General features: G+C 43.7%; 1 protein-coding gene and 1 pseudogene across 10 annotated transcripts; one reads left to right on the top strand and one right to left on the bottom strand.

The window, feature by feature from the left end:
* Positions 1–12,542: 12,542 nt before the first annotated feature.
* Positions 12,543–217,999, top strand: TNRC6A (trinucleotide repeat containing adaptor 6A). 10 transcript variants are annotated; one of them, XM_047839230.1, is made up of 27 exons: positions 12,543–12,679; positions 19,971–20,074; positions 54,920–55,045; positions 118,206–118,253; positions 141,456–141,543; positions 150,094–150,115; positions 171,360–171,764; positions 181,709–184,291; positions 185,653–185,829; positions 186,850–187,025; positions 188,241–188,273; positions 189,858–189,938; positions 190,281–190,332; positions 194,113–194,255; positions 194,663–194,809; positions 194,977–195,114; positions 195,564–195,692; positions 196,129–196,206; positions 196,480–196,690; positions 199,664–199,795; positions 208,157–208,315; positions 208,915–209,055; positions 210,487–210,594; positions 211,917–212,138; positions 214,498–214,568; positions 215,288–215,427; positions 215,854–217,999. In XM_047839230.1, the coding sequence occupies exons 3-27, from the start codon at positions 54,966–54,968 to the stop codon at positions 216,227–216,229; spliced, it is 5,940 nt and encodes a 1,979-aa protein (XP_047695186.1). In that variant the 5' UTR covers positions 12,543–12,679; positions 19,971–20,074; positions 54,920–54,965; the 3' UTR covers positions 216,230–217,999. The 10 variants fall into 10 exon arrangements, 9 of the variants coding, with proteins under 9 accessions (XP_047695186.1, XP_047695179.1, XP_047695177.1 ...); XR_007147878.1 differs by lacking the exons at positions 194,663–194,809; positions 215,854–217,999 and adding an exon at positions 214,983–215,111 and having other exon boundaries at positions 215,288–215,418; XM_047839223.1 differs by lacking the exon at positions 194,663–194,809 and having other exon boundaries at positions 195,633–195,692.
* Positions 30,948–32,136, bottom strand: LOC125154702 (5'-AMP-activated protein kinase subunit gamma-1-like; annotated as a pseudogene).
* Positions 218,000–249,554: the final 31,555 nt, after the last annotated feature.

Genomic DNA, 249,554 nt, shown 5'->3' with positions numbered 1-249,554 from the left:
TGGTCTTTTGTCTCTGGCTTCTTTCGCTGAGCATAACATTTTCAGGGTTCATCCGTGTTGTAGTATGTGTCAGTATCCCATTCTTTTCTGTGACGGAACAATAATCCACTGTGGCTCTACCATCACTTGATGTGCGTTTGACTTGTTTCCCCTTTTCGGCTATTATGAACAATGTGGCTAGGAACATTCATGTACAAGTTTTCCTGTGGTTGTGTATTTTCAGTTTTCAATCCTATAAATGGAATTGATGGATCATATGCCAAATGGTTCCCAAAACAGCTCTATCTTTTTATTTTTTAATGTTTATTTATTTTTGAGAGGGTGGAGGGAGGGACAGAGAGGCAGGGAGACACAGAATCCGCAGCAGGCTCCAGGCTCCAAGCTGTCAGCACAGAGCCTGATGCAGGGCTCAAACCTACCAACCATGAGATCATGACCTGAGCTGAAGTTGGATACTTAACCAACTGATCCACCCAGGTGCCCCACCTACCTTTTTTTTTTTTTTTTTAAGTAGAGGCTTCATGCCCAATGTAGGGCTTGAACTCACAAACCCCAAGATCAAGAGTCACATGCTCTACTGACTGAGCCAGCCAGGCATTCCAGCTCTACCATTTTATATTCTCACCAATAGTGTACAAAGAGTTTCAATTCCTCCACATTCTCCCCAACACTTGTTCATCTTGTTGTTTATAGCTATGCTGGTGGGTGTAAAGTGATATTTCATTGTGGTTTGGATTTTTGTTTCTCAGATGACTGATGATGGTAAGCAAATATTCATGTGCTTAATGGCCATTTGCCTATCTTTTTTTTTTTTTTTTTTTTGGCAGAAATGTCGATTCAAATTCAAATCCTCTGCCCATTTTTCATTTGGGCTATTTGTCTTTTTATTCTTGACTTGCCGGGGTTTTTATATAGTCTCGATACAAGTCACTTATCAGATATATGATTTGCAAATATCTTCTCCCATTCTATGGACTTTTTACTTCCTGTATGATCTTCTTTGAAGCAAAGTTTTAAAATGTTGATGATATCTAATTTACCTTATTATTTTCTTTTGTCACTTGTGCTGTGGTGTCACATCTAAGAAAACATTGCCTAGTCCAAAGTCATGAAGATCTACTTCTGCATTCCAAGAATTTTATTATTTTAGCCCTTATTTTGGGTCTTTAATACATTTTGAGTACATGTTTACATATGATAGGAGGTAGTTGTCCATTTTTATTCTTTTGTGTATGGATGTTCCCTTGTCCTGGCACCATTTGTTGAAAAACTTGTTTCCCCACTGAATCGTGCTGAATCGTGGTAACTTCTCTAAAATCAACTGGCCATAATGGTAAGGCTTTATATCTGGATCCTTAATTCTGTTCTGTTGACATACATGCTCATCCTGTACCAGTGCCACAGTGTATCTTTATATGTAAATTTTAAAATTGAGAAGTATGAATCTTCCAACTTCTTTTAAAATCTACATGTACAGGATATTCTGGGTGCCTTGCATTCCCATATGAATTTTAGGGTTAGATTGTCCATTTCTGGGGGAAAAAAGACATCTGGGATTTTGATAGGGATTACAGTGATCTCTTTTGGTGGTATTATCATCTTAATATGAATATTAAGTCTTCTAGTCCATAAACACAAGATACCTTTCCCTTTATTTAAATCTTCTTTAAATTCTTCCAGCATGGTTCTGTTGTTTTCAGTGCAAGTTTTGTGCATTCTTGGACAAGTTTATTCCTACGTATTTTATTCTTTTTAATGTTATTGTAAATTGATTTGCTTTCTTAATTTGATTTTTTATTGTTCATCACTAGTGTATAGAACTACAGTTGATTTGTATGTATTGATTTCATATTCTGCAAACTTGCTGAACCTTTCATTAGTTCTAACAGTTTTTGGTGGAGTTCTTTGGGATTTTCTGTATATAAGGTCATGTCATCTGGAAAGAGTGGTACTTGTAGTTCTTCCTTTCCAATTTGGATCCCTTATTTTTGGTTTGTTTTTTATGCCTGACTTTTCTGGTAATGTTAAATAGAAGCGGCAAGAGGAAACATTCTTGTCATGTTCTGCTGTTAGGGGAAAAGCAGTCAGGCTTTCATGATCAAGTAGCACTGAGTTCTTCATAAATAACTTTTACCAGGTTGAGGGTGCTTCCTTCTCTTGCTAGTTTATTGAATGTCCCTGATTCACTGAGTCCAAGGGTGTTGGACTTGGTCAAATGCTTTTTCCGTGTCTATCGAGGTGATCTTGTGGTTTTTGTTTTTTATTTAATATATTAAATATATTTAATATGGTGTATTACGTTGATTTTCCTGAGATCCCCAACTGGTCATGGTATATAATTACTTCTTTATGATACTGAATTTTTACTTAGGAATTTTTCATCTATAAGGGATATTGGGTGTAATGTTTTTTGTTTGTTTAAGTTTATTTACTTATTTTGAGGGAGAGAGAGACACACAGAGAGCAGGGGAGGGGCAGAGATAGAAGGGAAGAGAGAATCCCAAGCAGGCTTCATACCGTCAGTGCAGGCAGAGCCTGATGTGCGGCTCGAACTCACGAATGGTGAGATCATGACCTGAGCTGAAACCGAGTTAGATGCTTAACCGAGTCACCTAGGTGCCCTGGGTATAATGTTTTTTCTCGTGATGTCTGTCTGGTTTTAAGATCAGGATAAAGCTGGCCTCATAAAATGATTTGGGAGGTGTCCCTATGAGTCCCGTTTAGAGTTAATTTTTGTATAGTGCAAGAAGATATGGACTGAAGTGGGCTTTGTTTTTGTTTTGTTTTGTTTTTTAGCATTTGTGCATACATTTTGTTAGTGCCATTTGGTGTAAAGAGCAACTTTCTCTACCAAGTTGCCTTTGCAAGTTTGTTGAAAATCAATCGATCGTATTTGTGTGGGCCTATCTCTGTAATTCCTATTCTGTTCCATTGTTTCTGCATCTGTCTTTACCCCAGTACTGTACTGTTTCGATTACTGTAGTTCTGTCCTCCAATTATAGTCTGACTCAAAGTTTCCCCCTACTCTTCTGTGCCTTCCATATTACCGTGAATTTTAGAATCAACAGCATTTCATTGTGGTAAAATATATATAACACAACCTAGCATTTTAGCCAATTTTAGATGTATTGTTCAGTGGCATTAAGGACATTCATACCATTGTACAGCCATCACCACCTTCCATCTTCATCATCCCAAACTGAACGTCTGTACGCATTAAACAATAACTCCCCATTTCTTCTTCCCCCCAGTCTCTGGCCACAACCATTCCATTCTGTTTTCTGTCTTTATGAATTTACCACTCTAGATACTTCACATCAGTGGAATTATGACATTTGTCCTTTTGTGTCTGACTTATTTAATGTAATCTTCAAGGTTCATCCATGTTATAGCACATGTCAGAATTTCCTTTCTTTTTAAGGCTGAACAATATTCCATGGCATGTATATACCACATTTTTGTTTATCCATTCTAATGTTGGGAAATTTGGAATATTTTCACCTTCTGGCTATTGTGAATAGTGCTACTATGAACATTAGTAATATGGACTCAACTTCTCAATTTTTATTAAAAAGAAAGCCTTTTGGGGGTACCTGGGTGGCTCAGTCAGGTAAAGCGTATGACTTGTTTTCAGCTCAGGTCTTGTTCTCGGGGTCGTGAGCTCGAGTTCTACACTGGTTATGAAGACTATTTTTAAAAAATGTCTTCTGGGGGTGCCTGGGTGGCTCAGTCGGTTGAGTGTCCGACTTCGGCCAAGTCATGATCTCACGGTCTGTGGGTTTGAGCCCTGCATCGGGCTCTGTGCTGACAGTTCGGAGCCTGGAGCCTGTTTCAGATTCTGTGTCTCCCTCTATCTCTGACCCTCCTCTGTTCATCCTCTGTCTCTCTCTGTCTCAAAAATAAATAAACATTAAAAAAAATTTTTTTAATGTCTTCTGGGATTTTTATTTTTATTTTATTTTATTTTTTTTAGCATTTATTTATTTCTGAGAGACAGAGACAGAACATGAGCAGGGGAGGGGCAGAGAGAGAAGGAGACACAGAATCTGAAGCAGGCTCCAGGCTCTGAGCTGTCAGCACAGAGCCTGACGTGGGACTCGTGAGACCATGACCTGAGCTGCAGTCGGATGCTTAACTGACTAAGCCACCCAGGCGCCCATCTTCTGAGATTTTTAAAAAATATTTTATTTAAAAACATTTTTTTAATGTTTATTTTTGATAGATACAGAGCATGAGTGGAGGAGGGGTAGAGAGAGAGGGAGACACAGAATCCAAAGCAGGCTCCAGGCTCTGAGCTGTCTGCACAGAGCCCAACGTGGGGCTTGAACTCATGAACCGTGAGATCATGATCTGAGTTGAAGTCGGATGCTTAAACGACTGAGCCACCCAGGTGCCCCAAGATTTTATTTTTAACTAATCTCTACACCCAGCATGGGCCTCAAACTCACAATCCTGAGATCAAGAGTTGCACACTCCACCAGCTGAGCCAGCCAGGCACCCCTCCTTCTGGGATTTTTGTTAAGATTGCATTGAGTCAACAGATTAATTTGGGGAGAATTGATGTATTAACAATACTGAGTCTTCCAATCCATAAACCCATGGATGTTTCCATTTATTTAGATGTTCTTTCATTTCTCTCGGGGTTTTGGAATTTTCAGCGTATAGGACTTACATATTTTTTTAAAAAATTTTAATGTTTATTTATTTTTGGAGAGAGAGAGAGAGAGGGATGGAGAGTGAGCAGGGGAAGGGGCAGAGAGAGAGGGAGACACAGAATCTGAGGCAGGCTCCAGGCTCCGAGCTGTCAGCACAGAGACCGACGCAGGGCTTGAACTCACGAGTCTTGAGATTATGACCTGAGACGAAGTCAGGTGCCATCCAGGCACCCCAAGACATACATATTTTTGGTCAGATTTGTCCTCAAGCTTTTCATATTTTCATGCTTTCATACACAGTATTTCTTAAAATTTCCATTCTGTTTGTTGCTAGTGTCTGGCAACAATTTTGGAAATTGGGCTTGTATCCTGAAATTTCACTAAACTTACATATTAATTCGAGTATGTTTTTTCATACATTTTCTAGATAATGATCCTGTTGCCTGCGAATAAAAACAGGTTTACTACTTTCTTTCCAATCTAAGGTGCCTTTGATTTATTTATTTATTTTCTTGCTTGAGCACCCTGGCCAAGACTTGTAATACAGTGTTGGATACTAGTAATGAAAACAGACATTCTTGTCTTGTTCCTCATCTTACGGGGAAAGCTTTTAGTCTTTCACTACTACGGGTGATGTTAGCTATAGATTGTTTTCATAGATGCCCTTTATTAGGTTGGGAAAGTTCCCATCTATTCCTAGTTTGCTGAGAGTTATTTGTAATGGCTGTTGTGTTTTGTCAAAAAAATTTTTTTGGCATCTATTGAAATAATTGTGTGGGTTTTCTTTTCTAGTCATCATGTGAATTACATTGATTAAATGTTAAATTGACCTTATATAGCTGGAATAAACCCCACTGGATCATTATGTGGTAGCCCTTTCATATGATATTAAATTCAATTTAATAAAACTTTGTTAAGAATTTTTTCATCTTTTTAAGAGGTATATTCATTTTTAGTTATGTTCCTTGTACTGTGTTTGTCTGAATTTGATATCTGAGCAGTGCTGACTTTGTAGAATTCATTGGGAAATATTTCTCCTTCAGTTTTCTGGAAGAGCTGGTATAGAATTTGAATTATTTCTTCCTTAAGAATTTGGTACAGGGGTGTCTGGGTGGTTCAGTCTGTTATGCACCTGACTCTTGATTTCATCTCAGGTCATGATCTCATGGTTATGAGATAGAGCCCCACGTCAGGCTCTGTGCTGAGCGCGGAGCCTGCTTGGGATATTCTCTCTCTCTCTCTCTCTCTCTCTCTCTCTCTCTCTCTCTTTCTCTCTGTTCCTTCCTTCCCCACCCCCCACACACATTCTCTCTCTTTCTCTCTGTCACATAAATAAATAAACTTTTTTTTTTTAAAGAACTTGGTAGAATTACTCAGTGAAGTCATCTGGCCCTGTAGTTTCCCTTACTGAAAAGATTTTAAGTGCAATTTCAATTTCTTTAATAGACATAACACTTATCCAAGTTATCTATCTATTCTTGAGTGAGCTTTGACACTTTGTGTCTTTCCAGGCACTTTCCTACTTTATCAAAGTTGTCAAGTTCATCATCGTAAAGTTACCCATGATATCTTCTTCTTATCCTTTTTAATATTCATAGAATCTGGAGTAGTGTTATCTTTCTCACTCCTGATATTGGTAGCTTGTGTCTTCTCCTTTTTTCTCCCTGACAAGTGTGGCTAGAAGTTTATTAATTGTATTGATCTGTTAACATCGGCTTTTGGTTTCATTGATTTTTCTGTATTATCTTTTAGTTGTCTATTTTGTAAATATCTGTTCTAATTTTATATTTCCTTTCTTCTGCTTACTCTGTGCTTTATTTGCTTTTATTTTTTTCTCCTAATTTCTTAAGGCAATAGCTGAAGTTATTGAGTTGAGGTCTTTCTTTTCTTTTCTTTTCTTTTCTTTTCTTTTCTTTTCTTTTCTTTTCTTTTTTAACATTTATTTATTTTTGAGAGACAGAGAGAGACAGAGCAGTAGTCAGGGAGGGATAGAGAGAGAGGGAGACACAGAATCTGAAGCAGGTTCCAGCTCTGAGCTGTCAGCACAGAGCCCGATGTGGGGCTTGAACTCACAAGCCGTGAGATCATGACCTGAGCTGAAGTCAGATGCTTAACTGACTGAGCCATCCAGGTGCCCCGAGGTCTTTCTTTTCTCGTATAGGCATTTAGTGTCACAGATTTCCATTTAAATACCATCTTAGCTTCATCTAACATTTTTGTTACATTTTAATTAGCACTCAGTTCAAAATTCTAGTTTCTTTTTTTATTTTTCTTTTCACCCATGGGTTATTTAGAAGTATGTTATTTAGTTTCCAAATATTTAGAGATTTTTCAGATATGTTACTGATTTTGTAAATTTTTTAATGTTTATTTATTTTTGAGACAGAGAGAGAGAGCAGGGGAGGAGCAGAGAGAGAGGGAGACACAGAATCTGAAGCAGGCTCCAGGCTGCAGGCTCTGAGCTGTCAGCACAGAGCCTGATGCAGGGCTCAAACCCACGGACTGTGACATCATGACCTAAGCCAAAGTCAGACGCTTAACTGACTGAGCCACCCAGGCTCCCCAATATATGTTACTGATGTTATGTTATGTTATGTTATGTTATGTTATGTTATGTTATGTTATTTTTTAAATTTACATCCAAATTAGTTAGCATATAGTGCAACAATGATTTCAGGAGTAGATTCCTTAGTGCCCCTTACCCATTTAGCTCATCCCCCCTCCCATACCCCTCCAGTAACCCTCAGTTTCTTCTCCATATATAAGAGTCTCTTATGTTTTGTCCCCCTCCCTGTTTTTATATTATTTTTGCTTCCCTTCCCTTGTGTTCATCTGTTCTGTGTCTTAAAGTCCTCATATGAGTGAAGTCATATGATATTTGTCTTTCTGACTAATTATGCTTAGCATAATACCCTCTAGTTCCATCCATGTAGTTGCAAATGGCAAGATTTCATTCTTTTTGATTGCTGAGTAATACTCCATTGTATATATATGCCACATCTTCTTTATTCATTCTTCCATCGATGGACATTTTGGCCTTTCCATACTTTGGCTATGGAACAATATTTGTTCTTCCTATCCAGGAACATGGAATATTTTTCCGTTTTTTTGTGTGTCTTATTCAATTTCTTTCATAAGCTTTCTATAGTTTTCAGTGTATAGATTGTTCACCTCTTTGGTTAGATTTCTTCCTAGGTATTTTATGGTTTTTAGTGCAATTATAAATGGGATCGATTCCTTGATTTCTCTTTCTTCATTGTTGGTGTATAGGAATGCAACCAATTTCTGTGCATTGATTTTATGTCCTGCAACTTTGCTGAATTCATGAATCAGTTCTAGCAGCTTTTTGGTGCAATCTTTTGGGTTTTCCATATGGAGTATCATGTCATCTGCGAAGAGTGAAAGTTTGACCTCCTCCTGGCCAATGTGGATGCCTTTTATTTCTTTGTGTTGTCTGATTGCAGAAGCTAAGACTTCCAATACTATGTTGAATAACAGTGGTGAGAGTGGACATCCCTGTCTTTCTCCTGACCTTAGGGGGAAAGTTCTCAGTTTTTCCCCATTGAGGATGCTATTAGCATTGGGTCTTTCATAAATGGCTTTTATGATCTCGAGGTATGATCCTTCTATCCCTACTTTCTGGAGGGTTTTCATCAAGAAAGGATGCTGTATTTTGTCAAATGCTTTCTCTGCATCTTCTGAGAGGATCATGTGGTTCTTGTCCTTTCTTTTATTGATGTGATGAGTCACGTTAGTTGTTTTGCAGGTATTGAACCAGCCCTGCATCATAGGTATAAATCCCACTTGGTTGTGATGAATAATTTTTTAATGTATTGTTGGATACAGTTTGCTAATATCTTGCTGACGAGTTTTGCATCCATGTTCATCAGGGAAATTGGTCTGTAGTTCTCCTTTTTAGTGGGGTCAATGTCTGGTTTTGGAATCAAGGTAATGCTGGCTTCATAGAAAGAGTTTGGAAGTTTTCCTTCCATTTCTATTTTTTGGAACAGCTTCAAGAGAATAGGTGTTAACTCTTCCTTACATGTTTGGTAGAATTCCCCTGGAAAGCCATCTGGCCCTGGACTCTTGTTTTTTGGGAGATTTTTGATTACCAGTTCGACTTCTTTACTGGTTATGGGTCTGTTCAAATTTTCTATTTCTTCCTGTTTCAGTTTTGATAGTGTATATGTTTCTAGGAATTTGTCCATTTCTTCCAGATTTCCCATTTTATTGATGTATAATTGCTCATAATATTCTCTTATTATTGTTTTTATTTCTGCTGCATTGGTTGTGATCTCTCCTCTTTCATTCTTGATTTTATTTATTTGGGTCCTTTTTCTTTTTGATCAAACTGGCTAGTGGTTTATCAATTTTGTTAATTCTTTTAAAGAACAAGCTTCTGGTTTCATTGATCTGTTCTACTGTTTTTTTGGGTCTCAATAGCATTAATTTCTGCTCTAATCTTTCTTATTTCCTGTCTTCTGCTGGTTTGGGGTTTTATTTGCTGTTCTTTTTCCAGCTGTTTAAGGTGTAAGGTTAGGTTGGGTATCTGAGAACTTTCTTCCTTCTTTAGGAAGGCCTGGATTGCTATATACTTTCCTCTTATGACCACCTTTGCTGCATCACAGAGGTTTTAGGTTGTGGTGTTATCATTTTCATTGGCTTCCATGTACTTTTTAATTTCCTCTTTAACTTCCTGGTTAGCTCATTCATTCTTTTTTAAAAATTTTTTTTCAACATTTTTTATTTATTTTTGGGACAGACAGAGGCAGAGCATGAACGGGGGAGGGGCAGAGAGAGAGGGAGACACAGAATCGGAAACAGGCTCCAGGCTCCGAGCCATCAGCCCAGAGCCTGATGTGGGGCTCGAACTCACGGACCGCGAGATCATGACCTGGCTGATGTCGGACGCTTAACCGACTGCGCCACCCAGGCGCCCCAGCTCATTCATTCTTGAGTAGGATGTTCTTTAGTTTCCAAGTGTTTGCTGTCTTTCCAGATTTTTTCTTGTGGTTGATTTTGAGTTTCATAGTGTTGTGGTCTGAAAATATGCATGGTATGATCTCGATCTTTTTGTACTCATGAGGGGGTAATTTGTGACCCAGTATGTGATCTATTCTGGAGAATGTTCCATGTGCACTGGAGAAGAATGTATATTCTGCTGCTGTAGGATGAAATGTTCTGAATATATCTGTTAAGTCCATCTGGTCCTGTGTGTCATTCAAGGCCATTGTTTCCTTGTTGATTTTCTGATTAGATGATCTGTCCATTGTTGTAAGTGGGGGTGTTGAAGTCCCCTACTATTCTGGTATTATTAATGAGTTTCTTTATGTTTGTGATTAATTGATTTATATATTTGGGTGGTTCCACATTTGGCGCCTAAACATTTACAATTGTGAGGTCTTCTTGGTGGATAGACCCCTTATTTATGGTATAATGCCCTTCTTCATCTCTTGATACAGTCTTTATTTTAAAGTCTAGATTGTCTGATATAAGTATGGCTACTCCGGCTTTCTTTTGTTGACCATTAACATGATAGATGGTTCTCCGCCCTCTTACTTTCAATCTGAAGGTGTCTTTAGGTCTAAAGTGGGTCTCTTGTAAACAGCATATAGATGGATCTTGTTTTCTTATCCATTCTGTTATCCTATGTCTTTTGATTGGAGCATTGAGTCCATTGACATTTAGAATGAGTACTGGAAAGATACTGAATTTATTGCCATTATGTTGCTTGTAGAGTTGGAGTTTCTGGTGGTGTTCTCTGGTCTTTTCTAGTCTTTGGTGCTTTTGGTGTTTATTTATTTATTTGTTTATTTGTTTATTTATTTATTTATGTTTGTATGTATGTGTGTGTGTGTGTATTTATGTATTTATTTATTTTCATCTTTTCTCCCCTCAGAGAGTCCCCCTTAAAATTTCTTGCAGGGCTGGTTTAGTGGTCACAAACTCCTTTAATTTTTGTTTGTCTGGGAAACTTTTCATCTCTCCTTCTATTTTGAATGACAGCCTTGGTGGATAAAGAATTCTTGGCTGCATATTTACCTGATTCAGCACATTGAATATATCCTGCCACTCCTTTCTGGCCTGCCAAGTTTCTGTGAATAGGTCTGGTGCAACCCTGATCTGTCTTCCCTTGTAGGTTAAGGACTTTTTTTCTCTTGCTGCTTTCATGATTCTTTCCTTGCCTGAGTATTTTGTGAATTTGACTATAATATGCCTCTTTGATGGTTGGTTTTTGTTGAATCTAATGGGAGTCCTCTGTGCTTCTTGGATTTTGATGTCTGTGTTTCCCAGGTTAGGAAAATTTTCTGCTATGATTTGCTCACATAACCTCTACCCCTATTTCTCTCTCCTCTTCCAGGACCCCTATGATTCTGATGTTGTTCCTTTTTAATGAGTCACTGATTTCTCTAATTCTTTAAATCCTGCTCTTTTGCCTTAGTCTCCCTCTTTTTGTCTGCTTCATTATTCTCCATAATTTTGTCCTCTATATCACTGATTCTCTGCTCTGCCTCATCAATCCTTGCTGCCATGTCATCCATTTGAGATTGCAGCTCAGGTATAGCATTTTTTATTTCATCCTGACTAACTTTTACTTCTTTTATCTCCACAGAAAGGGATTCTAATCTATTTTCCACCCCAGCTAGTATTCTTATTATTGTGATTCTCAATTCTGGTTCAGACACCTGGCTTGTATCTGTGTTGGTTAAGTCCCTGGATGTCATTTCATCCTGCTCTTTCTCTTGGGGTAAATTCCTTCATTTCATCATTTTAAAGGGAGAAAAGGAATTAATGAGGTAAAAACAAAAAAAAATTTGTTAGTTAAAATTAAAAACAACACACACACACACACACACACATCAAATAAATGATGCTAGATCCTAGGTGTGTTTTGGTCTGGGAGTTGAAAGGGGCTTGATAGATTAGAGAAAAAAGAGGAAAGGGAAAAAAAGGAAATCGTTTGAAAATTTGAAAAAATGAATACACTGAAACAGAATAAAACCAAATGATGGAAGTAAAATAGAATTTGAAAAAATTTACACAAAAGTAAAAAATATAGTAGAAAAAATAAAGAAAAATATTTTTAATAAAAATTGAAAATAAAAATAAATTTTTCTCTTTCTGTATTCAAGAAAAATGAAAAAGAGAAAAAAGAAATGAAAAAAAAAAGAAAATTGAATAGATGGACCAGCGAACAGACTGAAATATGATTAAAATTACTTCATTTTCCCCTAGAAGTCAAACTGAAGCACTTTTTAGTCCGTAAACTAACCAGGTGGAGAGTTTTATTCCTGAAGAGCGAGGTTGGCCCAGTTGGGTGGGGCTTAGTGTAATGGCTCCATTCTCCACTAGATGGCGCCGCTTAGCTTACTGGGGTGGACGGTTGTGGCGCTTGTAGGTGCCTACGCGCATGCACCAGAGCGGCAAAAATGGCGTCACCCAGCCACCCAGTCTCTTATCAGATCTCCGTTCTCCATGATCAGCAATCGTGCACCCGTCCTTTGTCTTCGGCTTCCATCCATTCCCTGCTTTTACACCCTCCGTGACCAAGCCCCAGGCAGCACCTCCCTTCTGAGTTTTATCTCAGATGCGGGTGTGTTTCTTGACCCCGTATTTCTGCGAGACTGTGGCCTCGAGCCGTTCTGCCCCTCTGTGGAGGGTCTCACCGAGCAATGGCCGGGTGCCGGCCGCACCCAGGAATGTTTGCGGTACCATGCTGCTGACGAGGCCCAGAGACCGCGACTGGGTGCCAGCCCGCCCCAGAAAACGTTTGCGGGAGAGTGTAGTAGCAGCGTTTCAGGGATTATGGCAAATCACAACAGGCGTCTGGCACCAGGCTTCACCCCCAGGGACCGTGTTCCAGCACCAGCGAATGTGGTTTTTCTTTGGGGTCTGCCGAGGTGGCCACACGGACTCTACCAGATGCCCTCCCAGCAGGGGAACCACCTCTGCCATGTGGCCCGAACACCCCCAGACTCCACTCTGCTCCCGGGGATTCGTCCTTCCCACCAGGGCACCACCAGGTATCAGCTGCAGAGTTTCAGCCTCTGCACTCCCCGTTTATAGAGTCTTAATGGAATTGAAACCCTCTCTTTTCTCCTTTCTCCCTTTTTAGTTCAGTCGCTGTGGCTGTTTCCACTTTTCCATTTTCTCTCCAGCTGCTTTTGGGGGTGCTTTTCCTGTCTCCCCCCGCCCCATCCTCTCTCCACAAGCAAAAACAACTCCCTGCCCTCTGTGGCTTCTCTCTCCCCCAGTTCACCTCTCTGCGACGCTTACCTGCTGAGTTCTGGTTGTGCAGATTGTGGTTCAGGTTGTGCAGATTGTTGTGTTAATCCTCAAATCAGTTTTCTGGTGTGCAGGATGGTTTAGTGTTGATCTGGCTATATATTTCATGGATGTGAGACACACAAAAAACTATGTTACTGATTTCTAATTTAATTCCATTTTGGTAGGAGAAGACCTTATATGATTTTTATTTATTCGAGTTTATTGAAATTTGTCTTATGACTGAGGCTGTCATTTATCCTGGTAAGCATTCTATGCGCACTTGAAAACAATGTGTATTCTGCAATTGTCATATGGAATGTCTGGTAAATGTCAATTAGAGTGAGTTTGTCAAAATGTTCAAGTTTTCTATGCTTATTTTCTGTATAGTTGTTCTATTAATTATTGAAAGATGGATGTTGAAATATCTGCCTATCATTGTGGATCTGCCTGTTTTTCCTGACTGTACTATCTCTTGTGCTTCATTTATTTTGAAGCTCTCTTATTTGGTGAATAAATGTTAAGTTTGTTATATGCTCTTGATTAATTAACCCTGTTGTCATTATGAAATTACCCTCTTTATCTCTTGTAGTAGACATCTCCCTATGTTTGATATTGATAGAACCAATCTACCCTTCTTTTGGTTAATGTTAGCATAGTATAATCTTTTCCCATCTTTGTGTTTTTAACCTATTTGTATTTTATATTTAAAATGGGTTTCTTTTAACATACAATTTGTTCTTGCTTTTTGATTCACTCTTACAGTCTCTGCTTTGGAATGGGGTGTTTAGATCATTTATATTTAATGTGATTGCTGATATGAATGGGTTGAAATCATCTTTGTTTCCCTTTTCCTTTTTTCTGTTTTCAGGTGAAATGAATATTTTTGTTATTCCATTTCATCTTCTCTGTTGGTATATTAGCTATGACTTCTAATTATGTTATTTTAGTGCTTGCTTTAGGTTTATACTATATATCTTACACTTAATCACAGCCCACTTTCAAGTGATATTCCACTTCACATATAGTTAGTATAAGGATCTTATACTTCTATTTCTCTTCTTCTGGTTTTCATGCTATTTTTTTGTCATATACTTTACTTCTAGTTATTTTTTATACCCACAATACATTATTATTATTTTTACAGAGCTTTAAATAAGAAATAAAGTTTTTATATTTACTATTCTTTGTCCTCTTTATTCCTTTATAATCTCAAGGAATTGAGATTCCTTTATGTAGATCCAGATTGCCATCTGGCATCATTTTCTTCTGCCTGAAGGACTTCCTTGAACATTTCCTATAGTGAAGGTCTGCTGGTGATGAATTTTTTTCAGCTTTTGTATGACTAAAAACATTTTTATTTTGCTTTACTTTTTGAAAGATTTATTGCTAAGTGTAGAATTCTAGGTTGACTTTTTTTCCTTTTACTAAAGGAAAGATGTTATACTGTCTCATATGCATTTTTTCCAACAGAAATTTACTATCATCCTTCCTTTTGTTTCTGTGTAAAATTTTCCACTCTCTCATTGCTTGTTTATTTTTTGTAACAGCTTTATTGAAATATAATTCACATATTGCACATTTAAAGTATACAACTCAGTGGTTTTTAGTATATTCACAGAGTTGTGCAGTGATCACTACACAACCTTAGAGGATTTTATCACCCCCAGAAAGAAACCCATACCCTTTAGCTGTTACCACATCCCCAATACCCTCATCTCTCCAGCCCTAATCTACTTTTTTTTACAGATGTGCATATACTGGATATTCAATATAAAGGGAATCATATAATACATGGGTTTTTTGACGTCTGCCTTCTTTCACTTAATATGTTTTTAAGGTTCATTCATGTTGCACCTTGTATCAGCATTTAATTTCTTTTTATGACCACATAATATTTCATTTTAAGTATATACTACATTTTGCTTCTCTATTAATCATTTGAGGGACACTTAGATTTCCATGTTTTGGCTATTGTGATTAATGCTGCTATGAACACTTATGTATTAGTTTTTATGAAACACGTGTTTTCTTGGGTATGCAACTAGGATCAAAACTATTGAACCAAATAGTAATTGAATATTTAACTTTTTAGGTAATTGCCAAACTGTTTTCCAAAGTGGCTGCACCATTGTACATTCTCACCAGCAGTGTAGAGGATTCTAATTTCTCCCTATCTTTGCCAACACAAAAGCGTGTTTTTTTTTTAATTATAGCAATTCCAGCAGATGTGAAATGATCCCTACCCACTTTTAATATTTCCTCTTTATAGTTGGTTTTAAGCAGTTTGATTATGACATTCTTTGGTGTAGTTTTCCTTATGTTTCTCATGGTTAGTGTTTGTTTAGCTTTTTGGATCTTTGTGTTTATAGTTTTCATCTATTTGGAAAAATTTCAGCCATAATTTTTTTTCCTTTTTTTAAAATCTAGAAGACTGATTTTGTTCTTTGTTCCATCTTCCATGTTTCCACCTAACATGTCTCATCTTTCCTCTAGTACATATGGAAGGTAATTATTGTAACTGCTTGCACTTCCTTATATACTAATTCTATTGTGGGCCATTTCTAGGTTAGTTTTGATTGATTATTTCTCCTCTCCATGAGTTATGTTTTTCTGTTTCTTTGCATGTCTGTTAATATTGGAGATCAGATGGTAGACTTGTGAATTTTACTTTGACGTGTGCTAGCTGTTTCTGTGTTTCTTTAAATACTTTTGAACTTTGATAGGGGGTGCAGTTCAGTTACTTGGAAACCTGCTGATCCTTTCAAAGCTTGCTTTGAAAGTTTGTTTGGTTAAACCAGAGTTGTGTTTAGTCTAGGCATAATTCAGTCCCACCACTGAGGCAAAACACTTCTAACTGTCCTACCTGATACCCTGTGAATTAAGAAGTTTTCCATTCTAGGATAGTGAGCAGGAGGTATTCCTGGCCCTATGTGTACCCCCAAAACTCAATCTCTCAAATCCTTTGGGGTAGTTTTTCCCATCGTGTTAGGTAGTTTTCTCACAGACATGTGATGTTATGTACTCAGCTGAAGACTTGAGAGATACCCTTGCACCTCATTTTCTGTGCAGCTCTGTCCTCTCCAGTGAACTGCCCTGAAAACTCTATTGGTATTGGCCTCCCTGGACTCCCAGCTCTGTCTCTTTGACTTAGGGAGACTGTCAGACTCCGTTTGAGTTCCACATCTGCACTGCAGCTTGGAAACTCTCTCTAGGGAGTAATATGGGGCAATAATAGGGCTTATCTCCTTGGTTTCCTTTGTCTCGAAGATCACTGTCCTTTGTTATCTGGCATTCAATGTCTTGAAAACTGTTATCATATATTTTGTCTTTTTTTTTTCAATTTCAGGCAGAAGGGTACATCTAATTCCTGTTATTCCATCTTATTTGGAATCAAAGGGCACTCCCTCTTTTTTAAAAGTTAAGCATAAAGTTTTTTAATAGACTTCATTCAACTGTTTTATTATATGAAATTTATAGTGTCTGTCCTGCTCTTTGTTCTGGCTGTGTGTTAAAAGAACTGGTGTTTTTAAATTTTGGATTATGAACTCATCTGTGATGGGAACTTAATCTGTGGGTATTCTTTGAGGCCTGGGCTTAAGGAATTTGCTTTTAGGTCAGTTTTATGTTTGCCTGTCCAAGGCTCCTCTCTTTATGTGTTATTTTTTATTTTTGGTTTTTCTGGGTCATAGAAGTGGTTTACAGTTGACCTTTGAACAACACAACCTTGAACTGTGGAGGTCACTTGTACATGGACTTTTTTTTTTTACAGGACAGTACTATAAATGTAGTTTCTCTTTGTTATGATTTTCTTAATAACATTTTCTTTTTTCTAGCTTACTTTATATTATAAGAATACAGTATTATATATAACATAAAAATATGTATTAATTGACTGTTTAGGCTTCTGGTCAACAGAAAGATATTAGTAGTTAAGTTTTTGAAGAGTCAAAAGTTTGTGGATTTTTACTGCATCGGGGGTCAGTGCCACTAATCCCTGTGTTGTTCAAGAGTCGACTGTATATTCAAACATCAAGGGCACATGAGGACAAGACAGGCTTATTAATTATCAGGGGAGTCATTTTTTCTCTGACTTAGAATTCAGGTCAGATCCCACAAGATCCATGTTTTCTTGGACATAAAGGTAAACTTTGTCCTGTTCCACATTTTCATTGAGAATACAGTGCTTTAAGGGCCCTAAGTTGATGTAGAAATTTCATTTCCAGCTCTCAGGGGCAAGACTTTGTCACCTTCAGCTACCTGAGCTACAACCCAATCTTCTAAGGCTACCACATCCCCACCAAGCACCAGTTCTTCAAGATTGGCACAGTGTTAATTTATGGTGCTTGGCGCTCTGGTTTTCTGTTTCCTCTTGCCTTTTAGGCAGCTCCGCTCTGCGCTTGAAAGAATGCCTGTTATATTTTATCCAGAACTTCTCTATGCCTATCGGGTCCTCCATATTGTCAGGAATAGAATTTTCCAATTTACTTCTTAACCCACTGTCACCAGACCTCTACCTCCACAAGTTCATTGATGACCAGCAAGCAACAGCCAAATTCCTTGGATGCGGTTTCAGTTAGGATGTGTTCCAACCACAAGTGGTAAAATAGCTGGTCATTTTGGCAGTTCAATTCCATTAAGGACCTATGGCTTTTCTGTCCTTTTTTGTAATGTTTATTTAGAGAGAGAGGGAGAGAGAGAGAGAATGCACATGTGCACATGAGGAAGGGGCAGATGGGGGAAGAGAGAGAGAATCCCAAGCAGGCTCCACACTCAGTGCAGAGCCCAATGGGGGGCTCCATCTCACAACTGTGGGATCATGACCTGAGCCAAAATCAAGAGTTGGATGCTCAACCAACTGAGCCACACAGGCACCCCTTTCAGTCTTCTTCTTTGCCATCTTTAGCATGTTAATGATGCTCTTTAACTCATTGTCACATGCCTGTCTCCCATGACCACATCCAAGTAGCAAAATGTAGCAAGCAAGAAAAGGACTTTTTTCCTCATGAGCCTCCCTCTTATTAAATAGGAAAAATCTTTCCAGAAGGTCCAAGCAGTTGACCCTCTCACCCCTCTGGCAAGAACTGTCACATGCCTACATTGGAAACATTGCTATTGGAATGTTTATAACGGGGTTTTGTTGACAGCGAATATGAGTTGTAGAAATGTGTAAGGCAAGAAGTTCTACACCTGAACTTCACCCCTGCCTCCAGCCTCCCTGCCGCACCCTCACTCACCACCCATTCTGCCAATACAGGAAACTGAATCTAATCACTTTCCAGTAAACTCATCTGGGTGGTTTTTCTCTGCTTCAGATTTAAAGCAAGTAAAATGAAAGATTTTTCTCTTTTCAGGGGCCCCTGGGTGGCTCAATCAGTTAAGCATCCAGCTTCAGCTCAGGTCATAATTTCATGATTTGTGAGTTTGAGCCTCATATCAGGCTCTCTCCTGTCAGCACAGAGCTGGCTTTGGATCCTCTGTCCCCATCTTTCTCTGCCCGTCCCCCACTTGTTTTCTTTCTCAAAAATAAACATTTAACAAAGAAAAAAAAAAATCTTAAAAAAAAAAAGATTTTTCTCTTGTTGCTCTCCACCCTGGGGTTGATAAGCTCTGATACTCACTCAGATGAACTAACTAGTAAAGAAACCGTGTGGACCACTTTCCTTAGAAGGAGAGTCCTTCACTGTCACTTTGCAATTTGGGGGTAAGGTCCAGCAAAAGAGGATTATGTCTGAAGGCCAGATGGGCGCCAGTGGAAAGAGACAGCTCCAAATAAAAAAGTTTTGTCCTACACAATAAAGCAGAGGTGTCTGTGACACACATACTTGACTGCTTACCCCTGATGGAGTTTAAATGGTGTGATAAATTGTTTCCTGCATGTGGCAGAAGGGGGGGGGGGGGCGCAGGGTGGTTAGGGTAGAAATCAGATTTGGGCCTAGACAAACAGGGAATTTACATTTCTGTACAAACAAGTTTGTGTGACCATGAAATCTGCATGTGCTACTTCTGTCTGTGTTTCTGTTGCCTCGGCCACAACATGACCCCAAGAACAGGGAGCCGACTTTATGCGTCTTTAAAACCTCTCCTTCTCCTCACCAGTGCCGAGCACAAGACCTGCAACATAGTAGGTGCTCTACAAAAACGTTTGTTTAATAAAAGATTGTTAGAGTGAAGGAATCAATGAGGAAAGGAGGCTACTGACGTGGGAGGAAACAAGCCCAACAGATCTTTAAACCAAATCGATTCAACTGTATCTTGATGAAGGAGACAAACCTAGAAATGCACGCACACATGCAGATTGGTAGAGAGAAATCCTGCAGGCAGAACAGAGCTAGGATCACCAAGAGGAGACAGCCTAATCAGAGAGCCAGACGGGGCCCCACCTGACTCTCACTGCAGCTGGGAAAAAAAAAAAAAAAAGCCTAGAAGGTTCAGCGGGCGCAGTCTCCCCACCTCCGCCCCGCTCCCGCTGCTCGGGGAAGCGGCATGGAAGCTGCGGGGCGGGGAGGCGGCGGACCAGGGCTTTCCAGAACGAGGCAGGCTGGTGTGAGCGCAAAGGCCCTGCGATTGCTGGAGCAACGGTGGCGACACTTGAGTTATTCACAAAGAGTGGAATTCAAATGAGGCTGGCGCGGCTCCAAGTCGCAGTAGCTTAGGAGGAGGGGGAAAGGCGTATTAAGTATTCGTCAAGATCTTAGCGTTGCATGGGCTCCAAGCTTTCTCCATCTGCATCCCTCCCTCAACCAGATTTCTGCGGGGAGGGGCGGGGGGGCTCCTCCAGAAGCACTTTATCCGTCAGCCTGTGAGGTGGGGGTGGGGGTGGGGGGCCGAAGTTAGGCAGAATTGTCTTATCACATGATGGGGGACCTGTATCATGTGATGACTCCGGTGATGTTGGAGGCAGCATGTGACTCCCAGGGCTACGTGGGCTCAAAAACAATTTAAATACAAAAACACAAGCAGGTTCCCCTCCTCTCTTTTGCCTTTTGGTCTGGCTCTCCCTCCCTTTGGGCTGGTGCCCGACTGAATGGAAAACCCGTCATCTTGCAGGCACTAACCTGTGAGCACCGGGTACCTGGAGACCAGGCCCCCTCTGCTGGGGGTCCCCCAGGAGCTGTGCCCCATCATTCTGCAGCCCACTGACTCCCAGCCTGGTAAGTTACTGAACACTGTGAGCAATTATTTGTGAAGCTGTCCTAGGCTGCCTCATTAGCATGCACAGGACACCCTTGCTGGGCACGTTGGAAGGAAAGCGCCTGCCGGCTCCGGGGAGCTGCGGCTCTCGCTCTCGGTCCGCCGAACCTCCGCAGCCTCCCCGGAAAGCGGAGCTGCGCTGGTTACTGGTTACGTCGCGCTGGGGTGGAAGGCGCTCCCGCGTCCCTTTCCCCCCTCTCCCCGCCGGCCTGCCTCTTTCCCATCTCTTGCCTTCCTCAGCCTTGCTCCTCTGAGTCTCTCTCTCACCTGCCCTCTCCCTCTCCAACTCCTATTTTCTCCTCTTATTTGCCCCCCACTTCTTGTCTCTCTCCTGCTTTTCTTAGGGGTCTGTTCCCCTCACCTTTTAAAATTACTATTTTTCTGGACACCTAGATCTTCTATTCTTTCTGTCCAGAACCTGAAAGACAAGACTCTGAGGACTTGGTGATTGGAAATGCACTAATTATCCCTTCCAAAATGTTTCTCTCACTAACACAGTGTACATGGCCCACTTCCTGTCGTGTGTGTGTGTGTGTGTGTGTGTGTGTGTGTGTGTGTGTGTGTTAGAGGGTGACTCTATTTCTTGGGGCCATCAGAACTGTTCCTTGGGTGGATGTTCATTGGCTAACCGGATCCCTGCTTAGCTAGATCATCAAGTGATAGGAGGGGCAGTTACAGCAGTCAGGAGACATTGCTTTCTGACCCCAAATGTCTGACTCTGTGGGAGAAGTGACGTTTTAAAGCAGGGCCAGGATCCAGTGCTCAAGGCTTAGGACTGTATGCTTTTCAGAGGGCTGGCTCAGAGTTCGAGGCTGTACCTTTGTATAATGAGGCAGAGCATTGGTTGAAAAACTGGCCATGCAGGAGACACATGTAGATTTAATCTTGGCAGTGTCCACACTACTATAGGAAGCAGGTGTTGGCTGTGTCAGATCTAGCTTCTGGTTCACTGTTATCCAGGTGTGCTGACACCTGTTCAGCAAGAAATAACTAACAGTTATTGAGCACAATTCACCCAACAACTCAATGAACAGGTGCAATTTCTGTCTCCAATTTAGAGATAGGCAAACTGAGACACAGAGCAGTCAGTTAGGTCACTCAACTAGTAAGTGGGTAGAGCTAGGATTCAGGGCCCAGGAAGAATCTCTCCAGAGCCTGCACAGTTACCTACTGCGATAAACTGCCTAGAAAAAAAATCCATCCACGTTACTATGTGACAGGTAGTATGCAAGGTTTGGGGACACCTCTGTGAGCAAGACAGAGACACCCTGTTCTCATGGGGTTTACAGTCCATTGGAGAAGGCAGCTATTAAACATACCCCATAAGACAACATATTATTTCAAATCAGTGTATTTGCCTAGAAGAATAAGGGGGTGCCATGAGAATACGTAACTGGAGACATGCTTCAGTTGGGGGCACAAAGAGGAAGACTTGGTCAAAGGAGTCACCAATGCAATACTTAAGTTGGAACCTGAGAGAGGAGCCACGAAGTCAAGCAGGTGAAGATCCAGGAAAAGCATTCCAGAAGGAATAATAGTATGTGTGAGGGCCTGGAGGTGGGAAAGAGCTGGGACCACCCAAAGACCAGCAAGAAGCCAGTGGGCTGAGCACAGTGTGATTGGGATGATGACAGGAGATGAGGCCATTCAGGCAACGTGGATATCTTGTAGGCCTTGCCAAAATGACTTGGGTTGTATTCCAGGATCAATGAAAACCCATTAAAACATTTTAAGTAGGGAGGTAGCATAATTGGATCTGCAGTATGAAAAGACTTCTTCAAGAGGTGTATCAGTTAGTTTTTGCTGCACTATAAACCACGCTGAGACATAGTGGCTTAAAACAGCCATGGGTTGTTATGCCACGGGTTGCCAGTCGCAGGTGGGATCATCTGGTTGGTAGTTCTTGCTTGGGTTCACTAGTCAGCTGGCAGGCTGGCTGCAGGTAGCTGGTCCTAGATGATCTCATTCATTTGTCTGCTGATCGGCAGGGGCAGTTGAACTTGACCGGGTCATGTGTCTCCTCATCTAGTGAGCTAGCCCCGTCTTCTTCATATGACAGCTGGGTTCCAAAAGCAACGAGGTTGGGGTGGGGGGGCCCAATGCACATGCACATTTCAAACATCCACTTGTTTCCCATTTGCTAGTGTTCCATTGGCCTAGACAAGTTGCATGGGCAAGCCCAGATTCAAGGGATGGAGAAACATGTCTCTAAACCAGAGGAGCTACAAAAAATGGGGTTCCATTTGTTTCCAGTCTACAACATGAATTGAAAATGATAATCTGGTACTGTCTTCCTCTACTGTGGGAAGGAACTGAAAACCAGGAGGAAATTTGGGGTCAATTTTACTATGATTGGAAATGAACTTAAACTTGGTCATATATCAACCTTTGTTTTCTGATTGGAACAAGTAGGAGTCTGAGCATCTGTTTTGGACATGGATCAAGAGTGTATCTAGACTGTGATATAGAAGTTTCACCCTTTCTCACAGGGTTATCTGGGAACAGCTTAGAGTCTAGGGAGACTTAGAGATTGTTACCCTAGAATGAAATTTGGGCCATATAGAACTCAGAATGTGTTTAAGTGTTCCAGGTAAGGCAATAGCATGTACAAAGGCCCTGAGGCAAGGAAGTGGGTGGCCTGTTTGGGAACTAGGAGACAATTTAGTTTAATGTAATTGCAATGAAAATGGAATAGGAGTGGACAGATTAGAAAAAAATGCTTACGTGGTAGGAAAAGCAAGGCTTGCTGATGGATTTGAAAGGCGTTAAAGAAAAAGGACATATGAAAGCTTCCCAGGTCGGTGAACGTATTCCCAAAGTGGAAAGACTAGGAGAGGATGAGGGTATTTGCGAGGGGTGGGGGGTGGGGATGGGGATGGGGATGGGAAGGACAGAAAAAGATAAAAAATTTTATGAACTGGGTCAAATGTTGCTGAGACACTGGGTAAATTGAGGACAGAAAAGTGTCTGTCTGACTTGGAACCTTGGAGCTAGCTGAAGACTTGGGACTAGAGCAGTTTTGGTGGAGCAGTGAGGATAGAAACCCTGTTGGCGTGGGTTAAGGAGTGAAGGGAGGTAAGTAAACTATGAAAGGCATAATGGAAATCAGGCAGTATTTAGATATGGGGCAGGGTTAGAAGAACTGTCTTGATTTTATATTTGCTTTTTTAAAAACAATAGCAGCCTCTAGATGATGTAAACTCTCAATATGGTGCAGTTGAATGAGCAAGAGGGGATGGGATGGAAAAGTGTGTGTGAACAGATAGGTGATGACAGATTTTAATTTTTTTATAGGCGGGGATGAGGAGAAAAGATGGAACAGGCACACAAAGACTCCTAAATTTGGTACTGGGAAGATAAAGAGCTTGCTGTGTGTCAGCTTTTGTTTTCACAACAAAGGCAAGGTCATTAGCAGAGAGTAAAGGAGATGGAAAGAGGAAAGAGAGGACATATAAACTGGTCCTCTTGGAGAGGGAGAAATAAGCACTGTAAAGGAGGGGGCAGGGTTGCTACATAAAACAGAGTGCCTATGAAGAGTATGTATTGGGTCGTTTTCTCCACCGTTGTTTAAATGCTTGGGTTCAAGCACCTGGAGAACGGTAGTGTCATCACGTTGAAGTTTTGCTGGACAAATCCCACAGGAGAGATGTTGAAGGGGTTTACAAGGGAGTGATGGTCCAGGTGAGCCACAGAATCTAAGCTGGGCCAGAATGGGAACGGGCCCAGGAAGGGATGGTGGAGAATGAGGAAGTGGTAGAAGGCCAATGGAAGAGAGGTTATGAAGAGGGAATAACTGCATCCTTTAGGGAACCCTGTGTCAGCATCACTTGTGAGCTTGTCAGAAATGCAGATATCAGGCCCCACTTCAGATCTCCTGAATCCAAATCTGCATTTTAACGAGATCCTTCTGATTCAGATGCACATTAAAGACTGAGAAGTACAGATCTAAATTGTCCTATGGAAGAAGCATGGTGCTGTTCTGGGCACGATGAGAAAGTAATGAACCCCAAAATGTCCCTTTCAAAGCAGATCTTGACTGAGCAAATTTCTTTTCTTTTTTTTTTTTTTTTTTTTGCTCCAGTTTTTATCTTATTTTAATTTTAGTATGCAGAATTTCAAACATAGTTAAAACTTAGTGAAATCCAGTATACCATCATTAGCTTCAATAATTTTCAACTCATGGCCAATCTTGTTTTCTTTATACCATCCCTCCCACCCAGGATTGTTTTGAATTGAATCTTAAGACTGATATAATTTCATCTATAAATATTTCATTATCGACCTGTAAAAGACAAGGACTTCCTTTTTATTTATTTGTTTGTAATTTTTTATTTGTTTATTTTGACAGAGACAGTGAGTGGGAAAGGGGAAGAGGGAGGGGAAGAAGCAGAGAGAGAGAGCTCTACATGGGGCTCAAACTCACCAACCGTGAGATTATGACCTGAGACGAAACCAAGAGTCAGACGCTTAACCAACTGAATCACCCAGGCACTCCAAGGAATCCCTTTTTAAACACAACCACTGTTCCATCACCACATCCCAATAAAATTGCAAATAAATCCTTATTATCGTCTGACCAGTTAATGCTCACACATTTGCAATTGCCATGTTATTTAATTTGCAGTATTTTCTTCCATGAGTATCCAAATATCCACACATGGAAGTTGATGAATATGTCTGTTAAGTCTTCTGTAAGTTACAGGTTCCTTCTTCATTTCTTTTTTTCCCCTTGGAATTTTGTACTGAAGAAACAAGATGATTTGCCCTCTAGATTTTTCCAAAGTCTAGACTTTGCTGATTGTTTACTCATGGTATCATTTAATGTGTTCTGCTATGCTCTATATTCTCTGTAAACTGGTAATTAGATCTAAAGGGAATTGCTTTAGAAAAAGACCTTTGTGGTGAAATATATCACACATAAAGCATGTATGAAATACAGATGTAGAGCTTAAAGAATAATACCCTTGTGAAAACCACCTCCCACTGTAGAAACCTTCCAAAAACATCCCTCTTCATCTTCCCTAGAGGTAACCTTTATCTTGACTTCTGTAATAATTTTTCTGGTTTTTTTTTCATGTATGTGTGTATCCCTAAGCAATATATTACTAAGTTTCTCCAACTTTGTGAGTTGTATGTAAATGTAATCACACTGAAGACATTTTTCTGTGGCATATGTATTTTGCCTGATATTTTTGAGATTCATTTCTGTTTATGTTTGTAGCTACAGTTCATTCAGTTTCACTGGCATATAGTAATCAACCATGTGAATGTTTTACAAATTATTTATCCATTCTACTCTCTCTTTTTTTTAATGTCTATTTTATTTTTGAGAGAGAGAGAGAGAGGGGGGGGGCACATATACGCATAAGCGGGGAAGGGACAGAGAGAAAGGGAGACAGAAGACCTGAAGATCTGTGCTGTCAGCGCAGAGCCCGATGTGGGGCTCGAACTCACAAACTGTGACATCTCGTGACCTAAGCCAAAGTCTGATGCTTAACCAACTGAGTCACCCAGATGCCCCTATGCATTCTATTCTTTATGGTTCCCCCCCACCCCGACACACACACCCAGTTGGGGCTATTATGAATAACACTGTTGTGAACATTGTCACACATGTCCTGTGTACTTGTACAAGAATTTCCCCAGGCATATACCTAGAATTGAAAATGCTGGATCATATAGTATGCCTCAGTTCAACTTAAAACGTCCAAACTGCTTTCTGCAAGCTGATTTTGTTACTTTGCAATCCTTACACCTTCTAATTTCTTTTTGTTGCCTCATTGTACCAGCTAAATCCTCTAATACAATATACTAGAAACGGTGAAAGCAATTCTCCTTGTCTCATTTTGATCTCAAAGGGAAAGCATTCAATATTACACAGTTAGGTAACATGTTTGCTGAAGGGCTTTTTTAGAGTTTTGTGGGTTTTTTTTAATCAGATTAAGAAAATTCCTATTTCTCCTTTGCTCCGTTTTGTTCATCCATTAATGGGTTTTGAACTTTATCAAATATTTTTTCCTGTGTCTTTTGAGACAATAAAATTATTTTTCTACTTTATTCTTTTACCGTAGAGAATTATAATTTCTTTTTTTCCAGCTTTATCAACATATTATTAACATATAACCTGTGTAAGTATAAGGTGTAAAATGTAATGATTTGATACACATATATATTGTGACATGATTACCACAATAAAGTTAGTTAACATCTCCATTTTCTCTCATAATTTTTTTTTTGTGTTTGTGGTGATAACATTTAAGATCTACTCTCTTAACAATTTTCAATAATATAATATTTTTTTTAATTTATTTACTTATTTTGAGAGAGGGCACGCGCATGCACATGAGCAGGGAAGGGGGGAGAGAGAGAGAATCAGAGCTGATGGCACAGAGCCCAACATGGGGCTTGATCTCACGAACCATGAGATCATGATTTGAGCTGAAATCAAGAGTCAGAGGCTTAACCCACGGAACCACCCAGGTGCCCCTATAGTATTGTTAATTATAGTCATCATGCTGTACATTAATTAGATTCCCAGAACATATAGCTTGAAGTTTGTACTCTTTGACCAACATCTCCCTCATTTTCCCCGCCCCCCGCCCAGCCCCTGGCAACCACCATTTTACTCTCTGTTTTGAGTAATTCAGATTTTTTTTGGTTCCACATGTAAATGAGAATATACCATTATTGTCTTTCTCTGTCTGACTTATTTCACTTAACATAATACCCTCAGGGTCCATCCATATTGTCACAAAACACAGGATTTCCTTCTTTTTTATAGTTTCGTAATATCCCTGTGTGTGTGTGTGTGTGTGTGTGTGTGTGTATGTGTGTGTGTGTGTGTGTGTGTGTGTATCACAGTTTATTCAACTATCCATCAGTGAACACCTACGTTGTTTCCATGTCTTAGCTCCTGTGCATAATGCTGCAGTGAACATGAGAGAGCAATATCTCTCCAATATTGATTATATTTCCAGCAAACATATACCCAGAAATAGGATTATTGGGTCATCTGGTAGTTGCATTTTTAATTTTTTGAGGAATCCCCATACTGTTTTCCATAGTGGCTGCACCAATTTACATTCCCACCAGCAGTGGGAACAAGGGTTCCCTTTTTCCTACCCTCTCCAACACTTGTTCCTTGCCTTATTGATAATAGCCATATAACAGGTATACTGTGATATCTCATTGTGGTATTGGTTTATATTACCTTGATGATTAATGATGTTAAGCATCTTTTCATGTACCTGTTATGTCATCTTTGGGAAAATGTCTATTCAAATTCCTTAATCAGATTTTTTTGTTTTAAAAAAATGTTTATTTTAGGGGCGCCCAGGTGGCTCAGTCAGTTAAGTGTCTGACTTCGGCTCAGGTCGTGATCTCACAGTTTGTAGGTTCGAGTCCCACGTCGGGCCCTGTGCCGACAGCTTGGAGCCTGGAGCCTGCTTTGGAATCTGTGTCTCCCACTGTCCCTCTCCCACTCATGCTCTGTCTCTCTCTGTCTCTCACAAATAAATAAACATTAAAAAAAAAAAAAGAGTTGGCCGCTTGACCCACTAAGCCACCCAGGTGCCCTCAGGTTTTTTTTCTATTAAGTTGTGTGAATTCCTCATATATTTGGGATATTAACTCCTAACAGATTGATGATTTGCAAATATTTTCTCCCATTCTATAGGTTGTCTTTTCATTTTGCTAAGTGTTGCTTTTTCTATGCAGAGGCTTTTTAGTTTGATGCAGTTCCACTGGTTGATTTTTGCTTTTGTTACTTGTACTTTGTTGTAATATCCTGAAAATTGTTGCTAAGACTAATGTCAAGGAATATTTCCCCTGTATTTCCCTTTAGTACATTTTACAGTTTTGGGCCCTCCATTTAAGTCTTTAATCCATTCTCCTAAAACTTTTGTGAATGGTGTAACACAGGGTCCAATTTCATTCTTCTGCATGTAAATATCCAGTTTTCTGAGCACCATTTAATGAAGAGACTATCCTTTCTTGGTTCCCTTCTCATGCATTAGTTGCCTGTATGTGTGTGGATTTACTCCTGGGTTCTCCATGCTGTTGCACTGGTTTATGTGTGTTTTTATGCCAGTACCAAACCATTTTGATTATTCCAGCTTTGTTCTTCTTTCTCAGGATTGCTTTGGCTATCCAGGGTCTTTTGTGGTTCTGTGTATATTTTAGGATTATTTTTTCTATTTCTGTGGAAAACACCACTGAAATTTTGATAAGGATTGCATTGAATCTACAGATGGGTAGTATGGACATTTTGATCACATTAATTCCTTCAATCTTTGTACATGGGAGGTATTTCATTTCTTTGTGTACTCTTCAGTTTTTTTCATCAGTGTCTTGCAATTTGCATTGAATAGATGTTTCATCTCCTTGCTTAAATTTATTCCTAAGTATTTTATTATTTTTGATGCCATTTAACACGGGATTTTTTTTCAGATAGTTTGTTGTTACCATACAGAAATGCAACCGATTTTTGGAAGTTGGTTTTGTATTCTACCACCTCGCAGAATTCATTCAGTTCTAATTTTGTGTGTGTGTGTGTGTGTGTGTGTGTGTGTGTGTGTGTGTGGAGTCTTTAGGATTTTCTTTGTATAAGATCATAACATCTGCAAAGACAGTTTTACTTCTTTCTCTCTGATTTGGTTTGGATGCCTTTAAAAAAAATTTTTTTTAATGTTTATTTATTTTTGAGACAGAGAGAGACAGAGCATGAATGGGGGAGGGGCAGAGAGAGAGGGAGACACAGAATCAGAAGCAGACTCCAGGCTCTGAGCCATCAGCCCAGAGCCTGACACGGGGCTTGAACTCAGGGTCCCACGTCGAGGTCCCACGCGAGATCATGACCTGAGCCGAAGTCGGACGCTCAACCGACCAAGCCCCCCAGGCGCCCCATGGTTTGGATGCTTTTTATTTCTTTTTCTTGCCTAACTGCTCTGGCCAGGACTCCCAGTACTATGTTGAATAGGAGTGGTGAGCATGGGCATCTTTCTTTTGTTCCTGGTCTTAGTGAGAAATCAGCCTTTCATTGTTGAATGTGGTGTGGGTTTGTCAGTCATATAAGGCCTTTATTATGTTGAGGTATGTTCCTTCTACACCCAGTTGGCTGAGAGTTTTTATCAGGAAAGGATGTTGAGTTTTGTCAAATATTTTTTCTCCCTCTATTGAAGTGATTATATGATTTTTATCTTCCATTTTATTGAAGTGGTATATCATATTTATTGGTTTGCAACCCAGGGATAAGCCTCATGAGTATGTTGATCATGTTGTATGACCATTTTAATATGCTGTTAAATTCATGTTGCTAGTATTTTGGTGAGAGTATTTGTGTCTATATTCATTAGGAATATTAGCCTGTAGTTTCCTTTTCTTGTGGTACCCTTATCTGTCTTTCATATCAGAGTAATGCTGGACTCACAAAAAGAGTTTGAGAGTATTCCCTCCTCTTCAATTTTTGGGAAGAGTTTGAAAAGGATTGATGTTAATTACTCTTTAAATATTTGTTAGAATTCACCAGGGAAGCCATCTGGTCCTGGGCTTTTTTTCTCTGTTGGGAGATTTTAAATTATCAGTTCAATCTCCTTACTTGTTTTTAGTCTGTTCCTATTTTCTCTTTCTTCATGATTCAGTCTTGACTGGTTGTATGTTTCTAGGAATTTATCCTTTTTTTCTAGATTATCCAATTTGTTGGTGTATAATTGTTCATAGCAGTCTCTTATGATCATCTGTATTACTGTGGTGTCAGCTGTAATGTCTCCTCTTTCATTTATTTTTTTTTCCTTTTTATTTTTTAGAGAGAGAGTGCGAGCACAAGTTGGGGAGAGGGGCAGAGGGAGAGAGAGACAGACAGAGACAGAGAGAGAGAAGGAGAATCTTAAGCTGGCTGCATGCCCTGCATGGGGCCCAATATGGGGCTTGATCCCATGACCCTGGGATCATGACCTGAACCAAAATCAACCTAACAACCTAGTTATTTGGGTCCTCTCTTTTTCTTTGTCTGAATGAAAGTTTGTCAGTTTTGTTGATCTTTCCAAAAAACTAGCTGTTAACTTGGTTGATCTTTCCTATTGGTTTTCTGGTCTCTGTTTCATTTATTTCTGCTCCGATCTTTGTTATTTCCTTCTTTCTGCTAACCTTGGGCTTAGTGTGTTCTTCTTTTTCTAGTTCCTTAGGGGTAAACTTATGTTTTTTATTTGTGATTTTTCTTTTTTGTTGTTGTTTAGGTTTCTGTCATTTTAATCAGGGTTGCTATGAAAAACAATACCTCAGCTAACCACTTTGTCCTCGTCTTCTACCTAACTCCCATTTCCCTTCATGTATCTATAGCACAGGAACCCAAAGACCCCCCCGTCCCCTTCATCCTCCTTATTCCTATTAGGGACAGATATGTCACTAAGTGGATTCAGCCTCTTCCATACAGCATGAAACAGGATAAGTAAAAAATATCTTTATGAAGAGTTTTGTTATGCTGTTATCTTAGGGTGGAGCCAGAGGCAGAGTTGAGGGCTGGGGTGAAGTTTGGGCATCTTTTAGAGATCAGTGTTTTTCTCAGGGGCACAGAACCTGAGTTTGCTCAGAAAAGGGACTATGTCTAAGAGGACAGGGACTAGGCTGGGCTAGGCTGAAAGTTCTTTTCAAGAGTATTGTGAGAATAGAGACACTTTAAAACCCATTGTCCTTCCTCTTCCCGTACCTTCCCCAACTTCCAGGTAGAAGAGGAGGGGTCTCCTGAGCAGGGAATAATCACAGTTCTCTCAAGGTTTCATCTGTGATTGCTGGGATGGGCAGTGAGTATGACTTATTCCCTGGTGCTGCCCGACCAGCTCAGGATTTTCTGTCCCTGCTGGTGAGCACCGAGACCTGAGGGATGTCAGACAGTGATACGGTTTCCTTGACTGCATCGTTCCCATCCACCACTACAAAGAGGTGAATCTCTGCATCCACCAGCCTGTTGATGATGGTCTCTGGAGTCTCATGAAGGTAGCACTTGGAGACACATCTGAAGTAATGTGATCAACATTGTAGGGCTTTGGTCACTGACACATCCAGGTTACTCTAAGTTTGTTCTGCTGCTACACTGATAACATAAAACTTGGGGTAGAAGTTCACCACACACTCTTTCTCATCCACCAGTGGCAGGGCTGAGAATCCGCATTGTACAAAATGCCGAGAGGCATGTAGACAGGGGTGGTGGTGTGGGCCATAGCAGCGTTGGCCTAAGTGCTAACTTGAAGTTCTTTCCAGAGAGTCAGACACGAACTCTGGCTTGGGGAATTCATCAGCAAACAATTTGAGACACTTGAGAACGTGCTTATAGGTGAATATGTACAAGGTGTTGCCTGATTCTGAGTCAATAACTGGCAGCCTGCGGATCTTATTTTGAATTAATGAAGAGACAGCATCAAATAAGCTGGCATTAGAAGCAATGCGGACAAGGGATTCGAGGAGTCCCGTACGTACACCTCCCTCCAAGTTTCTATTTTGTGCTCTTTCAGCTCATAGATCTATACAAATACTGATTGTTAATAGTGGTGTAAGATATTAAAAAAAAATTTTTAGTGTTTATTTTGAAAGAAAGAGTATGAGTGAAGGAGGAGTAGAGAGAGGGGGGAACGGAGGATCAGAAGTGGGCTCCGTGCTGACAGCTAGGAACCCGATGCGGGGCTTGAACTCACGAACCGCGAGATCATGCCATGAGCTGAAGTCAGAGGCTCAACTAACTGAGCTCCCTAGGCGCCCCCTAGTGGTGCAAGATACTGGTGCAATCGGTGATGGCCAGCATGCCCACAAAACTTTTCTTCTTACTATCCCACAAAGGAGCAGCTCATATACCATTAGTTGCCAAAGGGGTCGGGTGGGAGGGGGAAGCTTTCTTCACCTACAGGGAAGTATCAAATATAAACAAATTGAAGCTTGTGGGAATCAGGTCATAGCCATGATGAGACTTCATAAAAGAAGTGTACATGGAAGAGTTAGATTCTGGGCACCCTTGAGTGTGCTCATTTTCCAGAGCTGGAAACTATCCCAAGAAATGACCATGTCCTTTGCAAGAGACACTGGCTGGGTTCATTTGCTTTAGGAAGCTTTCTCTCTTTTTCTTTTCTTTTCTTTTCTTTTTTTTTTTTTAACATAAGCGTTTCTTTTCTTTTCTATGTTTTATTTATTTTTGAGAGAGAGGGAGAGAGCATGAGCAGGGAAGGGGCAGAGAGAGAGGGAGACATAGAGTCTGAAACAGGCTCCAGGCTCTGAGCTGTCAGCGCAGAGCCCTACTGGGGGCTTGAACTCACTTACGAACTACAAGATCATGACCTGACTCGAAGTTGGACACTTACCTATTGAACCACTCAGGTGCCCTGCTCTCTTTTTTCTTAATGAAGGCATTTATTGCTTTAAACTTCCCTCTCAGAACTGCCTTTGCTGCATCGCATAAGTTTTGGTGTGTTATGTTTCAGTTTTCCTTTGTATCAAGGTTATTTTTTGATTTCCCTTTTGACTTCTTCTTTGACCCAGTGGCTGTTCAAGAGTATGTTAATTTCCACACATTTGTGAGTTTTCCAGTTTTCCTCTTGTAGTTGATTTTTAGTTTCATATCATTGTGGTCAGAGAAGATATTTGATATATCAGTCATCTTACATTTGCTAAGAATTGTTCTGCAACCTAACATATGATCTATCGTAGAGAGTGTGCTTCAGAAAAATATGTATTCTGCTGTTGGGTGGAATGTTCTGCCTATATTTGGTCTAAGGTATAATTCAAGTCCAATGTTTGCTTATTGATTTTCTGTCTGCATAATCTATGCATTGTTGAAAGTGAGCTCAGAAGCCCTCTGTTATTATTGTAGTGTTATTTCTCCCTTTAGATCTATTAGTATTTGCTTAATATATTTAGGTGCTCTGATAGTGGGTGCATATATATTTATAGTTGTTATATTCTCTTGATGAATTAACCCCTTTGTCATTATATAATGACCTTTGTCATCTATTGTTACAATTTTTTAATGTTTATTTATTTACTTTGAGAGAGAGAGTGTGTGTGCACATGCCCAGGAGTGGGCAGGGGAGGAGCAGAGAGAGAGAGAGAGAGAAAGAGAGAGAGAGAGAGAAAAAAAGAGAGAGAGAAAGAATCCCAAGCAGGCTCCACGCTGATAATGGTGGAGGCTGGATCTCATGAATAGTGAGATCATGACCTGAGCCAAAATCAAGAGTTGAATGCTTAACTGACTGAGCCACCCAGCCCCATTTGTTACAATTTTTTTTAAGTTTGTTTATTTATTTTAATAGAGAGAGCGAGCATGGGAGAGGCAGAGAGAGGGAGAGAGAGAGAATCCCAAGCAGGCTCTGCACTGTCGTCACAGAGCCCAATGCAGGGCTCCAGATCAGGACCTGAGTGGAAATCAAGCAAGAGTCGGATGCTTAACTGACTTAGCCCCCCAGGACCCCCACAATTTTTGACTTAAAGTCTATTTTGCTGATATAAGTATCAGCTCCAGTTCTCTTGGTTTCTGTTTGCATGGAATATATTTTTCTACCCCTTCACTTTGAGTCTATGTATGTTGTTAAGGCTGAAGTCTCTTGTAGGCAACATATAGTCAGTTGTATTTTTTAATCCATTCAGTCATTCTATGCCTTTTGATAGGAGAATTTAATTTATTTACATTTGAAGTGATTATTGATAGGTGAGTATTTATTAATGCCATCTTACTGTTTTCTGGTTGTTTTGTCCCTTGTTTCTTTCTTCCTCTTTTGTTGTCTTTCTTTGTGAGTTGATGATTTCCCATAGTAATAAGCTTTGATTCTCTTCTCTTTCCCTTTTGTGGATCTACTATAGGTTTTTGTTTATGGTTATCATGAGAATTGTATAAAATGTCTTTTAGAATTAAGAGTCTATTTTAAGATGATAACTTAGCTTTGATCATATACAAAAATTCTACCCTTTTGCTCCCCTCATGTATTTTATGTTTTTGATGTCACCATTTATCTCTTTTATATTGTGTATCCACTAACATATCATTGTAGCTATAGTTACTTTTAGTACTTTGGTCCTTTAAACCTTTACACTACACTTAAGAGATTAACACACAACTATATAACAGTATTAGTATTCTGAATTTGACTATACCTTTGCCAGTATGTTTTATATTTTCGTATATTTTCACATTCCTAATTAGTGTCCTTTCATTTCTGCTTCAAGAATTCCTTTCAGCATTTCTAGTGATGATGAACACCCTCAGCTTCTGTTTGTTTGGAAAAATCTTTATCTCTCCTTCATTACTCAAAACAACTTTTTCAGGTAAATTATTCTTAGTTGATTGTTTGTTTGTTTTCCTTTCAACAGTTTGAATATATCATTCCACTCTCTCCTGACCTATAAGGTTTCTGCTGAGAAATCCTCTGTAGCCTTATGGGGCTTCTCATATATGTGAGAATTTTTTTTAAATCTTGTTCCTTTAAAAATTCTCTCTTTTTCTTTGTTTTTATATAGTTTTATTATAAAGTGTCTTAAAGAAGATCATTTTGGGTGACTTATTAACCTCATGAATTTTGGATGTCCAAATCTCTCCCCCAAATATGAGAAGTTCTCAGCCATTATTTCTTTATTATTTTTTTAAAGATTTTTATTTTTTTAAGTATTCTCTACACCCACCGTGAGGCTTGAACCCACAACCTTGAGATCAAGAGTTGCATGCTCTAGTGACTGAGCCAGCCAGATGCTCCAGGCATTATTTCTTTAAATAAGCTTTCTACCTCTTTTCCCCACTCTTCTCCTTCTGGGAATCCACTAAGGCATGGTTTCTTTTAATAGTATCCCATAATTCATGTAGGCTTTTTTACTCTTTCATTTCTTTTTTTTCTTTTTGCTCTTCTGACTGGATGATTTCAAATGATCTGCCTTCTAGCTCACAAATTCTTTCTTCTGCTTGGTTGAGTCTGCTGTTGAGCTTTCTATTGATTTCTTCATTGTAGTTATTCTTCAACTCTAGGATTTCTGTGGATTTTTTAAAATGTTTATTTATTTTGAGAGTGAGAGAGAGAGCACGAGTGTGGGAGGGGCAGAGAGAGAGGGAGAGAATCTCAAGCAGGCTCCATTCTGCCAGCACAGATCCTACGGTGGGGCACAATCCCACACTCTGTGAGATCATGACCTGTGCCAAAATCAGAGTCAGATGCTCAATTGACTGAGCCATTCAGGCAGTTTTTTTTTTTTTAATGGCTTTTTTTTTAATGGTTTCTGCTTCTTGTTGAACTTCTCCTTTTGTTCATGCATTGTTTTCCTAATTTCATTTAGTTGTTTATCTGTATTTTCTTGCAGCTCACAGAATTTTGTTAAGAGTGTTATTCTGATTTCTTTGTCAGACAGTTCATAGATCTCCATTTCTTTAGATTAGTTGTTGGAATTTCATTAGTTTCTTTTGGTCATGTCATGTTTCCTTGATTATTCATGATCCTTGTTGTCTTGTTTTTGGTGTCTGCACAGTTGGGGAAGTAGCCACCTCTTCCAGTCTTTTGAGACTGGCTTCAACAGGTAAAACCTTTCACCAGTTGGCCTATCCAGAGATTCTGAGTGGGCCATCTGGGGGTGCCCATAGATGGGCTTGCTATTGGAGTCCTTGGGTAGGCAGACCTGGTGCTTGGGTAGATAGTGGTGGACCTGGATCCTGAGTCTACAGGGATCCCCCTGGTCCTGGGGATCACTGGGGTGAGCAAGCATCTGGATCCAGGTGGACTAGTAATACTTGTCCAATGAATGATTTGCAGACTGTTGATCTTCAATAGTAGTGCAAATGTAGGAATACAAGATGATCTGTTGGATGAGGAAGAAAATCAGTAGAACTTCTAATTATATTTATTCCTTACCTCATTTCTATTAGTTTCCATTTTGTGAATGTTCTGTAATATACTGAACGTTGCATACGGTAGTATGTGCACGTACATAAACTATAAATAAATACACACATTTGTGGGGGTGCAGGCCCAATATGTATACTGTTGAAGTAAATGTTCACATGACTGTATGGGACCATTACTCTAAACCACTGCCTTCTGCTTTCTCTTCAAAAAGAATATAGCTGATTAACTTATGGCTTTCTTAATTACGAGCAGACCTGAAGATGTGTTTTTGCCACCTTGATAGAACTGTATTTTCTAAAACAGTATCATCTACCAGGGATAGTGATTTTAGAAACTTTATCTATTATCATGGGTCTCACTCCCTGAGAGTAAATTGGAAAGGGTAAAATAGAGAATGTATTTTCTGTGCCTTATGAAGTTAACTAGTTGTTATTATAGACACAATGAGAATTAATTCTGTTCTCTGACCACCTGAGAATAACATTTTTAAGGTAAGGAATTGCCTATTCATTGAGACATAAGTCAGTAAATGGAGTCGACTAATGATAGACCAGGGAACAATCAGATAAAATGTAGTAAATTATGTTCTGTCATATTGTAATTCTTAATAACTCAGCTGTCACTCTAGACATTTTTGCATCTTTATCTGGATAACGGAAAGAAATAAAATGTAGGCTATTACAGACGAGGTAAAAATCCTAGGATGTGGGTGGAAGAAAAGACTTTATAAAGTAGACTCTTAAATGGGGTGCTGACAGGTGAGTGAGAGTTCACCAAGGTGACAAGGGGAGAGATGGAAGAGAACATTTCAGAGGGAGCCAAATGCACAGACACAGATGGAAGGTCACTGAGGAATGGAAGGGGGTGTGGCATGGCTGTGGCTCAGTGTGTTCGGAAGAGAGTACAGGAAGGGGAGGTCAAAGAGAAGCTACCAGATAACATGGTCGTTAGGAGTTAGACAAGCCTGGGATCACGTTTCTGCTCAGCCTCCTACTAGTTCTGTGATCATAAGCAAGTACCTCTGTAATATTCATAATTCCCTATCTGTAAGTGTGTAATAACAACACTAGCACCTACCTCCAAGTGCTATTGTGAATTTAAAATAAGAATCCATTTGAAATGCTCAGATTGGCACTGATCACGTGATCTCATTTAAGGTCTCGGGGATATTGCCATTGTTATACCAATAACAACTTACACCCCCCCCCCCCCCCACACACACACACACTAATGACAACTGTAAGATTATGCGATGGCTTATATACCACATCAAAGAATTCAGGCTTTATCTTTCAGGTCAGTATTCCTAAAATGGGATCCGTTTGTCTGTAAAACAAATGGTCTTCAAGTTGTTAGACAGCTTCTGTGACATAGGCAATGGGAAAATAGGTGCTTAAGAATTGTATACATTTGAAAAGGAAGAAAAATTATCAAGTACCATTATTCTCCTAATAATGGTCCAAGGATGCAGATGGCTCACAATGGTCAGACTCTTAACAAGGTGTAGTTGAAATTCAGTCAGTAGGATACATAGTTTATTTTAGCTATATCACGTGCATGTTATTGTTTATGGGTGTAAAATTTGCATTTTTTGTTGTTACTCTTATGTTTTGTTATGGTTCTGATGAACAAAAATAGATTAATGACTATAAAGTGGTTCGTTGAAGTGTAAAAGCAAAGACAAAAATAGTAATACAAACACGGCAAGTCAGAAGCATAATTAGGGAACAGGACTTCAGGATCTGTTGGGACAAGAGCATCTGTGAATGTGATGATTTCATCCAAGATGCTGAAAGGCAACGTGTGAATGGGAAGTGTGGCTATGAATATCTAAAAACTGGATTTTTTTGAGGAAGGGATTTATCCCTCTCTTCTCTCTAATGTACACTTTATTAGAAAACTCTGTCCGAGAGCTTCATGACGCCTTCAGAGATTTCATGTCATTTCCAAAGTAGAATAACATAGCTGGTTCACCAGTAGATTTTCCTGGACTAAGTACAAAATGTTTTGTGATATGAGATTAATTTTATTTCTAAATGTAAAGAGGCTAAACAACAGCAACAACAGATACAAGCACTGCTGTGGTCAGCATTCTTATAAAACCAGCCTCGGGACTCCTGGGTGGCTCAGTCGGTTACACATTTGACTCTTGATTTTGGCTGAGGTCATGATCTCACAGTTCGGGGGATTGAGCCCCAAGTTGGGCTCTGCGCTGACAGTGCAGAGCCTGCTTGGGATTCTCTCTCTCTGCCCTTCTGCTGCTGCTCTCTCTCTCTCTCTCTCTCTCTCTCTCAAAATAAATAAGTAAGCCAGCCTCAAATTCAGCACAAATGCTAGGAGAAAAGCAAAGGTAGCCATAAGCAAACCTAATGACAGGGTTGTATGCTGCATAACACAAGTGGCATACAAATATGGTGGAACTATTATTTATCATGGTGATATTTTGTTTTACAGCTGAGTCTGAAACACTAGTAGGGAAGGTCTGAATCAGCTCTTTGCATCCCGGTGGTACATATATAAAAGAGAAAGACACACTTGGTATTTTTGACTTCTCTTAATCAGTTAACTTAATATTTTTGTGAGACACGGTGCAGATTAGAAGCATCTCTGAGGTAATGCTCATCATGGAGGACCAGCCATGTGTCCGGCTAAGAAAGGTTTGCTGTATCAGTATCTATCACTACAATAATGCAACACAATCTCACAGTCACTTAAACACTGAGAATGTATTGATCTCACGAGTCTGTAGGCCAACAGGTGGTTCTCCCATCTCAGCTAGGTTCACCCCAGTGTCATCGATAAGATGTGGGCAGGGTCAGCTACATAATTTGTGGAGCTCAGTGCAAAATAAAAATGCAGGGCCCCTTAATGAAAAATTACTAAGAATTTAGAGACAGTGACAGCAAAACATTAAACCAAGCATGGGGCCTTCTTAACACAGAGCCCCTTTGTGACTACAAACGTCACATGACCCTGAAACCAGCCTGGGCTGTGGGTCATGTGGGCAGTTCTGTTGCTGCTGGCTGGGTTTTTTCATATGTCCAGGTATCAGCTTGGCTAGTCTGGGATAGACTTATCTGGGACAACTGGGGTAGCTCTACACCATGCGTCCCATCCTTCAGCAGGCTAGCCCAGGCGTGTTCTTATGGCAAAGGCAGAGGAGCAAGAACAAGCCAGCCCAAATATGCAAGCACTCATCAAGTCTCTACCTTGTCACAATCACTGACATCCCACGGGGCTGCAGCAGAGTCACATGGCCATCTCACAGATGAGGAGAGAGAATACTACAATATGATAGGAGGAGGAAGGGCATGGAACTGTGCCATTTTGACCATCAACCTCACTTGACTACTCAAAAATGGTTGTATCCAAGTGCTAAATGGCCCACCACTTTACTTACTAAGAACAGTTATGCATCCTGATCTTAATTAAGGGTTGAAGATGTCATGAAAATTGTTAGCACCATCAAATCTCAGTCACTGAGCATATGTCTTTCCTGTGTTTTTTGTGCAGATATGGGTGGCAGGTACCAAAACTACTTTTCCACACTGAAGCATGCTGGCGTCCCCGGGGAAGGTACTCATGTGAATAGTCAAAATGAAGGAGGAGATAAGATTTCTTTATAACACTGATGATCCCATGAAAGACCAGAAATCATAAATCTGGTCCTTGTTGTCGTTATCAGCATTGTGAAGAAATGTTATCTCTGATTTCAAGTGATATGTCAACACACTGTGGTCAGGAGCTTGAAAAGCTTGAATTTCTCCTTTCAGGCCCAACATAATAGGATATAATGTGCTGAGGATATTCAGTGCTGAGGATAAGGTATCAGGAAATTGAACTTTGAGGCAGGAGGCTTCGCAGGCAAGCATTGACAACACTTGATTTTCTTCATTCTCTGGAGAAAGAAATCAATGATGTATTATTTAATAACCATACACAATGCTAGGAATCACAGAGGGATTCTTTGCAAGAGCTGAATCCAAACAAAAAACAAAAAGCAGTTCATTTGCAACTATCACCCCAGTGAAGCCATCCAACCTTTGAAGGGGATCCGTTCTTAGACTTAGCGGGTCATGAAAGTGGTCTTTAATGAGAAACGTCACCGCTGTTTCTAAGTATATGTCCCATCTGACTTCATAAAATCCCATCTCTCAGGGCCACTAAACATTTTCTGCTTTAACCAGTAGCCCATAATTCTTAGTTAGTGCTTTCTCATTTAGTGCAACAAAAATAAGTTGCATCTGTGATTAATCCAGATATATATTTATTTTAATTATATACTTTAAATCGACTACAAACAACAGTCTCCCTTTTACTGATCTGATATTTCTCACCACTCTGCTTTTGCAATTTTTAACTCTTTCTTCCTCAGTTCAGGATCTGAGTATATTCAAAGACTTCTAGCAGTAGCTCTATCCAAACTCTTGCTACTTGTTATCCAAAATTCAGGTACCAAGTATGTGCAAATCCTCCTGGATCCTTTGCTATATGAAACTTGTTTTCTAAACTCAAACTTAGGAGATAAATACAATTGGACAGCAAGGGATACTTGAATATTATTAATTTTAAGTTATTATATCTTAATTTTATTATTTAAAAAACTGATGGATGTTTACTTAAAAGGGGAAGTTTGCAAATGCTCCAGACAGCCAGTAAGTTGTTATTAGATACTGAAAATTTAAGAGACACTACTTTGCTTTAGGTGATGGGGGGTAGGTTAGGGCATTGAAAGATGCAAAGATTTTAAACAGAGGGTAAAATAGAGGCAAATTTGCATTTTCAGAAGATTACCCAAGTAATATAGTGCTAGGTTTGGAAGGTGGTGCATAAACCTTGATGCTGGCAGACTTTAACTTAGTCTAATCTTTCCACAAATATCTGAGTACCTAAGGAGTACCAGTAACAAAGTTCAGATTTGGGGACACAGAAACGTAAAACTGAGATGGGGCCTCTTGTCATGGATCCAGCCTCGTGGAAGAGATATGTATTCAAACAAATTAGCCAAATGGTTAAAATGCAGTTGTGTTAAGCACTGGTGAAGACTCAGGAGTGGACCTGAGATGTGGTATGGACATGGAATGGACATACTTAGAGAAAGATTAACACAGAGGTGAGAGAGGAAGGAATTAAAAGATGATCCCAGGGGGCGCCTGGGTGGCTTGGTCGGTTGGGTGTCCGACTTCGGCTCAGGTCATGATCTCACGGCCCATGAGTTCGAGCCCCACATCGGGCTCTGTGCTGACCGCTCAGAGCCTGCAGCCTGTTTCAGATTCTGTGTCTCCCTCTCTCTCTGCCCCTCCCCTGTTCATGCTCTGTCTCTCTCTGTCTCAAAAATAAATAAATGAAAAAAAATTAAAAAAAAAAATAGAAGATGATTCCAGGTCCCCGGTTCAGAGGACGGGGTTATTAATAAAGAAAAGGTAGGGGCACCTGGGTGGCTCAGTCAGTTGAGTGTCCAACTCTTGATTTCAGCTCACGTCATAATCTCACGGTTTGTGAGATCAAACCCTGGGTCGGGCTCTCTTTTTCACAGCATGGAGCCTGCTTGGGATTCTCTCTCTCCCTTTTTCTCTGCCCCTCCCTCCCTCACTCACTTCTCTCATAAATAAACAATTAAAAAAAAAGATTGTCTCTCTCCCTCTGCCCCTCCCCCACTTACAAACGCATGTGCGTGCTCTCTCTAAAATAAAAAAATTTTTTTGGATTAAAAAAATAAAATTAAAAAAAAGACAGAAGGGGGCGCCTGGGTGGCTCAGTTGGTTAAGCATCAGACTTCCACTCAGGTCATGATCTCGTGGTTCTTGGGTTTGAGCCCCATGTCGGGCTCTGTGCTGACAGCTCAGAGCCTGGAGCCTGCTTCGAATTCTGTGTCTCCCTCTCTCTCTGCCCCTCCCCTTCTCACATTCTCTCTCTCTCTCTCTCAAAAATAAATAAACATTAAACATTTTTTTTTTTAAAGAGAGAAGGAATTCAAGAGCAGTAATTTCTCCTGCAAGTTTGTGGTCTTTTGATAATTAAGTTTTGCACATGATGAATTTGAGCTGCCTTTCAAATATGTAGAATAATTGTCCAGAGTGTGTATATAAATGTGGAGAGAGAAATCTGAACTGCAGATACATATTTGGTGATGTAGGATGGACTAGTTGCCGTGGATATTGACTCAGCTTGTCCAGTGCTCTTTCTCCAGCCACAGCCAAGGCCACAGGCAACTCTTTCATTAGGACATGATATTTTTTTCAATCAGTTTCCATCTCTTAACCTCCTACTTTGAACCTATCCACTTTGGTTTAGTTTATATTTGTTTTCTAACGTTTTAACTCTGTATTTCCATCATGGAAAAGTTTTTTGTTTTTTGTTTTCATTTTGAATGCCCCGCTTCCATTCACTCTAACAGTTTTTGGGTTTTGCTTGTGGTTCCACCTTTTCCCCCATACTCTCATCCCACGTAGTTCCAGTGGTATTGACTCCACCCCATACCTGTGCAGTAGATGGTCAGTCAAAGTCTCCTGGTCATAGTGACCTGCTCAAGGGTAAGTGATTGGCACATGATCACTTTAGGGGGAAAAAAAAAGAGGGAGAGAGAAATGCCATGACACTTTTGAGATTTCCAGCACAAACTCAAGAGTTTTCCCTCTGAATCCAAATGTAAAAGAATATAGGGACAGTATTTCTACAGCAATCTTATGACCACAAGGAATTTGAGAACCAAACCAATACTGATAGGACACCTGAGAAATGAAGAAAATGTGGACGTTGGTGATCTTGTCTAGGTTCTGCCTTTTAATTGGGGAATTTAACCCATTAACAATGATTGTGATTAATGTTTCCTCCTGTTGAGTGTGTTTATTTTTATTTCTATTCTTCTAGTGCAGAAGTTCTCGGATACATATGTCTGACTCCATCCCAGAGATTCTAATTTATTTGGTCTGGGGTGTGTTCTAGGCATCAGTATCTTTTAACTCCTCCTCTCTGCCCCCCACCACCAAGTCCTTATTTAATGCTCAGCTGGGTTTGAAGACTAAAAATCTAGTAGTCATTCTTGCTTTTTGTTTGTTTTTTAAATGTTTTATTATAAAATGCCACAAGTAGAGAAATATAATACACACTGGAAAAAAGAACATAAAGCAAACAAAACTTAAGATTTTTACATTGAGAAATGGAATATTACCAATACCCCAGGAGCCTCCTGGATGAACCATCCCAATTTACCTTAAATCTCCTTAAATAGATATCTTCCTGGCAATATCTAAACTTACACTGCACCTGGGCCTCTCCTGGAACAATTCAAGCTATAATATACCTTCAAACCTTTTCATCTTGACTCCAATGCTCAGATCTTATGAAGTTCTACTCATTTATTTATTCAGATGTATCCACAAGTTTTAATGGTTTTGGGTTTTGTTTTGTTTTGTTTTGTTTTGTTTTTTGGATACCATGTTTCTTATATCCACCATTTATTTTCTCTAGACTTTGCCATGTTGGAAGCTGGAGTCCAAATGAGAATCCCTGTTCTTACTTCAGGAGCTAATTTTGGAGATTCTAAGAGACAGGGGGGTACACCTACTGCTAGACCAGGTTGCTTATATTCTATCCTTTGTGGTAACTCAATATTATCTTGGACACTGTTCGTCTTATTCTGCAGCCTCTGTGGTTACTCTGAAGTGTCCTACCCTGGAGAGCTACCCACATGGCTGTCGGGGGCAGTCTTTGGGAACAACCTTTCCTCTTCCTCCCCAACCTTGGCCCCTGTTGTTGTGGAGGCCTCATTAAGAAGGGCTGTGCTTCCCCAATCAGGTCAACCTTCAAATTCAGTGCCTTCCCAGGGAGAAGTATTTATTCTCTTGTTCAAAAAAAATAGTCTTGAGGTCTTTATCCCGGAAACTTTATCCTTCTGGAGCTGCCAGCCAGAAGGGGATGTCTGATCCAGCCAGACCAAATGTAGCCCTGTATTTAATTACCTCAAGGACTACCCTGGGGGACCTCTTTCATTCTTCTTGTTTGTTTCCTCTAATCTTGGATTTCCCCCAGGCTCCCTTGGGAAGAAGTGCCTTCCCTCCTGAGTGTTCAGTGTCAAGTTTCTCTACCCTGATTTTGCCATTGATTCGAACCCTTATGTTGTCTGTCTTACAAGAATTCGTCACCATTTCTGATTTACTGATAAGATTCTTTCTTGTTTTTTGGCAATTATATGCAAAATTTGCATGTGTATATAAATAGAAGATATATACAGTAGCCCAACCTTAACCACCGGGTGTATGTTCCGACACCCCCAGTGAATGCCTGAAACCCTGGATAGTACCAAACCCTGTATATACTATGATTTTTCCTACATATACTTACCTATGGTACAGTTTAACTTATAAATTAGGCCCAGGGAAGGGTGCTTGGGGGGCTCAGTCAGTTAAGTGTTCAAGTCTTGATTTTGGTTCAGGTGATGACCTTATAGTTGTGAGATTGAGCCCCACGTCAGGCTCTGCTCTGGGCAGGGAGTCTGCTTAGGATTCTCTCTTGCCCTGTCCCTCTGCCGCCACCCCCCCAAAATTTTTTTTTTAAATAAATAAGGCACAGTGAGTTTAAGAATTATAACAAAAATGGGCACCTGGGTGACTCAGTTGGTTAAGCATCCAACTTCAGCTCAGGTCATGATCTCACAGTTCGTGAGTTCAAGCCCCATATCAGGCTCTCTGCTGTTAGCACAGAGCCCTCTTTGATCCTCTGTCCCTCTCTCTGCCCCTCCCGTGCTCTCTCTCTCAAAAATAAATAAACATTAAAAAATGTTTTTGAATAAAAAAATTAAAAAAAAGAATAACAAATAATAGAACAATTATAACAATATACTGTAATAAAAGTTATGCAAATGTGGTCTCTCTTAAAATATCTCATTGTCCAGTATCTACCCTTCTTGAGATGATGGGAGATGATAAAATGCCCACATGATGAGATGATGCGAGGTGTATAATGTAGGCATGTGATGCAACATTAGGCTATTACTGACCTTCTGATGATAAGTTGGAAGGAGGGTCATCTGATTCTGGGCTGTGGTTGACCCCGAGGTTAGCTAAAACAGTAGAGAGAAAAACCACAGATAATGAGGGACTGTGTTTTTCTATCATTTTAGTGGAATTTCAGAACATGGGCTGTGGATACCTGTGCTGAGGAAGTAGGGAGACTGGCGTAAGATGGCATCTCACAGGGAACAGCGATATTTTTTGCATCTAAATTTGGACCTTACTGCAAACAAGAGTATACTTACAGTTATCTGTGTTTTAACGAATGCTCGATTTGTTAAAGTTACAGATTTAAAAACCTAGTTTTCCCTAAGTCTTTAACACACAACCTACAGATCATGTTATTGTGTTTATAAGTCTAGCTATCTCTTATGTAAAGTTAACCACTGACAGGTTTTTATTTGTTCTTAGATCAATGCTAAATTAGCTTGTAAATTTGACATAGTAAATTCTCCTAAATATTTAACATCATTTACAAAGTTGATTAATAACATTCCCTCATCATTGGCATTTTTAACCACAATTACAAATTTGATTCTCTTCAGTGCTTCAAATGTCTGACAAGGCAGGATTATAAATGTAACAAACAGAATTGTTAAGCACTGAACACTATTTACAAATCTATTAAGTCTGAAATTATTTACTAATCCAGAGGTTTCTACACATTCCATTGCAATTCTAAATCAATCAAATTCTCTTAAGTATTTTTAATTAAAGTCACAAATCTTATATCAATCAAATTCTCTTACCCCAAATTTTAAGACATTTCACCTGGCAACGGAAAGCAGCGAGAGGAGAACCATGCACAAGTATGTTTACCGAGTTTGCTTGAAATTTATGTCCACAATTCTCCAGTAAGCCTCCAGCACTGCCCCTCTAATATTACATTTCCCCAGGGGTGCCTGGGTGGCTCACTTGGCTGGGCGTCTGACTTTGGCTCAGGTTGTGGTCTCAGGGTTCATGGGTTTGAGCCCCGCGTCAGGCTCTGTGCTGACAGCTCAGAGCCTGGAGCCTGCTTTGAATTCTGTGTCTCCTTCCCCCACTGCCCCTCCCCCACTTGAGCATTTTCTCTCTCTCTCTCTCTCTCTCTCTCTCTCTCTCTCTCTCTCTCACTTTCTCTCTCTCTTAAAAATAAACATTTAAAATTTTGTTTAAAAAATGCAACTAAGACCATTTTCTTTGGCTTCCCCTCTCCTTTCAGCTCTTACTCCATCATAGGAAAAGTTCTTTCAGAGCTCTGTCTACACTTGCTTTCTCCACCGCCTTACCTCACATTTTCCCATTCTGTCTTCACTGCCCAAGCTCCATGCTTTCGAGGTCCCCACTTGGACCACCCTCTGCCATACCCCTCCCAGACCTCATCCAAGGCACCTAGAACCCCAGAATTCCCCATTGATGTCCCCTGAACCAGTTCTCGGGGTCCCTGAGGTGCTGTTCCCCAGTTCCAAGGGATGTGGGGTACACACCTCCACACCTGAGAGATGGCTGTTTGCTGGGGTGCAGGGTTGGGGAAGCACGTGCAGGTGGAGCTTGGATGTTCAGCCTGGAGGCAGGGAAGAAAAAGGGGGAGAAGGCCGGGGGACCGCTTCTCTCTCCATCAATTCGTTCCGGGGAGAAGCTCAAGGAATCAGAGATTCTAAATTTGAACCTCGCCTTCCAATATATGATGACTATCTATGTGTCAAGGTAGGAAGATCATATTTTACTTAGCAATTTGCTCGATTGATAGTGCTTAAATATTTGGACATATGTTGTGTAGATCTTCAGTGGTACTTTTGACCCTAGTCCAGTCAAATTTTTCCAAGCAACAGCCACTGATGACCTTGTTTGCCAATCCAGTGGCCCAGTCTCCGCCCTCATGTTTCTCAACACATCAGGAGAATTTCACGAAATTAATCACTTTTTTTTGAGCAGGGAGACACCCCTGCTCCCTCTCAGATCTTTTCTTTGTTCCTCTTGCTCTCCCCACTTGCCCTAAATAGTGGAATGCCCCAGGGCTCAGGCCTCAGACCTCAGCGCTGCTCCACTTAAATCCTTTACTTCTGGTGTCCTAGGTCTTTGTGAATCCTGTCTACAAACTACACACTTGTAGTTTCCCACATCCATCTGCCTACTCACCATCTCTGCTTGGGTAGCGAAGAGGCACCACACATTTTACAGGTCCAAGCTAGAATTCTTGATGTCCCCTCCACATACATGTCCCAGTATCTTCCCACCATCTACCCTGCTGTGCTGTTCCAAACCCTAGAAATTCCTTAATTTCCCATTGCCGCGCATCCCACACCCAGTCGATCCGTAGTTCGGTTCTTTGGCCCCACTTTCAAAGCAGATCTCCCAAATACCCACTTCTCTCCATTAACACTGCACCATTCTCTTCCAAGGCAATATCATCTTCCACCTTAATGGCTCCTTAATGGGGGCCTCTCAACTGGCCCGCTTGCTTCCACTTGTACCCCCTCCTTGCTGCAGCCCTACCCCACCCCCGTGGGCTTTTAAAGCATAAAACACAGCACACTACACCCATGCTGGAAACCTTCCAATGGCTTCCCTTCACATTACAAACCAAATCCAGATCCATCCCCGAGGTTGTCAGACCCGGCACCTGCTTTGCTTTCCACCTCCAGTCCCCATCACTTGCTCGGTTCCAGCCATAGTGGTTGCCTTGCAGACTCTGGAGCATACCAGGCTCATTTCTGCCTCTCTGTTTCCTAGCATGGACTGCTTTGAATCTGCCTGATTTGCTCCTTCGTACGTTTTTGATCTCAGCTCAAATGCCTCCTCAGAGCAGTCTCAGATCTAAAGTATACCCCTTTCATGTCTGTCCCTTAACCAGGTTTCTTTTGTTCCCAGCGTCAGTCACTTTTTAAAAATCACATCATTGAAGGTTTTGTTTGTTTGTTTTCTGTGCTCTTCTGTGATTAGAGCTTATACTCTATTAAGGCAGGGACATCATCTGTCGTTTGATCACTATATGCCCAGTACCTAGAATAGCGTAATAATTCAATCAATACATTTCAAAATCAGTGCACGTTAAATATGTAAAATTCTCTCAAGGTGTTACGCACCTTACGTGCTATGTAGAATCCACAGATAATCACAAGGACTATAAACACTGCTGAACCGGGGGCACCTGGGTGGCTCAGGCGGTTGAGCGTCCAACTTCAGCTCAGGTAATCTCGTGGTTTGTGAGTTCGAGCCCCACATCAGGCTCTGCGCTGTCAGCCTGTAAGCACAGAGCCCACTTTGGATTCTCTGTCCCCCCCTTCTCCATCCCTCCCCTGCTCATGCTGTCGCTCTCAAAAATAAAAAAAAAAAGTTAAATAAAATAAACACTGCTGAACCTAACAAAAGTATTAACACCACAGGTTTAATTTATTTGTCCATCGTCTATATACCTGTTCACACACTTTGCCACATTTGTCAAGTTACTTCTCTGCCAAGAGAAGCACAACTACCATCTCAGGTCAGCTGGTTACAAATTCTGGAACTTCAGCTGGAGATTAGGGACTGCAATGAGGAAACTGGAAGATGGTTTTAGCCCCCACTTTAATGATCTTGACCTTGTCTCATAGTTAAGCTGTACCTGATGCTAGATATCAAGCCCATCTCTCTCACTTAGATTTTTTTTTAAGTTTATTTATTTTGAGAGAGAGAGAGAAAGAGAGCACAAGCCAGGGAGAGGCAGAGAGAGAGGGAGAGAGAGAGAATCCCAAGGAGCCTCCACGCTTTCAGCACAGAGCCAGACACGAGGCTTGATCTCATGTACTGTGACATCACGAATTGAGCCGAAATCAAGAGTCCAATGCTTTACTGACTGGGCTACCCAGCTGCCCCTCTCACTTAGAATTTAACAGAAAATTCACAACCTAAGCATCATTTATTTTTCACATTTAGCCAATTAAAAACATTTTTTTAATGTTTATTTATTTTTGAGAGAGACAGAGACAGAATGTGAGTGGGTGAGGGGCAGAGAGAGAGGGAAGCACAGAATCTGAAGCAGGCTCCGGGCTCTGAGCTGTCAGCACAGAGCCTGACGCGGGGCTGGAACCCATGAGCTGTGAGATCGTGACCTGAGCCGAAGTTGGACGCTCAACCGACTGAGCCACCCAGGGGCCCCTCACATTTAGCCAATTTTTTAAAAATCCTGTCCTCCATACAACTCTCTTTTTACATTTGTAAAGCTGGAATTCTGTAACTTTTTTGTTCATGTTTATCTATTTTTGAGAGAGAGCGCGCAAGCAGTGGAGGGCAGAGAGAGAGGGAGACACAGAATCTAAAGCAGACTCCAGGCTCTGAGCTGTCAGCAGAGAGCCCAACGCGGGGCTTGAACTTACGAACTACAAGATCATGACCTGAGCTGAAATCAAGAGTCAGACGCTTAACCAACTAAGCCACCCAGGCACCCCTGGAATTCTGTAACTCTTACCTAGGTTGTTCTTGTTTGTAGGATTCTGTGCCTTCTTTATGTCTTACTTTCTCAATTGCCTCACCACTAATCATCTCAGAGATATTCCCTTTGCTGACATTCGGGGGAAACCATTGCTCTTTGTGTACTTACTTTGTAAACTTCTAGAAATCTCTTAATTATTTCTGATCATTTTTGGATGATTCTCCTTGGTTTCATGCAAAGAAAGATAATTATTATTTCCTTATTTTCAGTAGCGGCACTTTGTTTCATCTCCATCTCCATGGTGGGTTTTTTTTTGTTTTGTTTTGTTTTTTTTGCTTGTTTTTACTTGAGCTTTCCAGAAAAATGTCAACTGATAGTGGTAGCTTACATCCTGGTTTAGTTTCCGACTTTGAAGAGACAACCCTGGTGTTTTAAGTGTGATGTTGACTGTGGATCTGAGAGTCTTTTATCATTTCTTCTTTAATTCATTACATATTTATTGGTCCCCATCCAAGTACATTGGATTTGGCAATATGTAGGGCACTGACCGCCTTGGGGAAAAGCAGTTTCCGTGGCGTGGTGCCAGCAAGAGCCAGATTGCAGTGGTTTGCAGAGAGGCGTATGATGGAAACCTTTTTCTTTAACGCGTGCCAAGGGTTTTCATCAGGAAAGGATGCTGAGTTCTTTTTAAATGTTTCTTCGGCATTTATTAGTGAAATGATGTCTTTTTTTTTTTCTTATTTGACCTCTTGGCATGATATAACATCTTAATATATTTTCATTCATTCAAGAAATATCTGGGTGCCTACTATAAGTGGGACATTCTTCTATTATTATAATACTAAATTTGTAATTTTTACAAAATCTTGTAGGGCTTTGTGATAACTTTAACATCTATTTGTAAATATTAAACAGCTTTTACAATACAAGGATAAATTACTCTTAGCTGTGGCATGTTATTCTTTAATTTTTTTCATTTTTAAATGTTTATTCATTTTTTTTTTTTTTCAATTTTTTTTTTTTCAACTTTTTATTTTTGGGACAGAGAGAGAGACAGAGCATGAACGGGGGCGGGGCAGAGAGAGAGGGAGACACAGAATCGGAAACAGGCTCCAGGCTCCGAGCCATCAGCCCAGAGCCTGACGCGGGGCTCGAACTCACGGACCGCGAGATCGTGACCTGGCTGAAGTCGGTCACTTAACCGACTGCGCCACCCAGGCGCCCCTCATTTTTTTTTTTTTGAGAGACAGAGAGTGGGGGGGGAGGGGAAGGACAGAGAAAGAGAGAGAGGGAGACACAGAATTCGAAGCAGGCTCCAGGCTCTGAGCTGCCAGCACAGAGCCCAACGCAGGGCTCGAACTCACGAACCGTGAGATCATGACCTGAGCTGAAGTCGGATGCTTAACCGACTGAGGCACCCCTGTTCTTTTTTTTTTTTTTTACGTGATTCTTTAATTTTTAGCTATTAAATCAAAGGATCTTATTATTAAGAATCCCCAAACTACAAAAGGATGTAAAACCAGGAAGTTCACGTCCGATTTCCCAATACCCCAAGGGATATTCCCAGTTGACGGCTATTTCTGGACCTTTTTTCATCTTTGATTCTAATAAACTTTTGAAATTCATGCGCAAGCATTTCTGTAGAATTTTCTGTAGGATTTTCACATCGGTATTCATGGTTGAGGTCCAGATGTCACAGTAAGAGAGCCAGGCCGGCTCCACATCAGGTTGGCCTCTCCTGCTAAATGACACTTTGTTGCAGTTCTTGCCCCATCTGTTCTGTCTGGGGACCATGGCATCCCCTCCGGCCCTGAGCATGCTGGGCACCGTGCGCAAGTAGCCGAGGTTCATTTATTCAAAAAGGATTCGTCGAACGCTTATCTGACGCCGTGGAACTTACATTCTAGGCAAGGGGCAAATAAGGAAAGAAACAAGTAAAATGTGTAGTATGTTAGATGGCGATAAGAGGTATGGAGAAAAAAATAGGCAAGGGGGGTGGGCGATGTTCCTGAGACAGAGGGCACCATCGTTATTACGGGAAGGAAGGGCCCGCGTGGGGAGGTGAGAGTATTGCTGTAAGAGAACTCTGACAGCAGTGAGATTGAACGATGTACAGCTAGCTACTCACCACAATATCCATAAATCTTGCAAATACCGTGTAGGGCGAAAGAAGCAGGGAGTATGACAGTGCGTTCCTGTATGTCTCCATCCAGACAGAGAACAATGCGGGCAACATGCATCTACCCTCTCCAAGCCAGGACGGCATTTCCCGCGGAGCAGAGAGGAAGACAGTGGGAATTCTGAAATTGTTCTGTTTCTTTAAAAAAAAAAAATTTTTTTTAACGTTCATTTATTTTTGAGAGACCACAAGCGAAGGAGGGGCAGAGAGAGGGAGGCAGAGGACCTGAAGCAGCGCTCCAACCCACGAACCGTGAGGACACAACCTGAGCCGAAATCAAGAGTCAGCCCCTGAAAAAAAAAAAAAAATGAGTCAGCCCCTGAACCAACTGAGCCACTCAGGTGCCCCTGGAATTGTTCTGTTTCTTGATCCGGGTGTTGTTTAACACTCGTGTGTTCGGTTTGTGAAAATTCATCAAACCGAACATTTGTAATGTGGGCGTTTCCTATGTGAATATGACACGTCCATAGTTTCATTACTTATTTTTTAAATTCAAAATTAGCTGCCTTACTGTAGATGGTGCAACCACCAGAGTGACCCTCCTTGAAATCTGTTGCCTTATTTTATTTCCCCAGTGCCTGGCACACATTGGAGGGATCAGTGTGTGTGTGTGTGTGTGTGTGTGTGTGTGTGTGTGTGTGTGAATATGGGCGTGGTTGAACAAATATATCTCTATAATCTCTAAAAGGTTTTGTCTTTAGTCTCCCCTTAAACTGATCACCTTGCGAAAACTGAAACAGTATCTACTTTTACCGTCCTTCCTGTGTTTTTAAAACAAAAATCACTTCTGCCCCCCTCCCTGCTTATATGAGAATCATAAATGCATTCAATGGACATTCAGACACTTTTTGCATTTAGAGTCAGGAGAGCAAGTAAAACCAGGACGAGAAATGTGTCCACCGGATTTGGCAACATGTCGGTTCTTGGTGGTGGAGGCAGTTTTACTCCTGGGGAGGCTGCAGATACCAGATTGCGGAGAAACGGGATGCGGAGAAGGGGAAAGAGACCATGAGGACAAGTGTTTTAAATTCCTTGACTCCAAAAGTTAGGAGAGAATTATGTGGGGTTGACAATTGTTTTTTTAGTGTTTGTGTGAGTGTTTCTCATCAAAGCTGAGAAAGACTAGCACGTACTCATGTGCTAAAGGGGGGCTAGATCGGTCGACAGGAATCATTTCGTTTGCTTAGTTCTGCATGCAATCTTTTCGTCATTCCTGTATTCTGTAACTGCTTGCCTAAGTACCTGTTGTGCCCATGGCAACAGGGCAGGGAATCAGCTAGACACAATCTCTGCCCCGTGCAGCTTACGGAGGTAGGGCAGCTGCAAGGTACGTAAAATGTGGGCAAGAAAGATTGTTGTGAGGACAACCTTGTCCTAGGCAGGAGTGTGGAAGGGTAGCACCAGGCAGGAATGAGATATGTTCCTTTTGGTCGTCGTCGTCGTTGTTGCTATAAGTCTTTGAAATCTAGGGTGTTATACTCCCAGCACCACTGGATAGAGGGTGGGGGGCTGAAGGCAGGTCATTCCTGGCACTTGGTGCCGTGAGAGACCTCAGAGACACAACTCAGCAGCCATCAGCCTTGGCGCACAAACCCAGCACTTGTGAAGGGTGAGTAGTGAGTCCCATAAATAAAACTATGTTGAGGGGAGCCTGGGTGGCTCAGTTGGTTAAGCGTCTGACTCTTGATTTTGGCTCAGGTCATGATCTCACGGTTTCATGGGTTCAAGCCCCATGTTGGGCTCCATGCACTGGCCTTATGGAGACTGGTTGGGATTTGCTCTCTTTCTCCCTCTCTTCCTCTCTCTGTGCTTCTTTCTCTCTCTCTCTCTCTCAAAATAAATAAACTTAAAAAAAAAAGACTACATAGAATTCTGTAGCAACACGCAGATCAGTAAGCCAGCGTAGAAGGTGAGGACTGCAGAGTTCCCACAGTTTCCCTTGAAAAAAATCTCTGAGGAAGAGGCCATACTGGAGACACCATGCTGTCAGGTTTTCTCTCAGCTTCGGTATACAGATTTTTGTTTCTTTAGTTGGACCTGAGTGGAAGTCATTGGTTTGCATTTAGGGGCTTTGTATTAAAGCTATTTAAGGGGTGCCTGGGTGGCTCGGTCGGTTAAGCGTCCGACTTCGGCTCAGGTCATGATCTTGTGGTCCAAGAGTTCGAGCCCCGCGTCGGGCTCTGTGCTGACAGCTCGGAGCTCGGAGCCCGGAGCCTGCTTCAGATTCTGTGTCTCCTTCTCTCTCTGCCCCTCTCTTGTTCATGCTCTGTCCCTCTCTGTCTCAAAAATAAATAAACGTTAAAAAAAATTTTTTTTAAATAAATAAATAAATAAATAAATAAATAAATAAATAAATAAATAAATAAATAAAATAAAAATAAAAAAATAAAGCTATTTGTATAATGGGAACCTCAACTTAATGGGAATCTCCCAGGATGGGAGGTTTACAAACTGAGACCAGTGGAGGCCATGGCAGGTCCACATTTCCTGCATCACGCTCAGTCCTCATGAAGTGATGAGTTTTTCCTTCTTGGGCTCTCTCTCCTTCTCTCTCTCTCTTTTTTTTTTTTTTAAGTTTTATTTATTTATTTTGAGATAGAGAGGGAGAGAGCAAGCAGGGAGGGGCAGAGAGACCCTGTCTCTCACTTTTTATTCAGAAGGTGGGTAATTAAAACCTCATTAAGTGTTGGGACACCTGGGTGACTCAATCAGTTAAGCATCAGACTCTGGCTCAGGTCATGATCTTGCAGTCTCTGAGTTCAAGCCCTGTGTCGGGCTCTGTGCTGATAGCTCAGAGCCTGGAACCTGCTTCGGATTCTGTGTCTCCCTCTCTCTCTCTGCCCTTGCCCCACTCACACTCTGTCTCTCTCTCTCTCAAAAATAAAAAAAAAAAACATTAAAAAATGAAAAAATTAAAACCCTCATCAAGTGTAGCTCTGGGGGCACCTGGGTGGCTCAGTTGATTGGGCGTCTCTTAATTTCAGCTCAGGTCATGATCTCGTGGTTCATGGGTTCAGGCCCCACATAGGGCTCTGTGCTAACAGCATGAAGCCTGCTTGGGATTCTCTCCCTCTCTCAAAATAAATAGATAAACTTAAAAAAAAAAGTGTAACTCTATTGTAGTCAAAAGATTTTGGATTATTATTTGTAATATTAATAAAAATGCAGTCAAACTGTCTTTGCCATCCTCCTGCATTCAGATAGGTTTTCTTGAGTGGGGAAGGAGGGGGTGAGATTAGTTAGCACCCAGGAGGTTTGCATATGGGTGCGCGTGTCTTAGGTAAATATACGTCGCTGGCTGTGTTTGGGAGGGAAAAATGATGAACAGCAGAGAATCACTAATATAATGCAACCCCTTCATTTCTCAGGTGTGAAAACTGAGGCCCAGAGAGGTGATGTGATTTGCCTAAAGTCATGCAACTAGTGGCAGAGCCAGGCCTAGAAGCCAGGTGTCCTGGCTCTCACGACATTCCGCTGCCCGAGGAATGGAACAGGTAGTATCACTCACGCTGGGGGCCGTGGGTCAGTCTGTCCAGCCCACTGCTGCCTGGGCTTCCAACGAAGGAAGAAGCCAGAGCAGGGCTGTGGTCGCTGAGTTGAGATGCAAGGAACATTTCCAGCCTCTGGGACGAATAAGTGACATCCCAAGCAATGCATTAGGACAGGGACTCAGGCGCAAGAGTGAAGGGAGATGCCCTCAGAACCGGGTACCGGTTGCAGGAGCCCAGGTAGAAGTTGGACCCTTCCTCAAACCTGAAATAACAGCCAGAGGGACTGAGCTCCTGAACCGTTCAATCTCTCCGGGTTAAGAAAAGAATCCGCCCCACTGATGAGAACCATACAAGCCGGTCTATAAAGTAGAATGCCTTCACAGTTGTCATGACACTGTGGTTCCAGAGAATCCTTTTTCCTTGAATTAACCCAAGATATTCACTCTATAACTCAGGGCATGGTTTTCTTAGCAAGACTGTTGATTAGGACAGACATGGAGTCCTTATCCGCATTCTACCTGACCTTTCTGCGGTTTCTTTCGGCTACCACCCGCCTCCGTCATTCACTCTCCTTCCATCCTCAGGCCCCTTTCCGCCTTCCTGCCTTCCATCCTTCTTGCTTACTGCCTATTTGGAGGCTTCCCTAACCCTTCAGACTTGATGCTTGACTCCACCTTCACCCGATTCAGTGTCTTCCTCTGGCTCTACTTCTGTAATGGACATTGTGTTGGTTTCTCCAACATCCATGCATCCCACGCCCCTAGCAGCAGCAATACAGTTTGGGGAATTAAAAAGGCCTGGTCCACACACTGCCACTGGCACCATGTTGATTTCCACTTCCAGACAATCCTGTCTCTTCACTACTTACTCTAGAATCGAAGTTCCAGGAGTAAGCATCTGATCACCCAGGTTCATGGCTACCTCTTTGGACCTGGCTCCTTCTGACTCCACAGTAGGAGTTTTGAGAGGAGGCCAGTGCCTTAATTGCCCTCAGGTTCAATCCCAGGGAGTAATTCCCCCACAGGGGATCTGGCACTAATAAGGGAGGGATTCTAGATCAGTGCTGTTCAAATAGAATAGTAATGCAAGCCACACATATAATTTAAAATCTTCTAGTAACCACATTTAAAAAGGTAGGAACAGGTGAAATCAATTTTAATGGTACATTTTACTTCACCCAATATTTCCAAAAATCCATCATATCAACATGTGTTCAATATTTAAAAAATCATTACTAAGATATGTTCCTTTTTGGTTTTGTTGTTAGAAGTCTTTGGAACCCAGGGTGTATTTTGATACTCACAGCACAACTCAATCTGGATGCTAAATTTTTATTGGAAATACTTGATCCGTATTTATATTTACAGCTGAAAAAGTCAAATCACATACTCAAGCTGTTCCAAGCATACTTAAAAGTTTTCCAATTACTGGATCAAGTACCAAAAAAAAAAAAAAAAAAAGTTTTCCCTTAATATCCACTTCCACATCGACAAAATAAATTCATCTTTACTAGAACTATTGTTTGTAGCAAAAGCAGATCAGGGTCAGAGTTAAGTCTATCCAAGTTATGTCACTTCACGGACTCACGTCAACACAGCATTAACATGGGACGTAAAGGGGGTGTTGCGTACGTTGAAAAGTAACTGTAAGTTCACCAATGCCAGCAAAACATTCTTCAAATTTTTCTTGTAGGTTTTGCAGATAATTTACATAATGCCAGTTATTACAATTAAAAATCTTTTGCACATATTCGTATTATAAAATGTGTTAAGTCATTGCATAAATCATTGATATATATTATAAGAAACTTCCATGTCAATGTAAATTCTTGTAGTCTTCTAGCCAGGTGACAAGTAAGTTTTTTGTCCCCTTAGAGCTTCAAATTTATCTCATTCATATATACTGTGATATCAGTGAGAAAGCATAAATCACACTGCCATGTTTGGTCTTTGATTATTAAATATTTGGTAAAAATTCCTTTGCTTTCAAGCAAATATTTTTTTTAAGTTTATCTATTTATTTTGGGAAAGAGAGAGAAAGCCTGAATGGAGAAGGGGTTGAGAGAGAATCCCAAGCAGGCTCTGCACTGATAGCGTGGAGCCCAACGCGGGGCTCAAAACCAAGAAACGTGAGATCAGCTCTGAGCCGAAGTCAGACGCTTAACCAACTGAGCCACCCAGGTTCCCCTCAAGCAGATCACTTGGAATTCACAGCACAGTAAATCTTTGTAAAACTCTTCTGTGACCCAATGGATGAACATGGATAGAGAGACAAGATCATCACATTTATTGCTTTCTATTCCTGTCCATAAGCTGGTGATTCACAGCATTTGAATGTATACACTGAACAATTTTAACAGCTATATCCATGACACTTTCTGCAGAGTCTACTTCTGAAAACGAACACAAATATTTTCAACATATGTCAGACGGTGGAATGAAGCAATAAGGGAAACATCAGTCTCCTGTTTTGAAATTACAATAAATCCAGATTTTTTTCTTTTACTGAACATAGCTGGAGCACCATCTGGCATGAGAGAAACTAGTTTTTTTCATATCTAACTGAATTTCTTCTTTGTCATATGTAAAAAAAAAATTGTCTTTAATCTGTGCCACAGTTTATTTTTTTAAGCAGTGAATTGAAACTAAGGGCATCTGACTCTTGGTTTCGGTTCAGGTCACGGTCTCACTGTTTGTGGGTTCAAGCCCTGCATCAGGCTCTGTGCTGACAGCATGGAGCCTGCTTGCGATTCTCTCTCTCCCTCTCTCTCTGCCCCTCCCTTGCTCGCTCTCTGTCTCTCTCAAAATAAATAAATAAACTAAAATAAATAAATAAATAAATAGACTCAGGGCACCCAGCTGGCTCAGTCAGTAGAGCATGCAACTCTTAATCTCGGGGTTGTGAGTTCAAGTCCCATGTTGGGTATAGAGATTACTTAAATAAATAAACTTTAAAAAATAAATAAATAAAAATAAATATACCTAAAGTATTAATTGGGTTGTGTCTCATAACATAACTTGGCTATAATTTGCTATTTTTTCAAAATTTGAATTTATCTTTGATAAATTATTTTATTCTATGGGCAATTGGTGGCTTAACTGAAGATTGTTCACTTTTTATAAAATATCTTTTTAGTCTTTTTCTCATGATTTTCTAAAAACCTTTTCACAACTGAAGTAATAATTTACCATCTTTTCATTAAAAATTATGTGCATGCATGTGTGTACAAAATCCAAATCATTTTATAGTGGGCCAAAATTATATTCTCTGATCTTGTTAAAACCTATTTGGAAACTTCTTTGTTCTGCATTTTATTTTGTTTTCAGACAACTGATTTCATCTTTTTTTCTTTTATTATTTTATTTATTTAAATGAATTACTTATTAGTGTTAAATTAAATTATTATTATTTACTTATTTTTATTTATTTTGAGAGAAAGAGAGCACTAGCAGGGGAGGGTCAGAGAGAGAGGGAAAGAGAATCCCAAGCAGCCTCCACGCTGTCAGCACAGAGCTCCACGTGGGGTTCAACCTCACGAACTGTGAGATTCATCTGTTTTTTTAAAACATTTTGTTTTATTTATTTTTATTTTAGAGGGTGGGGAGAGAGGCAGAAGGAAAGAATCTTAAGCAGGCTCCACGCTTAGCTCAGAGCCTGACAAAGGGCTCACTCCCACCACCCAGGGATCATGACCTGACCCAAAATCGAGTTGGACGCTCAACCAACTGAGCCACCCAGGCACCCCAGCTTTTTTTTTTTTTAATTTTAATGTTTATTTATTTTTGAGAGAGAGAGAGATACAGAATCTGAAGCAGGCTCCAGGCTCTGAGCTGTCAGCACAGAGCTCAACATTGGGCTTGAACTCATGAACCATGAAATCAATGACCTGAGCTGAAGTTGAACGCTTAACTGACTGAGCCACCCAGGTGCCCACCCAGCCTTTTTTTAAATTGTGAAACATAACATAACATAAAATGTACCATGTTTTAAAAAGATTTTAAGTGGGGCACCTGGGTGGCTCAGTCGGTTAAGCGGCCGACTTCGGCTCAGGTCATGATCTCGCGGTCCGTGAGTTCGAGCCCCGCGTCGGGCTCTGTGCTGACAGAGCCTGGAGCCTGTTTCAGATTCTGTGTCTCCCTCTCTCTGACCCTCCCCCGTTCATGCTCTGTCTCTCTCTGTCTTAAAAATAAATAAACGTTAAAAAAATAATAATAATAAATAAATAAATAAATAAATAAATAAATAAAAAGATTTTAAGCAATCTCTGTGCCCGACATGGGGCTCGAACTCACGACCCCGAGATCAAGAGCCACATGCTCCACCAGCTGAGCCAGCTAGGCACCCCAAATGTACCATTTTGAGTGTGCGGTTCTGTGGCATTTGATGCCTTCCCACTGTTGTGCAACCCTTGCCACCACCCATCTCCAGAACTTGTTTTGTCCCCTGCAGCTGAGTCTGTGTGGCCCTTAAACATGAACTCCCCACTCTCCCCAGCCAGCCCCGGGCAGCCTCCGTGCTATTTTCTGTCCCTATGAATCTGACTGTTCTAGGCACCTCCTATAGCTTGGATGATACAGTATTTGTTCCTTTGTGACTGGCTTATTTCACTTACTATAACGTCTTTAAAATTCATTGATGTTATAGTACGTGTCACATTCCATTGTAAGGACATGCCACATGTTCACCCCTTCGTCCAGCAGCAGACACTTGAGTTGCCTCCAGCTCTTGGCCACTGAGAAGAGTGCTGCTGTGCCTGTGGCTGTGCAAACATTTGATGGAGCCCCTGCCTTCACTTCCCGGGGGGATACACCGAGATGTGGAATGGTTCAATTTTACAGTTTGTCTAGGTTTAGTTTTTTTGAGGAATTGCCACACAGGTTTTCACAGGGAAAGTCCCCTTCCGCCAGCAATGTACGAAGGTCTCAGGTCGTCCTCACCGACATGGGTTTGTTTTGGTAATAGCCGTAACGGACGTGAGGTGCCATCTCATTCTGGTTTTGAGTTGTGTTGCCCTAATGACTGGAAAGTGATAGTGGCCGTGTTTTCATGTGTGTCATCAATTCCTTTTTTAAAAAATGCTGTATTTGAGGGGCGCCTGGGTGGCTCAGCTGGTGAAGCATTTGACTCTTGATTTCAGCTCAGGTCATGTTCTTGCGGTTTGTGCGTTTGAGCCCCGTGTCGGACTCCACGCTGATGGTGAATCTCACTGCTTGAGAGTCTCTCTCTCTCTCTCTCTCTCTCTCTCTCTCTCTCTCTCTCTCCCTCTCTCCCTCTCTCTCTGCCCCTCCTGTGCTTGTGCTCTCTCTCTCTGTTTCTCTCAAAATAAACAAATAAACTTAAAAAAATTCTTTATTTGAGTGTAGTGGACACGCAATATTACATTAGTTTCAGATATATAACAGTGACTGGACAAGTTTATGGATTATGCTACGCTCACTGCAACTGTAGCTTCCATCTGTCACCAACAATGCTATTATAGTATCATTGACTACATTCCTTATGCTATGCCTTTTATGCCTGGACTGTCTTCATTCCATAGCAGGAAGACTGTATCTCCCACCCCTCTTCACCCATTTTGCCCATCCCCCACTCCCTCCCCTCTGCCAGCCATCAGTTCTGTGTATTTCCAGCTATGATTCTGCTTTTTGTTTGTCTCCTCATTTGGTTTTTTTTAGATTCCACATATGAATGGAATCATGCGGTATTTGTCTTTCTCAGTCAGATTTATTTCACTTGGCAACATACTCTCTAGGCCCATCCGTGCGTCCACATTACGGCAAATGGCACGATCCCATCCCTTTTTATGCCTGCAGGCTTTTCCAGCACGCTCATGCATGCACATGCACGAGTGGGTATGCCTGTCTGTGTACCACCACTTTCGTATCCATTTGTCCATCGAGAAACACTTCCTTGTCTTGTCTATTGTAAAGAATACTGGGGGCGCCTGGGTGGCTCAGTCGGTTAAGCGTCCGACTTCAACTCAGGTCACGATCTCGCGGTCCGTGAGTTCGAGCCACGTGTCGGGCTCTAGGCTGATGGCTCGGAGCCTGGAGCCTGCTTCCGATTCTGTGTCTCCCTCTCTCTCTGCCCCTCCCCTGTTCATGCTCTGTCTCTCTCTGTCTCAAAAATAAATAAACGTTAAAAAAAAAAAGGAAAAAAAAAAGAATACTGCAGTAAACATAGGGGTGCATGTATCTTTTCAAATTAGCGTTTTGGGGTAAATATCCAGTAGTGGAATTATTGGATCATATGTTGTTCCTATTTTTAATGTTTTGGAGGAACCCCCATACATTTGCTTTAGTGGCTGCACCAATTTACGTTCCCACCAACGGTGTGTGGGGGTTTTTTTTCCTCCACAGCCTTCTCAACACTTTATTTCTTGTCTTTCTGATACTAGCCGTTCTGATTTGTGTGAGGTGGTATCTCACTGTGGTTTTGATTTGCATTTTCCTGACGATGAGTGATACTGAGCATCTTTTCATGTATCTGGTGGCCAACTTCTTTTTTTTTTTCAACATTTATTTATTTTTGAGAGAGAGAGAAAGACAGCATGAGCAGAGGACGGGCAGAGAGAGAGGGAGACACAGAATCTGAAGCAGGCTCTAGGCTCGGAGCTGTCAGCACAGAGCCCGATGCAGGGCTTGAACTCACAGACCATGAGATCATTATCTGAGCCAAAGTCGGACACTTAACTAACTGGGCCACCCAGACATCCCCCAACTGTATCTCTTCTTTGAAAAAATGTCTATTCTGGTGCTCTGCCCAATTTTTAATCGAGTTATTTGAGAGGTTTTTTTGGTGTCGTGTTGTATAAGTTCTTTACATATTTTGGATACTAATCCCTTATCAGATATGTCATTTACAAATATCTTCTCCCATTATGTAAGTTGTCTTTTCATTTTGTTGATTGTTTCCTTTGCTGTGCAGAAGCTTTTTATTTTGATGTAGTCCCAGTAGTTTATTTTTGCTTTTGTTTCCCTTGCCATCAATTCTTTCTTGAATGTTGAAAGAAAACCTCTTATCAAATTCACTCTGTGTTTGCTGAAAATGCTTCAATATTTTCCACTTTATTATCTTTTTAAATGTTTGTTCTACAACAAACACAGCATTTTTGTTTTGCTTTGCCCAGCAAATTACAGTTGCCATTCATCATGAAATCTGTGGTTTATCTTCTTTCAGTCTCTGCCTTTTTTTTTTTTTTAACTCTTCTGGTCATAGCACTAGTTTCTGCATCTCTATTAGGTTCTGAATTCATTGTGTGCCTTCATTTTAAATTTAAACTTACAACCCTGGGTGGCCCAGTCGGTTAAGCATCCGATTTCGGCTCAGGTCATGATCTCACAGTTTGTGAGTTGGAGCCCCGCGTCAGGCTCTGTGCTGACAGCTCAGAGCCTGGAGCCCGTTTCAGATTCTGTGTCTCCCTCTCTCTCTGCCCCTCCCCGGCTCATACTCTGTCTGTCTCTCTCTCTCAAAAATAAATAAATGTTTAAAAATTAAAAAAAGTTGTACCCCTACATAGAAAAATGAATTGTATTCTAACTAAAAGAATATGGATTTTGATTTAATCACCACTTGTGATTTACAAAGATATCATGCAACCATACTGTTTGCATAAAATATTCACATAAACACATGACAGTGTTATGTGACTGCACAGGAAAGATCCTTCAAACTGAATCAGTCCGTTGGCCCCAGTCAGATTGGGGCCGTGCTCATGTGTAATCCCAGGAACATCTCCTTGTGGCTGACCTGTGACACTGTATATGCTGCACGGGTCCTGCACGTGCCCTACCACGTAGCAATATTTCACGTGATGCAGTTATTATCAGAGTGCACACTTGTTTGTCCTATTGAAATAAAATGGAACTTAACAGAAAAATGGCTTACACAGATTCAGTTTTGAAATTCTAAAAATTAAGTAAAACTAAGAACTAGCTCTCCACTCACATTAGCCACAGCTCAAGGGCTCAGTGGTTACAGGTGCCTAGAGGCTACTATACTGGGGAGCACAGTAGAAATGCAAAACCACAACAATATGTGGCCTAAGCAATTCCTCTGCTTAGTTTCTTCCTTGGAGGAGCTTTGTACGTGTGCATGAGAGGGCATGCAGGACAGCAGTTGTTAACCAGAACAACCCTTAAATCCATCCATTGGATGATAGACATTAAAAAAAAAATGGCAGTGTATCCATTCTAAGGCATTTTATGTGCCACAGTTTAAATTTTTTTTTTTTTAGTTTATCTATTTTTGAGAGAGAGTAGAGATAGTGTGTGAGTGGGGGAGGGACAAAGAGAGAAGGAGACGCAGAATCTGAAGCTGTCAGCACAGAGCCTGATGCGGGGCTTGAACTCACAAACTGTGAGATCGTGACCTGAGCCTAAGTCAGACGCTTAACGGACTGAGCCACCCAGGTGCCCCTCTGTGCCACAGTTTAAAACAGATATTTAGTTAGATCTCTAAGACATATTACTAGCTGGGGAGGGGGAAAAAGCAAATTGTACAATGTGATGTAATTATTTTAAAAATATCGCATTGGGACACCTGGGTGGCTCAGTCCGTTAGGCATCTGACTCTTGATTTCAGCTCAGGTCATGATTTCAGGGTCGTGAGATCCTGCCCAGCATTGGCTCCATGCTGAGTGTGGAGTCTGCTTGGGATTCTCTCTCTTCCTCTCCCTTTCCTCCTCCCCCAAAATTGCACACTACCCTCTCTAAAAAAATAACTAACTAAATAAATAAAAATACCACATTTTAAAATTGATTAGATACATGGATGGATAGATAGATGATAGAAAGATAGAGATGCTAGATGGCAGAAATATTTATAGATAGGTAGATAGATAGACACACAGACACCAGCGTGGCTACCGCTGTGGAGGGAGAGAGAAAACTTAGACTGAGATTTAATAAGAAGAATACATTAGTGCATTACTCATATAATTAAAATTAACTTGGGGGAAAGAAAGAACTTAAGGGGAAGTCCTGATAAGTGGAAAGATTAACAAAGACACCAATTAAGTAGAATTAACTGCAATACAGATTATATGTTGTCTAAATAAGTGTTATCACATGGTTATAATATTTAATGCATATGTCAAAAGTAATTCTTCAAAAAGAAGATGCACAAATGATATGGTGGCCTTTCTGTAAACTGAAAATGGGAAATGCCAAACAGTGATCAGAACTAATTTATGAGGCTTGTTTCCGCCAGCCCTCTGGCTGGTGTCCAGCATACCCATCACACTCTGCTGTTGCATGAAAAGCCTCCAGACCACAGTCCCAGTTGGCATCCATCCCACTGCCCTCAACATTTTCCAGCTGTTCCTGTAGTTCCCGTTTTTTATATCCACTGTTCTTTTATTCTGCTTTCTTTGTTTCTTAAATATAGACATTGATTGAGTGGTCATTAGGATCTACACAACGTAACCTTTCTCAAGAAAGAGGGCTGGGAAATCTACGGGTTTGAGATCCTCAATGTGCCCTTCTTTACCTTAGAAAAACTCAGTTCCAGGAGCACCTGGCTGGCTCAGTCGGTTAAGCGCCTGACTCTTGATTTAGGCTCAGGTCATGATCTCATGGTTCGTGAGTTCAAGCCCCACGTGGGGCTCCGTGCTGACGGTGTAGAGCCTGCTTGGGATTCTCTGTCTCCCTCTCTCTCTGCCCCTCCCCTGCTTGCTCTCTATCTCTCTCTCTCTCTCTCTCTCTCTCTCAAAAATAAATAAATATTAAAATTTTCTTAATAATAATAATTAAAAAAAACAGTTTCCAATGAATAGATACCTAGTGCCAGTTTCCTGCTTTTTCAGGAGTGCCAGTTTGTCCCAGGGCCTCTAGGACAGGGATTGATAAATTTAATCTTCGTCTCAAATTACCGTCTCTCCACAAGACATTGATTAAATAGATCAGTCAAGAAAGACAACAAAATCAGCAGACAGACCAGAGAATCTTCTCGAACTTTGTATAAACACATCCTGAAATTGGTGTTTCTTGGGAACTTTTGCTTCAAACCATTCCCTAAATTGAAACTGCATTCCACTTCTGTAACATCACAGCCTTTTACTAAGACAGAATTATGGAAACTGCCTAAGCAGAGAATGTGTGTCTATGAATAAAACTGAAATGAGTTAATCTGTAAAACCTGGAACCATAACACCAACAAAGATGGCGCGATTCATACCGCAAATGATGAGAAGGAAAAGTAAACAAGAGAGCGTTACCTTCGGAAAGCAGAAAACATGAGGACAATGATAAGACCTAATACAACAGAAATAAAAAAGACTTAGGCAACCCAATCAGAAACAAAACACTTTAGATTTTTTAAATCTAGTTGTATCATGTTTCCAAGAGACCAGCCTAACGAAAAGTGAATCAGAAGTGTGGGGTGGGGGGGGGAAGTGTTAAGGGGAAAAGGGATGGTGTTCTAGAACACATCAGGAATACAAACAGAAAGGAAACAGGACAGCAATAGCAATTCTAGAGGGAAGAGGACATATAACCAAAGCATTTTAAGCAGAGTGTTATTTTTTATGGTAGAAAGTACAATCTCCCTAAAGGATAATAACTTTTATGAACGTCTGAAATAAAAAGCAAAGCACTGATGGAAAAAAAAAAAGATAGAAATTGTCAAAGAAAGTAAGACTCTGTTTTGTGTTTTTAAACCATTCGTATTGTAATCATCATTTATTTTTCTGGTCAGAGTCCTACCCGAGCTCTTCCTGATTCCAGGACAATGTCCAGAGTTTATGTGCTGCCTGAGCTCATTATAACTAGATCAGTAAGAAAAAATTAACCCCCTGTGATAAATGGAGCTTCCGGCATTGAGGAAACAAGAAAATCTTCTTACTACACATCTAGCAAATGCCATTTCCTGTATCAAACAGTTCCTGTTTGGGGCACCTGAGTGGCTGAGTCCGTTGAGTGTCCAGCTCTTGGTTTCAGTTCAGGTCATGATCTCCTGGGTTTGTGGTCTTCAGCCCCTGTGTCAGGCTGCTCCCTACCAGCACAGATTCTCTCCCTCCCTCTCTCTCTGCCTCTCCCTCACCCCTGCTCTCTCTTTCCCTCTCTTTCTCAAAATAAATAAACTTAAAACAGAACAAAACAATTATTGTTTTAAAATTTTAAGTCAACAAGTCCTTGGAACTATTAAAACCAATCTCTGATTTTAAGAAATTTCCTTGCCTTTCTTAGTTATCAAACTTAGGTGAAAACTTAATTTTATGATGAAAGAAATTCATAAAAGTACAGATTTAATTTAATTTTATGACTAGCATGTAAATATCTATTTAACGTGTGTGTGTGTGTGTGTGTGTGTGTGTGTGTGTGTGTGTGTGTTTAAAGAAATCTAACTAAAGGTCCCTGGCTGGCTCACTCAGTAGAGCATGCAATTCGTGATCTTGGGGTCCTGACTTTGAGCCCCACATCAGGAGTAGAGTTTACCTAAAAAAAAAAAAAAGAAAGAAAGAAAAGAAATCTAAGTAAAAACCAATGTTTTGCATTCTCAAAAGAGGTGGCGTCAATACTTTTTTAACTTAGAGGTTTATCTTAAGTACCATTGAATTTATTGCCTCAAATTTAAAGCAAGACTGAGGAAAAGAATGTGGGAATTAAAGTAATTATTTCTATAGAACTATGAGAAATATTGACAAAACTAAAATTGAACAAGAGATTAACAAACTATTCCCATTCTGACAGAACAAAATGTAAGATAATCAGATTTGAATAATGGAATTAATAAATGTTGCATAATAAATAAATACATCCAAAAGTATATATGATCTTCAAACATGCATAGAACACATTAAAAATGATATATTGGGCCAAACAAAACCTTAAATAAATTCCAAAGGCAGAAATTGCACAAGTCAAATACGTGATAAAAACAAATTATGAATGAATTACATCAGGATAATGAAAAAAATCAGGATACGTAGAATTAAAAAAAACTTTTTATTTTTTTTTTAATTTTTTTTTTCAACGTTTATTTATTTTTGGGACAGAGAGAGACAGAGCATGAACGGGGGAGAGGCAGAGAGAGAGGGAGACACAGAATCGGAAACAGGCTCCAGGCTCTGAGCCATCAGCCCAGAGCCCGACGCGGGGCTCGAACTCACGGACCGCGAGATCGTGACCTGGCTGAAGTCGGAGGCTTAACCGACTGCGCCACCCAGGCGCCCCTAAAAAAAACTTTTTAAATGTTTATTTATTTTTGAGAGAGAGAGAGACAGAGTATGCGGGGGAGGGCGCAGAGAGAGAGGGAGACACAGAATCCGAAGCAGGCTCCAGGCTCTGAGCTGTCAGCACAGATCCCAACACGGGGCTTGAACCCACCCACCAAGAGGTCATGACCTGAGCCAAACGCCCCCATAGAATTTTTTTTCATCACCCATATAAATTACTTTGGAAAAAGAGGGGAAGAAAAACTCCAGTTTCTGTTGATGTACCAAAGAACACAAAAAGAACAGTACCTTTCAAAACTGATGAGATGTCAGCAACCCAGTAATTAGAAGCCAAATCATAATTGTAGATGCTTTTATTAAGACAGAATGAAAAGAAATGAAATGTTTCTTTTATTTTTTTTTAATTTTAGACAGAGAGAGAGTTCTTGAGAGCAGGGGAGAGGGGCAGAGGGAGAGAGAGAGAATCCTAAGCAGGCTCCGTGCTCAGCGCAGGGCTCAATCCCACGGCCCGGGGATCAATGAAATGTTTCTGATAAAAAGGGGTTACGAGGGGCGCCTGGCTGGCTCAGTTGGTGGAGCCTGCGACCCTTGATCTAAGGGTTGTGAGTTCAAGCCCCACATTGGGTGTAGAGATTACTTAAAAATAAAATCTTAAAAGAAAGGCGGGGGAGGTAGTTGCAAAAAAGAACTAAAAGGAACAAAATAGCAGGTAGATGGACTCAAGCCTGCTAAAAACAGACACGGCAAAGTTAAGCAATAGAGAAACAAATGTTAAATCCATGATCTGGATCTCTGATGAGATCAATCAAATAAAGTAACTCTAGAGACATTTATCCAGGAAAATAGAGTTCATATTTCAAAATTTGGAAATAAAAAGGAGGTTCAGCTAGAGATCCAATTGAGATTTAAAAAGATATAAAACAGGGGCACCTGAGTGGCTCAGTTGGTTAAGCATCTAACTTTGGCTCAGGTCATGATCTCACATTTGTGAGTTCAAGCCCTGTGTAGGGCTCTGTGCTGACAGCTCGGAGCCTGGAGCCTGCTTCGGATTCTGTCTCCTTCTCTCTCTGCCCCTCCCCCACTTGTGCTCTGTCTCTCTCTGTCTCTCAAAAGTAAATAAATGTAATTTTAAAAGTTAAAAAAAGATATAAAATAATCTGTGCTGATTAATTTTTTATTTATTTTTATTTTTTAGGTTTATTTATTTTGTGAAACAGAAACAGCATGAGTGGGGAAGGTGCAGAGAGGGAGGGAGAGAGAGAGAGAGAGAGAGAGAGAATGAGAGAGAGAGAGAGAATGAATCCCAAGCAGGCCCTGTGCTGCCAGGACAGAGCCCAGCCTGATACAGGGCTTGAACCCATGAAGTCGTGAGATTATGACCTGAGCAGAAACCAAGAATCAGACACTTGACCAACTGAACCACCCAGGTGCCTTGCTAATTAATTTTCTAGATTATATCATGGTTGTTTTTTTTTTAACCAGGATACATGAGGACTGATGCTTATTAATAGATTTCCAAATACTCAGCATTTCCTACATTCCTGAAATATGGTAGGTTTTTCTTTTAATAATATCTTATTTAGGATATGATATTTATAGGGGCACCTGGGTGGCTCTGTCAGTTAAGTGTCCAACTCTTGATTCAGCCCAGGTCATGATCTCCAGGTTTGTGAAATCAAGCCCCAAGTGCAAAGCCTGCTTGGGATTCTCTCTCCCCCTCTCTCTGCTCCTTTGCTCCTTGCATTTTCTCTCTCTCTCTTTCAAATAAATAACTTTAAATATATATTTATAAATCAGTCTGCAGTTGGTATGCAGTTTTGGGGACATGATTTTGAGGTTTGGATGTGGCTTTCACAGAAATATGAACATTTTTTCCTTCTCTGTGCTCAGATATCATTTATAGAGAAGTAGAATTGTCTATTTACTGGCTATTTAGAAGAATTCCTCTGAGAAACCCTCAGGGTCTGGTGGATTTTCCACAGGGAGCCGGTTGATAACATTCTCTGTTTTGCTCTTGTGCTGGCTTATATTTTTCTAGAATATCATCTATTTCAATCAGTTTGTCAAATTTAATTGCACAAAGTTTTGCAAAGGTGCTAAGCCTTTTCATTTCTTCTGCATGAGGTTATTTCTGCCTCACCTTTAATATTGGTTTTGGTGCTTTCCTCCTCTTTTTTTTTTTTTTTTTTTTTAATTCACCAACTCAGATTTCATTCATTTTACTCTAACTGACCCCATCCCAAAGACTCTGTTAGGACTGAGGAATTGCACTTTTTATTTATTTGTTTTCTTTTCAAATTCACTGATTTCTTTATTGTTTTCTTCTGATTTTCTGATTTCTTGAGATATAATGTGTTGTTCTTTTGTTAACTTCTTCAATTGTGCACTGACTTCATTTATTTTAGTTGCTTTCTTTACTGACATGTTGGTTTGAGGCTGTGCGTTTTCCTCTTAACCCAGCTCTAGTCATATGACATAGATTGTGCCATCTATTAAACTTGACTTCATTATTCAAGATACTGGGGACAATTTGGTTACAGTTTTTCTCTAATCTCTTCCCCTAAATTTTTCCCCCACCCCAACGGGTGGTAGGTTTTTCCTAATAATTATTCTCTTTTAAAAAATTTTTTAATGTTTTATTTATTTTTGAGAGAGAGAGACACACACAGAGTATAAGCGGAGGAGGGGCAGAGAGAGAGGGAGGTACAGAATCCAAAGCAGGCCTCAGGCTCTGTCTAAGCTTCCAGCACCGAGCCCAACGTGGGGCTCAAATGCACAAACTGTGAGATCATGACCTGAGCTGAAGTCTGACGCTTAACCGACTGAGCCACCCAGGTGCCCCTCTAGTTTTCTTGAATTGTGATTGGAAAATGGTCTGTACTGTTTGTACTTCTTTGCATTTCATTAGGATTTTCTTTGTGGTCCAATATATAGTCCGTTATTGTAAAAATTCCACAGGCACATGGAAAGGTGTATCCTTCTCTTATCAGTGGATAGCATTTGATACAACATGAGAAAAACCAGCCTTACTGAATATATATTCAGGTCCTCAGAGTATTCTTGATGTCCCTATCTATCGTGGGAGAGATGAGCAGCAGTTTGGTCTGTTAGTCCTCTGTGTGTGTTGGAGTTTGATGCTCTGGTCATTTTGATGTTGTTTTTGGTTATTTCCTCAATCATTGCAATTTTAGCCTAATTGTGTAGCGTGTGCGCCCTGGGTTATAAAATCGCCCCGGTGGTCTTCAGCGACGCTTGGGTTTGATTTTGTCTGACACGAATGTCATGAACCTCGCTTTCTTTTTGTTAACTTCACCTGACATGTCTTTGTTCATCCATCTCAACCTTCCTGAGAAACTTCCACGTATTCTTTGGTGTTCAACCAAAAGTCAGGTTTTGCTTTTTTGACCCAATCTGAAAGGCTTTCTCTTTCAATCACTTCTTTAAAAAAGCGAAAAGTCCCACCTATGCTGATTGAAATAAGAGATGCTTTCTCTCAATTCTCTCATCTTCTATTTTCTGTTCTTAACATTTCTTCGGTTTTCTCCAATTTGATGCCCGCATTATGTTTGCTTTGCTTCGCCTCACTTGGTACCTGTGTGTTTCTGGTAATTAGCTTTATAACTTTAGCTTGCCTTTATACTTTTAGATAATATTGTAAACCCCTGCTTCCTCATTTATCCGTGTTAGGAAATGTCTCACCCAGCTCTTCCAGAGATCCCACAATGTCCCCTCCTTACCAAAAGTGGGGGTTAGGGACAGCCACCGTGCACCCCCTCCTGCCACACCTGCACTCGGGAGATTTACCTGATTCATTTTCTCTAAATTTTGTTTTAATGTTTATTTAGTTTTGAGAGAGAGAGAGACAAGGCGCAAGCAGAAGAAGGGCAGAGAGAGAGGGAGACACAGAATCCGAAGCAGGTTCCGGGCTCTGAGCTGTCAGCACAAGAGCCCCACGCGAACCCACACACCGTGAGATCACGACCTGAGCCGCTTAACCGACTGAGCCACCCAGGCGCCCCTGATTTACTTTCTTTATTGTCTCCTCTTCTGTCCAATCCCTTTTATGATGGAGGATGGTTAGAGTGAAGGGGTCGAAAGCAATCTGACCTCCTTTCCTGCTTTCCTGCCGTCTGGGAAAAACACTGCCGGCCCCTGGCTGTTTTCCGGCGCTCTGGTAGAACAGTGAGGTGAAGGCAAGGGGCTTCGCCTCCAGTGGGTCAGGGGAGACTTCTCTCCCGGCTGGGGCTCATCCCTCAGTTGGCCCCTCTCCAAATTGGGGACATTCCTCAGAGTTTTCAGGATTTTCAGCTTTACCTTCTACCCATTCCTCAACCCCTCTTCTGGGGAAACAGGGCGGAAGCTGCCCATTGTTTCAATGAAGCTTCTCTATTTCCTCCATTGGCACTTTAAAGCCATAACGTGGGGTCATAAACCTCCTTCTCTTCTTCTAAATGTTCTTGGTGGGTTTTTTTTTAATCTAGATTTTGTCAGTTTTTTGTTCATTTCATTATACTGGAAGAGGAAACATCTATCTTTTTGTTTCTCTCCACCTTTATGTCCCAGAGATCCCTTGTTCTTTGCAGCATAATACTCTGAAGTATAGATGTACTGTAATTTAGCTAACCATCCTCTTATTGACAGAGTGGTTAATTAATGAATGGAGCCCATATTTAATGCCCAGTGTGAGAAGGAAGCAGGGAAATGATCATGTCTCCATAGAGCTGGTGGAACTGTTCATTGATACGGTCCCCAAAAGATGTCATCTTGAAAACATCTGAGCTCTTTAATTCTGAAATCCCATGTGTAGAAATTGATGTTAAGATAATAATTATAGCAGAGCCACATGCTCCCTGTGCAAGAATCTGCAGTGGTGCTTTACTTGGAAAAGCAAAGATGGTGGGAACGCAGTTATTCAACAATTGAGGACTGGTTAGCAAATTACTGTACAGCCACATACAGAAGCATATGCAGCCATTGGTTACCGTGAAGGGCAGTGAAGAGGCCTTACTTACCTTGTTTGAGAGAGACGGCCTGAGAGTGCTGCCCTGGTGTGTTTTCGTCTTCTTTCCCCAGCCTTACAGTAAGTGGAAATACTGCCTAGATTCTGGCAGTAAAGTAATTCCTAGTCCTGGTTCAGATAAAGGTAAGCCAGCTCTGGGGGCGCCTAGGTGGCTCACTCGGTTGAGCATCTGACTTCGGCTCAGGTCACGATCTCACTGTTTGTGGGTTTGAGCCCCACATCAGGCTCTGTGCGGACAGCTCAGAGCCTGGGCCCTGCTTCGGATTCTGTGTCTCCTCTCCCTGCCCCTCCCACGCTCATGCTCTGTCTCTCAAACAATAGAATAAAGCATTAAAAGTTTCTTTCTTTAATTAAAAAAAAAGGTAGGAGAGCTCTAAGTGTGTGTGTGTGTGTGTGTGTGTGTGTGTGTGTGTGTGTGCATGGCGCATGCACACACACCCACACATGCTTCCTAGGAGTGTTTGCAAAAGTAGATAAGCTAAAGAAAATTATTTCTACCAACTTCACGCCCATGGCGAGCACGGAATTTATTTGAGAGAAATTTCTTGATAAACTGCTTAGAAGAGAGTATGAACTACAAATGAGTTGAATGTGGTCAGAACTGCCTTGCAAGAGACAGGCAGAAGAATCTTCTGGTTTATTCCAGAAGTGGAAAGGGAGGAGTGGGAAGAAATGTCGGGGTTTCCCAAGACCACTCTCAGGTTTGATGGTTTTCTAGAAGGACTGATAGAACTCAGAAGAGCTGTTATAGTCACAGTTAAAGGGTTTTTTTTTTTTTTAGTTTTTTTCTTTATTTTGAGAGAGAGAGAGACAGCGAGCAGAGGAGAGGCAGAGAGAGAGGGGAGAGAGAGAGAGAGAGAGAGAGAGAGAGAGAGAGAGAATCCTGAGCGGAGCCCAATGCGGGGCTCAAACTCACCATGAGATCATGACCTAAGCCGAAATCAAGAGTTGGACGCCTTACCGACTGAGCCACCCAGTTGTCCCCACAGTTTGTTCTATGAAAGGGTACAGATTAAGCCAGCAAAGGGAAAAACTGCACTGGGCAGAGTCCAGGCACTGGCTTCTAGCTGCATCTCCAAATGGGATCATATAGGCAACACTTGATTCTCCCAACAGTGATGTGTGACCACTCACAGAATGCCATCATCCAGGGAGGCTCACCTGAGCCTTGGTGTCTGTGGTCTTTCCTGGATGTCAGTCATGTGAGGACTGTGTGACTGGTCCTAATTGCCCTCCCTCCAGCCTGTCCAGAAGTCCCACTGATAGAGCACGGCCCAAAGTCCCCACCACAAATCACACGTGACAGAAACTATCCGGCAGGGCCCAAGCCCCAGGTACAAAGACGCTCTTCTCACGCAGGTTATTCCAAAGGCTTAGAGGTCAACCAAAACCAGTCTTATGAAATGTTCAGGGTTTGACCATCTCAACCCCGCTGAGTTAACCCCATAGGGCACAGAGGGAGGGATACATGAAGGGGCACCTGGGTGGCTCAGTGGGTTAAGCGTCCGACTTCAGCTTATGTCATGATCTCACTGTTTGTGAGTTCGAGCCCTGCATCCATCTCTCTGCTGTCAGCACAGAGCCTGCCTCAGATTCCCTGTCCCCCCCGCCACCCGTCTCTCTCTGCCCCCCACCCCCCGCTCTGGCGCATGCTCTCTCTCTCTCTCAAAAATAAGTAAACATTAAAAAAAGAAAAGAGAAAAAAAGGGATGAATGAAAACAGGGAGAGGTCAGAAGACTCTTGTGGGCAGTGACCTGCTGATAATCCCCAAACCTTCAAGAAAAGCCTATCATAATAAGTCCTAAAATGCTTTCTGTAAATGAAGATCTCCTGAAAATCTGTGAGGAGGTAGTTCTGCATCAGAGAAAAAGTGTCTGGGGCAAGGATGGTAAAGAACAGAAGTGGAGACCACAGAGAGCAGGGGAGGGTAAGCCACGGGACTAGGGGCGATCGCGCAGGGGGCAGGGCTTGGGTAGAGAGGCTGTTTGGACGAGGAGAAGGGGGCAAACATATTTTCTGAAGCATCATTTCACGGTCTTCTTTGGATGACTCATTGTCATAATACTTTTTCTCAAGTAGTGGCTTTCAGCCCTGGCCATACATTCCAGTCACGTGGAAAGAATTTTTTAAATGGCCCCGCCCCAAATGAGTCAGAGTCTCTGGGAATCAAGGCTGGCTGGGCATTGGTATTTTTTTTAATTCCGTGGATGAATCTAATGCATAGACAGTGTTGAGATTCACTGCTCACAAGCATCTGTGGCCATCTTGTTGACACAATACCTTCAAAAAGGGCTTCTCAGCCTCACCATTATTGATATTTTGGCCCAATAATTCTGTTGTGGGGGGGGGGTGTCTTGTACCCTGTAGGATGACATGTAGCAGCTCCCCTTGGCCTCTACCTATTTGCCAGTAGGACCCTGCTTCCCCAGTTGTGACAATAAAAAATGCCTCCAAAACACTGCCAGTGTCGCCTGGGGGAGGGGGGGGTCGAAATCACTTCTGGCTGAGAACTGCAGCCATAAAAGAATTATTGAAGGTGGCACTTGCAGAAAATTTTCTTGGGGGGACTGATCTCTCTCTGCCCCTCCTCTGTCCATGCTCTGCTAGCTCATCAGTCAAATCCGTGAGAGGTGCTGGTGGAGGCAGCTGACGTGTGGCCCACGATCAGTGGAAAGTTACGAGCAGTTGTCTTGCAGAGATGATGCACACCAATGTAAATGGGGAATTTTCTGAGTGTTTCTGAAAAATGGTGTTTAAAGGACAGGCTGGGGGCGGGGGGGGGGGGAGAAAAAAGAAAAAAAAAGAGCACAGCCTGGGAACGAATCCTAGCTGTGTCATTTTTCACCGACTTATCTTGGTTTCTTAGTTAGCTTTTACCTACCAAAGCCAGTCTAAAAAAATGGCTGAAAGTAACACCACTTTATAGCTCGTGAGTCCTCGGTCAGCTGGGGGGTTCTGCTGGGCTCGTCTGGGCTCCCGCATGTGTATGGGGTCAGCTGCACATTGGAGAAGTGACTTTGCTGATACCAGGCTCCATCACATGCCTGGGTTTTAGCCAGGATAGACTCCTCTCCACCTGGCCTCTGGTTCTGCAGAAGGCTAGCGAGGCCTTGTATGCGTGGTGACGTCAGGGTTCCAAAAGCACAACTGGAAACATTCATGGCCTTGGCCCTTCATCCCTTCCCCTGCATTCCTTTGATCTAAGAAGATCACAAAGCCAGATTCCTCTCTTGGTGGGAAGAGCTGCAAAGTCATTTGCAAGGTGACAGACACAGGGAGGGATGGAGAACAGGCGGTCATTTCTGTCATCTACCACATTTGAGCAAGCTTCTTAACCTCGCAAAGCCTCTATTTTCTCCGCGGGGGAAACAGGGGGAGTCTTGGCTACCTCCGAGCTGTGTAGGCTCAGTGCCTCGTGCACAATTGGTGCTTCTATACAATAGCTGTGGTTACTGGCTTGTCATTCTGCTCTGTGATATACTTCAGTGGTCGCACTTTCCTTCCCAGACCTTGTCGGTCTGTCCCTCCTCCCATCGCTGACCGAACAACTTCAAGCTGCCTGAAGGTACCTCTTCCCGACCCGTGCCTCCATGTTTTCGCTGATGCTGTTCTTTCCACCTGGGACATCCACCTGTCTCCTTGGTGGCCTGAACTCTTAGAGGCAGCCGATACGAAGTCGGCTCTAGCGCCTGTCTCTTGCCCCAGCCCTCCCCCGTCCTTCTGTAAGGTCAGCGGTGACTTTAGGTAGCACACGCAGGGAGCACTGGATATCCTGAACGATGTCATGAGAAAGTCACCTCCCCTTCTGTTTTTCATTACTTCTCATCACACAGGGAAGTTTCCTTTTGGTGCTGGTGTGTCTTTAACATCCCAGGAGTCCTTGCCAGCCTCCTTTTTTTTTTTTTTAATAGGCAGAAAGTGAGCCTGGGTCTCGGACCTTTCAGTAGGAAAAAAATATTAGCACTGAATTGTTTCCATCATTTTTATTTTTACAGTTCCTTTCCTTCATGGCAAAAGATACTAGTTTTACATTTTTCATGGTGCTGTAAAGTCTCCTTCCAAACCGCTTTTATTTGGCCTGTAAAAAAAGGAACCAATTTGGAGGGGAAAAACCTTAAATAAATATCATTGTGGGCGATTGCTCAGACAGGACAAAAATAGAGGGGGAAGGAGAGTGATAGGTTCAGGAAAGGAAAATCCTGAAATGGATCAGCTCTACGAGCTCCTCTAATAAAAACCCACGGTGCTAATAGGCTCCCCAAGTTCTTGTTGGAGTCACGCCTTTGTCTAACACTGGATTCACAGTCTGTGAGGGCAGGGAGCAGGTGTTCCCTGTCTCTGACACCAGCTCGTCACGAAGGTGCTGGCCGATTCCGCACTCCAGTACCGTCCGTGGGAGACGAGGGAGTAGCCAGTGGTTCATAATCCCGTACTCAGCCCAACTGCATTCTCCTCGAGGCGTTAGTAGGAGAAGAGGGGAAGAAAGAGTACCGAGAGTCGTGACTGTAGTACCAGGTCGTAGTAACAGGAGGAGTGGCTGTTGTAAGTGGCAACAGCAGAGATGGTCGCGGTACTACTGGCAGGAACCGTGTACTGAACACCTAATGTGGGTCGAGTGTTGGACTGAGTTCTCCATGCGTCTGCTTGTTTGTTCTCATCGCAACCCCGCAAGCTACTCTTCCGACCTCCATTTTACAGATGAGACATGGAGGCTTGACGAGCTCAGATAATTGGCTGGGAAATAACAGAGCTGCGAGTCTAAGGTCACTGTGACTCCCAGGTTCGTGCTCTTCACGGCCAGAGACAACATCTCCCGCAAGGGTCTCTGGAATGCTTTGTACCCTTCCAAAGGCAACGGAAATGCTGCTTCAGCAATTCATGTATAATTTAAAGGAATTCTGAAGCAATTTGAATATTTAAATTATGTCTTATCGAGGCAATGTAAAAAAAAAAAAATCTGCTTCTCTTCAGCCTACTACTAGGATCCCCAGAGTTTTGGTGGACTATTTGAGAACCCTCCAGTCTCTAGTCCGTCTCCAAACACCCCCAGCCCCACCCGTGCCATCTCCAGCTTCACTGGTCTCCCGTTTCACTGAAGAAGTGAGATTCAGATGGAAAAGTACTGGCACAAGCTTGACCGAGGTTCTCTAATAAAGACACTGTGCATCACGTCTCAGCTGCTGGCTGTTGCCATGGCGACAGCCACAATTTCTCCCAGACAGCTTGGGTCTGAAGGGAGGGTGGACCCTAGGGGAACAAGTGGATTTCTCCAACCTGTCAGTCCCTCTCACCTTTCCTGTTCCTGTCATCTCCCCCACTCCCACCAGCGCTCCCCCCCCCCCACCCCGCACTTCCTTAGATGACGCTGACAGCGGGTACCAGCACCCTCCGGGCCATCGTAATTAGCATTTGGCTCTGAGCCCAGTCTTCTGGCAGCACATTCCTCACCTTCCTCGCCAGCCAATCTCCTTTCCCCAGCATCCCTCCATCGGTGCTGCCCACTGCTGCATCTGCAGCACCAACAACCTCAGCACCAAGGTCACCACCGGGGCCAACGATGACGAAGCACCCCCTTCCTCCTTGGTTGGGTGTTACACCGGCTAATGCCTCACTCTTGTCTGAGCCGCTTGGTGTAATAAGACAGTGATACTGAAAAAAGAGGGTGTCCTCAGGAGAATGGGTAAAGGGGAAACACCAGTCCTTGGAGGGGCTGAGAGATTCCTTCGGTTTAGGATTCCTCAGTTAAGTTCTCCTGGACAGAAGGGACGAAGCCAAAGTGAGCACGGAATACCCCCAGAAAGGTGAGGAAAGAATCAGAACAGTTCACATGTGGAAGCAGCTTGGAGCCTGGGGCACTGAACATGGTGGTGGTGATGATGCAGGTGAGGACAAGGACGTTGACCAGGAGGATGACAACAGCTCATTGATTGAGCACTTGCTGTATGCCAGACACCCTACGAAGCACTTTGCAAGCATTATTGCACGTAATCCTCACATCAGCTGCACGGTAGCAGGTACTGGCCAGGTGGTAGCTACTGTTCCTACATCCAGTTCACAGGTGGGGATCTAAGACGTAGAAACGTTAAGTATCACACCCCGAGGAAGAACAATCCCACAAATCCAAAATGTGGGCCATTCTACAGGACCACTGGCCTGGACTCTTCAAAAATATTGATGTCATTTATGAAAGAGTAGGGATATCTCCCAGGAAAAAAACAAGAATAAAGAGACTAAGAACCAAATGCAATTTGTGATCCTACGTGGAATCCTGATATGGAAAATCAAAGCTGTATAAAAGACGTTTGAGGGACATTTGGTGGGATTTTAATATGGGCTGTGTATTAGATGACATTAGGAATCACTGTGAATTTTTAATAAGATACTAGTCTTATGCTATGTAGGAGAACGTATTTATTTTTAGGTGGATATAGGCGGAAATATTTAGGGAACAAGTCTCATGATGTCTATAATTTACTTGTACATGTACATACTCTGTGATGTTTTCTTTTTTTTTTTTTTTAATTTTTAAAATTTTATCCGAGAGGGGCGCCTGGGTGGCGCAGTCGGTTGAGCGTCCGACTTCAGCCAGGTCACGATCTCGCAGTCCGTGAGTTCGAGCCCCGCGTCAGGCTCTGGGCTGATGGCTCGGAGCCTGGAGCCTGTTTCTGATTCTGTGTCTCCCTCTCTCTCTGCCCCTCCCCTGTTCATGCTCTGTCTCTCTCTGTCCCAAAAATAAATAAAAAACGTTGAAAAAAAAATTAAAAAAAAAAAATTTTATCCAAGAGAGAGAGAGAGATAGCACAAATGGGGAAGGGGAGCAGAGGAAAAGAGAGAGAGAATCCCAAGCAGGCTCCACACTCAGCACGGAGCCCAACGCAGGGCTCGATTCCATGACCCCTGGGATCACGACCTGAGCCGAAATCAAGAGTTGGACGCTCAACTGGCTGAGCCACCCAGGCGCCCCCTGTGACGGTTTCAATCAGTTCTCTGATTCTCTGGACTCCAACTGGGGTCTTACAATTCAACTGTGACGCTACCCAGAGTTAGCTCAGACCCCACAGGTTAAGGGGTTGGTCCCACAAAACTGCCCCACTTGAGATACCAGCCCACAGTCCCCTCAGGAAAGCATTTTACGTATATTTACTGGTTTATTATGAAGGCTACCACTCAGGAACAGCCAAATGGGGAAGATGCACAGGGCAGGGGAGAAGGGCATAGAGCTTCAATGCCCTGTCTGGGCTGGGCACACTGCCCTCCCAGCCTCTCCATGTGCTCACTAATCCCTGTTATTTGGAGGCTCTTATGGAAGTCTCATATCACATAGGCAGGATTGATGAAATCATTGACCATTGGCGACCTACTCAAATCTCCAACCTCTCTTCCCTCCCCAGATGTGGGGGGTAGGGGGGCTGAAAGTTCCAACCACCTAATTGTGCCTTGGTCTTTCTGGTGACCAGCCCCCATCCTGAAGCTACCTAGGGACAGCGAGTCACCAGTCATTCATTAGCATACAAAAGACGCTCTTACCACTCCTAGGGATCCAGGGGTTTTTAGGAGCTATGTGCCAGGAACCTGGGACAAGACCAAATTTTGATTTTTGTTATGATATCACACTTATACACACAAATATAGAGCAAATGTAGCAAAATGTGAATAATTATTGAAACTTGGTGGTTCATCATTGGGTTGTCAGTAGTATGTCACATGGGTCATCGTAGTACTATTCTCTCAACTTTTGTGTATGTATGAAATTCTTCATAGTAAGTGTGAGGGAAAGTAGAAAAGAAAGGTTGAGTCACTTGCCTAAGGTCACATAGCTATAAGGTGTCAGAAGTGAACTCTGATCTGAGCCACCTGGCTTCAAAGCCTGTGTTCCAGAACCCTGCTCTACTGCTTACCTTAGAGATACCAGAAGCTTCCCTTTGTAAGGGACCATGTACTCAGCAAAGGTAAGGAAGCAGGTTCTGGCACGGTGTGAGAATTCCCACCGGCCCAAGCAGTGAAACAACCCTTCAACTATTCCTTCAAGAGAGATTTTTGTGAGACAACAATGTGACTGTCAGCGGCTAAAGAAACGCGGTTGTGAATGAAAGCAGACAAAAGTTCCCGCCTTTGTGCGGTTTACATGGCAACCCCTTTAGACTACATTCTCAGAGTCTGGCATCAGATACCATTTGAAACATATTTCTGGGTGCAGCCTAAGGAGGGGAGTCGGGAGCCTATAATTTTTGTAGCATCAAAATATCTGCAATATCAATAACAACATCAACATTAACAATAGCATCAAGAATATGTCTTAAAAGCACCGTGTCCAAATTTTACTTTCAACATTTGACTTAACAAGCCTGCAAGTCTTAAAGTAATCATGTGGCCAACCAGGAACTCCGGCTGACTGCCATTGTCCCAGCATCGTTAAAAGAGGATCATACTGTATATCCCTAGCCAGGGAAAAGATCCAAATTCAAAATCTGAAGTACAGTTTCTACCGAACGCATATTGCTTTCACACCAACGAAAAGTCGAAAAATCTGAGTCGAACCATCGTAAATCAGGGGCCATCTGTAGTGGTTGAAACATCTACTCAATCTTGAAGACATTCCAGCCACACATATGTAGATTTTTTAAAAAGTAAACTAATAGATTATCAATGAGTAAAAAATAAAACCTTGGGATGTATGAAAACATTTAACAGCCTGAGGCAAATTAGAAAGATCAAAGAGCTCGGAAGAAAATCTCTCTCCAGATACAAACATTTACTGCCAAGAAGGCAGCCTGTTTGAAAAATGGTCTCTACTCAATGAGATACAAGGGCAGGTTATAAACCAAGAATGAAAAGAAGAAATGGATAGAAAGGATCAACTTGGTTAAAATTTCACTGAAGGCAGGAAAAGCAGAAATGACACAGGAGGAAGTTGTATCAATACAACAGAAGAAGAACTTGGGAAATGCAGAGGAAATTAATCAAGAAGAATAGAATCATGGAGCTTCTGGCTTCCCTGTGATGGGAAAGAACTGGCAGTGGCCTTAAAGCTAAAATTGGTGATGCAATACAGCCATGGTTCCCTCCCCGGAATCATTGCCATGTGGAAGAGAGACGATGGAAAAGGCTACACAAAACCCCTGGAGGTTTTGTCATAGGTGATCAAAGGCTGGTTGAGGGAACATCACATCACACCCGGAAGCATCATGAGTCTCTTCCAGGGAGTAAAATCTACAGATTGCAAGTCATTTTTATTGACAATAACATTTTGCAAAAGTTAACTGTTTTCGGATCCTAAACGCAGGTCAATGTCTGAACACGAGTTAATAAAATGAAATGGGGGGAGGGGAGGTTGGTTTAAAAAAAAAACAAAACAGCGGGGGGAGTGATTTGGGGGAAGGCAGGTAAACATGAAAATGCCATCGGCAAATTAGTTCTGAAATTTTCCAGCCCGAGGTACCTCTTTCTAAATGCTACTTCCCAATGGAAAGCCATTCAGGGAGAATGTTAATGTTTACCAATGGCTTACTTTTTGTTTCCAATTTGTAGGTGATTCTAACAGTAAAATGGCAAGTAAGTGATTTGGTAGACCCGCAAACAGAGAGGTACCGGTTTTCCTGGGTGGACTGAATAATTTGGGACTAACCAAGAAGGGATTTTGCAAGTAATAGACCCTTGTAAGGACAGCAGGTGGAGGTGGGGTGTCCTCACCATTGCTACACAGTGACACACAAAAGCAGGTACACTGTTCAGTGCATTGTGACAGGAGCGGACACCCTGAAACGTGATCCTTTTAAGCATGAGTAAATACTCTCTTAAAATACCCCTCTCCCAACACACACACGTACAGGTTGGACTAAATCTTGAGCAGTCATGTTCATCAACTTGTTTAGAAGGGATCACAAGAGGGTTATGGAAAGGCTTCCACACGACCCATCTTGGTTAATCCACTCCAGTTTTCCAGCCAACACTGCCAGTTTCGTACGGTTTTCTGATCCCAAGGGGGTAGGCAAGGCTTCTGGTGGACAGAGAGAACAAACCGAAATTGCAAAAGAAGTACACGAAGACATTTCACGTGAGGAAAGCTATGATTCTTCCTACTTAAATAATAGATGCCTGGATTTCCTAAAACTCCAGGTTGCTATAGGATATGAATGCATTTCAGCTTTGGATGAAGATTCATTTAAAATTTTTTTAACGTTTATTTATTTTTGAGAACGAGCAAGAGACAGAACACAAGCGGGGGAGGAGCAGAGAGTGAGGGAGACACAGAATCGGAAGCGGGCTCTAGGCTCTGAGCCGTCAGCACAGAGCCCAACGCGGGGCTCGAACTCAGGAGCCGTGAGATCATGACCTGAGCCGAAGTTGGATGCTTAACTGACTGAGCCATCCAGGGGCCCCGAAGATTCATTTTAGAAAAGCGATGTTGAGTACCCACATGGGATCCAGGCGTTTGTGCCACACCCGCCATTGTGCTCCTGGAGATCTTTGCTTCTCTGTTTACTGGAGGTCCCACATCTTCACAACCACAGTCCAGAAGGATGCGCCACCCTGGCTGGTTTCTCTCCCCTCTCTTTCCCCACCTGTCGAAAGCAATCCTATTCTTCTTGCCTAATGGAATGGTTCCCAACCAAAGCAACAGGACTCAATGAAAAAGGAATTGCTGGCAGCCTCCCAGACACTAAAATAACTGCAAGGATGGACATTTAATTCAGATAATGCCTCAGAATTCACATACGTGCCAATGAGTGAAAGCAGGTGAGAGTGATTTGCACTCACTAGCTCTGTTCCTCAACTGTCTCCACTTCCCAGTCACCACTTCTGAAACTGTGCCCACCAGAAACTCCTCTCATCACGGTCACCTACGGCCTCCTTTTTGCGCCAAGGGAGACATCGTGATTTCTTGACTGAGTTTGATGTATCTGATAACTCCTTTATTTTCCGATTCTTTGCTCCTGCAGAATCCATGGCATCCCCTCCTTGTCTCTCTGACTTCTTCCTCACCTTCTCCTTCCTTTTTCCTCCTTCCTTTTTCCTCCTTCCTTTTGCCCTTCTCTTTCCTTTTCCCCACCCCTTAGATGTTCCCAGTCATCAGGGTCCCACCAGCCTTCTATTGTCACTGTAGTCACTGATGTAGCTTTAAATGCCACCACCATGCCACTTATGCCTTATTTTCTGTCTGCAGTTCAGGCATCCCTTCTGAGCTCCTAGGTTGGTGTCCAGTTGACCCTTGACCCTTAAACTCAACATGTCCAACACTCGGCTTAGTATCTTCCCTGAGTCTATTCCGCCTCCAAGTTTCTTCCCCTCGGGCAAGGGCGCCAGAGTCCACCAATTGTCCAACCTTAAAACACGGGAGTCACCCTGATCTCCTCCCTCCCCTTCACTCACCGCATCTAATCGGTCACAGGCTGTGGTGAGTTTACCTGTGACATCACTTGTGAATTGCATGACCGCTCTCTCTTCTTCCTTAAGCTTATACTCCAGTTGCTTTTTCTTGCCTCTGCTGTACTGTGAACTCCATGAGGTCTGTCTGCAGCTTGGTCTGTCTTGTTCATCATCGTATCCCCTATACTAGGACAGCGCCTAAGCACAAAGTAGGTACTCAATATGTATTTGTTGAATTGATGAGCAGTCTGTGCTTGAGCTACGCGTGCTTCCTCTTTATATCCATGGTTCATGTAATCGCTGGATTATCTTTCCAACAGCAGACGACCTCCAAGATGGTTCCCAATGATTCTTGACTTCTTATGTTCGTGCCCTTATATAATTTCCTCCCCTTACGCTTGGGCTGAGCCTAGTGAATCACTTCTAATGCATAGAATATGGCAAAAGAAGTGACAGGATGTCACTTCTAAGATTAGGTGACAAAAAGACTCTGGCTTCCTTTTTGCATGCCTTTTCTCGCTTGCTCTCTCTGAGGGAAGACAGCTACTATGTTGTGAGCTATCGAGTGGAATGACCTTCATGGCAAGGAACTGAGGAAGACCCTCCAACCAACAGCCAGCAAGGAGACCCCTCAACAACCATGTGAGTGAGCTGGGAATTGGATTCTCCCCCACTTGAGCCACAGATGAAACTATAGTCCCGGACAACACCTTGCCTGCAGCCTTGTGGGAGACCCTGATCCACAGAAACTGTAAGATAATAAATATTTATTGTTTTAAGCTGCTAAATTCCATGGTGATTTGCTATGTAAATATAGATAACTAATACGTGACCTAAGGCTTAATTTCAAACTGCGATCTCTAATAACTGACATTAACTGTGGTATACCCATACTATGAATATTTTGGAGTGGTTAAGAGAAGCTAAGTCAATCTATACTAATGTGAAAAGGCTTTCAAAACACTGGATTTTAAAAAGCAAGGTGCAGGGGTGCCTGGGTGGCCCAGTTGGTTAGGCATCTGATTTCGGCTCTGGTCATGATCTCGTGGCTCACGAGTTTGAGCCCCACGTCGGGCTCTGTGCTGACAGCTCAGAGCCTGGAGCCTGCTTCAGACTCTGTGTCTCCCTCTCTCTCTGCCCCTCCCCTGCTTACGCTCTGTTTCTCTCTCAAAAACCAATAAAAACATATTTTTTAAAAAATGTTTAAAAAAACAAGGTGCAGAGTAATACTTAACATAGGGTATCATTCACGTAAAAGAAAAAACTCCAACACAACGCACAAAATATTGTCTATAGCTATGTGTAAGTGTATGCAAATGCATGTAAAATGCAAAATAATTCTGGAGCTAACCATATCCAGAGATAGCAGTGGTTACTTTGGGGTGGTTAAGAAGGACTTAAGCTTTGTCTATAGTTTTTGAAACTTTAACTCCAAGCATGTATTGATGGATAATTGCAAAAGCAAATATTACTCTGAAAAGGAAGGAAGGAGACATAGTGGTTTGGTTGTTCAAAATGGAAATTTCTTTAATTAGTAAAGCTTATTCCAGGAAAACTCAAATAATACAGACTGTGTAAAATGAAAGAGGAAAGTCCGTGATAACTCCCATCTCCCCAGTTAACTGTTTTTTTTTTTTTAATTTTTTTTTTTCAACGTTTATTTATTTTTGGGACAGAGAGAGACAGAGCATGAACGGGCGAGGGGCAGAGAGAGAGGGAGACACAGAATCGGAAACAGGCTCCAGGCTCTGAGCCCTCAGCCCAGAGCCCGACGCGGGGCTCAAACTCACGGACCGCGAGATCGTGACCTGAGCTGAAGTCGGCCGCTCAACCGACTGCGCCACCCAGGCACCCCTCCCCAGTTAACTGTTATTAACAGTTTGTTCTATATTCTTCCATAGTTTTTTCTAAACCAAAAAATACAAATGGGATCCTACTTCACTTAGTGTTCTGTAGCCTGGAGTTTTCTTTAAAAAAAAAAAAAATGTATTTATTTTTGAGAGAGAGAAGGACAGAGACAGAGAATCCCAAACAGGCTCCACCCTGTGAGCACAGAGCCTGATAAAGGGGCCTGAACTCACAAACTGTGAGATCATGACCTGAGCCAAATTGAAGAGTCAGATGCTTAACCAACTAAGCCACTGATCTTTTTTGTTAATGATATATCATGGGCATCTTTCTATACTCACACATATGGAACTATTAATTTTTTTTTTTCTGCGTACGCTTCCCGCTCTGTCCTTGGGGGTTGGCACAGTGCTTGAAGCCTAGTAGGCACTCCAAAAATACCCACTGAGTCCTTTACCCAGGCAACTACTGGTAGGCAGTTGGTTTGATTCTGTATTCATCTCTATGGCTATTCAACTGTCAATATTGTACTGGGGAACGGACACCAGGCAGAATGCACTGAGCCTACCCAGCGTGCTCGGGAAATTCATTTAAATGAAGAGTGCCGCAGTCGGGGTCCCAGCAGGAAAGAGAAGGCACACTCAAATTAGGTAATTTGAGCAACCTTTAACAAAGGGACCGTTTCCAAAGGAGGGTGGGGTATCAGAGCGCCTCAAGCATCCGCAAGGACTAGGTACGGAAGGCTCTGTTACCACCCGAGGCCTGCAGAGGCTGGCAGAAGGGCGGCTAACTACTGTTGCCTGGACCCTGACAGGCCCACGTGGAGGGGCTGGCTCTGTCACCCTTAGGCACCCAGAGACCCGACAGGAAGGAAGCTGGCAATTTAGTACCCCCAATCCTACTCTCCTCCTTCTCCCTCTTCCCTGTCACCTTCTGGGACTCCCTCTGGGTCAAAACCACGGGGCAGCCAGAGGGCAAGGGCGCCCTTTGAATAGTCTGTGCACTTGGCCTTCCGAGGCATAAGGCATACAGCATACAGTAAGTGCTCAATAAATGTGTCGTTGAATATAACACTCACAGCAATTCTTCAAGGTAGGCACTTACGTTTCAATGGGGGAAACTGAGGCTCAGAGAGATTCCCTAACTTGCCCAAGGTCACACTAGTTTTCGAGGGCTCCTGAGCTCCGTGCTCTTGAGGGCCGTGGAGCTTGGATCTGAGGGCACGTAGGCAATAGTCAGCACAAACCTGTTGTCGAATGTTGAAATTCCCCAACACAGGGCAAAGCTGTGGATCCAAACTCTCCTATAGCTTCTGTGACACGCGAGGTGGTAGCTCAGGGCGGGTAGACGAGTCCCCAGCCACCATGGAGGCGCGCCCAGGAGAGGTGACAGTGCAGGCTGCAAGTCTGATTCTGGACGCAACTGCTCAAGTTCAAGTCCTGCTCTGCACCCCCTCCCCCCGGGGCTGTGTAACCCTGGGCAAGCTCCTTAGCTCATCCTGGTTCTGTCTGTCCCTCTGTAAAGTGAGGGTAATCATGGCACTTATTTCAGAAGGACTGTCGTGAGGGCTTCATGAGTGAAAACATGTGGAGCACGCGGCTCATTTTTCTCGTGTCTGCTCTAAGTCACGGAGGGCAGCTGCCTCCTGGCCTCTCCTGCCCTGCAAAGGCCCTGAGGTAACATCTCTCCTTAGTTAGACTCTGCTCCCCAAAGCCAGAGACGTCTCGTCTAGGGCTATAAAGGGCCAAACATTTGATGTTTTTGGCTTTACGGACCCTACATCTTTGTCACAGCTGCTCACCTCTGCCTTCCCAGGGCCAAAGCCACCAGAGACCCGTCAGTAAACGTGGGTGCAGCTGGGTTCCAATAAACCTTTATTTATGGACACTGAAATCTATATTTCCTGTCACAAAATAATATTTTTTTATTCTTTTCCAATGACTTAAAATTTCTCAAACCGTTCTTAATTTGTGGGCCAACGAGAGGCAAGCCAGAATTAGCCCCCAGTCCGCAATTAGCCAACCCCTAGTCTGAACCCCTTCAGGCAGAACGGCGCCCATGAAACCTGACTTTCTTCTGTGTTCGCTCGATGTCAGGCCTGGGAACAAACCCCACCTCTTCCGGTTAGAGATAAATCTACCTCGGGGCCCCGTGTGATCCACCTTCTGGCACTCGCCTCCGTGGTGCTGGGAACTTCAGCCCCTCTGGCCTTTTTCCAGTTCTTCCAAGGGGCCAACTCCTTCCTGCCTTAGGGCTTCCAGAAGGACACTTCCCTCTGTCCTGAATGCACCTGCCCACGGCGTGATCGTGGGACTGAACGTGTCTTTGTTTCCTCAGTACTGTAGTGCCTCGCATACAGTGAGTGCCCCATAAACGTGCATCAAATTTAGCCCCACAACAGTCCCTCAAGGTAGGTGCCTCTATACCAACAGGAAAACTGAGGCTCAGAGAGATGACTTCACTTGCTCAAGGTCACACAGCTAGTTTTGGAGGCTTCAGTGCCCTGTACTCTGCTACCCCTGAACTCTCAAAGCATCTCATGTTCTGGTGCCACCATCAACTATCTGGCGACCCTGACGAGTCACTTAGTCTTTCTGTGTCTCGGTTTCCTCGTCAGTAAAATGGGCATGATAATAAGAACAATGCCTTTCTCATTGGATTGTCGTGAGGATTGAATGAGCTCATAGACTTACAGTGTGTAGAAATGTGCCCGGCACACAGCAGGCACCAAATAAATGGTAATCCTTATCAGCATTAAGCTCTCAGCTGCGAAGGAGACTGAGGAGGAGGTCTTCTGGGCAAAGAAAAATGGCTTCCTCCTTCAGCCCCGGGGTGACACTGCCCCCAGAGACGCTGAGGGGGCTGGGGTGGCCGCGCAGCCCTTGGTGCTGAGGGCCCTTGGGCATTTCTAGTGAAAATCAGGACCTCTCAGACTAGGAGGTGAGGCTACCCTGGCTTCGTGGGGGTTAAGTCCAACCAGAACGTGTTTATTTTCCCCTGTGTCTGGAAGGGCCTCTCTGGTCTCCATGGCAACGTGATTTCCTGTCCTGGTTTTCCCTTGGACGAGATACCTGCTGAATGCAGAGACGTCTGGGCTAAAGCTTGGGGCGGAGGCCAGGGTTGAGGCAGGCCGCTTTATCTGCCTCCCCCACGCCAGCCGGGTGGGCAGCCCAGCCAGGGCCCATGTCACAAGAGCCTTTGTTTACCGGCCCAGACATCCAACTTGAGGGTGACGTCATGGAATCCAACCCGGAATCCTTGCTACGCCCCATTTTCTTTCTTTCTTCCTTTTCAAGGGTTTTGTTGCTTCCTGCGGCTGAGGAAACGGAGGCTCACACACGACCCCAGTTTGCTAAGAATATTTCTGAGCGCCTCCTAATCACAGGTCATGCCCTGAGTCTGGAAATGTCACTAACGTTCATTCATTCATTCATTCATTCATATTTTTTTTTTAGTAGTTGTTTCATTCATTCAACAAACATGTGCGTACTGGATTAAATGCCAAACTCTACTGGAGCTGAAGAAGCGAGGGGGAATAGATTGCGTCTTTAGTCTGTCTGAGGAGCATGTCCACTCGAGAATGGGGACAGGAGTGGGAGTGACTAAACACTATCCAACATGCCTCGTGCCTTGACAGAGGACTCTGCAGGGTGCTACACAACTGTGGTGGCAAGCTCAACCTCTGCCACCTGCCCGCATTCAGATCCAGCTCCCAAACTCCATGGCCTTATGCAAGTCCTAGCCCAAGCCTTGGCCTTCTCATCTGTACAACGGGCATACCCACTTGGGGCATTCCAGAGCACGGTGGTTAAGAGTCTGCCTTCTGGAGTGGCACTGACTGATTCAGGTCTCAGCTCTATCACTTATCAGCTCTGTGTCCTGGGGCAAGTTAGATAACCTGTCTGTTCAGCAGGGACTGACCTAGTGCCCACTGCACAGAGCTGTCTGAGGTTTGAATGAGTGAATGCATGCACCTGGGACAATAGTCTTAGATCTGTTGTATTATCACCACTACCTCCGGGCACCCCGGGAGCTCAGAGGAGGGAGATGCTGGGTCTTCGTGGAGAATTGGAGGATGAGCAGTGAGAGAGGCCTTACCAGAGGAGGTAGCATCTAGATAATTAGGTATTCAACATCTGTACCTTCCCCTACCTCCTTGAGGTCAAGGATCATATCTGCATTATTTCCCCATCTTATTCCCACCTCCTAGCATAGTCTGTGGAGCAGGAGATCAGTGAATATGTGAGTGATTGAACAGCTAACGAGTAAGTCCAACCTCACCGTCACCCATACAATTTGACTAAGAACCATTGTAATGGTTAATTTTATGTGTCAACTTGATTGGGCCACAGGGTGTCCAGATATTTGGTTAAACATTATTTCTGGATGTGTCTGTGAGAGTGTTTCTGGATGTGATTACCACTGGAATTGGTAGACTGAGGAAAGCAGATTGTTCTACCCAGTGTGGGTGGGCCTCATCTAATCTGTTGAAGGCCCGAACAGAATAAGAGGCTGAATAAGAAAGAATTTTCTCTCTCTGCCTGACTGTATTCAAGCTGGGACATTAGTCTTCTGCCTTCAGACTCAGACTCAGGCTACAGTTTATACCGCTGGCTCTCCTGGGTCTCAGACCTTCAGACTTGGTCTAGAACAATACCATTGGTTCTCCTGGGTTCAGATTTCTTATCCTCCATAATCATGTGAATCAATTCCTTATAATAAATCTCCTTATCTATGCTTCCTATTATTTCTGTTTCTCTGAATAGTCCCATCATTCAATTTCTGGAAATTCTTCCTAGCCCACCACACTAGGCTCTGGTTGTAACAAATCTTAAGAAGACATGGCTTTAGGAGCGCCTGGATAGATCAGTCAAGCAACTGCCTCTTGGTTTCGGCTCAGGTCATGATATACAGTTCATGAGTTCAAGTCCCGAATCAGGCTCTGTACTCATGATGCAAAGCCTGCTTGGGATTCTCTCCCACTCTCTCTGCCCCTCCCCTGCTTGCATACTGTCACTCTCTCAAAAATAAATAAATAAATAAACATTAAAAAAAGAAGAAGAAGAAGAAGAAGCCACGGCTTTATGGACTGTCCCAACTTTCTTGTACATCCTTCTTTTTTTTTTTTTCCTGGCAGGTGAAACCCTACTCCTTCATTTACTCATTTACTCACATATATTCAAAATAACAACTATGGTCATTGAAGCAATAGTGGATGGGATGCTATGAAGTACAGTAAAACCTGGGATTGTGAGTAGCTTGCTCTGTGAGTGTTCCACAAGACTAGCAAGCATTTCTAATACAATTTTTAAAATTATTTAATGTTTTTATTTATTTTTGAGACAGAGAGAGACAGAGCATGAGCAGGGGAGGGCAGAGAGAGGGGGAGACACAGAATCTGAAGCGGGCTCCAGGCTCTGAGCTGTCAGCACAGAGCCCAGCGCAGGGCTCGAACCCACGGAGTGTGAGATCATGACCTGAGCTGAAGTCAGACGCTCAACCGACTGAGCCACCCAGGTGCCCCTCTAATAAATTTTAACTTAATAAAACGAGTGATGTCTTGCAATATGAGTCATACGTGACACCAAATGTCACGTGATCACAACTGAGCCAAAGGTTCTTGAAATTCACTTCAATATACAAGTGCTTTGGGTTACAATCGTGTTTCCAGAACAAAGTATGCTCACAAACCAAGGTTTTACTGTATTTCATCTTTTATGTCAGTGATTCAGAAATCTAGATCTACGTCAATCCAAGTATGGCATTCTCTCAGAGACAAGAACTGGGTTAAGGATGGGCAATGACCCAACTCAGTCTATTGAGGCCCAATGACTTAGACAAGGACTCACAGCATTCAAGATACATCAGTCCCTCCTCTTCTGGACATTGTTGGGTGAAGAAGTGAGGCCAGCACTGAAGCTATTTTCTTTACAAGCCTGTGAAAGAAATCTATGCGTGACGAAAGCCCAGGCTACTGGAGCAGGAACCACTGGGTCAAATCAGACTTGAAATCTACTCCACATCTGGACTCTTTATTGGATTTGATTAATTTCTGTATTGTTTAAGTCAGTTGGTAAAAGAAAAGAAAAGAAAAAAAAGAAAAAGAAAGAAAGAAAGAAAAAGAAGGAAGAGGAAAAGGGAAAGAAAAATCTGGGGACATCCTAACTGGTATAAACATGTAGCCTGGAGATCCAGCCATCAAGAGGCAACATAGGATCTTGTAGAGAAGAGTAACATGACTGGATCTAATGCTGTAAAAAGAGCCCTCTGGTGGTAGTGAGGAAAGTGAGTAGGATTTAAGAGTAGAGGTAGGACATCCGGTGTGAGTGTGTGGACCAAGGACAACGAAGGTAACACTAAGACTGGAAGTAATATATACACACGGACAAGGATTATTCCTTAGGCTCCAAATGCCCTGAGACTGTGGGACCACATGACAGGCCAGGAGAAAATTTAGGAATATTTGTTCATTCATCCAACACATTTTTTGGAACTCTTCTGTGCCAGTACTGTGCTAGCTGCCGGGGACGGAGCAGTGGAGGAGACAGACACGAATTGCTGCCCTTCTAGAGTCAATATCTTAGCGGAGGAGCAGACAATAAAGAAAATGAATAAGCACACCTCCAGAATTGGTTATATGGTGATCTGTCCCATGAAGAAAAACTTTAAAAAGGAAAAAGGAATAAGGATTTGTCAGGGAAGGGAAATTACTAAGCCAGAAGTTCCCAATCCATGGCTTTCCAAAGCAGAGGTTTTTCTCAACAAAAAGTTTGGGGGTTTTTTTGTTTGTATTTTGAGAGAGAGTATGAGTGAGGGAGGGGCAGAGAGAATCTTAAGCAGGCTCAACACGGGGTTCGATCTCATGACTGTGAGAATATGACCTGAGCTGAAAGCAAGAGTCCGACGCTTAACCGACTGAGCCACCCAGTGCCCCATCAACAAAGAGCTTTGACAAACGGTACCTTTCTGTACTCTGTGACTGACTAGGTACACAAGAGTAACTCTGTAATGGTAGAATAACCCTGGTATTTATTGGGTGCCTACTACATGAAAACCAAAAACATTATTCCAATCTGTTCACAAATATTATTTTATTTAGTTTCCATTTTATAGATATGGGAACCAAAAGCCAGTCATGTAAAGTAAGCCACCCAAGATGGCACAATGGCAATAGATTGTGGGTCCAGCCAACAACATTCTGTTTTCCTTTTTTAAAAATGTTTTATTTATTTGTTTGTTTGTTTGTTTGTTTTGGGAGAGAGAGAGCAAGCACAAGCAGGGGAGGGGCAGAGAGAGAGGGAGAGAAAGAATCCCAAGCAGGCTCCATGCTGTCAGAGAGAAGCCCCATCTGGGGCTCAAACCCACCACCATGAGATCATGACCTGAGCTGAAATCAAGAGTCAGACACTCAACCAACTGAGGCACCCAGGTGCCCCTGTTTTCCTTTTTGACAGTATGGTGGTAACTTAGTAGGGTCCAAAGTCATGTTTCTCAGAAGCTAGGAGCAGTGCTATTAGAAAAGAAAAGGAAAGAGAGAATGAATTCACTATGAAGGCTATGTGTGATCAGATGAATGAAATATTTCCAGTGTATTCCATGAGAGGAAGCATAAAGGTTTTTAAAGGGTAAGGATAGTTAAGCCTGCCCTGAAGACCTGGTGAGGCTTTTCGCCACAATTCTTGATTATCTCTGTCTCCATTGCCCACGTGTCTCCTCTTTGTGCGTCCACGGTTATCATCTCTGGGAGCTGCCTGGAGTTTGTTAGAGTACAGGAACAGACCCAGAACGTGAAGGTCTTTGGAACTTGGAGCACTGAGTTGACCAGATTTCAGAGAAAGGGCTCCTTGTTTCTTTCTCAAACCAACAGAAAACTATAGTTATGGAAACCCTTTGGGGGCAAAAGACCCAAGGGCAAAAAGCAAAGCAAAGGGTGCTCCGTGGGTGCCCTTTCTTGGGGCCATTTGAACTACTCTCTCACCCACATCTTTTTTTTTTTTTAATTGTAAGTTAGGTTGTTAGCACGTCATTTTAATTTATACGTAATACATGAATCTATCCTCCTTTAAAAAAAATAATTAAAATGTAACAGGTAAGGCTAAAGTCCCGTTTGGTTGCCATCACCAATCCTAGGCTGCTTTCTCCAGCCCCTGTTCAGTTTGGAGTGTGTCCTTCCAGATGCTTCTCTAAACAGATTGTTTTTCTGTAGAATCCACATTCTGTTGCTATGTACATTTTTTTTTAAAAATTAAACAGCTAGCAGCCTACTATATATGTAATTCTGAAATTTTCACTATTTAAGAGGTAGCCAACCCATGGGAATGCAAGCTGGTGCAGCCACTCTGGAAAAAAGTATGGGGGTTCCTCAAAAAACTAAAAATAGAACTACCCTACAACCCAGCAATGGCACTACTAGGCATTTATCCACGGGATACAGGTGTGCTGTTTCCACCCTTGGAAACAGCACATGCACCCCAATGTTTATAGCAGCACGATCAACAATAGCCAAAGTATGGAAAGACCCCAAATGTCCACTGATGGATGAATGGATAAAGAAGATGTGGTATATATATACAATGGAGTATTACTCAGCAATCAAAAAGAATGAAATCTTGCCATTTGCAACTATGTGGATGGAACTGGAGGGTGTTATGCTAAGTGAAATTAGTCAGTCAGAGAAAGACAAAAATCATATGACTTCACTCATATGAGGACTTTAAGAGACAAAACAGATGAACATAAAGGAAGGGAAACAAAAATAATATAAAAACAGGGAGGGGGACAAAACAGAAGAGACTCTTAAATATGGAGAACAAACTGAGGGTTACTAGAGGGGGTGTGGGGGGGGATGGGCTAAATGGGTAAGGGGCACTAAGGAATCTACTCCTGAAATCATTGTTACACTTATTTAATCTCCATGGCAACCTTATGACTCATTTCATGGATGAGTAAACTGAGGCACAGGTAGAGTGAATCATAGACCTGATAAATGACTCTGGAAAATTCTTTCCAGGGTCCATGCTCTCTTCCTTGAGATCTCCCCACAGTCTTTGGGGAGAATATCAAGGGAGCTAGAAGGTGGATATGTATTCTTTCACGTTCCTATTTTTACACCCAGCTAGTGTGGCCTGAGAGGTCTGGGCTAAACAATCATGATCTTGTGTCGCCTTCAAGACTTCCTTCCATCAAGACATTTGTTAAGTGCCTTGCGCGTGCCTTGAACTGGGGACCCAAGGGTGAGCAGGACAGCACTCCTGCCTCCATTGACTTGTGGGAGGACAGACAGACATTCTGGTGTGGTGTGATTAGCTGTGTGGAAGATAAGCAAAGTGGACAGCACTGTGGGAGCACAGAAGAGGGACACCTGACCTGGAAGGATTGCAGGAGACAGAAAAGAGCCAGATGCAGCCTGAAGGATGACCAGGCGATATTCAGGCAAAGCTGGGTTGTGTAAAAGGGGCTTCTGAGAAAACAAAACCCTGCACTGGAGGGTCACTGATGCCACTTCATCAACAGCCAGCTCCAAGGGGTAGATATTATTGGTTTTTTTTTTTAATGTTTATTTATTTTAATTTGAGAGAGAGGAGGGAGGAGAGGGGCAGAGAGAGAGAGAGAATCCCAAGCAAGCTTCTCCCTGTCGGAACAGAGCGTGGTACAGGGCTTGATCCCATGAGTGTGAGATCATGACCTGAGCTGAAATCAAGAGTTGGATGTGGGCGCCTGGGTGGATGAATCAGTTGAGCATCTGACTTCAGCTCAGGTCATGATCTCATGGTTCATAAGTTTGAGCCCCACGTCGGGCTCTCTGCTGTCAATGCAGAGCCTGCTTCAGATCCTCTGTCTCCCTCTCTCTGCCCCGCCTCTGCTTGTACTCTCTCTTTCTGAAAAATAAATAAAAACATTAAAAAAAAAAGTTGGATGCTTAACCATGTAGATATTATTAATTCCCATTTTACAGACATGGAAACTGAGTCTCCAAGAGGCTAAGCAATGTGCCAAATGTTAGTGTTATGTGGAAAATAAGTAGCAGAGACAGGTTGTTAAATCTAGACCCGACACCAAATGCTGTGTTCCTTCCACTACGTGTTCTCCAGCCCCTTCTAGAATCAGGGACCCTATATCCCTTGGTGTCCAGAGACTTTAGCCAGCAGTAACCCCAGTATCTAATAATAACTGGTGTCGAAAGTTGTCCCCGAGGGGCACCTGGATGGCTCAGTCGGTGGATTGTGCGACCCTTGATCTTGGGATTGCAAATTTGAGCCCCTTGTTGAGTGTAGAGATTACTTTAAAAAATTTTTTTTAATGTTTATTTACTTTTGAGAGAGACAGAGACAGAATACAAGTGGGTTAGGGGCAGAGAGAGGGAGACACAGAATCCGAAGCAGGTTCCAAGCCACCAGCACAGAGCCCGATGTGGGGCTTGAACTCACAGAGCTGTAAGATCATGACCTGAGCCAAAGTCAGACACTCAACCGACTGAGCCACCCAGGCGCCCCGAGATTACTTAAAAAAATTTTTTTTAATTAAAAAAAAAACTGGGGGGCACGTGGGTGGTTCAATCAGGTGAGCATCCAACTCTTGATTTGGGCTCAGGTTGTGATCTCAGTTTCATGAGTTCGAACCCCAGATTGGTCTCTATGCTGACATTGCAGAGCCTGCTTGGGATTCTCTCTCTCTCTCTCTCTCTCTCTCTCTCTCTCTCTCTCTCAAATAAATAAATAAATTAAAATTTAAAAATTTTTTTTTAATTAAAAAAAGGTGTCCTGGAAGTTTCCCTCACACTCTTCCCATTCTCTTGCTGCATTCTTGAACCCTTGTTGGCTGTGGCTCTCCAGGGTGGAGGTGCTTGATTGGCTGTGCTCGGTATCTAGGTTCAAGGTGATCAGTGCTGAGGTTATCCGGATGGCTTTACCCAATGAGATCCTGGCCCTGGGGAATATCCCTCACATGTGTTTCCACCCCAATCCCTTTTTTTTTTTTTTTGAGAGATAGAGAGAAAGTGTGAGCAGGGGAGAGGGGCGGAGGGAGAGAGAGAGAGAGAAAGAGAGAAAGAGAGAGAGAGAGAATCTCAAGCAGGCTCCATGCTGAGTGCAGAGCCCAATGCAGGGCTTGATTCCACATCTATGAGATCATGACCTGAGCCAAAATCAAGAGTCAGACACTTAACCAACTAGGTGCCACCAAGGTGCCCCTCCACCCCTGATCCTTGATCCCACACCCCTTGAGACATTCCCCACTTGTCAACATGTTAACCATCTTTTCTAGCTTCTTTAACAAAGCCCTGGGACCTCCACCCAGACCTGCTCTCTGCTTTTTGGATTTGTCACTGACCCAATGCCAGGAGGCAGCCAAATGGAATCTGGTCATCCCAGGCTGAATTAATGAAGGCATAGGGCCCAGAACCTGGGAGGTGGACTTCGATCAGCCCTCACTGGGGAAGAACATTCAGTTCTGGGAGGAGGGTTGCCAAAGGCAGCCAGTTCACAGGATATCGTCCAGAGTGAGAGGCTGAACGCCAGGATGTATGAGTAACATCGAAAGAATTGGGGTTGTCTGGCCCGAAGCAGAGATGACTCAGGAGGAGGAGGCTCCCGGACGAGGCTGCAGGAAACCGGAGGGGAACCCTTCAGGAGCCAGGTCTCCTGCCACTTCAGAATTCCTTCCTCCGCTGGCCGCGGGGCCTCGGGTGCTCTTGAGTGCCTTCCAAACGCCCCAGTCACTGCCCTTACTAAGCTCTCGGTAGCTTTCCCCTCTCCGCAAACCCACTGCCCTGCTCCCCCTCTCTCATTTTTGCAAATTATTGTGACTTCTTTCCCGAGAAAATCGAGGCCAGCCAGAAAAAAACTTCTCTACACCACCAACTAATTAGTATCTGACCTCATCCGTTCCTTCTTCCTTCTGGTCTTCTGGAAAAGAGCTTGGACTCCTTCCAAGGTGATTCTTCCTTCCAGACTCTGGGGGCCGGCCATCAACCTCATGCCCGCTCCTTCATCTCCCATTCTGCTGGTTCTTTCTCCTCCTCCTCCTATACAGAAGCCCAGGCCTTGTACATAAGCTCTATCGAACCTTCAGGCCGTACCGCAGTCTGATGGTGCTATTGAAGATGCTCCAAGCTGTCAGCACAAAGCCATACAAAAGCATACGAAATGGCCATTTTTCTGGCAACAGCTTTATGGAGATGTAATTCACATACCCTACAATTCACACATTTAAAGTGTACAATAAGTAAAAAAAATAATAAGGTGTACAATCCAGTGGTTTTTCGTATATTCACAGTCTTGTGCAACTCTTGTGATAAGTTTTAGAACATTTTTAGTACCCCAAAAAGAAACCCCAACATCCTTTAATTATTACCTCCCTCTCTCCCAAACCCCCACCCATGCCCTCGGCAACCACTGATTTACTATGTGTCTCTATGGATTTGCCTAGTCTGGGTATTTCATATGCATGGAATCATATAATATGTGATTTTTTTTTTTTCCAGCTTGGCTTCTTTCCCTTAGCGTAATGTTTTCAAGATCCATTGATGTTATAGCATGTATCTGTACATCATCCCTTTTTATGGCCAAATAATATTCCATTGAATGGATATACTACTTTGGTTATGCACATCTGTTAATAGACCTTTGGGTTATTGCTGCTTCCTGACTATGATGAACAGAACTGCTGAATGCATTTATGCACCAGTTTTTGCATGGATGTGTGTTTTCATTTCTCTTGGGTAGATTCTTAGAAGTGGAGTGGATGGATCCATATGGTAACTATGTTTAACTTTTTGAGGCCCTGCTACACTGTTTTCCAAAGTGGCTGCGCTATTTGACATTCCTACCAACACTGTGTAAGTGTTCCAACTTCTCCACATTCTTACCGTTCCTTGTGATTATCTGTTGTTGGGTTTTTTTGTTTTTTGTTTTTTGGTTTTGTTTTGTTTTTTGTTTTGTTTTGTTTTGTTTTTGTTTTTTGATTACAGTGATCCTAGTGGGATGAGTAATATCTCATTGTGGCTTTGATTTACATTTCCCTGGTGACTAATGATGTTGAGAGTATTTTCATGTGCTATTGGCCATTCGTATATCTTCCTGGCAGACTGTCCATGCTGATCCTTTGCATGTTTAGTATTTGGGGCACCTGGGGCACCCGGGGCACCTGGGTGGTTCAGTCGGTTAAGCGTCCAACTTTGGCTCAGGTCATGATCTCACGGTTCATGGGTTCGAGACCCACATAGAGCTCTGCACTGAGCCTGTTTGGGATTCTCTCTCCCTCTCTCTGCCCCTTCCTCACTTGCACTCTATCTCAAAATAAATAAATAAAAATATTTTAAATATCTGATTTGCCAATGTTTTCTTTAAAATTTTTTTTCTAATGTTTATTTATTTTTGAGAGAGACAGAGTGTGAGCGGGGCAGAGGAGGGGCAGAGAGAGAGGGAGACAGAGAATCCCAAGCAGACTCCAGGCTCTACACTGTCTGCGCAGAGCCCAATGCAGGGCTTGAACTCACGGACCATGAGATCATAACCTGAGCTGAAGCCAGACATTCAACTGACTGAGTTTTCTTAAATTATATGTGTGTCATCTTTTCAATTTCTTGGTAGTATCCTCAGATGCACCAAGGTTTCTAATTTTGATGAAGTCCCATCGATCTATTTAATTAATCTATTTTGTTGTTGTGTTTCTTATGCTTTTGATGTCATAACTTAGAAACCACTGCCATATCCAAGATCATAAAGATATACTCCTATATTTTCCTCTAAGAATTTTATAGTTTTAGCTCTTACGTGTAGGTCTTTGATCCATCTTGAGTTAATGGCATGAGATATGGATCAAGCTTTATTCTTTTGCATTTGAATATCCTGTTGTCCCAGAACCAGTTATTTGGTTTCTGTATGTGTGTGTGTGTTTTTAAGATTTTATTTATAAGTAATCTCTACATCCAACATGGGGCTTTGAACTCATAACCCTGAGATCAAGAGTCTGATGCACTTCTGCCTGAGCCAGTCAGGTGCCCCTCAGCGCTAGTTGTTGAAAAGACTACTCTTTTCCTCATTGAACTGTTTTAACATCCTTGTTGAAAATCAGTCGATCATAAGTGTGATCATAAGGTTTACTTCTGGATTTTCAGTTCTATTCCATTGATCTAAATGTCTATCCTTGCATTAGGATCAAACTGTTTAATTACTATGTTTTGTAATAACTCTTAAAATTAAGAAATGTGCGGGGCGCCTGGGTGGCTCAGTCGATTAAGCATCCAACTCTTGATTTTGGCTCAGGTCATGATCTCACAGTCATGAGATAGAGCCCCACAGGCCAAGCTCCACAGTGGAGCCTGCTTAAACCCCCCCCCTCTCTCTCTCTGCCTCTCCCCCATTTGCTCTCTCAAAATAAATAAACTTAAAAAAATGTTAATAAAATTGAGAAATGTAACTCTTCCAACTTTGTGCTTTTTCTAGATGCTTTTAGCTATTCTGGCTCCCTTGCATTTCCATATAAATTTTAGGATTGGCTTGTCAATTTCTATAAAAAATACAGCTGGGATTCCAATACAGATTGTGTTATATTTTTGGATCAATTTGAAGAATGTTGCCACCCTAACAATGTTGAGTCTTTTGGATGTCCTTCCATTGTTTAAATCTCTAAAAAGAAATAATAAAAAAATAGAAAAAAATAAACCTTCTCTAATGTAATTGCTATTTTTGTAAATTCCAAAACAGTTGAATATTTGCAGTGTGGGATGGTTCGACTGACTAGAGAGAGAATAGAAAGTCTGTCGAACTTTTCCACAAAGCCAGCATAATACTGACACGCAAATCAGACACAAATCTAGCAGCACCTTAAAATCGTACAGTGCACCACAACCTGTTAGCTATGAGGGTGGTGGTTTCCTGTGGGGAGGGGCATAGGGTAGAAATGTGGGGAGGATGTGGGGATCTTCTGGGGTGGAGTCGAATGTGTGCCTTAACTTGTGTAGTGGTTCATCCAGCTTTGTGCTTTTTGCTCCCATAAATAAATAACTTCATTTAAACAAACGGAAAAGCTCAGCCCTACAGTTGTGGTTATTTCAGGAATACAACGCTAATGACTAATACTTATGGGGCATTCACCATGAGCCATATGCTAATCCAAGGCCCTTGTGTATACTTATTCCTTTAAATCCTGCAACACTCCTATGAGCTGGGTGCTATTGTTGATTGTTTTATTTATTTGATTTTTTAAATAATCTCTATGCCCAACGTGGGGCTTAAACTCACAATCCCAAGATCCACAGTCACACTCTCCACCCACTGAGCCAGCCAGGCGCCCCTTGGTTGATTGCTTTATAAAGGAGGCAACAAAGGCACAGAGAAGCTAAGAAACTTGCCGAGTGGGCAAGTAGAAGAGATAGAACTTGCTTCAGCCTGACAACGTGGCCTCTCAAACTCTGTGTCACACAGACTCTTTACTGATATTAGAGGAATCTTTAATACTGGCTACGGGAGAATGACCGCATGACCCTTCTTAGAGATTTGAAAGAGTATTCAATAAATTTCAACATCCATTATTGACATGATAACAACATGTTTCAGTTTTAAAATGCATCATGTCTAAGGTTGGACACTAGAGGCATTTTCTATGAAAGCCAAGAACGAGCTAAGAGAAATATATCGCTATTACTTAACATTATTCTGGATGTACCAAGATGGAAAAATAAGAAGTTTATGAATTCCAAAGTGGAGAAAAATATGATAATTATTTTCAAGTAATTGAATTGCATATCTAGATAATCCAAGAATACTAATCGAAAGCATCTTATAAGCAATGAATTAAGTCAGAATTAAGTTGGTTATAAAATGAATACCCCAAATCAACAGCATTTCTATATTGCAGAAAAAAACAGCTAGGAAAAAAAGAAAGAAAGAAAATATTGTACTTTAAAAAAGCTCCAACACCGACTATTACTACATCAGCCACAACAAAAAATGCAGGAAAATGAAAGAAGAAACAAATGAAGACATACCCTGTCCACCAATAAGAGGATTTCATGGTGTAAAGATGCATGTTTTCTGTTAACTAAACTTTACCTTAATTTTATATCAACAAAAAGTACATGCGGAGGGTTTTTTTTGGAAGTAGACTCACTGAGTCTAAAGTTCAAATGGAAAAATAAACAAGTGAGACTAGCCAGGAAAATTCTGAAAAAGGAAAGTAATAAAAAAGGTTTAACCCCAGTATGTATCAAAGCGTACTCTAAAGCTGCACTTTTGAAAAAAGTTTGGTGCTGGTACATGAGAGAAAGGCAGATTAACAAAACAGATTAGAATCTAGAAATCCACCCAAATGCATTTGAGAAGCTATTACACAGTAAAGCTATAGTTTTTTGAATCAGGGCAGAAAAAATAGAATGATACAGCGAAGTAATTGCCGTTAGGGTGACTGGCTAGCCGTTTGGAAAAATATAAATAAGTTAATGCTGGATGCCTATCTGATTCCGTCTACCAAATAAATTCCATACGGATAAACAATTGAAATGTAAATGGATGAAACAAGGAAGGAAGAAAACGTGGAAGCTTACGCGCATGCACACATGCAATTTTGATGGATAAAGTCTTTCTAGGCAAGAAATAAAACTTAGAAGCTAACAAGAAGGGGGTGCCTGGGTGGCTCAGTCGGTTGAGCATCCGACTTCAGCTGAGGTCGTGATCTCACAGTTTGTGGGTTCTGCTGACAGCTCAGAGCCTGGAGGCTGCTTCAGATTCTGTGTCTCCCTCTTTCTCTACCCCCCCCAACCCCCACTCATGCTCTGTCTCTGTCTCTCAAAAATAAATAAACATTAAAAAAAATTGTTTTTAAGGGGGGGCACCCTGGTGACTCGGTTGGGTGTCCAACTTTGGCTCAGGTCATGATCTCATGACTTGTAAGTTCCAGCCCTGCATCAGGCTCTGAGCTGAGAGCTCAGAGCCTGGAGTCTGCTTCAGATTCTGTGTTTCCCCCTCTCTCTGCTCCTCCCCCACTTGTGTTCTGTCTCTCTCTCTCTCAAAAATAAATAAACATTAAAAATAAATAAATAAATAAATAAAAATTTTTAAAAGAAGTTAAAAAGAAAAAGTTGGCTACATAAAATTGAAAATTAGGTGGACAGTATAAAAATAAAAATAGAACAGACTAAGTTAAAAGGTAGGTATCAAGCTAGAAAAGGTATTTTAAAATCCAGACAACAGACAAAAAAGCCAATGTTTTCCATATGTAAAGAGTTCTTATAAATAGACAGGAAAATAGGAATAGCTTTAAAATTGGACAAAGAATATAAAGTATCTCATAAAAAAGAAATTACTTATAAATTTTTTTTTCAACGTTTATTTATTTTTGGGACAGAGAGAGACAGAGCATGAACGGGGGAGGGGCAGAGAGAGAGGGAGACACAGAATCGGAAGCAGGCTCCAGGCTCTGAGCCATCAGCCCTGAGCCTGACGCGGGGCTCGAACTCACGGACTGCGAGATCATGACCTGGCTGAAGTCGGACGCTTAACCGACTGCGCCACCCAGGCGCCCCAAAAAGAAATTACTTATAAACACATAGAAAGTTTCTTGGGACACCTAGCTGGCTCAGTCGGAAGACCGTGAGACTCTTGAATCTTAGGGGGTCATTAGTTCGAGCCCCACTTTGGGTGTAGAGATTACTAAAACTAAATAAACTTAAAAAAAAAAAGAAAAAGAGAAAGAAAGTTTCTCAACCTCACTAGCAACTTAAGAAATATCAATTAAAATGAGATAATAGATTGGCAAAGATACAAGTGTTTCATACCGCCCCAAATGAGAAAGGAAATAGGTGCTCTCATAAATTGCTGGCAAGAGTATATATTGGGCACAATCGTTTGAAAGGCAGTTTAGTAATATTTATTACATTCCTAAATGTTCATATCCTTTGACCCAACTAGTCTACTTCCTCGAATTCATGGCACAGAGATCTCAGATATGTCAACAAAGGTGTAAATAGAATAATTTTCTTTGACCATCACAAACTAACAGAAAAGCTGGGAATACAGAAAAAGAACTTTTTTCCTGAACCAACCATGGGCACAGTCTGGAAATAGACCCAAATGCATGCCTCATCAGTGTGGAATAGGATACAGTACATTTCCTACAAGGTAGGAAATTCTCCTGCATAACCTCCACACGATGGTTGAAATCAGGAAATTAACATTGATATTCTCTAACCCTGAGACCCCTTTCAAGCCCATAATTATCTTAATAATGTCTTTTCAACAAAGGGATCCAGAGAAGCCAACATTGTTTTTAGTTGAGCTTTCTCATCCCTTTCAACCCCAAACAGCTCTCCGGTCTTTCCTGGACTGTCATTAACCTTGACACTTGACTGAATTACAAGCCAGTTGGTCTGAAGAATGCCCCACGGTTTAGTTGGTCTGAGATTTCCTCACGATTAGGTTTGAGTATTGCACCTTTGAGAGAAACAGCACAAGAACTTCTTGTTGCATCCTACCTACCAGGTGCTGCTAGATTTTGAGGTGAGGTCCACTGTTATGACTCCGTCAAGGTGGTGTCTCTGAGGCTTCCCTGTTTTAAAGATGCTCTTGTCTCTTTTAATTTGTAAGTATTTTGCGGGAGATGTTTTGATATTATGTACATACCCTCTTTCTCGTCAAACGTTTGTGTGTGTGTGGAAACCGCCTTATTGACTCACGTTTTTAAAGTGTGTAATTTGATAAGTTTTGACATATGTACACAGCTGTGAAACCATCACCACAATCAAGATAATAAACCTCCATCTCCCCTGAAAGTTTTCTCCTGCCTTTCTACAATCTTCCCCTCTCATTCTTCCTGCATTTCCCCAACCCTAGGCAAGCACTGATCTACTTTCCACTACTATAGAATAAGTTGCATTTCCTAGAATTTTATTGAAATGGAATGATAGTTTTCTTCTTTTTGGAAGTCTGAGTTCTTTCTATCAGCATAATTATTTTAAAATTCATCTATGTTTTGCACACATCAATAGTTCATTCCTTTGAAGTGCTGAAGAATATCCCATTGTATGGATATACACCAATTTATCCATTGTTCTGTTGGTTGACAATGGAGCTGTTCCTAGTTTTGGGGTTATTACAAATGAAGCTACTATAAACATTCACATACACATCTTTGTCTGGACAAATGTCTTCATGTCTCTTGGGTAAGTATCTAGGACTGTAATGGCTAGATCATGTATGGCAGGTGTGTGCTTACCTTTATAAGAAACTACCAAACAGCCTTCCAAAGTGATTGCGTGATTTTATGGTCCAACCAGCAATGTATGAGGGCTACAGATGCTTCATATCTTCACCAGCAACAGTCTTTTTTTTTTTTTAATGTGTATTCATTTTTGAGAGAGAGAGAGAGAGCGCAAGCATGAACGGGGGAGGGGCAGAGAGAGAGAGGGAGACCCAGAATCCTAAGCAGGCTCCAGGCTCTGAGCTGTCAGCAAAGAGCCTGACACGGGGCTCGAGCCCATGAACTGTGAGACCATGACCTGAGCTGAAGTCGGACGCTCAACTGACTGAACCACCCAGGAGCCCCTCATTTTGGACACTCTTATAGGTGTGTGGTATTACCTTACCACGGTTTAAAGTTGCATTTCCCTAATTAAACTAAAGATGTTGAGCATGTGTACATCTTTTTTTTTTTTTTTTTTTGGAGCGTGTATATATCTTACTGAGTGAAGTGTCTGTTTAAATTTTTGGCCCATTTAAAAAATAGGTTTTTTTTCTCAGGGCACCTGGGTGGTTCAGTCAGTTAAGCGTCTGACTCTTGATCTTGGGTCAGGTCATGATCTCATGAGTTCGTGAGATCGAGCCCCACACCCAGCTCTGCGCTGATAACACAGAGCCTGCTTGGGATTCTCTCTCTTCCTCGCTCTCTGCCCCTCCCCTCTCATCCTCTCTCTCAAGATCTCAAAAATAAATAAACATGAAAAAAAATGTTTTTAAGAATTAAAAAAATAAAAATAAATAAAAAATAGGTTGTTTTCTTATGACTGAGTTTTATATCTCCTTTGTACATTCTGGATGCAAATTCTTTATTGGATACGTGATTGGCTGTATACCTATATCAAAACTTACCTTCTAGTCTGTGGCTTGTGTTTTCATTCTCTGAGCAGCGTCTTTTGAAGAGCTAAAGTTCTTAATTTTTATGTGTTATGGACTGTGTTTTTGGTAACTATGACATCATTGCCCAACTCAAGGTCACAAAGATTTCTCCTGTATTTTCTTCCAGAAATTCTACTGTTTTTGCTTTCAGATTTAGACATGAGATCCATTTTGAGTTTATTTTTGTATATGGTGTAGGGTATGAGTGGAGGTACTATTTCCTGCATATGGCTATCCAGCAGAATTGTCTTCATACCCATTGCTGAAAATAGATTGACCAGAGTGTATAGATTTATTTCAGGATTTCCTGCTCTGTTACATTGACCTATTTGTCTCTCTTGATGTCACTTGATTACAGCTGCTTTCCAATAAATCTTGAAGTCAGGTTGTCTACATCCTCCAGCTTGGATCTTTTTCTTTTTTCTTTTAATTTTTATTTATTTACTTATTTAAATTTTGAGTAAATCTCTCTCCCCAACATGGGGCTTGAACTCATGACCCCGAGATCAAGAGTCACATGCTTTATGGTCAGAGCAGCCACGCGCTCCAGTTTTGGTTTTTTTCAAGATCGTTGTGGCCATTCTACCTCCTCCACAGTTTTATATGAAATTGAGAATCAACTTGCCAATTTTTACCAAACCAAGAAAGGCCAAGCCTGCTGGGATTTCATTATCCTTGCATTAATTCTGTAAATCAGTTTGGGAAAAATTGACATTTTACCAGTATTGAGTCTTCTGATCCTTAAACATAGTATATCTCCATTTATTTAGGTATCCTTTAATTTCTCTCAGTGATATTTTTGTAGTTCTCTGTGTATAGGTTTTACAGATGTTTTGTCAGACTTATCTCGAGTATTTCATTTTTTATACATTTTTTAATTGTTTATTTATTTTTGAGAGAGAGAGAGAGAGTGCATGCAAATGGGGCAGGGGAGACACAGAATCCTAAGCAGGCTCCAGGTTCTGAGCTGTCAGCACAGAGCAGGACTCGGAGCTCAAACCCACGAACAGTGAGATCATGACCTGAGCCACAAACGCTTAACTAAGTGAGCCACCCAGGCACCCAGAGTATTTCATTTTTTTTATGCCATTGAAAATGGTTGTGCTTCGGGCACCTGGGTTGTTCAGTCAGTTAAAGGTCCGACTGTGGCTCAGGTAATGATCTCACGGTTCATAGATTTCAGCCCCACATCAGGCTCTGTGCTCACAGCTCGAAGACTGGAGCCTCCTTTGGATTCTGTGTCTCCCTCTCTCTCTGCCCCTCCCCTGCTTGTGCTCTGTCTCTCACTGTCTCAAAGATAAATAAACATTAAAAAAAGAAGAAAGAAAATGGTTGTGCTTTTGGTTCCAATTTCAGATTGATCGTTGCTGTTGTATAGAAATGCAACTGATTTTTGGATGTTGCTTTTGTGCTCTACATGCTTGCTAAAGTCACTTATTAAATCTAGTAGCTTCTTTGTAGATGCCATAGAATTTCTGCAGAGATGATCAGGCCATCTGTGAATAAAGACAGTTGTATTTCTTCCTTTTCCCTCTTCTGCATTGGCCAGAAGCTCCAGAAAAATGTTGAATAGAAGAAGTTCAAGCAGGCATTTTTGTCTTGTTCCTGATATTAGAGGAAAACTATTCAGTATTTCATCATGAAGTGTGATATTAGTTGCAGAAGTTTTATACATGTCCTTTACCATGCTGAGCAAAGTTCCCTTCTATTCCTCGTTTACTATGAGGCTTTAAAAAACAAAACAAACCAACCAAACAAACCAAACCCCCCCCCCCCCAAAAAACAAGAATGGATATTGGAGGGGGTATCTGGCTAGCACAGTTGGTAGAGTGTGTGATTCTTGATCTCAGGATTGTGAGTTCAAGCCCCGTGTTGAGTGAAGACATTACTTTACAAAAATAAAAATATTAAAAGAAAATAATGGGGGCATAATAATGGCTTAGTCAGTTAAGCATTTGACTTCAGCTCGGATCATGATCTCACGGTTGGTGAGTTCGAGCCCCACGTCAGGCTCTGTGCTGACAGCTGGTAGCCTGGAGCTGCATCAGATCCTTTGTTCCCCTCTCTCTCTTCCCACTCCATAGCTTGTGCTCTCTCTCTCTCTCTCTCTCTCTCAAAAACAAATGGACATTAAAAAAAAAGTCTTTAAAAAGCTTTAAAAAAATTAAAAAATGGATATTGGATTTTGTTAAGAGTTTTCTCTGCATCTATTGAGATAATCATATGGTTTTTCTTTTATAGTTTTATAATATGATGAGTTATGTTGATTACATTTGTGGAATAATACCACTTCACTATGGAATATTGTTATTTTTATATATGGTTGAGTTTGGCAAAATTTTTAAATTTGTACATTTGTGTTCATTAGAGACATTGGTGTATAGTTTTCTTGCAATATCTTAGCCTTTGTTACTGGAGTAATGTTGACCTCAGAAGGAATTGGGAAATAGTCTCTCTTCTTTAATTTTCTGGAAGAGTCTGATAGAATTTATATAATTTATTTCTTAAATATTTGGTGAAATAAATGAAGCCATCCGGACCTGGAGTTTTCTTCATGGAATGTTTTTAACCACAAAGTCAAATTTGTAAATAGATATAGGACTATTCAGGTCATCAGTTTCTTCTTGGGTGAGTTTTCTAGTTTGTGTCTTTCAAGGGATTTGTTCCTTTTATCTAAGTTGATGAATTTTTTTGGCATAAACTGGTTCATATTATTTGCTTATTGTCATTTTATTCTCTATAGAATTTGCAGTGATATCATGTCACCTATTTCTTATTATTACTTTGTGTCTTCTTTTTTCTTGACTAAAAGAATTGTGTGAATTGTATTTATTTTCTTAAAGAACCAGGGTCCCCCCCCCCCATGGATTTTTATCAATTATTTTTCTGTTTTCTGTTTCACTTACTGCCACTCTGATCTTTATTATTTCTTCTCTTTATTTTGATTTTCATTTGCTCTTCTTTTTTCTAGTGTCTTAAGGGAGAAACTAAGTCCATTGATGTGAGACCTTCTTTTCCAATACAGATATTTAGTGTGCTATAAATATCCTCTACTCCATTAGCTACATTCTACAAACTGTGGTGTGTTATGTTTTCATTTTCATTTATTCATACATTCTAGTTTTCCTTTTGATTTCTCCTTTGACACTCGGGTTATTTAGAAGGGTGTTCTTTTGTTTCCATTTTTTTTTCTTATCAGGGATTACTGTCTTCCATTACTTGATTTTCAACATCTTGAAAACTGTTGTCTTATAAATTTTGTGTGTATTTTCAGTTGTTTCAGGAGGAAGGGTAAATATAGCTTTGTTTGCTCTGTCTCAGTTGGAAGCAGAAGTCCTTGTTCCTCATCAAACATTGGATAAATGAATGAATGAATGCAATACATTTGTGTCTATACAGATAGTTTCCTATTTTATTGAGTGGATTATAATCCCTTACTGTCATTGTTTATTTTAATGTTAAAATTATCCTAAGTTTGGTCAGTGAATATAAACCTTTTTAAATATGGAAATGCTTGGTGTGGCATTTCTCCACCAAAATGAACAGACTGACAATGAAGGTGATTGGCCCTCAAGGAAAAGCAGGGTGCCATTATCACTTGGTCCATTCACACAAAAAATAAGGAAATAACAATTGATTATTATTTTTTGAAAGGTTTTTTTTTTAATGTTTATTTATTTTTGAGAGAGAGAGAGCAGGGGAAGGGCAAAGAGGGAGGGGGAGAGAGGATCTGAAGCAGGTTCCTGTCCTGACAGCAGACAGCAGGATGAGGGGCTGAAACTCACAAACTGTGAGATCATGACCTGAGCCAAAGTCAGACACTTAACTGACTGAGCCACCCACGAGCCCCTGGAGATTTTATTTTTGAGTAATCTCTACACCCAGCGTGGAGCTCAAACTCATAACCCTGAGATAAAGAGTCATGTGTGTTACCCACTGAGCCAGCCAGGTGCGCCAATAACTGATTATTTTAACAGTGAATGTCTGAGGGACCCAGTAAGGAGCAGAAGCATTCACTTTATTCTCGACACAATAGTGAAGGTACCTGATGGCAAAGGAACGCATTATAGAATGAATGTTATTTGCATCTTTAAGGTAAAGCAAAACCCAGCCAATCAGAAGCCAAGCATATGTCTAGGCGAATCTAGCTCTTGCTGGCAGTCAAGAGGGTAACAAGCAAGTACTTGGGAGAACAATGATGCTCCTTGGCACACATTATGGAACTCCTTGGAAGAAAAACGACATTCATTCTTCATCATTCAACAAGTATTAATTCAATGTTTAATGCCTCGTAGGCAAGGCTGTAGGTACTGGGGAATATAACACTGGACTCAACTGTCAGGTCCCCACTCTACAGGGCCTTACATGCCAGCAGTGTTGGGATAAAATGAGCTAACTCATGAGCACATGTGAAATTCCAGCCACAAATGCTCAAGGGGGTCTTTCCAGGGAGCTGGGTTTCCACCTGAATAGGAGGGGACAAGAGTCAGTGAAGTCTCAGTTAGCATTGGTACTCGAATCCCATCTACGTTGTTATGAGGTCCAGAGAATCCCAGGGAAGGCTTGTCAAAACATTTGAACTGGGCTTTGAAATAGGAGTTTGTTAGGTGGACATAATAGAAGTGTTCCATTCAGAAGAAATAAGATGTTTAAGTCGTAGAAGCATTGACAAAATGAGAGAGTAGCAACGATTCAGTGTCACTGGAACACAGAATAAGAATTCTCAGAAGGGCACCTGGGTGGCTCAGTAGGTTAAGCTCGGCTTAACCAACCAACCCGGTCATGATCTCCTGGTTCGTGAGTTTGAGCCCCGTGTCAGGCTCTGTGTTGTCTGCTCAGCACCTGGAGCCTGCTTCGGATTCTGTGTCTCCCTCTCTCTCTGCCCTTCCCCCATTCACACTCTGTCTCTCTCCATCTCTCAAAAATAAACATCGGGGGGAAAAAAAGAATTCTCAGAAACTGGGAAAGTTTGGTTGGTAAGAATTCTTGAAGGGCCTTTTATGCTAGGCAAGGAGTTTCAGATAGTATCCTATAGAATAGAGAGAATTTTAAGCAGCAGCAATACCTGACCAGATTTGCTTGTTGAAAGATCATTTTGATGGCATTGTGGATATTTGAATAGAGAAAGGTGAACAATGCATGGAAAAATCATTCCTGGGGCGCCCAGGTGGCTCAGTCCGTTAAACATCCAACTCGTGATTTCAGCTCAGGTCATGATCTCATGGTTTGTGGTTCCAGCCCTGCGTCAGGCTCCCAGCTGACAGCACGGAGCCTGCTTGAGAGTCTCTGCCTCCCTCTCTCTCTGCCCGTGCCCTGCGCTCTCTCTCTCTCTCTCTCTCTCAAAATAAACTTAAAAAAAAAAAAGGTTGCTTTAGAAAAATGATTCCTTCACTTAGTAAATATTACTAAGAGCCGAATATATACTAGGCATTGTGATAGATGCTAAAAATGAGAGCAAGGAACCTGGTCCTTTCTCTCCTGGAACTTACAAAGAATCTGGAGAATCAAATATTGAATAAATAATGGCAAAAATATTCCATCACAAATTTGATAATGCTACAAAGAGGTAGAGACTGCCTTTAGAATATGTAATTGGGACAACTAACAGGTGGTGGTCAGAAAGTCCTTCCTGAAGAAGTTCCACGGGGATTGAGAGCCAGTACATGGTTAGCAACAGACCGGGTCGAGGAGTTGGGCACCTTTTCAAAAGTGAAAGGAAGGCCCTTGGGTTATCTGGATTTATGAGCAAGGGGAATGACCAGAGATACCATTAAGAAAACACCATTGGAGCGTCTGAGTGGCTCAGTTGGTTAAGCGGCTGACTTCAGCTCAGGTCATGATCTCACAGTTTGCGAGTTCAAGCCCCGTGTCAGGCTCTGTGCTGACAGCTCAGAGCCTGGAGCCAGTTTCAGATTCTGTGTCTCTCTCTCTGCCCCTCCCTTGCTTGTTCTCTCTCTCTCTCTCTCTGTCTCAAAAATAAGCATTAAAAAAAAGCAGAGGAAGAAGAAGAAGAAGAAACCGTAGACCATGTTAAAGATGTTAGGCATTGAGTCAAGAGCCTTGGAAAGTCTTTGAATGATTTGAAGCTGGAGAATAAGATGATTAAGTTTTCATTTTAAGAGAAGATCGCTAAGGATGCTACATGGAGAATGATCTCAAGAGGCAAGGAGTGAACACGTGCAGTGCTGCCCAGCACGTGTGGCGGTGGGATCCCTTCCCAGGATTGGAAGTACAACCTGGTGGAACCATTTTAGGAACATTCTAGAGTTTCTCACGTAGTTAAACATACACGTATCCTGTGCTTCAGCAATTGTGTTCCTCGTTATTTATCCAAGAGAAATAAAAACATATGTCTACAGTCCACCAGAAAAGACATGCACAAGAATGTTCTTAGCAGCTTTATTCATAATAACCCCAGGCTGGAAATAACCCAAACGTCAATCAACAGAAGATGGTGAACAAGCTGTGCATCCATTCAATGGAATACTTTTCAGTAACAAAAAGAAATTCACTTCTGATGCTTGCAACAACATCAATGACTCTCACAGACATTGAGCAAGAGAAGCCAGGCACAAAGGAGACATAAATATATATATATGTATATATATATATATATATATATATATACACATATATATATATATATATGGTGTATGACTCCATTTATATAAGGTTCTAGAACAGACAATCCTAATTTATGGGGATGTAAGTCAGAAATGTAGCAGCTTCCTGGTGTCAGGTGTGTGTGTGTTGAGGGGGAGCAGGTGAGTGACTGAGAAGGGGCACAAGGGAATATTCTGGGGTGTTTGACGTCTTCTACATGTTGACTGTGGTAGTGGTTACACGAGTGTATTTATTTGTCAAACTCATTGCATTTTGCACTTCACATGGGTGCATTTGTTTTATTTAAACAATACCACAAGCAAAAAATAAAAGAGGGAGGAAGGGAAGAATTTGTGGAGTTTTAGGGGGTGTGCTGGAGATGGCGGTGGAGAAACAGAGGAAGGGACGAATAAGAAAGACGTTTGGAGACCAAATAACCTACTGATGCATTGGATGGTGGGGGGGGCGGGGGGGGGAAGTCAAGACGGATTCTTGGGTTTCTGGCTGGGCAGGTTCAGTGAGCTGAACAGTAACAGTTACTACTGACCTGAGGAAAACTGTCCCCTTGGAGACATGTTTGTGTGCGGTGGGGGAAGGAGGCAGAGGAGGACGTGAGTCTGAGACTCATCAGTCTAATGTACTTGGCCCCATTATAGTACCTTTACCCCATTTTCCTTCTCCCTGGCTGGAGTATCAAACCTCCTCAGGCCTCATTCTGGCCACGATCTTCTCACTCTGTAGCAATGGTTCTCAAGAAATGGTTCTCCACCCCCATTCCTCAGTGGATGGGAGATTCAGTGGCTAGGAGCCGTGGGTGCTGGCTGGTCCCACAAAGTGGAAAATTCCCTCTCTCGCTCGGCAGGCACTCACACAAGTGAACGGCATGTTTCTAATCACCAGAGGACCCAATGCCTTACTTTTTTCAGTTTTAATGTACCCAAAAAGTTCTGGGAATGCAATTACCATGTCAGTTGAAGGAGACTTATTGTCTGGTCGTTCGGAACCTGACTGAGAGTTGTGCTGTATTCCGGATAAAAATTTGTCTCCAACATCACTACCCATCTTGGTGTGTGCGTCATCGGTGGGACACTGCTGGGTCAGCCTGCATTTGTCATGGGGATTCGACCTGCAGTGGCCAGCTTCTGTCTACTTTCCTGAGGTTTCCAGTGGACACTATTCCCAAGGCCTCACCCAGGGAAAGAGTTTATTTTATGATGCGTGCCTTTCTCTTATTTTTCCTTTGAATCAGTCATTGCATACCTCTTTTGAAATGATGTGCTAGGTAGGTTATATTATCTATGGTTATCATTTGGGGAGAGTAAAGGGTGGTGTTACAAAATATTTGTTAGCAAAAGGGCCTGTAGAGTCTAAAATGGTTGAGATAAACGAGACTACAATGTAGCGGTTAGCGACCTGGGCTCAGGAGCCAAATTGCTTGGTTTTACTACTACAATTATTGTGACTTTGGACAAGTTAATTATCCTCATCTGTAAAATGGGGAGCACTTTCCTACCTCGAGGGGTATGTGAGGAAAACCATGAGTGTTTAGTTAATATTTGTCAAGCACTTAGACCAATGCATGACTGGCACGTATTAAGCACCAAATAAATTTTAGTTAAATAAAATAAATACACTCTCTCTGGGAAATCTTCTTCATGTTCATGCCTTTAAATTCCATCTATACATTATTGTGGAAAATTTTCTAAATTCAAAAACGTTTTGGGGCCCCTGGGTGGCTCAGTCAGTTAAGGGTCGCGTTGATGTTGGAACTCACGTTGTGTTTGTAAGTTTGAGCCCAATGTCGGGCTCTGTGCTGACAGCTCAGAGCCTGAAACCTGCTTCAGATTCTGTGTCTCCCTCTCTCTCCACCCTTCCCCTGCTCACGCTCTGTCTGTCTCTGTCTCAAAAACAAATAATGAAAACACTAAAAAAAATTTTTTAAATGTTTTGAGTCAGCTTTGCCTAAAAAATACATATATAGATATATCAGGATGACATTTGGTTAAAAAAAAAAAAAGCCTTGGGAGGAAAAAAAAATCATTTTCTTTCAAGTACGTAGTTTCCCAAGTCAGGCTAGTCATTCACTCTTCCCAGTGAGAAGAAGAAAGGGTTGAAGAACATATATGTTCTGGTAACCTCAAAAACCAAAGAAACAAGAACCCAAGGAAGAAAGACAAATGAAGAAAAGGTCTTATTTAAATTTAAATTCAGGAGCACCTGGCTGTTTCAGTTGGTAGAGCATGCAACCCTTAATCTCAGGGTGGTGAGTTTGAGCCCCACATTGGGGGTAGAGGTTACTTAAACATAAAATCTTCAGAAAGTTTTTATTTTTTTTTTAATTAAAAAAAATTTTTTTAACGTTTATTTATTTTTGGGACAGAGAGAGACAGAGCATGAACGGGGGAGGGGCAGAGAGAGAGGGAGACACACAGAATCGGAAGCAGGCTCCAGGCTCTGAGCCATCAGCCCAGAGCCTGACGCGGGGCTCGAACTCACGGACCGCGAGATCGTGACCTGGCTGAAGTCGGACACTTAACCGACTGAGCCACCCAGGCGCCCCGAAAGTTTTTAAATTGGTACAGATTCTGTTTCATATTATACTCAGCAAGAAGAAGCGAGAAGTTTCCTGACACAGTTACGTGTTTTTCCCAAGCTTTTTCATTAAAAACAAGTTATTGTTGGAAAGGTGTTTCATGTTCTGTACAAATTCTCAAACTGTAAACTTCAACAATGCGCCACACAAAATATTCTAATATTCATTTAATTAGAAAGTATGCTTGTTGTAGGAATGGCATTTGCTTACTTAAATGAGCAGTGGTAATGAAACCCATCACTGCATACCAGACCTCGTTTCTGGTTTTGTTCTGAATTGATTATGCAAAGTAAAATAAAAATGGCGGCTCCAGTGGATTTAAAGGCAAATGCAATACAGAGCCTATTTTCATCCACAACAAGGACTCGCAAATATAAACCTCCAGCCTGAGACCTTTCCTCTGCTGTTCCCTGGGTCCTGGTTTGCCTCTCCTCAGCTTTCAGCTCTCTGGTGAAGCTTCACATTTTCAAAGAAACCTTCTTTGACCACATAATCTACGTTACGTTCCTTCTTTTTACACTTTCTTGGAACACCTTCGTTTCCTTCTGTGTGTTTGTCATCGTTTGTAATTATATACTTTATAGTTTGCTTAAAAAAAAAAAAGAAATCTGTCCCATTAGACTTCATCCACCAAAGTAGTTCCTTACAAATGCAGGGAACCAGGCCCTAACACGGTATCTAGCACACAGTAGGTGCTCAATAAATATTTGTTGCATGGGTGATCTGTCATTTTGGCATTCTGGTGTATACAGGTGAGATATGGGCTAAATACATGAATTTGAAAGTCTGCATTTGAACAGTATTTAAGTATAAGAGAGTCAATGAGGTCGCCCATCCCAAGGAGAAAGTGGAGAGAGAAAGAGAGAGAGAGGGAGAAAGAGTGAGAGAGAAGGAGGTTTGGAACAGAGCCTTGGGGATCCCGACATTTATTTGGTATAAAGCAGGAGATGCTGGCAGAGGGTACAAAAAAAGGAATTGCCAGAGAGGTAAAAAGAAATTTGGGAGAATGGGTTGCCAAGACAGCCGGTAGAAGAGACTCAGTAGGAGTGGCCAGTTGTGGAAATACAGCTAAGACCTAAGTCAAGATGAGGCGAGAAATGTCACATTGAGTTTGGCAGTTTCAAGGTCAATTGTGACATGCATAAGAGCAATTTGGGGGAGGACTAGAAAGGATTTTTTTAAAAAATCAGCTGTGTAAATGTCAATAAATACTGTTGTCTTCATTGCGTTATGCTGTGATGGAAAATTATTCATAAACCTGGTATGAAAACATACTGTGCTATAAATACATGTTCATATTTTTTAACTCCTAAAGAAATGATGTAATATAATTTTTTAACATTTTAAGTAGAAAGGACCGTAAAAGAAAACCAAAGCAAATATGCGTTTGTATGGACTTAATGGCAGGGGGAAAAAAATCACTTAGGGTTTATTTGATGGCCTCTACTTTGACATTTTGTAAACCTGATTTTTAAAATTGTGTGTGTGTTTAACATGCTCGTTGTATAAAATGAAACAAAAATGAAACAAAACAAAAAAGCCGTATACGTTAAAAGAAGAAATTTTAAATCCTCATAATATCATCAGCTAACGTTTTGGCGCTCATGTTTTAGGACTTTTTGTGCATGCATGCATTCATTCATTAACTTATTACACATCTGCCTCAGAGAGGAGAGGAACTGGGCAGGCAGTCAAGGGAGGTTTGGTTTCTTTTTAATGGGAGAGATTGGGGCATGTTTTAAAGGCAGTGCAAAGAAAGACCTAGTTTAGAAAGAGGGAAACGGGATGATCCTTAGAGTGAGGTTTCTGCGAAGGAGGGAGTGGATTTTAAGCACAGAGAGGAGGAATCGTTTTTGATTAGGGGGAAGAAAAGCGTTTTGAGGGGATGGAAAGAATATACACACACACACACGAACACATACATGTATTTTATTGCATCTACGTGTAGGTACTTGGCTGTATCTACCTGTAGGTAAGCAGCAATCTCCCATCGACACTTGGGTATATATTTTTACTTTACTGCACGAATGGAGCGTATTGTATTTACATGCTTCCTGCGGTGTGAGTTTGGAACCCGCTTCTTCACTTACTCTATTGTAACCACCTTCCCCTCGCCGTCGTCCTTCCTCCCCATCATTTTTGCAGTAGCTCAGTTTTTAAAGCCACCTTCGAGTGTTGGACATTTTGGCCGTTCACGGTTTTTCACCATCGTCCGTGCCGGCACTTAACATCTTGACGGTGAAAATATTTGTAGATATCCAGGATTATTTTCGGAACAGAAATCCGTGCCCGTGGAATTGCTGAGTCAAACGGTCTGCAAAACTCGGTGGATAAAAATCGCTTTTAAACCTCCTAGCCCACCTCAGGTATGCATTCTTCACCTGAGGAGGAAGCAGAGGAGCACAGAGGTTAAATAACTGGCCCAAGGTCAAAAATAATTACAAGTGGCGGATTTCAAAAGCCGCGCGGGGTCATCTTGCTGCGGCAGGGGTAGAATTTGCGATTTAGGATTTTTTTTTTTTTTTTTTTTTTTTTTTTTGGTGTGTTTCGGTGGGGGAGGGGCCGGGCGGCAGGGAAGGAAACTTGTGTCGCAGCAAAGAAGGAGGAGGAGGAGGGGCGGGACTCCAGTCGGATCGCAGCCGGCAGCGGCGAAAGAGGCTGGGCCCGGGGCTCGGCGGGCTCCCCAGCCTCTGTGCGGGGCGCCTAGGAGGCAGTGAACTCCCTCGGGGAGGTCCGGGCCGCCGGCCGCGAGCCGCGCCCGGGCGGTTGCCAAGGGCCCGTCCCGTCTGCGGGGTTAGTTGCTAGGACCTCCATCTTGAGGCCGGCGGCCGCGGCGCCCCCGGAAGGGGTTGCCGAGCGGGGCATTCACTTCCGGTCTGGGGCCTGCGGCGGCGGCGGTGGCGGCGGCGGCGGCAGCGGGTCGGTGTAGAAAATGGCGCTGGTGCAGCGGCTCGGGCCTCTCCCCGCGGCGCTGCGGAGGGCTTGAGGCTCGCGAGCCTCACTCGCCGCGCCCCACTTGCTCGTGCACTTTACACACATGAGGTGAGCAGGGCGGGGGCCTCCCTTCGGGCGGGAGGAGCCTGGGGCGCTGCCGCAGGGCCCGCGACCGCGGGCGGCGGCGGCGGCGGCGGCGGGCGTCCCCGAGACCTCGGGCCTCGACGGGGAGGGGGGGGGGGCCGCGAGGGCGCCGCTGCGCAGGCCGGGCGGGAGGCCCGAGGGGCCGCGCCGCGCAGCTGGGGCCGGGCCGGGGGCTGCGGCTCGCCCTCGCAGCCCGCCCGCAGTCCGGGCTGCAGCCCCGCAGCTTTGTGAGCACCCCCGGGCTCCCCTCCCCTCCCCCATCCGCCCCGGCGCGAGCCTCTGCCGCAGCAGCTCCGTTTTCACGCGCATCTCTCTCTCCCTCTCTCTCCCCCCCTCTCTCCCCCCCTCCCCCTTTTCTTTTCTCTTGCAGAGAATTGGAAGCTAAAGCTACCAAAGACGTAGAAAGGAATCTTAGCAGGTAAGATGGGCGAGCTTCCGTCTGTCGCCCCATTAATCGTGTATTTGCACTCTGGTTCGCCCTTTCTGGGTTTAGAAGTTTCCCCGTGTCATTTTCTTTCGCACGCAGGGAATAGGCAGACGGGAGAAGAGGCCGGAGGGAATACTGGATGGAGGGATTGCGGGGAGATGCGTAATTACGCGTGTGTTCTTTTCTTTGGGAGAGAAAAAAAACAGCGAAAAGCAATTCTTGTAAACTTAGTTAAAGCATTCTCACCCTTTTAGAATTTAATTAGGGGACTTGTGCATTAATTACTATTGTAAATGGTTGCAGGCATTGTGTGACTCATGATTGAGGCGGCCCTTATGGCGGGCTGTCAAACTGTTTTGGCTTCCCCGTTATTACTTTGTAACTCAAATTGTTGCCTTTATAAGAAGATACTATGTTCGCTTTTTTTTTTTTTCCCCCCCTCCAACACATCGTAGTCATGCGGGTTCTGTTGCACTGGAAACAGTTTTGCCCTTGAACTTGAACAAGCATAAACTGCGTTTTGTTTTCTTTTGAAACTAGGTTTGTGTCTGTGTTCGGTGTGTGCTCTTTTTATCAGCTGGTGGAATAATTAAAAATTTGTTCCCAATGCGTGGTTATCATTTCTATTGGGCCTGAGTGCTGTTGCACTGGTAACTTAAATCATCACCACAAAGGGATTTTTTTGTTTTTTTAAACGTTGCCTTTATGGAAATGTTTAGCTTTATGGAGCCATAATCGCTTAAAGCATCAGAGCATTGCACTGTATTTAACTCCTTTTCACATCCATTTCCTCAGTCTTTTTTTTTTTTTTTTTTGCCATTTTCTTTTGAATCCTATTGAGAGACTCAGAGAAACTTCTAGATTAACCTTATCAGTGAGCAGCTTTCTTTTTCACTTGGCCAGAGTAAAGTAAAATTTCTCCTGTCTCAGGTCTTAATGGAGTTTGTCCTTGACGACTGTAAGTTTTAGGTTTACGTTATGGTGAGGTTAATAACACGGAATTCAAATCATGTGAATATTTTTCACCACATAAACTCATTCCAAATTGCTGGTCTTTTGAGTTTTATAGATAATTAGTCTGTTAAGGTGATCATTAAAAAATCTTTTCAGTTGGTGAGGGTGGGCATCATTGGCTTACCAAATAAGAGATCTTCTGTTATAATTATGGAGACTGGTTAAAGGAAATTAAGCCTGACAACTTTGACTAAATATCTGTCCTTCGGACATGTAATAAGTTTTGTTGTCAAAACCTTTAAAAAAAATGTTAAGATATGAAACCATGAAAGAAAACAGGTTGAATTTTCAGCAGCAGAAGAGAGATTGGAGTCTCTTTCTCCTTCCTTTTTTGCTTTGTCAGGTGACTCTATCAGTATAATTTCTATGGAGGTTTTCTGGGGCTTAATTAAAAATTGCCTCTACTGTGGGTATAATTTTCATACGCTATTCTAGTTGGATGGAACTGAGAGTCTCCGTATGAGCTATGTATCAGAGTTTGAATCCCGGCTCTGCCACTTGCAGTATGACCTTGACTCTTGGCAAATCACTTAGCCTCTCTGTGTAATCTGTAAAACAAGGGGTTCGGGCCAGCCAGTTGCTCAGGTGTGTTAGGCCCCTTGGGTTGTATAGAAAGGAGTCCAGTGTGACACTTGGCAACAGAGAGCTTGTTCAATCCGGTAGGAAGACTGTAATATGTGCACAAGTAACTAATACAAGGCAGATGATGTAGAGGTCAGGCCACCGTCTCCTGCCATGCTTGAAGATCGAAAAGGAAGGACGAGTATCAAGGAGGTTACAAGGCAGCGTATACTAAGGACCGGGAGAGGGTAGTGTTGCTTAAAGGTTAAAAGTGTTCCGAGGGGGGAGAGGTGCGATTAGGCGGGCAAATGCTTTCTGTCAACTCCATCTCTGTGCTTCCTTTTTCCCATATAAGGAGAGTGTGTCTGTCTGGAGGCATTTGTGCTCTCCCTAGGAAATCCAGGCATTATCCTGTATTCCTTTAGCAAACATGTCTTCGGCATCTTCTGTGTTCCAAACGCAAGGCTAGGCACCTGGGAGGAGAAGAGAAGTAGCTTAATGTACTGAATGCGTACTCTGCCTGGCACACTCTTCTCAAGACTTTACGTGGACTCCTCTGATCCCTGGGTCACTGTGTGAGGTGGGTGCCAGTGGTCCTGTTTTACGGGAATATTCCTGCTCTGAGACAAAGGTTAAGGAACTTTCAGGAGGCCACACCACTAGTAATTGAAGGAGCTGTCAGGCTTTAGGTCGTGTCGTATCGTCTGTTACTAGAGACATGGTTCTTTGCCTTGAAAAATTCGAAAATATCTCTGAGGAGGCAGAGACACAGGTACATACAATACTTCCAGACCAGAGCTTCTTAGTCTGGGCTCTGTTGATGTTTCGGACCAGATAGTTTATTATTGTGAGGTCTGCCCTGTGCATTGTGGGGTGTTCAGCAGCATCTGCCTGTAGTACCCCCATCCAGGCGTGACATTCAGAAATGTCTTCAGATATTGCTAAATGTTCTCTGGGGGGCAAAATCACCCCCACAGCTGAGAACCACTATTCTAGATCTTCATGTTCCCCAAAGATAACCAAACATGCAAATTTTTAATGTTAAGTTAATTTTAACGTGTTTTAGTACTGTGGAAGTCCAAATGTTACTGTGTGTACCCCTGTTTTGAACCCTCCAGTCTCTGAATGTCAATGCCATATTGCCGTTCTTCGTTCCCTCTGCCAAGTGGTAGATCCTCAAGACAGCGTGCCAGGTAGCGAGCGAGAGTTAGAATCAGCACAAGACAGAAATTTCGTTTACTTACCCGGGGTAAACTATAGTTCTTTCACAGTTGGCCATTAAAATGGTCACTTTCTGCGGCACCTGGGTGGCTCAGTCGGTTAAATGCCCAGCTTCAGCTCAGGTCATGAGCTCATGGTTCGTGGGTTTGAGCCCTGCGTCGGGCTGTGCTGACGGCTCAGAGCCTGAAGCCTGCTTTGGATTCTGTGTCTCCCTCTCTCTCTGCCCCTCCCCTGCTCATGCTCTGTCTCTCAAAACTAAATAAACATTAAAAGAATTTTAAATTGTCACTTTATGTCAGTATCATGGGCATTGAAAAGAGGAAACTGTAACATCTAGATGGGGGTGGTCACATTGGAATGGAACTTTAAAGGATAGAATCACTTTTGAAAGGCAGAGAAAAGGGCAGTGTGAGAACAACAGAACTGAAGGCACAAAATCCAGGAAGTACAGGGAATTTTGAAATAGCAGTGGGTAGTTTGGTTGGATTGGCATACAAGAGCAGGGACGGGTGCAGTATTAGGTTGAGGACTTTGGGCATAGATCTTTTAGTAGTGTGGAGCTATCGTACGCTCTTGGGGAGGGTAGTGTGATATGCTAGAATAATGGTAACTTGTGATGTGGGCTGGAGGTGTGGGAGGCCCGGATTACAGCGGTGGTAGAAAAGGCGTGAGAGTGGGAGATACTGAGGAAGTGCAGTCCGGGATTTGGCAAGTAACTAACCTGGGTTTAGTTGTGAGAGGGGACTAGACATACCGGGGTCTCCGTTTTGGATGAATGGGAGATTGACTCAGCCTCTGAACAGAATAGAGGTCAGAACAGAAATAGGAATTTGGTGAGAGAAGATAGTAAGTTACATTTTTGAGTTGTAAAAAAAATTTTTCGAATGCAACTGATCTAATTTTAAAAACTCTTTTGCAGGCCATAGCCATAGAATCATTGGGTATTTAGAGCTAGACCATGACATCAGAGAGACCAGCCAGTATTCTGAGCCCTTCTTTTTTTTTTTTTTTTTTTTAATGTTTATTTATTTATTTTGTGGGGGAGGGGCAGGGAGAGAGGGAGACACAAAATCCCAAGCAGGTTCTGTGGAATCAGCATAGAGCCCTACATGGGGCTCGAACCCGCAAACCGTGAGGTCAGGACCTGAGCCAAAATCACGAGTCAAACACTTAACCGACTAAGCCACCCAGGTGCCCCATGACCCCTGTTTTACAGATGAGAAAGCTATGGTTGAGATAGATCTAGTAACGCAGTCAAGGTTATATTCTCTCAAGTGACAGATCTGGAATTCCAACAGGCCTCTCACCTCTATCGAGTTCTTGCAGCTGAGCAATATTTTATTTTATATTGCACAGTAAAAAAATGATAACTTTGGTTTCTCCTTTCGGGAAATGTAAAAACAATTATCTCAATGTATTTTGTGCTCATTGTAGTTAATTTGTTATAATGTAGGGTATATCATCTAAAGTAAAAGTTACATGTTTCATGTTAGCTGATCCCCCCCCCCCCCCACCAAAGCAGCTATTGAATGCCATCATTTAAGAAAATTTGTTAAAGACGCTGCGATGCCATATAAAATAGCATCTAAACTGGGACATTGTTGTCTGAGGCACTTTTGCCTGGGACAGGTGCTCCGTAAAAAAAGACTAGGGACGGCAGGAATGAACCAGGATAGCAGGTCTCCCTAGATAAGGTGGACCCTGCTCTTGTAATTCATCAGCCTTTAGCTGCAAAAAAAAAAAAAAAAAAAAATTGCCTTCTGATTTTTGTTATGCTTTTCTGTTGCCTTCCTGTGATATGGTTTGGAGGCCAGCAAATTCATAATGGTAGATTTCTTTCTAGTTTAATTTGGCTGCTATGCGGTAAATCAGTTGATAGAATAAATGAATCAAACCGTAAGCTTAGTTTAAAAATGCATAACAACCCTCTGTGGAAAATTTAAATATGAACGTCATTAAAAAGTCTGAGTACTACTCTGTAACCTCTTGTGTTTTTGGCATCTGAAGTAAGTCTGCAAGTAATAATTAAAATCCCTTACAGTTCTCTTTTCTGACTTCAAAAGTACTGCCCATGATTGGAGAGACTAAAATAGAATGTGCTGTATGTATTCTCTTCAGACTGTCTTTTGATAGGTCTCTCACTCAAAGTCGAGAAAATGACCTCCCATTTAAAATTTTTAAAAGGTAATTCTAATCTTCAGCAAAATAGCAAGAATAGTGCAGTGAACACCTGTATCTCTTCCTAGGTTTACCCATTATTAATCTTTTGCCATAGAGTTTTATCATGCCAGTTCACGTCTAAGTAAGACAATGTGTACCTCCTAAGAACCAGGGCATTCTACATAACCATCGCATTGTCATGCACGGGTAAGTTTAACTTTGTTGCAATGCCATTCTGTCCATATTCACATTTTCCCAGTCATCCAACTAATGTCTTTTTTTTTTTTTTTTTTTTTAATGCTTATTTATCTTTGAGAGAGAGCGAGAAAGAGACGAGAGAGCGCACACGAGCACGCACCAGTGGGGGAGGGTTATAGAGAGAGAGGGAGACACAGAATCCGAGGCAGGCTCCAGACTCTGAGCGGTCAGCACAGGGCCCGACGCGGGGCTCGAACTCACAAACCGTGACATCATGACCTCAGCCGAAGTCAGACACTCAACTGACCTAGCCCCCCAGGAGCCCCAGTAATGTCTTTATAAATATGTTGGTTTCCCTCTCTAAATTCCTTAATCCAGGGTTGCTTTTAGTTGTCTGTAATTTCCTTATGTCAGGAGCACTCCTTTATCCTCTCCTTCCCCTTTTTTGCAGGCTTCAGTTTGGATTTTTCTGATGGTTCCTATAAGATTAGATTCAGTTAAACCTTTTCGGCAGGAATAGTACATAGGTGATGTGTTGTCACTAGGTCACATCAGGCTCCTTCCCCCACTGTTTTTAAACAGATTAACTGAAAGTTGACCCTGTACTTTTGCCTTTACGTTAACTCAGTGTTTCTTTTCGTTTTCGGATATGTTGACAATTAGTTTAAACTGAGATATCATTTTAAATAGTTGAGGTTACGATAATTACAGGTCTTCATGTTTAAACTGATCGCTTGTAACGATTGTAGCTTTCTTGAAGGGTCATTCTGAAGGTAGCTCCCTAACTGTTAGACATAAAAGTTGCTTGTTTTCAACTATGACCAGTGATAACCTTGGTAAGAAAATGAAACATAGGGCCTGGCTCGTGATCTGCTTCCTGAAAAAGGATGCCACCAGAACCGAGATTCTCATCCTGGATTCCACACAGGGATACAGATGGCATGAGGTAGTTTGAAAAATTGAATGTGTGCTTTAAAAAAAAAGGACCTTAGCATTTATCGGATTTCAAAAGGTCATGGCTCCCCAAAGAGTAAGAGACAGTGTGTTACAGGGAGGGTATCAGGGAGCTGAATACTCTCAACAAAAAGGGAGATTTTAAGATTCAAAGAGAGAGAGTAACGTTTGACAGAGGCCTAGTTTCTCTCTTCAAAAAAAAAAAAAACAAAAACCCACAAAAAACCATGGAAGTAAATATAGTTTAAATGTCTTATGAAGGTGGTCTTATTTTAAAAACGATTTGCATACTCTGGGTGTGTGAGTTGGCTCTGAAGCAGAAATCCTAGCCTTTCTACTCTTGTAACTAGGGGAGAGCATTTTGAATTTGCAGTAGTATGTTGTGTGGCAATGACTCAGCTGACTTCCCGTCTCCGATGGAGCGTTCACAACAGATTGAAACCTGGTTAAGGAATTTTATACTTGGAACCTTACAAGATATTTTCCGCAAACAGCAATTGATTGGATTGGTATAGTAACCAACAAGATTCAACCAAGTCACTTATTTTGCTGTTCTTACTAGTGGTTTTGAGTCAGCTAGCATTTACTGAGCAGCTTGACGCACCGATCGTTGAATATTTTTATAATTTTGACATCTGTGTTTTGTTGACTTTGGTCTTTTCTTATTCTTTTGAAGTGTCCCTGCGAAACACAAGGCATTAGTGCTGTGTGGTGCTTAAATACGCACCAGTCTTAAATGTGATTTTAAGCATTACTCCACTGCTTGATAATTGTCAGAGAAACATGTTTTGCTTAGTATTTCTACTTGTGAAGCTCCAGGTGATGTGAGGTGTATGTGTGCATGAGACTTTTCCCACATGAAGATAGGAAGGGGCATAAAGAGCATCCTCTCTGCTGCTGCAAGTTAATCGTCCTCAAGCGACAGTTCTGAGCGTGTCCCTCACTATTTAGAAACCTTTCCTGGCTCCCCAGTGACTCTGGAATTTAAGCATAGACTCGTGTCTATGCTCAGCTTATCTATCTCTTTAGTGTTATCCAATCTATTCTTGCCCTATCCTCAACTTTTACTGCAAACGTTTCTGTTAATTTCTCCCTCCATTTTTTATTTTTTTATTTTTAATTTTTTTAGAATTTTTTTAATGTTTATTTATTTTTGAAGGAGAGAGACAGAGTAAGAGCAGGGGAGGGGCAGAGAGAGAGAGGGAGACACAGAATGTGAAGCAGGCTCCAGGCTCTGAGCTGTCAGCACAGAGCCTGACGCGGGGCTCAAACTCACAAACCGAGAGATCATGACCTGAGCCGAAGTCGGACGCTCAACCAGCGGAGCCACCCAGGCGCCCCTCTCCCTCCATTTTTTAAATAGCAACTTTATTGAGATACAGTTTACATACCATTAAATTCAACCTTGTAAAGTATACAATTCTGTGGGGTTTAGTATATTCATAGTTGTGCAATTATCACAACTGCCTAATTCCAGAACATTTTTATCATTGCCTAACGCCCCCCACACCCCCGCCAAAAAAACCCCTGTGCTTTATAGCAGTCATTCCCCATTCACTCCTCCATGTTGTAGCATGCATCAGTTTACGGGTGAAAAACATTCCATTGTGCATCTATAACACATTTTCTCTTTTTTTTTTGTTTTTATTTATTTACATAATTTTTCCACCCAGTGTAGGGCTTGAACTTGCAACCTAAGATCAAGAGTTGCATGCTTCTCTGACTGAGCTAGCCAGGGCCCCAATATACCACATTTTCTTTATCCATTCATTGTTTGATGGGTGTTAGAGTTTTCACTTTAGGGCTATTATGAATAATGATGCTGTGAACAGTCCTGTACAGGTGTTGGTGTGGCCATGATGTTTTCAGTTCTCTTGGGTGCCTACTTAGAAGTGGCAGTGCTGTGGCATATGGGAATTCTGTGTTTGACTTTCTGAGGAGCTGCCAGACTGTCTTCAAAGCATCTGAACCATTTTACATCCGTACCAGCTCTGTATGAGGATTCCAGTGTCTCAACATCTTCACCAACACTTCTTATTCTTTTTTATTATTGTCATCTTGGTATGAAGTGGTATCTCATTGTGGTTTTGATTTTTTGATTTGCATTTCGTTAATAACTAATAATGTGAGCATCTTTATGTGCTTATTGGCCATTTGTGTATCTGATTTGGGGAAATCTCTATTCAAATCCTGTGTCCATTTTAAAATTTGGTTCTTTTTGTTGAGTTATAAGGGGTCTTTTTTTAATTTTTTTTTTTTTTTTTGTAAGATTTGATTTTTAAGTAATCTCTTAAAGACCCAAGGTGGGTCTTGAATTTACACAGCCTGGAGATCCGGAGTTGCAGCCTCTACTGAGCCAGCCAGGCACCCCATAAGGGTTCTTTATATATTCTAGATACAAGTCTTGTGTTAGATACACGGTTTGTAAATATTTTCTCCCATTCTGTGGGTTGCCTTTTTTCTTGATGTCCCTTGAAGCACAAAAGTTTTAAAATTCGGTATGTCCAGTTTACCGTCTTAACCAAATCTGAGTGTACCTTTTAGTGACATCAAGTGCATTACATTCACCATGTTGTGCAGCCATCACCACCAGCCGTCTCCACTGCCCTTCTCATCTTGCAAAATTGAAACTCTGTACCTATTAAACAATAACTCCCCATTCTCCCATACCCTCAACTGCCGGCAACCACTATTCTACTTGCTGTCTCTGAATTTCACTGTTCCAGGTGCCTCATGTGAGTGGAATCATATGTTTTTCCTTCTGTGGTTGACTTATTTCTCTTAGCATAACGTTTTCTTTTTTTTGAAAAAAAATTTTTTTTTCAACGTTTATTTATTTTTGGGACAGAGAGAGACAGAGCATGAACGGGGGAGGGGCAGAGAGAGAGAGGGAGACACAGAATCAGAAGCAGGCTCCAGGCTCTGAGCCATCAGCCCAGAGCCTGACGCGGGGCTCGAACTCACGGACCGCGAGATCGTGACCTGGCTGAAGTCGGACGCTTAACCGACTGCGCCACCCAGGCGCCCCAGCATAACGTTTTCAAGGTTCATCCATGTCATAGCACATTGGTCAATTGATTTTTGTATGTTGATCCTGTACCCTGCAGCTGTGCTGAACTTGTTTATTATTCCTACTAGTCGGGGTGTGTGTGTGTGTGTGTGTGTGTGTGTGTGTGTGTGTGTATGTATTTAGGACTCTCTATATATAACATCGTATCGGTGAATAGAGATGGTTTTATAACTTCCTTTCCAGTCTCAGTGCTTTTTATTTACTTTTCCTGCCCAATTTTTCTGAATAGAATCTACAGTACAGTGTTGAATAGAAGTTGGCAAGAGTGGACTTCTGGTCTCGTTTCTCATCTTGGAGGAAAAGCATTCAGTCCTAACCATTATGTATGTTATGAGCTGGCAGCTTTTTGTAGATGGCCTCTATCAGGTTAAGGAGGTTTCCTTCTATTTCTAGTTTGAGTGTTGTAACTTGTCATGAAAGGATGGATTTTGTCAAATGCTTTTTCTGTGTCTAGTGAGATCACCGTGTGGTTTTTGCCCATTGTTCTATTACACTGTTGTATTCCATCAGTTTTCATATGCTAAACCAACCTTGCATTCCAGGGACAAATCCCACTTGGGCACTGTGATTAGTACTTTTTATACGTTGCTGGATTGGGTTTATTAGTCTTCTGTTGACGACTTGTGTCTGTATTCATAAGTGTTATTGGTCTGTAGTTTTGAAATCTTTGTCTCCTTTTGGTACCTGGTACTTTGTTTGGTCTGGTTTGGAATCTAGGGTCTTGAATTGTTGTTCTGGCATCTACCTCATTTTTCATTGTGCTGTAATAATTGTTTTTATGTATTCGCTTCTGTTTTCATTTTGTCTTTTTAATTTTTTTCCATCTTTATAAAGGCAGGATTGACAATTGAAATAATTTCATCCCCTGCCCCACCAGTGGTTAGTGCATTGCCCTTGTGTGCTGTTGTTTTGTTTTTAAGATACTGAAACCTAACTCTGTGTAAGTTGAAGGTGTACAGTGTGCTGATACAATGTTTATATATTGCAGTGTGATTACCACCATAGTGTTAGCTAACACCTCTAATCATGTCACATAATTAGCATTCCTTTTTTGTGCGAACATTTGAGATCTAGTCTTTTAGCAACTTTGAAGCGTATACTACAGTATTGTTGGCTGTAATCACTGTTCTGTTCATCAGATTTCCAGAATTTACTCCTGTTCTAATTGCAGGTTTGTATATTTTAACCACTTCTCCCCAATCCCCCCATTCCCTGGCTCCTGGTAACCACCGTTCTGCTTTGTTTCTAGAAGTTCAGCTTTTTTAAGATTCCACGTATAAGTGATATCTATAGTGTTTGTCTTTCTCTGTTGACTTCTTTCAGTTAGCACAATGCCCTAAGGCCCATCTAGTTATTGCCAATGGCAGAATTTCCTTCTTTCTTTCGGCTGAATAGTATTCCATTGTGTACACACCCACACCCACACACATCCCACATCTCCATCATTCACTGATGGACACTTAGGTTGTTTCCATATCTTGGCTATTGTGAATCATGCTGCAGTAAACATGGGAGTGCAGATATCTTTTTGATATCTTGTTTATATTTGCTTTGGAAATACACCCAGAAGTGGGATCACCGGGTCATTGGTAGTCGTATTTTTAATTTTTCTGTAAGTTTATTTATTTTGAGAGAGAGAGCACAAGTGGGGGAAGAACAGAGAGAGAATCCCATGCAGGCTCCACACTGTCAGGCACAGACCCAGATGTGAGGCCTGAGCTCATGAACCATGAGATCATGACTTGAGCCCAAATCAAGAGTCAGACGCTTAACCAACTGAGCCACTCAGGCGCCCCTGTATTTTTAATTTTTTGAGGAGCTTCAAGACTGTTTTCCGTAGTGGGTTCACCAGTTTACATTCCCAGCAGCGCACAAAGGGTTCCTCTTCTACTTGTTCTCACCAACACTTGTTGTCTTTTGTCTTCTTGATGAGAGCCATTCAGAGAGGTGCATCAGTTCTGTTTTCTGCTGTACGTTCTCCCTTCTTCAGTTTGCACCCTTCCTTGTGTCCTAACCTTAGCCTTATTTAGTGCAGGATTTTGGATCTCAGTCTTGTAGCTAATGAGGAGTGTACACTTATTATGTGTGTCCATTAAGCACTTTCTCTGCATTACCTAATTTAACCTTCACAACAACCCTTGGGAGGAGGTATAATTTGAGACTTCTCATAAAGGGGGAGATGGAGGTTTGAGAGAAAAGAAACAAGTTGCTTACACAAGTAGATATTGGAGATTGAAGCGCATAAGTAGGATCGTCCTTACGTAGAATGTGGGTAGAAGAGTGGAAAGAACACATATTTGGTGGTGGGGATCAGGTTAGAGTGTTAGTAAAAAGCAAGGAAGCAGGCGTTTAATTGCAGTGCCCAATGCTGGGGAGTACAATACAAGTAGAACTGGTTTTTGCCTTCAGAGCAGCAAGCAGTCCTATTTGGAAGAGTGAGATTAACATCTGAAACAATTAGAAAATGAGCATCGTTTAATTAGAGGTCAAGAGTGAGGTTTGTGTGAGTTGGAAAGAATCCTGAAGGAACTAGTAATTAAGCCTCAGAAGAGTAGAGTTTAGGAGAGTAATTTACCAAACCAGGTTTTGGGACAGCCTTACCCCACTACCATATACCATACAAGTCACTTAGACTTTCTGATCATTGGTTTCTTTAAGTTTCAAATGGGAATGGCGTCAATTCTGTGTGTCAGAATTGCAGGTTCAAATAGATAATCTCTCAGAGCACTTGCAGACTATAGGGTGCTTCTGTCATTGTGGTGGGGTGTCTGTTCTCCTAATTTCACTGACTGTCCTCAACCTGAGCTTTTTATTTTAAGGGCTTTAAAAAAAAAAAAAAAAAGTTTATATGTTTAGAGGGAGCGTGGGCGGCGAGGGCAGAATCCCAAGCAGACTCCACACTCAGCGTGGAGCCCACCGTGAGGTTCGATCCCATAACCTTAGAATCAAGAGTTGGATGCTTGACCAACTGAGCCACCCAGGTACCCCTGAGCTTTTAATTGTAAAATAATTTTAGATTTAGAGAAATTTTACAAGAATAGATCAAAGAATTCTTGAATATCCTTCACCTGTATTCCTCAAATGCTAACATTTAACCACATTTGTTTTATCATTTTCTCTTTTTACATCTATACTGCTTTTTTTCTGAACCCTTTTATTTTTATTTATTTATTTATTTATTTATTTATTTTTTTCAACGTTTATTTATTTTTGGGACAGAGAGAGACAGAGCATGAACGGGGGAGGGGCAGAGAGAGAGGGAGACACAGAATTGGAAACAGGCTCCAGGCTCTGAGCCATCAGCCCAGAGCCTGACGCGGGGCTCGAACTCACGGACCGCGAGATCGTGACCTGGCTGAAGTCGGAGGCTTAACCGACTGCGCCACCCAGGCGCCCCTTTCTGAACCCTTTTAGAGTGACTTGGAAGCATGTTGCCTCTTTAGCCCCAAAAACTTTTATGTAGTTATTTCCTAAAATCAACGACATGTCTTAATAACTGTACAGTACCATTATCAAAATTGGGGAAGTAATATCGGTGCAGGTCTTAAGAGTAAAGCTATAGACCTTACTCAGATTTTGCCAGTTGTCTCAATAATGCCTTTTAGAGCAAATAAAAAACAAAACAAAACTGTTCTCATTGGAGATTCAGCCCAGGAACACAGTTTGCATTTAGTTTTCATGTTCGATTAGTCACTGGCATTCTGGAAGTTTCTCAGTCTTTGTTTTTTAAGACCTTGAAATTTTTTAAAGAGTACAGGCTAGTTATTTGGTAGGATGTCCTTCATCCATATTTGTGTGTTGTGTCCTGTTGGTTAGGTTGTTACACATTTAAAAAATTTTTTTTTTATTTTAGGGGCACCTGAGTGGCTCAGTCGGTTAAGTGTCTGACTTAGGCTCAGGTCGTGATCTCACGGTTCATGAGTTCAAGCCCTGTGTCGGGCTCTGAGGTGACAGCTCGGTGCCTGGAGCCCGCTTCAGATTCTGTGTCTGCCTCTGCTGCCCCTCCGCTGCTTGCACTCTGTCTCTCACATTGTCTCAAAAATAAATAAACATTAAAAAATTTTTTTCTAAAAATTTTTTTTTTATTTTAGACAGGGAGAGAGAGTGCATGTGAGTAAGGGAGAGGAGTAGAGAGGCGGAGACAGAGGGAGAATCCCAAGCACGCTCGACACCCAGCTCCATGCAGGGCTCGATCCCAAGACTCCAGGACCGTGACATGACCCAAGCCGAAACCAAGAGTTGGAGGCCCAACTGACTGAGCCACCCAGGTGCCCCAGGTTATGCATTTTGGGCAGGAATAGCACAAAACCAATGTTGTGTTTTGCCTGGTGCATTCTGTCACGAGGTCGATGATGTTCATCTGTGCCATTACTGGTGACGGTAACTTCAGTTACTTGGTTAAGGTGGTATATGTCAGGTTTGTAATTGTAAAGTTAGGATTTTTCCTTTTGTAATTAATAATTATATTGTTGGGAGAACTTTGAAACTATGTAAAACATCTTGTTTCTCACCAGGATTCTTGCCTCAGTCAATGGATTGCCAAATAGTGACTTTCCAAGGCCATTATTCTTTCCATATTTGTTGACATTCTGCTGTAAGATCTTTCCCTTTACCCTGTGCATTTATCCATCCGTGCATTTATTAATATCATTAAGATCTCCCGGATTCTTATTTTCTTTGGTGGATTGTAATCCTTTACTTGAATTATTTGGTGCTCAGATTATGAGGCCAGGGGAAGCCCCCTTCAGGCTTAAACTCTTTTTGAAGAGATCCAGACTCGGTATCATCTGGATAATGCATCGCTATCTCTGTCTTATTTTCCCTTCATTCTTTTTTTCTTGTTAAGTTACTTATTTTGAGAGAGAGAGAGCGCTCAAATGCACACACAACAGAGTGCCAGGGAGGGGCAGAGAGAGAGGAAGAGAGAGAAACCCATACAGGCTCCATGCTGTCAGCATAATGGGCTCAAACCCACGAACCGTGAGATCATGACCTGAGCCAAAATGAAGAGTCAGACACTTGACCAGCTGAGCCACCCAGGCTCCCCTTCCCGTAATTCTTAAGCAGAAGATACTCGGACTCTTCACTGCCACCTGTGCCTCTAAAGCTAAGCTTTCTGTCTGTGCTCTGTGGTTCACAATCAGATAGTATCTAGAAATATACATTATTGCCATCCGGATATTTTTTTATTAGTTTGTGTGTGCTTCCAGAATTTCCTTATGCAAATAAAACACAAGGGGATATGTATTTTTATGTCTTCCTATTAACACAAAACATAGTATACTGAATCTTACAGGTTTTTTTTTCCCAACTAACTGAATACCTTCCAGAATCTTTCATACCAGAACATGGATATCTTACCTGTTTTATAGCTGCGTAATATTTCATTTTATGGATGTATCACTTTTATTGAACTCCTTCAGTATGTGTGGCTATTAAACTGCCTGTGACTCTAAACTAGGCTGTCTTGTGTCACCCCATCTGCTGTCACTTTCTCTGATACTTATATTCCCTAGCCCCTTTTATCTGCAAATAAGTTCTAGTCTTTATTTTATTTTATATGTTTATTTATTTTGAGAGAGAGCAAGGGAGAAGGGGCAGAGAGAAAGAATCCCAAGTAGGCTCCACACTGACAGCACGGACACAGGGTTTGAGCCATCATATGGGGCTCAATCTCACAAACTGAACTGTGAGATCATGATCTGAGTCGAAATCAGGAGTCAGATGCTCAACCGACTGAGCCATCCAGGCGCCCCTAGTCTTCTTATTTTAAAAACAATCCAAAAAACTTCATTTTTATTGTGTTGTCTTTATATCACTGCCAAAGTTTTTGAAAAACTTGTCCAAACCCCTGATTTCATTCTTACCTATTTTTGCTGCATTTGGGTTTCCATCTCTACTATGTAGTGAAATTATTGTTTTGAAGGTTACTAGTGACTTTGTACTGTGTAGTGCTAGACTGGCTTTGGTGATTAATTTACGTGTAGGAGGACGAGAAGGAGAAAAGAAAAGGGAGGGTTGGCAAGCAGATAGAAAAAGGGGAAGCAGGAAGGCTGGGAGAAAATAGAATAGACAGTAAGGGGAAAAGTAGGAGAACAGCATTTTTGGCAGGAGATGTGAAATATATTTTCATAACCAGCTTGTCACATACAGCTGGCTTCTGTGTGGTGATGAGCTGGCTTATGGTAGGTTGCTGACTGGCAGGCTAGTTAGGCCCTGTGGAAAGCTGCCCCCCCACCAATCTTCTATTCTGTGAAGCAAGATACAACCTCTTGTCCCATTGTGGAATTACCATCTCAACACCAGAGCCTCCACTTTTAAATGTTTGCTCTCTAAAATCTGGAGGTATCATCATTAACATGCTTCTCTTATCATTCTTACTAATACCATCAACTATTCCAACTTCTTATGGTTACCTTGGTGTGGTGATCTTTGCTTTTCATTTCCGGTCCACCGCTGTGGCTCAGGACATTGCATACTTACTCTAAGTATTGCAAGAGGCTTGTCACCCTATTTAGCAATTTATTTCCCTCTTTTATCTAACTTTTCCTCCTTTTTTCTGAAATTTCCTCTGAGTACTGGTCCCCGAAATCACCATGCTAACAAATCTCTATGCTTTGCTGTGGCTGTGCCTTTCTGTCCTCCCTTGCCTGAAAGGCCCACCTCTCTGTCTGTGGAAAACTCTTCAGGATCCTTTAAGATCACCTTCTTGAAGCTTTCCATAGCTGTAACAGCTCATACGCATGTCTTATTTTCCTAAACTTGCTTACAGCCTCTACCAGATGGTGGCTTGTTCCCTTATTTTACGTGTGTTCAGTTGTTTCTACCAAATTATAGTTTAAAATCCTGTTTTCTGGGGGCACCTGAGTGGCGCAGTCAGTTAGGTGTCCGGTTCGTGATCTCGGCTCAGGTCGTGTTCTCACAGTTTGTGAGTTCAAGCCCCGCATCAGGCTGTGCGCAGGGCAGAGCCTGCTTGGGATTCTCTCTCTCTCCTTCTCTCTGCCCCTCCCCCACCCCTCAAAAATAAATAAATTGATTTAAAAAAATAAAGTCATGTTTTATGCTTAGGTTCTCCTAGTGCGCAGAGACTGCTTGGCTTATAGGACATTTTTATTGGTATAGTGACTAATCATTGTATAGGCTATCACTAGGTAATTTTGGGTGCAGAGTCAACTGGGTACCTTGAGGGTCTGCTCCCCTCTGCTTCCCTACTGTACTGTGGAAAATGTGTGCCTTTTAGTGGGATTTTCTTTTTGTTTTTCTAACAAATGATTTAGTGATCTGAATGTTGACCTTCTTTTGACTCGGCAATGTGTCTTAGAGACCTTTCTCTGTAAAGCCATGTTTGTCAGGTGGTCCCCAAGACCACCTTCAGGTTTGAGGATTCCCTGGGATTCAGCATCTCGTGGTACTCGTGGCTGTGATTTATTACAGCAAAACTATCAGTAAAGAGAAAAGGCACACTGGGCAAAATCCAGAGGAAACTAGGTGCAAGTTCCAAGAGATCTCTCCCTGTCGTGTCACACAGGGCATGCTTCATTTTCTAGCACCAAATTGTGACAACATGTGTAAAATGTCTACCAGGAAAGCTCCTTAGAAATTCAGTGCCCAAGGTTCCTGTTAGGGGTTGGTCACAGAGGTGCTGTCTGCCAACATGTACCAAAATTCCAGATTCCCAAAAGGAAAGCACAACTGTGCCTTTTCAGCATGATCTGTATGGCTTGTACAGTTTACCATTATCAGTTAGGGAATGGTGGGAACCTCTCTGGAACCCAGGTTCCTTGACACCAGCCGAGGGCCAACCTTTCTAAGGATCACCGTCTCAGACCTGCTGTGTCAACTCTTTCCTGCATACTGTAGAAGTCTACAACCCCCTTTCGTTTCTTAAACTACTGGGTAGGATTCCATGGTAAGAGTACATTATGGTGTGTTTAACTTTTCTCTGTTGATTGGGTTTTAGGCTCTTTTGCAGTATCTGTTTTTGTACAATTTCTTTTTTATGGGCTTAGATTGGAATCTATGGATCATAACATAGTGACATTTGAAAATTTGATATTAGATACTTACAAATTGTTCACCTGTGGGCTCTATTAGTCCATACTCCCCACAGCAGTTTACAAGAGTATCCTTTGGAAGTGATTACTTTTGATGATGTTCATGTTGGGGATGTAGGAAAAACGGACCATCAAGCATCAGGAAGAGCAGGACGAGGAAGGGCGTTTTTGATCCTGGCTGTGTCCTACTTGCCATCATGGGCACTCGCCTTACCCATTCTCTTCCTGCTCCCACTACTCCTGTTCTTACACTTTTGCTCCTTCCTCCCGTCTCTAATCTCCCTCCATGTTGCCTTGCCTTTAATCATTCGTGTGGAGGCTTGTAACTTGTTTTTGTCTTTTATTATGGAAAGTTTCAAACATACACAGATAAGAACAGAACAAAGAAGCTACGGGCACCCATTACTCAGTTTCAGCAGTTGCCAACATGCCAATCATGTTGCACTTTTCTCTTTTCCTTTTTTGGGGGGATGGGGTGGGGCTTGGAGTAGTGAAAGCAAATCCTGGACATTATGGAGTTTTAAACATTTCTTTGGTACTAATTTGTAAAAGTAACGTACCTGTAATGTAACATTTCAAATTGAGATATACTTTTTTAAAAGTCTGTTTATTTATTTAGTTAAATAATCTCTGTACCAGTGTGGAACTTGAACTCACGACCCCAAGATCGAGTTGCATGCTCTTTCAACTGAGCCAGCCAGGAACCCCTGGGATACACTTTTTAAAAAACTTAATAATTTCCTTAGATACTTGGTCCAGTTGTGAGGTTACTCTGATGTTCCTAGTTCAGGAGGATATTTCCTCGTGACTTTCTCTAAATTCCTATAAAGTTGTTCAAGCACATATAAACAGCTTGAAAAAAGTATGGGATAACATTGTTCACATTTTTGCAACTTGCTTTATATATTTATATGTCTACACACACACACACACACACACACACACACACACACACACAAAGTAACATTCCTAGGGCGGTTGGCATGCTCACTTGGTGGAGTGTGCAACGCTTGATCTTGGGATTGTGGTTTTGAGCCCCACAGTGGGTGTAGGGATTACTTAAAATAATAATTAAATCTTACAAAGTAAAATTTAAAAAGGGCCATTCCTTCAAGTCAATAAACAAACAGACCAACTCCTTTTCAATACAACGTGCTATGCTAACCGAGAGGATAGCCATTTCTTTGTTGATAGACCTTCAGTTTCCGTTGTGAACCTCTCAGTGAACTTTGATATGCATATGGCCATGCATACTGTGGGTTTATTATCATCAGATACATTCTACTGAATGGGTTGGCTGTCTGGAATGTATATAACTTCAGTTGTTAAAACACCACAGTACTTTCCAGTAGTTTTCCACCAGCAATAGAAGAGAGAACCTTTTAACTCTCACTCTTGCCAGAACCAGATATTACTCTTGAACATTTTTGCCAATAAAATTAGTAAAAGAAAAAAAGATACAACGTTATAGTTTTCATCTTTTTTTATTGTTTATTTTATTTTTGAGAGAGAGAGAGTGTACAAACGTGGGGAGGGGCAGAGAGAGAGGGAGACACAATCCAAAACAGGCTCCAGGCTCTGAGATGTCAGCACAGAGTCCGACGCGGGGCTCGAACTCAAGAACCATGAGATCATGGCCTGAGCTGAATTCTTATACTAGCAAATGCAGGCTTGGTTCACTACTAGAAAATTCATCAACACAATTAATTGTACCTGCCAGCAGAAGACAAAAATCAAATCATTAAATTCTGCCCCTGAAACCAATATTATACTATATGTTAACTAAGTAGGATTTAAATAAAAATCTGAAAAAAAATAAAATCATATAAGTGTTTCAATAGCTACAGGAAAGAAACCTAACAAAATCTAGCGTGCACACATGACCAAATCTCTTGGCAAACCAGAAACCTAGAACAGCCTTTTACTTTGTGAAGATCAAAATGTACTCATTTAATATTAATGCTTGAAAATATTGTTAATATTTAATTTTTTAACACTTACCATTCACACATGGCTCAGAAATTAAAATACTATGGAAAGGTTTGTAGTGAGATCCTTCCTCCCATCCCCCATCAGCCCAGGTCCTCCCTCCTCCTCCCCACAGCCACTGTTTGTTTCTTAGGTGTTCTTTCAGAATCATTTCGTACACATACAGGGGAATGAGAGCACGTATCCTCTCTCTTGCTTTTTACACGAATGATAGTGTCCTGCGTTTTCTGTCGTGCTCCTGGCATTTTCCATCATGAGTTTTTTCTAAAGGACAGACGTTTTTGCTAATTTCCGGTAGCCTTTCTAGCTACCTTCCTACTTCTCTCAGCTATTGAACTCCTCTGATGTGGGACCTTACAGCCGTTCACTAGTTGTATCTAGTTGTGTCTCCCACACCACCCTCCCACAAACAATTCACGAAACAAATGCCGTCGTCGCTCTGTTAAAGATCACCAGTGCCCAGTCCCCTCTTGTTCAGACCAGTGGCTGTGCAGTCTTTGTCTTTGATTTTTTTGCCGTTCTTGCTCCTGATGACATAGCCATGGAAGTGTTCTTGTAAAACGTGGAAGGAAATGAGGAAAGGATTGTGGAGGCACACAGTCTGGGGAAAAGATACGCTGTAAGTAAGAAGGTCTATCACGGAACCTGTCTAAAGCCAAAGGATTTCTTCTCTGTGGCTCCTGAAAGGCACTAGCACTTTCCTTTGGGAGGTTCCTTGCTGGAGAGGAAAGAGCAGGACTTTGAGAGCCTTGATTTGAAACTTGACTCTACCCTGCACTAGCGGTATGACCTTGGACCATTCATTTCTTTCTGAGCTTCAGTCTCTTCATTTATAAAAGGCTACATCTTTATCATTTTTTAACAAGTGGTAACTATAAATGGGAAAATATGCGTAAAGTGCCCAGCAGAGTCATGGACATTTTAGTCACTCTGAGGCTTGTTCTCATTCCTAGATCCAGAGCTTGCAGATTTGGGTGTCCCGCTACTAGCCTGCAAGGAATGAATGATTACTGATTGGAATGTTTTCTTTGTGGAGCATGTGTCAAGGATGATGGACCACGTAGATCAATCAGATCCATCACCCCTTCCTCCTTTTGATAGATCTGTAAAATGATAGATGTCTTAAATAAATCTCTGCTCGCATTTAAATCCTGAAAGCCAAAGTGTTTGGGCACAGGTAGGATATTTCTATATTTTTTCACGTGGCTTTCTGAAGGAGGTGTGGGTCTAGTGTGGTCAGTTGGCTGTGGTGACCGTGCTGAAGAACAGAACTTTCCCCTGTGCTTAGAGTAGCAGCTGATACTGTAATACCTCCCAAGAGCTAACGTGCTGCATCTTGTAAGTACGAATGCCACCATTTGGGGCCAGAAAACACCTGCTAACCTCATCAAAAAGCCTTCAAAATGAAATTTGAGAAGAGGGACAAAATTCCGGATAAATAGCAAAGGAGCATGCCGTGGAATAGAATAATACTGACCTAGGACAAGGGTGGAAAGCATCTGCTCTGTAATACTTACAGGAGGACACGGAGAGCAGACGCTGGGGGTTCCTGATGTTTCTGCACAAGAAGTGTCCGTAGACTCTTGACAAAAGTAAATACAGTCGTGGTGCTGCTGAGAATTGGGGAGAGGAGCTTCTAACTAGGCATTTGAGTGCTTGCTAGAGGCACCGTGTTAAGTAAGCGCTCCTCATTAAATCCTTACAAAATGTTATGAAGTAGATGTCTGCAGAAACTAATCTCCAATTTTAATGAAGACACTGAGGCTGAAGAATGTTCAGTAGTTAGAGGTAATAATCTGGTCTTAATGGGTAACATGACGGTGATGTAACTTAATTTGTTTGCTGATTTTACTTTCTCCTGTGCTGTGGCTGTCTCGATCCCCGACTTCCCCAGGGTTACAGAGAGCTTGCACACTCTGCTTGCCTCCCAGACACGGAAGGGGCGAAAGAGTGAGTCATGGTTGTAGTTGGCATGACCCTGTGGTGCTACTCCATCAGCCACACGACAGTTCTACTTGGAACAAAACGACAACAGATTATAGCAACCGTTACACTCTTCTTCCAGCTTCTAACTGATTTTATCGGTCATGTACGCAACTTCACTAAATTACCATCTGTCATATGTAATGTCCTCATTTTGTTTTTCACTGTCTACCTGCAGCTCCTCTCAGTTTCTTCCATCCACAAAGCCAGCTTAAGTTTTGTGTGATCTCACTGCACTACACCTGCAGCCCTCTTCCAGTTTCTTAGGTATTTGCTTGTCTTTCTCATCTTATCTTATGCATCCCCACTGTCATATGCATTTCACCCCCTATCAATTATTTGCAGTTCCCCATGTCCGGCTCATGTTCCTTGAACCTTGTCTTGTCTGCCTGATATTTATAATGTCCCCTCTGGGAAGCTTCCTCAGGGCAGAGTTAGGTACTTTCTCTTTGTGTGATTTTCTTCAAGTATCTGATTTTTGGTCGCCTGTTGATATTATGGATGAAGGTTTAGGTTCTAGAATCTAGGGGGATTAATATGGGTTAACTAGAGTGAGTGTCCTCTAACTTTTCCTCCAACTTTCCTCCAACTTTCCTCCTTACCCAGAGGCTCCCACCTCAAACGGAAGGACGGATACTGAGTCTATCTGAAAAGGGTGTTGATTGCCAGGATTTACTGGTGTGATGGAGAGTAGTTTCCAATAAAGAAGACTTTGATGTGGGGTCCCAAACCCCTTGCAGGAGTCCTCCCTGCCTCCTGCCAAGGTTTTGTTTCTTTGGTTTTAGATTCAAGTGCAGCTGCTGCCTGTGGCCATGTAGTCATGGGGATGGAAAGTGGAAAAGGAGGAGTGGAATGGTTATGGCTTTTCTATTCCTTAGGCGGTCTGTTTTTCCTCTGTGCCTATTCCTGCTCTCCTAGCTCTGTTGGAGCCTCTCTAGAGCTCCACCAAGGTTTGGCACATTCATCCATTCATGACGTTTCTTGTGTTTTTTCCTGGGTTGTAGCTTTCTCTGCTCTTGTTTATGTATCAGCTCTGGATAGATGTATTACTTTTTCTTCCTATCATTTCAGTAAGGCGGAGTGGAAAGAAAGAGGCAGACCCATTTCCCCAACCTGTCTATCGTTTTGAAATTCTGAACCAGGGGTTCTGTTGACAACTTTGAGCATTTGGTTTTCTTATTTTTATTTATTTATTTTTTTTAATGTTTATTCATTTTTGAGAGAGAGAGACAGAGCATGAGCGGGGAGGGGCAGAGAGAGAGGGACACAGAATCTGAAGCAGACTCCAGGCTCTGAGTGTCCACACAGAGCCCGATTTCAGGCTCAAACTCGTGAACTGTGAGAACCTGAGCCAAAGTCGGACGCTTGACTGAGCCACCCAGACGCCCCAGACAACTTTAAGCATTTGTGATTTTAAGAACTGAAACAAACTTATATAGTGAGTACATTATTGATTCCCATGTGTTTTATTGATAGAATTATTTGGAATGTTTATGGGATATGAAATTATTGTAAGCTGAAATACATGATCTTTTTATGAATAACTTGTGTTTAAAAAATAGTTAATGCAGCTTTTTAGAGCAAGGAAAGCCAAAGATACCCCAGATACCTGGGCAGAGAGGGTTGTGGGGAGGTCCCAGGCATTGCTGTTGGCTACTGATTGATAATTGGGGCCAAGGTTAACTCTGGCTCACATGATGTTTACATTCTAGAATTGGAAGGAGTAGCTTGTTTCCCAGAGTAGAATTTGCTAATTTTAGGTTGTCTTCCTTGACATGACACGAAGACAAAAGCTCTGCTACCTGAGGAAGAGTACTAAATAGTAGCTGTGGGGCTAGATTAGGTTGCAAGTTGTGTTTTATTTCATGAATGTGAAAGAATAATTTGCCATGTCTTTACTTCTAATAAGAGTGAAAATGAATCTGTATGCAACCTTATTTGTATTTCTTAATACATTTTGGGAAAGTTAATTGCAACTGTGTGGTTCAGGGATTTAGTGCAAGAAGAAGAACAGTTGATGGAAGAAAAGAAAAAGAAAAAAGACGACAAGAAAAAGAAGGAAGCTGCTCAAAAGAAGGTAGTATATATATGTATAAACTCTATATTAAGTGGTCTAAACAGATTTAAAAAGAAAGTTACTCTTATTGGATTTTTTAAGGCATTTGAATGTTTTAACTTCAGTTGAGATTCATTTTAACATTCAGTGTTTTGAATATGCATATATAGTAACTTGCCAAGTGTGTACAATTTAATGCATGGTTCTTTAACCTTGCCGATAGTGTTTTCAAAGGTAAGTGCTTTATACAGGTTTTTGTCTTTCAATTTACTCTTCCTAGGTTTTCATAATATATTTACACCTTACTATACGTGAGAAGAGCATGGAATTTGTAGCTGCATAGAGGGCTGCATTGAAATCTGTCTCTCCCACACAGCATACCGAACGGCGTGTCCTTAAACTTCATTTAGCCTCTCTGGGCCTTAGTTTCCTTGTGTTTTGTAAAATGAGAATTTAATTAAACAAAATAATGTAATACATATAATGCACACAATTGGGAATAAAGTGTCAATTTCCTTTTCACTTTTTATTTAGTACCTGGGCTGATTTCAAGAATTTGCTATTTACATTAAGATACTCTAAAATCAGCCTAGGACATAATTTACTGTAGATAATCTCTAGCCAGTACATTGTCAGAAACTGTAACTAAAGCAATACGAATTGCAGAAAACTAAAAGATTATGTCCATGATTATAAAGATTTTTACAAATTAATACTGAACCCTGATGACAGCTGGGCACTCCTCTCCTACTGTCTCAAGTTTTCAAGGACCTTAAAAATGTTCCAAAAGACCCAGTGAATTTACTGTTCCACCTGTCTATTCTAATGAAAATTACGACTTTAATTTGTAACCTCTACCTCTTTTGTGCCAGGCACTGTGTTACGGCTGCACAGTTATCTCTGCATTATTTATTAGGGAAAAACAGCGCACACATCTGCGGTAGGTAGGGAGCTGTTGAAGCACACAGAACTGCTTCAGTCAGCCTGGAATGGGGCCGGGGAATGGGGACAATTTCTTAGAATAGAAATTAGCCCGGTGAGCAAGGAGTAGAGTAGAAAGGGATTCCAAGCAGAGTCAACTCCGAGGTAAGCGTCCACAGCCTTACAGAAGTACAGGTTTTGATTGGCTGGGGTGAGACACCAAGGGCAGAAACGTCCAAGGATGAGACTGCAGAGGGTGGTGGTAGCTGCCGACTCTTCTCTGGGTTTTGGCCATTAGGTGTTGGGGAAAACAGTGAAGGCATTTTAGCAGGGTGATGCGTTTGAGAATGTTTACTTAGCGGACTTGGACTTTGGTTGGAAGAGGTGGAAACTAGAGGCTAGGGTGCTGGTGGAGGGACTGAAGGGGATATGAAGGAAGAATAACTTCGGTTGACTCTTAAGTTCCAGACTGAGTGATGGAGTGCATCGTGGGAGCACTTAATCAGGTCAGGGAAATAGAAAGAAAGGGGGAATGAGAATTTCCTTCTGGAGTGATGAGCTTACAGCGTGACCAGTGAGTGCTGGAGGGGGTGGGAGGTAGAGTACAGACCACTGGAGAACTGAGAGTGAAGAGGTGAGAGGCGACTCTAGGCATTTGGGCTTTTGGTTGCTCTCAGGAATGACTGGGAGGGATGCATCCATAAGGGTCACAGGGTTTGAAACAGGTTTCTAATACAGAGTTTTAGCATTGATGATGCCTTAGGCTTCTGTCAGAGGCCTGTTGATATAGGTTGGTCTTTATAGTGCGATCAGTCTTTAGCTCAGGATTTATTGTAGAGAAGTTGTATCCTCTGCAAGTCTGAGGTTGGGAGAAGGCTTATGAGACTCTTCTTGTTCCACGGTGTGAAGGCCATTTACTTAACGAAGAAAACTAAGAAACATCAGAGTCTTGTTGAAGAAGATGCTTAGGTGTACATTAGGTAGGATCAGTAGTTTGGCAGGTGTCTGTGTGTTGCGTTAGACCTGTTGATCCCTGCTGCTGAGGAATTCAGAAGTTAGCTGGTAAGTCAGTATGTCTGTGAAATGGCTGGAGAAGAAGCCTAAGGTATGATGGAACGAAGCATGTTTATTTAGGATTTACCTTGTTCACTGAGGAAGTTTTGAGACAGGGAGGGGGGGTCACTGGAATGATTTCTTTAAAAGTTATGCTTTTAAAATGTGCAATGTAAGTAAAAAAAAAAAAAATTAAGTTGTGACAAATACAAATAATGGCTCTAATTGCTGAAGTTCATCTTTAGGTTCTTTCATAACTAGATCTCTAAATCACCAAGTCAGTGTCTAATACATGAATAATGATCTTTGTGCCATTTGGCTTCTCATCAGATCTGAAGTGACAGCTTTTCATATTCTTTTCCACTCCATCCCTGCCTCACCCATTCCAGCCTCTCCCCCTAACCATGTCCCACTGGAATCATCACAGAGGCTTAGCGATAATGGTGGGGGAGCATTGGTAGGGTACCCTGTGTGTCCTGTAGACACAGTAATACTAATCACTTAACACATTTAAAGAAAGTTTAATACCTCTAATAAATGTTAAGTGTAGTAGGGTAGACTGCCATTGTAAATAAGACTGTTCTTCCAGTTCCAGCCTATAACTGAATTCAAATGACACACATCGGTGAAGCGAGGACAGCTGGTATTGCTATAGGCTGTTACCAAATAGCTATTAAAAAACAAAACAGAGAAGAATCCCAAGTTGGCACATGTACAGTCCATATGAAAGAATGTGAGTCACAAGACTTTTCAGACAGGTTTCCTCAAGCTTGCTTTTTGTCTGTAGAAGGAGCCAGCAGGTGTATGCAGGTAGGTGGCAGACAGCTACATAAGCCAGGTAGGCAGGCCCATTTAGATAAATGTTGGAACATAAACTCACCACAGTAAAAACCATCTGCCTGTTTTATGTAATCTATGCAAATGTTAAAAAAAAAACCCTATATATTTTTATTTCTGAAAAAGTCTTCAGATACTATCTGTTCTGATCCATTCATTACAAATAGAAGGAGCCCAAGCATTAAAGTGAGTTAAGTGGCCAACCATGGTTTTGTCAGGATAACAGAACTAGGAATAGGATGGGAAGCTGCTTAATCCCCCAGCTGGCACTTTTCCAGAACTAGGTGCCATGGTGTTATCTTTCATCTTTTTAATTTAATTTTTATTTTTTTAAAATATTTTTGAGAGAGCGAACCAGCAGGGGAGACAGAATCGGTGGGGGGGGGGGGGGGGGGGTGGGGAGAGAAAGAGAAAGAATTCCAAGCAGGCTCCACTGAGTGTGGAGCCTGACACAGGGCTCCATCCCACCACCCTGGGATCATGACCTGAACTAAGTGAAGAGTTGGACCCCCAACCGTGCCACCCATGTGCCCCTATCCTTTTTACTTTTTAAAGATTTTATTTTCAAGTAATCTTTACACCCCATGTGGGGCTTGAACTCTGAGATCCAGAGTCACAGGCTCTTCCGACTGAGCCAGCCAGGCATCTGTATCCTTCATACTTCTTGCTTCCCGCCCCCCCCCCCCCCCCCGCCCCGGCCCCCAACCTAAAGGTGAACTTTAAAGCTGCAAATAATATATTGTGATAATCTCTGTAAGGCATTTAACAGGCCTGTATGCCATGCATACAGAAACAGTCCCTAATAGTCACTGTAGTATTTTTAAGGAATTCTGATCACAGGGTATTTTCTATTTTTAAAATTTTTTTAAATTTTACTTAGTTAAACATTTTTTTAATGTTTATTCATTTTTGAGAGAGACAGAGCATGAGCAGAGGAAGGGCAGAGAGAGAGGGAGGCACACAATCCGAAGCAGGCACTGCACTATCAGTGCGGAGTCTGATGCAAGGCTTGAACCTGCAAACTGAGATCCTGTCTTGAGCTGAAACCAAGAGTTGGATGCTTAGCCGACTGAGCCACCCAGGTGCCCTGGTTATTTTCTATTTTAAATTTAAAAAAACAAAAAACAAGAAAAAAACCCAGTGACCTAACTCATTATATAAATTATTCGACACCAACATGGCTCACCGTAATATTTTTACTATGGTAGTTTCTAAAATTTTATCTTCTTCAATATAAATTTAAGTATTTAACTTCCTCTTAAAGAAATGTTACACAAAGATTACATGCTTCTTATTATATTTCAGCCTCAGTACATCTCTCACAATGAAGATCCATGTCTGGGTGTCTTTATTTTTAATTTTGTTTTTTGAAAATATTTCTGTTTCATATCTAAGAATCATGGCTGTTTACTTATCTTTTACTTCTAAGGCTTAGGAAATAATTGGATATTCCACGGGAATGTAGTTTCTGTGCTTAAACAGGGGGCAGTAGGCAGGCTCAGAATGGAGTCACTCAATTAAAAGGCAGGGGGGTGGGGCAACCGTGGTAGCAGTAGGTTGGATTTATCTCCAGGTTTTCTTTTTAGAAGAAATTTCTAGAAGGAATCTTGAGAGAAATGTAGGGAGGAGGGAAAAGGAAGTTGAGAAATAGGTTAATTATAGAGGGATAATTTGGTATAACCTTTAAGCATGTAATTGTAGTTCCTAGAAAGCACTTAAGAATTGAGGGGCCGGAGGGAAGCAACAGTACAAATTGGGACCTTTTACTGCTGAGATTGTTTTAAAGCCTGTTGAACACAGACCGTTGAGTATTTTTGTTACTGTGTTAAGAGCTGTGAGGATTTTTCTAGGCTTTGTGGATTTAAATGTACTCAGTTTGAATTTAAGCGGGACTTACATCATAGAAAACTTCCAATTTTCATTCCCCTTTTTTGGAGATTTAAGTATTAATCGCCATGTCTCCTGAAGACCATTTTGTTCTGAGACTAGGGATCATGTTCAGCAGTGTAAGTTAACATTTTCTCAGCAGCCTGGGCAGTAACATAAGCAGGCCTTGAGTGCTGCAGTCATCCAGGGCGGTCAGGTGTTCTCTTCCAGTCCTGCCTGTTTCACCTTGCTGGTCTCCAGTCTTTTTTTTTTTTTTTTTTTTTTTTTAAACACTTTGGGGGTGCCTGGGTGGCTCAGTCGGTTGAGCGCCTGACTGTGGCTCAGGTCACGATCTCACGGTTCATGGGTTCGAGCCCTGCGTCGGGCTCTGTGCTGACAGCTCAGAGCCTGGAGCCTACTTCAGATTCTGTGTCTCCCCCTCTCTCTGCCTCTTCCTTGCTCACAGTTTGTCTTGCTCTCTCTCTCAAAAATAAATAAAAACATTAAAAAAAATTTTTTAAAAAGCCACTTTGTATGCGTCTAGCCTTGAAGGCTAGACTGAGTGCTGCTTGCTAAGAAATCCTAGAAAAGTTTTCTGAGCCCTAATTATCTCATTTAAAATAGGTGATTTCAAGCATCAGTCCTTTATTCCTAAGGTTCCTTTTTGGTTTTTTAAGATTTTATTTTATGTTTATGTTTATTTCTGAGAGAGAGAGAACAGGGGAGGAGGGGCAGAGACAGGGAGAATCCGAAGCAGGCTCCACACTGTCAGATCAGTGCCCGATGTGGGGCTCTAACTCACCAATTGTGAGATGGTGACCTGAGCTGAAGTTGGAGGCTTAACCATCTGAGCCACCCAGGCGCCCCTAAGGGTTAAGTAATCCCTACATCCAACGTGGGGCTCAGACTCATAACCCCGAGACGAAGAGTCACATGTTCCAATGGCTGAGCCAGCCAGGTGCCCCCCTAACGTTAGTTTCTAATACCTGGCACTGTATTAGATACTGTAGATGATTAAGAGAAAATAAACAGGGACTTGGGAACCTGGAGTGTTTGAGTTGGGCCTTTTCCCAGCATGAGAGGATTGAGCCACTGCCACCGGCAGTGCCACCGGCAGGTGTGGCTGGTGACGGGCGGCGGCGACAGCAGCAGCTGCTAATACCTACTGAAAGCTTCCTGCCTGCGAGGCACTGTCCTAAGCTCTTTTTTCCCCTCTGAGCTCTTCATGAGTTAGATCCTTTTAGTCTCACAACAGCTCTGGGGTAGGTGTTTTTGTTCTGCCCTCATAGATGAGGAAACTGAGCTTTACAGAAGCTAATTAATTTTGATCCAGGTCACATAGCGTTAAGTGGTGGAACCAGGATTGAGAGTCTGGCTTCAGACACTGAGCTCTTAGCCGCTCAAGTCTGCTTAGGGATCCAGGGGTGGGGACAACTGGTGCAGAGCCTGACAGAAACAGAGAGCCTGGCGTGTGGTGTGTCTGCCACCTGTCCGATACCTTTATGAAGTGAGGCAGTTGAGGTGATTGCTTGTCGAATCACATTTCACGTTTGTTTTTTGAAGTAAGCTCTACGCCCAACTTGGGACTCAAACTCACAGCCCTGAGATCAAGAGTCCTGTGCTGTACCGACTGAGCCAGCCAGGTGCTCCTGTTTTTGTGTTTTTAAGGGAAAAATACTCAATATGGAAGTAATTTTGCTTCTAGATTTGACAGAAGCCTTTAATTCTGTCCTACAGTGATACCTCACATTTGAATAGTGTTGTAAAAAAAAATCTTTTATATTGTACTTGAGCCTCCTAATAGCCCTGAAAGGTAGGCGGTCCAGTCTCCCCTGCCCTCCTCCCCCACCCCATTTCAAGAATTAGGAAACTGAGGCCCAGAGGGTTTAAATGACAAGGTCATGTAAAAGTAAAAAAAGAAATGTTGAAGTTAATTTTAATATATTTTATGTAACCAAATATATCCAAAATATGGCTGTTATTAATGAGATATTTTTACCTTTTTTAAATACTAAAAAATAGAAATCTGGTATTTTACACATCGGTTTGGACTAGCTTTATTTCACGGGTCAGCCACATGTGGACAGTGGCTACCATTTTGAGCAGTGCAGACAACTCTTAAAATTACTGATCCCATTTGGGAAATTCTCTTTTTAATAGTCTGAGTAATACGCTAGGTCCCTGGACCACATGTGAGTTCAGTTTCCTCCTAATCTGTTAGGCGCTCTTGGGTTCTATTATTCCCGTCCCTTTACTGTGGTAGTCAGCGTCCTGATGGGCAGACACCTTTGGATGTCTTCTTGGTGCCTTCTCTGTAGATGACAGAATGCTGAATGAGGTTGGCTGTTCTGAAGCAACTTGGAGTCGTTTTTCCAGAGGAGCTGGAGAGTACACATCCTTTATGTTAAGGCCTACAAGAGCAACGTTGGCTGTCCATCTTGGGATTTAGTAATGTGGTCGTGGCTTCTGTAACTTAGTTTCCTTTGGAAGTAAACTGTGGAAGAGACCAGGAGAGTTTTTTGGGTTTTTTTTTTTTTTTAAGTTTAGGATGTAAAATAATTTTTGTGCTATAATGTTTTGGCTTCAGAAAATTAGGTATCTTATTGTTTGACACGGTACGGTACTTGTCATAAACTATTCATATACCAAGTTCTCTCTAATAAGACTGTTTTTCTACCATCAAATTTTAAAACAATGTCTCCAGAAATAAAGGGTTCAAGCTAGTTGACTGGTCTTTTGCCATTGTCCTTCCATCGGTTTTTTGTTTTTTGTTTTTTGTTTTTTTAATTTTTGATCCATGTAGAGTAAAAGATGGGCCTCCATTATTTGCCACAGCATTAGTGCTCTAAAGCTTGGTAAAGTAGCTCACTGGCCACACTGACTCTGCCTCTCCAGGGGAAGATTGTTCAGTGTGGCTTCAGGAGTAGGGTAATTGCCATATAGTCCTTTACCACCTAGTTCTATAATGATCTAATTCAAAAAATGATATTTTTAATGACAGTACTTTCATATGACTAAGCAAAATTATCATGCCCCATGGCACTTAAGGAAAGCCTTGTCTTTATTTTGGAAGAATTCCTGGTTCTTCAGCTACTAATTATTTGGTCTTTCCTCACCTCCCTGCCTCTCCTCGTGTCTTTTATTTTTAGGACTCCCATGCAATTGGTCTTAATAAAAAAGTTGATTTTCGCTTGTGGCCTCTGTCTGTAATCACTTCTTTCTTTTGGGGGCCCTTGAAGTTGGAGTCACAAGCCCTTGCTCCTCATGAGGAGACCTCAGGGTGTGCGATGGGGCAGGCACGGAAAGGCGGGCTTTGTGGCAGTTCAGCTTCTGAACACAGTGATCTTACTGAATCGTCGGGTGTGTCAGAAGCGACAGATATGTTTGATGTATTTTCTCCCACTAAGAAATACTTAAAAGTTAACCATGTTTAACCTCACTTCAGCTTTTCTTCCAGAAAACTTAATCCATCTTTTATCATTTGAAAGAAGAATTTTTGAAGCCATTTAAACATACGCAAAATTCAGTAGATCCACGAAATGTTAAAGGTGACAAGTTACATAAAAATCATTTAAAAACTAAATAATGAGAACAGTGCAGTCCCTTTTTTTTTTATTTACTATCATACAATGATGTCTTCTCTGCTATGTATCTAAAAGAAACATTTCAAAATTTTTTATTACTAAACATTGTGTCAGAGACAATGGGGCACATCTGTGGGAAAAGCATGCTTTCTTTGCATATCTTTTCCTATGCAGTTCATCTGAGTGACAAATTCCTTAATAAAAGTGTATATGTCTTATGTAATAGTAATATATGAACATTTTATCATAACAATCCATTTCTTTCAGTTTCATATTTACATTGTTTTTTGTTTGTTTGTTTTTATTTTAGGCCACTGAACAAAAAATCAAAGGTACGTTGTTTAAAGCTATTTTTATCCTTTTTTTTTTTTTTTTTCATAAAGGTTGTTGATATGCATTTTTATTAACCCCCAGGATGGGAGAGTGAAGAGCATGAAAGAAGAGAGGGGTGGGGACAGACTTCTTCAGTGACGTCCTTTGGGGTTAATGGTTACTGTGGTGTAGATTGCCACTTTTAAAATGTACCGCCTCAAGACCTACCTTACAGCTGTCTCCTAGGTTGAACACCACTTCCTAACATACTCCCTTGATTTGAGTCTTTGAGCACATGTACCTTCCCTTCAGTTTTCCACTTAAAAGTCTTCTTATCTGGGGTTACCTCTGAGACTCTCGCCTCCTCTCTTGCTTTATTCCTTGGTCTCTGTATACAGTTGTCCCCAACTCCTTCCTAGAGGCAGACGATGATGCCCGCTCTCTATTTAATTACTAAGAATAGTGGATTGCTAACCTCATGGTTATTTTGCTGGGTTGAACAGCTCCCGGTACATGTCAAGCAAAAGCCTTCGGGGTGGTGAGGAGGCAGGATCCTCATTCCTCTCAGATCCTGAATCACGAATTTTTTGCCCTCCCGGGAGTTGACTGCCTGGTAATGAAAGGTGTAGGGCTCTCAGATGCTGAACTTGTTAGGTTCGAAGATTCTGAGTTTTTACTTTTAGCTGTATCAGAAGTATGTCCTCTACATTTGGTTGAGATACGCAGCCAGTACCTCCTGTTTTTATTTGAGGTCAGCGTTCGTTAAGGTAATGCTTATTAGGAGCAAGTGTGTAAGAGTGAATAAGAACAGTCTTAGCTTACGTTTTACTGGAGAAAGCGGCAGTAGAAGGACACACCTATGCGTAACGATAGTGTGAGGTGATTTGCTTCAAGTAAAAATGTTGATGTTGTCCTGGATGCAGAGGAGTGACAGTTAGCTTCTTTAACACAGGACAGGAAGGCGCAGGGAGGAGGCGGGGGGTGGGGGTGCAGGTAAGGAAAATCTCCTTGGGGTGATGGATCTTAAAAGATGAAACAGCCAAACCCAGGAAAGAAGGAAATGACAGAGGGGATCAGCATGATTGAAGGTCCAGAGACAAGAAATAATGTGATCCGGCAGTGGATATCCCTAGAGCACCAAATACCCAGCAGTAAGTAGGTAGAGGGTGGAAGGGTTTTTCTGAAGGGATAGGCAGGAGTTAGGCCAATGGAGGCCTTACATGCTCTGTGGACCCAGGAGCCTGGACGTGCGCTTTATAGACAGGAGCCATGGAAGAGTTTAAGCAGAAGAGTGTGACATGGTTTGTTTTTTTGTTCTTTTTTGAAAGCTGTCAGTCATTGTGCATGGAAAGTCTTGGCTGGAAGATGGAGCTAAGAGAAGCAAGGCGCTTTGGGCAGAGGAAGCAGGTGGACAAGAAGAGGGAGTATTCAGAGAATAAGTGTGGGAGTGTTGGGGGAAGTGACAGAATATAGACCTGGAGGTAGGGGGAAATCGTAGGGCTTCCTGCTGGTTAGAGAGTGGAAAGCCAGCCCTGGCAACGTGTGGAATGGTTGAATCACTGTATTATGTACACCGAAAGCTAACATAACACTGTGTGTTAACGGGACTGGAATTAAAGTAAATAAAAATAAGTAAGCTACTGATTTGAGTCTTAAAAAAGAGAGAGTGGAGAGCCAGCAAAGATCACGGTCATAAGCTATGCTTCAGGAATGTTTCTTTGTCAGTGGTGTCTAGTGTCCCCAATAGAAACAGTACCAGGGAGGGAAGAGGAGGAGCAGACAGGGTAAAGACGAGTTGAACTGAGGTCTTGGCAGCAGGGGTAGAAGATGGATGAAAGATGTGTGAGGTATAGAATTTGTAGGATTGCAGCTGGTGAGATCAGAGGGGGAATTGAGGGTGACATTGTGGCTTTGAACCTGGATATGTGAGAAAGTTACAGGGGTGTGGAATGATACAGGGGGGGGTGAGCATTTCCAAATTAATGTAGTAGGCACATGACCAAATTCATCTTCTTCATGCTCTGCTTTCCTCACACCCCTTCCCTCTGTAGGGATGTTACGTTGTCCCTTTGCCCTGCTTCAAGGCCAGACTTCTCTGCTTGGCTTTCAAGGCCCTCTTTGATCTGACCTCCCATGATCTAACCAGGCTGTTTGCCCCTCACTCCTTTATACTTGGCAGAGCATTCTTCTCTCTTTCATGTTCATCCCTGTTTCTGTTTCTTTTTGATCCAACTCCTCGGCCAAGGAGGCCCTTTCAATGTTTCCAGACTCTCAGAGCTCATCGTCCGCCGGATCGCTCCAGTGGCCATTGGCCCTCCCTTCCCGATTTCTTAGGCTGTTATGATGTATCTTACGTTTGGGGCGCATGGTTATAGTCCATCTTAGATTTTTGCCTGGCCCATGGGTGTACATCTATACTTAAAATATGAATATATTTGAATCTTTTAGATTTTAGACTTTGCACAATTCTGAGAATGTTAGGCTGTGAAACCCTTCAAGGTGCATTATGTCGTTTTGCCAGCGTTTTACTCGTTTTACCCTTCTTCTGATGGCATCTCCCTTCATAATTGGTCACGATTATTCTCGTTTATGAGAATGTATTGTTTATATTTGTGCTGTGTATAATATCTGTGAGGTGTTTGTGATTTGGGATTCGTGGTGTTTAGAGATTACAAACTGGAGGCTTGTGGGACAGGTTTGGCACACACAGTTGTTATTGTTTATTAAACTTTTGATTTTGGAATAATTGATGCTATATAGAAAAGTTGAAAAGGTAGTAGAGGTCCCATATGCACCCCACCCAGTTTTTCCATGATTCACGTCTTGTATTTCTGTGACACCTTTGTCAAAACTAAGAAACTGATGTGGGTATTAACGGAACTCTAGACTTTATTGAGATTTCACTGTTTCTTCCATTAACTTCTTTCTCTTCTAAGATCCTGTGCTAGATACACAAATGCATTTAGTTGTCCTGTCTCCTCAGTCTCCTCTGGTCTCCACACAGTATTTTTAAATTTTTTTTTTTTTTCAACGTTTATTTATTTTTTTGGGACAGAGAGAGACAGAGCATGAACGGGGGAGGGGCAGAGAGAGGGGGAGACACAGAATCAGAAACAGGCTCCAGGCTCCGAGCCATCAGCCCTGAGCCTGACGCGGGGCTCGAACTCACGGACCGCGAGATCGTGACCTGGCTGAAGTCGGACGCTTACCCGACTGCGCCACCCGGGCGCCCCTCCACACAGTATTTTTATTATCCTTTAAAATTTTGATTGCCAACCTTTAAAAATCAGGAGAATCCACATAATCCAGAATATACTGTCAGCAGCATTTTTTGTCTTTCCATATTAGAGTCTGTATCAGGCCCAGGTTGAGTTATTTGTGGCTATCACATACTTGACAGAAATGTGACAGAGGGCTGTGGGGCAGAAAGCTGTGACCAAGGAACTGAATTTTAAATTTGATTAGGTCGCATAGCTCTAGAGCCTTCTTGATTGTCAAGAATCAAGATCTTAGTGTTCAGACTGAGCATTACCAGTTTGGCTGTAGCACCCTCTAGAGAGTTCTGACTTTAACAAGCTGTTCTTTCTAAGGCTACTGCCATTTCTGGTTAAATAACACTCATGTTGCTTTCACCCTGTGGTAAGACCGTTTATATCAAAGTTGGGTTTTTGTGAAGTATCATAAATTAAATTCTTGACCAGCTCTGTTACATGAAGACAAGTAGGTGTTTATTTCTGGGTGCAGTGGATTCATAACTCATCAGATAAAAATGTGAGCCAACATAATGCGAGACATAATGAAATTCTTGAAAGTTTTATTCTCACCTTGTGACTTGAACTTTTTTGAAAAACTGTAAGGAGCATGAATATTTGAATGTTTGAATATTTGAAATGTCTTTTAAAAATATGTATGAGTTTCTCCTTCAAACAACAAGGGAGTCAAATGCTGAAAAATTTAGGGTGAGGTATGCGAATAGATGGATAAGTTTTAAGAATGCCCTGTGGCCTACATAATGTAAAGGCAGGGAAGGAGTTAATATTCCCCTGCTTCACAACACCCTTGGGAACTTGAGTAAGAAAAGTAATTTTTTAAAAGCGGCTTTTCAGCTCTGACACTGGCTTGTTTTGAAAACATGCTGATTATATATTCCTTGTAAAAGAATAAACACTGTTAATTTTTGACAGCTAACCTCTCCTCCTCCCTCCCTCCTCCTCCCTTTCCCTCCCCTCTCCTCCTCCTCCTCCTCCTCCTCCTCCTCCTCCTCCTCCTCCTTCTTCTTCTTTTCTCTCTCTCTCACCAGTGCTTTCTTCAGGTGATTTTTATAAGCAAGTTATATTCCAGAGAGTAACAAACCTCAGAGCTCTGAAAAGGAGATGAAGGGAGGCTGGGATGGAAGCAGTAATGGAAAATAGTAGATAATGATTTTTTTGTTTGCTGGTGTTCACATAGGGAAGCATAGTTTATTGCTGCTGTTCTCTTTCTGGATTAACTAAAAACTCTTAATGAAAATTGGATCAACATTTAAAACACATTTTTGTTCCTTGCCACATTTGGAAGCCTTTGTTCTTGCTCAGTCTCTTCCCCCCCCCCCCCCCTTCTTACTCAATTCTAGCCTTAGAGGATTTTTTCTTTAATCAAACACAATTTCATTGCTTAACTTCATTGCTCCTAGAGAATGATCAAAATATTCAAGACCTATTAAATTGACTACATGTCAAGTCATATTGGAGACACCATAATAGCTAAGTTGGAGCACCTACTGTGTGTCAGGCACTGCTTTATATTTACTTTAACCAAGGGAAATATTCTGAATATTTAATCACTAATAATGAGTAGTCACCAGTGATTCAGAACACATACTGGAGCAGTGTCCTAAAAGCTTCATGTGCTAAGAGTAATCTTTAGCTATTGAATTGGGGGAGATGTGTGGGACCCAGGGGAGAGGCCAGGGTAGCAGGCTGGGAACTCTGAGTCTTTGTGAAGTAGGATGTTGAAAAACTAATATGGGAGTAGGGCTTTATCAGTGTGTGTGCACAATGTTAAGTCTGCATTTACTCCCTTCAGCAGCCCTATGAAAGTAGATAGTATTGTCACCGCTTAGAAGTGCAATTGAGGCCAAGAAAAGTAACTCGCCTATTGGTTATGCAGCTGTTGAGTGTCTGAGCCAGGATTTGAGGACTGACTCTACTGGGCTCTACTGCTGCTTTTTCTTTGAAAACAGCCCTGTATTTACATGGGAAACAAAACAGGAAGGCTACGCTATTGCCCATGCTTTAATAATATTCACTGAATAAACCAAATAAATGCATGTTTTAATGTTTATTTTTTTTATTTTTTATTTTTGAGGAGGGGACAGAGAACAAGTGAGGGAGGGGCAGAGAGAGAGGGAGACAAGGAATCTGAAGCAGGCTCCAGGCTCCAGGCTCCAAGCCGTCAGCACAGAGCCTGGCGCGGGGCTCGAACTCATGAACCGGGAGATTGTGACCTGAGCCCAAGTCAGATGCTTAGCCAGCTAAGCCACCCAGGTGCCCCTTAAGTTTATTTATTTATTTTTGAGAGACAGAGAGAGAGAGAGAGAGAGAGAGAGCGTGAGCGCGATTAGGGGAGAGGCAGAGAGAGAGGGAGAGAGAGAATCCCAAGCAGGCTCCAGGCTCCGAGCTGTCAGCCCAGACCCCAGTGCAGGGTTCAAACCCACCAAACTGTGAGATCATGACCTGAGTTGAAGTTGGATGCTTAACCAACTGAGCCACACGGGCACCCCTAAAGCATGTTTTGAAAATTCCAGAGAGATCTTTTAACAGGTTTTTATGGTATTTCCCTGAGCACAGAGAAATAAATAAAAACTTGTTATCACCGGCATAATTTCATGAATCAGGAAGGATCTGACAATTGCAGTGTATAAAGTGGTTGGCTTTTCAAGAATCACTAGAGAAAGCTCTGAAATTGTTTACTTCATCTCTGTTGATGAAAAAGAATGGGAGTTTTGAGGACCAAGTAAGAAGCCAATTTTCTAAAAGCTTTCACCGTGTGTCAGACTTCCACACAGTGAAAATGAATGAATCCCTTTTTGGTACAAAACCTGACTTCTAATTAAGCTTGGAATGCCTTGCTCCAGCTCCTTAATTAAGGAGGATGTAAAGAGACTCTGACCAAAAAACCGCAGAGCCTCCATGTCACGCACTCTGCAGAAGGATGGAGAAGTATATTCTGAAGAGTCCCTTCTTTTTAGTTTGCTCTTTGGTGAAGCTGACACAGTTTAGCTTTGGGAATATGATGGAAATGACTCAATTTCAGCCCAAGGAAGAAAAGTGTGTAATTTGTTCCCTTCTCATTAATAAATAAAGCACTTCTTTGCTTTTTCTTTTAATCGTCACTGCCAGTGTCAGCTATGTTTCACAACCTTTGGGAAACAAAGATAAATGCAAAATAATTGTGTGGTAACCCATTTTCCCAAAGTTAGGATCCATAAAGTGTCATTGTTTTGTTGTTGTTGTTGTTGTTCATTTAACGTTCATGAAGTATTTATTGTGTCTGATCCCGTCTCGTGTACTGTTGTCAGTGTTGTTCATGACAAAACCAACTCCAAGTCCTTGTCCCCCACTGTGTTCCCATTCTCATCTTTGTGTTAGTGCAGATATAGGTAAATATATTTATATTTAGGTAAATATATTTACCTGTGGTTTCGGCTTATTCCTTCATAAGGTCTTAAGTTTTTCAGTCACAGTCCTGTGATATTGAAATTCAGGAACTTGGTGGCTTGGCCAAGAATTCCTGTGCTGCATAGATTTTCAGAGGAGAAGCTGAGACCCAAAAAGATGTGACTCAAAGTGTGTTGCCTGACCTGATCACATAGTGGCTCACGTGGAAATGGTATTGGTGGGGCTGTTAAGGTAAACAGCAGTGGCCAACCCCCAGCTGAGGCTGACAGTCCCAGAGAGTCTGGTTGTGCAGCCGCTGAGGTGCTCCTCCCCTCAGCACACCTGTGATTCTTTGTCACACAGGTTGGGAAGTTCTGTTAGAATTGGGGCTTTCATGCAGTGTCCCCCCCCCCCCCCCCACACACACATAGTATAATGTAGAAACACGACTTCTATGTTATAGGCAGGTATTAAGTCATAGAGACAGACCAGGTTCTGATCCCAGATGTGCCATCTTGGTAACTTTTTGAAGGCAAATATGTGCTGACCTCTTTGAAGGAGAAGCAGGTTTCCTGTTGGTGAAGAATTTACTAATGGCAAAGGTGTTTCTTCTCGTGGGAGGTGTCTTTGAGCTTTGTAAGTAACTCTTTTTGTAGCTCTGCACTAACTGGAAGGGGAAAATTCTGCTTCCCAGGGAAATAGTAAAATTACTCTGTTTAGGTATATCAAAGCCACCATTTTTCCTTTCCTCCTGTTGAGAAAGAGAAATGATTTATATACGTTTATACATGTAAATCTACATTTATGTGATCAATGAGGTAATGACACTTAAGGACCCCTTTTTGCTTGTAAGGTAAGGAACATTTTATTTCTAGCCAACGTAGGTATGTTCGCTTATAAATGCCAGTAAATTATTAAAATAAGTAGAAATGAAAGATTTTGTAACTTTAGAGATCTGTGATGAGGCTGGGGCAGGACAAAGACAGGAAATAGGAGAGAAGCAGAGATCCCTGCAGTCAGCAGGCAAACTGTTGTTGGAAAGTAGATGCAGTGGCCAATGATCCCATAGTTGTTGGGGAGCTTGTGGGAGTATCCTGAGGTTGTGTCCTACCCTGAGATTCTGCCTTGGCAACAGTTAGGTCTTCAGTTTCAAAGGAAACAAACCCAGAGTCCTCTGGTTTAAATTTTTGAGAAGTCAGGAGAGATTAGCAAGAATAGCTTTATCAGCTATGACCAGGTAAGAGAAAGCTCCAGACTAGCAAATAACACAGCATAGGTCGTAATTTCCACTTTTATGTTCTTCATTTAGTTCTAATAAGAGTAGTAGCTGTGTTTCAGAATGCGTACTGAGTGCGAGCGGGCTCAGTGTTGTAGTCTTAGTGAAAACGCACTTAATAAAATCGTGCATAAAGACAGCATTTGGCCTGAAGCAGAAAGTATTGAATCTTCTACTGAAGATGATAATCTTGGAATTCTAGCGTAAACACAGCATAGTGTTAAAAGTCCAGGCTTCTGAATCAGATAGCATTCGATTTGAATATCGCCTTTGTATTCTTATTTCTGTGACCTTGGGCACGTTCTCAACCCCTAAGCCTCGGTTTGACTTGGTTAAAAAGAGATAATCCAGGCTACTTGATATTGTGGAAATGAAATAATATAGAACATAAATCACTGGGCCAGAGGTTAGTAAATGCTAAATATAGACACCTTATGATAGAAATTTTTGATTTGCAGCTTTTAGAGTGGCTAAGCCCTAATCAGTGATTTCCGTATTTTCAGAGAGTTTGATTTTGCTCTTATAAGTAAGAGGAAACTTACTTTATACTAGGAGAAACATTGGTTTGGGGGTCCAGTTTGGTTTCACATTTCAGCTCTGCCATTTAGTAGATGTTGGATCATGGGCAGCCTTTTTCTAAGCCTTAGTTGCCTCATCTGTAAAAATGGAAATACTATTTCAAGTTTATAGAATCCTGAAGATAGATACCAGCTATATTGTCTGGCATCCAGCTGATACTTGGTAAGTTTTAATTACCACCACTGTGGTTGTGCAGTGTCCTGGCAGTCTCAGTCTCCAGAAACCACATACAGTGTCCAGGTCAGTTCAGGGCTTTCCCTCACCCAGACGATGATTTGCTTTTTCCTCTCGCTAAAGTAGGGCCCAACCCAGCTTGGGTGAATCACAGGGCAGCGTCTCTGCCATAGTGCAAGAAGATGTCTTGCAGCATGAAAATGGGGCGTAACATCTTTATAAATTTGGCAGGCCAAAATTGGTATTTTATTGCTTTGATTTGCATTTGTTTATTGGTAAAATGGAATATCATGTTTAATCACTTGTACTTTTTTCATCTTATGAATTACCCATTCTTGTTTGTAACCCATTCACCCCTTGGGCCTAGAGCTTTTGTTATCAGCTTGCACAAGCTGTTTGTGTAATACGCTTATTAGCATTCTGTCTGATATATTTGATGGAAATATTTCCAACATTACAGACTATGTCATATGTTTGAAGTTGTTCTGAGGATGAGATACCAGACAAAAATATCTAAATTTTGCCCAATACTAGATCCCATAAGGGGGTATATGTATGCAGAGGATGTAAAAATATATAGTCAGAAGAAGAAAAGCAAAATTAAATAACTTTTATACTCTTAGCTTGAACTCTGGCCCTAAATTCTAGTGGCTCTGTTGAATATTTCCCTATGTTAGCTTTAGGGGCCTTAAACCAAAACAGTACCTCTTTTCCGTCCCTCTGTTAGGGAAAATTGGGGTAGGCAGTGGGAGGGGAGAGAGAATGGATCCCTTTAACGTATTCCAAAGGACAAATATTTTTCCAGTTTGCCTTTTAATTTGGAATAAACACACACACACCCTTGAAAAAATAAGTTGCACTGCATAATTTCATTGGGTTAAACTTAACAATCTTTTACTTTTTGATTACTTGACTTTTATAAAGCCTGCTGTTTATCCAGATTTAGAAAAAAATTTGCTTCTTTTCTAAAAGCTTTTAAAAATGCCAGCACTTTATGACATTATTAACTGATTTATCTGAACTTTATTTTTTTCTAATTAAGACAAATCAACTAACCATCCTGTATTTCCTAAATAATTTGTTATCTTCAGTAATTTATGACAATTTCTTTATTGCATAAATTTGGTGACACACCCCCCCCCCCCGCCCCTTAATTTTTTTTAAGCTTCAGTGTGTTTGGGACTTTTGTTGTTCCTGCTACTAACTCTTAGTTGAATGGTTAGGTATTTTCTTTTTTTTTGAGTCACAAATGGAACTCAGAAGCTCTCCAGATATTCCTACAGTATCTGTCATAACAGTTTTCCAAATTTATTCAGACATGAGAACCACATGTGACATTTGTTTTAAGAAATATAGATTCTGATTTATCTGTGAGGCTAAAGAATCTGTTTTTTTAAACAACTTTCCCTTAACAGCACTAGTTAAACAAATTTAAGGATCACTTCTAGAATTTAAGTTATGAAAGAGACTTAAGGGCAGTCTGACTTGTTTTTTCTTTGAAAGCGTGTACATCTGCCTGAAAACTCTTCCCATCATCCCATTGTTTCGAATCTCACATACTTACAGGACAAGGTTTGATGGATAGATTAACTAAAGATCTTGGAAATACCATGCTGTGAATGTTGTGTGGATATCCTCCAGCTGTTAGAGAAGATCTGTACTGTAGAACAGATTGCTCAGGCATTTTGCTGAAGAGTTGAGGATTGTATGGAGGCAAATCAGCTATGTTTCTCTTGGTGTTAGTAATTTGAGGTGGGAAATGTTTGAGTAGGAAGATCACGTTCCCTGAGGGATTAGAAGTGGGTGCTTCCTAAGACTGGGGAACAGGTATGCTTCCCATTTCTCTAGGGCATGTGAAGCGAATTACAACTAAATGAGTTCAATTTAATATGTATTTTAAATTCAGTATTTAATTTTGAGTTGTTTATGATGCTGCTTGGGATTTTTCCTTACTTTAATAACTTTATAACAAATATATTAAGATTTGTTTGCGCCTGTGTAAAATATAAATACAGCTTGTTATAGTTCATATTAGTTTTTAAGTCTTCAACTTCTTAAATAGCCATCTAGTTCAGCCTACTTGTTGAGGATTAACAGAAGCTGATGGATTGGCAGGCATTTAGGTATTTTGTCCAGGTTGACCAGTGGCACTTAACACTGCAGCCATTTGTCCACAGTGAAAATTCTAGCATTTACATCTGTGTGTATCAACTTAAAAGCCAGACTTGCCCCTTCTGTGCCATTCAGTGCCCTTCAGCACTCCAGAACTCACCAAAGTCAGTATAGGACAGGGAATGTATATTATACAGGGAAAATATATTATAAATCCTCCAGTGTGTTTATTAATGAGTAAGAGGATTTTTATAGTAGTACAAAGTTTGGCTAAGTTTTAGATAAATTTGATTTGTAGGCTCATCTTAATTGACCAGAACGCTCTTTGCATTGTTTAACCAGCTGGCTGCTTCTTTCCCCTCCTGTCCCTCTTAGAATATAAGCAGATGGAATTTGAGTTATTGTGCCTCAAATACAGGGGAAGTTGGTGAGCTGTACCTCCATGGCAGTTCAGTGACACTGTGCCTTTCCGCATTTCCTGCAGAAAGCTATGGAGTGGGAAAGCAACAGAAGTTGGAAGCTCCTTTCTTTAGAATTTCTTGGTGTAGAGAATTTTCTAATCTGCTTGAAGTTTTTGTCAGGTTTGTGCTTTTTGAAACTCTGTCCCCTGTGACATTGCTGCTGCTACTGCTGCTAATCAGGAAAACAGGAAGAATTGATTTCACTCGTATGGGTTTGCTTTTCCTCTGATCATGAGGCAGATTCTATTGAAAACTACCGTATTATTTTAGCACGGCAGCTAGAATAATTGATTTGAGAGTTTAGGCTTAAAGAGATTATAATTACTTACTGGAAACATTAACAGTAGGGAAGAAAGACAAATCTTGAATGTGGTGTTGCCTGATGAGCAGTTACAGTTTAAATATACTAGTTTGTAACATGTTGACTTTTCTTCCAGAAGTTACTTTATTTTGTGGCTTTTAAGAGCATAAAATCATTCTCTGTAATGAAGATTTCAAAGAATGTTTATAGGTGACATTTATTTTTTAAAATACCGTTTGAGCAAAGGTAAGAATTTCTTAACCATCAAGCATTTGGAGTTGAGCCTAATTATTGACAGCTAGAAATGTTAATTTCTGGAAACTCTGGCTTGTTGTCAGTACATTTTTATCTTGTCAATTACACCTACCCCATACTTGTTTGAGAAGGTAGGGTGTTTTTTCTTATAAAAATAAGAAATACTTAGGACAACCCTGGACTTTTGCTCTTATGTGAGAATGACATTTTCCAGCCGAGGCCCTTTCATGGGTGCTTTTGCCATGTGTCTTCAGAGAGAGCTTGACACTTGTCTTTTCCTGTATGATGACATGTACTGAGGGTAGGCATGCTTACTTCAGGTAAATTTTTTTTTTAATGTTTTTTATCTATTTTTGAGACAGAGACAGAGCGTGAGCAGGGGAGGGGCAGAGAGAGAGGGAGACACAGAATCTGAAGCAGGCTCCAGGCTCCGAGCTGTCAGCACAGAGCCTGACGCGGGCCTGACACGGGGCTCGAACTCACGGACTGTGAGATCATGACCCGAGCTGAAGTCAGACGCCCAACCGACTGAGCCACCCAGGTGCCCCTTACTTTAGGTAAATTTAAAGTTTGCCAAAAGAAGTCTTTAAAAGCACTGTGTATTCTATAGATACTTATTAAGTATTATTTTAAACTGGTGATGTCAACTATTTCAAATCTTTTAAGAATTCAAACACAAATCTGTATATGGTTTCTATGTTTTGGAGGTCAATGTAATATTTCATTCTGTTAAAAGTGAAATCATGTCTCAAATGGCATTTTTGTATCCTATGCCTGCTGTTTATGCCAGTATTTCTGGAAGATTCACAATGTAGCCAATATGAAGACTCATACACAAAGCTAAATTATAGACTTTGGAAGGGTAGGACTAAAGGAAGGGCTTGAGGTATTAAGATTTGATCATTCATGTTTTGGGGAGTTTGGTAAGCAATTCATGATACTGATGGCTGCTTTGTATTTCAACTATTGTTTCTATTAAACTTGTAGATAGCCAACAGGAAGTTCTCTTATTTACTGTTTTCTGAAATATATTCAGATGGCATTTAAAATGTTATCTTAAAGATTAAAAGAAGTAAATATTCATATAATTTTAATTTCTAATGACTGAGTAAATAAGTAAAAAATTTTTTTTACAAATTTAGAACTTGTATATTTAGGATTTTGGATATTAAATATCTCTTATCTAGTCCTGGTATTTTACTTGAATGTAGGACAATTGCTGTGGGTTTTTTCCCCCAGTTAATAGACGTTTTTCAGAGCAGCTTCCAGTTTACAGAGTGATAGCATGCTTGTGCATAAGAAATCTCAAAACACATGAAAGTAGCACAAATTAATAATTTAATTGTCACATTGGTTCTTTCGGTTTTTTTGCAAAGTGGGAAGTCTTGATTTGGAGCACGATTTAGGAAAATGTCAATCTAAATTCTTCTCATGAGTAATTTTGTCCATCTGCTTAAACTGTACAAAAGACCAGTTGGGTCACAGAATGGCAAAAAAATGTAAAATAAACAAGTTTTAGTGGGTATGTGTGTTTTGTACTGGCCTAATGAAATTCCTTCAAAATATTTTTCTGGTATTATGGATAACATGATGTTGTGGCTAATTAGGGTAACTTCCCAGATAAACAATCATATTTACTGAACTTGTTCTGTGGATGCCAGCTCTGGGTTGTTTGTTTGTTTGTTTGTTTGTTTAGAGCAGAGATTTCTAACCACTGAGTTACTCAGCAACATACCAGCCAGCTACCATCATCGTCCTTAACTCTTTCTTCTTTTGATCATTCTCTCTTTGCCAGTTCTTGATTCTTCCACCGATTAAATGTCAGTGTTTCAGTGTTTCATCTTCAGTATCATTCTACATTGTTCTTTGGGTTCATGTCATGCTGACAGTTCTTCGGTTGTTCATTCAGCCAGTAGTTCTTGGTCGTGTGTGGTGCTTGGGAATGCCAGTGATAAAGGGGAGGAGCAAGAAGGCGGCACTTAAGCATGTGCAGGACGAGAGATGCATTAAGAGTTTTATAGGAAAGAGGAGGGGAAATTGCTTGTCATAAAATGCTTTTAAGGCTGGCAGAACCTGGGGAGGGGTTGCGGGGTAGTTCATTGTTTCCTAGGAAAGGTGGAGAGAAAGATTTTCAAGAAAGGTATCAAGGACGTGGGCACCTGGGTGGCTTAGTCGGTTGAGCGTCCCTTGGTTTCGGCTCAGGTCATGATCTCGCAGGTTTGTGAGTTGAAGCCCCACGTCAGGCTCTGCACTGACAGTGTGGAGCCTGCTTGGGATTCTCCGTCTCCCCCTCCCCTGCTCATGTGCTCTCTCTGTCTCTCTTTCTCTCAAAATAAATAAACAAACATTAAAAAAAAGAAAAGTATCAAGGCATTTTAGGCACAAAGAATATCCTGAAAAAGAATGGTACCTTTTGGAGTATGGCAGGTTCTTGGTGTGAGAGAGAAGGAAATGCATGTTTATGCAATGGGGTATGAATCTGGAGAAGTGGTAGACTGGGGCCATGCTAAGGACTTTAGATGATTTCTGAAAGCACTTTAATGATACAGACAACTTGGGGCAGAGAGATGATAGATTTGGGGAGGGGAGTCAAGATGGAAGCCCCAGAGACCAAGTTAAGAGGTTTTTGCAAGAGTAAATTGGAGGGCCTAAATCACAGCAGCGACATTGGAGATAATAAGGATGCATTTGAATGCTGTCCAGTAGATAATCTGTCAGACCTGTTGCCTGAACGTGGAGGGACAGGGAGAATTTGGGGAACAAGTCCCTGCTTGAGTAAATAGGGAGGCCATTTTTAAAAGCTCTTTCTGTCCTGCCTCTCTGGCCGCTACTGCTCTTCTGTCGGCTACAGTAGCCTCTCCTTTGGGTCTCGGTGATGCTTCTCATTCTGCTGCTCGCGTCACCTTTCTCCCACCTCTCTGCTGAATGCTAAGTTGATTTTTCTGGTTCATACTTCACCGAACTTCAGAACCATATGTTCAGCTGCATTCTACACATGGATATTCTAGAGCAGTGGTTTTCAGAATTTATCTGAGGACTCCCCAGAGGCTGTCTGAAACTTCCATGAAATTCACAAGGTCACACTATTTTCATGATGATAGGAAGTTTACTTGTGGTCTTCACTCTTTTTTCTCATAAGTACATAGTGGAGTTTTCTAGAGACTACATAATGTGGATGTCACAACAAATTGGATGCAGAAGTAGATGTGAAATCGACCTGCTTTCTGTTAAGCCAGATATTAAAGATGTTTGGAAAAATGTAAAAACAGTGCATGCATACACTTCACTCTCTTTTTGTTTTGGAAAACTTATTTCAGAAAATATATATTCATTCAGCGAAAATACATATACGTGTAAGAGTTTATTTTTTTCTTTAAATATTTATTTATTTTGAGAGAGAGAGAAAGTAAACAAGGAAGGGGCAGAGAGGAGGAGAGAGAATCCTGACTCAGGACTCAGTCCCATGAACCGTAAGATTATGACCTGAGCCAAAATCAAGAGTTGAATGCTTAACCAACGGAGACACCCATGCACTCCCAAGAGTTTTTGTTTTTGTTTTTGTTTGTGTTTTTTTATTTTTTTTAATGTTTATTTTTGAGAGAGAGAGAGACACACACACACACACACAGAATCCTAAGCAGCCTCCAGGCTTCGAGCGGTCAGCACACAGCTGGTTGCGGGGCTTGAGCCCTTGAGCCAAAGTCAGAGGCTTTAACCGACTAAGCCACCCAGGCGCCCCAAGAGTTTATTTTTTAAATGAATTAATATATTTTTAAATATCTCTATAAATTTCTAATATGGTAAATATAGTTTTAACCCACATAAACAAAAGATCTTTGGTGTTCTCAATAACTTTTAAAAGCGCAAAGGGGTCTTGAGACCAAAACGTTTGAGAATTACTGTCGTACAGAAACAGTAAACCTAACATCAAAACCAAAGCTCATTCTCACGTATTTTCCAAACTTAGTTTTTGTCTTCTATTACAGTATCTTGGTAGATGGTACTACTGTCTACCCACATTCCAGGCCAGAAATCTGAGGGTCATCCTTACTCCCCCTTTTTTAACCTAGACAGCAGTAGTGATCACTAACATTTATTGGGTACTCGCAAGGGGCCAAGTACTATTCTCAGTTCTTTACATCCATTGTCTTATTAAAGCCTCACAACAACCCTGTGTGGTAGAGGTATTAATACTTACCCCTGTTTTACAGATGAGGGGAGCAGAGGTACAGGTTCTTAGGTGGCTTGCCCATGTTCATACAGCTAGTAAGTTGCAGAGCCAAGATTTGAATCTAGACAGTCTTTTGAACCTGCACTTCTTTATTCTGAAACAGTTTGTGTAGATTGATAGGACATGTTTCTTAAGGATTTTATTTTTATTTATTTATTTATTATTTTTTTTTCAACGTTTATTTATTTTTGGGACAGCGAGAGACAGAGCATGAACGGGGGAGGGGCAGAGAGAGAGGGAGACACAGAATCGGAAACAGGCTCCAGGCTCTGAACCATCAGCCCAGAGCCCGACGCGGGGCTTGAATTCCTGGACCGCGAGATCGTGACCTGGCTGAAGTCGGACGCTTAACCGACTGCGCCACCCAGGCGCCCCTGTTTATTTATTTTTAATGTTTATTTATTTTTGAGAGAGAGCAGGGAGGGGCAGAGAGAGAGGGAAACACAGAATGCGAGCAGGCTCCAGGCTCTGAACTGTCAGCACAGAGCCCAACTCAGGGCTCGAATTCATGGTCCGCCAGATCATGACCTGAGCTGAAGTTGGACGCTTAACCAGCTGAGCCACCCAGGTGCCCCTCTTGAAGATTTTATATGCACATTCCCTATAAAGTCATCTGGGCCTGGTGCTTTTTTTAGAGAGGTAAATCTTGGAGGACTTTTTTCAGTGTTTTTTGATGTTGTTCTAGGATCTTCTCTATAAGCTCATTTGGGTAAATTATACTTTATAGGGCAGACACTGGGCCTATAGCTTGCAAATTTGGCCCAGTGCCTATTTTTGTATTCCAAGTTTTGCTGAAACACAGTCACATCCATTCATTTATGTGTTGTCTGTGGCTGGTTTTTGTGCTACCATAGCAGAGTTGTAGTTGAAAGACTATATGGCCTATAAAATGTTTACTATCCGGCTCTTTACAAGAAAGATTTGCCAAGCCATGTTATGGAACATTGTTTACATTTGGAATTCTGTCTTTTTTAATCCCCGGCACTGTTTGTATTTCTTTTTTCTCCCCATTGTTCGGGATTACTAAAATTTTGTCAGACTTCCTGGTAACACTGTTGGGTGTTCCCTTTTCTGCTGTGCTCTTCGACGATTTAAATAGCATTAGACTTAGAGTTACATGTTTCTTAGAAGTATTCTAGTAAAAACAAAAAACACTGAATGGCAGTATTGGTCAAACTGTCTGATCCTGATGGGTGATTTCATAAATTCCTCCATTTCTTCTGTTCTAATTACTGTTTATTTTCTTGCCTTTTTCAGGGTCAGAGTTAAATCTCTCCTCCATCTTTTCGAGTTAATTATAGAGTTGAGCCTAAAGAAATATCTTCATTTTAGAAAATCATCTCATTTTTTCCTAATTTAAAAAAATCAGGTTAACTACCAGTTTATTTTTTTCATAAAGCCACACCTTGGAGTTACTGGTTTACTTTGTAAAGTCCTTGGTTTCTCCTTTTATCTCCACTAATTCCTTCATATGCTTCATTTAGTTCATTTTTTAACTTCAATAAGATGCTTTTTATTCATTCTTGTTTGTTGAAAATAGTTAAGGCTAGGAATTTTTCTTTAAGCATTGGTTTAGCTGTATCTTAAAATTTATCATGTGTTTTGTTTTCACTAGTATTTTCTTGGTAACTCTACAGTTTTGGTATTTCTTTTTCTTTTTCAGCTCAAAATTTATTTAAGGCTGTTTCATTTGCTAGTTTTGTTGTTTCTAATGTGGTTGCATTGTAATCCAGAAATGTCATCTGTATTATTTGTACTTTTTGCAATATAGTGGTGTTTTCTTCAGTACTATATTGTGTGTGTGTGTGTGTGTGTGTGTGTGTGTGTACTTTTATACTGTTTCATCGGTATTTGTCAAAAAAGGTGTTCTCTGTCCATCAAGGTAGATGGTTTTGCCTTTTTTCCCAGTTTTTCTGTCTCCACTTGATTTACATGTTTTGATACTAAGTTTTGGTATATAAAGGTTCTTTTAGCTGTTTAAATTTTTTTAGTTGGTTTCTTTTATCAGTATGAAACATCTTGTTTTGTTTTGTTTTGTTTTTTGTTTTGTTTTTTTCCAACGTTTTTTATTTATTTTTGGGACAGAGAGAGACAGAGCATGAACGGGGGAGGGGCAGAGAGAGAGGGAGACACAGAATCGGAAACAGGCTCCAGGCTCTGAGCCATCAGCCCAGAGCCCGACGCGGGGCTCGAACTCAGGGACCTCGAGATCGTGACCTGGCTAAAGTCAGACGTCTGCTTAACCGACTGCGCCACCCAGGCGCCCCAACATCTTGTTTTTTATAATGATTTTCTGATTGAATTTTTTTAAACTGGACATTAATATTGCTTTTATTTAAATTTTGTTAGCATTTTTGGTCATATATCTGTATACTTTTCCCCCTCAACTTCCTGTATTGTTTTGTTTTAGAAGTGATTTTTGCAAAGTACATTCCTTAAAGTTTTTCTTTTCTTAAAAAAGCTAAAGAGCTTTTATTAATAAGTAAATTTAACTCATTTACATTTATTTTGATTACAGATCGTTTGGAGCTCATGCGTGGCATCTTAGTCTATATTTCATATTAACTGCAATTCTGAAATAATTATTTTTAATTGCATTTTCTGTATCTTTTGAATGGATTGAGTTTTCTTATTTGCTCATTTTTTTTCTCTTTTCAGTGGTTTGGATATTTATTGATGTAATTAACCTAAATTTTAACTGCACAAACACACTAGCCAAAAATCATGCAGTAATTATGTCTGTTACCCAGCAACCCCATCCTTACCACCCTACCTTCACACGCAGTTAACTTCTTTACTCTTCCAGTATGCGTCATGTTTATATCTGGGATTTCACTTCAGATTATTTAGTTCAGTTTTATAATCAGTAGTTACATTGTCTTAATATTTTTACTGGTTTTAGTTAACTCTTCTGGCCCCAGAAATGAGGACCTATCTCGGCCTTACTTTCCCCATGACACTCGACTGAGGAGTACAGCAGCTCTCTGAATTGGAGGCAGGGATGGGGCTGCCGGGTGACAGACAGAAATACTGCTTCTGAATTCCTGGTCACTTTTGGCATAGTGTTAAGGTTCTCCTACATTATTCACATAAATTGTTCACAAGTGTTTGCCTGTAGGTTATCTTCTAATTCCTTGAGTGTATTAAAGACCATTTTCCTGTTGCTGTCTCATATAAATAATGTCGTTGGGTTTTAAATTGTTACAATCTTGTCTTTTCCTTTTAGTAATACAGTGGCAGGCAAGCCTGTGTTTTAGCAGTGGATAACCGTATTACAAGGTTACATTCAGTTGCCAGATACAGTGCTGAACCTGTACTAAACATGCAAAGGTTGAGTTGGAGTTTTTGTGTTTTTTATGATTTCATAGTTATGTGTACTTTATCTTTTTTTTGGTTTCAGAGGTACTTTAGAATATTCTAGTGCCTTGTTTTCCTTGTGACAGAGGAATATACATTATTGCTGCTTTCTGGGAGCATTAAATTGTCTGGGAGACAAAAGTTTCATATATAAAGTAATTAGACCTAGAATGTACTTGGCTCAAATTATTAATGTGAGGCTTTTTGGTTGCCTTCAAGAATGGAAGGGATTCCAAGCAATAGATGGAATGTAATTTTTTAATTTTTTCAGTGCAGTCCTCCTGAATGACAGTTTGCTTGTATTACTTTAGAGGAATCAAAATCACATGAAAAAATAAGAGACCAGATCCCGTATTAAAGAATACTAGTATTAGTGACGTAGACAAACTCCACCAGTGGCCGGGAGATAGAAGGTGGTTAGTGAGGCCAGACCTACATGAAGGAGACTCTAGAGCTGCGAGGGGTGGGGGTGGGGACGGGGGAGCAGGTAGCTGCTGGAAATGGTACCGGTGACCTCTTTATCACACCATCATACACATTGTAGGCATTTAACAAATATTTCCTGTATTTGGTCCACAGAATAGCTTCTGCTTGTGGAGTTTTTACATTGTGCTGGGTACTAGATCAACACTGCCTGTACGGGCAAGGTGAAAGACACACAGACGACCCAGTTCTAGTGGCAGCTGTTCTAATTTCAGGCCTGGAGCTCTCAACCCTTGGGCAGCATTTTCTCCGAGCATCCTCACTGGTCACATGGATACATTTCACTTTATTTGTCTGACAGTGGCATCTGTAAAGATGTGTCGAACTCTCACGGAAACGTTAAACGGCCGCAGAAGGTGGTATTGTGCCGATCATTAACAGATACCCGTTGTTTGTATCGCCTTGTACTTGGTGCTCTGTAAGCAGTAACAGTTAACTCGAGGATAGCTCTGCAGGGTATAGGTGTTACCGCTTTGACGGGGGAGACCACAGGCTCAGTCACGTCTATACAGCTTGTCCAAAGACACAGAGCTCAGTAAAGGCAGCACTGTGATTAAAACCTGGGTCCATCCAGCACTGAAAGTTCTTATACCACGCGGCATTTATGTAGTTTAGAGACTAGGTATATCTTTACCGGCTTGAGTCCTTTCCATCAGTTTGTTTACTTATTTGATCTCTTTTAAGGGTCTAAAAATATACTTTATAATTTCGGATTGTCCTTACAGTAGACAAATGGCTATTTCTCAGCTCTCCTTAAGAGAGGTTATCTATGTTACTTCTCCCATTTTGGTTAGTTTCATAGATGTCATTCTGTTATCTTTGTATTCACTTCCCCGTTCTGAGTTTGTCCTATTTGAGACTTTATGTTTTAACAGCAAAAAATATTGTTAACTTTGTCTGTTTTTAAAGAAACCGTCAGATTGTTTTCTATCCTTTCTACCTGTTACTTGTGTTCAGTCTTTCAGAGATGAAGAATAGGAACCAAACACATTAAAAATGAGGCAGATTAAGAACAGTTTCCAGAGAATTGAGGATTCTTTTAGGATTACCAAAATTCAATTCAGCACATTTGTTCTTGAAGCTACTGTGAGTTCTCTAGTTGTACAATCAGGTGCTTATTCTCTGATCAGAATAATATGGGACGGAGCTGGTGAGCATGAGCTGTCCAGGCCAGGGGGTGCTGATGATGTCCATGCCCTTATTGGAGAGGTAGTTAGAAGTAAAATTTGACTCTCTCCTAAGAAAACCCTAGCCTGTGAGTGAGGATATCCTCACGCACTTGAACTTTCCGTTCCTTTAGGGTTGTTTTTCTTAGTGCCTTTTTACTTAGATGGCTTACTGTGGAGGTACACTTTACTGGCTAATCTTTTCCACCCCTTTTCTTTTGTTGGGATTAGTGCCAGAACAGATAAAGCCCAGTGTAAGCCAGCCTCAGCCTGCCAACTCTAATAACGGCACTTCCACAGCAACCAGCACTAATAATAATGCCAAGCGAGCCACAGCCAACAGTCCGCAGCAGCCGCAGCCGCCGCAGCAGCCACCACAGCCGCCACAGCAGCCGCAGCAGCCGCAGCCGCAGCCGCAGCCACCACAGGCCTTGCCTCGGTATCCTCGGGAAGTACCACCACGATTTCGCCACCAGGAACACAAACAGCTTCTAAAGAGGGGTCAGCATTTTCCTGTCATAGCAGCAAACCTGGGATCTGCTGTTAAAGTGTTAAGCAGCCAGTCAGAAAGCAGTGCTTTAACAAATCAACAGCCACAAAATAACGGAGAGGTGCAGAACAGCAAAAACCAGTCAGGTGAGAGAAGGCATTTCTTACGAGACTCCCACTGTCATCATTAGCAGCGTAGCAAGTGTATACATTCATGGCTTTTGGGGGGTGTATTTGTGTTCGTCAGTGTCTGCAAATAAGAGTTCCGTGCAGGGAGTTATGAATGGGGAACCCTAAAAATGTTTCCTGTAAGCTGACTGCCCATCCTGCTTTTTAAATGATTAATCACTGTCCCTCCAGGTTCTACCCATTTTAGTAAGTAGCTTATAGCTTAAATCGATAAAACTGTAGCTCAGATTGAGCACCCTCCCCCAAGGGATGTGCTAAGCAGTTATACACATTATTGCAATTAATTGTTGACAGCTCTGTGAGGCATAAGTTGTTCTTATCCTCACTTTTCAACAGAGGTAACTGGGGCACCAAGACATTAGCTAACTTGCCTAACCTCACTCCGTTACCATGTGCCATTAAAAGACTGTTGCACGTGGAAATTATATTCAGACAGCACACCCATTCAGTTATTGCCACAGATCAGCAAGGGTGGTGAGGCAGGAAGTGTATGTGATTACAGTTTTCTCAAAGCTCGGTTTGTTTCAACATGTTCTGACGGGCTCTGATGGTTTGTCCCTTCATTTTTCAAACTGTTTTTGAAGCATTTACTACAAGCCAGATAGAGACTTGAGGAGAATCAAGGTTCCCACACATGCAAACACTAGCAGATCCTGGTTATGAACAAAGTTTCTAGAGCCAAATGGACCTGGCTTTTAAACCCCGGCTCTTTGGACATGTCACTTAATTGCGCTACGAACCTGCCTCTCATCCGAGCAGCCTTTACTAACCATCCCGGCAAGAGTTTCTCTCTCTCTCTCTCTCTCTCTCTCTCTCTCTCTCTCTGCTGCCCTATGTACACCAGGAACTCCTCTGCACGTCATGTTACCGTGTCTCCCAGCTAATGAGGGGCAGAGCTCAAGTTCCAGCTCCAGAGCTGTGCTCCTGACAGCCGTGCTGTATTTGGGCACCATACTGCACGGTGGTGGGGAAGGAGGAAGAGGACACAGAGGTGATCTTTCTGGCATAGGTGATCAGAGCAGCACATTAGTATTGGAAAGGATGCAAACGTAAATTACCACCGTCCCTCCCCCCACACCCCAGCCACTTAACTCCCTTGTGTGGGCTTGCCCAATCACTTAACTTACTTGGACCTTCTCCTAATCTGCTAGTACGGACATTAATGCCCAACCTATATGGTTGCTTTGAGGATTAAACCGTGCGATGTGTTTTAAGCATGTAGCTTGGCACCTAATGTTTAGGTGCTGAATGAATTATCTTCCCCAAAACTTTTACAGAAGAACTTGTACTTTTCAGGAAGAAGAGTCTGGTTTAGACATTATATATGATGCCAAGCAGTTAGTTTGGTGTGAAGTTCATCTGAGAAATCAGATTGGGAACAGATGTATTGAGTCATCAGCATGTTTTCTAAAAGTGTGGTTGAAACCTTAGGAGAGGCTACTCACACAACACGTGCTCGAGTACCTACACACCAAACTGGTGGCATCGGAGTTCACAAAACAAACAGGGAGGTGGGCCAGTAAATTTAGAAAATGGTATGATGTTGAATACGCTTTTTCAGTTTGGGAAATGAAAGAACAAAGGTGTTTTTGAAATGGACCAATAGGAGTGTAAGAGTGTTTTTCTCAAAAGTGGGTAGTGGTCAGAAATCCCCAAGTATGACAGATGTGCATTCAGATGAAAAGAAGGCCTATGTGAGCATAGGAAGAAATCTTCAACAGAGGCTGAAAAGGAAAAGTATCCTGCGTGTTTCTCCAAGGACTTTCCGAGGGGGCCGGAAGCCAGGAGGGTGCGGCAGTCGGCAGTCTGGCTGAGCCCGGAGGCTTGTGAATGACAAAGGCAGAGTGCTCTGCAGAGAAACCAGACTTGTGCTTTTATCTGTTTTGAAAACATTTGGGAACCCCCCTTACTAGCATATGTCACATGTTTACATTAAAACATCTTTGTAGGCGCTACTCGGAGTAGGAGCAACTTTAGCCACGTAAGAGACCACCGGGTGTCTGTGAGCCAGGGAAGCCGCCTGAGACTGTCAGGCCTGCCCTGGCCTCTGAGGGGTATTTACAACAGTAATGACTGACCTTTAGCGGGTGTTCGCTACGATGCACACACCTCACAAACACATTTAAGCCTCATTTTACAGATTCGAGCTTAGGCTAGTGATCAGTGAGGAGCGGCGTAGCCTATGTTATAAACAGCTTGAGCAGTTTATACTGCTTTTTTTATTTTTTTTTATTTATTTATTTTTTTTTTAATTTTTTTTTTTTTCTCAACGTTTATTTATTTTTGGGACAGAGAGAGACAGAGCATGAACGGGGGAGGGGCAGAGAGAGAGGGAAACACAGAATCGGAAACAGGCTCCAGGCTCTGAGCCATCAGCCCAGAGCCTGACGCGGGGCTCGAACTCCCGGACCGCGAGATCGTGACCTGGCTGAAGTCGGACGCTCAACCGACTGCGCCACCCAGGCGCCCCTATACTGCTTTTTATACAAAAGCTGTGGTGTCGTGAACCGCATGCAGTTCAGAATTGTACGAACATGATCTTAACTTTTAATTTTTGTATCCGTGTTTGACATTTTTGTTTCCCAAACAGATGCAGTTAATGGAGATGATTTGACACGTTAATCAGTACATACAATAAATACGCAGCTATTTGCTTAACGTTTTCATGATAAAAGTGAGGAGTGCTGGATACACCTCCCTTGTCCTCACAGAACTCATTTCTCGTTTATTCAGTGCAGTCAGGGAGCAGGGGTCTCACCTAGATGAGAACAGGTACTTCGTGAATCAGAGGTCACAAGCTCAGCCCCTTCTCGGGCCTAGCAAGTAAGCGAGGTAGAAGATAAGAAAGAGTGATGGGAACTGGGGCAACTGTACTGAGTTTTGTACCCTTCCGAAATACCTGTGCCAGCCTTTAGAACCCTGCTGCGCTGGTCAAACCAGACTGCTCTGCATGCCCAGCTTCTCATTTGTGGCCGGGCCTCAAACACGCATGATGCTTTCAGTCCGTGCCAAGGGACTTAGAGCCTTCGGGTATCGGGCTTTGCTGCTGCCCAAATAACACTTCAGTTTGGGGGACCTAGAGGCCTTTAGGTAATAAAGGATCTGGGCGGCGCTGATGCACCTAACAGGGCTGGCAGCAGTATTGTTCTTACGGGGCCAAAGTGTTCCGACCCACGTTTTATTATCCAGCTGACAAAGAGCTAAACGGATAGAGAAACAAATCCCCGTGTACCCTGCACCCAGATCCAGCGGTTGTTAGTAGTTTCCCACCTTGACTTCACATGCACACCTCCTTCCCTCACCTTCCTCCTTGCCTTCACGTGTGCACTTCCCCATCATGTGTACATACGTTGCACACACGTGCACATTCATTACACTTCACCTTTAATACTGCTACAGGAAGTTCCCCAAGAATAAGGATCGTCTCCTGTGCAACCATGATGCCACGATCCACCCCTGCGCAAAGAGGGGACATGTTCAGTATCTTGTAATACGTAGTTCGTGTTCACAGTTCCACTGGTTCTTCCAAGAATGTCATTTTGTTTGTTTATGGTAGGATATCGTTTATATAAAATATAAAGCCTGCAAAAGAACATTCTGTATTGCTTAGAGATGAGTTCAGATACAGCATTTTGAGTGGTTACCCTCGGTGACTCACTGGGGAAGGGAGGAGATGTGGTTAGAGAAGGGTGCACAGGACTTTTTTGTATTAGTTATTTCTCACAGGGAGGGGCATGTGGGTATTGTCTGCATTACTTTTCATAGCCTTTACTACGTTTGAATTTTTTTTTTTTTTTAAAGAAATCTCAAGGTCATTTGAGCTATCATGGGGAATGACCAAGAAATGGGGCTGTTTTAATGAAAAAGAGAATGTTAAGGTTTCCAGAGATGTTTCAAGATGAAAATATTGTCCATCCACCTGTGCTCTTTACTGCTTTTTCAGTGTGGTTCATGTCCTTGCTGTCCCGGAGCTTCTGCTTTTTGCTCTCTATTCGCACCTCTTCGCCCTTAGTCTATAAACCTAGTTAAGCTTGTATCGTCTTTTTAAGAAAAATTTAAACTCCCAGTCTCCTGAGGAATCACAGAATTTCTCTCCTCCACCGTCTCGCGGAGTGGTCTATATTTGTACTCTCTGATACATCACTTCAGTCCTCTGTAGTCTGGCTCCTGCTCACTTGACTAAAATAGCTCTTCCTAAGGTCACTGATCTTCTGAACGACAAATCCAGACTAACTTATTTTTAGTTTTAGTTGTGGCAAAAAACAGGCTTTTCCGTTTTTATCTTAATAGACACCTACATTTTTATTGTTGATCGCGCCCTCCTCCTGAAAGCTCTTGCATTCTTTCCCTTTTCTTTGACCAATTTTCAGGTTTTATTCCCCCCCCCATGGCTTTGCTTCAGATCTCTCCCCAGTTTTAGGTTCATGTCCTCTGGATGTCTTCAGCTGATGTGAGGCCCCTCAAACCCCACACGTCCAAAATGGAACTTCTCATCCGGCCACATTCCAGTGTCTCTTTCTGGGTTCCATTGCTCAGAAGGTTGGCATCCCCATCATCCAGCACCAGTCATCTAGAAATCTTAAACTCATGTCTCACGGGCCACTGGTTGTCCAGGTCCTGCTGGTTCATCTCCCACATGTCTCAGCTTTTCTCTCCCGGGGATGGCCATCACCACTGGCCCCATCGAGGCACTCACCATCTGGTCTGGAGCAGCACCCCTGAGATTGTCTTTTATGGTTGTCTCCCAGCAGCCTCACCTCGTGTCTCAAACCAGAAACCAGCCATGATCCGTGCATCACATTTGGTTGGTAGTATTGCTTTTGTCTTCTTTAATCTAGAAGAGGATGGCTTGCAGCCCATTCCAGTCAAGTTTTACTGGAAGACTGCCACGCCACTCGTGTCCACATTGTTTTTATGCCTGCTTCCAGGCCACAGTGGCAGAGTGGTTGCCACAGAGACCATCTGACTGGCAAGACTTAAAATATTCACTAATCGGACCTTCACGGGAAAAGTTTTCCCAGCCCCTGGACTAGAGGCCAGAATAACTGAAAGAAACGTTCTAGACTTTGTCCCTTGAGTGCTGTTTGAAATTGTGCATGTCAGCCTCTCATATTCCCAGTGATACTGCATCATCCTTCCCAGAAATACTATGACACCGAAGTACTATTTACTTCTGAAGGACTTTGTCCTCTGGTGAGAATGAAGTCTTTAAGGCAGAAAGCACATGTTTAACTGTTAAATCTGTTATATGCTATATATCTAATAAGAAAAGTAAATGAACTTTCTTGAATCTAAATTCTTCCTGAGCAGATTATACTGTTAATTTACAAATCACTTGAATTATAGCCAGTCTGTGCTTTGCCTGCACATGCCCGCTTTGATCTTTGTGCAGAGGCTCTAGGAAGTGACACCTTTCTTCTTGAGATGTGATGCTAGAGCTGCCCCCAGCACCCTTGATAGACAAGGAGCCGGTGGTAGTTTGCATTTCCAGTGTTCTGCAGTTAAAGCACAGTCATACGGATCTTAGTTTGCCCACATCATTGCCGTGTGTACAGATTTGTGTTTTGCACCACACTCAGTAAAACTCCACTGTCCCCTTTCCTCACGCCAAGTCGGGGTTTCACAGTCTCGCTGTTGCTTGCTGTTTCCTGGAAAAACTTAACAGGATTGTTAATAAGGTTCCTCTGGGTTTATCCTCTGGATCATTTGTGATGATGGGTTTTGGTTTCCTTATCTGTAAGGGAAACATACTAAAAATTTGACCTCTCCCAATTCTGAAATAATCTCAGTCTCTGAAATGTTTTAGTTGCAATCGCCAAGGAACCCTCTTCTTTTTACACCTTAATTAGACGAGGATCTCCCCACCTCTGTCTAAACTGCACGTTTTTCATAACCAAAAGGTTCTTGGTAAACAGTTTTCAAAATACTCTTTTAGGTTTTTTTGAAAGTATCAAATAGGTTTCAGATTAAAAATGGAATTTTAGCTAATAAGTGCTGATGGATCTCTACTTTTCCTAAAATACATAGAAATATATAGCAAAAGACACATTTAGACCACCACCACCTCCAAACCAGCTCATGACTAGATTCTGAGAAATTTTTACTAACATTAAAGGTGATAGAATTTGGTTTGCAAAATGTATCATGCTGTTTGCTGGGGGGGGGGGGGGGGTTTGTTTGTTTGCTTGCTGCTTTTGATGTATTTTGACATAAAAAGGCTTCGCATTTGGGGCAAGTAGTCAGATCTAGGTCCTTTGTTTCCTGGGTTTTTTGTTTTTTGTTGTTTTGTTGTTGTTGTTGTTGTTTTACTTTTTTATGTATAAAAAATTCTCATTCATGGTAACTTCATGGTTTCATCTTTTAACACAATCATATGAAATTATTTTTGACAAAATTTGTCTCATTTCAAGAAATCTTTTTAAAGTATTGGATATTCCTTTTCTCCTGTTGATTTAAAATGCTAACAGTTCACAAATGCTTGGATCTGTTTCTGGTTTGCTTTTACTGTTCAGTTAAAGCTTCGACACTCGGGCAGTGCAGCACTGGCTAGCTGTTGCATGATCATGCGGTTCCCCCCGCCCTCTCCCACTCCTGAGATTTTTTTTGGAATTCTCTTATGTTCTACATGAATCTTTAAGTCACTTAAACCAAGTTACAGACTCCTGCTGGCAATTTCTTTTAATTGAATTAAACTTTAAGAAAGAATATTATTATTATCTTCTTATTCAGGAACAAGTTTCTGTATTTAATCAAGTTGTCTTCTGTGGCCTGCAATCAAATGTAATCATAAATGACTAAATATTTTTGTTAGCTTCATTCCAAGCTGCTTTATAGTTTCTGTGGCTGTTGCAGTTAGGATCCTTTTTCAATCACATTTTCTCATTGACTATTTCTGGGGTATAGGAAAACCATTGCTTTTACATGTTAACCTGCTTTGTTTCCTGTCTGCTCTCCTTACCTTTTTTCTGGATCATCTTCCAGCACAAGGCTGCGTATTAGTGTTGACGACACCTATCCTACCTTTTTCCTGTCATTATGGGAACGCTTTTGCTGTTTAAGTGTTAAGTTCCAGGTCTGTTCATTTATTTTCAGCTTAGGTAGTTTTGTCTAACATTCTTGATCTTATTTACTCCTGCTATTTGGAAGTGGCAAGAAAACACGCGCTTGTAGAAAAACAAAGAATGGAAACAAGCACTTCTGCTCTAGCCTTTGAGATGATGATGATGATGGTGGTGGTGGTGGTGGTGGTGGTGGCAGCTTGATTATTCAGATTTGGAGATGTGGATGGATTTGGGGCTTGGCAGTGTTTAGGATTTGCCACGCTCAGGAAGCAAGCAAGGATAAATCTTAGGTTTTAGGAAACTTACGGATATGAAGAAAAGCAATAAAGAAGCAGGAACTTTTTTCCCCCTTTGAGAGGGGGTGCCTGTGGGGGAATAATTCAGGAATTAGCATTCTTTGTGAGTTATGTAGAGATTTAAAGTAAGCAGGTTGTTGTATGCTTTCCAGTTTTGTTCTTCCTGAGATAGACGTGATGGAGTGAAAAATGTGCTTTGGAGACAGGACTGAAAAATCCCAGTAATCGTCACTATTATTAATTAGTGATAATAACTGCCCTCATTTATTAAGTACCTACTCTGGATCAGGTGTGGTTCAAAGCACTTTTAATTATGAACCACTCAGTCTTCCAGCTATTTGTGATGGGTATTATTATCGTCCCTGCTTTACAGATGAGGAAACTAATTTGCAGGAAGACGGAGCCTCTTGCCTGGGACCACACAGCTAGTAAATGGCAGGGCAGCTTTTAAGTCCAAGCAGTCTGGCAACAGAGCTGTGCTCTTACTCACTCCGTGAGTAAGTTGGCGCTCCGTGGAGCAGTTACTCGAAGCTGGTGTTGAACTAAATACTTCACACAGGACAGTGTAGCTCCCGGCTGGGTGGCGTGGTACTGTTTGTGTCCCCACTCTGCAGACTTGGTCATACAGCTGCTGCATAGAGCCCGGACTTGAACCTCTGTGTCTCTAGAGTTCCAGCCGTGTTGTTATTAGCCACCTAGTTTTTTTACCCAAGTGCTGAATCCGCTCTTCCTCACCTGTGCTATAACTTACCCTCTGGGCCTCGATTTCCCCATCTACAAAGTTGAAGGTAATAGCTGTGCTCTAGGGTCGTTCCAAGGAGTCAGTGACAAAAATGCATAGAAAACACATGACCCATGGTACTGAATGATGTTGCTGGCGGTGCAGGTGCTAGTCCGTGTATTGGCTTGTTTTTGCCCAACGAGACAGACTGTTCGGTGTCTTGTGTTTTGTGACAAAAATCCTTCTCACAGGCAATGAAAGATGGCAAACTTGATTTGGCAGCTGAAAAAACCTGACTCTCAAACAGGGAGCGGAGACCAGAGTCTCTCATAGAACTTTAAATTTCATGTATTTAGTGAATTATATGCATGCTTTTGGTTTCTCTTTAGTCCTTTTTTCTGCTACTCTTTTCTAGCTCATAATGTTTTGCTGCTTGGAGGTTGTGCTTTGAGACAAAATGATACCAGGTGAACCTGGTTTTCCACATTAGCAACATCCTGATAGTGAGTTATATTTGTTTTCTAGGCCTCCAGCCCCTGGCGGTTGGCTCATTGGGTCTGGGATATGACTTGAACCCGTGGGTTATTTAGAAGCACCACATAGGATTCTGATTACCATTCTAGTCGAGAACTACAGCATAAGCGACCCCCTAAAGGCAGTCTAAATGCAGACATCTTATGGAGGTTAGCATCTCTGAGAAACTTCTAACTACCAGATCCCTACGCCGAATGAGAGTAATGAATCTGGGAAGGTATTGGAAACATGAGAACTGCCTGCCCCCTACCTGCGGCAAAATAACTAGATGATGAGATACAGCGGTGAGGCCAAGAGTGTAGGATTATATGACTGGTCGGTCGTTAATAGTGTCCAGTGTCTGCCCTTGATTTTTTTTTTATTTTTTTTTTCCAACGTTTATTTATTTTTGGGACAGAGAGAGACCGAGCATGAACGGGGGAGGGGCAGAGAGAGAGGGAGACACAGAATCGGAAACAGGCTCCAGGCTCAGAGCCATCAGCCCAGAGCCCGATGCGGGGCTCGAACTCCCGGACCGCGAGATCGTGACCTGGCTGAAGTCGGACGCTTAACCGACTGCGCCACCCAGGCGCCCCTGCCCTTGATTTTTGAATCATCGCAATTCTGTGATCTTCTAAAAAAACATGGCTGTGAAAGTAAATTAAATTTTTATGAAGGGGAATGGAACTAAAATAATGCTGACTTGCGTGCAGTATTTCAGGTTGAGTATAAACACTAATGAAATGGAAATATAATGGAAAAGACTTTGTAATTTTTATAAGGATGTTATAATACCCAAAAACAGTTGTGTGGAGAAGCTGTTCTAAGAAAGGGAAGACAAGAAGGCATTTCTAGTATATTTCTAATACATTTAATCAAGTTTGTCTGTTTGTCCTTACCCATCTACTTTCCAACCCCTTTTTTCTCATGTCAGGCCTCTAGGCCTGGGTTGCCTCATTATCCTAATACGTTTACTATCACCTAGTCCTTCCTGACACCAAAATTCTTTTCTTTGCTGATAAGGTAACAGTTTGTTCATTCAGCAGATATTTATTGAGAGGGGCTCTTATGTTCCAGGTGCTGCTTTAGGCTTATAGGGTAACATCAGTGAACAAAGCAGCAAAATACCCTTCCCGTGTGGGATTAACAACTGGATGAGAAACGTTGGCGGCTGGCATATACCCAGTGCCTTTGTAACCATACTGCCAAGTATCGCATTTGTCAAGTATTGCGGAACCACATACATTTATAACGTACTTATCATTTTCTCAGACCCTTCCTAAGTGTTTTTGTACTTCTCCTTTACTCTAGATCTAAACCACAATACTTCAGGATCCCATTATGAAAATTCGCAGCGGGGACCTGTGTCTTCTCCGAGTGACTCTAGCACAAATTGTAAGAATGCTGTTGTGAACGACTCCCCTGAGAAAGAAGTATGGCCCTCAGTCCCTGGCAGTGATCCAGAGTTGGCTTCAGAATGTATGGATGCTGATTCTGTCTCCAGTTCTGAATCAGAGAGAAACATCACTATCATGGCTTCAGGGAACACAGGTGGTGAAAAAGATGGCCTTCGGAATAGCACTGGACTTGGTTCCCAAAACAAGTTTGTGGTTGGTAGCAGCAGCAATAATGTGGGCCATGGAGGTAGTACTGGGCCATGGGGTTTTTCCCATGGAGCCATAATAAGCACATGTCAGGTCTCTGTGGATGCTCCTGAAAGCAAATCAGAAAGTAGCAACAATAGAATGAATGCTTGGGGCACTGTAAGTTCTTCATCAAATGGAGGGTTAAATCCAAGCACTTTGAATCCAGCTAGCAACCATGGTGCCTGGCCAGTATTAGAAAACAACGGACTTGCCCTAAAAGGGCCTGTAGGGAGCGGTAGTTCCGGCATCAATATTCAGTGCAGTACCATAGGCCAGATGCCTAACAATCAGAGTATTAACTCTAAAGTGGGTGGTTCTGCTACCCATGGTACCTGGGGAAGCCTTCAGGAAACTTGTGAATCTGAAGTAAGTGGTACACAGAAGGTTTCATTCAGTGGTCAACCTCAGAATATTACCACTGAAATGACTGGACCAAATAACACTACTAACTTTATGACCTCTAGTTTACCAAACTCCGGTTCAGTACAGAATAATGAACTGCCTAGTAATACAGGGGCCTGGCGTGTGAGCACAATGAATCCTCCTCAGATACAGGCTCCGTCAGTTATGAATGGCACTTCCCTTTCTCACCTTAGCAATGGAGAGTCAAAAAGTGGAGGCTCTTACGGTACTACGTGGGGTGCCTATGGTTCTAATTACTCTGGAGACAAATGTTCGAGCCCTAACGGCCAAGCTAATGGTGACACTGTGAATGCAACTCTAATGCAGCCTGGCATGAATGGGCCTGTGGGCACTAACTTTCAAGTTAACGCAAATAAAGGAGGAGGCGTGTGGGAGTCCGGGGCAGCGGGTTCCCAGAGTGCGTCATGGGGAAGCGGGAATGGCGCCAGTTCTGGAGGAAGTCGAAGAGGGTGGGGAGCTCCCGCACAAAACACTGGCACTAATCTACCCGGCGCCGAGTGGAGCAAACTGCCTAGCAATCAGCATTCCAATGACAGTGCAAACGGCAATGGTAAGAAGTTTACAAACGGATGGAAATCTACTGAGGAAGAGGATCAGGGTGCTGCCACATCCCAGACAAACGAGCAGAACAGCGTGTGGGCCAAAACAGGAGGAACAGTGGAGAGTGAAGGTAGTACAGAAAGCACTGGACGCCTCGAGGAAAAAGCAACTGGGGAAAGTCAGAGTAGAGATAGGAGGAAAATTGATCAGCACACATTACTCCAAAGCATCGTGAACAGGACTGACTTGGATCCACGTGTCCTCTCCAACTCTGGTTGGGGACAGACTCCGATTAAGCAGAATACTGCCTGGGACACCGAAACTTCACCTAGAGGGGAAAGAAAGACTGACAATGGGACAGAGGCCTGGGGAAGCTCTGCCACACAGACTTTTAACTCAGGGGCGTGTGTAGATAAGACTAGCCCTACTAGTAACGATACCTCATCTGTATCGGGGTGGGGAGATCCCAAACCTGCTCTGCGGTGGGGAGATTCCAAAGGCTCGAACTGCCAGGGGGGATGGGAAGATGATTCTGCTGCTACAGGAACGGTCAAGAGCAATCAGTGGGGGAACTGCAAAGAAGAGAAGTCCACGTGGAATGATTCGCAAAAGAGCAAACAGGGATGGGGTGACGGGCAAAAATCAAACCAAGGGTGGGCCGTGTCCGCCAGCGATAACTGGGGAGAAACTTCGAGGAGTAACCATTGGGGTGAGGCTAACAAGAAATCTAGCTCAGGAGGTAGTGACAGTGACCGGTCCGTTTCCGGTTGGAACGAACTTGGTAAAACTAGTTCTTTTACTTGGGGAAATAACATAAATCCAAATAATTCATCAGGATGGGATGAATCTTCTAAACCTAATCCTTCCCAGGGATGGGGAGATCCTCCAAAGTCTAATCAGTCTCTAGGTTGGGGAGATTCGTCGAAGCCAGTCGGTTCTCCAGACTGGAACAAGCCACAAGACCTTGTCGGATCCTGGGGGATCCCGCCAGCTACAGGCAAACCTCCCGGTACAGGCTGGCTGGGAGGACCTATACCAGCCCCGACAAAGGAAGAAGAGCCCACAGGCTGGGAGGAACCATCCCCGGAATCCATACGTCGCAAAATGGAGATTGATGACGGAACTTCGGCTTGGGGAGACCCAAGCAAGTACAACTACAAAAATGTGAACATGTGGAACAGAAACGTCCCGAACGGCAGCAGCCGTTCAGACCAGCAAGCACAGGTCCAGCAGCTGCTCCCGTCTGCAAGTGCCATCTCCAGCAAAGAGGCAGGCGGCGGCTCCGGTAAGTTTCCACCGGGTCGAGTCTGGTGGTGTCACACAGCACCCCCCAGGACTGCAGTAGCCTCGTTTCCGTTTACCGCTGCTGTTAAGATCTGTTTCACAGAGTAGTTGGATGTGCACGCAAGGGGCTTTTCTGCTCTAATGCAGGAGAAGCTTCTAGGGAAGATGGCGACAGGCAAGGTGTGTAACATGAGGGAGCGGAGCTCTGCCGGTGGCCGCGCTGGTTGTGACCCTCACGCGCTCCATTCTCTGTTAGGAAGGCTTCAGAAGGCAGAGTCGGAAAAGTGTCGAGTGGGAATGCCGTACATTTCCCACTTCTCCGGAGCCTAGCCGTCACTTCTTGGTTTTGTTATCTGACTACAGTAGTCCCAGAAATACAGCAAGCATCCAGCTATAATACTCTAAACACCAGGTGCCGTATTTGGCCTTCAAAGACATTTATTTAAGGAGGCCTGAAATCCAAGTCTGTTAGACACACAGTGTGTATGTGTGCTTTAACACATTTGATAATACCTTTCTGGTGGTATGTTCCACTTTCCTCCCATAACAAGGAACTGATTCCCATCTCTGCAGATTATCTTGACAATGAGGTTTTCATTAAGTGTCACTGGAATGCATTGTCTTTGTTAATGGAGGTTTTATTGAGTAATAATCCCACCGGACGTAGCGATAGCAGTGTTTTCATAAACTAACCTCTCAGCATCTAATTAGTCTCCCAAGTAGAGCTTATTGTATTAATTTGAATTTAATTCTTAGAAGAAACAGGTGCGTATCTGAGGGAAAGGCTGTTTTGGTTCTTTTAAACAATGTTGATGGGTTTGCTTTGGGCAACTTGACACTTCAGAATTTTTAAGAAGCATTGTCCAGCAGGTATAAAAATCGGATGCCTACCTTTTGTTAGTCTGGCAGTTCATTTTTGTTTATCCCAGAACAGTGATGTTGAAAGGTTGCCCTTAGGGTATAAATTTCATCCACACGCTGTTACGCGGCTTGATCACCCGCTTGAATTCACTAGGTTTGGCTCAGAGTGACTTGACTTTCCCAGGAATTAAGTTCGTCTTCGAAGGAAGATAACTTGCCATAATCGGGGTTATTGGAAGCAGTCTGCTCTACACCCAGAGGGCAGTTAGGAGAGAAGAGGTGGAAAAAGTCACATCACTGGCTAAACTATCATAATGGGAAATGACTTATCATCTTTGCATAAAACAGATGCCATCTGTTTTTGCGCATCACAGCATCATTATTAGATACGTGAATGTGAAGGTCTTCATCTTTTGTTCCCTAAAGTATTCCTTGCTGCCCCTTATTCCACCGCCCCACCCTACCATGTGCTGATGACTTCTTTTCCCACACTTTCTAAAGGCTGGGGTGAGCCCTGGGGGGAGCCTTCTACTCCAGCCACAACTGTGGATAATGGTACTTCAGCATGGGGTAAACCCATAGACAGTGGTCCCAGCTGGGGGGAGCCCGTTGCTGCGGCATCCAGCACGTCCACGTGGGGCTCCAGCTCTGTTGGTCCTCAAGCGTTAAGCAAATCTGGTAAGTTGTTGATAATTCCTGGTAGCTATTTTGTCACAGTGGTGATCGGTCATTGACTAGGACTATAAATAATCAGATAATGTTTATATTGTAAATGTATTCCTGTATTATCATACTGGATGATTTCACTGGCTCTTTGAATTCGTAACTTGGTTTGCTCTTTTATCGTTGTGAATTTTCTTACCTTTCCTTAGAACTGTGCTAACTATTAAGGATTTGCATATACTTCACCAAATCTAAATTACATTTTACCAAATAAGATTATCTAGTAACGGTCAAGCAACTTTTATGCTGTCCGGCATGAGTGACTGAATAGTCATGTAGACGCATATCCAAAATGTCCGGCTGAGGTTTTAGATAATTCCCTGAATGTTATATGTAAAATGAACAAAGTTCAAGAAGGACCCCTGTTGTTTAGATGAACACGGTCACTGTCCCATAAGTTGTGTGGGGGGCACCCCGTAGGACTTCCAAAGGCTGAGTGTAGAGATGAGATACTTTCTGCTTATGATTTGCAATACTTTTTGGCCGTGCTCGTTGAAAATGTATTTCAAAATGAATTCTTTTAAATTTTTTCTATCCTCTGCCCTGTGCGCGGCCATGCAGAATGTTAAGGGTGAACAAGAAGGCTACCTTTGTTCCATCTTAGGTACCTTCTGTTTGTAAAAGCATGGGAGATGTTTCATTGAAATTTTTAATTAAAAAATTAATTATATTTTAATAGGCGTGCCTGGCTGGCTCAGTCAGTAGAGCATGCGACTCTTGATCTTGGGGTCGTGGGTTTGGGCCCCATGTTGGGTGTAGAGATTACTTATAAAAAGAAAAAAAAATTCTTGCCTAATGGAACTTTCAACTCAGTGTAAAACATACACTTCTGCCCTGTAGGTTTGGGAAGGGAAGTAAAAGCGGGGTTTTTTTAGGTACCCCCGTCTCGCCCCACCCTGTTAATGAGTTCTCATCCTCTAGAAAGAATTGTTTGATTAAAGCATGTTTCTCTTTGTATCACAAATCCACAATCAGGGCCAAAATCTATGCAAGATGGCTGGTGTGGTGATGATATGCCATTGCCTGGAAATCGCCCCACTGGCTGGGAAGAGGAAGAGGATGTAGAGATTGGAATGTGGAATAGTAATTCATCTCAAGAGCTTAACTCATCTTTAAATTGGCCACCATACACAAAGAAAATGTCATCGAAGGTAAACATTTCAAGGGCACAGCCCTTGAAACTTTGAATTCCAAAGGTAGTTTACCCTCAGAAAAAATTGCTGTCCTGCCTGCCCATTTATGGCGACCAGTACAGTCTAGGCAGTCCCCAATTTAGGTGTAGCCTCGTGTACGGGCAGCCACCTAGAAAACCATAAGACCACAGGAACTTCCTTTCTCCCCACTGCTACAGCTTGGGATTTCTCTCCTCCTCCCCTTCCACCAGTGCTGCCTGGGACAGCCCCTCACCCAGAGTGGTGCCCGCAGTGGTGGGGATGAAGAGAAGGGCAAATCTCCATGTTGACTCTTTCCATCCCACCACCAGCTCATCTCCCATTCCGCTTCACCCGGAGCCCCCAACCCCCCTTTACCCAGAATCACCGTCTTCCTTTCTCGTCCCCCGTCCTCAGCCCTTCCCTCACCCCGAAAGGTCCTGTGACAGAAATGCCCAGAAATGATGAGAGTTATTTGGTTTGTCTCCGATATGTGGACAAATGTTACCCCCAAACCTGTTGGTACATCAGAATCATAATGGCATTTGTTAAAAGCACAACCTCCTGTACCCCAGACCTACTGTAGTTTTGGAAATTGGACCCCAAATGTCTCTGATGCAGAGCCAGGTCTGAGACCACTGACACAAAGCACAGGTTCTTAAGAGATGGTATTGGATGCTGGTGTCAGATTCTCTTGGGGACCATTTTCAAAATATATGCCCAGTCCCCAGGTGGTTCTCCCTGGGGGGCCCTCCCCTGGGGGTTCTCCCCCCTCCCCCCCCCCCCCCGCCTTTTTGAGAAACGTTTGTTTTGTTTTGTTTTTTACGCCCCCCTCCCCACCCCGAGGGACCTTGCAGGTAAAATATCCAGTAGCTCCCCTAGCTGGCCACCAGGGTCCCTCCCTTTTAATCCTGGGATTCTCAGTCTAGGACCTGCCATTTTCCTTTACAAAGATTTTCATTCGGCTGAATTTGCCTGTTGCCTCCATGTAGTTTATGAAGTGTTTTCCCGTATTTTACATAAGCCATTTGATCCTCATGACCTTTTGAGATAGAATACTGATTAGGAATTTGAGACCGGAAAAGGTGGTGGCATGCCCAGAGGTACATAACTAGTAAGTGACAGAGCGGGAACTTAAGTTTAGGCCTTCCAGTTCCAAACCCTGTGTTCTTCCCACTGGACCATGCTGTTTTGTGACTTTGTCTTTCCTTACAGGGTCTGAGTGGCAAAAAAAGGAGAAGGGAAAGGGTGTGTAGCCTTTTTACTCTTTCTCCTTTGTTTCTGCTAGTAAAAATCTTTTAGAAAGCAACTGCAAACATTTATTTAGCCTCTGCTGTGTGCCAGGTACTGTGCTTGGTGCTGGGGGTTCAAAACCACTAGGACATGAGCTGCACCTTCAAGGAGCTCAGAGTCTAGTGTGGGGCCATAGGAGAGCTCTGAGGAGTGCCCACTTGAATTTGGAAGATGCCTGGGGGTGGGATGTGCTAAGGAGAATAGTAGCCTGACATACTAAAATGTGGAATCTCTGGACAGAGGTGACAAGAGATCTGGCTCTATAGTTAGATGAAGGGGCAGGTTGTAAAGTCTTTTCAGTACCGTGCCAAAGAATTTGAACTTTATTCTGTTTAAAATACAGAGCCAGTGAAATTGCATAGAAGGCAACATGAACTTGGGTTTTTTAAATTACTCACTTTAAAGAAAGCTAACCAGTGATCGTATGAAAGATCATTGGCACTGAGGAGGGACCAGAGTTGGGGATCTCAGGAAGCTTCTGCACTCATTCGGGTGAGAAGTGAGGGCCTGAATGGGGAAGCAAGAATGGATGTGTAGTGCAAGGACTGATTGGAGAGACATTTTGCAATGGAAGGGACAGAAGGCCTTGGCAGCCAGTTAGGCGTGCGGGTGGGAGTGAGAGGCAGAGGAATCAAGGACGACTTCAGAAACCACGGCGAGGGTTAGGTGCTTGCTTCAGAGACCTGCACTTGGGCGGGGGGGGGGGGGGGGGGGGACTGTGAAGCTGTGTTCTGTCCCACAGTCGGAAGGAACAGGCGGTAGCAACGGGAAAGGGAAATTAAGGCAGCAGACCGAGAATGGCCCCATGGTCTTCACATTCACGGGACACCTTGGTCCCTGTGGCTTCCCGCCTCCCGGTCGACCGGGCATGTCGTGGGCCATTCACCCCCTCGAAGCATGTCTCGGTAGTTTCTGTACCGCCTGTTCCCGGCCAGCACCAGGGTGGAAGGGGGGGCCCCCAGCCTCAGCTGCTGCTGGGGTACTGTGTTCTTGGCAACACAGATCATAATTTTTCAAGTCTTTCATTTGGAAACGTGTGGTGCTTTTTCAGTACAGCACATGCAGCACAACTAAAGTACACGTTATGTGGGTTTCTTTGGATGAACCCGAGAAACCTAATGACTACTTTTACATTAGTGTGGTGTGAGAGCTCCACAGATCCAGATTATGAGTAAGCTCTCAGAGCACCATCCAGTTATAAACTGGAAGCTGTGTGACGAGCAGTTCTCCGTTAGTCCGAGGACCTTTTTTCCTTGTGTGGGTCATCAAGGCCCTTTGCTTCCGTCTTTTCCTTCTGACTGCTTGCCTTTAGGGATTTCTCTGTACATTACAGCTATACCAGAGGACTGGAGCAAAGGAAGTTGAAAATCAAATAAGTTGATTTGTAATTGTTAACAACTCGGATAAGAGTTGGTTGAAGGAGAAATTAATTGGCTAAAAATGAGAGTTGGGAATTGTCTTGAAGTTATAGTAATCCATCACTGTACCCAGATCAATAGAGGTGGCCGTGGCAGCTTTCTACTCTTTTGTTTTGCAAAGGGAACCATGAAAGGTGGAAACAAACAAGAAGAAGCGTGGATAAATCCATTCGTTAAACAGTTTTCAAATATCAGTTTTTCGGTAAGTGTGTTTTCCCAGCAGCCCCCTCCCCTTTTAATGGTGGTCTGATACCCCATAATGTTATAGGTGGTCTGTTAACCACCTATAATGGTGGTTAAATTACCCTAATTTAATTTTTTGTTTTCTTAACAAATTATTACTTACGTTTGAGGCCTTATGAATCTGCTGGAGGTTACAGTAAAATGGGCCATGAAGCCTTCTTTATTTTTATAGTTGTAGCTAAAAACATCGGTCACATATCCTCTTTGCCTTTTGACAAATAACGAAGTAAAGGTTTTCGTTTTTAATTTCTTGTCATTGATGAATGAAGGCCTGCTAACATGCCCCATTTTCTTCCTTCAGAGAGACTCACCAGAAGAAAACGTACAGAGCAATAAGATGGACCTTTCTGGAGGTAAATCAGGTTGAGTTTGTATTCATCACTGATGGACAAACGGATCTGTGACATGATCCTACTAAGCGAGCACTGACCTGGGCCAGGAGAGGGGAGGTCTGGGTTCCCGTTACGGTATCCTGTGCTCTCTAGCCCACGTTAGAGTACGGTGGTTTATAAGCCTTCCAAGTGCACATCGCTGTGCAAGGTCTGAGGTCATGGTGATACCAGTCTGTGATTACCTCAAATCTAGTCCTGTCAGGAGGAGTCATCCAGGTTGGGTGATAGAGTCTTAGTAATCAGGGAACGGTATGTGTAAAGGCTCAGATAATAGGACAGAGACAGTATAAGACAGCTAGAGAAATGGCAAGTAGTTCCATGCAGTGGGAGAAGAAACGTAAATTGGTTGTGGTGGTGGGAGTGTGGTATTGAAGAAGCTTTGCCTAGGGAAGGTGCTAGAAATGAGGCAGAGGCTAAAACATAAGGAGCTGGGGGGTTTGAACTTTATTCTGAAAGCACGGAATTAAATAATTTGAAGCAGGAGAATGACATGATTTGGGTTTGTGTTTTAAGAAAATTATGATGGTAGGGGCACCTGGGTGACTCAGCCAGTTAAGTGCCCAGCTCTTGGTTTCTGCTCAGGTCATGATCTCACCTGAGCCCTGTGTCAGACTCTGCACTAACAGCATGGAACCTGCTTAGGATTCTCTCCCTCCCTCTCTTTCTCTGCACCTCCCCTGCTCATGCATGCATGCTCTCTGTCTCTCTGTCTCTCTCTCTCTCTCAAAATAAATAAACTTTAAAAATAATAATAGTAAAATTATTATGGCTGCAGGTTGAAAATGTCTTAGGACAGGAAAGATTCGTGGCAGAGGACTAAGGACAAGATACCAGAACCAGTGTGAGATTTGTTGGAGTGGGATTTCAAATCCAGTGAGGATTTCAAAACTCTAAGATAGTAGGTGGGAAGACTCTTAATTCTGTGGAGATTCAGGAATTAGAATCAACGAAAGTTGGTAACCAGTCTGAACCAATGCATTGTGGAGGGTGAGGGAGCGGGTGTGATAAAAGCTGATTTCCACTTTCTTGCCTGAAAACTTTAGTAGGTGGTGCCGTTTTTCTGTTAGTCTGAGTCCGGGCAGGAGAGCGGACTATGCAGCGATTTGAACAGGAAGGTTTGATACAAATCTAAGGAATTATTCGAGTGACGAGGCTTTGGCTAGTAGGAGGTAAGGAGCACACTGTAGATAGACTAGCAGAGGCAAGGAGAGGTCTCTGACCTTAGGACTGAGGTGGCGTGCCCGTGCAGGGGGTCCAGACTCCTGGACCTGGCCTCTGCTCACCGTGTGGCAGAGAAGTCACGGTGGTGTCGCCCACGCGGAACTGCAGGAGCTGTGCCCCGTGGGGAGGTGTCTCACGGGAGGCGCTCTGCCACTAGACCGCCAGAGCCGCTGCCGGGGGTGCCGCGGCAGGGTGGGGTCTGTGCCGCAGGAGGGGGTGCCTGCACCCGGGAGACAGCAGTGTCTCCTGCACCCTCTACCCGCAAAGCTGCAGTGTCGGCCGGCCAAGGGAAAGATACGGAAAGGGTCCAGGGCTGACGAGGTGAATTTGGAGCTGAGAGGCGGTAGGTCGATGGATGGCACAGTTCACCCCGCCCTTCGACCACCATCTTCCACACGTGCCCTGTGCGCACACTGCCCTGTCCCACTACAGTGGCAGAGCGGCTCTGTCTTAACGAGGCACGGCTCTCTTTCTCTTTCTAACAGGTGAGGAAGTCTGCCCTCTCACCAAACTGAGGAGACACACACGGTCCCAGTAGTCATTGCATTGTCATTGGCGGTATTACTACCCCTCAAAGTTAGTCACAGTTGAGACTGAAAGACTGAGTTGTAGAGCGAACTTTCAACAGTTGGATAGGATAGGAACTTTCATCAGTTCAGAGTGGATAAAACGAAAATGGGAGAGAGAAGGTTGGCCTGTCCAGATAACCACACTCATGTAACAAGCCATAGGAAACGTGCAGAGCTTGTACTGACCTCGTTTCTGTGATTGGTCAGACCTGTGGCTGGTGTCCTGGCTTGCTTCTGTCGGCACCCATCCCACACTGCCCTGCTCTTACCGGTACCTCAGCGCCCCCGGGTTCCTTTGCTGCTGGAGGGATGCCGGTCTTTGTTCCCAAAGAATCCAAGCCCTTAATCGTCCTGCCTTTTCTTGGTTGCTCTGGCTCTTCGTTGACCTTTACTAGTGGGCCCGGACATGCGAAGGAGCACCCCCAGAGAACCCCCTGGGTTCTAGAGTCCTCGCGGCCCTTGTTTTGTATCAGAAGGCCCATTTCCTCTGGTGATCAGAGTCACTTCAGCCAGCAGATGAACCCCTTTTGCCTGGCGGTTCAGTGGCACAAGGAGGGCAAAATGTCCAGGTGCCGTTTTCATCCTCCAGTTCAGCGGCCTGATGTGTCTCCTTGTAGAAGCGTTTTCTCTCTCTTGAGGACTAAGGTCTCCAAATCTGTAGAGTTGCTGGGACAGGAAGCAAGAATTCTGAGGGGCTTGTCGGGTGTAACAGAGAAACCATGCCGACTCTCACCTTCTGGTTCCCAGACCTCTGTGTTCTGGTGATGTGGGTGGCAGTGTGTGCCATGAAGCAGAAGCCCATCCTTGAAGGATGTTGTCTCCCGACTTGGTTTGTAACCAGTTCTGCTTGTCAGTTTGGCTAGCTACTTTTGGGTGACGGCGTATGTGGTCAGACCGCTTGATCCACGGGCGTGATCCCATGACCGTCCTCCCTTTGCTCTGGAGTGAGTTCCGTGGTCAGACACAGTGCTGTGGGGATATAAGGTCTTCTGCCAGACTGGGGATGGCAGAAGCTTTTCAGGCAGGAAAAACAAATTCGTATCCGGACCGCGGGTCCATTCTGTGAGGAGGAGGCCCCGCCTCCTCCATGGCTCACTGAATGGCACGCGAGTCGCTGTGCTGTTGTGCTGGTGGCACTTGGTGGAAATCTGTCCGCAGAGCGGTGTCTCACTAGAGACTCTGCTACAGAGCCACGTGGAGGGATGGCGGGGGGTGGATTCTGGGGGCTGACGGGAGCACATCGAACTTCCTCCCACAGCAGCTCTCCGGCGCCCTCTACCGACAGAGCCTGTGCACCAACTGGCAAAGGAAAAACTGTAAAGACCCAAGGTGTGCTTTGACTGGGCAGTCAGAAAGGGTGAATTTGGAGCTGAGAGACAGTAAACAATACGTGGTTATTATTAAAGATGAGATACATATAGGAATAAGAAATTGAGTTTGAGGTCGCAGAGAAGGCAGAATGTGGACCATAATGGGAGAGGAAGACCTGAGAGAGGAGAAGGTGTGAGCCTGTCTTGTCTCCAGTTTCCCCATCTGCTGAATGGGGGCAAGAAGAGTAGGGTTACCAGCATGAAATTCGAGCACATGTTTGGGACAGTGAGTGCCCGGCACATCGCGCGCATCTGTCCCAATGGCGCGTTCTCGTGGCGGCTGTTTTTGTTATTTGTAACTGGAAATTGTTTTTATTATAAAGTTTAGGTTAAAGATGACCAAAGACATCTTAACCCATTTACTTCAGGTTAATTGGTTCAGTAAAACAGCAGCGTCTGCTAAACCCAACTTTACTTGTGAGGAATGCAAGATTTACTAAATGCAAGTGCATTTTTCACATGTCCTTCTCAAGGCAGAAGTCCTCCCGCAGGGAGGAAATGTTTTGCTTTCTACTGTAAATTTATCTGAAGCCAACTGAATTGTCTTCCTACATGGTAACATCATTTCCTGCCTTTATTAGGAATGTTACAAGACAAACGAATGGACATAGATAAACATAGCCTAAATATTGGTGATTACAATCGAACGGTCGGGAAAGGCCCTGGTTCTCGGCCTCAGATTTCCAAAGAGTCTTCCATGGAACGCAGTCCTTATTTTGATAAGGTAAGTTGTTTGTTTGTTTGTTACTTGTTTGTTTGTTTGTTTCACCCTGTGGCTAATAACCAGTACACTTAATGGCATAATTTTCTCATTAGTGGTTAGGGCATTTAATGTAAGGTACTGCTTATAATCCAGTGCCAAATCCTACTACTGGATTTGTAGTTCATTCTCCCTTTTATGTTTCAATTTAGCATAGGGATTGCATTTTGTATTTTCTTCTGAATCCCGTAAAATGTGTTTGGTTCTTTTTATGTACTCTAGAATTAACACTAATCTGATCTCTTCTGTTCTCTACCTGTTTCCTGTTGATGCTGGAATGTCATGTGACTTCTCTTCTGTTCCTGCAATGATTTCTCCCTTCTACTTGTTTGCTTGGCTGGTGTTGCACATCTTTCTGTCTGTCCAATCAGGATGGCATTGTAGCAGATGAATCCCAAAACATGCAGTTTATGTCCAGTCAAAGCATGAAGCTTCCCCCTTCAAATAGTGCACTACCTAACCAGGCCCTTGGCTCCATAGCAGGGCTGGGTATGCAAAACTTGAATTCTGTTAGACAGGTAAGTCCACGCGTGTATTTTAGGCTCTCTGTTGAATGCTTTGTAGAAGTAATAAGATCTCTCTTACTTGTAGTTACTGTGTTTAAATCAATATTACAGTGTGGTATTGCAACGTCCGTCCCTAAAGAATCCCACTGGGGTTCTGTTGCTGTCGTTTGGTTTTGCAGAATGGCAATCCCAGTATGTTCGGTGTTGGAAACACAGCAGCACAAGCCCGGGGCCTGCAGCAGCCTCCAGCACAACCTCTTAGTTCATCTCAGCCTAATCTCCGTGCTCAAGTGCCTCCTCCATTACTCTCCCCTCAGGTAGCGACTGCGGGCGTGCTCTCCCCTGTGTACCTGGAAACACTTGGTATTTGAACGAGACAGTTAGGTGCTCCTCATCACATCCACTGGCATCTTTGAGACGCAGCTAATGCAGAATTAGCTGTCCTTACGAACGGATGTGGGTTGGGTCAAGAAAATGAGTCCAAGTTCAGTTACACCTGAAATTTACCACTAGCTTCCGGAAAACACGTTGAGGGGAGGAAGACAACAGCAAAGTAAACTGGCCGCTTTAAGATTTCACCCCTGTCCTCTTGTAGTTAACCCAGAAAAGTTTATATGAACGATAAAGCAAAGCAAGAACTTAACCAACCTTCCATGGTAATAGTCCACAGATTTAATTGCTCTATTGACAAGTCAAACTACACAGCACATTTAGTTAGTTCTGAGTTATTTGATCAACGTTATTAACTTGCCATTGTGATCCTAAGGTTCCAGTTTCATTGCTGAAGTATGCACCAAACAACGGTGGCCTGAATCCGCTCTTTGGCCCTCAACAGGTAGCCATGCTGAACCAGCTATCCCAACTAAACCAGCTTTCTCAGATCTCCCAGTTACAGGTGAGTCGGTTAACAGTCCTATTCAGTGCAAGTCTGTTGAGCGTCTGCTGTGTGCTAATAAACCCAAGACTCTGCGGGAAGCGTGGCAGCAAACAGTGGGTGCCGTCGCCCCCAGGAAGCTTACAGTCTGTCGGGGAGGACAGGTCGTGAGCTGGAAAGGCGGGATGCTCTTCGAGCACCACCCAGTCAGATCTGGGATGGCGGAGGGAGTGGGATGGGGGCGGGGAGGGTGGGTGGCCACATGTCCCTCCCGAAGCGCAAGTAGTTTAGACCGAACCAAAGACCGAATTCAACAATGGCTTGAGTCCAGGGAGCCCCAGGAGGAGGGTACGCCAGATGAGGCCACGCCTTAGGTCCACCTGCAGCCATCCCGAAGCTTGCTCTATGACACGACTCTGACGAGACGCTGACGGCCTTTTCGCCATCTCCCCTCCAGCGATTGTTAGCGCAGCAGCAAAGGGCGCAGAGTCAGAGAAGCGTGCCTTCTGGGAACCGGCAGCAGCAAGACCAGCAGGTAGATCGCACCCTTCTTTCCCCTTTTGCTTCGCTTGCACTGAACTCACTTCATTCGAGCTTGTGACAAGAGAGGCGAAATGCCTGTATCAAGATACGACAAAATATGTGATGCATTAAGTCTCCTGTTTGCCCGGAGGTCGTGTTAACTGGAGTATGGTGATTATTCACCTTCCTGCCGGGGAGGAGGGGAATTCGGCAGTTGAGGGGGGAATACCTGGGTATCCCTAAAGACTTTCTCTCCAGTGTTTCCCGATCACTTGGTTGTTTTCAGGGTCGACCTCTTAGTGTGCAGCAGCAAATGATGCAGCAGTCTCGCCAACTGGACCCCAACCTGTTGGTGAAGCAACAGACCCCGCCAGCTCAGCAGCAGCCACTCCATCAGCCAGCCATGAAACCTTTCCTCGAGAACGTCATGCCCCACACTACACCCGAGCTGCAGAAAGGGCCGTCACCAATAAATGCTTTCAGCAACTTCCCTATAGGTGGGTTTCTCCTTGGCCGGGGCATTCACCTGACACCAGGAGCCGCTGCCTGACGTCTTCTCCCTTGGCGGCACAGTTCTGTCCCCTCGGAACCACGCCGGCTCTGTGGCTCGTTCCTCTCCGGGAGCTGCCCTGCCTCTCCCAGGGTCAGCCTATCTCCCTGCTTCCAGGAAGGCCTCTCTCCATTCCAGAAAACCGTGCTGTTTCAAAAACTCCCTGCTCATTTAGAGTGGGTTAGAATAAAGGTGAAGTTGCTCTCGAGCCCCAGGTGGTTTCCTCGTAGAGTGTGGGGGGTGGGGGGGGGGGCAGGGTGGTTAGTAACCACATGCCAGAGACACCCGGAGCAGTGCCGCTTTGGGGAATAACTGGGATGAGTGGCTTCTGTGGGGCAGCGCCTGAAATTGTCACGATTGTCTGAGTCTTTAGGGGTGATTTCTGGCATGAGTGTTGAGTGTAGGACACAGAGGCAGGAGGGTTGCCTCTGTTGCCCTTGCAGTAGCTCCCCTCTTCCTTTCTTTCCCTGTCTCCCTCTGGAAACTTCAGGCTTGTATGTTTTCCCCCTCCCTGGGTCTCTTCTCTTTGTGCCTTTGATTATATTTTGAGCCTTGATTGTCGACACTCTGTTGATTTTGCTTTTGCTTTCTCTCTTTTCCCTTAAAATGGCTTCTCGAAAGCCAGCTTGATTGGTTGCCAGCCCCAGTGTGTTGAAGACAGCTAACGAGCTAGCCTGCTCTTGGCCGTGGGCGGGGTGGGGCCTGCTGTTGCCCTGCTTCGCTTCACTCTGGCGCCCCCTCGTATTGCTGCGGACTCTCAGCAAGGACAGAGAGATACATTTTCCTGGTTAAGAGGTCTGCCTAACTCATACCAACACAGCATGGTTGTCTAAATCAGGCATTGGCAGACTGGAGCCTGTTGGCCACATTTGGCCGGTGGCCTGGTTTTGTAAAGGAAGTTTTATTGGAACACAGCCATGGTCTTTTGTTAATGTATTTTCTGTGGTTGCTTTTGTGCTAAAACAGGGTTGCACAGAGACCCACAGACCTTGTGGCCCACAGAGCCTGAGATACTTACTATTTGAAGCTCCACAGAAAAATTTGCCGAGTCTTGGGTCTGGTTGATGAGTCCAGAGAACAGCAAATGTAATTGCTCTCTTCAAAAAATTGGGATGGGGCGCCTGGGTGGCTCAGTCGGTTGAGCGGCCGACTTTGGCTCAGGTCACGATCTCACGGTCCGTGAGTTCGAGCCCCGCGTCGGGCTCTGTGCTGACAGCTCGGAGCCTGGAGCCTGTTTCCGATTCTGTGTCTCCCTCTCTTTGACCCTCCCTCGTTCATGCTCTGTCTCTCTCTGTCTCAAAAATAAACAAACATTAAAAAAAATTAAAAAAAAAAATTGGGATGATATTAGAGAATTTATGTTATTAAAGTTTTTTTTCAATGTTTTATTTATTTTTGAGAGAGAGACACAGAGTGTGAGTGGGGGAGGGGCAGAGAGAGAGGGAGACACAGGATCCGAAGCAGGCTCCAGGCTCTGAGCTGTCAGCACAGAGCCCAATGCGGGGCTCGAACTCACAAACCGTGAGATCATGACCTGAGCCAAAGTTGGTCACCTAACTGAGCCACCCAGGCGCCCCACGTTATTAAAGTTTTTAAGTTTGACCTGATATCACATGGACTGTCGTCAAACCCAAGTATTTAAAACTATTTGTTTTGAAATTTTAAAATACGAACCACCTGGCAATGTGGCCAGAGATTCTGGCTCCCATTGAAAAGTGTTCATTTTTAACAAGAATCTCAGATGATTCTGATGTTGATGGTCCCTGGATCACACTTAAGAAACCCTGGATTAACAGTCAGTTTTCTGACCCACAGTATGCAAGATGGAAATTTCCATCCTGTTCCAACAGAATATCTGAGTGTGATGTGTTTCATCACCAAAGGTCAAGGAAGTTGCGCCTTGAGATATGGGAGTCTCTACATTATTAGAGCAGGACGTTTTTACTTTTTTTTTTTTTTTTTTAATGTTTGTTTTACTTTTGACAGAGAGAGAGCACAAGTGGGGAAGGGGCAGAGATCGAGAGGGGGTCAGAGGATCCAAAGCAGGCTTCGCACTGACAGCAGAGAGCCTGATGCGGGGCTCAGACTCACGAACCATGGGATCGTGACCTGAGCCAAAGTCAGATGCTTAACCAACCGAGCCACCCAGGCGCCCCAGGACCTTTTTGCTTTTCAATGACGGTGTCCTTTGGCTGGCAAGCCAGTTGAAAACTTTTGTTTCTAAGCAAAAGATAACTGAACATGATTCCCTATGTTTCTTCATGCGTGGTGCTCTTGGGGGATAGCTAAAGAGATCTATTTTATTGGAGATAAACTTTAATATTGAGCTTCCTTAAAATTGTCTCTTTTTACCGGGGAAATTTATTTGTTTGTTTGTTTATCGTTTGAGAGAGAGCAAGCACAAGAGGGGCAGAGGGAGAGAGAGAGAATCTTAAGCAGGCTCCACACTCAGCATGGAGCCAAATGTGGGTCTTGATCCTACAACCCTGAGATCATGACCTGAGCCCGAAATCAAGAGTTGGATGGTCCAACTGCCTGAGCCACCAAGGTGCCCCACCAAGGAATTTTAAAATAATCATATTCTATAGAGAAATAATTTTCCCCATTAACACAATTATAGTTTTAACAGTTTCATGGTTTGAAAACATTGGGTTATTGAATATTAGAATATCTATTGAGGATTTCTACACAACCTTGGCCAGGGGCCCAGAGTGTTCTGCCTACCTTGTGCTTGTCTGTAATCATTTGGCTGTGCACATTTGTAGGGTGATACCTGCTAAGGAACAGTCCCAGGTCACGGGATTAAAAACATTAGATTAGTTACATGTTTTTTTCTAGAAAATGGAGGTCGTGGTATTGGAAGGAAAACATGTTATATTTTATAAAGTGGTTTTCTATTAAAATATTGATTTGTTTTTAGGCTTGAACTCAAACTTGAATGTAAATATGGATATGAACAGTATTAAAGAGCCACAGTCAAGACTAAGGAAGTGGACTACAGTGGACAGCATTTCTGTGAACACATCTTTGGATCAAAACTCCAGCAAACATGGTATGAAATACATTCTTACATGTTGTACTTAAAAAAAGAAAACAAAACCCTGTAGAATACTAAATTTAGGCTTTTATTTTATCTTAAATGTCTGTATTTGTAGCCAAATCCACTTAGACCCTTTCCTCATTATTAAAAAGTGCTTATTAGTTATTAAATCTTAGTTAAATTTTTAAAAAGGCACAATTAACACAATTAATGATTTTGTACAAAATCAAGATTCAGTATACATTTGTGGTTTAAAAATTTGTCCCTCTTTAATGGTCACTTAGGTTTTTGCAATAGATTTGATCGTTCTAGTGTTCTACTTAACATTTACTTAACTTAGTATGATGGGGAGGGTATTAAAAACTCCCAGCATAATTTGATTTCTGTCAGTGTTTTGTATAATGGCACATTTTCTTCATGTATTTTGTTGCTTTGTGTAAATCATATAGATTCAATATTATTGTCTTTTCATCCGTTAATTACATTTTTTTTTTTAGAAATACAATTTTCAACCTGTTTAACATCAATCCATCTAGCAAATGTTAGTGGAACATTTTCACATTTTCTGCTTTCCAAAGGACCGTTCTTGGCCACCTGGATACACATGCACACGCACGCACACCATTGAGCATAGATGAGCCAGGAGCAGTACTTGCCCTGAACGGAGCTCTTTGGTTTGGTAGCAAAAGTCAGCACGTAACAGCTTTTACACCCTGTGGTAGGTGCCAGGAACACAGACGGACTGAGATGTTGGCACACGTGGGATGGCAGTGTGCGGTCCACTGTTGGGGGGTGGCAGGGGGCAGGAACGACAACCTTTCGGTGCGCTGGGTCTGGAAAGGCTTTTATATGGAGACTAAGAAGCGGGTCTTCAGACCACATGAAGGGGTAGAGAGAGGATGGCAGAAAGAGTAGAGCATTTGAAAAGTTCAAACGCAGGACAACCCGCGGGGTTCTGTTATGCACGCGTGTCACGGAGGTGAGGGGGCAAAGGGAGGAAGAAGAATCTAGGACAGTAGAGGCCAGAATGAGCAAATCACAGACCACTTTGTGCCGTAAATCATCTTAAATTTTCAACCCAGAGACACAGAAGACTCCAAGCAGTGTAAGTGAGGCAGAAGGCAGTGGACGAGGAGAGAGTGCACCAAAAACAGCCTTAGAATTAAGGATGGAAGGGCTGGGTAACTAACTTAAGGCCTTGTGCAAATACATGATTATCCGTAACCCACCTCCTGCCTCGCTCCTTCAGCCCAACCCCTTGACCTTTAAGACTGGGCTTGGGGTCGGGTGCCTGGGTGGCTTAGTTGGTTAAGTGCCCAACTCTTTTTAAAAAAAAGAAATTTTTTTTTTTAATGTTTATTTATTTTTGAGAGAGAGAGAGGGAGATACAGAATCTGAAGCAGGATCCAGGCTCTGTCTGAGCGGTCAGCACAATGCCCGTTGTGAGGCTAGAACCATGAGATCATGACCTGAGCTGAAGTTGGACGCTTAACCGACTGAGCCACCCAGGCGCCCTGCGCCCGACTCTTGATTTTGGGTCAGATCATGATCTCACAGTTCATGAGATCTAGCCCTGCATCAGGCTCTGCCCTGACAGCATAGAGCCTGCTTGGGATTCTCTCCGCCCCTCCCCTGCTGACACTTTTTCTGTCTCTCAAAATAAGTAAACTTTAAAAAGGGGGGGTAACTCCTGGGTGGCTCAGTCGGTTAGGCATCCAACTTCGGCTCAGGTCACAATCTTGAAGTTTGTGAGTTGGAGCCCCACGTCGGGCTCTGTGCCGGCCGCTCAGAGCCTGGAACCTGCTTTAGATTCTGTGTCTCCCTCTCTCTGCCCCTCCGCTGCTCCTGGTCTCTTTCTCTCAAAAATAAATAAAACATTAAAAAAAAATGTTTTCTAAAGAAATCAGGAATAGAGGCCCGCACTCAGAAGAAAAATCTGAGCTAGAATAAGGTTTGGTATTCATCAGGATGTTGAGGTCATGGACATGGACGAGGTTGCCCAGAGCAGTGGAGCCTAGAAAAGAACAAGGACAGCCTCCGGGTGTGGCTCTAGCGAAAGGAGGAGCTGGACAGGTCAGATGCAGAGGGCCAGAGAAACGCTTCTGTCATATGGTTTCCTGTCTTCTCGGCGTAAAATGGAGTTTTCCATGTCTGCCCTGCTTACCTGAGCCTCAGTTTCTTTGTAAAAATGACCTCTTGCCTTCCGTGCACTGCTGTGGCAGGTGTCACATCCCTCGTGTATCCTACAGTGCTCGGCATACTGACCCAGGGCATGCTGGTACATGGTGTGTGTCACGTAAATGGGGTCCTCAGCATAGATTTTAAAGTCACATACACTTAGGATTTCATCCCAGTTCCTAAACTCCTTAAGCCACAGTGTTTGCACCTGCAAAAGGAAATGAGACCTCCCAGAATTGTTAAAGGGACTGAATGCGGTAACAGCCGTCAAGCTCTTCCCTTGTGGCTTGGCACCTGGCGTGTGGCCATTTGGGCGGCGGGGCCTTCCTGTAAGCAGCCCGTTCCCGTGTGTCCTTCATTGGCTTCAATTAATCAAATGATTTTGTATTTATATTTTATCTTCTTTTACAACTTAATGTTGATCTTTTTTTTCCACTCATTTTATTGCATGGACTGTTTTTGCATAAACCTGCAGTGTAAGCAGTAAATTCTTAAGTTTTTTAGTTGCTAGCTTAAACAGTAAATACTTTTATTCCTATATATGTTCTAGGAAAGTGCTCTTCTTCCGAATAAGGAAGGGGTTGATCCTTTTTCTTTGCTCCAGTCTAGATCCCTGCTGTTCTTTATTTACTTAATTTGATGCTTGAAACTTAGTCGTTCTTTCTTTTCTTAAAAATATTTCTATTAGTTATACAAATTACTTAATATTTACACGCTTCTCTGCTCCCAGAATGTTCTCCTTGTCTGTATTTGAGCAGGTGGCATAGCTGACAGTAACTAACCCAAGACCAGTGGTTTTGTTTCATAGGTATTATTTCGATATCGCCAGACTTACATTTCATCCCCTTAAAAATTAAGAATGACGCACTGGGTGGCTCAGTCAGTTAAGCGACCGACTCTTGCATTCAGCTTGGACTGTGATTCTGGGGTTGTGGGATTGAGCCCTGTGTTGGGCTTCGAGCTAAGCATGGAGTCTACTTAAGATTCTCTCTCTGTCTCTCTGTCTCTGTCTCTCTCTCTCTCTCTCTCTGCCCCTCCCCCTGGACCCCCTGCACAGGTTCTCCTTCTCTCTCAAAAATTTTTTCAAAATCAAGAATGTTTGATCTGATGTATTCTGTTTTGTTGCTTTGATTCTTTCTTTGTCGTTGTATTTTTTCCTCCTTTATAAAAATGATTTCGGAAATACTTCTTGACCCGGTTGTGGTTTTGGTCTTCAGCTCCAGAAGGAAAGATGGTTTGATATCTGTATGTGAGAGCCTGCTAAATGTCGAGTCTTAGAGTGTTGGCTTTTTCAAAAAGCTTTGCAGTCTGTGTAAAAAAGTGCTTTTTCTTACACTACTATCCTCCAGTTCTTCACACTCTCACGTTCTCCCCTCCCGGGGCTGCTGCTTCCTGATCGGTGGCTCCTGCTGGCCTCTCTCCCAGCGGAGACTCGGAATCTTATTTGTTGGCTTTGTTTTCCCCTTTCCTTATATTAAGAAGAGGGAGAGGAATGTTAATCATCCTATTCCCATTATTGATAGTTCACTGTGGTTTCCCTTTCTCACTTACAATAAAATTCACACCTGGCTGTCGGTGTTCAGCTAGGTGCCAGCCCACGTGTTATGTTTTGTTAGACCCTCACGATTTTGAAATCATCTTTTTCAACATCCGTGTAAACATTCAGAAAACTTCATGCACAAATTCAGACTTGTGGCGTCTCTTAGAAACAAGCAGGCCTGGCGGCACGGAGCTCTGGAGCAGTGCACACCCGGAGCGGGGTGGCTGCCTGCTGGTGCGCTCGCTGCCCCGCCCCGTGGTCCCTACCACCCCTACCCCTGCCCAGCCCCGGGTGGCAGCATTTGCCATGTGCGTTTGCACGTACTTGGGAGTGTGGGGCTTGTTCCGTTTCTCTTCTCCCTCCCCTCACACCTGTGCCCTCCCTTCCACTGGGGGAAAGAGATTTTCCTACGGTCCCTAACCAGAGAGATCTCGCTCTCTAGTCATGCTCCTATTTGGGGAAGGACCATGGGAGTTTGCCTGTAGCCAACCTCCCTCGCTTCTTCATCAACCCTGAGTTCATGTTGGCATTTGTGCTTCCGTGTTGTAGAAGAGAGGGGCTGTTGTCCCCTAGCAGTGGAACTGGGTAGAGATCATCTTTAAGGGGGAGGGATGTGATGGTAGTGTTCAGGCTCGCGTCAGACCCGAGCTGAGGCTGGGGAAGGGAGCCGCCTGTGGGGAAGGCTTTGGCCAGCATCGACTGCTCACAACACTGTCTGAGATGAGGTCTCTGTTTATCACCATAGAGAGCTAGTAATTTACTTGTGGAGCAGAGAAGAAAGGGCGAACCCAGGAGACCTTCTGTGTCAGACAGAAGTCCCCAAGACCACTTTCAAGGTCACTGGTTTGCCAGAAGAATTGACAGAAGTCAGGAAAGCTGTATGACTCATGGTTATGCTTTATTACAGCAAAAGAATACAGACGGAAGTCAGCAAAGGAAAAAGGCACATAGGGCAGAGTCCAGGAGAAGTTTCCTGTTGTCCTCTCCCAGTGAAGTTTCACGGACTTCATCCTCCAGCCACAATGTGTGAAACCACATACAAAGTATTGCCGACCAGAGAGGCTCACACAAGCCTTGGCATCCAGGGTCTTTATCGGGGGGTCAGTCACATAGGCATTAGCACCTGCGTGGTTGTGTTACGCGGTCTCCAACCCCCGCAGACCTCTCGGAGATCTGATAAAAATACTGTATGACCCAGGCCTCGGGCAGACAGAAGTAGATGTTCACCAGAAGTCACCTTGTTACCAGAAATTACCTGGCTTGGCTGAGGTGCAGGGTATGCAAAGGTACTCTTATCTGCAGGATATGCTGTGGGCTTGGAGGAGCCCAGGAGTGAGGGAGGGCCAGTCTCGTAGCTCTTTGTAATGTGTACTCTGGGCCTACTGTCCTGACTCTTTACTGCACACCTTCTGGAGTAAGAAAAGACAGATTCGTTAAGTGAGGCAGGGTGGAATGGCAAGGACATCTGACCAGGAAGTTGTGCGTGCGTCGCAGAAGGGTTGGACCAGGTTATCTGGGAAGCTTTATGGTCTTAAGATCCTACAACTAGAAGGCAGCTGATAAAATCTTTTCCCCTCATCAGCACCCAGCACGTTGTTCTGTGGTGGGGGTACATATATAGAATATTTATTTCCGTCTTGGGGTTGGGGGCAGTAGCTGAAGGATTCCAGAAGAAGGTTGTGATCTCTTAAGCTGAGATACGAAAGATAACAGGAGTTAACCAAGCAGAGGTGATGAGAGGGGAACCCAGGGCTGATGGGTGGAGGCCTTATAAATGGTTGAAGAGTTTGAGTATTCCCCCCTCTGCAATGGAGACCTGTTGGAGACCGTTCAGCTGGGAAGTGGCATGTTTTGTGTTTGGGATTACTCTGGCTGCTTTGTGGAGACCTGGGGAGTGGAGATCAGCTGGGGCGAGGAGATCAGCTGGGAAACTTCTGTGCCTGATCCAGAGCTTAGCCAAACAGGAGACAGTGTAGCCTGACCCAGTGTAGTCATTACTCAAGAGCTATATGATCATTTCACAGTACATAAGAGCATCAAATTCTTACGTTGTGCAGTTGAAACTAACACAGTGTTATACGTCAGCTGTATCTCAGAATTTTTTGAAGACGAGATTAAACAAGTTACAAAGACACCCACTGAGACAAAAACGTAAGCCTTCCACATTTTCAGAAAAGAGAAAAACAGGTACCATATTTTTAGAGTTTTTAAGGAATCTATAAAGAAATCAGGGCTCCTGGGTGGTCAAGTCAGTTAAGCACCCGACGGTTGATTTCGGCTCAGGTCATGATCTCACAATTCGTGATTTTGAGCCCCAAGTCTGGGCTTTGTGCCGACAGCATAGCGCTTGCTTGGGATTTCCTCCTCTCTCTCTCTGCCTGTCCCTGCTCTCATTCTCTCCTCCCTCTCCCTCCCCCTCTCTCTCTTTCTATCAAAATAAGTAAACTTAAAAAAAAAAAAAAAAAAGAATCTGTGAAGAAATAAAAGGCATCATATAAAATAACATGAGAAACTAGAACCAAAATATATATAAAATTGATAAGCATAAATGAGCCAAAGTAATTTATCAAAATAAATTCAGATTGAATCATAAAGCAAAATCCAACTCTTTGCATACAAGGGACCCAAAACAAAATAATTCAGAAATCACTGCATTTGGGGGACCTGGGTGGCTCAGCCGGTTGAGCATCCAATTCTTGGTTTCAGCTGAGCTCATGATCCCAGGGTCATGGGATCAAGCCCCGAGTTGGACTGAGATTGGAGCCTGTTTGGGATTCTCTGTCTCCCTCTTCCTTCTGCCCTGCCTTCACTCGCTCAGCAGCATGCGCGTTCTATCAAAACTAAATTGTTGCAGTTGTGCAAAACACAGGAAGCAGAATTGATAGGACTTAGTGATTTAAGATAATGACCGGGTGGGTGGTGGGGTGAGGGGGTGGGGGTTGGGTGGCAGCCAGGAGAGCCTCTCTGCTTTCTAACCTAAGCAGCATCAAATCTGTCCCTCTGATTAACACGTTTGTGACATTCAGTCCTCTCCACTGGATTTGTATCTTGAAACTTTATTTGACTAAACTTGGCTTAAAGGTCAGTTTGCTAGTTTGTGAACCTTGGACTGATGATTATCAGAAATGGAAGGTGAAATGGTCACATGGTAGAAAGAACATCGAACCCTGAATCAAACAGACCTGAATTCTAAGTTACATTTGCCACTCAGTGGCATATCACATTTGGAATTTCTCTTCAGCGTGGGAGTGGTAGTTGACATGATGGCAAAATGGCAAAATAGACACAGACCTGGGATTTGAGACCTAGCTCTGCTATTTATTAGCTGTTGGCAAGTAACTTAACCTTTACCTGCTAAATGGGAGTATAATAATACCTCCTATGGTGTTTGGAGGGTGAATAAGGCAACACCTCAGAAGCACTCAAGCACTAGGACAGGGTGAGACACTAGTGCCCAGGCGGTGTTGGCCTTCCTTATGGTCACCGCTCACACGCCCCGCCTCTAAGACACAGCATTTCTGTGGCATAAATCCAGCTCTGCTTGCTTCAACTACACCTGCCGCCTATACAATCTCACTTCCCATCTTCTGCACCTTCTCCCGTGGAGTGATTAATAGAAGGTAATCAGGGGCCCCCGCATAGTTCAGTTAAGTGTCTGGCTTTGGCGCAGGTCATGATCTCACGGTCCGTGGGTTCAAGCTCTACGTCAGGCGCTCTGCTGTCAGCAAAAAATAGATAAGGTATATCTATTAAAAATAAACAGGGGCACTTGGTGGCTCAGTTGGTTAAGCGTCTGACTTTGGCTCAGGTCATGATCTCACGGTCCGTGAGTTCGAGCCCCACGTTGGAGCCTGCTTCCAATTCTGTGTCTCCCTCTCTCTCTGCCCCTCCCCGACTCATGCTCTCTCAAAAAAATAAATAAATAAAGATTAAAAAAAATTTTAATAAGGCAAAACAAAGATCAGTGTGGAGAATAAATCATCAGGAAACAAGTGACGATTTCTAAGTGAGCATAAATTGCCTTTCTGTGGGATTTCACACTCAATTTTGATAACAGGTAGCTTCACTAATGTGGTATAGTTACGAGGGAGTGTGTATAAGTAGAAACATAAACATCCTGAAAAAAAAGGATATTTGTCTTCATTACATGCATAGCAGTCTCGATTCTCGGGTACACCTCTTTGGCACTCACAGTGTTCCCCACCGTCATTCTTCCTTTTCCACAGTTCTTTTCTTCTCTCCATCACTCCTCATCACCCCTTGCCCATCCTCCCCCCACACACACACCTCCTGGACAAAGACTTCACTGTGCTCGTTCTCCATTTAGGCCAAGATACCAGTGTTTTAACGATTTGAAAATAAGTGTGTACTCGTACCCGGGTCACTTGTTGATGGCTCTGGTCCTTATTATCCTTCCAGAAATCAAATTCATGATGATAATTTCCAGATCTCGGTACATGAGAGTGTGAAAAGTGACTGAAGTCTGGGCGAGTTCAGAGCCTTGTTTTCGCCTTGCCTTTTCACATGGCCTGCAGAACACAACTTGGAACCCGCAGACCCATGACGAGTTCTCTCTTGCTATTGGAGAAACCGCAAGAAATAAATTCACGTGTATATTTTGCCTCACGTTTACTGCCCTGTGTCTCCCTCTGTAGGTGCTATTTCAAGTGGTTTCAGGCTGGAAGAGTCTCCGTTTGTTCCCTATGACTTTATGAACAGCAGTACTTCTCCAGCCAGTCCTCCAGGTTCAATAGGAGACGGCTGGCCACGTGCCAAATCGCCTAACGGCTCTAGCAGTGTTAATTGGCCACCAGGTAAAGTGCTGCCTGCTTCCTCCGTGAGGGTTTCTTCCCATTAAGGTTGCGTTATCTCTAGAGGTTGTAGGTTCTACTGTAGCCCAGTCCTGGGCCGAGGGTGGGGGGGACACGGATAGGACGCATGGAAAGCTGAGCATCAGGTCTTGGGCCAGCGAGCGGGTCTGGCCCGTTACCAGTGCCCCTGTGCTCCAGGAGGCGAGAGCGGAGTCAGTCCCGCAGGCCAGTGTGAAGAATAACACAAAACCTCCGTTCGTTGTTCCTCTTCGCCGTGTTGGGGGACCAACTTGACCGTGTTTTCTGTGGGCTGAGGAGTCACCAGAAATGTAGTTATGGCCGCCTTTTCTGTTGCGTTGCTATGGCTTGTGATTTAATAAAGCGCTTTAAAATGTTAGTGTTTAAAAATATGCAAGCGCAGAGAAATTATTTCACTAGCAAAAATGTGCAAATTATTCATAAGTAGCAGCTTATGTTACACTAATTATGGTAACTGAATCAGGAGAATTGCGGGGGCTTTAGGAATAAAAGTTTTGGATATTTAATAATGGATTTTTAAGTGACAAATAAGCCTGAACTAATTTTAAGTATTTCCTTCCCAGAATTTCGCCCTGGTGAACCATGGAAAGGTTATCCAAACATCGACCCTGAAACTGACCCTTACGTCACTCCTGGCAGTGTCATAAACAATCTTTCAATTAATACTGTGCGGGAAGTTGACCACCTCAGGGACAGGAACAGTGGTACGTAGGCGGCACAAGTCAGAATTTCTGAATGATGCTGGATGATATGGTTTAAGAATGGTTCAAAGCAGATGTGAAACTTACAGCACAGCACCCGACATCCAAGGGAATAGTGAACATAAAAAGAGAATTCGCCATTTTCCCAGAGGTGACTCTTTGCCACTTTAGAAACGATGGGGACTTATTAGCACCTGATATGGTAAACAAACATATTCACTGCATCAGTTAACACAAAGCTCCAGCGAACGTTTGCTCTCCAGTAATTGTAGTAACAATTAAAAGGTGTTTATCTGCTTTATATGTGGCTTCAGTGTTGACATGGTTAAGAAACGGGTGCTGCTTTTTGTAAAAGATTTTCTGTCGTTAATTGTTTATGCACTCTGGGTGTTAAAGGACGTCGTGGGAAGAAGCAGTTGAGCTTTCCTTGTTTTTCCGAAAGTGAAAATTAAGGCCAAGTTAAGGGTCCCGCTCAGACACACGTTTTAGTGGGGTATCAGAGGAAATCGTCCCGCCACCTACCATAGGGTTATTCTTCAGCCCAGTTGCAGGGTTCTGTGCACACTCCTGGAGGAGGATGAATGAGATGGAAGCATTTTCCGTTTCTGAAACCTGTATCCTCCTATTCCGCTAGCCAGCTTATAATAAAATGTAAAGCAGTCAGCATTTTACAGTAAATGCATCATTCGTGAACAGGTGTTGGCCATATCACAGTGGTAAGGACGGCATCCTCCTCGTTGTAAAATGGCTGAATTTAGGCCGCTGTGTAGAAGTAGTGGACGTACCCACTGCTCTCCCAGAGGAAAGCGGGACAGAGCCAAGCATAGGGCCTCACAGCTTCTTAACGGAAGCATCCGGTGGCTTGCAGAACGGGCTTCTTTTTGTACAAGATAGCCAGAAGAGGAGTTTGGATTCGATGTTAGGAGAAGCACACCATTGAAGGTTTTGAGCCCCAGACTTGCGGTCACAGGTGGGCGGGCGGGCTGGCTGCGGCGAGCAGGGGGGACTGGAGTGGGAAGCCAGGACAGAGCGGTCACGGTCCAGCCCAGAGTATCGAGTGGTGCTGGGCAGGGGGCGTGTACCAAGAAGTCCCTGCAGCTGAGACGGGGCTTGGGGGCGGGAGGATCGAGCCCTCCTGGAGCGGGGACTGGGACTAGGAGGCCCGCTGTCCCCGAGCATGTCACGGATAGTGACACGGACAGTGCCGAGAATCAGGCGGAGGAGGGGAGCCACGTCCCCGAGCCGCAGCAGGATGATGAGCGGACAGGAAGGTGCGGTCGTGGGCACGGGCAGCGGCCCCGGACCCCGGCGTCCGCTTTCCTTTCTTGGGCCGTGCTGTCGCGTTACAGCCTCACCAGGTGCTTCTGCTGCTTCTCAGGCACCACGTACGTCCCTTGCTCTGGGGATGACTAATTGGACTCTTCCCCCACGTAGGGTCATCCTCATCCTTGAACACCACGCTGCCTTCAACTAGTGCCTGGTCATCCATTCGTGCCTCCAACTACAACGTTCCCCTCAGCAGTACAGCACAAAGCACTTCAGGTGGGCTCGTCCGGGCTTGCCGAGGCCCCGTCAGAGCGGGTGGGGGGGGGGGGGCCCTCTCCTTTTTGTCTAAAGGCTTTTCGGGGAGGGAGGGGAGTATATTTCTGAGCCTGGGAAAGTACTTGTAACCCCATTGATCCCTTTTTCAAATGGACCGTACCCAGCAGTCTTTTCCGAAAACAGCCCGCTGTCACTCCTGTCTGAGAGCCAGCTTAGTGCGCTTTCTCTCAAAGCGCTTCTCCAATGAAGAAGCTTTTATTTTTGTAATTTCTAATCCTTCACAGACTGATAATTTTATTAAGTGTAGTAAACCTGAACTTGGAGTTGCTGGAAAAGTGCACGTTGTGGCAATGTCACGTTGCTGTCAGTTTACAGACACTCACTCTGAATTTCTGTACTCGGCTGTCACACACCAGTAGGAAACTGTTGTGACCAGTCTTCTGACCACACTCAAAGTCACGCTGACTTACAGGACGTGCACGTTATGAATCAAGTAGAAAAATGGTGGACAGTGACAGAAGTTATAAAATTCTCCATCCTCTTGCACCCCTGTCCCCCCCCCCCCATGGTTTTTTAGCATTATTTTGAAATAGTTTACCGTGTGCCTGATCCCGCACACCCCGATTGCCACGAGGCTGCATGCTTCAGGAAGTGAGCTTGCTGGCTTTTTTTTCCCCCCCTTTCTTTTTTAAGCCACACAGGCCTAGGTTTGAATCCTGGCTGTGTGCGGGACCCATAGGCAAGTTGCTTAACCTCTGTGCTCCTCGGTAGGATATGTGTCGGGACTAGAGAGAGAGCACACACCAAGTGCCCAGCAGCTGGGCGCTTAGCGCACACAGGCCCCCAGTGAACGTCTGCGGTGGAGACCCCCTGAGGAGACCGCCTGACTACTGTTGTGGTCCTTTTTCCTGTGTGTAAACCAGAGAGTTCTAAAATCTATGTAATGATCCATGTGGCGGTCTCGAGTGGCTCAGTTATGGTCATGAAGGGAATGTGCTCCCAGTTGCTATTTTAGTGTAATTCAGAGTGTTTTTAGCTTTGTTTCAGTTTCGATTACAGTAATGTACACTGGGCTAAGAATTTCACAAGTCTTGAAATTATTAAGAATATTAGATGAATGGTCTGAGTTGTTTTGAGTCAAGGGAGCAGTTTCATTTTGGTTTTTGTGGGTTTTGGGCTGTTTAGTTTGATTTGGGGATTTTTGACAGTCTTTTGATTGGTTTGCTTTTCGTGGGAGAATGGGTGCTATCATTATTTAAATTTTCTCTTTTCTAAAAGTATTATCTTCCCCCTTCTCTGCTGTGTTTTCTCCCTGTGAGTAGCCAGAAATAGTGATTCCAAATTGACATGGTCTCCTGGTTCAGTTACAAACACCTCTCTGGCTCATGAGCTGTGGAAGGTCCCTTTACCACCTAAAAACATCACTGCTCCGTCCCGCCCACCTCCGGGACTGACTGGTCAGAAGCCACCCTTGTCTACGTGGGATAACTCTCCCCTTCGTGTAGGTGGAGGATGGGGAAATTCTGACGCCAGGTATACCCCAGGTAAGATGGAGGAGATGTGCAGGGTGGTCTCGTGTGCTTTATTTGCTGAACGAGAACCGGCGCGAACAGTTGAGTTTAACAGAGACCGAGGTAGCCTATGTTGCGTTACCCTCTGTGGAGCAGGATTAGACCTTAAATAAACACACGGTTCTCCATCATCGCCATCTTCCGCAACTTCATGTCTTTGTCACTCTTAAATTTTACTTTAAGTTGTGTCTGGTTTACTTAGGAACACTTGTACCCACACACACACAACAGTCAGTGGCACGGTTCACGAAACGGGCATCACCTCTCTTTGAGAGGTTCCTCGGGAACGCATCTGAAACCGTACGACAGCTTCCGGGTCGCAGCAGCCCGCAGAGGATCGCCGTGTCACAGAGACACGTAGAGGCTGGGCAAGATGGAAGCAGCCCGCCTGGCTTTGCAAACCGGGCCCTGTTCAGGGAAGCCTGGCCTGTGATCCAGATGATGCTGACCTTTGCTGTTTCAGCAGGGGCACACGAGGGTGAAAGGCAGTGCTGACTTAACCCCGTGGGGCCAGCAGGCACAGGGCAGCCTGTCCCAGGATACCACCACACACGCCTCCCCTCCTCCCTTCCCCTAGAACGGGATTTGAGCGGGCGTTGTGTCCCCGCCCTGACACACACACACAGCCACAGATTTAACTCAGAGCTGTGTACTGATTCTACCAGTAAATACAGTTCCAGTCTTCATTCTCCCCCAGGCCCAGAACTGTAGCAGCCTTCCCATCTCTAGGCTGAAGAGAGTAGTAAAACCTCCCAGTGATTTCTGATCTTTACACCCGTGACTGGCTGAAAGAAAGCTTGGCAGTGTTTCACTTGGGGGGACATGGGGGGGGGGGGTGGAGTTTTAATTACATGAAAAGAACACTTGAATGTGTTCCAAGCTGCTAAATGCCAATGAATGTCATTGGTGTCGGGTGTGTGAGTGGATCTTTCAGGCCCCAGGCATGGCTGGGCAAGGCCAAGTGGCTGGTGGCAGTACCCAGGGAGGGGAGATGGTGAAAGTGGCCCGGGACCCCCACCCCCACCCCCTTATGAGGGTGGGTGCAGTTGAGGGTGAATAAGCCACGCAGAGCAGAGGGAATAGCATGTGCCCGGGGCGCAAGTGCTCCTGGGCGGAGTCACTAGAGATGCAGGGGGAGAAAGGAGCAGGCAGGAGCCCTGTCCTGCGGCATCTTCCCGAGCCATACTGGAGACTCTGTGAGGCACCCTGGATACCCGTAGGGATGACTTGAGCATGTCTTAGTTCTGGGAGCGGGTGCCCTGGGGCTGAGCCGGAAGGCCAGGCTCTGGGCTCCTGGCCCCCCCAGGCAGAAGCGGGAACGTCTGGGCCATTGCAAGCTTTCTCTTTGTAACTGAAGTGCAGCTGACACACAGCCCTGCAGTGGCTTCTGGTGCAGGACGTATGATGCAGCAATCCTGCATGTCACTGCTCACCACCGGTGTGGCGACCGTCTGTCCCCATACGCTGTTCCGGTGCCGCTGACCGTGTCCCCGATGCTATGCCTTTCCTTCCTGTGCCTTATTCATTGCACAGCTGGAAGCCTATGCCTACCGCACCCCCCCCCCCCCCCCCCGCCAAGTTGCCCACCTCCGCCCCCTGCCGCGGCAGCCAGCGATTTGTTCTCTGTACATATAGGTCTGGTTCTGCCTTGTGTGTTCGTTTGTTCTTTAAATTCTGCATATGGGCGAAATCATACGTGTTTGTCTTTCTCTGTCCGATGTATTTCGCTAAGCATCGTACTCTCTAGCTCCATCCGTGTTGTTGCCATCCATACGCGGCAGCATCTCTTCCTTTTTTGTGGCTAAGTAATATTCCGTTGTGCGTATAACCACCTCTTCCTTATCTTCCTTATCCATCATCTGTCGATGGATACCGATTGCAAGCTTTTAAGTCCCCTTAGAGCTTCACGCTCTGTACGACAGGCATGCAGAGTCATGGAAGGATACCCGAGGTCATCCCAAACTGAGGCCTTTCCCAGAGAGCACCCTTTTGAGGTAGTTTTAGCTTTACAGTTGAAAAGGTCGCAAAGGGATCTCGCCTGTTGTACCTCACCCGCCTGCCAAGTGATGAGCTGGGGGCTGTCTGAGCTCACTCTCCCCAGAGGCAGAGCCACGTGTCCCAGGAAGTCACGCCCAGTCAGAGCTGGGGTGAACTGGCATTCTGAGCCTGGGGGGAGAGCGCCCCGTGTACGAGTGCAGGTAAGAGGGAAGTGATGCGCGCCACGGGCCCAGGTGATGCTCCTGAATAGCTGTCATTTGGCTGGGAAGTGTGTGTCCTAAAAGACATTCAGGCCACAGCCTTGGAAAACTGACCCGCCCTTTTTTGTCCTTAGGTTCCAGCTGGGGTGAGAGCAGCTCAGGGAGAATAACAAATTGGCTTGTTCTAAAGAACCTTACACCTCAGGTAAGAGTTCCAGGCATCCTGGCTGCTGGGCACACGCCAGCTGGCACAGGAGCAAAGGGGTCCAGTCTGCTTTGAGAGGAGGTTCTGCCCAGGCCCGCTAAGTGGGACAAAGCAGATGTCAAGGCCGGGCAGAGGACACAACAGGGCACGATCTTCAGATGCCTCAGGCAGGCTATGGTCCGACCTGGGTTTTTTTTTTTTACCCTGTGAAATGTACCCAGGAGCCAACCGAAGTACAGGTTCCTCGGGGTCTGCATTTCGTAAGGGCATTTGAAGCAGTTTGGAGCAGGTGGTCCTGGTCCTTCTGCACTCGAGAAACCCTGGTCCACCCTCTCAGATTAGAACATTTCCTTAGTCCCCGGACCACCCTCCTCTGGAGGCCGGATGTTAAGAGCCCACCCCCTCCTCTCCCAGGGAGCAGTGCCTTGATGAATCCTGTCCTCAGGGCAGGGAAGAGAGAAGACACGAAGCCACAGCAGGGGCATATGGCTAACTAAGGAAGTGGGGATCTGGGGAGTGTCCAGGAGTCTAGAGGCCACAGAGGTACGGCTCTGGGACCAGTGGAGGTGGGGAGGGGGGCACTGTACCCCATCACAGCAGTGAGCCCCAGTGACCAGTGGCAGCAGGAGAGAGAGCAGCGGCGTCCCAGCCGGGGACAGCCTCCCTGGATGGTCCCCGTGGCGCTGGTCTGACGGGCGGCTCCCCACACTGTCTCCTAGATCGATGGCTCAACTCTGCGTACTCTGTGCATGCAGCACGGCCCACTGATAACATTCCACCTGAACCTCCCACATGGAAATGCTCTGGTCCGTTACAGCTCAAAAGAAGAGGTAGTGAAGGCACAGAAGTCTCTGCACATGTAAGTTCCGGCCGGTGCAGGACGCCCGCAAAGCGTCCTCACAATGCAAGAGTTTGGGGTTCCCTGTGCGAGGGCACAGCCGATGACACTGTGTGGCGTCTCCGGGCCCGTGTGCGGGGCCCCGCGGTGAGAGCGCCTCACAGGGCGGCAGCCTCGCCGTGTCTCAGGCTCCCGGGTCAGTACTCGGAGGCGAAGCGTCTTCCGCCACAGTGGCCCCCAGACCTCTTCAGTCGCCTGTAGGAGACCGGAGCCTTGGTCTTGGTGGCACAGCCACACTCCCGGGGCAGCTTTCGCCCCGGCAGCCGGCCTGTTGCCGCCTCCCCGCCTCCCCTGACCCTTGGAGCAGAGGCTGAGTTCTCCCCCCACTTGGGGTCAGACCCCTCGACACCCTGAGTTTTCACCACGCCCCGTGTCTCTTCCCTCCAGGTGTGTATTGGGGAACACTACTATTCTTGCTGAGTTTGCCAGTGAAGAGGAGATCAGCCGTTTCTTTGCACAAAGTCAGTCTCTGACCCCTTCTCCCGGCTGGCAGTCTCTCGGGTCCAGCCAGAGCCGGCTGGGCTCCCTCGACTGTTCGCACTCGTTCTCCAGCCGGACCGATCTCAATCACTGGAATGGTGCTGGGCTGTCGGGAACGAGCTGTGGAGACCTTCACGGCACTTCACTCTGGGGGGCCCCCCATTATTCCACAAGCCTGTGGGGGCCTCCCAGCAGCAGCGACCCCCGGGGAATGAGCAGCCCGTCCCCCATTAATGCTTTTCTTTCTGTTGACCACCTGGGTGGGGGTGGAGAGTCCATGTAGCGCGTAGACGCAGACTCACGAACTGTGACCTCAAGACGCGAAAGAAAGGAGCACTAAGTTGGGCTCGCCGCCTGCAGCCAGGGGCCACCTGTGGGAACAGCTATTCTCTGCACATTTTCCACTTTGTTTTCCCTGAAACATATCAGTTTGAATACTTGAATCATGCAGGCCAATATTATAATGTGAAAAGGTATCTATCTATTTACACTCCCAAATAGCGCCATACATGCTAAACCGTATAGAATGAGCTCACGTGTATAGTCATCATGTTTAGCCTTTGGGTTTGGTTTCTTTTTGGTTTTTTGTTTTTTGCCTTCCTTGTTTCCCTCCCCGTCCCTTACCCCATTTTCATTTTCTTCCCCCCCCCCCTTTTCTTTTCCTTTTTTTTTTTTTTTTTTTTTTGGCAAAACCATTTTTTTGGGCTGATAATGTATGAGCTTTTAACTTTGCACTGAATGATGTTCTCTCCGTCTCATCGGCAATATGGGGGGGCAGCTGTTCCAGTGTAAATGTTTACTCAAGGATGTTCTTAAAAGGTGTGCGCTCTCTACTATGCCTTGATGTTTGCCTACCTTATTGTGGTGTTGTGGAGTTTAAAACATCGAGTTCTGATGCTGACTTAGGACTATAATGAAAGTATTGCACCAGTGTTTTCATGTTCTAAAACTAAAGAATTTCGCTCTGCAGTTTGAAAAACTGTGGCCACAGCTGTGACTTGCAGCCCCCCCTGCCACCCAGGACGGGCCCTGCACTTTGAATAGGCTTTCCATTTTGTTTTGAAGGTTCCCACGTTGAACCTTCTTGTTTACAGATTTTTTTGTTTGTTTTTTGAGAAAAAAAAAAAAAATGTTTACTCTTCCATCATTTAAAAAAAATGTAAAAGACAAAAAAAAAAAAAAATGGAGGATGATTTACAAGATGCTTTCTATCTCTGGGAAAAAGGAGCAGCATTTGGCCATGTTCTTTTGTTTTTCTATTCCTGTCCTAAATCGAAGAGCATGGTTCTCAGGAAAACCAGTTCCCCAGTTAGGAAAAAATAAAAAAATAAAAAATTAAAAAAAAAAAAAAAACCTCCTTGTAGTTTCTTATAGGAAAAAAAGAAAACCCCGACTTTTAGCACTGATACTACACATTGCTCTGTTCAAGAATTTTCTCTGCCAAAAATAAAAAAAAATAAAAAAGAAGAAAAAAAAAAAACGCTTGAAGCTGGAGTCGACATTCTGCTTTCAGATGCTGTCTTTTTATTAGTGAGTGATGATGGTTTGCTAATAATCAATAGGTGATAATAATTTTTGTAATCCCATCAAGTGGCTCTCTGTTTCTGCTCTCTTGTGACTGTGTTAATGTTGAACTGTTGTACCTTAAAGCCGAAATCAGTAACTATGCATACTGTAGCCAAGGTATTGGGCTCACAGAATTGTTCGTTGTATAAAGATTTTAAATGTTGTTGCAAACTAACGAGTTACACCGTTTTTAAACTTCCTTTCTCTCCTCGCCCCCCCCCCCTTTTTTTGCCCACAAATGGTATTATAATGCTTGCTTAGTCAAAGAAGACGGGCCAAACGAGGGTAAACATTTTAACAGCGCAGAATTTGCCATCATTTCATTGCCTTGATGCTAACTGTTTGTGTCCTAAGATGCAAAAGAAGTCAGTGGCTTTTAACTGTTTACAAATAGAATGTGATTGTAAAATGTACAGTTTGGTTGTGTTTGAATTATGAAATCCCTCCCAATATAATAAACCATGACTTTTTGGCTGCTCAACATTAATTGTCTCTTTTTTGTGAATTTATTTGTACGCTCTTTTTTTACAATGAACGTTTCAACGTTGCTGTGTATGAGGGTCCTCATAGAGCAACCGAGTAAAAATCTAAGCAAATATTTGAACATTCTATCCGAACTTCTCCACAATTTCACCCTGAAATAATGTGAGAACAATGGGAAACTGTAGCTTGCTCCTCCCTACCCTCTTTGAGCATCTTTGGGATCTGGTTGCTCAAAGCTCTTCTGTGACTTCATCTTCCCCACCATTTGTGCCCACCTCAAGCCTCAGCAAGAGACCGTTTGGAACATGAAGCTTAATGACTTGACAGTGTTCTAGTGTCAAACTCATACCTCTGTTACAAAACGAGAAACGCCACAACCTGGACTGGCCTTTTTCTCCCCCCTTCACGGCCCTCTGTCCCGGCCGCGGGAGCTCGGGGGCAAACCTGCGCGTGTATTTCCGTGGAGGACTCCAAATCGCGCTCCAGCTTGCCGGGTGTGAGCTGCCACTGGACCCCTTCCTATGAGCGAATGTTCAGTGCATTCAGTGTATATTGACTTCCATACTGGTTTTTCCAAAAACCAAAGGTAGCTTTGAAAAACCACGTTTGGAAATGTTTGGAACGTTAAGCTGATTGACCTTTTGGGGCTCTGAGTAGTATCTATAATTGAATTCATAACTGCGTTAATTGTATTGTTAAAGTGTTTGGGAGTTTTTTGCGCTTGTTATGTGGAAAATAAAGTGTTTGATTTAAAAAATGAAAAAGTGGTCTTGAGTTTTGGCCTGTCCTTCGTTACTACAACTCCCGTTTCCCGAGCGACCGTGTTCCTCAGTCTTCCGTAACCCTTCTCAGGCGCTCGGGCCTCAGTCCGGGCCCGACCTCGATGTGTCCCCGGGCCCCGTGCTGGCCCCACGGCCTCGAGTCGCCGCCTGCCTGCGGGAGAGGGCCTAAATGCTTTACCGTTCCCGTCGTGCGTACCTAAGGACCGCTCGCCACAGTCCCGTGGCTCCCGTGCCCCTGGACGCGTGCCGGGCCCTGGATGTCCTGAGCTGCTCTGCTTTGCTGCTTTGGTGCTGCTGTCCCCAAGCGGGCCTGCCCAACGACTCCCACCCTACCTACCCTCGAGGACGGTCCTGCTGAGCTCGCCTCACCTCCGCCCCTCCCCCTGCCATTGCCGCTTGCTACAAAATCGTCATCCCCTCCCTGGTCGTCATCCCGAGGCTCTGGGCCAGGCCACCGTGTGAGCTCTGGCTCGCCTGTGGAAGCCACGTGCTCAGTCACGTGGTCGGTGCTAAGTAAATACTGGAAGGCGTAACCGCTGTTGCCCATTGACGTTCGAGGACCAAAAATTGCAATGGTGCCTCTCTGTTAAACTGGTCATACCTGGGAAGGTCGCGGTGAAGTTCTTGACAAGGTGGGGTCAAATTCAGGTTAAAGGGTATGGAGGGAACAGTGTGAAGATAGGGGATTGGGAAGGGGGCGGATGTTCGGATCAAGGACAAACGGAAGTCGCACCCAGCAAGCTGGCTCACCGCTGGGCTGAGACACCACTTCCCGAAGCACTGGCTCTGTGCCGTCCTCCCTCTTCCCCAGAGTTTCGCTCTTCTGTGGAGCCCTTAAATTCAGGTGGGGGCGGCGGGGTCGCAGGACAGGAGCCGGAATCGCAACCCTAGCGAGCCTTGGGAGCCCCTTCGGGAGACCTGGCCTCTGGCCCTGGCAGGCCCTCCTCCGAGCAGACATTTGCAAGGTCATGGGGAAGGGGGAACAAGGGTGATGGTACCTCAAGGATCCTCCGCATGCCCAGTGCTTTGCACACGTTGTCTCACTTGACCTTCATTCAGAGCACCCCAACGTGGCCCTGGAACAGGAAACAAAGCATAGCGCAGCAACCCTCAAACCTCCCCCCCAACACACCCCCAAAGTTAAGCAGAGGGCGGAGAAGTGCATCTCCTCAAGATTGGGGTGCACAGGTTTAAGCTCTGCATCTTCGGGTCAAAAAAACATGTGAGTGTTGCTTCTGCACTGTCGCTGTTTTCATCCACAGATAGTGTTTTAAAAAGCCAGTTGCCCTGCTCTGATGCTTACAAAAGGTAAGCCATGGTGAGGCCCCCAGGAGCCCCACTTGGGTCAGCTTGGGTGGCAGAGACTGAGCTCCAGCAAAGGGGCAAGAGAGTGATTCCCCTAGTCCGGGAGCCCGGTCCAAGCCTTGGGGATGCCCCTGTCCTGGCTGGCTGTTGACCTACTAGGTAGGGGAGCACCCAGACCTGCTGGTAGATGAGGGCCCAGCTTCGGATAGTGAGGGAGGCTGTACCGCGGTCCAACCAACTCACAGAAAAAGACAAAAAAAAAAAAAAAAAAAAAAAAAGACAAGCTTTAAATGCCCCTGGGTCTTGAACAGTCTGTAGGCTGAATTCAACTCAGACCCCCTGTTACATTACCACATCACTGAACCACCTTGAGTCTCCACTGACTTTGTAGTTTTTAAAACCAACTTGTTTTCTATTTTAATGTTTATTTACCTTTGAGAGGGATAGACACAGTGAGCAGGGGAGGGGCAGAGAGAGAGGGAGACACAGAATCCGAAGCAGGCTCCAGACTCCGAGGTGTCAGCACAGAGCCTGACGCGGGGCTCGAACTCCCGGACCGCGAGATCGTGACCTGAGCCAAAGTCGGACGCTCAACCGGCTGAGCCACTCAGGCACCCCGAAGACCAACTTTTTAAAACAATCGCTTGGTGAAGGAAAATTGGCGATGTCATTACTGTGTGGAAAATCAGTGCCACTTGCCGTAAAAAAGCAGGAGCTATAAAAACCTCACACACAAATCTCGATTCTGGTGTGATTCGGCCCAAGTCACAGGGGGAATTAGAGACGGCCTGCCCGACGTGGCGGGGACACACCTGCCGGGGCGAGGCTGCATTCGCCTGTGAGGGGGTGTTACTCCTTTAACTAAAAAGCTCCAGGTTTCCCTTGCCCCCGGGGGGGTGGTCCCCCTGCACTGGGCACGGACCCCAAGCTGCTTCCGTGGTCCCCGAGGCCCTGCCCTCCTCCTGACTGGCCCCTCACACTCCCCACAAGGGGGCTGGGGACATCCTGCTACTCTGGTCACAGCCCTGGGGAGCAGACACCCCCCCCCAAACACACACAAGGCTTGGCTGAGAAAAGTAGAATCGGTCCATATTCAGGGATGGAAAGATGCAGTCTCCCAGGCGGTGCCTGGAGCTTCAGGGGGGTTGTGGCAACCCGGGAAAGGGAGCCGCTTCTGAGCCATCCTGCTCTTCTAGAAGGACAGCCAGCTGGGCGGTGGGCACAAATGGCAGTGGGAGAAAGAGCTTGAGCCGGAGAGGGGCTTGCAGTGGGAGCCCTGGCCAGGCCAGGGAGCATGTGCGGATAAGAGTGCAACCTGCCCAGAGGAGCCCCACTTGGAAGAGGCAGGGAACGGAGTTTCTGGAAACCAGAAGGGGAAGTTCCAGATCCATATTTGAGAGTGGAGTTTCAGAATAAACAGGATGGAATCCGGGACGGTTAATTTTATGTGTCAGCTTGGTATGTTTCTGTGGGGGTATTTTTGGATGAGACTGACATTTAAATCGGTAGCCTTTGAGTAGAGAGATGGTCCTCCATGTGGGTGGGCCTCATCCAATCAGTTGAAGGCTTGACTGGAATGAAAAGGCTGATCTCCCCTGAGCAACAGGAGCAGTCTTTGAACTTGAAATGCACCCCTTTCCTGGGTCTCCAGCCTGCTGAGCTGCCCTGCAGGTTTTGGACTTGCTAGCCTTTACAATCATGTGAACCAGTACCTTAAAACAGATCCCTTTTGGAGGCACCTTGTTGTCTCAGTCAGTGGAGTGACTCTTGACCTCAGGGTTGTGAGCTTGGGCCCCATGTTAGGTGTAGAGATTACTTAAAGTCTTAGGGATGCCTCAGTGACTCAGTTAAGCATCCAATTCTTTTTTTGTTTTGTTTTTCCTTTTCAATGTTTATTTGTTTTTGAGAGATGGAGACAGAGCACGAGTGGGGGGGAGGGGCCGACAGAGGGAGACACAGAATCTGAAGCGGGCTCCAGGCTCTGATGGTGGCAGCACAGAGCCTGATGTGGGGCTTGAACTCATGGACCATGAGATCACCACCTGAGCAGAGGTGGGACGCTTAACTGACTCAGCCACCCAGGCGCCCCAAGCGTCCAACTCTTGATTTGGGCTCAGGTCATCACGATCTCATGGTTTGTGAGTTCGAGCCCTGCATCAGGCTCTGTGCTATCAGCACAGAGCCTGCTAGGGATTCTCTCTCTCTCTGCACCTCTCCCACTCATGCTCCCTCTCTCCCTCTCTCTCAACATAAATAGATAAATATTTTTAAAAAGTTTAAAAAAAACTCTTAAAAAAAATCTCTTTCTCTCGATATATACACAATTCTATTGTTTTCATTCTTTTTCTGTAATACCCTGACTAATGCATCCCAGAGTGAGACCGTCTCCTAATAGAAAGCATGTGGACGCTGGGCCGGAACGATTGGTGAGTGTCTGGACGCAGGGTAGGTAGGAAACCAGTGCTCAGCAAAACTAGAACTGTTTCAAGTGTATGTGTCCAGTGGGTGGTGACTTCTGGGAAGGACTGACCTCATTTTTGTCTGTGCTAATCTGTCCCCACCTCCAAGAGCATCCACTCCTTAAAACAGCTTTATCGAGAGCTTGTTAGTGGGCTGTGGTGCCCTCGTGGCTGTAGTCGAGTTTAGGACATTTCCGTCGTTCTGTCCCCCTTATGGCAATCATCGTCCATTTCCCCTCCAACCGTCCCACCCCAGGCAACTTACTAATCCACTTTATATAAATCTGCCTGTTCTGGGGCGCCTGGGTGGCTCAGTCGGTTAAGCGTCCGACTTCGGCTCAGGTCATGATCTCGCGGTCCGTGAGTTCGAGCCCCGCGTCAGGCTCTGTGCTGACAGCTCAGAGCCTGGAGCCTGTTTCAGATTCTGTGTCTCCCTCTCTCTCTGCCCCTCCCCTGTTCATGCTCTGTCTCTATCTCAAAAATAAATAAACGTTAAAAAAAAAATCTGCCTGTTCTGGACACTTCTTATAAAACCCTCTATGTCTCACAGTACGTATGGTGACACCTTCTGTGTCTGGCTCAGCAGAAATTTCCCCGAGCATGATGTTTTCAAGTTTCATCCACGTATCAGTACTTCATACCCTCTATGGCTGAACAATACGCCATTGTATGGATGGACCACATTTTGTTTCTCCCTCATCAGTTGGACAGTTGGGTTGTTTCCGTTTTTTGGCTGTTGTGAATAAGGCTGCTGTGAACACTCACATACAGTGTTTGTGTGAGAACACCAGCTTCCTAAGAGAAAGCGGTTGTCTGTTTTGCTTACTTGCGGCTCCCCGGTCCCCGGGAGACTACGTGGTTCATGGCCAGCAGACAGGGACGACGCAGGGCGTGAATGCTTTCTTGGGTGGCCTTGTACACGATACTTAATATTTCTGCCTCTTCGGCTGTAAAATAGAGATACAATCTGAGACTATCATTCCGAAATCCAGGAGGCTCTGAAAGACCAAATTATTTTTGGTGAGTTTGTAAGCAAACTCGCTTGGTGCAAAATTGATTTGAGGCTATTCACGGGTCTTATTTATAGCGTGAAAAGTTCTGCAGTCTCACTGCAGAAACAGTGACGTGCTCAATGACGGAGAATGGCCCCAGTCCCCACTGAGGTGTCGGTAAAATACAGGAACGATACTGAGCCACACGGGGGCGCCCACTGGGCACTTAATGCATGGTTTGCTATGCATCAATTATGCCTCCATATGGCCTTTTTTTTTTAAGACCAAGAAAAAGAAAAGAAAGAAAAGAAAAGGAGAAAAGAAAAGAAAAGAAAAGAAAAGAGAAAAGAAGAGAAAAGAAAAAGGCTCCCTTTGGTCACTCTTGCATTACAGTGTTAAAAGTACTCTTGCAAGCTGGTGGGGAGTGGCCTTGAAACTGCCCAGCCAGTGGCGGGGAGAGCGGAACCCTCCTTTGCTGTGGCTTTTCTAGCCCTTGATGGGTTTGGGGTCTTTTAGGCCTGGACCTATTTGCCTGTAAGTGGAGAAAGCAGCCACCAGAGGGCGCACCGTGACTCCCTTTTTCTGGAAGAAGCCTTGACAAATCCTTTCACTAGGAGAGAGATTCCCAGGCTTTCCCACACAATCCTACCTAAATCCTTGAAAAAACAAAATCGAGAACAGCCAAACAAACCACTGTCAAAAACTTTTGCAAAGATCCGTCTTCCATGGACCAGCCATCCCACGTCGAGGATCTGACCTAGAGACATTCTATCTAGGAGACCACATTGACCCCAATATTCACACTCTGTGTTAAAAATAAACATTACAGAAAAAAATTTGTTTTAAAGACAAACTATGCCCCACATGGGGCTAGAATTCACAGATCCCAAGATCAAGAGTCTCATGTTCTACTGACTGAGCCAGCCAGGTGTCCCAGAGGAAAAAAGAATTCTTTAAATTACTGTTTGAGGGGTGCTTGGGTGGCTCATTAGGTTAAGCATCTCACTCTTGATTCCGGGTCATGATCTCACAGTTTGTGAGTTTGAGCCCTGCATTGGTCTCTGTGCTGACAGCATGGAGCATACTTGGGATTCTCTCTCTCTCCCTGTCTTTCTGCCTCTCTCTCTCTCTCTCTCTCTCTCTCTCTCAGAAATATATGAATAAATATTTTAAAAAAATAAAAATAAATTGTTGTTTGAAAGAGCAGAGAGCTAGACCCAGGGAAACCTCTCTCCTGGGAAAGCTGCTTAAACTTATGCAGAAAAAAATCAAAGTACTTGCACATCTAGAGTTCCAGTAACAGAGGAGGGAAACTAAACAACTGGGAGAATAATCCCAATAGTGTGTCACGTGGAATTTATCCTGACTGTGGGATGCCTTGTGAGTCAAGATTCTGGCATGAAAAGGAAAATTTAAGAATTTAAGCTAATTTTGGGGCGCCTGGGTGGTTCAGTCGGTTGAGCGCCCGACTTCAGCTCAGGTCATGATCTCGCGGTCTGTGAGTTCGAGCCCCGCGTTGGGCCCTGTGCTGACAGCTCAGAGCCTGGAGCCTGCTTCGGATTCTGTGTCTCCCTCTCTCTCTCTCTCTCTCTCTCTCTGCCCCTCCCCTGCTCATGTTCTGTCTCTGTCTCAGAAATAAATGAACATTAAAAAAATTCTAAAAAAAAAAAAGAATTTAAGGTAATTTAAAAAAGAGACTGTTTCCTGAGATTTCTGCCGCGTTCAGTGCACCAAGGGCTGATGGAGCCCCTGGAGTCTAGCTATCGTGGGCGCAGTCACTCCAAGGCTGAAGGGGTTAGGGAGCAGTGTTACCGAACTCTGCAGAGCCATGGCCCAGAAGAGCGCAGCCACTTCCGGAACCCCAGGGAGGCAGCGGAAGAGCAGGGCTGGTGAGGGGCAAGGGGAAATAGGAACACCTCCAATACCTCGGCTACCCTTCCGCACCCTTTGATCTCCTGCGGGCTCCTCCTGTTGGCCAAATGTGACTGGATGCCAGACAGCAAAGGAGGCCAGGTGATAGAGCCCACGGAAATCAGCCTCCTGGGGCACAGAGCCCGGCAGGCAGAGTGGAAAAAAGATCCAGGGTGCACAATGTGGCTGAACTGCAGAGATTGACCATCTCCTCGCTGGGAAACTGGAATGGAATTAAGGCAAGAAATTATAACAGCCTGAACCAGGACGGTGGTGCAGAAGGGAGGGTATAGATGAATGCAAGAGGGAGAACTGGTGGGATGGACTTGCCTCTGTGAAGAGTGAAGGAGAGGAGTCTAGGATGTCCCTGAATTTCTGATTTTGCTGACGGCTACTATCTTGGCAGGGGTCCTAGAGGAAAAGAGTGGGTTTCATGGTGCAGGGGGTAGCAGAGTTTGATTTGGGTCTTGGTGAATCAAGGAGCCTGGGAACAGCCCAGTAGAGCTATCTAGTTGGCAGCTGGGTATTAGTAACGTGGGCATGATACTTCTTCATTGCTGTGTCCTTAGCTCCTAGCCCAGAGCCTGGCACATAGTAGGTACTCAGAAAATATTTGCTGGAAGGAAGGAAAGGAGGGAGGGAGAAGGGAGGGAGGGAGGAGAGGGGGAGGGAGGAGAAAAGAAGGCAGGATGGAAGGAGAGAAGGAGGAAGGGACAGGTGGGTGGATGGATGGATGGAAGGATGGATGGATGGATGGAAGGATGGATGGAAGGGTGGATGGGTGGATGGAAGGATGGATGAATGGATGGATGGGTGGATGATGGATGGATGGAACGATGGATGGAAGGATGGATGAATGGATAGATGGGTGGATGATGGTTGGATGGATGGGTGGATGGAAGGATGGATGGAAGGGTGGATGGATGAATGGATGGATGGGTGGATGATGGATGGATGGAACGATGGATGGAAGGATGGATGGATGGATGGACGGAATGATGGATGGAAGGATGGATGGGTGGATGGAAGGATGGATGGAAGAATGGATGAATGGATGGATGGGTGGATGATGGATGGATGGATGGGTGGATGGAAGGATGGATGGAAGGGTGGATGGGTGGATGGAACGATGGATGGATGGATGGATGGATGGAAGGATGGATGGAAGGATGGATGGGTGGATGGAAGGATGGATGGAAGGATGGATGGGTGGATGGAAGGATGGATGAATGGATGGATGGGTGGATGATGGATGGATGGATGGGTGGATGGAAGGATGGATGGAAGGGTGGATGGGTGGATGGATGGATGAATGAATGGATGGGTGGATGGAAGGATGGATGGAAGGATGGATGGGTAGATGGAAGGATGGATGGAAGGATGGATGGGTGGATGGAAGGATGGATGAATGGATGGATGGGTGGATGATGGATGGATGGAACGATGGATGGAAGGATGGATGGATGGATGGAAGGATGGATGGATGGAAGGATGGATGAATGGATGGATGGATGGATGTGTAGATGATGGATGGATGGAAGGATGGATGGATGATGAATGGATAGATGGATGGATGGATGGATGGGTGAGTGATGGATGGATGGAACGATGGATGGAGGGTGGATTGATGGATGGATGGAAGGATGGATGGATAGATGGAAGGATGGATGGAAGGATGGAAGGGTGGATGGAAGGATAGATGAATGGATGTATGGGTGGATGATGGATGGAAGGATGGATGGAAAGATGGATGGAAGGATGGATGGAAGGATGGATGGGTGGATGAATTGATGGATGGAAGGATGGATGGGTGGATGGAAGGATGGATGAAAGATGGATGGGTGGATGATGGATGAATGGATGGATGTGTGGATGATGGATGGATGGAAGGAAGGATGGAAGGATGGATGGATGGAAGGATGGATGGAAGGATGGATGGGTGGATGGAAGGATGGATGAATGGATGGATGGGTGGATGATGGATAGATGGAACGATGGATGGATGGAAGGATGGATGGAAGGATGGATGGAAGGATTGAAGGATGAATGGATGGATGGGTGGATGGTGGATGGATGGATGGAAGGATGAATGGATGAATGGAAGGATGGATGGGTGGATGGAAGGATGGATGAATGGATGGATGGGTGGATGGAAGGATGGATGAATGGATGGATGGGTGGATGATGGATGGATGGCAGGATGGATGGGTGGATGGAGGGAAGGATGGATGGATGGATGGGTGGATGATGGATGGATGGCAGGATGGATGAGTAGATGGATGGGTGGATGGATGGATGGAAGGATGAAAGGATGGATGGATGGGTGGATGGGTGGATGGAAGGATGGATGAATGGATGGATGGGTGGATGATGGATGAATGGATGGATGTGTGGATGATGGATGGATGGAGGGATGGATGGAAGGATGGATGGATGGACGGAAGGATGGATAGAAGGATGGATGGGTGGATGGATGGATGGATGGAACGATGGATGGGTGGATGATGGATGGATGGAACAATGGATGGAAGGTGGATGGATGGATGGATGGAAAGATGGATGGAAGGATGGATGAATAGATGGATGGGGGGATGATGGATGGATGGAACGATGGATGGAAGATTGGATGGAAGGATGGATAGAAGGATGGAAGGGTAGATGGAAGGATGGATGGAAGGATGGAAGGGTGGATGGAAGGATGGAAGGGTGGATGGAAGGATGGATGAATGGATGGATGGGTGGAAGATGGATGAATGCATGGATGTGTGGATGATGGATGGATGGAAGGATGGATGGATGGATGGATGGAAGGATGGATGGAAGGATGGATGGGTGGATGGAAGGATGGATGAATGGATGGATGGGTGGATGATGGATGGATGGAACGATGGATGGAAGGATGGATGGATGGATGGAAGGATGGATGGAAGAATGGATGGGTGGATGGAAAGATGGATGAATGGATGGATGAGTGGATGATGGATGGACAGACGATGGATGGATGGATGGCAGGATGGATGGATGGATGGAAGGATGGATGGAAGGATGGATGGGTGGATGGAAGGATGGATGGAGGATGGATAGGTGGATGGAAGGATGGATCGGTGCATGGATGGGTGGATGGAAGGATGGATGAATGGATGGATGGGTGGATGATGGATGGATGGAACGATTCATGGAAGGATGGATGGAAGGATGGATGGAAGGATGGATGGGTGGATGGAAGGATGGATGGAAGGATGGATGGAAGGATGGATGGGTGGATGGAAGGATGGATGGAAAGAAGGATGGGTGGACGGAAGGATGGATGAATGGATGGACGGGTGGATGATGGATGGATGGAACGATGGATGGAAGGATGGATGGATGGGTGGAAGGATGGATGGAAGGATGGATGGGTGGATGGAAGGATGGAAGGGTGGATGGAAGGATAGATGAATGGATGGATGGGTGGATGATGGATGGATGGAACGATGGATGGAAGGATGGATGCATGGATGGATGGAAGGATGGATGGAAGGATGGATGGGTGGATGGAAGGATGGATGAATGGAAGGATGGGTGGATGATGGATGGATGGAACGATGGATGGAAGGATGGATGGATGGATGGAAGGATGGATGGAAGGATGGATGGGTGGATGGAAGGATTGATGAATGGATGGATGGATGGGTGGATGATGGATGGAAGGAAGGATGGATGGATGGATGGATGGAAGGATGGATGGGTGGATGGAAGGATGGATGGAAGGATGGATGGGTGGATGGAAGGATGGATGAATGGATGGATGGGTGGATGGAAGGATGGATGAATGGATGGATGGGTGGATGATGGATGGAAGGAAGGATGGATGGATGGATGGATGGAAGGATGGATGAGTGGATGGAAGGATGGATGAATGGATGGATGGGTGGATGATGGATGGAATGATGGATGGAAACATGGATGGATGAATGAATGGATGGATGGAAAGATGGATGGAAAGATGGATGGGTGGATGGAAGAATGGATGGAAGGATGGATGGGTGGATGGAAGGATGGATGAATGGATGGATGAATGATGGATGAATGGATGGATGTGTGGATGAAAGGATGGATGGAAGGATGGATGGGTGGGTGGAAGGATGGATGGGTGGATGGAAGGATGGATAGGTGGATGGAAGGATGGATGGATGGATGGGTGGATGATCGATGGATGGAACGATGGATGGGTGGATGCATGGGTGGATGGATGGATGGATGGATGAAAGGATGGATGGAAGGATGGATGGGTGGAAGGAAGGATGGATGAATGGATGCATTGGTGGATGATGGATGGAAGGATGGATGGAAAGATGGATGGATGGAGAGATAAATGGATGGTAGGATGGATGGAAGGAAGGATGGGTGGATGGAAGGATGGATGAATGGATGGATGGGTGGATGATGGATGAATGGATGGATGTGTGGATGATGGATGGATGGAAGGATGGATGGAAGGATGGATGGATGGATGAAAGGATGGATGGGTGGATGGAATGATGGATGGAAGGTGGATGGATGGATGGATGGATGGAAGGATGGATGGGTGGATGGAAGGATGGATGAATGGATGGAAGGATGGATGGAAGGATGGATGGAAGGATGGAAGGGTGGATGGAAGGATGGAAGGAAGAACGGAAGGGTGGATGGAGGGATGGATGAATGGATGGATGGGTGGATGATGAATGGATGGAACGATGGATGGATGGATGGAAGGATGAATGGATGAATGGAAGGATGGATGGGTGGATGATGGATGGATGGCAGGATGGAAGGGTGGATGGAAGGAAGGATGGATGGATGGATGGGTGGATGATGGATGGATGGCAGGATGGATGGGTGGATGGAAGGAAGGATGGATGGATGGATGGGTGGATGATGGATGGATGGCAGGATGGATGAGTGGATGGATGGGTGGATGGATGGATGGATGGATGAAAGGATGGATGGACGGGTGGATGGGTGGATGGAAGGATGGATGAATGGATGGATGGGTGGATGATGGATGAATGGATGGATGTGTGGATGATGGATGGATGGAAGGATGGATGAAAGGATGGATGGATGGATGGACAGAAGGATGGATGGAAGGATGGATGGGTGGATGGATGGATGGATGGAACGATGGATGGGTGGATGATGGATGGATGGAACAATGGATGGAAGGTGGATGGATGGATGGAAGGATGGATGGAAGGATGGATGAATGGATGGATAGGGGGATGATGGATGGATGGAACGATGGATGGAAGATTGGATGGAAAGATGGATAGAAGAATGGAAGGGTAGATGGAAGGATGGATGGAAGGATGGAAGGGTGGATGGAAGGATGGATGAATGGATGGATGGGTGGATGATGGATGAATGGATGGATGTGTGGATGATGGATGGATGAAAGGATGGATGGAAGGATGGATGGATGAAAGGATAGATGGAAGGATGGATGGAAGGATGGATGGGTGGATGGAAGGATGGATGAATGGATGGATGGGTGGATGATGGATGGATGGAACGATGGATGGAAGGATGGATGGAAGGATGGAAGGATGGATGGAAGGATGGATGGGTGGATTGAAGGATGGATGAATGGATGGATGGGTGGATGATGGATGGATGGAACGATGGATGGAACGATGGATGGGTGGATGAAAGGATGCATGAAAGGATGGATGGGTGGATGGAAGGATGGATGAATGAATGGATGGGTGGAGGATGGATGGAAGGATGGATGGAAACATGGATGGATGAATGGATGGATGGATGGATGAATGGATGGAAAGATGGATGGGTGGACGGAAGAAGGGAAGGAAGGATGGATGAGTGGATGATGGATGGATGGAACGATGGATGAATGGATGGATGGGTGGATGATGGATGGAAGGATGGATGGAAACATGGATGGATGGATGGATGAATGGATGGAAAGATGGACGGAAGGATGGATGGGTGGATGGAAGGATGGATGAATGGATGGATGGGTGGATGATGAATGAATGGATGGATGTGTGGATGATGGATGGATGGAAGAATGGATAGAAGGATGGATGGATGGATGGAAGAGTGGATGGAAGGATGGATGGGTGGATGGATGCATGGATGAATGGATGGATGGGTGGATGATGGATGGATGGAACGATGGATGGAAGGTGGATGGATGGATGGATGAAAGGATGGATGGAAGAATGGATGGGTGGATGGAAGGATGGATGAATGGATGGATGGGTGGATGATGGATGGATGGAACGATGGATGGAAGGATGGATGGAAGGATGGAAGGGTGGATGGAAGGATGGATGGAAGGATGGAAGGGTGGATGGAAGGATGGATGAATGGATGGATGGGTGGAAGATGGATGAATGCATGGATGTGTGGATGATGGATGGATGGAAGGATGGATGGAAGGTGGATGGATGGATGGAAGGATGGATGGAAGGATGGATGGGTGGATGGAAGGATGGATGAATGGATGGATGGGTGGATGATGGATGGATGGAACGATGGATGGAAGGATGGATGGATGGATGGATGGAAGGATGGATGGAAGAATGGATGGGTGGATGGAAAGATGGATGAATGGATGGATGGGTGGATGATGGATGGACAGACGATGGATGGATGGATGGAAGGATGGATAGATGGATGGAAGGATGGATGGAAGGATGGATGGGTGGATGGAAGGATGGATGGAAGGATGGATGGGTGGATGGAAGGATGGATCGGTGCATGGATGGGTGGATGGAAGGATGGATGAATGGATGGATGGGTGGATGATGGATTGACAGAATGATGGATGGAGGGATGGATGGAAGGATGGATGGAAGGATGGATGGGTGGATGGAAGGATGGATGGAAGGATGGATGGGTGGAAGGAAGGATGGATGGAAGGATGGATGGAAGGATGGATGGGTGGATGGAAGGATGGATGGAAGGAAGGATGGGTGGATGGAAGGATGGATGAATGGATGGACGGGTGGATGATGGATGGATGGAACGATGGATGGAAGGATGGATGGAAGGATGGATGGAAGGATGGATGGAAGGATGGAAGGGTGGATGGAAGGATGTATGGAAGGATGGAAGGGTGGATGGAAGGATGGATGAATGGATGGATGGGTGGATGATGGATGAATGGATGGATGTGTGGATGATGGATGGATGGAAGGATGGATGGAAGGATGGATGGATGGAAGGATGGATGGGTGGATGGAAAGATGGATGAATGCATGGATGGGTGGATGATGGATGGACGGAACGATGGATGGAAGGATGGATGCATGGATGGATGGAAGGATGGATGGAAGGATGGATGGGTAGATGGAAGGATGGATGAATGGATGGATGGGTGGATGATGGATGGATGGAACGATGGAGGGAAGGATGGATGGATGGAAGGATGGATAGAAGGATGGATAGGTATGGAAGGATGGATGAATGGATAGATGGGGAGATGATGGATGGATGAAACGATGGATGGAACGATGGATGGGTAGATAGAAGGATGGATGGAAGGATGGATGGGTGGATGGAAGGATGGATGAATGGATGGATGGGTGGATGACGGATGGAAGGATGGATGGATGGATTGATGAATGGAAGGATGGATGGGTGGATGGAAGGATGGATGGAAGGATGGATGGGTGGATGGAAGGATAGATGAATGGATTGATGGGTGGATGATGGATGGATGGAACGAAGGATGGAAGGATGGATAGATGGATGGATGGAAGGATGGATGGAAGGATGGATGGGTGGATGAATGGATGGATGGGTGGATGATGGATGGATGGAACGATGGATGGAAAGATGGATGGATGGATGGATGGAAGGATGGATGGAAGGATGGATGGATGGAAGGATGGATGGAAGGAAAGATGGGTGGATGGAAGGATGGATGGATGGATGGATGGGTGGATGCATGGGTGGATGGATGGATGGATGGATGGATGGAAGGAAGGATGGATGGAAGGATGGATGGGTGGATGGAAGGATGGATGAATGGATGGATGAAAGGATGGATGGAAGGATGGATGGGTGGATGGAAGGATGGATGAATGGATGGATGGGTGGATGATGGATGGAAGGATGGATAGAAAGATGGATGGATGGATGGATGAATGGATGGAAGGATGGATGGAAGGATGGATGGGTGGATGATGGATGAATGGATGGATGTGTGGATGATTGATGGATGGAAGGATGGATGGAAGGATGGATGGATGGACGGAAGGATGGATGGAAGGATGGATAGAAAGATGGATGGATGGATGGATGAATGGATGGAAGGATGGATGAATGGATGGATGGGTGGATGATGGATGAATGGATGGATGTGTGGATGATGGATGGATGGAAGGATGGATGGAAGGATGGATGGATGGACGGAAGGATGGATGGAAGGATGGATGGGTGGTTGGAAGGATGGATGAATGGATGGATGTGTGGATGATGGATGGATGGACCCATGGATGGAAGGATGGATGGATGGATGGAAGGATGGATGGAAGGATGGATGGGTGGATGAAAAGATGGATGAATGGATGGATGGGTGTTGATGGATGGATGGAACGATGGATGGATGGAAGGATTGATGGATGGATGGAAGGATGGATGGAAGGATGGATGGGGGGATGGAAGGATGGATGGGTGGATGGAAGGATGGATGAATGGATGGATGGGGGATGGAGGGTGGATGGATGGATGGATGGATGGGTGGATGATGGATGGATGCATGGATGGGTGGATGGAAGGATGGATGGAAGCGTAGATGGGTGGAAGGGATGGGTGGATGGAAGGATGGATGGAAGGATGGATGGGTGGATGGAAGGAGGGATGGAAGGATGGTTGGAAGGATGGATGGGTGGATGGAAGGATGGATGGAAGGATGGATGGGTGGATGAAAGTATGGATGAATGGATGGATGGGTGGATGGAAGGATGGATGGAACAATGGATGGAACGATGGATGGGTGGATGAAAGGATGGATGGAAGGATGGATGGGTGGATGGAAGGATGGATGAATGGACGGATGGGTGGATGATGGATAGAAGGATGGATGGAAACATGGATGGATGAATGGATGGATGGATGGATGGAAGGATGGATGGAAAGATGGATGGGTGGATGGAAGAATGGATGGAAGGATGGATGGGTGGATGGAAGGATGGATGAATGGATGGATGGGTGGATGGAAAGATGGATGAATGGATGGATGGGTGGTTGATGGATGGATGGAACGATGGATGGATGGAAGGATTGATGGATGGATGGAAGGATGGATAGAAGGATGGATGGGGGGATGGAAGGATGGATGGGTGGATGAAGGATGGATGAATGGATGGATGGATGGATGATGGATGAATGGATGGATGTGTGGATGAAAGGATGGATGGAAGGATGGATGGAAGGATGGATGGATGGATGGAAGGATGGATGGAAGGATGGATGGGTGGATGAAGGATGGATGAATGGATGGATGGGTGGATGATGGATGGATGGAACGATGGATGGAAGGATGGATGGATGGATGGATTGAAGGATGGATGGAAGGATGGATGGGTGGATGGAAGGATGGATGGAAGGATGGATGGGTGGATGGAAGGATGGATAGGTGGATGGAAGGATGGATGGATGGATGGATGGATGGATGATGGATGGATGGAACGATGGATGGGTGGATGCATGGGTGGATGGATGGATGGATGAAAGGATGGATGGAAGGATGGATGGGTGGATGGAAGGATGGATGAATGGATGCATTGGTGGATGATGGATGGAAGGATGGATGGAAAGATGGATGGATGGATGATGAATGGATGGAAGGATGGATGGAAGGAAGGATGGGTGGATGGAAGGATGGATGAATGGATGGATGGGTGGATGATGGATGAATGGATGGATGTGTGGATGATGGATGGATGGAAGGATGGATGGAAGGATGGATGGATGGATGAATGGATGGATGGGTGGATGGAATTATGGATGGAAGGTGGATGGATGGATGGATGGATGGATGGAAGGATGGATGGGTGGATGGAAGGATGGATGGATGGATGGATGGGTGGATGATGGATGGATGGAACGATGGATGGAAGGATGGATGGAAGGATGGAAGGGTGGATGGAAGGTTGGAAGGAAGGATGGAAGGGTGGATGGAAGGATGGATGAATGGATGGATGGGTGGATGATGGATGAATCGATGGATGTGTGGATGATGGATGGATGGAAGGATGGATGGAAGGATGGATGGATGGATGGATGGATGGAAGGATGGAGGAAGGATGGATGGGTTGATGGAAAGATGGATGAATGGATGGATAGGTGGATGATGGATGGATGGAACGATGGATGGAAGGATGGATGGATGGATGGAAGGATGGATGGGTGGATGGATGGGTGGATGGAAAGATGGATGAATACATGGATGGGTGGATGATGGATGGATGGAACGATGGATGGATGGATGGAAGGAAGGATGGAAGGATGGATGGGTGGATAGGAGGATGGATGAATGGATGGATGGATGGATGGAAGGATGGATGAATGGATGGATGGGTGGATGATGGATGGATGCATGGATGGGTGGATGGAAGGATGGATGGAAGGGTGGATGGAAGGATGGATGGAAGGATGGATGTGTGGATGGAAGGATGGATGGGTGGATGGATGGAACGATGGATGGGTGGATGGAAGGATGGATGGAAAGATGGATGGGTGTATGGAAGGATGGATGAATGGATGGATGGGTGGATGATGGATGGATGGAAGGATGGATGAATGGATGGGTGGATGATGGATGTAAGGATGGATGGAAAGATGGATGGATGGATGGATGGATAGGTGGAAGAATGGATGGAAGGATGGATGGATGATGGATGTATAGAAGGATGGATGGATGGATGGGTGGATGATGGATGGATGGAATGATGGATGGAAGGATGGATGGATGGATGGAAAGATGGATGGATAGATGGAAGAATGGATGGAAAGATGGATGGGTGAATGGAAGGATGGATGAATGGATGGATGGGTGGATGATGGATGGAAGGATGGATGGAAAGATGGATGGAAGGATGGATGGATGGAAGGATGGATGGAAGGTTGGATGGGTGGATGGAAGGATGGATGAATGGATGGATGGGTGGATGATGGTTGGATGGAACGATGGATGGAAGGATGGATGGAAGGATGGATGGCAGGATGGATGGGTAGATGGAAAAATGGATGAATGGATGAATGGGTGGATGGAAGGATGGATGAATGGATGGATGGGTGGATGATGGATGGAAGAATGGATGGTTGGATGGAAGGATGGATGGATGGATGGATGGGTGGATGGATGGGTGGATGGATGGATGGATGGATGAAAGGATGGATGGAAGGATGGAAAGGTGGATGGAAGAATGGATGAATGGATGGATGGGTGGATGATGGATGGATGGAAGGATGGATGGAAGTATAGATGGATGGATGGAAAGATGGATGGAAGGATGGATGGGTGGAATCATGGATGAATGGATTGATGGGTGGATGATGGATGGATGGAACGATGGATGGAAGGATGGATGGATGGATGGATGGAAGGATGGATGAAAGGATGGATGGGTGGATGGAAGGATGGATGAATGGATGGATGGGTGGATGATGGATGAATGGATGGATGTGTGTATGATGGATGGAAGGATGGATGGATGGATGGAAGGATGGATGGGTGGATGGAAGGAAGGATGGATGAATGGATGGATTGGTGGATGATGGATGGATGGAAGGATGGATGGGTGGATGGATGGATGGATGGATGGAAGGATGGATGGAAGGATGGATGGGTGGATGGAAGGATGGATGAATGGATGGATGGGTAGATGATGGATGGATGGAACCATGGATGGAAGGATGGATGGATGGATGGAAGGATAGAAGGATGGATGGAAGGATGGATGGGTGGATGGAAGGATGGATGAATGGATGGATGGGTGGTAGATGGATGGATGGAACGATGGATGGAAGGATGGATGGATGGAACGATGGATGGAAGGATGGATGGGTGGATGGAAGAATGGATGGACGGATGGATGGGTGGATGGAAGGATGGATGGATGGAAGGATGAGTGGATGATGGATGGATGGAACAATGGATGGAAGGATGGATGTATGGATGGAAGGATGGATGGGTGGATGGAAGGATGGATGAATGGATGGATGGGTGGATGATGGATGGAAGGATGGATGGAAAGATGGATGGATGGATGGAAGAATGGATGGAAAGATGGATGGATGGATGAAAGGATGGATGGAAGGATGCATGGGTGGATGGAAGGATGGATGAATGCATGGATGGTTGGATGATTGATGGAAGGATGGATGGAAAGATGGATGGATGGATGGATGGAAGGATGGATGGAAAGATGGATGGATGGATGAAAGGATGGATGGAAGGATGCATGGGTGGATGGAAGGATGGATGAATGGATGGATGGGTGGATGATGGATGGAAGGATGGATGGAAAGATGGATGGATGAATGGATGGATGGATGGATGGAAGGATGGAGGAAAGATGGATGGGTGGATGGAAGAATGGATGGAAGGATGGATGGGTGGATGGAAGGATGGATGAATGGATGGATGGATGATGGATGAATGGATGGATGTGTGGATGATGGATGGATGGAAGGATGGATGGATGGATGAATGGAAGGATGGATGGAAGGATGGATGGGTGGATGGAGGGATGGATGAATGGATGGATGGGTGGATGATGGATGGATGGAACGATGAATGGAAGGATGGATGGATGGATGGAAGGATGGATGGGAGGATGGATGGGTAGATGGAAGGATGGATGGAAGGATGGATGGGTGGATGGAAGGATGGATGAATGGATGGATGGCTGGATGATGGATGGAAGGATGGATGGATGGATGGATGGAAGGATTGATAGGTGGATGGAAGGATGGATGGGTGGATGGAAGGATGGATGAATGGATGGATGGATGGAAGGATGGATGGGTGAATGGATGGATGGATGGATGGAAGGATGGATGGAAGGACGGATGGGTGGATGGAAGGATGGATGAATGGATGGATGGGTGGATGATGGATGGATGGAACGATGGATGGAAGGATGGATGGATGGATGGAAGGATGGATGGATGGATGGACGGAAGGATGGATGGAAGGATGGATTGGTGGATGATGGAGGGATGGAACGATGGATGGAAGGATGGATGGATGGATGGATGGAAGGATGGATAGAAGGATGGATCGGTGGATGGAAGGATGGATGGAAGGATGGATGGGTGGATGGAAGGATGGATGGATGGATGGATGGGTGGATGATGGATGGATGGAACGATGGATGGGTGGATGCATGGGTGGATGGATGGATGGATGGATGAAAGGATGGATGGAAGGATGGATGGGTGGATGGAAGGATGGATGAATGGATGGATGGGTGGATGATGGATAGAAGCATGGATGGATGGATGGATGGATGGAAGGATGGATGGATGGATGGATGGAAGGATGGATGGAAAGATGGATGGGTGGATGGAAGGATGGATGAAAGGATGGATGGGTGGATGATGGATGGAAGGATGGATGGAAAGATGGATGGATGGATGGATGGATGGAAAGATGGATGGATGGATGAAAGGATGGATGGAAGGATGCATGGGTGGATGGAAGGATGGATGAATGGATGGATGGGTGGATGATGGATGAATGGATCGATGTGTGGATGATGGATGGATGGAAGGATGGATGGAAGGATGGATGGATGGATGGATGGAAGGATGGATGGAAGGATGGATGGGTGGATGGAAGGATGGATGAATGGATGGATGGGTGGATGATGGATGGATGGAACGATGGATGGAAGGATGGATGGATGGAAGGATGGATGGAAGGATGGATGGGTGGATGGAAGGATGGATGGATGGATGGATGGAAGGATGGATGGAAGGATGGATGGGTGGATGGAAGGATGGATGAATGGATGGATGGGTGGATGATGGATGGATGGAACGATGGATGGAAGGATGGATGGATGGAAGGATGGATGGAAGGATGGTTGGGTGGATGGAAGGATGGATGATTGGATGGATGGGTGGATGATGGATGGATGACACGATGGATGGAACGATGGATGGGTGGATGAAAGGATGGATGGAAGGATGGATGGGTGGATGGAAGGATGGATGAATGGATGGATGGGTGGATGATGGATGGAAGGATGGATGGAAAGATGGATGGATGAATGGATGGATGGATGGATGGAAGGATGGATGGAAAGATGCATGGGTGGATGGAAGAATGGATGGAAGGATGGATGGGTGGATGGAAGGATGGATGAATGGATGGATGGATGATGGATGAATGGATGGATGTGTGGATGATGGATGGATGGAAGGATGGATGGAAGGATGGATGCATGAATGAGTGGAAGGATGGATGGAAGGATGGATGGGTGGATGGAAGGATGGATGAATGGATGGATGGGTGGATGATGGATAGATGGAACGATGGATGGAAGGATGGATGGATGGATGGATGGATGGAAGTATGGATGGAAGGGTGGATGGGTGGATGGAAGGATGGATGATTGGATAGATGGGTGGATGATGGATGGATGGAACGATGGATGGGTAGATGGAAGGATGGATGGAAGGATGGATGGGTGTATGGAAGGATGGATGAACGGATGGATGGGTGGATGATGGATGGAAGGATGGATGGATGGATGGATGGAAGGATGGATGGGTGGATGGAAGGATGGGTGGAAGGATGGATGGGTGGATGGAAGGATGGATGAATGGATGGATGTGTGGATGATGGATGGATGGAAGGATGGATGGAAGGATGGATGGATGGATGGATGGAAGGTTGGATGGAAGGATGGATGGGTGGATGGAAGGATGGATGAATGGATGGATGGATGGAATGATGGATGGAACGATGGATGGGTGGATGAAAGGATGGATGGAAGGATGGATGGGTGGATGGAAGGATGAATGAATGGATGGATGGGTGGATGATGGATGGAAGGATGGATGGAAAGATGGATGGATGAATGGATGGATGGATGGATGGAAGGATGGATGGAAAGATGGATGGGTGGATGGAAGAATGGAGAAGGATGGATGGGTGGATGATGGATGGATGAATGGATGGATGGATGATGGGTGAATGGATGGATGTGTGGATGATGGATGGATGGAAGGATGGATGGAAGGATGGATGGATGGATGGATGGAAGGTTGGATGGAAGGATGGATGGGTGGATGGAAGGATGGATGAATGGATGGATGGATGATGGATGAATGAATGGATGTGTGGATGATGGATGGATGGAAGGATGGATGGAAGGATGGATGGATGGATCGAAGGTTGGATGGAAGGATGGATGGAAGGATGGATGGGTGGATGGAAGGATGGATGAATGGAAGAATGGATGTATGGGTGGATGATGGATGGATGGAACGATGGATGGAAGGATGGATGGAAAGATGGATGGGTGGATGGAAGAATGGATGGAAGGATGGATGGGTGGATGGAAGGATGGATGAATGGATGGATGGATGATGGATGAATGGATGGATTGGTGGATGATGGATGGATGAAACGATGGATGGAAGGATGGATGGATGGATGGATGGATGGAAGGATGGATGGAAGGATGGATGGGTGGATGGAAGGATGGATGAATGGATAGATGGGTGGATGATGGATGGATGGAACGATGGATGGGTAGATGGAAGGATGGATGGAAGGATGGATGGGTGGATGGAAGGATGGATGAATAGATGGATGGGTGGATGATGGATGGAAGGATGGATGGATGGATGGATGGAAGGATGGATGGGTGGATGGAAGGATGGATGGAAGGATGGATAGGTGGATGGAAGGATGGATGAATGGATGGATGGGTGGATGATGGATGGATGGAAGGATGGATGGGTGAATGGATGGATGGATGGAAGGATGGATGGGTTGATGGAAGGATGGATGAATGGATGGATGGGTGGATGATGGATGGATGGAAGGATGGATGGGTGGATGGATGGAAGGATGGATGGAAGCATGGATGAAGGATGGATGGGTGGATGGAAGGATGGATGAATGGATGGATGGGTGGATGATGGATGGATGGAATGATGGATGGATGGATGGATGGATGGAAGGATGGATGGAAGGATGGATGGGTGGATGGAAGGATGGATGAATGGATTGATGGGTGGATGATGGATGGATGGAACGATGGATGGAAGGATGGATGGAAGAATGGATGGGTGGATGGAAGGATGGATGAATGGATGGATGGATGATGGATGAATGGATGGATGTGTGGATGATGGATGGATGGAAGGATGCATGGAAGGATGGATGGATGGATGGATGGGTGGATGGAAGAATGGATGGAAGGATGGATGGGTGGATGGAAGGATGGATGAATGGATGGATGATAGATGAATGGATGGATGTGTGGATGATGGATGGATGGAAGGATGGATGGAAGGATGGATGGAAGGATGGATGGATGGATGGATGGATGGATGGGTGGATGGATGGATGGATGGATGGGTGGATGAATGGATGAATGGGTGGATGATGGATGGATGGAACGATGGATGGAAGGATGGATGGAAAGATGGATGGGTGGATGGAAGAATGGATGGAAGGATGGATGGGTGCATGGAAGGATGGATGAATGGATGGATAGATGATGGATGAATGGATGGATTGGTGGATGATGGATGGATGGAACGATGGATGGAAGGATGGATGGATGGATGGAAGGATGGATGGAAGGATGGATGGGTGGATGGAAGGATGGATGAATGGATAGATGGGTGGATGATGGATGGATGGAACGATGGATGGAACGATGGATGGGTAGATGGAAGGATGGATGGAAGGATGGATGGGTGGATGGAAGGATGGATGAATGGATTGATGGGTGGATGATGGATGGATGGAACGATGGATGGAAGCATGGATGGATGGATGGATGGAAGGATGGATGGAAGGATGGATGGGTGGATGGAAGGATGGATGGAAGGATGGATGGGTGGATGGAAGGATGGATGAATGGATGGATGGGTGGATGATTGATGGATGGAAGGATGGATGGTTGGATGGATGGGTGGATGGATGGATGGATGGAACGATGGATGGAAGGATGGATGGGTGGATGGAAGGATGGATGGATGGATGGATGGAAGGATGGATGGAAGGATGGATGGGTGGATGGAAGGATGGATGAATGGTTGGATGGGTGGATGATGGATGGTTGGAAGGATGGATGGATGGATGAATGGATGGACAGAAGGATGGATGGAAGGATGGATGGATGGATGGATGGAAGGATGGGTGGATGGAAGGATGGATGAATGGATGGATGGGTGGATGATGGATGGATGGAACGATGGATGGAAGGATGGATGGATGGAAGGATGGATGGAAGGATGGATGGATGGAAGGATGGATGGAAGGATGGATGGGTGGATGGAAGGAGATGGAAGGATGGATGGAAGGAAGGATGGGTGGATGGATGGATGGATGGATGGGTGGCAGGGTGGGTAGAGGGATGGATAGAGAGCTGTATGTATGTATAAGAAAGAAGTTACAAGTGGAGAGATCAGTTTGGGGGTTCTCAATCAGAGATGAAGGCTGATGCTGTGGAAATGGAAATGCATGTAGAGTGAAGGTTCGAGTAACACCATCATCGGAGAAACAGAAAGGAGCCTGGGTGCCTGAGTAGGAAGAATCAAAAATTCAAAGAGGCACGGGATGGAGGGGTGGCAGGAGAGAATGGGATCTCCGAATCTGGGGAGGGAAATCTCAGGGAAGGAGAAAGCCACGTTCTCAAATGCTGCCTGTGAAGAGAGAAAGTCTGGGGGGTGGGGGGGGTACAGCCATGACTGGACTCGTGAGAGTCCTTCAGTGGGGTAGTTGCAAAAGCCGCATCCCAGTGGGGGAAGGGGCTAATGGACAATGGAAGTGGGGCTGGTATTGTGGGCTGTGTCCCCTGAGAGTCACAGTCCGAGACCAGGGAGCTCAGAGTGAAGGTGGTTTGTTGGCAAGTGCCCTGGGAACACGAATGAGAGAGGGAGGAAGGCAGGATTGGGCAGCAGGAGGACTTGAACTGTGATGAGGTCACAACAGAGACTTAGCTCACCTCCAGGGACTGTGCAGCTGGGATGACCCTCACTGGATGCAGGGGTAGGGTGGCTGCTCCCTTTGGTCCAGGATGATTCCTAGTGAGGCACTCGGCAGGGAGCCATCGGCGACAGTCTCCCGGCAGCTGGGGGCGTAGGTGCCTTGGCCCTGAAGGGGAACATACAAGTGGTTGGTGTAGACGAGTCTCCCAGGGAATTGGTCTATGGAGGGAGAGACTGAGAGACCGCTAGAGGGAGACAAAGGGCCAGAAAAGCTTTTGTGTGCTTGCGCATTTGATAATTTGGGACACACTGGAGTGTGGTTTTCAGGGGAAGGAGGGGGAACCCCTGGAGGAGAGACTGCAGAAGAATAACGTCGCAAAGGGGCCCCGTGAGGACAGGTCTGCCCTGCTTTCTGTTTAATCCCCAGAGCTCGGAACGTGGCCTGGCACAGAACGGCACTGAATAAATGACCGAATCCGTGAATGAATAAATTTTCACACTGAATTGAAGAAACAGATGCCGTTTAAATGTAGAAATGCAGGGGTGCCTGGGTGGCTCAGTCAATTCAGCAGCTGACTCTCGATTTTGGCTCAGGTCATGATCGCAGGGTTGTGAGATCGAGCCCCACATCGGGCTCCATGCTGAGCATGGAACCTGCTTGAGATTCTCTCTCTCTCTCTCTCTCTCTCTCTCCCTCTGCCCCTCCCCCTGCTCACTTGTGTGTGCTCTCTCTCAAATAAAATAATAAATAAATAAATAAATAAATAAATAAATAAATAAAATGCAGAAATGCTCTGAAAAGAGGAACCAGGACATCCAAGTACTCTCTCCACCTTCCTAGCACACCTGTAGCACGTGCTTGACTCCATGGAAACCCCTAGAAGCCGGGCAGGTACCCCAGGCCTGATTCTCCTATCCAGTCTTTAATCCTGGACACTTGTCTTTCACGCTGCGGTGGTTTATGTTTCTCTGTAAGAATACATCTATAGAAAGGCATTAATGCTTTTTAAAAGAAATTTGTGGAAGAATAAATGGCATATGATGAACTGTGTGTATTTAGATGCCCAACTGAAAGAGTCTCAACATCTGTGTAAGTGACGGAAACCGTTACGACAATCAAGCTGGTAAACATATCCATCACCCCCAAGAGTGTCCTTGTTCCCCTTTGTCACATCCCTCTGTGACATCCTGCCACCGCCATCTCCAGATGAACATCAATCTGCTGTTGTAACAGATTCGGTCACATTTCCTAGGATTTTACACATACAGAATCATTTGGTATATCCTCTTTTTTTTAGATCTGGTTTCTTCCCCTCGATATAATATTTTTGGGATTTTTGAGCAGAGAGAGAAGTCTCTACAGAATGTTCACAATCTTGTCCTGTTTGGTGCTTTTCTCAATGGCTTAGACAAAGATGTAGAAGAATTATGTTTACATTAAAATCCTCAAGGGGTGCCTGGGTGGCTCAGTCAGTTGAGCGTCCGACTTAGGCTCAGGTCATGATCTCGTGGTTTGTGGGTTCTAGTCCCACGTCAGGCTCTGTGCTGACAGCTCGGAGCCTGCTTTGGATTCTCTGTCTTCCTTTCTCTCTGCTCCTCCCCTGTTCACGCTTGCTTTCTCACTCTCTCTCTCTCAAAAGTAAATAAACATTAAAAAAAAATAAATATTTGGGGGTGCCTGGGTGGCTCAGGTCATGATCTCACAGTTCATGGGTTCGAGCCCCGCATCAGGCTCTGTGCTGGCAGCTCGGAGCCTGGAGCCCGCTTGGATTTTGTGTTTCCCTCTCTCTCTGCCCTTCCCCTGCTCGCACTCTGTCTCTCTCTCTCTCTCTCTCAAAAATAAACATTAAAAAAAATTTTTTTAATAAATATATTTTTTTAATTGTTAAGTAATCTCTGCACCCAACATGAGGCTCGAACTCACAACCCCAAGATCACATGCTCCTCTGCCTGAGCCAGCCAGGAGCCTGCCCTGGAGCTCCCTCTTTTTTTTTTTTTTTTAATTTTTTTTTAACGTTTATTTTTGAGACAGAGAGAGACAGAGCATAAACGGGGGAGGGTCAGAGACAGAGGGAGACACAGAATCCGAAACAGGCTCCAGGCTCTGAGCAGTCAGCACAGAGCCTGATGTGGGGCTCGAACTCACAGACTGCAAGATTATGACCTGAGCCGAGGTCGGACACTTAACCGACTGAGCCACCCAGGCGCCCCTGGAGCTCCCTCTTAAGCAAGGGAGGCAGAAACCACATAGATCACATCCCCCTCAATCCACTGGCCGCACCACCGCCTGTGGGGCTGGCCAGTGGCATCTGGGAAGGAAGAAGGACAGATTTTGCTGGCCAGTCCCCCACCTCAGATGATCCTTTTTTTTTTTTTTTTTTTGTAAGTTTATTTATTGTGTGTGAGAAAGAGCAAGCGGGGTAGAGGCAGAGAGAGGCAGGGAGAGAGAATCCCAAGCAGGCTCTGTGCTGTCAGCACAGAGCCCGACGCGGGGCTCGAACTCACGAACCGTGAGACCGTGACCTGAGCTGAAATCAAGAGTTGGACGCTGCACCAACTGAGCCACCCAGGCGCCCCTCAGATCATTCTTTTGACGAAGGGGAGACTGAGGCACAGACAGGTGAGGCAACTTGCTGTAACAGCCAGGACTTAACCAAAGCGGGCAGGCAGAGCCCTGGCATCGGGTCCAGGCCCTACAGCTGGCCCCACACCAGGACTCTCCGGCTCTTCCATGCAGCCCAGGCCCAACAGGTGGCAGTTTTGGCAAAGCTGGCTTCCATGGGGCCCTGTTCCACTCTGATGATCTCCAAGTGCGTAGAAGTGACACTCCAACCTTCAACCTCTCTGTCATGAACGCCACCCTTCTCACCAGATCTTTCAGGATCTGTTAAAGCGTTTAGTGATTAAGCAGCGGCCTCGCTGATTCATTAACAACCCACTCCACGCTGACCGGCAAGGTCTACGGAGGTACAAACAACTTTGCCGTGCGGCCCCTCGTGCACAAATGCGCTTTCCAAGGAGGGGACGTGCCTTTCCACACCTTGTTTGCCTTTGGGTTTAAATAGAATATCCACGAGACTTTCCCTAAATGCAGACTCCTGTCAACAATTCTCAAGGACTTTCGGATCTAGGACTTTTTATAAGAACCCCGAAGAGCTCTCATTTATGTGGGTTCTATCGACAGCAATTTATAGAACTAAACATTTAAATGAGGAAGCAACTTAGGGGCGCCTGGGTGGCTCAGTCAGTTAGGCGTCCGACTGTGGCTCAGGTCATGATCTCACGGTTTGTGGGTTCCAGCCCCGCGTCGGGCTCTGGGCTGATGGCTCGGAGCCTGGAGCCTGTTTCGGATTCTGTGTCTCCCTCTCTCTCTCTGACCCTCCCCCGTTCACGCCCTGTCTCTCTCTGTCTCAAAAATGAATAAACGTTAAAAAAAAATTAAAAAAAAAAAGTAACAATAGCAAACCCACTGCATGTTAAATAAATTACACTCTTATGAAAAGTAACCATATTTTCCTGAAAGATTTGGTGAGAAGGGTGGCATTACTCCGCATACTGGCCCAGCTCTTGAATGTCTGGGTTAATAGAAGACGGCTGGATTCTCACACCTGCTCCTGTGTTCAGTCTGTTGTGACAGCTCATGTCAGGTGGCCTCTGGAAAACTCCACTGGACATTCGTGAAATGATGAGAGAAAAAAAGAAACGTGGCATCTTAGTATTATAAAGACCATTGTAGGTATCGCCTCATTGAGTCTTCCTGACAAAACACCTCGGTACGATTATGACATCCCGTTTTTGCAGAGGAGAGAATATGGACTCAGAGCACTTGAGTCCTGTCTATCAGAACACACAGCGAGGAGCAGAGAAGCCAGAATGAGGACAGGGGTCAGCCTGCCCCCTCATCTCTGGCATCTTAACCCCCCCCCCCGCCCCCGCCCGCCCCGCTGCTCTCCACCATTGTCCTGCAGCCAAGGCAGACCCCCCACGTTTGTGAGAACCGGGACCTGGGCAACAAACAAAACTGCAAAAGAGAGAGAGAGGCGGAGAGGGAAGAAAAAAAGTGCACTTTTCCTCACTGGATCCAACATGGAGAGAAAGAAGGCCTGAGATTCTCACTGACAACCAGGCAGCTCATGGTTAACTATGGGGTTAAGTGTGGGGAGAAGGAAGGAGCCGATGTGCCAGGTCAGGGGCTTCTCTCCAGATGTTGTTTATTCTTCATTTATTCTGCTGCAAAGTGAGCAGTAAAAACATCCCTTTGGAAGAAGAAATATTGTTGACATGTCGATACCACCCAAAGCAATCTACAGATTCAATGCAACCCTTATCAAAATAGCACCAGCATTCTTCACAGAGCTAGAACAAACAATCCTACAATTTGTATGGAACCAGAAAAGACCCCGCATAGCCAAAACGATCTTGAAAAAGAAAACCAAAGCAGGAGGCATCACAATCCCGGACTTCAAGCTGTACTACAAAGCTGTAATCATCAGGACAGTATGGTACTGGCACAAGAACAGACACTCAGTTCAATGGAACAGAATAGAGAACCCAGAAATGGACCCACAAACAGATGGCCAACTAATCTTTGACAAAGCAGAAAAGAATAGCCAATGGAATAAAGACAGTGTCTTCAGTAAGTGGTGCTGGGAAAACTGGACAGCGACACGCAGAAGAATGAACCTGGACCACTTTCTTACACCAGACACAAAAATAAACTCAAAATGGATGAAAGACCTCAAGGTAAGACAGGAAGCCATCAAAATCCTCGAGGAGAAAGCAGGCAAAAACTTCTCTGATCTTGGCCACAGCAACTTCTTACTCAACATGTCTCCAGAGGCAAGGGAAACAAAAGCAGAAATGAACTATTGGGACCTCATCAAGATAAAAAGCTTCTGCACGGCAAGGGAAACAATCAGCACAACCAAAAGGCAACCGACAGAATGGGAGAAGGCATTTGCAAATGACATATCAGATAAAGGGTTAGTATCCAAAATCTGTAAAGAACCTATCAAACTCAACACCCACAAAACAAATAATCCAGCGAAGAAATGGGGAAAAGACATGAATAGACACTTCTGCAAAGAAGACATCCAGATGGCCAGCCAACACATGAAAAGATGCTTAACATCACTCATCATCAGGGAAATTACAAATCAAAACCACAATGAGATACCACCTTACACCTGGCAGAATGGCTAACATTAACATCTCAGGCAACAACAGATGTTGGCGAGGATGCGGAGAAAGAGGGTCTCTTTTGCATTGTTGGGTGGGAAAACAGAAGAGACTCATAAATATGGAGAACAAACTCCATATTTGTGGGTTGTGGGAGGGGGGATGGGCTAAATGGGGAAGGGGCACCAAGGAATCTACTCCTGAAATCATTGTTGCACTATATGCTAACTAACTTGGATGTAAATTAGAAAATAAACACTTTTTTTTTCAACTTTTTTTTTTTTTTTTTTTTTGGGGACAGAGAGAGACAGAGCATGAACGGGGGAGGGGCAGAGAGAGAGGGAGACACAGAATCGGAAACAGGCTCCAGGCTCTGAGCCATCAGCCCAGAGCCCGACGCGGGGCTCAAACTCACGGACCGCGAGATCGTGACCTGGCTGAAGTCGGACGCTCAACCGACTGCGCCACCCAGGCGCCCCAAATAAGCACTTTTTTAAAAGAAACATCCTTTTGGACAGGGAGGAAAGTGACTTGCCCCACGTCTCACAGTTACTAAGTAAAAAAAAAAAAAAAAAAAAAAAAAAAAAAGTGTCTTGTTTTCCTCTTGCTTTTATTTACTTGGTTTTACTTGACGTACCTGGTTTCCTCGGAACCACCCAGGAAAGCTCGCCTACCGCGGCAGGGCTTAGGGTTTGCCTTCTTTCAGTTGTTAGAACAAATAGCAGCATTGACAGGTAAGTGTGCGGTGGGTGAAG

This window comes from Prionailurus viverrinus, chromosome E3, assembly GCF_022837055.1.
Source record: "Prionailurus viverrinus isolate Anna chromosome E3, UM_Priviv_1.0, whole genome shotgun sequence".
Taxonomy (NCBI): domain Eukaryota; kingdom Metazoa; phylum Chordata; class Mammalia; order Carnivora; family Felidae; genus Prionailurus; species Prionailurus viverrinus.
Note: the sequence above shows the minus strand (reverse complement) of the source record. Positions and strands in the feature narration are given on the sequence as shown.

Coding starts and splice junctions, on each gene's coding strand:
- TNRC6A (XM_047839230.1), top strand. CDS start 54,966: ATGCAACTAGTGGCAGAGCCAGGCCTAGAAGCCAGGTGTCCTGGCTCT. Junction 150,116..171,359: donor CACTGAACAAAAAATCAAAG/GTACGTTGTTTA, acceptor TGTTGGGATTAG/TGCCAGAACAGATAAAGCCC. Junction 210,595..211,916: donor TACAGCACAAAGCACTTCAG/GTGGGCTCGTCC, acceptor CCCTGTGAGTAG/CCAGAAATAGTGATTCCAAA.